General features: G+C 39.3%; 8 protein-coding genes across 14 annotated transcripts in view; 4 read left to right on the top strand and 4 right to left on the bottom strand.

Moving 5' to 3' along the window:
• LOC146387456 (monoacylglycerol lipase abhd6-A-like) overlaps window positions 1-1,830 on the bottom strand; it is a 7,139-nt gene extending 5,309 nt beyond the window's left edge. Inside the window, exons 1-2 of the mRNA XM_084929084.1 lie at window positions 1,723-1,830; window positions 126-256 (exon numbers count right to left, since the gene is read on the bottom strand). Of these exons, the coding sequence (XP_084785210.1) occupies window positions 126-244 (119 nt within the window). The 5' untranslated portion in view covers window positions 245-256; window positions 1,723-1,830. The remainder of the gene's footprint in view (window positions 1-125; window positions 257-1,722) is intronic.
• A 4,116-nt stretch (window positions 1,831-5,946) lies between these two features.
• Window positions 5,947-21,567, bottom strand: lmcd1 (LIM and cysteine-rich domains 1). The gene is made up of 7 exons (XM_084929082.1): window positions 20,907-21,567; window positions 13,731-13,822; window positions 13,096-13,351; window positions 11,497-11,646; window positions 11,121-11,363; window positions 9,908-10,126; window positions 5,947-8,646 (listed from the first exon to the last, which is right to left on the bottom strand). Exons 1-7 carry the CDS (start codon window positions 20,931-20,933, stop codon window positions 8,536-8,538), a joined length of 1,098 nt encoding a protein of 365 aa, XP_084785208.1. The 5' UTR covers window positions 20,934-21,567; the 3' UTR covers window positions 5,947-8,535.
• A 1,635-nt stretch (window positions 21,568-23,202) lies between these two features.
• On the top strand, window positions 23,203-31,667 carry mcm2 (minichromosome maintenance complex component 2). Its single transcript, XM_084929081.1, has 20 exons — window positions 23,203-23,347; window positions 24,395-24,582; window positions 24,667-24,839; window positions 24,920-25,044; window positions 25,138-25,276; window positions 25,375-25,472; window positions 25,627-25,748; window positions 25,956-26,163; window positions 26,270-26,404; window positions 26,692-26,883; window positions 27,549-27,642; window positions 27,737-27,815; window positions 28,020-28,191; window positions 28,290-28,416; window positions 28,686-28,798; window positions 29,097-29,261; window positions 29,556-29,630; window positions 29,826-30,008; window positions 30,442-30,597; window positions 30,967-31,667. The coding sequence occupies exons 1-20, from the start codon at window positions 23,342-23,344 to the stop codon at window positions 31,075-31,077; spliced, it is 2,661 nt and encodes an 886-aa protein (XP_084785207.1). The 5' UTR covers window positions 23,203-23,341; the 3' UTR covers window positions 31,078-31,667.
• Window positions 31,668-35,487: 3,820 nt separating this feature from the next.
• On the top strand, window positions 35,488-62,045 carry podxl2 (podocalyxin-like 2). The gene is made up of 13 exons (XM_084929079.1): window positions 35,488-35,814; window positions 46,208-46,548; window positions 47,108-47,450; window positions 49,190-49,299; window positions 49,458-49,650; window positions 51,330-51,479; window positions 51,634-51,890; window positions 51,997-52,071; window positions 54,489-54,645; window positions 55,918-55,979; window positions 56,816-56,995; window positions 57,859-58,041; window positions 58,211-62,045. Exons 1-13 carry the CDS (start codon window positions 35,784-35,786, stop codon window positions 58,268-58,270), a joined length of 2,142 nt encoding a protein of 713 aa, XP_084785205.1. The 5' UTR covers window positions 35,488-35,783; the 3' UTR covers window positions 58,271-62,045.
• A 1,019-nt stretch (window positions 62,046-63,064) lies between these two features.
• blcap (bladder cancer associated protein) lies at window positions 63,065-68,023 on the top strand. Its single transcript, XM_084929080.1, has 2 exons — window positions 63,065-63,191; window positions 65,897-68,023. The coding sequence occupies exon 2, from the start codon at window positions 66,081-66,083 to the stop codon at window positions 66,342-66,344; it is 264 nt and encodes an 87-aa protein (XP_084785206.1). The 5' UTR covers window positions 63,065-63,191; window positions 65,897-66,080; the 3' UTR covers window positions 66,345-68,023.
• A 1,436-nt stretch (window positions 68,024-69,459) lies between these two features.
• ripor3 (RIPOR family member 3) lies at window positions 69,460-127,220 on the bottom strand. Of its 3 annotated transcripts, none has more exons than XM_084929077.1 (26): window positions 127,151-127,220; window positions 111,056-111,148; window positions 96,249-96,347; window positions 92,438-92,593; window positions 91,895-91,973; window positions 91,772-91,795; window positions 91,594-91,647; window positions 91,102-91,251; window positions 87,642-87,705; window positions 87,487-87,530; window positions 86,047-86,172; window positions 85,696-85,841; window positions 83,986-84,112; window positions 83,579-83,739; window positions 83,051-83,287; window positions 82,274-82,370; window positions 81,232-81,486; window positions 80,997-81,142; window positions 80,753-80,918; window positions 79,698-79,827; window positions 79,334-79,498; window positions 76,811-76,975; window positions 74,667-74,869; window positions 73,123-73,206; window positions 72,899-72,989; window positions 69,460-72,798 (listed from the first exon to the last, which is right to left on the bottom strand). In XM_084929077.1, the coding sequence occupies exons 3-26, from the start codon at window positions 96,344-96,346 to the stop codon at window positions 72,698-72,700; spliced, it is 3,069 nt and encodes a 1,022-aa protein (XP_084785203.1). In that variant the 5' UTR covers window position 96,347; window positions 111,056-111,148; window positions 127,151-127,220; the 3' UTR covers window positions 69,460-72,697. The 3 variants fall into 3 exon arrangements, with proteins under 3 accessions (XP_084785203.1, XP_084785202.1, XP_084785204.1); XM_084929076.1 differs by lacking the exon at window positions 127,151-127,220 and adding an exon at window positions 124,654-125,019; XM_084929078.1 differs by lacking the exons at window positions 111,056-111,148; window positions 127,151-127,220 and adding an exon at window positions 97,436-97,966.
• Window positions 127,221-141,984: 14,764 nt separating this feature from the next.
• chd6 (chromodomain helicase DNA binding protein 6) lies at window positions 141,985-236,199 on the top strand. 5 transcript variants are annotated; one of them, XM_084929071.1, is made up of 45 exons: window positions 141,985-142,317; window positions 163,060-163,109; window positions 184,252-184,897; window positions 186,360-186,504; window positions 189,204-189,357; window positions 190,320-190,469; window positions 190,747-190,812; window positions 190,926-190,987; window positions 192,788-192,905; window positions 193,711-193,797; window positions 193,949-194,086; window positions 197,157-197,278; window positions 199,012-199,255; window positions 200,359-200,535; window positions 200,705-200,848; window positions 201,015-201,113; window positions 203,452-203,608; window positions 204,012-204,222; window positions 204,409-204,604; window positions 205,579-205,743; window positions 205,881-206,060; window positions 206,384-206,494; window positions 206,906-207,108; window positions 207,576-207,656; window positions 207,742-207,860; window positions 208,041-208,200; window positions 208,347-208,436; window positions 208,749-208,852; window positions 210,948-211,077; window positions 213,993-214,071; window positions 216,038-216,095; window positions 217,270-217,642; window positions 217,827-218,035; window positions 219,629-219,726; window positions 220,323-221,153; window positions 221,484-221,738; window positions 223,259-223,580; window positions 223,912-225,444; window positions 225,534-225,685; window positions 226,070-226,333; window positions 227,188-227,826; window positions 228,009-228,248; window positions 228,435-228,575; window positions 228,845-228,949; window positions 229,517-236,199. In XM_084929071.1, exons 2-45 carry the CDS (start codon window positions 163,080-163,082, stop codon window positions 230,774-230,776), a joined length of 10,848 nt encoding a protein of 3,615 aa, XP_084785197.1. In that variant the 5' UTR covers window positions 141,985-142,317; window positions 163,060-163,079; the 3' UTR covers window positions 230,777-236,199. The 5 variants fall into 5 exon arrangements, with proteins under 5 accessions (XP_084785197.1, XP_084785196.1, XP_084785198.1 ...); XM_084929070.1 differs by lacking the exon at window positions 141,985-142,317 and adding an exon at window positions 142,606-142,703; XM_084929072.1 differs by lacking the exon at window positions 141,985-142,317 and adding an exon at window positions 142,794-143,143 and having other exon boundaries at window positions 227,254-227,826.
• A 1,086-nt stretch (window positions 236,200-237,285) lies between these two features.
• On the bottom strand, window positions 237,286-270,670 carry rspo4 (R-spondin 4). Its single transcript, XM_084929074.1, has 5 exons — window positions 270,244-270,670; window positions 263,176-263,364; window positions 262,100-262,237; window positions 255,660-255,866; window positions 237,286-239,331 (listed from the first exon to the last, which is right to left on the bottom strand). The coding sequence occupies exons 1-5, from the start codon at window positions 270,320-270,322 to the stop codon at window positions 239,195-239,197; spliced, it is 750 nt and encodes a 249-aa protein (XP_084785200.1). The 5' UTR covers window positions 270,323-270,670; the 3' UTR covers window positions 237,286-239,194.
• Between the last annotated feature and the right edge of the window lie 17,688 nt (window positions 270,671-288,358).

Raw genomic sequence — 288,358 nt, 5'->3', positions numbered from 1 at the left:
AGTACTGTAGGTGGAAAATCTTTTCCATTTCTTCTGCTATAATCCAGTGGTGTGCCTAAACCAAACAGATACAAGTCTAACCCGCCTGTTTGTTCTCTGTGTGTATGTCCTCTCTGTGCCTTTACCAGTTGTACGCCTTGAGGAGCGCTCCAGGCCAGAACAGGAAGGAGGTGACGAAAGCGAGCATGGGCACAACCAGGACACCTCCTGCCAGCATTATCATTTTGGCCACATTCAGCTCCATCGTTGCAGACTCCTTTAAAAAAAAAAAAAAAAACAGATCACAAACTGCACTCTCAGCTCAGTTTAACTGTAGATAATCAAGCAGAAACGGAATAATTTATTAGTCCCAGACGAAACTGTGTCCTCACAGTTGCTCCAAGACAGTAAGAAGAGTAACTAATAGTGTTATACTGTATAATAATAATAATAGATACAGACGCTGAGTACTGCATCCAGAGTACTGAAGTGACAAAAGTCCAGTTAAATCACTCAGTCTTGCCTCAGTCAATGATACATATAGCTGTAAACAAACATAGTCAGGGAAATGTGCTGGCTTATTTATGCCTTTACTCCAAAAAAAGACAAAGCCTAACTTAAGCTGATAAATAAAAAATATTCCCATAGCTTTCCAACCTTATGGCATCACTTTTTTTTTTTTTTAACTTTTAGTGTAAAAGATCCATTTTTCCACTGCAGAAAGCGAAGGTGGGAAAGCATTTTAAGTGTAATTACATTGCTTATAATAATAAAAGCTTGTAATAAATGAAATTCAACTCACTAAAAATATAATACAAACTTCTTGTAGGTTCCCTTTAAATTAATTTTAATTATACTTAAATGCTTTGAAAAAAACTGGATGAAAGAGAGCAGGTAGAGCTGAGTATAAAATATGAACCCAAAACTCAGTAATAGGAGTTGCCTGCTAAACCACCATATGTTAGCTTGTTTCTTAGCTCTAATTATCAGGCACCTGCGTCTGTGGCTTCCACGCATTATGTCATAAATGCAGCATTGAACCAGGCTTGTTGATAATGAGCACTCAAGGTCAAATATGGCAACTTATGGTAACAGCAAATTGACACAGCAGTTGTAATAGTTAATGTCAAGGTATTACTTCCATCTTTCATATACAGTCTATGATTTTGACATGAAATCGCAATTAAGGCAAGTGCCACAAAATCAACAGGATACAACAGGATTACTTAACCCACTGAACAACGTCCAGTGCTGCAAGCCCAACCCAGAAAGACACTGAACCTTTGAAGCAGCTGCAAAGTTCACAGTTTCCGGAGAAAGCACCTGTAGGGGGAATATGCTTAAAAAAATAAACTACTTCTACTCGTAATATACCGTTGTAATAAACAGTAATCGGGATTTGGAGGTTTGCTTTGATGTAGAAATCAGACCAAGTAAAAAAGTGCATTTGTTAGGCGTTTTTTTTAAAGGTTAGAACCGGAAAATTAGTAAAACAAGTTTACATTGAGAAAAAAATGCGGAAGTTTCCTTTAACCGTAACGGTCACAGGCTTAAAGAGACAAACTTCTCTTTTTGAATATTTTGTTCACTGACGGTTTGATGGTAGAGCAGCAGATACAAAGGTTACATTAAAAACCCGTGTCCTTTTAACGTGCTGAAAACGTCACATCGGACATAACGCGGACACCTCAGGCTGAGTACTATAGCGGTTTATCTACACCTGCAGGGTCAGCGGCGCCCTACCTGTCAGGGTCCTCTTCGAGCTGTCAGTGCCGGCTGTCCTCCATTCAGTCCGCTGCTCTTCCTCCTCTTTCACCCAAATTACATAACAGCCTTTCATCCGCACTTAAAGGGAAACTGCTGAAGAAAAATGCTGTGCTGCATTCAGGTGCCGTCAGAAACAGAAGATGTGCGATGTGTGCGAGCACGTCCACAAGAGGGCGCCAACTTCTACAGGCAGCTCTTAGAGAACAGCACTGATGCTCCAGAATTTCTGTCGAAGTTAAAGCAATTTATATATTTATTTTCTTCAAATGAATGTTTCAGTTGATTTCTGTCCAGTGTTTTGTGGCTCGGAGGGCTGGCAGATCCCCAGTTTAAGACTGGGAGGAGACAAAAAGCCTCGGAGGGTTGCACAAGAAAGGTCATTGGCTAAAAATCTGTGACCAACCAAATGTGCTGGTGATCCTGCTGTGGTGAGAAAGGAGCAGCTGAAAAAAAAAGCTCTTTTAAATAGTGGTTTGAACTGATTGGAGCTCAACTGGAAAAATACAATGTCAGGATTTAGCAACATATCTGTCACTGCTTGTGTGTAATGCTATAAAACTTTCCCCTTCTTTCTTCTTTTGATCATCCAAGGGGTCTTGAACTTTTGCCGTTTTTTTTTTTTTTTGGCCAAAAACCTCATTTAAAGGCTGCCAGTCTTTGTGCATTTGCTAAATTATACACTGAAAACCACTTTATAATAAAAGGAAAGAATATACTTAGGATCTAAATAAGAGGGTTTTAACAGTATGACAGTTGCTAATAATAATGAATTATAATAAAGCAGGAAGTAGTCTGTAATATTCAGCAAAGAGGCACAGAAAAGAAGACCAGACACCAGCGAGGGAGGATAAGAAGGACAGACGCAACAACATTGTCATCCCCTATGTAGCCGGTGTATCAGAAAAACTTAGGAGAGTTTTCTCCAAGCATGACATCCCGGTGCATTTCAGACCCAGCAACACGCTCAGACAAAAACTGGTTCACCCGAAAGACAAAACGCCAAAACACAGACTTAACAATGTGGTGTATGCTGTACAGTGCAGCGAGGAATGCCCAGACCTCTACATTGGAGAGACCAAACAGCCACTTCACAAGCGCATGGCACAACACAGAAGAGCCACCTCCACAGGACAAGACTCAGCAGTCCATCTGCATCTTAAGGATAAAGGACACTCTTTCGAGGATGCCAATGTTCACATTTTGGACAGAGAGGACAGATGGTTTGAAAGAGGAGTGAAAGAAGCCATCTATGTCCACTGTGAGCGACCATCTTTGAACAGAGGCGGTGGTTTACGACACCAACTCTCTGCCATCTATAATCCAGTTTTGAGATCCCTTCCCAGACGCCTTAACGCCCACTCACATCCTGGGCCATCTGACCTCAGGAATTCGCATGATAAGGTGGGGCCAGGTTTCACAATGAACACACCCGAAACTCTGGCTGATTGGGACCCACACCCAGTTTCACACCTTGGCTCAGGCGATTAGAGGATCATCAGGGGGTCCTTTTGTCCCTCTGTGGGGGGATACTCCCACTAGGTTTATATCTGGGACTCTCCACCATTTGACCTTAGAACTGAAGAAGCTTCTCGGATGAGAGGTGAAACGTCTTCAAGTAACTTAAAGAAGTCCAGACGCTTTTCTTTGCAAGCTCCTTTGACTACGATGACCTGGATGACTGAGAACCTTCACAGACATAGTCTGTAATATTGTTTGAAATGTGAAAATAGCTGGAAAAGAGGGGAAAAGTTATAAACTTGTGATTATTTACAATAAAAAGACCTGCTGTGGTGATGACATCGACTTCTGAGCTGCAAGCCAGTTATTATCATCATTTTAACTTTGTATTAAGAAACACTTAACCTGCATTAACTATTTTTGAACCAATCAGCACACAAACACCAGCACTTTCAGTCAGTCATTTAAGTTTGTTGGTTACTGTGAGTGTGAAAAGATCATCAACCTTCTGAATGAACAACTTTTACATTCCTAACAAACTCAAGGAAGCTTTCAATGCTCAACAAACTGATTTGTAGCCATATTAGGGATAATCATGTTGTATAATCTGTGTAATCAGAGGCTGATATTACGCAAAGATGAGCTTTTCTCCCTGCTTACAATGCACACTATTAAAGGCCATAAAACTCTGCAGATCAAATAAATTGTCTCACTTTGGGCCTAAAAATATCCCAATCTGTTTTTTCTTTCATGGTTCAGGAAGCGGCTGTCAGACGGTCAGCTGGGTGATGTAACTGCCCGGGAACGTCAGTCCAGAAACCACAGGAATACCTCACATTCCTGCAGGTAGTAGGTCAGCACACACACAGACACACACACACACATATTAGTGGAGTTTTGTAATCCTCAGTGATTCTAATTTTTCTGCCTGCAGCTGGTTTATTTGAGAAAACTACCTGATTTGTTCTTGTGAAATTTTCATTTGTTATGTTTAATTTTTGATGATTAATCAATGTCTGTGTGTCATAGATTAAAATATAGTTTTAGCACAATGAAGAATATTAAATATTTGCTGTTGTAACAAGCGGTCACTGCCAGTCAGTGAAGAATAAGATGCTTTTAACAAATTACCTGTGTAAACATGCATCTAACCTTTATTCAGCCAGGGGGAAAAAGACTCCTGAGAAAAAAAATCTATTTACAACAGTGTCCTGGGCAAGAAAGATGCGGTAATGTAACGGTAAAGTAACGGTAATCTAATTACTGTTTTTGCAATAGTAATCCATTACTTTACTCGTTACTTGAAAAAAGTAATCGGATTACAGTAACGCGTTACAAGTAGCGGGATTGTTGAATTTACCTCGTCAGTGGATTATTGTTGAAAAACCTTGCTTTGGAAAGGATTGCCTAACTAACTCGTTGTGTTTGCCTTTACTAGGAATTGGGAGTGGAGTGTGTTTCACGGGAGTGGAGCCACAGTTTGGAATTGGAGTTTGGAGATTGCTATGTCCTGTGTTTGGGTCTCCTCCTTACCTAAAACCTGACAGAACTAACCAGCCAGTGATGGACCTCGAGCCCATGAGATATTGCTACAGGTGAACTTGGTGGAACGCCATGGAAAGATGTTACAACACATCACCAAAGAGTAGAGTGTACTCCTCCAGGTGGTAACAGAACTAAAAGCCATGTTGGTAACACCACCATCCTCACTATAATCGACTGGTCTTCCAAGGCCGCCCATTTTGTGGCATTGCCTGGATTGCCTACTGCCTTGGGAACTGCCAAACAACTCACCCAACATCTTTTCTGACTGCATGGTGTTCCTCAGGACATCGTCTCGGACAGGGGTCTACAATTCACTTTCCAGTTGTGGAAGGAGTTTTGTTCTGAACTGGGGGGCCAAATCAGTTTGTCCTCTGATTTCCACCCCCAGACTAACAGCCAAGTGGAGAGGGCAAATCAGGAGCTGGAAGCCGTCCTTCGTTGTGTTGCCTTCTCTAACCAGTCCATGTGAAGTGATCAGCTGGCATGGGTCGAATACAGCCATAACTCCAGCACATCGTCGGCCACTGGAGTTTTACCTTTTGAAGCATCCTTAGCGTATCAACCCCCTCTCCTTTCCATCATGGAGGGTTAGTTGGCTGTGCCTTCCATTCAGTACCATGTACGTCGCTCCTGCTGGTTGTAGCGGACAGCAAGGGCAGCTCTCCTCAAGACCATGGAGCGAAATAAGTGGCTGGACGATCACCGTTGTGTGTCGGCAGCGGCCTACCAAAGCAGACAAAAAGTTTGGCTCTCCTCCAGGTAAATTCCTTTGAGAACTGAGTCTAAGAAACTAGCTCCCTGGTTCCTTGGCCCCTTTGAAATCCAATCCATTCATAACCCAGTATCTGTCCTATTAACCATTCCTCGCAACATGAAGGCTGACAAAGTGTTCCATGTTTCTCAGGTGAAACCGGTTTGGACCAGCCTGTTGAGTTGTTTTAGTCCACTTATAACTAAACTGAAATCAGGTTTGCTTGAGCATCAAGCTCATACTCCCAGCCTGTTTTATTTCGTGTTACTCAACCAGAATTAAGCACCATGGGTGCACCATAAAAACCAAATGTTTAAGTCTAACGGTCAGAAGGTCATCCCATTGTTGTTCAGGGGAGTGATAGAATATGCTTCATTTTTTAAATCCAACTGCTAGGAAGAAGCATACTGCTTTTGAAATTTAATAACTACAATACACAACAGGACACTTATTCATTTATTTTATTTAACTGAAAACAGCATTAAACATAGTGGGGCTTTCACTTTTTCATCATATCTTTATAACTTTATTTACTTGATAAAGCATAATTTTTTTATATATAAATCTTTGTTGCTCATTTATCCAGAGAAAGATTAACATCTTATTTTTCTGCAAAATTCAGAGGTGTAATGACTAACTGAGTTGGGCCAATGGCTTCCCTCAGCTTCCAGTTTTTGCACCATGCTAGGCTAAACACATTAGCTATTACAATACTACTACTACTACTACTATTAGAATCAGTGAGAGGAATTGGTATTTAGTATTGACAGTACTGTCTATTATTTATATGCTACATCAACTCAAGCAATACTGCTAGCAGTTAAATGATAAAATACATAAAGGCAAAATGTTAGCTAGTGCTACTCTGCTAGCTGGTTGAAGCCTACATGAAAAGAGAAAAACAAATCCCAAAAAAGAGAAATTTAGGATTTGGGTTTTATCTGTAAACTACTGTATGTCAGAGAGATTTTTCTGATATATTTCTGACTTTAATGTCACAAAATCCTATTTCCCGCTCATTGTTTTTAACCTTGAATGGACTTAAAATGCAGTTGCAGAATTTAACACATGGCCAACTAACTTTGCAGCTTTATTGACCTCCAGTAGTGTCCTCTCAGTTTAAACTAAAATTGTCACAAAAAATGTTTACATTTATGAAGCTTTCAAAATATATACGAAAAAGAGGGACTAATTATTAGGAACAGCATAAAGCAGCATTTAGCAGCAGCAGAAACTTAAATTTATAAGAGGTTAAATGATTACTGAGTCTGCAGTTTCTTGAAATCAAACACATTTAACACAACATGGAGAAAGAATAAAAATAACAAAAACATTACATATATAGTATTAGCAGATATTTAAATCAATACTAAAATCGTGATTATGAAAAACTTATTTAACTAAAATCTGCTGTAGATTTTTTTTTAAATCCAGCTGGGTTTTTTTTTGTTTTTTTTGTTTTTTTACATTTTATTGTATTAATCAGTGCTACCTCTTTCCAGCCTTATGCCTGTCCAGTTTTTACAAGGCTTCAGTCCAAAACTAACAGGTAAAGTTAAAACCTGACCTAGTTAGATAAGTTAGTAAGTTAGATAACCCTTTGTTAATTTGGTATTAAGATAAAGTTAAGATCAAATTATTTCAACTGATCATTGTTTTTCATTCAACTGCCAAGTTTTCTATAAATTACTGTCAGTTTAGGAAGTTTAAGCTGACTCCCGAAAGGCTGATTCTGTTCATCTGGACTTCAGTGGGAGAAACATTTTGTTACTCATCCAAGTGACTTCTTCTAAGTGCGTTTTCAGTTTCTCCAACTGAAAACGCTACATCCAGATGAACAGAAACGACCTTCTGGGATTTATTTACCTGGCTGATTGAGCATGCATCAACACATTTAAAGCTGACTGTTAAAGTAGAATATATTTTTTAAAAAAACCAAAAACAAAACAAAACACACAGTTCCTTGTTACTTCGTATGAAAAACACTCTGAAATATCCTTTTTGCACAAAGGTGCAGACTCATTTTTTCTGAGAAAATAAAACTTTAAGGGGTTCGATCACAGGCAGAAATGACTTCATAACAAAATAATTTTTCAGTGTAACCCTTCAAAACACAAACTACAACAGTATCGAGTAGGGCTGCTTCACACTGTTTTCACACACTGTTCTGCCCCTTGACCCTGTTTTAATGCTCCAATAGTTTAATGACTGCAGCAGTCTTACCCCGGCTGAATTACAAGGACAACAACACAAAAACAAAAAATATTTTTCAACACAAACACATATTTTGAAATTATGATTATTTCACCCAGAGGAGAACAGTTTGTGCTAAGAAAAAAAATCCAGAGGAATCAACATCCATGATTTCTTGAGACAATTTAAAATAATTACTGACCTCACCAGATGAAGTTTAACTAAAGACACATGACTCAAATCTGCAAAAAACACACCAACAAGTCTCTCATGAAAATGAGTGAGAATACAAATTTTCTCAAACAGGACAAGATGGCATTTTATTTAGTTATTTACTTACTCATGTTAACTTCAACATTCTTCAGTTACTGGGTAGTTTCTTCATTTTATAGCTGAAATTCAGCTCTGGGTTTTTGTAAGAAGTTGCAGGCTAAATGCAGAACATCTGTTTCCTGTTACTGTCAGTGCTGTAAGTGCCAATACATCAACAAAATGTTTGCTGAAGTACTTAAAGCACTTTTGTATAAACCAAACAACTCCTTAAAATTTTGGAATACCAGTAATCTGAATAAGTCAGTTCACATCAATATCACCTGAAGTATTTCAATCTATAATAAATCTGCTGCTGTGTTTTTGTAGGAAAGAAGATTTGCTAAACTATCAAGTGAACATATGACTTAAAGACTTTTAGCCCCAGTGCGTATTTAAACTATACCATTTTTTATATATATAAAAACAGATGCACTAATTTTATTGATTCGTTTTTAGATTTGTTGATTTATTTATTTTTTTAAACTTAAAATTGAACACCACATTTTGTAGTGACTCCTACACATGGTGACTCAGTGCTGACAGGGTGTATCCAGGGTTTGCCCGCATTTCCAGCAGCAGTAATGATGAGGATGCCATGCTTGTCCGTCCTTCGCCGTGAGAAAAGACTGGCAGAAAATCAGCTGGAGAAACGGAACAGGAGGGGGGATGGGAATGATGTGAGAGAGGACACAAAAAATAAAACCAAAAATATTATTCTGATAAAATAAATTATATCTGTGGCGTTGCGTAGAGTTGGTAGACTCATTTCCATTTTTATGCAGTCATTTATTCTCATCTGGGTTTAAAACTTTTAGTTCATTATTAAATCCACATAAGAATAAGCTATGTATATACGAAAATACTTTAAAGCTTTGTATTATTATCTACTATAATCTATAACAGGGCCTTTTATTGTTATTTACCATTTAAATAATTTTACATGGTGAACTCGGATGTAATAAAAAAGGAGCTAAAACACATTTTTATTATTAACAAAACAGAAGAACTGTATACAGACTGTTTGAAAAAAGATGCATTTTGAAACTATGACATCACCCATTGTTTTTAAAGTCTAGGCTTCTGTTGTGACTGTTGACATCTAACCTTTTTGAAACGGATGACATGACTGAAACCCCCCCCAAAAGATGCTGCAGACTCATGCATTAGCATGTAGCAGGTCACAAGGGAGGCTGGCCCTCAAGCCTGTCTTACTTTATTCTCCTTATCATCACCATTTTAAACAAATGGCCCGGCATACTTTACTAAATTAATATCATGCACGTTTTATGATAGTTTAAAGTAGCACTTCAGTCCATCAGGAAAGTGTTTACAGAGGTTGTGGATGGATGACACTGCCACATAGAGCTGACTTTACATACTCAAATGCAAAGGCATAATAAAAGATGGACTTAGCGAAAAAGGCAATGTGGAGCTTGCATTCTGTGTAATGGCCACCAGGGGGTGTTTGTAAAAAGACTTCTCGTACGATAGAAACCTGTGAGGAAAACAGCCTTTGTCCTGACCTCTGTGAAAGTCCTTCTAATGTGCTTGTGGGCTCAGTAACTCACTTTAGGTCATACTGAATAAAAAAATGAAGTCATTTTGTAAATTTGGTTCATTCTCAGAGTCAGAAAGAGGGATTATAAAGTGTATGCTCAAGCAAAAATCAAAGTTAAAATTTAAAGAGGTTTAAATGTGACAGCAGTTAGTATTTTATGGTAGTTCCTCTCACGTGAACACCTTATTTACAGTGCGTGATAAGCTAAATTATTGCTATGTGATGACTTAACAGTAGTATATGGTATTGTTTTGTTTCAGATTTTCTGATTTCATGAAGTTCAGACTGCAAACAGATCACCAACACTTACTGATCAACAATAACTACAGGGAGTGAAGCCTCACCTCGTCGCAGCCCGAGCACCGTGGCCACTGTGTCTGACAATAGTGTCGTCCGCAGAACAGCTTCTGATTGGACCAGAAGTAGACCAGGTCAGCCAACATCTGGCCGCACTCTGAACATACAAAGCACTTGGGATGCCACAGGGCAGCGTGGTAACCTGCACGCTCTGCATATACTGCAGGACTGTCCTTGGTAACTTCACCTTGGCAGCCGGTGCAATGCTAGAGGACAGAAAACTGTGTGAGAGGTCAAGTACGAAATTAGTGAAACAAATGTAGAGTCTCCTGATCCACAAGAACTTTGGTTTAAATCAAAACAGAAAATTCCCTCCACAGGGAATCTAGAAGGATTTCCGGATCCCGATCAGTTTAAAAGATGACATAAATCTCCACCTCACTAATCAACCAATCACATGACTTCCACAGGTAGAACAGGTAAATATACATCTGATCTCAGTTCTTTGAGCACACATGGTAGATGTGACTTTGGCACGATTATGCCGTTGCAACACGTGAAAGTAAAAAACAAGCATGCTGTTCTGTTCTCACTGAAATTTGATAGAAAAATAGAAATATTTTTAGTAGAAACACAGAAACAGGTTTTAATTAGGACCAGTATTGCAAACAAGACTACAAATCTTTCTTAAGTGAAATAAAGGGAGCAATAGTCGACCAAAGAGTCCCAAAAATAGGCATAATTGGGCAGTGTTGGCAACATTAAGTGTTTCAAGTCGAACTAAAACCACATTTAGTCATCCAATTTTGCAGTTTTTTGTTGTTACAAGAAAGAAGAGTTGGCTGGAGGAACAGCTGGTGAAGTTAGTGTTTGATTGAAAGGGGGCGTGATGCCCCTATGCTGTTGTTACACCACGCTGAAACAAAGTAAACAAACTTGCCCTACATGTCATGAGCAGACAGCATGTTAGCGGTACTGATCGTGAAATAAGACCTGAGAAGTTGGATAAGGAGACTTCAGCAGGCTGTTGTGCAGAGTCTGTCTGTGAGCTCAGTAACACTTTCTGCTCTTACTGTTGTTGTGACTGTATTTGATTGGTTTGATGTGAATTAGATTTCCTATGTACAATTAAAAGGTTGTATCATGAAACCAAAAAAAACGAATCATTAATCGAAGCTTTCTCTCTTTTCCTTCTTATTGACAGATCTGCAGCTGGTAACAGCTGGTGATTAAAGCATCCAGGGTCATACACCCACTTACATATTCAGTCTTGTTGTTGTATTCTGTCCCATTTGTGGGGGAGGCGACACTGCTGTTAGATGAACCGTGATTCTGATGCTGAGGAGCATCCTTCTTATTGCTGCTGCTGTGTTCCTTCACCTCCTTTGCTGTCCTCTGAATGGCTGCTTCCCTCAAAGCTTCACCCTCACTGGGTAAGGCCACCTCTCCTACTCCCAGCACTTCCTGTTTGTACTGCTTCACAAACAGCAGCATGGAGGAAATCTGCAGGAAGAATGACTCCATCATGAAAGTGATTAGCCAACTTTTAATATCTTGATTATAGGTGGAATGATTACATACTGCTCAGGTTATTGATAATCATGTGTGTTGAACTGGTCACGGCGGAGTAATTTACCTCCTCCTCACTGGCCAGGCTCTGACACTTCATGGGGTCCTGATCGTAGGCGGGGAGCTGGATGAGGAGCTGCCTGCGTCGCTCCAACGCTCCAACAGTCCCTGAGACTGGCCTCTGACTCTCTGGGAGGAGCTCCATGTACTGCATGGCCTGCAACAGATGATACGGTTTTCACAAATTCAATCTCTCGATCTTTTCCCGCTGCTAAAACCTGAGCTTATCTAACACATTTTAAGCCGTCATCGGACTCTCCCGATGTCGTCACTGACACATCTGTGGTTTGTCAGATTACTTCACCAGAGTGAAGCAGTGACTAAAAGTGTGGTAGTGGGTTGGAAAACGCAAACGAACAAAAAGTGAGGGATGAACCAAACGAGATGTTCAAGGTTTTTAGAGGCACATCTGGAAAACAGTCCCCCAGTTGGATTTGGATCTGCCTCTACAAGTTCAACCGCAGTAACGTCTGTCATCTTCATAATTATAGGCTGGGAAGCCTGAAACATACTTGAGTCTGGTTTTAATGGGACAGTTCATATTCTTCATACAGGAAGAGCAGCACCAACTGAGGTAAATCTGAACTAAAGTGTCCTGAGTGAATAAATAAAGGAAGAAGTTTGAGTTGTTAACTTGATGATGAAAATAAAATATAATTTCATGCATTAATTTTTCTTGAGCTTTCAGGGTCCTGGATTGGTGACCCAGTGTTTGTGTTTTTAATTTAAGTTTTACTCTTTGAATTATGGTTTTCTGTCGTATTATATCCATTGTTCCTGGTTTCTAGGGTTCTGTTCTGTTTCTGCACCTTGCCTCGTGTTTCCATGTCTCAGTCTGCATCACCATGAATGTCTTGTGCTTCCTGTTTTATTGTGATAATCCCGTTCAGTGTATTGAGTGGCATGGATGGCTCAGTAGGTAAAGTGGTTGCCCCATGATTAGAAGGTCGGGGATTCAAATCCACTGAACGGCTACCCTGAAGTACCCCTGAACAAGGTACCGTCCCTACACATCCCTAGGCGCTCGTGGCTGCCCACTGGGTGAATGGGGCAGCCCATAGGAGTAATTAGTCCCTATGGGGACATACACATTATTATTATGAGTTTTGCTTCTCTGTGTCCTGTTATGTCAGATTCGTCCCTGCTGTGTTCCCCATCCTCTCATTGTCCTACTTGTGTATTTAAGCTCTGCGTCTTCCTTGTTCTTTGCTGGTTCATCTGTACATCTTCCCGTTCTTCATCCCCTACATTTCATCTGTGGTGTTTCCATGTCTCCGTTTCCTCATTCCCAGTTTCAGGTTTTTTCATATTACTACTACAGCTGTTTGATGGGGTATTTCTTTGGCTATTTGCATTGTCCATTTATTCCAGAGCTGTGCTTGAATAGGTAGCTGGAAGCAATAGCTGTATGCAACAGCTGAGCTAAATAATATCGCTAAAATAGAGCTCTTTACCATGTTTGTGGTTTTGGTCCTGTTAGGTTATTTTAATGTATCTATCTGAAAAATATCCTGTGGTATCCAAAATCCATCCACTATTTTTAAAAGAAACAATGAAAGAAAAAGAGAATCAGCAGCAGTCTCCTGCACTCCACAGTGAATCCTACCAGTTTCTGGTTGAGGCCGGCAGGAGCCCAGTCATATGTGGTGGTGTTGAAGGTCGGGTCTTTGCGTGACACCACCGGATTGGTGACAATCATTCGGTTTCTCTTGTACATGCGAAGGCCACCACCTCCTTTAATCTTCGCTGTCAAATGGGAGCAGGGCGAGTCTGCGAGCAGGCGTCCTATTCGCTGGTCATCTTCAAGGTCATTTCCAGGAGCGTGGTCGACCGTGCTGCAGCCACACACTGTGCAGGCTTTTCTGGATAGAAGAAACACCAAAAAGGATAAGCGACGATTTAAATCCGTTCTTGTCATTTTACGTTTTTGTTTTGTTTTTTGGCCAAATATTACTCTCTTTGGCTTGCTCAAATAAAAGCCATTTGAATGCAAGACAAGAACATTTAACTTGTGTTTTTCCAGCTTGCCTGGTTATTTCTTCCATGTAGTCTGAAAACTTGGGAGTCTGGGCATGTGGTTTGACAGCCTACACCCATCTGGTGTTCAGTCACAAACATATTTAATAATTTTCTTCAAAAGGAATGAATGTGTAAGTAGTGAGGGAGCAGTGGTGAGACCACTAAAATTTTACATTTCCTGTACAGGAAAAAAAATGAATTAAAAAAAGGGGGGAACTGTACCTCCAAGTATGTGGCTGAAAACCAGAGCAGCTCTCCTTACATATGAGACAGATTGCTCCTCCTGCACCTCCTGCAGTCTGCTTTATAGACATCTAAAGAGAGCACAACACATCACAACAGATAAAGGGCTGCACAATTAAGGCTGCGCTTCTAGTCAAAGCATAGCATTACGATCTTGTGAGGTATATCTGTGATTTAAATATACTCATCATGGACATGGATGTCATGGTAATTATGCACATTTAATGATTTCTTTGAACTGTTCTTTCTCTAGGCTGGAATGACTGTACAGCACACACCTTTAATAACTTAAAAAGAAAACAAAAAAGAACTGGATGCACATGTTTGAAGTTAATTTTGATTTTTTTCTAATCTCAATTGAGTCAAAAGTATGTACATAGACTCAAAGATCAAATATAACTATGGTTGACCACTTTACCTGGAATAACCGTATTCAGAGTTCATTTAAATATGTTGGTTTCTTGGCATGGACCTGGCTTTAAAAGCATAATCTACAAATTTTTCAACAGGGTTAAGTTTTTGGGAAAATCATTAGGCAGAAGAGAACGGATGGATGGATTGCTCAATCTATAAAAGGGTTTACAAATTAAATGGAAGGATGGATGAACGAGTTTTCTCCCACTAAAGTCTAACAGACACTAAATGACATCCAGGTGAACTATTTTTCAACAACGACTAGAAGTCAATAAAAATCTTCCAGCTGGTGCTGAACAAATTTTGGTTATTAGTCACTTTTAATAGTTTACTTGTTTGAATAACAGTAGGTCCTTGTTTTTTCTTTAATATACAACACTCACTTTAAACAGATATGCCCATCTACGTACAATGTTTGGAAATTAGCCTCGCTTTATACACATTAAGACTTTTTAAGACTTCTACAGCTGCCATCACTATACAAATAAGCTGCACAAATGAATGTAAACCATTGGAAAGCATTGGTATTGTGACATTGTGTGTTATTCGCCCTGAGTATAACTGGCTTGAAACACAGATAGCTCAACTAGCTCTGCAGGTAGTCAGTTTTCCAAATACACATATTTTAATTTACTGATGGCATTTTTTTTTCAATTGTAAGTACGTCTCATGTGAGTCTTCATTTTCTTCTACACTCTTTTTTTTTTTTTTTTTACAATAATGTAAGTGAATGCCTGATTGACAAAATAATCATAACTAGGTTTTTCTGTAATGTTTAGCCCACTTCCTCTGCTAATGAGGACTGTTAGATGTGGAAAGTATGTGGGTCCTGACTGAAGAAAGAAATGCAAACAAAAAGTCTAAGTCATTAGAGACTCGTGTCACGCAGAGAAGACAGACGAGATACGGGGAATTAGACAACATTTCCAGACAGTTTGACTGTGGTGATGATGAGGACGATGATGGTGTGTGAGGAAGCACTGGGCGAGACAGAAGACGTGTTTTGTTTTTTTCCCCAAACATTTCTCAGTGGGTGTGGGAGGAAGAAAAGGGAGTGAACACCACACACACACACACACACACACACACACACACACACACACACACACACACACACACACACACACACATACACACACAGGATGGATGATCTCATCGTACCACCCAGTGACTTCATCGTCACTGTCCTGACAAACACAGCAGATTCCCCCCTTTGCTGCTCTTTGTCCTGTTTACTCTGTTAGCATTGCGTGCATTAGTTACAATGAAAACACATTTTTTTGGACTTGTTAAGGTTACGTGATTAGTTTTCTGGAGACATTTAAAAGAGAACAAAGTTTGTGCGTCTGTCATGACTTAAAACAACCACCTGTTATAGTGTGAGTAAACAAGAGGCAACTCACTAACTCGGTTCTCAGGAGAATACAGAGAAACGGAGCTGAAGTGTTTCTGGATACGCAGCTGGGAGGGTGCGGGAATTTGGGGCAAGTTTAGGTGGAGAACTGGCAAATTTAGCCCACTTTGACCAACCTTAGACTATGCGTGGTGACCTTCAGCTGTCCAGGATACAGTTACAGCACCGGGGCTTTGCCTAATGCAAGTATTTTATTCTGGCTTGCCAGAGTATTAAAAGAGCAAACTGTTTTGGCTTTCTGGCTTGTTAGGCATTTAGTTGTTATAGCAAACAGCTAGCTTTTATGTCACTACTGACAGCTAAACAAAGAGCAACATGTGAGTGATGGCAGACTGTTTCTAAAGGCTTTGGCAGGAAATCTGATGACTGTGCTGCTGAAACAACCTGCTGCTATTTGTCTGGACTGTCCACCTATCCATCTGTCAGCAGGCATTAGCTCTCCCATCCCTCCTAAAAGGCATTCGCTCACGTAACATTGCTGAATACATGCAGAGACACACACATTCGAACAAGATATAGACATACAAACTAAAACCTCTGCTCCATTCAAGTTTTCCAGCCTTTTTTCTTTTAACCTTGCAGCAAGGATTTACTCCCATCCACACAGCTTAAGTGAGGATACAGGCATCTTCCAACCAACAAAAAAAAAATGCTAAGAAGGAATTTGCCAAACAAAATGAAATTGGGTTAAAAAGTGAAAGATGATGACATTAAAAAGAGGTTTCTTTGGGTTTAAATGTAGAAGGACACTTATCGTCTTTAAAACCTCTGAACATCCATGAATCTCTGAAGCTCTGAGTTTTGGCATTAAAACGTTCATCTAACTCTAGGAAAGAAGGCAAACATGTTAGTAATAACAGGGTTCCTTTTCAGGCAGAGTGATGAATCTAATGCCACCAGCGAGGTGTAAAGACAGAGACGGAGAGTGTGTTTAAGTGTGTTTGACTGTGAAGCGACTGGTGATTGGTGCGTGTTGAAAAGGTCACAGCTGAAATAGAAACAGCTGAAGAAGAAAAAGACTTCATTAAATCCCCTTGGAGTACACTGACTGGCTCACTGGCTGCGTGTTTGTGTTTATTGTTGAGTAATGAGCGAACATCAGTCACCAGGAGGTCAGAGTGAAACACCTCCCTGAGGTTTGAGTCGAACGCAGCTTTAATAAAGGGAAATTTCACCAAAGAAGGCAGTGTGATTTCTGTCTTCCTGTAGAAAGCCAGTTTGTCAGATGTTTGTTTGAAGAATTTTTACTAATAAGTCATAGGCAGAGCAGACGTTACTCAAAAGCTCCTTCAAAAAGAAAATAAACAAGCAGATCATGCAGTATTTTTCTTTTTGAATGGAGGTTTTTCTGTACTTTCAGAAATGCCTTTTTATGACTATTAACTTATTTTTAAGATATTTTCTCCACGTGCTTTGGAACGATTGACCCTATATGATCGGATTTGGGGAGTTTCCTTGCCATAGATGCAAAATGTTAATTTGATCATCTCCGAGCCACCTTTTGCCCTCAGATTGCACCTGGATCTTTGGAAAACTTTAGTCTTTGGGATGTTTTTAGTTTTGTTAGTCTTTAAGAAGCAGCTAGACAAGCAAAAGCCCACAAACTGGGAACAGCTTGGAGCACCAGTAAGACAGGAATGGGTGGCCATCAATCAGAATTTAAAAATACAGACTCTTTGCATAAATTTGTCTTGTGAAATGCTTATGATTTTTTTTCACTACATCATAGAAACATGTAAAAAAAATGATGTAAATAAAAACTGAAGTGTATGAAACACGAGAAGTCACACACTTTACATTTGAAGCGTGTTTCTCTTCTCACTTCTGGTTGTCCTTCTGTGCAGAATATGATGAGTGATGTGTGAACTGTGCACAGTATTCAACACTGTTTTATCACAGTGACTGAAGCTTCTCAGCACATCCACTGAGAGTAGTTTCTATGAATATACCTGCTCGTGAGTAGTAGAAAGCTTTCTTCTTTTCACTATGTATTGTTACTTTTCAGCTTTTATTTGCTGTTTTGTTAGGTCTTGGAAAACCATATTCAATTTCAAGAATGTTAACTGCACTTAGAGAACATGTCTGGCATTAGGACCTGAAGGCTAATGTCTCACGTTTCATATAAAAACACCAAGAAACTCGATAATAATACAAAACCGAAGATCATCATAAAAACAACACCAAGTGAGATCCAGTATCACAGGAACTAAGATTCACACTATACTTGAAATAATAAAAGAATCAAAACAGGAAATCTCAAACTCAACTGGTCAAATCATCAAAAACTTCAATAGAACAGCAGCGAAAAGATAAATGAAAATAAACATAATAAACAAAAATCCAAAAGCTGCAGGGAATAAAATCAGGCGCCACGACACACTTCAACAATCTCATGTGCCTTAGAACAAGACAGACCAACAAATTTATCTCAACACAGCACACAACACATACAAGCACAGTCTTTATCGGCAAAACAAACAGTACAGTAATTAGAATAAGTTTATTTTTAACAAACCTCACTCTGCTGCAGGGCAAAGGGATCAAAGTGCAAATTTGAATCTAATAATAAAATCCCTGATCCATTATAGAGTTAACACAGACCCAGACAACTTCTAACATTCACAATTATTACAGCTGATGACAGGAGGAAGCTGTAGCAACCAGACAAAACTGTTTTGTTTGAGCTAACATGAACCCTTAAATTACCGGCTTGTTGAACATGTTATGAATTGTCTTTATTTACTTATATGCACATAAGCATGCATATATGCAGCATACTAACCTGTCTCCAGTTATTTTGGACACCAGTCATACTGACTACATATTTTGGCAGCTTTAAGTTAAGATGCTAAACTGCAGCCAAAATTCTTACCTCTGTTCATGACAACAAAAAATACTGAACAGTGTTATAAGCCGAGGAGAAAGCTTCCTTTTTCTGAGGAAAACGTGTGGCCGTTCTATATTTAGGAGTCAGATAAGGCGGGTATGTTGTAGGTGGGTACACTTGGCTGAGCTTCACGAGTAATGTCAAACATGTCGGCTATGTGAAGTGGAAACTACAGGAAATGCTGTGAGATAAGAGGCTGGAGGTCACAGAGGGGCAGCATCTTGACTTTGAATCAGAGCTTTGGCACATGGCATCCTCTGCATTTCCTGCTGCTCTCCATTTAAGACAAAATTGGACAAAAATGCCACGAGTGAGCTGCTGTTTCCAGTTGTGTCACAGTCTCCGGTTACTATTTAAAAGAGTAAACAGTGGCCTGAAGGAGGAAAAGGCTGGATAGGATGGTGGAGACCACAGGGAACTTTTATTTTTACCTGTAGTATACATATTTAAATCGGTTGCTGTTGGTGACTGTGTTTTGGGGATTTGTATTATTTAGTTTATAGTTTTGCAACATTTCCTGCTTTCAGTCTCATGAGATTGTGGATTCATCATTTTTATTTTTAAACTTTTACTGCAACAAAAGAGATCATTTTATGGCACCTTTTCTTTTTCTTTGTAACCTCAATATTCATAATATGAAGCTTTTTTTGGGGGGGGGGGTTAACAACATGTAACAAAAGAATAACGACAGGGGTGCATGTATGGGGGCACACTGCAGGTTATTTCAATGCTGGTGATGGCGGTTTTTACAGCTCGGGGGAATAAAGACAGGGCTCACACCACAAACAGGTGACGCTGATCGTCAGGTTATCATCCTCGGACTGATGTGACCTCTGGACGAACAGCCAGAGGCCGAATTACAGGAGGGCTCTGTGGGAAACAAAGTGCCGCCAGCACAGACCCAGCAGGCAGATCAGGACCTCGTGGTCATGGATTACCTTCGCTGACTGAAATAGAAACCTCCAGCTGTTAGACTCAGACTGCAGAGAGATGTGTCCAAACTGACTTTAGCCTACAGCACTTATAAACATGACCTGAACTGATCACAGTGACTAAAGCTTGCAGAAAGCTCGACTCAAGCTGGACTTCTGTTTTTATTTGTTTGGAGGTTCTTCCTCATTGGGTCAGATCAGGACATCGGATGTAATAATGTAATCTGAAATCAGAAATCAAATTGCTGTAAAGTGTGTTAAGTGTGTGTAAGCTCAAAGTGTGTACGTGGCCCATTATTCATTTAAAGTTAGAGGGTGCCATCACTGAGTTCAGCATTACAAAACTGAGTGCAGTGTGGTTGTGCTAGATTCACTAATGCTGCTTTCCAGCTTACTATTATCACAATTACTATGATTACTATTATTAAAATGTTTTCAGCTTCTACAAGAGTCACTTTGCATGACACAGAGCTCAGAATAATCCTTATTTATATCACACTATCTTATTCTCTCTTATTCATTACCTGTCCATCTCCTTTTAAACCATCAAACTCATTTCTCTGTTTTTCTGCATGATAAAGAAACACTGCTGTATTAAATGAAAGAAATCTGCCAGAATTTAATTGCAGTAAATTGTAAGAAATAAATGTATAAAATTACAGAGAAAGCTCTGGTAGCTCAGACTGTCCTGTAATTATAAGAAACGTCTTAAAAATCAATTGCTTAATTACTCTTGGTGTAGTATGAATGGCAGAGGAGGAGGTCTTTATCAGCAGGAAAAGCTGTACAACGTATGAAAATACAGTTAAAAGACTAAGTCTATGTCCTCTGTTATATTTTCCAAAGATGTGCTGAATTGGAATGTTTCCTGACTGGATTTTGGCCCCTGGGCCTCATGTTTGACATCCCTATTTTAAAGCAACTTTCTTCTGATTGGTTGCTCCTCAGGTATACCTGAGATGACCATATTAAGGACACCTGTCTTTATCTGATGTCATACAGATCCAAGTCTAGAATGAAACAGTCTGAAATCTCGGCTTTTGCTCACAGGAATTACTCACACGCACACTGACCTCATTATGTGAAACTTTGTGTTTAATGTGAGCATACACCACTGCAACTGCATATAATCACAGGAAAGAAGGAAAAGCAGGATAGGTTACCTTTAAATGAACATCATACAACTCAGATGACACTTGATTTTCTGTATAGCTAAATAAAATAAAACCTCTCTCAGACAGAAATTCGTGATCTTGAACACTGATGAATGAATGTTGAAGAAATGTGAGATTCTTCTGAGGCTTGAATGTAAAACATCCACACTCATTGCTGACTGAGACATTTCAAACCTCTAAATGTCAGGAAAGCTCACTTAGGCACATCACAGAGTTCCTTCTGACCTTACACTGATGTGATGTGCCACACCAGTAAGTGACCCTCTGACCCACTGACCTCCACATCTGGAAATATCTGTGAGCAACAATCTGTACTGATGCAGATGTTTTTACCTTCTCCATGGCTGAGTTCACGTCCATGTAGTCCAACGTCCGTTGGTGAGCTGTCTCCTTGTCTCCTTGGCTCCTCGACTGCGTCTGCCGCCGCTCTTCCAGAACAATGAGACTTTAAATTCCTCTCCCGTTGACCGCACTTCCTCACTCTCCGCCCACAGTCGGTTCTGCTGCCACTCTGCTCCGCCGGCTCTCCACAGCTCACTGCAATTTAACCGTCCACACCTTCATCAGCCCTCCTTTCTTTGTCCTCTGCTTTTACATTTCTCTCTTCTCTACACTGAGCAAGATTAAAACTGATCTTTCTCCTCTTCAGCTGTAAACTCCTGCTTTTACTTTTCCATTCAGCGTATTCCCCCCCACTCTTCCCTCCTGATCTGCGTGGTTGCCAGCTCTGCTTCTCCACCCTCTGCAACATAAACTGAGCAGGTTTCTTCACCTCTTGATTTTGCTCCAACACGCAAGGGGGGAAACTGGATTGTTTTTTGTTTGCTTTTTCCTGCAAAATTTCTAATCTTCCAGTTTTACAGTCTGCTGAGTGGGGAATTCACACTGCTGTGTTAAATTTTGCAGGCACTTGCAGTGTTGACTGTTCAAACCACAGCTGCATTGTCCCTAATCACAGCTGCTCTCTGCTGCAGAACAGCACACTGTTGGGACTAACTGGATCAGTGAGGCCTGACTGAACTGTTTGTGTTTTTAATCTCAGACAAAGACTGAGAGGGAGTCCCTGCTCACACTCCTCCAGCCAATCAGAGTCACCCTGTAAAACTTCTCAGCCAGTAGGAATGGCTGAATTTCCTCCTCCTCCTCCTTTTCTGCATTTTCAGTGTGGCTCAGAAAAGCTTAGACCAAGGCATGAGCAACACACCTCAGGTTTGCAGGTCCAGACGAGGCCTAGTGGTGACTAACACGGCATGTTTTTTTATGGCTTTGATTTCTTCAGGATTGGTCTTAGCGGGCTGTTGAAGGTCCCGTGAGTGCAGAACAACGGCTTCATAGCTGAAATGTTCTGGCGATCCCTCTGACTGTTGATGATCGTTTTCTCTCTCATCTTGTGCTTTTATTTTGTAGCTATCTGTGTCTATCAGAAATAGCTACAAAATAAAAGTCTATCTCTGCAGCTACACCTTCTTGTCTCTTTCTATGGCTTAAAGCACACAGCTTTGAATGAGCAAACTAACATTCAAATCAAGCTGATATGTTGGCCTGGTCTGAGCTCTTCAGTCTGCACATGTTAGTAACCCACCCTTTTTGACACTAAACTCATTCACTTGTTTAAATTTGAAAACCCAACGCCATTGCAGATAGGCCATTATCACACCTGTTTTGGTACTAAAGGGATATGTTTAGATCCTTTGAGGCACTTTATATCTGTAATTGATTATGATGATGTGATTTATATGGATGCTTTGTCAGAATCCTTACTGATGCTACATTCTGTCTATCATGGAGCACTGATTCAATATAAAGGCTTGTACTCTTCACTGTATGCTGTATGCTCAGGTTGAGCGGTCTTCTTTGTCGTGTTATAGCCCTAGCCACTGAATTGTTGTTATTTATAAGGATATTCACATAAAACAGCACACATTTGCTGCCTTCTTACTTACTGGCTTGCATTCATCAACTCAATTTATCAAATGAGCATTCAGCTTTGCAGCTCCTTGCTCCTGGGATCAGCTGCAGAATCAACTAAAATTTCAGGAACTGCCCTCACTAAATGAATTGAATTAATTAAATGAAGTCACTTCAGGCTGCAGATGTTTTCCTTGAATATTTTCAACTTTTTTTTTCTGGCATTATAGAATTACTTTTACTAAAGCATGTGTTTTTGTTATTATTTAAGTTTCTAAAGTTTGTTTGTTTCTGTGTTTCATTCTTGTCTCACATTCTTCGCATCTATACATACAAATTATTATTATTTTATCTTATTGATCCCTTATGTGTTGATTTAATTGATGTTACTTACGCACGTGAATATTTTTTGCAGTGCAAAAACATCCACAGGAGGGCAAAAACCACTTTATTTTTACTGTAGTGAGGATACGAGGGAGGAAATAAAGCGGATTTGAACGCAGCCAAAAATTTCCCGGGAAACGATACGACGTAATAAACCCTGCCCCTCCATCGCGCTCAGACAAAAGATGCGTTCGCTTTTTTCTGCGGCTCGACCCTAGTTGTTTTTATTAAGGTCATCACACAACAGGACGAGCGGTCGTTCTGCTCCTTGTCTTAAAGCGAACGCACTATGCTTTAAGTTCCCTCCTCTTTCAGGCAAATACACCAATGAGAAAGCAAAACCTCAGCCGTCTCTCTTGAATATTCATGCTTTTCGCGGGCTTTGAGTGTCACATGGTCCTTTCGCGCGAAAAGCGACTCACGGCAGGAAGAAGAATAAGTAGCTTTTGAAGCAGCAGCGAGACAGAAACGCAGCGATGGCGGTGAGTAAACTCATTAAAACCAGGCGCAGTGCTCTAATGGGAGGGCTCAGCTTGTAGGCAGAGACGCATTAATCTATACGAAGCAGTTTTTACCAGTCAGCTTTAGTTTTTCTGGGAAAATAAACTTTGTTCATTCGTCGAGTCACAACAATGACAGAGAGCGTCATCAAGAGTTGATGTAGAGCTTCATTCTTTGCCAGATATCAGAATTAAAAATATACTTTATGAAGTTTTTAACTGCGCGTGTTTTGCTAAGAACCGTTTTTCACTTTCGTAGACTGGACCCAAAACCCGTTGTTGTTTTTTGTTCCTTCGCTGTAAAAAGGAGACCTGCCATGTGGTCAGTTAGCTTGTTTTTGCACCTGTAAACCGTCTCAAGTAACAACCGAGGAATAATAAAACCTTTTTGAATCTTTACACCCCCTTGCATGAGTCCTTACATCTGGAATAATTGATTATAGTTTACTTACAAGCCATGATGAGCTTTAAATGATTGGTTTCAATCAAGTAAAGAATCATTAAAAGATCATTAAAATACACTGTCCTGTAATACTTAAGCTATTAAATTACATTTTGCTTCTAATGTTGGCTCACCACATTCTTAAGTGTAATAAACATGTCTTACAGTCCTATTTTTAAAGATCTATGGTCTTTAAGAAGTCACACAGCCCTATGTGAGTTTTTCTTCCCTTCTTAGATAAAACTAACTACTAAAAGTTACCAGTTAAAAAATATTTAAAAAAATTCAAATTGATGTACATCAAAACTACTTGAAGACAACAATTCTTTGACAGCAGTGGCATAATGTACCAAATGTATTAAAATGTTCTGCCCTCATCACCATCCCTACCTACTGTCTTTCTTGCTGCTGCCATCCACTGAAAACAAAATGCAAAAAAAACTGAATCTGCTAGAAGAAGAAAAAATAAAAACACAGACTAAAATTAAATGCTGTATGTGAACAGTGGAAGCTGTAGACAATGTCAGGTTACTTTTGGCAGTAAATATAAGAATAATTTATTTGTTCTGAATTCGTGTTGTCGACAGGATTCCTCAGAGTCATACCACATGGCCACCAGCCCCAGCCGAGCCTCCAGGAGGGGAGACCTGACCTCCAGCCCCGGACGAGACTTGCCGCCCTTCGAGGATGAGTCGGAGGGGCTGCTGGGAGATGGACCCTTGCCTGGGGAGGAGGAAGAAGATGGAGAGGAACTGATTGGAGATGGAATGGAGAGGTGAGCGTGGATTTAAAATGGCCTTAAAGCTATGAACTCTGTGGGGGTTTTTTAGGGCTTCATAACAACTCTGTCTCTGTTCAGGGATTACCGTGCCATTCCGGAGCTGGATCAGTACGAGGCAGAGGGTTTGGACCTCAATGATGAGGAGCTGTCAGAGCTGTCGCCAGGAGCCCGAGCGGCCGCTGAGGAGGCCATGAGGAGGAGGGACAGGCAACAGGGAGTCAGGGGGCGCGTGAGGCCAGGATTGCTCTACGGTGAGGCTTGAGTGTGTGGATATTTGTCAGGGTGGTGACGGGTAGGCTATGATTAATTCTTTCATTTTGTTGGCTTCCAGACAGCGAAGATGAGGATGACGAGCGCCCGGCTGCTCGGCGAAGACGGCTGGCTGAGCGGGCAGCAGAAGGTGATGGCGAGGAAGAGGAAATGATTGAGAGCATTGAGAATCTGGAGGACATGAAGGTTTGTGATGACATTGGAGATGAGCTAGCACACAGAAGCTTTTCAGGTCCAGCTGTTTGGGACGTCTTTGTAACGTTTTCACACGCTCTGCAGGGCCACACAGTGAGGGAGTGGGTGTCCATGGCGGCACCGCGGTTGGAAATCTACAACCGCTTCAAGAACTTCCTGCGCACACACGTGGATGAAAACGGCCGCAACGTCTTCAAGGAGAAGATCAGCGATATGTGTAAAGGTAGTGCAGTTTTCAGTAAACTTTAATGTGTGGAAAAATATAATTGTTGGCTGATTTCTGGCAATGATTGAATGAATCAATCTGAACCTGTAATCCAGAGAACAAGGAGAGCCTGGTAGCAAACTACGAGGACCTCGCAGCCAGGGAGCACGTCCTGGCTTACTTCCTACCAGAAGCTCCAGCTGAGATGCTGAAGGTTAGTGAACTTGTCATCTTGCTTAATGTCCTTTACTGTGCCTTTTGTTTCATGCATTTATATTTAACTTTAGTGGATATTAAATGCTGTGAAAGTTAAATGTGAGTGTCCTTCAATTATTTTCTCCGGTGCGTGTCTGATTGTTCTTTGCCAGATTTTTGATGAAGCTGCTAAAGAAGTTGTGCTTGCCATGTACCCAAAATATGATCGCATTGCCTACGAGATCCATGTCCGTATCTGCAACCTGCCTCTGGTCGAGGAGATCCGATCACTCAGGTAACACTTCAGTTTTTACCCAACAGGTATTTTCAACTTGAAGGAATAATTCACAGTAGTAATGAAACTAAGGCGAGACCTCCACATTTGTCTTGGTGAGGCACATCTGTGGCTCTTCCAAAAAGGGCCGTCTATATATGAAGGAGCTACTTAGGTGAAGCTTTCTGCTCTTTACCAACTGTTTTCTTCTTCTGTTGTCCTCTTCAGGCAGCTCCACCTGAACCAGCTCATCCGGACCAGCGGCGTGGTGAGCAGCTGCACCGGCGTCCTGCCTCAGCTCGGCATGGTCAAGTACAACTGTAACAAGTGTAACTTCGTGCTAGGGCCCTTCTTCCAGTCCCAGAACCAGGAGGTGAAGCCGGGTTCCTGTCCGGAGTGTCAATCCCAGGGACCGTTTGAGATCAACATGGAGGAGGTGAGGGGAGGGCCGGGATGGCTGATGGTTGGTTGTGAAAGTTGTAGTTTGTCTGCCGGGTCTGTGCCCAGTCTGAGGATTTAAAATTACTGCCTCCTTCCTGCAGACGGTGTACCAGAACTACCAGAGGATCACCATCCAGGAAAGTCCCGGTAAGGTGGCTGCAGGTCGACTCCCTCGCTCCAAAGATGCCATCCTCCTGGCCGACCTTGTGGATAGCTGCAAGCCTGGAGATGAGATTGTGAGTCTGTGTAAAGAAAAAAAAATTGTCATATTTGAGGCAAGGAGGGTTGAATTTGATCAGAAAAGTAGAAATTAAAGACATTTGAGGCTAGATGGAAATAAACGTTTAGTCACATTTGCAGAAACATTAGGGTCGATAAAGAGTTCATGCTGTGTTGCAAAACTAAATCAGTTTGAATGTGCTAGAATACAATTTCATACACATGTAATTTTCAGTGTATATTAAGGACTTAGAATATTCACAATCTGTTGTTTTAAAGTGATGCATGTTTTTCTGCTTATCAGGAGCTGACTGGGATCTACCACAACAACTACGATGGCTCTCTGAACATGGCGAATGGTTTCCCAGTGTTTGCCACAGTGATCCTGGCTAACCACATCACCCGCAGAGACGAGGGAGTCGCCGTGGCTGAGCTGACCGACGAAGACGTCAAAGCCATTGTTGCTCTGTCTAAGGACGAACGTATCGGAGAGAGGGTGTGTAATCTGATACAAATAGTAAAAATGGAGAAAGGATGTTATTTCGGCTCTAAGGAAATAAAACAGATAACCCAAAAAGTAAAAATTCTATTGTAAATGGATGATGTCATCTTTTAAAATGATCTTCTGATTGTAATTTGAAGTTTGAAATTTGAAATCTCTAGGAGGCCTCAATTTCAAAATTGAGATTTTTATGAAAGCTCAAGTCTCTAATGTTAAACGGCAAAGAATATTTAGAAAACAGTCTAGAAATTAAAACCAACTTTTAAAACAAAACATCCATCCATCCATCCATTCACTTCCAAAACAAAGATTTAAAAAATCCTGGTGAATTGAATAAGTCCTTCCTATTTGTTTTAGATGATTCAGTGCTAACTTACAGCTCAGTGTCATGAATAAAAATCAATCCCAGATAGACAAAAAAAAGATCGATGGTCCACTTTGGCGACCCCTAAAGGGAGCAGCCGAAAGAAAACAGACACTTTTATCTGTTAATTGTTTTTAGGAGTGTGACCACTGTGGCTGGTGTTATCGGTTTCACCAGCTAACTGCTCTATTATTATTATTAAGAACATGATGCACTGACTGTGATAGCAGATCTGCACTGGTCCAACCACTGCAGTGCAAATGTTTTGGTAACTCCTTTTCTTTACTGTCTGCAGATCTTTGCCAGCATGGCGCCATCTATCTACGGGCATGAGGACATCAAGAGAGCGCTCGCCCTGTCGCTGTTTGGAGGGGAGCCCAAAAATCCAGGTAAAGCCTCTCATCTCTGAATTCGAAAGAATAACAGTGGATCAGTTTGTCCTCCCTTAAACTCTCCCCTTCTTCTCAATTCTTTCTTTTCCAGGTGGGAAGCATAAGGTGCGTGGGGACATCAACGCGCTGCTGTGCGGAGACCCAGGAACCGCCAAGTCCCAGTTCCTCAAGTACGTTTCAACACACAGTCAATGTTGACAGTGGCTAAAGTTAATTAACTGATGAAAAAAATAAAGGCCTGAAGTTCACATATGCAGGGCTGTATTTTGTGTCTCTTGACCACAACTGTCCAATAGAGGTAAAATGTTAGTGAAGAAATCTGTTGGGGGAGTAAAAGGATTGTTTCAGATGCGCTAACGTGTTTCCATCTGCAGGTACGTAGAGAAGGTTGCGAGCCGTGCGGTGTTCACCACAGGTCAGGGGGCCTCCGCCGTTGGTTTGACCGCTTATGTTCAGAGACACCCAGTGAGCCGTGAGTGGACGCTCGAGGCGGGAGCGCTGGTGCTGGCCGACCGTGGAGTCTGTCTGATTGATGAGTTCGATAAGGTGAGCTGAATCCACGTATCCAGATTGGTGGACACCCCTCCTTTTCTTAAAAAAAAAAAAAAAAAAATGTGCATGTACCTGACTTTGTGTCCTCCCAGATGAACGATGCAGACAGAACAAGTATCCACGAGGCCATGGAGCAGCAGAGCATCTCCATCTCCAAAGCTGGCATCGTCACCTCGCTGCAGGCCAGATGCACAGTCATTGCTGCTGCCAACCCCATCGGTACGTAGCAGTCATATTTATTAGCTCAGTATGTTGGAGATGGATTCATTTTAAATGCTGATTAAGCTATTTTTGGCAGTTGGTTATAATCTGAGCTACTCTTTACAAGGATGCATAAAATAAATGGACACGTGCATGCAGCTTGTATGAATATATTAAAAAGTGAGCGTTGGATATAAGTCAGTGAAGTCAGGCCTTTTGTAATTAGTCCAAAGGAAGTGTGAGAGAGTCCTTTCAAGAGCAACATCATATCTCTTGTTTCCTGGCAGGTGGCAGATATGACCCCTCCCTGACTTTTGCTGAGAACGTGGATCTGACGGAGCCCATCGTGTCGCGTTTTGACGTGTTGTGTGTTGTTCGAGACACCATCGATCCGGTCCAGGTAGATGCAAACACACCTGATGCTGAGCTGCTGTGGGACACTGTATTTCTTTAGATCAAACTACAACTGAACTGGGATAATCATCTGTCTTAACCTGCTCTGGTGAAACTGACTAGTACTTCCAAATATTTAACTGAGAGCATTTATTATGTTTGTCATCCACCTCTTCCTCCTCATCTCCTGAACTGACGTCTGGGCTCTAACACATGAAAACATGCTTGTTTATTCCCAATGTTGTTGCACTAACTGATTACCTCCTCTCTGATGTAAATTTCACTGTGGCTCTTCTGTTCTTCAGGATGAGATGCTGGCGCGCTTCGTGGTCGGTTCCCACATCAAGCATCACCCTAGTAGCAAGGAGGGGGGAGTGTCATTGGAGGAGGTGGTTCTGCCCAACTCATCCGACGTGCCACCGATTCCACAGGAGCTCCTGAGGAAGTACATCATCTATGCTAAAGAGCGGGTACAAACACATGCCACACAGATCCTCACTCAGGTTTATTTGTTTCTCTCTGGCTGGAATATCATAATTATGTAATCAGCCTGAAAGCTTGCGAAATGAGGTAGCTGTTGTTTTACGTTATACGTTGGTTTTGTGTTTTTTGTGTTACAAGTTTTGTCCAAACAAGATTTATTTTAACAAAAAGTAAAAAAATTATAAGAATTTGTAGGTAGGTGGGTGTCTTGCAGCAAATTAAAGCTTGGTTCTATTCCAGTAGAAAATTGAAGGTAAAGTTTGTATTTTTTGTGTCTGAAGGTTCACCCGAAACTGAACCAGATGGACCAGGACAAGGTGGCTCGCATCTACAGTGACCTGCGTAAAGAGTCAATGGTGAGTCTGAAAAACTCCTCGCACTTTATCTCTCATTTACACATAAACATGATTTGAAATCCAGGGAGAGTAACCGAATTCGTCAAACCACTAAGAAAGAAAAGCGTGTGAGAACATGTGCTATACTCAGGATTTGTTTCATCAAACTATTCATCTGTGACTGTGGAAATAACCCACTCTGGTTTGGTGTCACAGGCCACAGGCAGCATCCCCATCACGGTTCGTCACATTGAGTCCATGATCCGCATGGCGGAGGCTCACGCCAAAATGCACCTGAGGGACTATGTACTGGAGGACGACGTCAACATGGCCATCAGGGTCATGCTGGAGAGCTTCATCGACACACAGAAGTTCAGCGTGATGAGGAGCATGAGGAAGGTTTGTGGATGTTTTCTGTTGGCCTCAAACATTAAAATGCTTCTTCTCAAAGGACACATTTTTAGATTCAGTAAGACTTGTACTTTAATTCAGTTTTACATGCAGAAAAGGCTTTGAAGTAAATCCAGTAATGTCTGAAAGCAGGGACAGCTTTTTAGCCAACTTGAGGTAATTTATTGGTACCAGGTTGCCAAAGGGCAGATGTATTAAGGCTAAACTAAGAACAGATTATTGATGTTTTCACCAAGTTTGTAAATGTATTTATTATACATGTATTATGTATTATACATGCAAACAGCCACTTTCTTTTTTAAAGCCCTGTAAATTTATGAAAAATCAACAAAATGAAGTGTCTATGGAGCGTGTATGAAGTGTATGTGATTCTTCCTGATTGTGTTTACTGACCTCATCTAATATTTTTGTGTCTGCTCAGACGTTCGCCCGCTATCTGGCCTTCCGCAGAGACAACAACGAGCTGCTGCTCTTCATCCTCAAACAGCTGGTGGCCGAGCAGGTCGCCTACCAGAGGAACAGATACGGAGTCCAAAACGACACCATCGAGATCCCAGAAAAAGATCTTCAGGATAAGGTACTGAGAGACACACCGGCAGTACATCGTTATAACTCTAGACTGGACAGGATGTGAAACTACAGACACTTTAAATTTATTGTCCCCCTAGTCGTAAATATTATTTTATCTTAGAAACTCACACTAAGGTCATTATAGTAGGATGTAGTAGGGTAGGTGTATGGAAATCCTTTCATCAGAGCAGCCAGACCTCCAGTTCAGTGTGTAATGCTCAGTTGAACTTCAAAAAAATCAAATAGTAAAATGTGGGCAAGCTGGTGAACCCATTCAAAAGTGTGTTGGTTCCTGGAGGTCTTAAACTGATCACATATTTAATGAAAATGAACACCGTCCTGAACCTGCCTGACTCTCCTGCTCCTCCCCCTCCAGGCGAGACAGATAAACATCCACAACCTGTCGGCCTTCTACGACAGCGACCTGTTCCACTCCAACAAGTTCAGCCACGACGGCAAGAAGAAACTGATACTGCAGCAGTTTTAAGAAGCCTTCCAACCTCACTCCTCTCCTTACACCTCCTACATTATGAGCTCTCACTTGGGTTTTGGTCATACTGGATTCAGGACTCTTAATTTTGGCTCTGAACTGATTGGAGGTGACTGAAGAGCAGCCGCTGTTGAAGGACTGTTATAAGAAGGATCATCTGATAAGGAAGATTTGACTCTGAAGGCAGCAGCTGATGACCACACTGTTTCTGATGGATTGATACCTGTGGTGACTGTAAATTATTTTAGATAAGCAATTCATCAAAAATAAATAAACTGCATGAATATTAAAAAAAGAGAAAAGGAACATGTTTATTCTGTCCTGGGGGTCGCTGCATCTGCCTTCAGGTGGGGTTGATTGTAAATAAATGTACATGTTAATGTGGCGCCGTTTATTGTTTTGCGTAACTTTATCTGAATGCGTTGTCACATTGTCCAAACTCACTGACTTTGTATTTCAGACCTTGTTGCTCTTTCTCGGAGGTTTGTGCTCTCATCAGGAAGTTAATGTAGCTTGAACTGAAACCTCCATGCTTCATAAGTCTGGTTAAAATAAACTAGTGCTTGATGATGTCACTGTTTGCTTCATGATGGATTGCAGCTCTGTTTTGATTTCAAAAATGTATTTCATCAATTACTGGTCGCTGCTCTGACTTTTCTCCATGTAATTTAAAATCATCTAAAATGAGCGCCTCAACATTTTAGTTGAACTTGCAGACTGAGAGAGGTGCAAATTTTCTACACTTGTTATAAATGCATTGCCAAATTCTACCTTGTATGGATGAAAAGACCCAGAGCCTGTTGATGGGTGACTTTAATCTACAGTAGTAACATCAAAAGTTTGCAAGTGGTGTACATGATTCTAGTTAAACTAGCCTGATGACAACAACTACAGCAATTTAAAGACAAGTTATCCTGGGAGTGTAAAATCAAAAGAGCGAACATATGATGAAAAGATATAATAAATTGCAGTGTTAACTGTGGGAGAGGGAATAGTGTGACTCCCACTAAATAACTTGCACTATTTCTTTGTTTACTTTGAGATTTAACATTGGTTATCTTATCCAGCAGAGCAGCCTGAGCCCTGTGCCAAAGACCAAGTTCAGTTACCTGGGGTATCTCTCCAATAACTGGATTCACTTACCCTAACATAAGCAGGCATGTGGAGCTGATTATCAAATCTGAATCTGACCAATCACATACGTTGACCCACTATTGATCATATTGATTTATCACATGAGCAAAGGTGTGAAGAAAGGTGTGCATGACCATCACTAGGAGTTGAGGGTGAAAACACTGAAATCTTGCCCCATCCCATCATGTAACCTACTGAGCTCACCTGAGGTAAGGTGAGAAACATCAAGACAAACAAACATAAAGAGGGAAATGTGGCATGCGGCGAGTTCTACGCTGTGGGCTCTTGCTGAATGAAGCTAGGACAGCCACTGATGTTTCTTCATTAGTGACAGTTTTCTTGCGTCCACATTTTGGAAAATCCAACACTGAACCAGTTTCACGAAACTTAGCAAGCAGTTTGCTAACTGTAGCATGGGAGATGGGTGGTCTCGTAGGGTGTCTTGCATTGAAATCTGCTGCAATGACCCGGTTACTGCGTTCACCAGATATCAACACAATTTCGATCCGCTCCTCACGTGTTAACCTCTTCGACATGTCAATTGCTGTGAACAAAGAGAAACGTGTAAATAACTCATGAAAGAATAAAGTTACATTGAAACCAAGCACACCATTGTTTTTCTTGTGACATTGCCAATAAGTTTGATGTGTCACATGGCCCTCTTCCTATTGAAAAAACAAAAGTTGTATCCAAGATGGCCGACTTCTAAATGGCCACCATGGTCACCACCCATCTTGAGGAGTTTGCCCCCTCACATATACTAATGTGCCACAAACAGGACTTTAATATCACCAACCATTCCCATTTTATTACGGTGTATCCATATAAATAGGGGTGTGTGGCAGGAGTGTGGTCTCTGGCCTGCTGCAGGGAAGGGGGTGGGTTAGTGAGCTCTCGAGGTGGCAGAGGAGACAGGTGTGTTTGTGTGTTAGTGGTGACTGATGACTCTCTCCCACTATGTATGGTGACAGCAGAGACTGACGGGAAAATGTGCTCATTATCATTCAAGCAGATAAAAGGCCTGGAGTTGATTTGAGACATACTGTCTGCTTAAGTCCAGCTAAATGTAGATCATTTTTAATGCGCAGCGTTTCATAATAAACATGGACACTGACTCAAAACATACAGCCAAAGCAACCCAGGAGTTTATTGAAGCAAAGAAGTGGAATAACCCCAATTCCAAGAGTGGAGAACCTTGAATGGCTAAGTCAGTCACCTGATCTAAACTCAATTGAGGATGAAGACTGAATTTCGGACAGAAAGGCCCACAAACAAACAGCAACTAAAAGCAGCTGGTGGATTGATTGCAGGTGCGGCAGCTCCGGGCGACAACACTTCCGGGTCGGAGGTAGCCTGTTGCTAGGTTACCCCCTAACACATGACAGCGGAGCCGGAGGGGAAGACTATGGGGCGCCGTTTGTAAAGTGAAACATGCTGAAATTAACGGCAACATTTTTCACATTTAGCTCAAAACCTTACAAAAACATGTTTTTTCGAGTAATTTACAACATTTAGTAAAATATTTGTAACTTTTCATCAAATGTTAAATATTAAATCTAAATGTTAAATGTTAAATCTAAATGTTAAATGTTAAATCTAAATGCTAAATGTTAAATGTTAAATCTAAATGTTTAGGCTAACATGCAAATTTATTGTACGGATCAACGGAAATACCAAAATAAAAGCTTCCCGAAAACCTCCGGTGCAAAATTGTGTCTGCTCTCCCCCTCACTTCTCCCCGCCATGTGCTGCTTCACTTGTTGCCTGCGAGCATGTCCAGCGATTTTGCTGGACATGTGCTGCAGCGATTGTGAAGTGGAGACTGCAGCTGCTAAGAGTGCACTACTGCTGAACCTTTGGATGGCCGACAAAACGGATCTTCTGATGTTTTCAGCTAAATCGCCGGACGTGCTTTCTCATGGTCCGCGCCGGGTTATGGCTGAATTCCAGTGGAATGACGGTCCTGCCATAATAGACGTTCCAGCCATGTGTTCCAGCCCTAAACCTAACCTTATCCCTAACCATAACCTTATTCCTAACATTTACTAGCAGTTAAATGACGTAAAATAGTGTTTTCCAACGCGATTTTTAGAAAATGAACGAACATGTGTAGATTGAGTCCAAACGGTTCTCATGTGCTCTCATTTTTCCGATGCTGTCATGTGTTGGGTACCCGAAAGCATAAAATGTTGACGATTTCTCACCTAGCGAAAATTATTACGCTTAGGGAGTGAGAACGTGTCTGACCACTACCGGCACACTTTTGCACCGGAGGTTTTCGGAAAGCTTTTATTTTGGTATTTCCGCTGATCCGTGCAATAAATTTGCATGTTAGCCTAAACATTTAGATTTAACATTTAACATTTAGCATTTAGATTTAACATTTAGATTTAGATTTAAATCTAATATTTAGATTTAACATTTAACATTTAGATTTAAATATAATATTTAGATTTAACATTTAACATTTAGATTGAATATTTAACATTTAGATTTAACATTTAAAATTCTGTTTTAAATATGAAAAGTTACAAATATTTTACTAAATGTTGTAAAAAAGGACTTGTTTTGAGCTAAATGTGAAAAAATGTTGCCGTTAATTTCAGCATGTTTCACTTTACAAACGGCGCCCCATAGAAGACAGAGAGATAGGAGAGACACACGCACACAAATATACACACTGGCAGGTCGACCGGTCAGGGCGCCGTCAGATCCTGACAAAAAATGGAGGAAACCCAGCATCTGGTGATGTCCATGAGTTCACGACTTCCAGCTGTCACATCCAGCAAAGGGTTTTCAATTAAGTATTAGAAATGAACATTTTATTTTCAGTTATTTAATTTGTCCATCTACTTCAGCGCTCCTAAAATGAAAGCATTGTGTTAAAAATGATTCAGTTCATTACATTTTTATCAGTCTTTTTGTTCAACATACTGAATTAAAGCTGAAAGTCTGCACTTCAACTGCATCTGAGTTGTTTCGATTCAAATCCAATGTGGTAATGTACAGAACAAATATTTATATGTTGAAATATTTATGGACCTAACTGTATATACAAACATGATTCATAAAGACACAGGCACAGAAATGGGTAACTGTATAAAAAAGCCTTTGATGCATAAAACGCTGCTATTTTCACAGCTTCGTTTTCTTTTAGTGGTTTAAAAACTGAACTTGACGCGCAATAAGCTGCAATAACTTTCTGAGCAGCACCTGAATGCAGCACTGAACCAGAACCCACTCCGTCTGCTGTAGCGGCATCTAGCGGTCAGAAGTTCGAACAGCAGTTAAACAGCCAGACGGATAATTTCAGCGTCGTTGGTGCAGCGGATCAGATGTTAGACTGACCGCAGCGCGCATATACAGACACACACAAAATCTGCCTGTCTGTCGTTCTGTCTGCACGGATCCGCAGACGGTCAGCTGGTGAGCCGCACACAGACAGGACACGAGGCGGCCATGAACGCGGCGTGTTTCTGACAGCCTCCATACGCATCCAGAGCGCAGCCGCTGCTTGTATCAGAGCGATCTGTGCTTTCAAAGCGGAGGAGGGGAGCACTGCAGCAGACATGCCGGGCCTGCTCCACATCACTCTGACCGGTGAGTCTCATTCTTTAATAATGTCTGATCTTTTTATTTCATGCAGCTATAATCACAGACCGCGACAGCATTTTGAGAACGATGGATATCCTACAACAAACACCCTCAATGAAAATATGAGGCTGACAGAATTCTTGGGAGACTTTGAAAACATCACAGACGAAGACGAAACTCACTACTGAGCGCAAAATGTGCTTTTTTTATTTAGTGCTGCAGGAAATAATAATAATAATAATAACAATAACAATAATAATAATAATAATAATAATAATAAATGAAATAAGGGTGTAACCAGCAGCCTGGGCGCGATCTCCTTTAATGAATCGCTCAGGTTAAATCCTGCAAAGTGGATGCAGGCTGGCAGTGTGTAGGAGGCGCGCAGTGCACTTAAATCAGTGGACACACACTGCAGTGTTACACACACACACACACACACACACACACACACACACACACACACACACAGAAGGCAGAACCAGCTGCACCAGACCAAAATCTCCTAGATATGTTTGATTCAGTTATTAACATGATCATATTTGTCATTTGACAACAAAATGACTTTGATCAAAGTCAATTTACAAAACAGAATAAATGTGAATTTAGAGTCACGATAAAAACCCGAATTGTTATTTTGTGGTGGCAGCTGCAGGAGAAAACCTGCCCATGTTTGAATTTCCAATATTTTTGCTTTTGTTGGATTCATTTTTGTCAGAAGACACATTGCAGCTTTTTTTTTGTGAAATGTGGAGGTTCATCTTTGTGTCCGTGCTTAAAAAACTACAGGTATTATATGGCAGTTTGTTAAATAAGAAAGAATTCTTTATGGGGTTGGAAAGATTTGTGGGGTGGGCACAGGTCTTATAAGCTGATCTAAAGCTTAAAGCACGGAGGTTGATGGCTTAAGGCCAGTTTCCTGGGACATTATGTAGACTGTAGAGTAAAAAATGTCCACTATTAGATTTTATCTGCCATGTCAACTTAAACTGATGGCATCCAGCAGTTTTAAAAAAGCGTAACAACAAAAGTAAATATGAAAAAATTTGCCTATATCTGTTCAAACATCCATAAATATGGATTAATGGAGTGAAATACTAAACCTATATTCAAATATTGAATCAAATTACACTAATTAGTTAAAGATAGTATGCATCGTGAGGAAACTGACTTATAGTAAGTTAATGTTTTCATAGTGACATATTCCCAGAGCTATAGTACTGCTTGGCCTGTTTGTATTGTTGGCAACATACTTAATCACACAAACAAAAGTTAGATATTAGTAGATATGATTTATGGTCAGTCCTAGGTAGTTGCTAGGCATGTACAATTACATTTTTGTAGATTTAAATGAGATCTCATTAAAAACTGTTAAAATGAAAACGACAAGATGCTTTCATAGGGTGTTATAGGTGCTTAAATGCTATTAAACCAGTCATGTTAGATCCATGGTGAGAAGAAGGGAACATAGATAAAGATTTTGTGTATTATAGAATGATAACTCTAAGAATTAGCTTCCGAGATTGCAATATAGATAAAGCTAAAAACAAAAACAACAACCCAGAAACCTAAAGGCCTAGTACCATAGTGTAAAACAATTAGTTCCTAAAATTTTGGCATGGAGCACAGCATTTTTATTTAGAAAAATGAATTTTAGTTATATATCTTACTAGCATGCTAAGCTTTGATGAATTGTATCATTACAATTAATGTGGTACATTAGCATCTCAGTTGGCTATATTCTCCAAAATGTAAAAAACTGGTCAAATTTACTTACATAAACAATCATGTAATTGAAAATGAATTTCAGTTTATTGCTAACTTTGATATTATAAAAACTAAATAGGCATGAACATAACGTTAGTTTGACCTGGTGTTCACTGCATCAAGATCCGGCCTGTATAAAATAAATTAGGCCACAGCTGTAAATTCTTCTTTAGTACAGTTTTTGCCAGCTCACAGCCATCCCATCACTCTGCAGCTACAGCATTTTAACTCACACGATAACAAAGTCCTGCCCAGTTGTTGTCTTCAAATCACAGTGGGCATAGTTACAGGACATATATTTATTCACAGGATGAGTCATCAGAAACTTTTATTTTTGCTCTCACAGCTATGTTATCCTCACAATGCAGCTGTTAAGACAAATGCAGTTCTCAACATTTCTTATTACACTAGAGTGATTTAAACAAATAATTGCACATCCTATCTATTTGTTATATTGTACCATGCAAGCATACATGCGATATACATACTACACACAGCAATACCTGGATGGTTTCTTAGCTTTAGGTTTGCTACATTAATCAAGAATGATGGTTGGTAATTTCTCACATTCATATTAACCTCTTAAGCCCCAAGCCTAACTGATCTCCTGCCTTTTGCCCCCGTATCAGGGGGCGTTGGGGCTTAAGAGGTTAAAAACTTAAAGTGTAAAATCAATATTACATGCATGAGATCACATGTAATATAATCTATATATTTTTTTGTTATTATTCTTTAATACTATAAGACATATAACACTGCTCTATTTCTTTAATTGTGGTCTAAATATTTAAGTTGATCGTGTTGCATGTAATTTGGGATGAACTGATTGGAGTACTGCTCCACATTTTAAGGAGCCAACTGAAATGGTGCAGGGATCTGACCAGGATGCTACCTGGTCAGATGCATGTTTTTCCGGCATGTCCTGCTGGTAGGAGCCTCTGAAGTAGACCCAGGGTACATTAGAAAGATTACATCTCTCAGCTTCCAGATGAGATGAGGAAGTGTCTTGAGACAGTGACGTCTAAACATCTATCCTTAGTCTGCTACCCTTGTGACTTGGACTCAGATAAATAGATGGAGCAGTGACTGAACTCTTTGTATATACCTTTGGGTAGATGGACTACTAATGCAGTACCAGTGTGAAGTGAAAAACTTGCAAACAAAAGCTGAGGCTTAAGACCAAATACTGATCAAATATTGATCTCTTAGCTCATTATAATTCATGAGCAAGGAGCCCTTGATGTCAGAGCATTCTTTTAGAAAGAAAAGAGTTGGTGCTTTAGAGCTTGCTCTTAGCTTCTCGACATGCAAACAGCTACTTTGAAAACAGGCCAGATCAAATGTTTGTGTTTCAGGGTTGGAAATGTGAAGGTGGTGCTGAAGGTCCTTAATTCTACTTGGTGGTTTAGCATTTGATTGTAAAAACACATCAGATTGCATAGAAATCTATCCGGTCCTTAAGTGATGACGTGACGAATCCTGCTTCCGGGCCTAAAGTAGTCTGCGTTTAATATGGCTTTTGTGTTGTTAACATGTTTAATGTTTTGTATTTTCTTCTATTTAACCTCAAAAAGCTCCTAAAAACAGTCAGTGATCACTGTTGGCCTCACTCGGCTTTTATTACCCCTAATCATTTTAAAGTTTAGTTTTTAAAACCTTACGATGTAAATACAGCCCAGCCCATGCAGCAGTATATGAATGACTAATCTCGTATTGTGGATGGATTATCTCAGTTGTTCTCCTGACTGAAGTTTGGTCCGTTTACAGTATCCTGCCATGCGATTACATTTGTTCCTGACCAACGAGAATCCTCACGTTAACTTTTATCGAATGGAAAAAAGTTAGCGTGTTTATATTATGCTCACGTAGCTGTGTCACTAGCGGTCACGTAGCACATTGTTATATACCAGCTAGCCAAACTTCAGTAACCATACAAACGGCACTGCTGTTTAGTTTTCTGTCTTCATTTATGTTGGAAGTGATGGCAGAGCTGTACGTTTGAATTTGTTTCCAAAACCCCGCAGTCAGGACATGCTATATTGTATTTAGATGGAAGCTAGCGAGCTAACTTCCTGCTAATTTCTAACTCCGTTAAATGTCATAAATTCCATTTTCATGGATGCCTGGATGTTAATCTCAGTTGCTACACCTGGTAGAGCAGAACGCTGATCATTTTATTACAGATGAAAGACTTTAGACAGTTTTTCAACTCTCAGTGATGCCTTGATTTATGGACCTGCAGCGGAGTTTGAGCCCAGACACGGCTAGTGACGTCAGACTTTTAGACCGGATTGGAACACTGGTCTTGATCAAGTGTGTTCATTTATAAATAATGGTTCCTTACATCAAAAGCGCCCTTTGATAGCTTTGAGTGGTATAAATATGTAAAATTGTGCTTTTTTTGAAAACCAAAGATACCTTTAAACTTAAAATGCCAATTAATGTCCATTTTGTGAAGTCCCAATTAGACTATTAAAGGACAATAAAGCATGGCGTGTGATCCCTCAGTCCTCTCAGTCACAACATGTAGTTACGAAATACCAAAGCATTCAGCTTGTGCCTAGTAGATGAATTCAAGGTGGTTACGTCCATGTTTTTATATGATCTGTACGTGTAGCCACCTGGGGATATACCATGGTACCCATACTTATACACAGTTTATGATTTCAGCATTAAGTCTCTGTTGTTGTTAGAGGAGAGTTTAGTAGAAAGAAGGTACTCTGATACTGACAGTGTTTGAGGTTTCAGTCATTGTGGCCTGAGGTTTTCACTTCTGCTGCATTAGCTCACTTGTACGATGTATATTCCTCTTGGGTATGTGGCATAATAATGCAGCATCTGTTCAGTAAGACTGAAAAGAACGCTGCATCAGTACCAACATAGCAAAATTTAAACTCACGAAGCACTGTTTTATATCTTTATGGCCAAATATTAATTGATCAGCGATGAATCAGGGAGTATCAGTTTTATATATGTTGTTTTTCTGCTGATTGTCTTAGGTTTTCCTGGAGATGTTAATTTTAACTAAATAAACTGCAACTCACATTATCTCAGGATAAAATAAGGACTGTTTCCTGTTTGGATGCTTATGGATTCACCACAGTGTTGACTTGGGAATTTGGAAAGTACAAAGGAAAAATCCCAAAAGGTTGAATTTGTTCATCTGGACATAACGTTTTCAGTAGGAGAACGCTACGTTCTACCACACCCACCCACACACGCAGGGCTTGGGGTGCAGGTATGTCACCAGGGTGCAGGGGAGGCACTCCCCCTCTGTCCCCTTCTGGCCGCCTGTGCCTCAATTTTATTCTGCAACCTAGACATCCACATTACTCACACTCTCACATAACACATACATATAGGGCCTTGGGGGTGGGCACGTTTAACAGCATCCAGAGGATGGTCGTTGTACTCCAACCCACCTCTGGCGCTGGTGCCCTACCCTCAATTTTAAATGCATTTAGACACTGAGGGTTTTCGGGAGGAGCCGTGCTGCTCTCTGAGAGGAAGCTAGTACCATGCTCTCCTGAGTTTTAAATGCACTTTAGAACAGCACACAACAACATTACATATGAGCAGGCGTAGGGAGGTTTGAGGTTTGAGGTCTTCACTCACCCCGGTTCTGTTAGCCGTCAGGGCTGGGGGGCTGGGAGGAGGTGCTGGCCGTCAGACTGGGGTCTGGGATGCGGGGCCTCCCTGCTACTGCAGATAAGGAGGTGGTCCGCTTGCCTCCACCCCAGAGAGAAGGGTTACATCTCCTGGGTCTAGGTGCGGCTTGCCCCTCTGGGGGCGGGGGTACCTGGACCTGGGATATAGAGTATGTTTGGGGAGTGCGACTGTCTGTGCAGTGTCTATTTGTGTCTGTCTACACGTTGGGTGAGTGCCGAGTATTTGGTTGTGCATATGGGGGTGGGAATGCACGTCTGTGTCTGCGTGTGCCTGTTTGTCTGTGTCTATATGTCAGGTTGGGTCTTAGACTCAACCTCTCTGGGTACATCTCAGGCCCTCTAAAGTACGAAGGCCTATCTCCCCTCACCACACTCCCTGCCGGTGGCTGATGCCCTTAGACGTTGGTGGTCCTTGTCATCTGGGGCTGGGCGCTCATGCATGTACCGGCTCACTCCTGGTGGCCGATTGGCGGGGCCGGGCGCCTGTGGCCCAGCTGGGCTCCTTCCGGGGGGTGGGATGCCCTCAGGCCTCTGGCCTCTGGGCCTGAAGCTCGGTCCTCTCTGGCACAGCTGGCTGCCGGCGGAGCCCGCGGGCACGCCACTGCAACCCCCTCTGGCCTCTGCTCCGTAGCTGCGGGGTGACCTCTCGTTTGGGGCTCTACTCAGCTCTTCCCAGGAGGGTGGCACGGTTCCCCCCCCCTTTGGTGGTCCTCCTCGGGTCCTTGTACTCTGGGGCCTCTGGATATCTGGGGCCTGGATCTCCTCCATACCTGCTTCATACCCTGGTGGACGGGGCTATGGCTCCCCACACTCCCTAGCAGATCGTTACATGGAGAAACCTTTGGAATACAAGCATGCTGATCCACACAGGTATGCACACAGGTGTACACACGGGTGTTCACAGACGCGGACTACACCTTTCTTGGCTGCTGCCTCAAAGCACATTGTGCGCTGTCTATCTTGCGTGCTGCACAATATCGTTTATTATTTAGTATCTACCGTTATCTACTGCTAGCTAGTTTATTGTGATGGTGCTGTTTTTATTATGTTGCTCTTTGTTGTTTGCTTTCTCTTCTGTTTTTTTTCTCCATACAGGTGATCCAGGCGTTTTGTTTGTTTGTTTGTTTGTTTTTTCCTTTCTTCCCCCCCTTCTCACCGTCTCTTCTCCCCTTTGGTTTTCTCTTCTCTCCCTCTCTTTCTTTCATTCTTTCTCCCTGTCCTATCCCCCAGTCACGTCTGTCCCGTTTGTAGCAACCGAAAATAAAATAAATACATAATTATAATAAAGGTCAATCAAATGGACCAATATGGCAAGGCCATGATGATCCACTTGGTAAAATAAATCCGCTTGGCATCTTTCTTGGCCTTAAGACAACAATTCTGATGGCTAAAGATCCAAACGGGACACAAAAAAAAAAAAAAAAAAAAAAAAAAGGAGAACGCTACGTTTCGTCACTCACCCAAGTGACTTCTTCAGTCACTTGGATTGCTTTAATAATAAGGAATTAAAGCGACAGAAACAGAGCTGTTCTCCTCTAGGTGATGAATCCCTCATCTCTCCCTCCTTCTGTTCCTCCCATCCACCACCTCACCATCCTCTCTTGCATATTACCTCACTGTCCTTGGAGCTCTTCACTGGATCAGTAACTCACAGTGAGAAGGGGATTTCATGGTCCATTCTTTTGAAGCAAAGCACTTTTTAAAATTGAAAAAAAAAAAAAAAAAAAAAAACCCCCAAACAAAATCTGCAGATAAAAAAACAACTTCTTTTGTGACATTTTCTCATTTTTTCTAATGATATATTCTGTACTTATTCACAGAAACACATCATCATTAGTGTTCCAGTGTTTTTAAAAAAATCACCATGGTTGCTTAGCCGGGTTTCTTTGGAAGTGCATGGGCTCCAGTGAGTTTTGACTTTGCTGTACTTTGTATGGTCATTGGGCTTACCTAAATTAAGCCCCGGGCTCCTCCATCCCTTCTCACTTAAACTAAGAAACATCTCAACATTTGGGGGCACCAGCAGGTCAGGTTTGTCGTATTCCTTCCAGTTTTACTTTGTGTTTAATATTAATTAGAAAAAAGTTACCTTACTTTTTCTGCTGCACTGACGAAGGTAAATGTTGTAAACTTTATACCAGACAGCAGCACCAGCAGTGTCTGAAGCATTCCCAGCTAAGAACAGATGCTCAGCAGCTTCACATTCAGAGACACAGACCTCTCCTAACAATGATTGCTGAAGGAGTCTGCATAAAACTTCAGCAGATGAAGTCCATCCCCTTTGTCAGAGCTGGAATGGACAAATCCAAGAAATCATCACCATCACACATCCTGACTTCAACAATTAGTGGACCTCAGATAGCAGCTGAAGTTCCTAAGTCACATTGCAGCCACCACCCGGCAATCAGCTTGAAATGGGCTTTTGGGGTTTGACTATGCACTGAAGTACAAATTTGTCTGCTTATAGTTTAAGTAGTAAGTCTGTGGCTTAAGTCTATTCACTTTCCTGTCATTTCTGGCCGTTAATCAAAATATGTTTGAGTACACCAAAGAAACAACATCTTTGTAGGCATGAAGGCAACCATCTTTCTATGCAGAAATAGCCCTGCACATTTAGTCATGGCTACAGTGTACAAAGGAACATGAAGATCTCTGGAGATGGACTTGTAGTCTTGAGATTGTTGATATGTTTCCACAATTTTTGTTCTCAAGTCCTCAAACAATTTTCAGCTCTTCTTTCTGTTCTCCATGCTTAGTGTGGCACACTCAGACACACTACAGAAAGGTTGAGTGAAATTTTCTCCATTTTAGCTGGCTTCAGTTGTCATTGCTATATTGCCAGCACATGTTTCTTGCCAAAGGTAAGTTCAAATGAGCATCGTATGCTTGACATAAAACAATTTACCCAAAATTTTAAAAAGGTGCCAATAATTTTGTCCAGCCCGTTTTTGTGTGAAACACATTCAAACCTGGCTTTTTTTCTCTGTTTTTTGTGTTGATCCACTGCACATAAAGGAATTAAACATGTTTATACCGAAACATTTGTAATTTTAACAATTTTCTAGGAGTCCAGGCAGTGAGCATCCAATGTATCTGACTTTATACAATATTTATAATTGTTCAGTTGAACTAAAATGCATCACTGGGGTTGTTTTTTCTCTTTGGTCTGCACGTTTAAAGTTGGCTCGAGCCAGCAGGAGGGAACTGGCGGATCACGGGGTGGGGACTGTGGGGTTGTGGTGTTGGGCTAGAGAGCTTAGCATGCTGCAGACATGTTTGAGATATGTTGTCTATGATATTGTAATCTGCTCACTTAGCCTTTGAGGTCAGACAGCCATCTGTGGTCTCAGACGGCTACATATGGGTGGTTACAGTGAGGGCTCCCCCTCCATTAGGGATTAGTGATGGATGCATAAGTGACGGATGCAGGAATTGGTCAATTTATATTAAAAAAAGACAGCTGGAGAAGTTAGCAATTAAACAACAAATGGATGAGCAGGTGATACTAGCAACCCTAAATGATGAAAAGGCACAATAGGGGTGTGTAACACATTTGGGAGACTGCTGTGCCTTCATTCTAAAATTAATTTATGAGCTCCTTATTAGCAGTTGCAGCTATAAGCTTGAGTTGAAGTTTAAATAGATGAAAACACGTAAAGACTTTTCTACATAAGGGTTAGGGGTTACTAATAGCCAGCTACAGATGACTAACTGTGCACTAAAAAATAAGAAACCAAGACAGTATTGTAATAAAAAGACACACAAACTAAACAGCTAAAATGTGTTCTTATTAACTGGTTCAGTAATGTGAAATAGTTACAACAATGGCTCTTGTTGCTGGACATCAATGTTCATCCGATTGGTCTCATGTACTGATCTGTGTTCATGTACACATTCTCTTTCCATTTCAGTTGTTTTTTAAAAATTGTTTTCCATCACTGAAAGCTACCTTGCACAGTTTAGGCATCAGAACTACTCGGTTACAGTTAGAAAACACAACTGTTGATGCTTTTTGTTCTCCTCTGAAGATTTTCTATAGTCATGCTGACTGTAAACAGGACAATCTGTCAAATTGCCTTTTTTCTGACTGCTTTACCAAAGCCATTCATGACAGCTTATATACCATTTATAAATAGTATAGTATTCTATTATGCAGGTAGTGATAAACTGTAATTAAGCCCTGCATTAATTAGTGAACACTCAAATGAATAGTGAATCAATTAGCAAATGAAGGAATTAGTGCAGTAAGATGTCATGGGAGTCCGATAAGATACTGAGAGAAATTTAAATACAAAATGAAAGAGCTGTCACTGATGTTCCAAGCTCAGCAGTGAATATAACACTTCTTTGAGTTCTGTATTTAACAGTAAATTAAATCTCTTTAATGTGCAATAGTCTATAGAGTGCTCCTATCTCTGCTCTGCCCCTGGACTGCTGTTCTTCAAAGTGTGCTGAGTAACAAAACAAGGAGTGCTGCAATTCTGCATCGGGAATTAGTTAAACGGATTTCATCTGTCAGTTCATTTAATTCTAATTGTTTTTTTTATAGTTTTTACCTTATTTTTTCATTGTGAGCCACTGTAAGTTTTTTTAATTCAACATATAAGAGCAGATGGTGTCCAGATGTTCAGAGCAGAGGATAGACAGCTGACAAGCTGTAATTGCAGCAAAACCTTCATAACAAGTTTTATTCCATCTGAGCCAGAAATGTGAACTTCAAACATGTGAAAATCACACTTTGTGTGTGTCTATCAGGAAAGCTTTAATTCACATATTTCCATTTTTCCACCCTTTGTAGAGATTATGTTTGATTTGTTTCCTTAAATTCTGTTTTCTTTACATTTTCTCAGTATGCTATGAATCAGTGGCAGTTAGTTTCAGGCTAAGCTACCGCTCCAGTGCGATTAACTGCAGTGGTACATTCTAGTATCAGCTCCAATGTTTTTTTGCTTTCTTCCCTGTAGCTCTTCTAGCCAGCTGTGATGCCTTCAGGCTGGGTTCTTCCCACCGTGTAATTCCCCTCAATGCTCCGGCGGCTCATCTCTTCAGGGATGAAATTCCAGCCAAGTCAAGTTTCATCCTGGAGTTAGTGAGAACCAAACGTCATTTGGTCCAGGAGTTAGTGCGAGCCCAGCCTCATTTGGTTCATGACATGGGTTGGCCAGAGATACATGAAACGTCACGCTCACAGACCAAGATGGAGTCAGCTAACTCATCTCAGTTGAGCGCACCACCATCTGCGAGTCAGGTGGCAAGAGCTCATGCAGCTGTGGATGACAACCTGGATGTGGAAGATGAGATGGAGGTGAGGGCACATTGCTTTTGTGTTTTGTAACAGATTAACTGAAATCCTTTAGATGAGCCGAACTGGAAAATAACCACACAATTTAGTTTGGCCGTTTTGTCCTTGCTTATGTGAAAAAAATCTCATCTTTTCATGACTTGCAGTATGTTTTTTAAGTCTTGCACAAATAGTTACAACGTGAAAAACATGAAGGCACCGCTGCTGCCCTTTAATTTACACTCTGTAGGAGCAGAAATCGTGTAAATAACAACATGAAATAATGATGAGTCATTCCTTTGATCATTCTGAGCCCAGCTTTTTTATTTATTTATTTTTTCGTTTAATGCCAGTTAATCATCATTATTAAACCTGATTTTTTTGGAATCAAGGAAGAGAGGCTGAAAGGATAAATAGTTTGGAAAAGCTCTGAAACAATGTTGTATCCTTGCTTTCATTTAAGAAATATTTCTGCCTAGTTCTTGTCTAATTTCATCTGCTCATGTGGTTATTCTGCAGCTGATCATTTATTAGTTTGTCTCAGTGTGTCTGTATATCTGACCAAATATTTGTCTGCTTTCAGCGTATGGTTCATCTGGCAGTTCCACAAGATGCAGAAAGCTACACGGTAAATCCAGACTTCACTGACCCAGAGGCGGAGCTTCTCAGCGGGCCAGGAGCTGGCGATTCTTCCCAGGAAGCTTCTGGGTTCTATGGAACAGATATGGAGGACAGAGACAGAGGAGAAGAGGGCCCAGAGGACCGAGAGAGAAGAGGAGGAGAAGACGAGTGGGAGAAAGAGGCAGGGGAGGAAAACGAGAGCAAGGGGGAAAAGGAAGATGAGAAGGGAAGAGCGAGAGACGATCAACATGTTTTGGATGCCTTTGAGGTCAACCACACAACACCAGATCTCGATGCTCTGATTGGTTAGTAAAAATCGTTTCCCTTATTAAAAAACACATCCTCATGCAGCTTCTTTGTGTTTGGGATTTAGTTCTCTACCAAAGCCCGCTGTCATTCAGCAGGAAGTTGCATCTTCAGAGACTTTATTGTTATTCCACAGATGTCTGGGACCAAATGTTTGCCTGGGAAAAAACAATTTTAAATCAACATTTTTACAGACTGTGCTGCTCCACTTTGGTGGGCAAACATTATGTCTGCATCTCAAGCTGTTGTGGGAAGCAAGTTATGATACTGGTTCTTAAATATTGATTTTTGCCAAGGGTAAACATTCAGTCTGGGTATATAGAAATGTGGGAAAGCACCTGAAGATACAACCAACTGCTGGAGAAGAAGAGATAAAAGCATAGACTGTATGTAAAAGATGGGTATATTTTCTGGGTCTGAAAGAGATTTTTTTTCAGGTTTACTTCAGGTATTTCACAAAGGATTTGAGGACTAATAATTTGTTCCTCATATTCAAAGTCAAATTTGCACGGTTCTTATATATACCGTATTTTCCGGACTACAAAGCGCACCTGAATATTAGCCGCACAAGCTAAAATCAGGGGAAAATCCTGTTTTGTACATACATTAGCCGCACCTGACTAAAAGCCGCAGGTGTTTCAATGTTGACTTATCATATGTAAGACAATATGCACAAAGGGAATTGTCAGGAAAGAGATGGCTGTTTGGAGACACACCCCTTTTATTAATATTTTGAAAAACAAGTTATGGGTACATATTTGCATAACTTTTTAGGTATATGTACAAGTAGCGGTAATTACAAGTATGAAACATGTACTGTGCTTCATATATGAGTAACAAATGTAGTGTATAACAATAACCTACAGCACACCAGAAAAATTGATTCAGACTACCTTTTAGGCTCAGGTGCAGTGACACGGCTTTAACAAGAAGAAAAGTCAGTCATTCACCACCATCTTTCTCTTCTTCCTGCGCACTAAAACCACCAAAGTCCTCTTCTCCAGTGTCGGATACGAACAGGCTCAGGATGGCTTCGTCATCCACTCTCAGCTTCTTTCCTTCGTTGTCACTTTCAAAACCAAAGAAATCCTCGTTGTCAGAGTCGAACACCCTCTGAAGGGCCGTGGCGGTGTCCTCCTTTCCATCATGCAGCAGTCCAGCCCTTCGAAATCCGTTGGTGATCATTGATGTTTTCACACTTTTCCACGTTGTCAGAATCCACTGGTGGAGTTGAGCATAACTTGCTTTTCGCAAGTTTATCGCCGCTCATCATCCACGCCTCCCGCTGAATGCGTAGCGCTACTTTGAAGTTTGTTTTTCGCGCTACTTGTACGGCACTATGTTGCCTGGCGGATGGACATGTGACCAACATAGCGCTCTTGAACCCCGATACTGTGTCTGATCACATGCCCTTCCGCCAGGCAACGTAGTGCCGTACAACAAACAAAACAAATCCTCTTACGATGTCACAAAAATCATGGACAATCCATAGAAAAGCCGCACCTGACTAAAAGCCGCAGGGTTCAAAGCTTGTGCAAAAAGTAGCGGCTTATAGCCCGACAATTACGGTACATATATATAAACATTTAACAACCGGTGTAATTAATTTTGTTCCTTTAACTGGTTCTGTATCTCCTGTGACTTTGTGTCTTTGATAAGCTGCCAAATCCTCAGCACTACAGACAGCGGACTCAAAGAAACAACATATGTTTGTGACATGTCTCAATGTGTCACACAGGCTACAGTCCATCTTTCAACCCCTCCTCCTCCGAGCAGTCCAGCATCTCCATCCCAGCCGAGGGACCTGATTCTGGGCCAGAGGAGCATCGCGCATCCCCCGTTCTAAAGGTGAGGATAGAGAAATTAACCCATTTAACTGTATCTGTGTGAATGTAACTCAGACTGGTTATTAAGCTGGGTTGTTACCATAAACTTAACCATTTAACTAAACTTACAGATTCAGGAAAAGCAACAAAACAAGGACTAATGTGATATTTGCTATACAGGTGGGTCCTTTAGATAAAGAGCTGTGGGAAGCAGAGCGGGAAGAAGATGTCTTTTCTAGCGGATATGGAGGCCTTCGCTCCTCCATCACTACCACTACTAGCACATCAAGTGCTGCTGGAGATGCTGTAGGAACAGCCTCCCCAGAGACCGACACTGGCACAGACTTTGGGCTGCTGGGAAGTTATACAAAAGGTACACTAAAGCAGTTTCCTTGTTTTATGTTGTTCCCTGTTCCCCTGTGAGATATCAATGTTTGTTTCTGTAATGTTCTTTTATTTATGTACCCTTGTGCTTTGTATTTGCTGTTTACGTGGGATAAAATGTTTGTGCTACATCGGACATTTTGGGAAATCCAGTTCTCGCCTGAAATTTTTGGATAGTGACGCTGTTTTTTATTCTTTTGTCTCTGTATGTTTATTGAGGCGTAACATTAATTAATAACAGATACAGATTTTCTGTGGCGTCCCATAGATGCCATTTTTGCCCAGTCTCCTTCTTATTGTTGAATCATGAACTTTGAGGCAGGTGAGGCCTGCGGTTCTTTAGATGTTACTTTGGGTTCTTTTGAGGATAAGTCGTTGATGCACTATTGGAGTAATATTTGTAGGCCAGTCAATCCTGGGAAGCTTTCTCTGTTTTTCCAGTGGTTCAGTGGAGTCCCCAAGAATTACAAATACGTTTTAAACCCTTTCCTGAGATATACAGTCCCGATCAAAATTTTAAGACCACTTGGAAAATGGCAAAAAATCATACTTTGCATTGTTGGGTCTTAACAAGGTTTCAGGTAGAACTTCAACATGCAACAAGTAGAAATGGGAGTGAACCAAAACATTTTTTGAGCATGAAATTTATTGAAAACAACGCTTAAACTAAAATGGGCTGTTTTACAGCTGATTTAGGACCACACCTCCAAAAAAAACCCCCCAAACCCCCCAAAACAGAAATCTTCTTCTTTCTTCTTGTTGCATGTTGAAGGTCAACTTGGAAACTTTTTAAAATCCAACCATGCAAAACATGATTTTTTGCCAATTTAATTCATTTTTCCTTTTTAAAGTTGGCATTTAAATGTGTGAATGACCTTGTGCAGCATTCAGTCAGTCATTCAGCAGAAAAGGTGTAAGCACAAGATAAGCTGTTAGCGGAGATTGTAAACTACCAATAGTTAGAAAACTGCCACAAGAAATAAAAACAAAAAAGATTTAACGCTAAGGGATGATATTATTATTGTTATTAGTGATGTTTTCTGTCTGATCTTATATTTGTATTGAAACATTGTGTCTTAAAAGCCTAACCAGGGACAAAGTTGGCAAGTTCACTTTGGTTAGAAGGGGTATAGACACTGCATCGGTTACATTGTGTTTAAATGCATCAATGTTTGATAAACTGTCAAATCTTCTGTTTTATAAAAATATAAAATGCATACAAACTATAATCTTCTCAGGTCAGATGTTTGTGTGGACTAAATAAGAAGTATTCTGATCAACAGATGTTATTCCTTTAAGATGGAGCCAGGACAGATGTTTAGCCTTATGTTGAAATGAGGTAACCATCTGCTGACTGGCATTAAAATTATATCAATTCTCTTAAGGCTAAGTAGATACACGTATTTCACAAAATCAAACTATTCCTTGTATCCAGCACTCAGCAGGTTTGCTCTGGTGTCATTTAATTTAGGATGTCTCTCATTTTTATTTGTTGTTCACTGTAATGACTAAAAGATGCAGCTTGTTCTAGAAGATTTGGTGAATTTGCCAGCAACATAAACCCAAATTGCACATTTAGAGGATTGAAAAGGTGTTAAAATGCTTGAGTGTAAACCACAGAGAAGCTTCTGTGTTTTTATCTCTGCTGCCCTGGTTTTGTTTCTGCAGGTGAGACAGAGGATGAAGAGGCTGAGAGGGAGGAAGAGGAAGAGGAGGAGATAGGCCTCGTACACATAGGTGTATTTACCCACAATCCCACTGTACCTGAGGTTGGCTTGGCTCCCAGCAGAGAGCCTCTGCAGCCTAGTGTGGAGAAAGGTGAGTGTCCAGTAATAATCAGTATAAAGCTTCTCTAAGCCCCTCCCCTTAGAAAGATTTGTTCAGTGATAGCACAGCAGGTCTGTCAGTTCTTCAGTGTTATGATCATAGCAAGCCTGACTAAAGCAGACAAATTGCCTCCTCTGTACTCAAGAATTTAGACCAAAAGACAGAAGTGACGAGGGGAAGGAGGAAAGATGGAAAAAGATGGAGCGTGAAGAAACAAGAATCAGACACATCATCCCACTCACTACTGATCCTTCGCCCACTATTGGGTTCACCGACCCATCCTGGAATTGGCTGGAAAAGACCACGCCTCTGGAGTCTCACAGGTCAGAGGTCAGGGGTGGTGGGGTCGCAGAGGTCCTACTACCAGACAGCGATCTCAAAGGAGTAGAGGTGACACACCAGGTAAACTTGCAGACACTGGGAACAAACGACAAATATAAGTTATTTTTTCCGATCATAAAATTCTGGCATTTATAACGCTATTTCACTTTAAATCCAAATCTTTCAGGTAGTTTGTGTTGACTGGAGTGAGCTGACTGGACGAGGCTATGTCGTCCTCAACATGACACAAAACATCAACTGCGTGAGTACACCTCGACCTGACTTATGCATTAGTATGCATAAGATGATGCCATGATCGCCTTTTGGAATCAGAAGTAACCAAATTTGGATGAAAGAGGATTGGGTTAATAAAACCCTAGAATTTAAATTGCAAAATGTGGAGCACAGACTCTTTGGACCATCTGGATCTCACAGAAGACTTTACTGTTTATTTCAAAATTCCATTTAAAATGCTTTACAAAACACCAACACCACAAAATGATTGACAGTAGGGGCGCAACGATACACAAAATTCACAGTTCGGTTCGGTTCGATACTTTGGTGTCACGGTTCGATATTTTTTTGATACAAAAAATGTTCATGCCTTTTTAATTTGTCATTTATTAAAATTATAAATATATATTTTAACTCAAAAGTACAGTTTTTAAATTTAATGTTGCTGAAAAAACAAAATAATAAAAAAAATAAATCTATGTGATCGAGAAATCACTCATCTTTGGAAAAGAGAGTTTATTACAGAGAAATGGCTCTTTCCAAAATAAAAGCTATACTATACGCTTCTTCTGGGGTATATTCTCAGCAGCATATTAAACATATCAGGTGCCCATAAGGAGAATCATGTGCTAACGGCTGTCTAAATGACTTGGGTAAAGTTTGTAGCATGCGTGCTTGTTGTTTTTGTCTGCTTCCACTTGTCTTTGCACTACGATGATGTCGGCGTAAATGTGCAGTCATATTCGTTGTGTTCCCACTAGTGCTGTCAGCGTTAATCAGAAATGACGTTAACGCCACAACACGGCAAATCTCCGTTAATGAGCTACCGCGGATCGCCGTGCATGGGGCTGGACGGTGTCAACACGTTAATGAGCAAACTGCACTAACGCAGTAGTTCCCACCCATGTAATTGAGCATTGCGTGGCACATCCGACATACTGTTTTACTTTTGTCCATGACGCGCTTACCTTCAGGGTCATACGTCACATGAAGACCAAAATAGTTCCAAAGGCCAGATCTGAGTGAGGGTGGGGGAGGTTCAATTTGCCATGTTGCAACGAGCTTAGCTTCTGTCTTGCTAGCTTGTGCTGCGCTCAGTAGATCTGCGCTTGACAGTGCAGCCTAGGCGGAGTAGTCGAACGCAGATTCACTGGGCTCTCAACACAGACAGCATCGTCAGAAGAAAAGTTGATAAAACAAATTAAAAATTTTGTATTGTTCGATAGATATGCGTACCGAACCGAAAGCACTGTATCAAATGGTTTAATATCGATACGAGTATCGTTGCACTCCTAATTGACAGATGCAGTTTTGTGACTCAGTTCTCTTTTTGGAGCCAGCCTCATGTGGCCATTAGAGGAACTGCACCTGAAGCGGTTCCTCTAATGCCCCTTTGTTCAGTCAGGGGTCATTTTTAGGGGTTAACTGCCACATCAGTGATGTTTATCAATCTGTTACAGTTTCTGAAAAACTACAGACACAGAAACATCCCTACAGTGTTTGGAACTGATCTGCAGTTATGCAATTGTATGAAGCTGAAATTAAAGTTTAGCTGGCTAAATTCACTTCGTTACATGGCGACTTTGTACATCTGTAGTGGTTAGAGATGGATCTGAATCCTGTGCACACGATAAGTATAAACCTGTATTTCATGACATTTTTTAAACATTCAGGAATACGTTTAACCCCATCTGCACTGCTGAGTGCACGGACTGCTACTTAGAAAATGTCTAGTGTCTATTTGTCTATTAGTCTAACGTCTGGTTAGAAAAAGTCACATATAAGTTCATATGTCTAATAGTAATATTTAATATCAGAATATGCACTTGTAATTCTTTCAGTTCTTACTATTATAAGTTCATATAATACCAATTTTTTTCAGCAGTCTGATTCCGTTTCAGCTAATTAGTTTAAGAAAATTCAGTGCAGTTGATCTTGGAGATAGCTGTGACCAGCTGTGGTTTGGGCACACAGTTTTGCTTTTACACGACAATAAACCACTAAAATCTGTTTGCAAGCAAACCGAGACACTCATTCTCAGGTGGTCTGTTTGGTCTGAACCAGTCCAAACAGGTCAGATATATGAACACAATTTTGAAGCCAATTATTCATCCTAGAACCAGCACACGCAGCTGTGATGTGTCCTTCTTTGAAGAAGGAGCCAGACTTTTCTCTCCCACTGCAGTAGCAAACATCAGGTGAATGAGTGCTGTAGAGCTCTAAAACCCGGACTGCTGGGGGCTGCTTGTATTTGTGTGTGTCGGTGAACGAACATCTGTCCATGGCACCAACACAAACCCTCACCACCACTGCAGTAGTTGTTGACACAGAAACAGGGATGGAGTCAAAGCTGAGCTACTGCAGTTTAACTCCTTTTATCCTGTTTCCTCACCTTTGTGTGTGTATGTGTGCGTGTGTGTACGTGTGTGTGTCTGTGTGTTACAGGAGGATTTCCGTTTAGACCAGGGTGTGCGGTTGTTGACGACTATAGAGCGAGTGTTTGCTCGGAGAATGAGTAGCCCTGAGGGAACATGGGTAATCTACCTCAGCAAGCCTACACACCAGCAACACCAGCTGCTGATGAACGTGGCATCTGTGCATGGTACACCCACCTACACACGTACCCACACACACAAACACAAACAGACACACACACACACACACACACACACACACACACACACACACACACACACATACACATGTACCTTAAAATGCAGAGAAAATAGTAAAACACAATAAGTACAAACAAAAATGTTTTTAACTGTTAAACTGGAACACATAGCACACAGCATCAGCATCCCTATTTATAGCCAATAGGGGGAAGAAAGACTTGTTTCCTAGTCAACAAAATGCAACATTAAAATTATAAAACAAAATTACAAAAAGTACAAAATCTAATGTAATTATAAAATAAAAGTACTCACTGTGCTGTAAAATGTCATGTGTGACAGATATTATGTTAGCTTTAACTGCTTTATACTGAATGAGGTACATTAAAAAATTCTGGAGTCAAAAATCAAAAACGTCCCTGACTTCTATTTGGCCTGTTGTCCTTTAGGCTGTGTGTTTGTGCACAGCTTCCAGCACTGCTGGATCAGGCCAAGTAAATCCTTTTTTTGACGATTTGGCCATGGGTATCAACTTCATGTTAACGACAACATCAAAACCTCTGTCAAACTGACCTGAACTTCCGGTTGGGGATTATCTGTGATGAATAGAGTTGGATCTCTGGCTAGAACTCACAACAAGGGTCATAATTACAAATCTGAACAGGAGCATACTTGTCATTTTTTATATGCTCAAGCAAAAAAGTAGTTAGTCTGAGATATTAAACCCAACAGAGGATCCCTGTTACTGATTTGAGTGCACAAGCATATTAATATTCATCCACGTAGCTTGTCCAGACTGCAGTGGCTGCTGGCAGCTGTGTGACAACAATGTGCAGACAGACATGAAACAATAAAAACAATCAGCACAAATAAAAATGTATCAACAGAAGTTATCCCAGTCTTCATACTTTAACTCTGAACCAACGGTGCACCCTGAAATATTCAGTTGTGATCAGGGGTCTCAAGCAGTTTCTTTGTTCTTTGGATAAAAATAGATGGTCTGCTGTCACTTAAGTTAATTTTCAGCCTCCTTCAGGGTGTGTTATCTGAAAGCCTTCACAAATATCAAACAGTTGCAAATGTCAGGCTTCAGTATCAGACAAAGAAATACGATATAAAGAGATCCTTTAAATGAGGCATTTGATTCAGTTCTGACCCAAAGAAGAGTTTAGGAGCTTCTCGGTAACACACATATTCAAGCACACACAGGCATTGTGTTGGCTCAAAGGACTGTGTCTGACAAGATATGTTTTTTTATGCAGGAGTGATCCCGACCAAAGACATGCTGGGCATGCTGGCAGAGATCAAGACATGTCTGACTGAGGTACAACATCTAGAAACTTTTTAAATTTGTTGCAGCAGTCTCCAGCAAATCAGATTCAAACATTTCTGCTAAGATACTGAAGAGAACACAGTGAACGTGTGTGAAATGAAATGGAAAAAAATGCACCTCTTTCTGTAACAAATCGTCGGTATGTCACACTTTTGGCCACCCAACACGTCTCTTTGTTACGCGTTCGGAAACGTCAGGAAACATGAGAACCGTTTGGAATGAATCTACACATGTACGTGGGTTACCGGTTCTATTGTATTCCATCCACAAACCTGCGTGGTTCATAGGGCCGCTTCGGGACTTGACAAATCATCGGTATGTTATATGTCGGGAATGAGAACGGCCTGGTATTTCTTACAATATAAGCCCAAACATTCATGGTGACAGATTTCTTTTATTTAATACTATAGCATTTCTTTTTCAAATGGAAAAACTGAGACATGCACTTCTTTTTCCTATATTAAACCCCTAAAGCCTGAAATCTGAAATAATTCTGCTCCATATATATTTGCTACATCTGGAATTTTGTTTAAATTGCTTAAAAATGTATTGTGCTTTTAGTTAAGTTTTTCAGGGGGAAAAAATCACACCGATCATGTAGAAGTCTCAAAAACTCACAGAAAATTGTATGTGTCAAATATGACACACTAGGCATTAAGGAGTTAAGATATCTCAGGGAGTAAATGTGCAGTTACACTGCTGTTTACTGACAAAAAAGGGGAACTTTCACTGGTCCACTTAAGAGCAAGGTGAGCTGTCACAGTGTGAAATGGGTTTGACATGAGTTTAAACTAATGGTTGATTGTTGTGCATGCGTACCTTTTCAGGTGGGCGTCCAGAACTACAGTGCTGCCAGCAACTGCCCGTCTCGGCCCAGTCACACACGCAGTGACTACGGCAAGCTGTTTGTGGTTCTGGTTATCATCGGCTCCATCTGCATGGTAATCATCACATCTGGATTCATATACATCTGCTGGCAGAGACGGCTCCCTGCAACGAAAACTGCGGTAAGTACAAACACAAACCATCGCCATGCGCTAACTGTGGCCCGTGCTGATGTGCAGCTGTGCTGTCAAGTGTTTAAGACCACAGATGTTTGTCAGTGTTTACAGTATATATATTATATCCTCTATACTTAAGTAACTTAACCTAATGTAATATGGTGTCTTGGAAGTTTAATTAACAAAGTCTGCAGACACGGTCAGCGGTAATCAACACCTTCCTTTTTTCTCATCCACATGAGAGAGAGAAGGGCCTTCAGCAGGGCGCTGGTACACAGTCTCTAAAGACGAATAGCACAGCACTTCTTTAAATACAGATCAGACCAAATTAAAATAAAATAAATACATTTTAAAGGACATTAATTGAAATGTGCTTTCAGAAAGCTGATTTCAGTAAATAATCTGATCCATTGGTGATGGGTTTTTATGTAGCGTGCAGGTTGTCCAAATCCAAATATAATATTACTATTAATATGAAAACATTATCATAATTGTATAGGTTTTAACAGTAAAATAACTATGTACTAATTTAAATGTATTAATGTGGTTAGCTGTCATATATTGTGACCAGAATGAAGGAGTTAGATCAAACATATGATGTTGGGAACATGGATCATGGTTAGGGATGATATTCATCTTAGTTTAGGTTTTGTTAAATCCCTCTAGCCTGTGTTTAGGGCTGAGGTGTATCAGCGTTTCTTTGAGGTGTTCTTACTTTGCCAGACTTTTCATTGGTTTCCTCTCATTCATTTTATTTTTTGCTGCTGAGTTCATGAGAGATGAAGGTATTCATGTCTCTGAGCTGCCGAACTGGATAAATGGACTCAGATCACTCTTTATAAATCTTTTGCTCCTTCTTTTCCACACAGTTTCGTGCTGAGGAGCTTCACTTTGTGGTGAACGGTTGCCATGATAACCCAACACTGGATGTGACTAATGATGGCCAGCCTGAGATGCAGGAAAAGAAGCCAAGTACCAATGGGCTTGCAGGAGGAGGAGGAGGAGGAGGAGGAGGAGGAGACAGAGGTGGGGAGGACAGCAGTCGTTGGCAGGTGATTGGAAGACTAATTGAGGGATAAAAAAAAGATGAAGAGATGAATGAGTAAATAATGAGTAAATGAGTTACTGCTAAAGCTTCCTTTTTGAGAAAACTAAACTAAACAAAAATGCATTCTGCCTGGCAACGGCATGAAGACACTAATCTTTTTTTTTTCTTTTTAGGTATTTGTCAATCAAGCAGCCACAGAGGAGGAGGAAGAAGAGCAGGACACACATCTCTGATTGATGAAGACGATTCTTTTATATATAGCTGATGAGAGGAAGCCCTGAGGAAGGAAGAAGATAATGAAAGAGGATGGGGAGATGGTGGCAGAAGAAAAATAATACAAATGTTTTTGATGGAGAGAACAAAGAAAGAAAGGAGAAATAAGGGAGAGAAAAGGAAGACGCTGATGGGAATAAAGTGTTGCCCAGTCAGCTGAGCTAAGACTGAGGCTAGGAGGGAGTAGAGGAGGAGTCACTGACGTCATGTTTGAGATTAGACACTGAATTCACGTAGAGTCATGAGTCTCTCTGAGATCTTCAGCTTTTAAAACAATCAACAGAGTGTGATTGACAAAGCTGAAATTTCATTAAAAGATTAAACTCCTGTTGTATAGGTTAATAACGCCATCACGCCATAGAAATGCCTGTGTTTAGTGTGCCTTACGCTGCTACCTTTTTGTACAGTGGCTGCATGGGACAGATTAAAAGCAAACTCTGCACAAATCATAACTTAAAGCATCATTTTACAACCCTAATGTTTGAATGTCAACGCTGTGGCACCGTTTTGTGTCACAAATCATTAGACAGAATGGCCCACTGTTTCCCTAACTGTGAAAGTAATCGAAATATTAAAGAAGGTTTACTACGAATTGTGGTATAACTGAATATATTTAGGTAAGTTACAGGTCAGTATTTTATATATAAGATGTAATGATTTTATAAATATAATATATTAGTTCAGGGTAAAGTAACCAACAGTGTATGAAGTTGTCAAAATTACCACTAGTAGAAAAATGCCACTCCTCATATACTTTTTCCCCTTATTGTTTGTCATATCTGTAGAGACTGTCCATATTAAACACAACCGAAGTTTGAAATAATGAGCTCATAGTCTGAAGCTCAGGCTTTGACGGGCTTGAAACGCAAGTTTTACAAAAGGATTTTTTCCACTCTCTTGCCTTGCTGATGTCAGCACTGCACCGATGTCCTGGCACAACCAGAGCCACAGCCCGACCTCCTGTAGGAGGCGGGGCTTTGAAGTCTGTTTGCAGAAACCAACCAATCAGAAAAATGAAAGCAATTAAAACAGGTTCACACAGAGTTTTTCATAATGAAATTTTAGTAAAGTCCCAGAACAAAACTGTAGAGAAGTACCCTTGTAGTATTAATAGTGTAACCATAAACACTCACCTCTTTGTGTTAAAATGACTTATGTCATTCTACAAAAAATACAATCTTCTAAGAGATATTGTGAATTAATTTAGGACTAGGGTTGTTCGATATAACGATATATATTGGATGACAATATAAAAACATCTATCGTTTCATTTTACGCTATCGTTTGTCTCGTGGTGTCACAAAATAAACTGTTTACAGCAATATTTTTTCATGGTTTTGATGGTCACTGTAGTGGCTATATTAATTTCTTAAAGTTCTCTCTTTCTCTTATATTTAATATAACCACACTACTGACAGACAAGCGCCTGTTTTTATGAGTTGTGGTTAGCAACAATGACGGTAACACCATCGCGTGTCCGCTTGTTTACGTTCCACATAAGCCTTTCACAATAAAGCTCAAGATCCTGTTGAGACTTTTCAAAATAAACAGAACCACGTGAAAGAGCAGATTATTTACGGATGAGAAGCAAAAAAGAGCCGCCAGGTGCTAAAAAATAAACCTTAGACTCAAACGTTAGAACAGGCTTTTCCCCGCAGCACGCCGTGTAATAAATACTCACAAAGAAAACGGCGGCCTTTACAACTTATGTCTAAAAATGTATCGTTTCATGCATCTGTTAAAACACTCGACTCCAGCTACATGACGCGCAGCTGGAAACACTTCCCGCAAGTCGAGCTGCCCGAGATTCACAGAATTTACAGAAAATGTTACATTTTTGTGATTTATATCGTTATCGACGATAGAATTCTTATATCGGGATATGAGATTTTGGTCATATTGCACAGCCCTATTTAGGACTTAGACTCACTATGGGTTACACTTAGTGCTTGCTGTTAAACTCTATATTCGGACATCACTGACAGCAGAAAGAAAGTCCCAATACCAGTGCAGCCAATCAAATCATCAACAGTTAGATGATAAGGTGTGACTACAGTGACAGCAGCGACTCCTCTAAGCTACTCCTCTGGATTACTGATGAGAAAGTAAAGCCTGTAGCAACTTTGAAAGTGAGGTTTTGGCACTTTATTGATTCCTCTTGGAAGTAGTGACTATCATCGTTGAAATGCTGCATCATGTTAAACGTCTTACATACAGTGATTCAAATATCTCTATTTTGCTTATAGGAATGGTTGTAACTGCTGAGGATGTTTACTCTGCACTCTCAAACATGTCATGTGATCGCTGTACTTGTGTGCTGCTAGCCTTATATGCTGTTTTTCTCCCCCAATAGTGCTCTAATGGCTGCTGTATGCTCCTGGCTAAGTCTTGAGGCTATGACACATGGGCAACATTTAGACGTCAAAAGCATGAAATATATAGATAGTTACAGTGTTAAAGTCGAGTCACCAGACCCAAGTCGAGCCCCAGGTGTTCAGTATTATGGTGTTAAACATTAAAGTCAGAGTTACGTTTAAGTCACAAATGGAACGACTACAGTATACACAGGGCACACAGGAGTAACAGTTTGAGTTCCAACTCAGTAAAAACAGGTCTGCAGTGTTATCATCACTCCAAACTTGTCCCATTTACTTTATTCAGGGCTTATAAGATTGAGTTAGCATGGCCATTGTCTGACTTTAAAAGAGTCACCTCAATACACGTATGACTAACATTTAAGTTCAAATTCATTCATAAAGGATCAAAATTAGAATTAGCAGAGGTTACAAGTCCACGGCCCGATTAATAAAACACTGACTCGCTATCAAACTGTGATGACACACATCAGACGGACAGAAATATGCTGAGATATATTTCTGTCATTCTCACTAAAACATGCTCACTGACTCATTGCTGTAGTTGCCCATCTTCATTTTCATCAAGATGCTGCCTGTTTTATCTCTTACTCTGACTTTTCTTGATGCATCAGTACTGTACATGGCTTCACTCAAACCCACACCGATTAATATGCACCATGTCAGCTAAGCAGTATTTATGGAGCGCTGAGGACACATGCAGAGCTGGAGAACGATCGTGAATACATTAAATGGCTGCCCGCAGTGTGGATTATGTGGTTGTCAAGCACAAGATAGCTAGGGTGGAGACTACCGAAAGTGTGCACTACACAGAAGAAATCCAAATGGAGCTTTATCATTCTGTTTAATATCAGGCAAAGCATTTAATACAGGCAGGCTCTTTGTTGTTATATAGATGAGCATGTAGCTTTCAGCCCTGCAGTAAGCATCAGTATAACAAAACATACAGCTGGCGTTGCTTTCGGTTGACGAATGAGAAACTTTAATTTAGACAAATTTTGTTGCTTGAAGTGATCGTTTAACAAATTCTGCTTCTTCACATTTTTGATTTTATACGTTTTTGTTTTTAGGTTCTGATGGCAAGCGTGTGGAGAGTTAACAGTGCCAGCACAAGTTCAGTTGTAGCAAAAAACAAATGAGCCCTTAGTTTGTATAAAGAGTTTGTTGATATGATTTTAAATCAATATGTAAACTTTTTTTTTTTTTTTTTACTTTTCATTCATTATTTTGAAATATTTTATTTTTAATTTAAAAAAGTTTTTCTCTATGTCTGTTTGTTTGCATTTACACAAACATATGGTTTCACATTTTTGGTTGTCAGTGTAATAAGTGTGACAAATAAAGTTTGAAGAAGATGGGATACTGTGGTTTGTCACCTCCCAATTGTAAGTAACTGTATGATATCACAGTTCATGGGATTTAATGCTTAGCTTAAACTAGATTCTTCCTCTTTTCAGCAGATGCATTAAATTACATGAATAAAGCCAGACAAGCACCCTAACCACTAACAAAAAAAAACATGACTTATAAGCTATTGTTGATTTCAGTAAAGACCCTGAAAAAGTTAACTTAGAGTCTGGGTGGTTGACTCGCATGCCATAATCGCTACACATGTTCGTGTATACTATGCCAGCTACTTGGTGACGGCATTCCATGTATGCCTTGCATGCTAGCATCTTGCACCCTGCTGTTATGTACTAGATTGTCTCAGTGACATTTTTACACTGCTCGTATTTGGGGTCTTGCCTGGTATGGTATTTAAACTTCTCTAACTGTCCTCTAGCCGCTACTTAAGATCAGAGTCTAAAAATGAATCATGAATACATACTTTGGTTAAAACAGTGTCTCAACATCTGCATTTCTGATAATTTTCACTTAAATCAGAGTAAATATCATATTCTGGGCAGTTTATTTTCAGATGCGGATTTGGTAATCTAGCTATCCAGAAGCAGGGTGTGTGATCAAATCACAGACTACCATATTTGTTAGAAAATGTCAGCCAATGTGGCTTTGTGGCACAAGGAACAAGATATTTCAGGCCTGAGTAATTCTTAAATCACCGTCCACTGCACAGGGCTAATCGAATCTGTATAAGCTGTTCTGAGTTTTTTGTTTTTTCTCTTTATAGAAATAAATGGGTATTATTTTCAAATAATATTCATCAAATTATCCAAGCAGCAAAGAACAACAGCACACAACACACAACAACAGATTTTATAAATACAGGAAAACTCTCCAGCAATCAAAATATTATTACAGAAGAATTCGAGAAGTTTATTCTATATTAATAGACCAAGCTTAACGATATCATATTTGGTCCAAGTAAAGTTATCAACAGTAAGTTATTAAATATAATCAGGCACGTCACAGACACCTAAACTTCTTCGCTCTACCGCCACACGGGTCCTTTAAGCTAACGCTAGTTAGCTACGTACGCAGTCGTTTGATGAAACGGAGATGATACCGGTGGTTTATTTTTGCTGAGAATGAGCTCAAAACATGTCAGGTTTGTTTCATAATAATTTATAGTTGGATTGTAATACAGGTGGCCACCTTTACAGATTCTGGTTTTTGTCGATAGCGGAAGCAAACGTTTGTTTTCCAAGCTAACTTAGCTGGTTAGCCTCAGGTGCATGCTGTTGTTAATGCAGTCCTCCGTTCATAGCTAGCACTACACGGGGGCCTGTCCCATTACTTACAGGGTGTCTACACCAAGACTCAAATATTGTCTTTTTTGGTACAAACAAATCGGACTTTTTCATTTTTAATGGTTGTTTAAAAAGCAGCTTTTAGCTAACGAACGTTACCGCCCACTGCAATGTGTTTTCGCGGAACAGGTTAGCCGGATAAATCCATTTAATTACACTCTAATAAAAACAACTCGCTGCACGTACAGTGTATCAAAAGCAAGAATATTTAGCCATGTTGTGGTCTACGCTTTTTCTCCCAGATTTGTCTGCCAACGTTAAATTGGTCCATTATTGTTTTTCAAATAGTCTGATTTGCCCTTTCCAGACTCTAGAGAAGTCTTACCCGGAGAGGATCACTGTATGAAAACTAAATTTCCTCTATTAACACGAAGGCTAACCAGGTAGCAAAGCGTAAGCGCTGCCCTTGAATTGAACTAATGTTAATCAAAGCAGCAGGCATTTAAGCAGAGGGTTAACAGCAGCGACATTCATAACGTCGTAGGTATATTTTAAAGTTAGGTGGTCATGTGGCAGTCAGAGAGCGAGCAGCTGTCCCTGACAGTCAGCTAGTGGCAGCTGGTTTAGATATTGAAAGAAAGCAGCCACTGTCGTGTTAAACCCAGCGCACGTTGATTCCCCCCCCGACTTTAAATAAGGCGAAGTAAGTTTTGTTAATGTGCTTGGAGGCCTAAAGATAACCACACAGGTAGTTAACATTAGCCGAACAGCTGATCTCGGTGTGTTAGGCCCTTTAAGGAAGTTGGCACACTAATAGCTGAGTAAATGTTTACTTTCGGGAGGCTTTAACAAGGACTGGGTCACTGATTAGGATTTTGAGTGAGGCAAGTCTCACTCCTCACATTAGTGCTACACTTGCCTGCCTGGTGTTTTGCACCCGAGTTTGCATGTTAGCTGTTTTGAATGTTATGTTTTTCTAATTTAACTTTAACTTGTGTCTTGGAGTGTTTGTGTACCCACGTTTAATATTTGCCAAACATGCAGGCATGTGAATATTACTAAAGAAGTGGTTCTAATAATATTACCATTCAAGAGTTGGCTTGAAGAGGAGGTGAGAAGGAAACTCAACTGTTGTCATGTTTTATGTAGGGAAAACACTTTATTTTTCTTCATGTCTCCTGAATTATTTATTGCCACAAAACAACAAATAGTTCCAAAACAGCATGTATAAAAAGTGTGAATTAAATAAAACTTTTTTCTTTTTACATTTATTTGAAAATGAAAACAAAAAAGGTCCATCACAGTTAGGGCTGCCACAAACCATTATTTTGATAGTCGACTAGTCACCGATTATTTTTGCGATTAGTCGACTAATCAGATCATGCATCCATTGGACGTACAACATACAGCTTATTGCGCCAGCATGCATCTGCTCTTATATAACTATCATTAGCTTACAGCTTTAAGTGTTTAAGGTATGTGCTAATTAAAAAATAAAGACAAGATGACAGTTTATTAAATTTTAATGAAGTTTGCAGATTGTTTCGGTGAAGTTTAATAAACTCCTTGCTATCTAAAATATAACGGGACACCGGAGTATATTCTCGAGCATCTCACACTTATGATAATCAGTTGTCTGCTTGAGGTTTATTCAGCTGTGTAAAAACTATAACTTTAATCTCAGCCAAACCGATTTACTCAGGAACAAATAAAACACTAAAAAAAAGCAAAACAATATCATTTTTAAGTTATCTAAGTGACTTATATATGTTTAACCTGAGTAGCGAAAGACGGCGGTGGGTGTGAAAACGATTTAAGGGGAGTCCGGTGTTCTCACGGGCTCTAGTCAGCCTTGCCCCCGGCTCGCTATCGAGCTAGTGGGTAACAGACGTCTCCGAAAACGTCGGAGCGCTTTTGAAAATATGTGGTGTCTTGATAAACTGAGCAGATATTTGAGGTTTCCACAGCTACATTCTCGCCTGAAAATATGTTAATCGTTTATTTTGTGACCCAGAAAGAATAATAAGAGTAATATTAAAACTAACTAGCTGCCGCCATTGTTGACAACTGAGCTGGGCCGCGCTATGAATTCTGGGACACAGCTTCTTCTTCTTCGGGGTTTAACGGCAGCTGGCATCCTTGTACATGCAGTGCTGCCATCTTCTGTTTCAGTCCGTTATTACACTCTTAAATCCTACTACTTATTCCTGCGTCTTTTGGGATCTTGCAAAGCTTCAAACGACGCGTCGACTATTAAATTAGTCGTCGACGATTTTAATAGTCGACGTAATTGTGACTAGTCGACTAATTGTGGCAGCCCTAATCACAGTTATGCTGACATGTAGAAAGATCAGTTTTTTTATGTGGGCTTTGACATACTGAAACCTAAAATATGTTTTTCTTTATCAAGAAGCTGAAAATAACAGGAAACGTAAGATAAACAGACTCTAGCTAGATTGTCTCGTCACTCTCCAAAAGCCCGTTTTAAAATAGAGGAAGCTCAGATAGATATGTTTGCCCAGATTATGAGTCTTCTAACTTTTCTTTTCACCGTCCTGTGCAGGGATGATCTGATGGTAACATCTGGCTGCTTTGACATCTTTCTGCATCATCCCAGCTCTGTTGGATAGAGGAACGCTCCCACATCTGCAAAGAGCTGTTGTCATCTCCACTCTGAACCTATCAGAGACCCTTCATTCATAGATCTGAAACAGAAAACATCTTCTGCCTCCTTCCAAAAAGAGACAATGTATTGCCTTCAATGGCTGCTCCCCGTGCTGCTCATCCCCAAGCCGTTGAACCCAGCTCTGTGGTTCAACCACTCCATGTTCATGGGGTTCTACCTGCTCAGCTTCCTGCTGGAGAGAAAGCCCTGCACCATCTGTGCCTTGGTCTTCCTGGCTGCCCTCTTCCTCATCTGCTACAGTTGCTGGGGCAACTGCTTCCTTTACCACTGCCAGGATGCTGCACTCCCAGATGCTGCCCATGACCCAGCCATTGTTGGGACCTAGGAGAGGAGGAGCACCAGCAGCAGCACCAGGAAGTGGAGGTGGAGGGAGCAGGAGTATAAGGCAATGCTGAGAAATTATTGTAGAAAGATACTGCCATGCTTAGAGTGGTGAAAATTACTGGAGGGGAATACCAAGAGTGTTCAGCCAAAGACAAACTAAAGAAGAAGAGCTGGTGTTGGAGGGTTATGAACGCTGTCTTTTCTTTTTTCTTTCTTAATGCTGTAAAGAAGAATTTGAGGAATGGGAAGGGTGCCAGAGGTCACATTATGTGTCCTATTATCTAACAGGCAGCAAAGGCGAGGGATCCAAACTTGAAATGAAAAGGGAAGGACATGCATGAACTTGACTTGATGCTGAGTGAAAAAGAATTTCACATTGACCAACTTTCATTCCAGCACATGAATGAAAAATAAAAAAAAGTATACAGTATAAACTACATGTGACATTAACTTAAAGTCACAGGGGTGGGTGCTTTGCATTATGCTAACTTGTCTGTTCCTTGTGTCTCAGCTACCTCTGACTGAGGTTTTTATAGTGGGATGGGAAATCCTCCATGATGGCAGAGGAGGAAAGGTTTCTGGGTGAAGGGAAGTGAGAGGATGGAAGGAAACGTAAACTAGCATAATGAAAATCCCTCTCCAGTTCAGTGTTCCGATTTAAGAGATTTCACTTTCTCCCCAAACCCGATCGCTCATCTTTTTAAACTGAAAATACTTTGCTCCTTAAAACTGCCAAAATCACTTAACCCCTCTGAAAACTGCTATGGCAGCCACGATCACTTGCTCAACAAACTTTATACGCCAGGTAGTGTTAAACTGTAGTCAAAAACAAGAGCGTCACACCTCTGACAGCCCTGGATGGCCAAACTCTGTCGCCACTTTGGCTCTGCACACGTAATGCTCCACAAGACGAGTACACAGACACTGGACAATCAGTAACTACGCTGTGAATATGTCCCCCCTTTGCCGCACTTCTACTCAAACACACCTCAAACAGGTGAACTAGAGCTGAGGACCTACGATGTTATTACCCGCTGTGCTCTACAGCTGCTCCTCATTGTCCTGCCTCAGTGTGACCTTCCCTACTGCCATCTGATCTTTTTTGTTTCTGTTCTTTTTCTTTTGCAGTTTGCATGAGTTTTTTTTGTTTTTTTTCCCCAAGCGTCAAGGTGACACCCAAATTTTTAATAAGTTAAAAATGCTGAAAGTTTCCAAAGGGTAGAAAAATCTGGATGTGTAGTTGAATGAAAGTTTTCTGTAATGTGCTATGGGTGTGCATTCTTTGTGGTCATGACATGCTGATCAGTGTAAAAATGTGGCAATACACAAGGAGACACAACGGCTATGGTCAGCATTTCCAGCAACAATGAGCAATACAGAGTGCAGGCTGAAGAACTGGTTTAAAAATTTCACAGGGGATTGGAGTTTCCACAGGTGTCACTGCTGTAAGTGTTAAGTTTAGCTGTCAGACACAGGCTAAGGTGTTTATACTCTGTACCTGTTGGAATGTGTGTGTGCGTGTGTGCGTGGCCTCCTGTGGCAGTGCTCATTGCGTTCACTGCAACATATTTGCTTTGGTTTTAATTTAAATAAAGTTTTCCCTCTTATGTGTTAAACTGTGAGGTTCTGTGTCAAACAAAAAAACGTATTTTGATTAAAAAATAAATGCAAGTAAGAGTTGTGCTTTGCATTTTGCTGTTTTTGTTTTGTTTGTTTGTTTCTGTAGGAAAATTGTGTTGCAAATTGTTTTTGCATATTTGTCATATCATTAAATGTAAGTATTAGACAAAGATGACACATTAAATATAAAGTGCAGTTTTAAAATGATTCCATGTGTCAAGAGAAAAAAAGTGATCCAGACTTATCTGTAGTTGTAATGCCAAAACTGGGCTCCAGCAGATTCCAGGGACAAATCAGATATCTCTGTCCAGGAGAGTGCAGTCTTAGGACAGCTAAAATGCTGCGCAGGGTCCTCAGACTCCCGAGCTTGAGGAACACACATGCTCCAACTCACACCGACTGAGCAGGCTACCTGTTCAGTTGCTCAGTGCAATTATTGAATCAACCAATCACACGGCAGCAAGTCAGTCAGGCATGCAGACATGCTGAAGATGAACTCCTAAGAAACTCAGCACCAGAATGGTGAAGTAATTCAGAGTTGGTGACAGGATGAGCTACATGTTGGTGATATACTGGTGTTTCCCCACTCAACCATCTTTACGGTTTTCAGAGAATGGTGCAAAGAGGCAACAATATTTAGTCCAATCCACATCATTGATGTTGGAGAATGACCAGACCGCTTTGAGCTGAAAGAGAGGCAACAGTAACTCATGTAACCACTCTTTACAATCAAGGTATGCAGAAGAGCATCTCTACAGCAGCAGAAGACCACACCAGGTGTTAGCTATTAACAGGACCCTGAAATTACAGGGATTCATCAGAAATGGACTGGAAAAATGTTGCCTGTTGCAACAGGCTGCTACATTTGGATAGTAGGATCAGAATTAATAACACAGGTGTGGATCCATCCTACCTTGTATCAGTAGCTCAGATTGGTAGAAGCGGAGTGATGGAATCAGGTATAATTAGTACAATTTGGCCTCTTAGTATCAACTGATCATTGATTAAACATCACAGCTTACCTGGGCGTTGTTGCTCACCATCTTCTCATGGTTGCTTCCTGCAGCAAGACTGTATTATGCTAATTGATTTTGGTCGTGGTGCACCCTGCAAATAGCCTGTTTACTAAAAACACGTGTGACCAGTGGAAGCATGGTTTCATGTTATATGGAGCACTGTTGTACACGGTTCAAACAAGTTGACTAATGATGGGAAACTAGAACTGGAAGTGGTTTTCATATGATGATAATGATGCAACTGAACTGCAAGAAAAGCAAAGGATGTGCTCCTATTCCCCAAAACAATTAGCATCAGCTTTCACCTCCTTTTCTGTTTTCTTGCTCCTGAAAGAGCTCAGAAAGTATCGCCTGTTTACAAATCAAACACTGATGCACAATGAATTCATAATTCTTCAAAGAAACTGGAGCTCCTGTATTTTTTTCAACATTTGTGATTTAAAAATGTGAATGTTTCTCCATTGTATGCCACAAACTGGGTTTCTTTAAAAACACAATTGATTCTTGAAGATGAAAAGACATCTTCAAAGAAATCTTTTTTTTTTATTACATAAAAAAATATTGTTTGTCATGTTTCCCAGGCCAGACTGCAGCCTTTAATTTACAACAGCAGAGCAAGTCCAAGTTAAAGTCAGACAACGTAAGTATCTTTCACAATCAGACCTACAGACCTCTGTGTTCATAAATCAGACTAAATACATGACCTACTCTCCATGATTGTACACATCAAAACTAACCAACCATTCCTTATTTGTTTTTAAATCATTTGTGGAGATGATGTAATTATTACTACTGCAGTTTTATTTTATTTGAACATATCTGCCATGCTGTATTTCTTCTAATTCTAGAAATGAACTTAAATTGTCACTTTTTAACTTTTTTATTGTAGAGGTTAATTTATATTATTTATATTTAATTTTTCATTTAGTGTTTGAAAAAGAGGGCAGGCCATTTTTTTTTTTAATATTTCATATATTTCTCAGCACAGGAGGATGCTCATCCTTTGTTTCCACTTGTGTAAATATGGTATGCACCAGAAAGTCTTAAATACATCTCAGTAACCCTTTATACACAGATGCAGTACTGCTCTTCTTTTATGCTTGCTCCTGTTTCCTGTTTGTTCTTGCCTGTCTCTGTCTTTTTCTTCCTCTCTGTGGGTACAGTCCACCAGATTAATCAACCTGCACACCTGAGCCTTATCCTTCCCAGCTCCTCCACTGGCTGTGATATAGTTTAGTCACTCATGTCGTGACGATGCTTCGACCACCTTTCAGTCTTGTGGTTTTCCTGTGCTTTGAGTTTGAGGTAACTCGTCTCTCCCTGTGCTTCAGGTTTTCCTGCTTAGCTGTGGTTAAATATTGATCTCAGATGCCCACACCAAGTTTTTGAACTGAATCTGTTTTTCCTGCTCCGCTGCCATCTCCAGATCAGCAAGTCTCCTCAGTTCATTCTTTAAGTGCAATAAATCTGACTCAAAATAAACTGAAATTCAGTTTCCATGTCCTGCTGTTAGCTCTGGGTACACAGTTCAAAAAAATTACCAAAGTCTGACACACAGATGGAAGAAATGAGATGAGTTTCACGGCTGGAATCACCAATTTTAGGAACAAATAATTGCAAGTCTTAATTTTTATGCCGAGCAGAAAGTTTTCACTGTGTCTTGTGTGACATTTTGACCAGCACTATGTCTGCTCTTTCACTTTTGTGTTTATTCAACTTACTAAAAATATATATATTTTTTACAAATCTGCCATTCAAGGGATTGTTTGATATGACCATGGCTAAATTAACCTTTTCAGGCATCTGGGGGAAAAATTATGGTTGCTAACAGATAAACTGAGATGATTTTAGCACATGTCATAAATGTCAGCATGTTGCCTTGTTTGTTCACCTAGTGTGAGCACATTTATTCCTTCTGACCTTACTTCCTTTGCCCTCCTGCTTGTTTCCAAAGCTTTCTCAGCACATTGATTTTTCTCATTCTCAACCTTTTAAAAAGCAGCTTTGAAAACATTTTGATTTCAAAGATTCAGCACCTGGAAAACTACCAAAGACCAGCAAATAACTGGTGTTCAGTCAGACTGTGAGAGTTTTGCAAAAGAGGGGGTGAGGGTATGTTATCTGTGTACAAAGATGACTTTGAAATCTTTTCCCTCTTGATTGTGTAAACTCTCCTGAAGTGCAAATCATGCACCATCTGGTTGTGTGGGAGGGGGCTAAAACAAAACACACAGAATTCAAACATGGTTAAAGCGCAGCTCTGCTTCTTACTGAAAACAGTTTTTAAGATTTTGTAGGATTTTTCTTTGTTTTAGGAAGCTAAACGATTCTGCATCCTATTATCAACAAAACAACAGAAACAAACACTGTGTTCAATCCATGAAGCAGATTCTTCAAACATGATTCCTTAAAGTTGATGCAGAGTTCTCATGGACACAATAAGGCTGAAGAAAAATGTCATTTTATGCCACAACTTAAACTGCTTTGCTGTCGGCAGCATCTTTCTTCCCACGGCCTCGCAAACAGTCTGGTCAGTGAGGTCCTAGGTCACTCTAACCACAGCCAAATCTATTCTGTGGCAGGCAAACGTCTCCTCGGGTCCCTCTCCAGCTCAGTATATGTGAACAGCCAGCAGAGGTCAGCAGCGGTCTCCGTTTCTGTGATGGCACAAAGGCAGCAGGCCAAATATTTTCCTTCACCAACGTGAACAATTTTGTCTAAACATCCATTTTGTCAAAGAAGAATTGGATAAAAGAGAATTTGGTATCATTTAAAACATTTGTATTTGTAGTATGAAAAAAACCCAAAAACCCCCAAACATCCGTCCTTGTTGGGATTTTGATAGAAAAGTCATGCTTCTCCTGTGAAAATAAAAAGGTCCACAGTCTATCCTGTAGACCTTTGCATGTGAAAATATATAAAAAAGGAATTATTCTGAATATAAAACCTGGAAGATTGCATTTGTTTTCAGATATATTTGATTTTGTTTTCTCAATTAAGCCTTAAAAATGATTAGAAAAATGAGTAGTGTGACATAACTTGATTTGTAGACTCCTCTTGTTTAAAATTAATTCAAGACTCAGCTCTCACAGGCAGGAGAGGCTGTTAATGTGGATTTCATTAATCTGCCAGGGTTTAATATTCATGTGATTTTTTTTTTTTGTTTTATTGTAGCTGATTAGTGCTCCACACACACACACACACACACACACACACACACACACACACACACACACACACACACACACACACACACACACACGCCTGCAAGATTATGTAAAATAATATTATATTTATCCTTCATGTCCCAATAAGACAGTCATATCGACTGGTTGGTGAAATAACTCCCAGCACTAGAAAAAAGTGAGACTACAGCTGACGTCTTCTTTAAGAAAAACTCTACATATCTAACAAAAATAAATTCAAATTCTGAGTAAAACAATACAGGAGAAATAAGAAGTCATTAATCAACATCAGTGAGTGAATGATCCATCCAGGGAAAGCTGAAGTCTCCATCATGAGATCTTCCTCTGCAGTTGTTGAGGAAGATCTCGTAGCACACGCACCACAAATTCTTAAAAGAAAATTAAGTTTTCCCAGAAGGTGCGACGTCCTGACAGGTTTGTAAACTTTCTACATTTTGACATAGGCTTGGTTTTAGTCTCTTGGCCAGCATCATTACAACATTTGTGCCTATTCTTTGATCCAGATCTGTTTCCTATAAAATCGTAATCTCAGTCTCTTGGTTCTGGTAAGCCTCATCTTGCATCTCAGTGTCTAGCTGGTCCATCCTCTGGTAGGCCTGGTATCCCTTTTTACCTGCAGACAGATTGAAAGAAAAAGTAATAAAATAAATAAAAATACAATATAGGTATATAAAAAAAAATAACCCTGTGATGAAAAGGGATAACGCTTGTACCAAAGGAGAGGACAGTTTCTCTGGCAGCACTACGCAGATCTTCATCTGTTGATCTCCATAAATCTGCTATGTGGTCCACACTCTCTGTCGCCTGACAGAAGAACACAAAACAAAAACAAACAAACAAACAAAAAAACACTTATGCTAGCTGATAAAAACCAGAGAGTTCTGAAAACAGGACTTCCGAGTGTTGCTGTGACTGTGTAGAGTTGTGTTCTGCTTACCCGGAGGCATTTGAGAGCCAAACAGGAGCTCTGCTGGATTTTAATATCAATACTTTTCAGGCTTTCTGTGTAGTAAAGCACCGCCTGAAGAAGAAAGTACACACACACACACACACACACACACACACACACACACACACACACACACACGGTGTTACTTATGCTGCTGGATTGGCCTCATACACTGTATATAAAAGATGGCTGTGGCCACTGTAACATAACCCACTGGTTTTGGATTAGTGATGTTGCTGCCACCATGTTTTTGTTGTTGTTTTTGTTGTTGTTGTTGGGTTTTTTGGAGCCAGAAGTTACCACATCTGGACAGGAGGGTGGAATGCTAACTTATCAGTTAATGCCAGCAAACCTATCAAGCTGCATTAATAAACTGAATGGTTGCAATACACGTAACTGTTAATTCTAACAGACTAAAAGCACTAACGATAACAGAAGCACATCTGTCTTTGTCGTACATCAAAGCAGACCATATTATATGTCAGATTACTCAATTAAAGTAATTCAAAAGGCTCCAAACAGCACGTTAGATCTTCGGGAATCCAGTTCAGTGACTGGAATTAAAGGTGGCGATGGCTACAGCTCCCACTGCCAGTACAAATATGAGTACAAGCAACAATACCCTAACTTTAAGCCTTACCAGTATGCAAATTAGACATTTTATTAAAAAAACAAAACTTTTATATGTTGCTATAAAAGGAAGAATCACTGACAAAGGCTAAAATATTCTTCTATACCAGGCTGTAAGCATGCTTTTTTAATGCTGTAAAGTTAGACATTTTGACATGGAAGTCAATGGGGATTGACTCATTTTTGGAACAAGCCTCAAGTGGTCATAAGAGTAACTGCAGTATAGCTTAATTTTTCAGCTCCAAGCACCACAAACTGTCGATATAACAATATTAACTACAGCAAATTAAGGTTCATGCAATGCTAGTAAAAGGGACAGTTAGGCCTGTGATAAACTAAAGCACCTTACAAGCTGTCGAGTCCAAGTCTACCCCACCTCTCAGTCTCACACCTGGGATAAAGGCGCTGGTCATTTGTTTTATTGATTTCACACTGGTAGCCATAAACCAATGTTTTGGACCCCAAATCCTTCCCTAATATTAAGATGTGGATTTACATTGTAACTGTCATATCAAAATCCAATCAATAAAGTTCAAATCCTTCAGAAAGAATTATCCACTAAGTGGGCTACAAAACAATTTCCTTAGAACTTATTGACCCGAGTTCCTCCAGTGGAAATGCACAGAGAGCTCCTTCACTGGCTTGCTGTAAAATACCTCATTAGTTTTAAAATTCTGCTTCTTACTTTCAAGTCTCTCCATAACCTCGCACCTCTACATCTCTCTGATTTTCTGCATGTTGCCCTTCCTTCCTGTATTGAGTTTTTATATTGTTATTTTATCCATACTGTGATTTTAATATTTCATTGCTTGTAAGGTGCCTTTGAGTGTCTTGAAAGGCGCCTATAAATAAAATTTAGTATTATTATTAATCTCTGCAAAAGATGACTTGTTTTCATGTACCTTGTTCCTGAAGGCCTTGCATCCAGCAGCTCTGGTGATGCAGTTGGTGGCAGCTTTGCAGACTTTGTGGTTGGAGTCGATCTGCAGGGAGGCGAGAGTCTGCAGGGTGCATCCCAGTGGAAGTAGCTCTGTGATCTTCCGGCCCCTCAGCTTATTTAAAGCCTGCCGCCGTTTGGGGCTACTCAGGGCTGAGAGGATGTACTCTGAAATGCACCAATGAATAATAATGAACAACAAAATAATAAACAACATACCACTGAGTGAGCTGAGTGAGGGGGCTCACATCCATTTAGCAGCTTTCATTCAAATCTCATGATCTTTATGAAACGTACTTATTACTGTTGGCTGAAAAGTTTTAAAGTTCACCCTTTATGGAAACTGGTCAGGAAAAGGAGAGGAAAACGAGGACTGTTCATTTAATAATTATAATAATAATATTTTTGGTTTAACTGTTTCCTATTGACCAAGTTAGTTTCCTTTTGTGCCCAGTCTGTCTCAGCCTCATCTCTGCATTTTGTCACCCTTTTTGTCTCCTCAGTCATGTCCTCGTCTTTGTCTGGTCTCCCTGCGTCCCGTCTCCGCAGATGTCTAGTAAACATGTCTTCAGTCCCGGTCCCTGTGTTTATCCCTTCCTGTTCCCATTATGATCTCTCTGTGTTTCATCCTTTTGTCTCCCCACTCAGTCATGTCTCTGGTCCCTGTGTCAAGTTTGCATTTCTTAGGCTGGGTCTCTGTGTGCATTACTTCCCATTTTATTTTGATAGTCCCCCATCTCGGGTGTGTGATGTTCAATTTTGGCTCCCCTGTCTCGTCAGATTCTGTTAAGCCATGCTCTCACTCTGCCCTCCCACTCTCTCCTCCTGGGGACATATCATCTGCCTCTCCCTTGTAGTGTGTGTAGCTTCCATCGGTCCATTTTGGCTCCCTATTCCTACCCAGCTCAGTTATTGTTTTTGTTTTTTGTTTTCTTCACCCTTTACCAGCGTTAATAAAGCCGTGATTTTGAGTCATGCATCCTGGGTCCACTCTCTGCTGGCCACATGCCCCGGTTCACAACATGCATAATATTATCATGAAACAGAATATGCTTGTATTTTATTTTTATTTATTTATTTATTTTTATTACATACTAGAACATTGTGTAATGTTTTTGCAGCATAAAAAGTAAATGATGTTTTATCTAATCTCTCTGGCACTCTTTGTCTTTCTTTGTCTTGTAAACTCCACCCACTGAGATTCATTTCAGGAGTTATTTGTCCCCAAATGAACCAAGCATACAAATGCTGTTGTTGTTTTAGCAGTTTTTTCTCTTCAGTGCAGTGGTATGCAAACCAAATGCAGTTTAGCACTTCAATAAACAGAAGACATCTGTATACTGTAGCGAAATCTAGCAGATTGAACAAGAGGAGGTGGAGGAATGGAAAGAGCAAAGGGGAGGTGGAAAAGTTGTTGTGTGCTCATGTTTATAGTTTGACACCAGGAACTGTGTGTTTGTTCTTGAAATTTATTGAGCCTCTACAGAGGCTTGTGTCCCCCTGAACTAAACACAAGTACTACTTCAAACTATTGACATCCTGCATTTCCAGGCTCCTTACCCCATCTGTGCCAAGTGCACGCCTAACGCAGACTCAATATTTCCTCATATTTTCCTCAAACAGTCCTTTGAAGGTCTGCTTACTATTCTTCACTACTGAAGAAATATTCTCACAAGATGTAAACCTCAAAATATTTCTCATAAACAGGCATGCAAGAGAACACACCCTGTTTGTTTGGGGTGACCATTTGGCTGTAGAGTTAACAGATGGTCCAGATGCCTTTAGTGAGCTGGAATCTCTGGAAGCTTAGAAGTATAACACCATCCCATTCCTGATACCTCCAAACACAGTCTTTGGAAATGCCTCCCATGTATAACTTCTGTATAAATACTGTAAAGTTTCAAATATAAAACTATTAAAATGGGTTCATATGGAAATGACCTACGGTGCTTTGTTATAAATTATAGTTATAAATACAATGTGGCTACTACTACTATTACTTACTGTGATATATGTTTATTTCACGAAAGGTTTTTAAACGAATAATAAGTTAAGGTAGATAATAGTGATATATTTATCTGTTGACAGCTTTGTAAATTGAAGCTTTACCTTCTTTTGAGAGGCGGGAGATGTGCTCTCCAAGCTCCTGGAAATTCCAGCGCTTCAGGTAGACTGACAGCTGGAAGAGGGTGACTCTCTCCGGGCTGCAGACTGACCGAGAGCTGGGCACCACCCGGCAGGCCGCCTGAACCTGCTGCAGGAGCTGAGAAAACACTGCAGAGGAGGTAAAACACAAAAAATTAATACATCAAGGTGGTTTTGAGTCAACATTACATTAGAGTAAATTGTTCTTTAGAATCCTGCTTTAAGTTGGCTTTATAGTTTTGGATATTATTGGATAAAAACGCTGAAGATTGTCTGAGCTACAGTGAGACTTCATGATATAAGCTGAGAAATATGATTTTAAGTATAAGCAGGCGTCTATACTGCAGAAACGTACACAAAGTACATGAGCAGCGCAATTTCAAATTGAACAAATGTATCCAAATTGTGCTTTTCTCAAGTTGTTATTTTCCTGAACATTTTTCTCACTTTCTCAAAGAGTTATGAAGTTTACTGAGATATTTCCACATGGCTTACATTTCCATTTTTTACTTTTCTGCTGTTTCACACTTTTTTTATGATCTCATGCCAAAATTATTTTCCATTTTCTCTCACAGTAACTGTTACAGTAGTTTTGTTTAGCTTTTTGAACTTTCTGGATCAGCTGCTGATCGGTTTCAGTAGATATCCACCCATCTTTTTTTTGACAAACTTTTCTTTTATTTGTGGCAATTTCCTTCATATTTTCTCAGGTCTGCAAACCTTGCCACTTTCTAGTGATTCATAATATGCAGCAGTAAAACATTAGCTGCACTTAATCTATGATGACAGCATTCCTTGCTTTTTTATAGCCACTGGATAAAAGCCTGACTTTTATTACAGTGTGGGGCACTGTGAGATAAAAATGCCATGCATTCTTTCATAAAGCGGGACACCTGATCACCCCACTCAGGAGAGTCTGTAAATACAGTCCCGATTGAAAATTTAAGACTACTTTAAAAATTGCAAAATAAAATAAAAATAAATAAATAATATTAATCATATTTTGTATGGTTGGATCTTAACAAGGTTATAAGTAGAGCTTCAAAATGCAACAAGAAGAATGGGAGTGAGAAAAAACATATTTTTGAGCATACAATTTATCAAAAACAAAGCTTAAACTGAAACAGGCTGTTTTACAGCTGATCCAAAGTTTAGGACCACACCTCCAAAAACCCCCGTAAACCCAGTAATGAACTCAGTAATGAGTAGCTCCACCTCTTTTGTTGATAACTTCAAAAATTCATTGCAGCGTGCTTGATGCAAGTGTTTCCATGAGGTGAGTGGGAAGACAGCCGAAAAAAGGGCATCTACTGTCTGGAACTGTTGTCCATTTTTGTAAACTACCCATCCCCAAAGCTTCTCAATTGGATTTAGATCGGGGAACGCATTGAATGGTCCAAAAGAGTGATGTTATTCTGCTTTAACAAGTCCCTTGTCCTGCAGGCATTGTGTACTCTAGCATTGTCGTGTTGGAAAACCCAGTCGTTACCACACAGGCTCTCCGCAACATCCGGACATAGCTCCGTTGTTCCACTGAAGGAAAAAGCACCGAGACCATTATGGCCCCCCCTCCACTGTGGCGTGTAGAAAACATCTCAGGTGGGATCTGCTTGTCATGCCAGTATCGTTGGAAACTATCAGGATGACCAAAGTTGAATTTTTTTCTCATCACAGAATAAAACTTTCTTCCACCTTTTAATGTCCCGTGTTTGGTGCTCTCTTGCAAAGTCCAAACGGTCAGTTCTGTGGCGTTCAAGGAGACGAGGCCTTTGAAGATGTTTTTTGTTTTTAAAGCCCTTCAATCTCAGATGCCGTCTGATGGTTATGGGGTTGCAGTCGGCACCAGTAATGGCCTTAATTTGGGTCAAGGATCGTCCAGTGTCTTGACAGACAGCCAACTGGCTCCTTCGGCTCAGTGTTGGTGAAATTTTTCTTGGGTCATCCAATTGACTTTTTTGTTGCATAACCCTCATCTTACTGTGTCCCACCTCAGCAGTGATAGAGTGCTGTGAGAGTCTCTGCTTATTCAGTTCAACAATCTGACCACGTTCAAAAAGGGAACGTTTTTTGCCTTTGCTATCAGAATGTCATGACAGTGTGACTACCTGACAGAAAATGACAATGAAGCCATGGTTTGTTTTTGTTTTTTTACAGATTTGGCCCTTTAAAGGCATGTGGTCCTAAACTTTTGATCAGCTGTAAAACAGCCTGTTTCAGTTTTGGCGTTGTTTCCAATAAATTGCATGCTCAAAAAAAATGTTTTGTCTCACTTGTTGCATGTTGAAGCTCTACTTGAACCTTGTTAAGATCCAACTGTGCAAAATATGATTTTTTGCCATTTTTCAAGAGGTCTTAAACTTTTGATCGGGACTGGATGTCCCGTTGTCTTTTAATTAACACTCATGGTCACAGGGGCCACTGTGGAGCAAAAAAGGGGGTGAGACTTGTTCAAGCATTTGTAGTTAAGGCGATGAGGTGCTTTTGTACCTTTCTCTGATTGGCCGGGCTGCTTGGCCTTCACCTTGTGTGTGTAATGCTTCTTCAGGGTCTTTGTGAAGCTGTCGATGTGGCAACAGAAAGGAGAGCTGTTGTCGTGCACGCACTCCTCCCAGAACAACAGCACACCCCTCGTTCTCTGGGCCTTAGGAAGGACTGAGGATAAACAAAAGGAGAATCACTGTAAGAACCTGGATAAGGTTTTTATTGAAAATGTGAAATTGATAATTATAATAAAAAAAAAACCCCTCAATTTATTACTCATTTGCTTTAAAAATAATTTGAATAAAATAATGTGCCTTGTTTCATGCATTAACTGCAGATGTGGTTCTTAGATTACAGATTTTCCACTAACTGTCTCGTGTAGAGATGTTGTCATTCTTCTCCAGCAGCAGACAGCTGATTCTGTCCAGGACCTCAGCCTGGAGAGACATTTCCTCCAGCAGCTCCCTTCTAGACGGGGTGAAGTCGGTCGTTCTTATCATCTGAGGAAGCAGAGTTCACATTTGTTTGATTTAGAAAAGTAAGTTGGAGGTTTGACATAAATGAGAGTCAGGGATTTTGTAATCCAGTACACTGGAAGAAACAGATTACGGTGTAAGTGGTTGCCATCAGACTAAACAAGCAAATGCTGTCATGGTCACGAGGATTCAGTATTTGTTTTAGTTATTATAGACGTTTTGATTTAGTTTGCTCCCTTTTTGTGTTCTGTTCTGTGCCAGTCTTGTATCAGTGTTTGAGTCTGTGTTTGTCTTTCTATGTTCGCCTGTCTTGTTCAGCCCCCCCCCCGTGTTAACCCTACTCCTCTGCGCCGATGTTTTCTTGTATCAAGTGTTACTTTCCCAGTTTTATTTTGCTACTGTCCTCAGCTGTGTTTAAGTCCCACACGTCTTTCCTCTTCTCTCATCACCTCTTGCAAATATATCGCCTCAATCTTCCTTTGTTTTTTGTTGCGTCATAGCTGTGTCCTCTAGCTCTGTTTAGCCTGTGCTTGTTTACATAAGGATTGTGGACCTTGAACTGTCTTTGGATTATTGGTTTTGACTTTTATTAATCTCTGAACTTCAACATTAAATAATCGCTTTGAATTCAACTTCAGCCTTCACATGTCTGCATTTGGGTCTGCTAAATTATCCACTATCCACACGGCACCACATGACAAATAGTCGCTTATGAGTACTAATAAACTATGAGTATGAGACATGGTTTACTGTAACAATGTTACTGTTGATTTATGTATTTACCTAAAAACTTACTACAAAAACATGAACAGCATTGTTCGGAAGAACTTGTTAAAGAGAGAGAGAAATGCTTAGGGGAAGACGTTGGACCCGTTGTGTGCATCTCAGTATGAAATTTCAAGTAAAGTGAGCATGTATCTGAAAATAAAAGAGAATGAACATTCTGTACCTGCAGCAGGATGCAACAGATATCCAGGTGAGTCTCCAGAGCTTGATCAAGACCCCAGTTTCCAGAGGTCAGAGGAGTGATGACTAGCTCTTCCTCAGAAGCCGACTGGCTGCCTTGAGAGAGAATGCCATGACTCCTCAGCGTGCTCTGCTGGAAAGAACTGATGCTAATGGGAAAAGAAAGTATGTATAGATCAGGCTTTTTGCAGGTCGCTGCGGACTAAAGTTTCTGTCTCTGAACTTACCCACTGTCCTTCAGTCTCAGGCTTCCCAAACAGGAGGCGTCATCATCTCCGTTCAGGTCGTTTGACAGAAAGTCAAAGCTACCCAGCACCTCCTCAACAGCCAGAGTCTCCTCTGATGATGAGCTTCTCAGCAGTGATAGGTCGTTCTGGTAAGACATGAGGAAAGAGAAGGTTCACTCACAGCATGTGTGTTTACAGGCGTTTCTACAGTTTTTGTATAAATACACACAGCTACCTTCAGTATGGTGGCTAGATGCAGTATCGGGTGCTCCAGGGCTCTCAGCTCCTTGTCAGCACAGCTCTGATCCTGTAATATTTTCTCCAGCTCTGCAATAATGGCTCCCAGTCTGAGCGCCTGGGCATGACGTTGGACCCCGCTCACAGCCAGCCTCGGAGCAGCTGCTGCGGGGGAGGTTTGCGGTGCAGCTGGGGTTTGAGAAGGTGGTTTTGGCAAGGCTGTGACAGAGTATTCCTCACAATCTGTGGAGTCCTGGGACAAAGTAGGAAAAACTGAGTTTAAAAATGAGAAGACCAGACGAAAGAGACAGGAGGTGACAAAACCGAGAAGGACACGTTTTTAACAAGCTGTGACAGCGAGAGAAGAAAAGAAGAAGAAAAGAGAGAAGCTGGAAAATAGCAGAAAGGAGATGACAAAAGCTGAAAAATGAAAAGGCCACATGAAATGAGATAAAACTGCAAAAAGCGACTACAAAAATGCTTCATAATGTCTTATTGAAGGTTGAATAAATACATTTTTTTCACCTCAATGAAAAACATGCAGTCAAGCATTTAGATGCACTCAGTTCTTTGTCTTCTTTTAAGAAAACTGGTCGAAATTTGTCTGACTCTGAAATATCTTTAACTCTAATTTGTTATAATTAGTTGCTAAAGCGAAACAGCAGTAAATCAGTTGTCTTGTCTTTGCATTTAATGTTTTGTGCCGTTTCTCAGGGGTTCCCACAGTGTTCACGTCACCACTCGTGTATCATTCTTATATACAATTACAAAACACAGCAGCAGATCCAATTGTGACAAATCATCACTGAAACTGACACTGAAGGTACAGTCACTGTTAGATAGGATATATTAATAGGTTATTTTTAAAAGTGAAAACAAGCCCACATTTAAATAGAACTCTGGAACAAGTAGAAAGCTAGGTCAAGGACATCAAAACAACAGGTAGAGCTGCTTTTTTGACTTTTAATTATCGTTTACCATTGCAGTGTGAAAGGGACTTTCAGCAAAGTGTTTCTATGACCCGAGTGTGGGCTCTTTACCTGCCCAGTGACTGTGTCCTGACTTGGGGCTACGCTGTGGGTCTCAGGCTCTGCTTCTCCACATGTGTTCTTTCTCAGGATGTCTGGAGTGCTCGACCTGCATTAAAGGTAAAAACATTATTATTACTGTCCAGAAGTACTGTGCTAGTCTGTTTGTTCCTCTTCCACTGGCCAATTTTAAGGCGTCTTTGCATAAAGCAACCGGGATGGTACGGTCATAGTTCGTCCTCTGTTCTGACTTTCACCTGTGATTGTTAAAATGAATTTTTGCCATTCTTATTACACCAGAATAGATAACGAACAGATAAACAACAGGAAGGTTCCTGTTTTAGGCTCTTTTAGGAGCACCGCTTGTCATTGTTAATCATTGTCATTGTTAACTTTACATTTGAAGCTTTAACAAGTATTATCAATAAAGAAAGTATTGACTCAAAAAAGAGATTCATCTCAAATTGTGGGGTTTTGCGTCTTTAAAAAAAGCTGTTTTTCCCCCTTGTAAGTTAAATATTGTATCCTGTATTGTAACTTTCTGTTTTGCTTTAAGCTTAGATATATCTTGTTGTTGTACTTCCTGCCTTTGCTCCATTTCCTCCTCACCTTCTGGTTGTCTCACAATCATTATATATCATTTTTCCCTCCATCTCAGTTACATGCTGTTTCACTCCTGTAGTTGTGGCCTGTATTCCTTGAATTGCTTTTCACATGTAACCAATTCTTTGCTTCTGGGAACCAATAAAAACATATTTAAACATTGTATTCTCTTGAGTGAATCCTCACCTCTGTAAGGTCATAAGGGAGTCTGTTTTACTTTCTTCTGGTAAGGATGGACTCTCTAACACAACTCCCCATTCCTCCTTCTCCTCGTCTACCTTCTTGCCCACCCTCTTCTTTGTCTCCGACTCCTCTGTTGAGATCTCCAGGGATTCTTCCTCTCCGAGCGACAGCTGAGTCCGACTTCCTCCCAGACTGGTGTCTCGACTCGGGCTGAAAGGGTAGCTGTGAGCCCTTGAGAGACTGCGGACAGTTGACCAGAAAGCAGTCTTGACTAAAATAATTATGCTGGATAATTCCACCACATTCAAATAAAATGGTGTAATAAAGCCAGAATAGTTGCACTAACTTCTTATGCTTATTACTTACATCTGAAATAAGTTTTTTTTTATTCTGTACAGCAACAAGCCAAAAATGCTACTAAACACTGCTTTATAGCTGATGAATACAAAACAGTTAATATTCCTAACACGTATTGTCTCTGTAGCCAGTGTGCTCCCTTCATTTGAACCCTTTTAACTTCACACGTCACACCTCGGGGTGTATGGGCTCTGAGGACTGTGGCTTGATGCGATAGAGGTGTTTGAAGGGTTGGAGAGGTAGCTGAGCAGAGACATTCCTCCTCTGTTGGGATGACTTTTGGGCACCAGAGATGGAAGAGAACCTTCCTGATCCCGCAGCTCACGCACCATAGACTGAAAAAAGTAATAGGATAAACAGTCTGAGTGTGCTATGAATTTGAGTTATTTACATAAAAATGTAAGCAAAACGTAGGATATACTTCATTGGTAATATCACAATAAACAAATTTGGTAATATAACAAAACAGGGAATAAAAACGGAACTGAATGAAAAGGTTGATGCTGAATCCTGCTACCAGTACATGTGCTTTGCATTAATAAAACCCCTGAGTGCGTGCATGTGTGTGCACATATACGTACAATAAAGTATTTCTCAGTGAAGGAGGGGGTGCTCGGTGCCGTCCAGCTGTACACTGAACTCTTTCTGCTGGACACTGACTGCTTGTTTCCAGACAGCGGCCTCAGCTTCTCAGTGCCGTCAAATGGACTGCAGGTGTTAGCAGACAGAAGGTTATACACTGCACAACAAACTGTATGATATGCACTGCATAAACATATGTTTTTATCTATTTGGTATTAAACTGGTCGTCATCATTAGCCGTCTGTTTAATGAGTTACTTTTCAGAGTTGTGCAACGTTTTATGCTGTTGTGGACTTTTTGGTTACTTTTCCTCAAATTTAGAAGCATTTTACAAAGTGAAGCGCTAACTGCTACTGTAATTTTCATGACCTGTTTTATTTAGAGAAAATAATTATTAGTGGGTGGTTTCCTCAAAAAGTGCAACTATTATCATAGTTGATATGATAATATGCTAAAGCTATCATTCTGACTTTTATTTTACTAAAAACGTAATCATTAACAATCAAAAAGATGTGATTAAAAAAAAAAGTGATCTGGAGCATGAATGTTTTTTATTTTAAAAAACATTCGACTTGCTAAAAATCTTTTCTCTTCTTAATCTGAGCTTTCAATGAATCATTTTCTTTCCATCTTTTTGTATTTGCTGAACCCATTTTGTCACATTATTACATTTTATATGCATAAGAGAAACGAAGGGAAAGCAGTGAAATGTTACTTATTTTTTAGCTTAACAGAGGTGCATAGTGGGCGTATGTGTGCGTATGGCCACAGCAGCCTTTTGTGTGTGTGTGTGTGTGTGTGTGTGTGTCTGGCAGCCTTGTACAGCTTTGTGTGATTTTTCCATCTCTCCAGGGGGAGGATCTGTGAAACGTCCTCCACCTGGCCCCTCTAAAGCCTGAAATGTGATCTGTCATGGTGCAAGGGCACAGCGGAGTGCGTCTGCGTGTGTTACTGTGTATGTGTGTGTGAGTAAAATGTTCATTCTGTATTCAATCAGCTGCTCAGCAACAGCTGGCTCAGGTTAGAGGTGCGGCAGAGACTGAGGCTGAGAATGAAGAAAACAGCAGCTACAGCTTCAGCAGGACGAGTGGATGTGAATCTGTAACATCATTTGTTGTTGCTTGCTTTGTTCTATTTGATATTTTCTCTGGTTTTACAGCTGTGAGCATCTGGAAAAGTAATTATTTAAAAAAAAAAAAAGTCTGAAATTAAAAAAAAGAAAGAAAGGAAGAAATTACGTTGGCTGAGAAATAAATGGAAAAAACATGATTTGTTATCCAGTAGTAAAATCTGTCATCTCTTCAGTCCACCTTTCACCGAAAAAAGGAATGTTTCTGATGCGGTCGCGTGGACCAGCTGCACTTATCATTCATGTGTCTCATGGAACATGATATCTACACCAGCAGCAGGACAAAAAGTGGAGCCATGATGGAGAGGTCAGGACAAAAGTTCAGCTAAAACTTTAATATTTTTTATGCTACAGATTAAAATTTCTTACACAGCTGCCCACACCTAGTTCCTCAATCTGTCATCCAATTATTCTCATTTCCTTTTTGGAATTTTGGTTATTCCCACTTCACCCTTTATCACAGCAGAGGAAATACCAGCATTTCAGAGTTGTCATCATCGTCATCACCTCATCGGTTAGTTTCAAATCAGATCTTTATCTTGTTTTCATGTGTGTGTGTGTAAGAAGTCTGCGTTCGTACTTCCAGGTTACTTCCAGCTGCAGTTTGATGGTTCCCAACTCCGTGATGTCCACCAACATCACCTGAGGCCTTGCCACAAAGAAGTCTGCGCTTGCACACGTTACCATGCCAACCAGCAGCCAGCTTAAACCCTTTGCTTCCGTCACCTAAAACAAAGGATGCCATTGGTTAAAGATACACACAGAAAGTTTTTTTTCTCTCTACACAAACAGTAAAACAAACACAGAGTGGAAAGAAATTACAGCCCAAAGAAATACAGGTCACTGTAATAGCAAAAGTATTCAAATTTCTGGAATAAAAATATGCAATAGGTGTTTACACTGCCGTACACCTGCAGACATGTCTGCTTACCTTTATCTCAAAGTTGTGGTGAATGTGTGGGAGGAAGACCATCTCCTCCTCATCCCATGACTGACTATCATCTGATTCAATCCTCCCTCTGATCTTCCATCGCTGGCGGCCCAGTCGTACTAACACCTGTCAATGTGACATCATTAAGACACGACGTCATCATCCAGAAGCCATAAAACACCAACCAAGTCAGTAATTTTGGTCTAAGAGTCCAAAGGTTCAGTTCACAGTTTGTCTGTTTTTCCTGACAGTGCAGGTAGTTTGTGGAGGATTTATAACAAATTTGGCACGTTATAGTTTGAAATGTTAATTTAAATACAAGTGCAAATAAAAATACAAATACAAAGTACAAACAAACAAAAAGAACCTAAGTGATATAGTTGTTGCATTTCAGATTAAATTGACTAAGTCTTCATGGCATTATTTTTAAAATGTTTGCTTTATTTTTTCCATTTCTTAAACTTTTGCACAGCAAAAATAAATGAACTTATAAAGAGAGATCTTATTTTATTTAATTTTTTTAGTTTTTTTAAAATGTCAAAACGTCCTTTAATTATCTTCTAAATAAAGTTTTTTTCAAATGTTTTTTTTAGTACTTTGGGGGACTTCAAAGTAACATTTCTGGATGACATCCAGAAGTTGTTGTAAAAAAAAAATATTATGTTGACATTATTGCTGGTTGGTGTTAGAAAAACAAAACATCCCCCCAGGACAGAGATTCAGATTTCAAAATTATTCAATTCTATCTTACTCTACTTAATAAATGTTATACTTTCATCCATCCATTCACTTCCACTTATCCTTTTCAGGGTCGTGGGGGGTGCTGGAGCCTATCCCAGCTGTCATAGGGTGAGAGGCGGGGTACACCCTGGACAGGTTGCCAGTCTGTCGCAGGGTTAACACACAGAGACATGGGCAATTTGGATTGATCAATTAACCTCTCCCCACAAGCTGCATGTCTTTGGACGGTGGGAGGAAGCTGGAGTACCCGGAGGGAACCCACGCAAACACAAGGAGAACATGCAAACTCCACACAGAAAGACCCCGGCCTGATGGTGGGATTGAACGCACTACCTTCATGCTGTGCGGCAACAGTGCTAACCACCGTTCCACTGTGCTGCCCCTTACTTACTTTTTAAGCCTAAATATATTTAACTTACGAAATATATGAGCAGTTTATAAAACGTCATTAAGTCACTTGTATGTATGTATGTATGTATGTATGTATGTATCTGTTTACATTTTTCAGACATCTAAATCAGGCTGCTAATGATAATCATCAACACTAAAAGAACTTTCAGCTGTACATTTAAAATGTAAATATTAAAAGCTTGATTGAAGGGACGAGACAGTAGATGGTGTTTCTTTCACTTGTCCTGCACATTAAGTTATTTGCATTCAAATGCTGAAAATTCTTGGTTTTTAAATAGAAAATCCAACCTCGTACTGGTCTCCTGGACAAAGTCGAGCGAAGCCGATGAGACCTGCAAGTGAAAGCAGACGTTAGATGTCTGGGAGATAGTGTGTCACTGATAACCTGTAAATTGCTCAGGGCTCTGAAGGCAGCATGTGTGCATGTGTGTGTGTGTTCGCACCCTTCATTTTAATGTGTAGCTCTCCTAGCAGGATTTCTAACTCTCCTTCCATTGTTGACATGTCCTGCAGAGAAGTGTAAACACACAGAGAAAAAAAAGATCTTCTCTAACAGTTCTTTGTCTATTTTCTCAGAAGACTGCATGACTCACAGTTCATCAGGTTATGGTTCAGCTTTCCCGGTCATCCACTCTCTGAAACCTGGTCTAGCTGTTTTAGCTCCTTAGCTGCCTTACCTTTTGATTTGCTGTTCCACACAAAGAGAAGGTTTGACTGTGCTCACAGCTCACTGGAAACGACCATTTTAAGGATAGCCAATATTCATTTCGGCAATAAAAGCCAAAAGCAAATCTCTTTAAAATCTTTGGAAAGGTTTATGCACTTCATTACTAAGAAATAACCATCAGCAATCCTCAGTATCTTTTTACTCTTAACATCTAACACAGGTGACATGTCCAGAGGTAAAAATGTCTCATTTCTTTAAAGAGATCTCAATAAAGTTGACACACTTTGCAACATGCAAACAGAACACCATAAATGTCCTGGTTCTTGTACAGCACTTTTCTGTTCTACTGGAGCAGTCAAAGCGTTTTATACAACATGCCTCATTCACACCTGTTCATTCAATCACTTTTTCACACTCCATTGAACGCATCACAGAGCAACTTGGCGTTCAGTATCTTGCCCAGGGATGCTTTTACTGCAGATTGGAGCAGCCAGGAATCAAACTACTAACTGATTAGTAGAGGACCTGCGCTACCTCCTGAGCTTAAGCCAGCCGAACACTATGTAGCGCAATATTTAATACATGATGAAAAACACAATTTAATGTAGGTATGCCTGCATGCAAATGAATTTTCTTATATAATATAATAATTACATTAAATGTTATTGTCATCTGTGTCTCCATCTGTCTAGCTTCCATTTATTAACTATTAACCACAGTTACAGTAGCAATGAATTATGTCTAAATAATAACAACAACTATAATTGAACTTAAAGGGAAGAAACAAACTGTAAAAGAAACAGTGACCCCAGTAAACAACAGTGTGCTCATTTAATGATTTATTCTGGCTCTCTCTATGGAAACCTTTAAAGGATTATTATGCTTTTGCATTTTAATGCTGACTTTCTGGCTAAGAGCTGGACTTCACCACAAAGAAGAGCAGATGAAGCAGCATGTGTCGAGCAGACTTTTATCATCTGTGTGGGCTGAAACTGCAGGAGGTCGCATAGCACAGACCAAAACTGAGGACCAAGTGGCCAATTTATCAGTAGTGAAGACTTTATAACATCATTCCTAATATAGATGCATGCCTGCCCATATTAAATATGGTCAGTTTTAAATAATGAGGCCAGCATATATACAAGTAACATGCAACAGTTCGTTTACCAGATCTCCATTTATTATGGTCACATTGTTTCTCATGTGTCTGTCTGATTGCATGGTGGGCATGTTTGGATGTTTAAAAGCTGATCAAATGAAGGAAAACCCCAATCACCACAATCCAAACACAACAAGAAACAAAATGTAAAATGTTTATGCCTACACAATCTCACTAATTTCATTTACTATTGTGTTACGCTGCCAAAGAGGCTTCTTTAGAATTAAAAAAAAAAAAAAAAGAGTTAGTATTGTGCCGGCATTTTTAGTTCTTGATTTGACTTGACAAGTGAAGTTACACAGCCTTAACTTCACTCTTATTATATTATGGAAACAAGGTCTTCTTAGAAAACAGTGACCTGCATGCAAGCATTAATTACAAGCGTGCAGTTTCAGCTTCAGTTTATCATTTAACTCCTTCAATCCACTTAAACTTCAGTCCGTTTTCTTAATCTTAAGACAAACACCCAGATTTTTGCAATTGTAATAAAACAACACTTTAATCTTTCCTATGGGAAGTTGACTTTATCCTTAAAAACTGGCTTTCTTCTCACTCTGTCAAGACCTTATATGACAGGACAGTAGAAACTGTGTGTGCAGAAGAACAATTCTCGAGTGGCTGCTGATATTAAAAAGAAAGAAAAAAAACACAAAAGCTCTTCTACGGCGCTTCTGTTCACCTGCGAAAATCACAATGGCAAATGCAGTAAAATGGTTTGTGATGCTGTGGTGCCCTTAATACCTACAGAAAAGTATATTGTTATATCTGAAAACTGTATTTATTATTTCAGCCTCTACTATCAGAGAAAACATGAGAACATTTAACCCAAGAAATTTACATGTTGTGCTAACTATATTTTGAAATTGACTCCTAAGCACAAAAAGTCCTGAATCATCCCAGAAGTGGGAATGATTGTTATTTTAATAATCTCGTTGTTGTTGTTTTTATTGTATTTGACTTGATTAGGCATCTGTTCCTATAATACCCCCAAATTTAAGTAAGCTTGTGGATGATGATGATTATTGGAGAAAATAACATCAGTGGCCTAAGAGCTGCACCGTTTGTGTAAAAGATTCTCAGTAAACGAGGTTATTCAAGCTTTGTAGGATTAAGTCAAGGTGAGCTTTAAGTTATCACCTCTCATCCAAGTAGAGTGTTCAGTTCTGAAAAACCTCTTAGCAGAGGTCAGAGATTTTAACTTTAAAGAAACTTCAGACTCTGAACATCTTTTGTTGAGTGCAGGTCAAATAGAAGGAGAAGTAAGAACGTACATGCTGTACAGTACATAGGCATGCATGCAACCATGTATACAAACAAATGATGAGCACACCATTCATATATAAGTTAATCTTTATAAGATCTGGTGTGTGTGTGTGTGTGTGTGTGTGTGTGTGTGTGTGTAAGACCAGAGGAGAGTTTTAAAAAAAAAAAAAGATGTGTTATCAAAAACACTAAGGCCGAAATGATGAAAAGAAAAAACTGATCACAGGAAAGTAAGAAAAGTTTGTGAGGAGTTGAGAAAAAGAAGATGTGGGCACATGTTTGAAGCTGAATCTATGAAAAACGAAACCACAGATCGACAGAGGGCATGAATGAGTCTACAGCTGTCTTTTAATGGCCCTTATCCTGCTGCTGCAACCAGAAGAATCACTGCAGTACCATCACTCACATGTCAGAATATTTGATTCGGAAACTTTATGACCATTCAAAGGCTTATTTTGCCACTGCGCTCCTCGGACATGATGGATATGTGGTTGCCACTTTGGCCGTGAGTATGTCTCAAAAACAGTCTACAGTTTACAGATTCTCTCTGGGAGGTTTGAAGGCACATGGTAAGCTAGACTGCTGCCTACAGTAAGGTGCCAGAAAGGAAGAATAAATATTATCTGGTGTAATAAAAAAAAAAAAATCTACACACAATGTGCCTACAACTGTCAAAACAAACAAACAAACGAGGCATGAATTCCCTTTTTTGTGCAACATCATCTCCAGCTAGTTTGAACTTTTAGAAACTTCAAAGAACATTTGTGATTTTCCAAAAATACTTTTCTAAAATGTCACTGATCACTGATCCTACCTGCAGGCTGTGTCTGTGGTTGCGGTTGAGCTCCAGCAGACTCTCTCTGGAGGCTCTGGTGGACTGGGACAGTGAAAAGGCTCTCTTCATGTTGACCGCTCCCTGACACAATCTCCACTGAATACAATATGTCTCATACAGCTCCTCTACCTGCAGAGGCATGGAACAGATGAAGAGTAACAACATCAACAAACATCATCATCATCAACATTTTTCCCCTCTTTTACATAACGGATTAGACTGGTGGTTAATCAGTGTGCAGCACAAAGTGTCTCCCTGTGCGACAGGGGTGGCTCATCTGCTGCTTTTAAAAGCTTTTGAGTAATAGTTTAGTGAATTCATACCATAGAAATACATCTGAGTAACTGACAGAAAGATAATCACCAGGCTTGCATGGAGTTAGACTCTTTTCTACAAAACAAAGGCTTTAGTAGATTTTTCATCAACCTCAACTACAGCCGAGAAAAACCAGTCTAAAATCCAAAATTTTACCTTACTGATTTGAAATTCTAATCGTCGTATATATCTCTCCAAAGACCTGATCTCCTGTAAAAAACAGAAAAAACATTGAATTTTGAAAGCTTGAGAAACATTTATTATCACTTATCCATTCATATTAAATAACTTAAAATAAGATCTTGCTTAAAAGGAAAAAATGAAAACACATTACCTTCTCCAGATCATAAAGAAAGGCCTGAAAATACAGAAAAGTATAATTATCATCAGTACTGTTGTCATCACCAGGCGCACACATTTTTGTACACACAGACTTTCTTCCTCTCTCCCTCCTCACCAGTCTCGAGTTTCTTTTCGTCTCTCTCTGCTGTGAAGACAGGAAGTCCATCTCAGCTTGGTGACCCTCCAGGTAGTCCCTGAAGAGGGAAACACGCAATTAAAAGTAACATTTTATGAAGATGAACAAACTTTACCTGCCAGAAATCAGCTGAGAAATTCCAGCTCGGGACTACCAAACATCTACTGCATGTAGCAGCAGATGTGAAAAGTACAGCTACATTTACTGACAGCGTAAAATATTCTTTGCAAAAATTAAACTAAATATCAAAAATCAACCAATTTTACTCTGTTAAAGGATCATTAATCATAAATGTGACTGCCTCCTATTCATCTTGTGGACTTTTGAAGGGTCAAACCACAGATTTGGAACCACTCAAGTAACTAAATGTAAAGAGGTGGAAACAAGCCTCGCCCTGACCAGCTGCAACACTAAAATACTACAGAGACATGGACAAGTTTAGTATTATAGCACTGGGCACTGCCTGCTTGTAGTTTAATGTTTAGTGGGATACTTGTTTAAGTTCAGCAGTACTACACATACTTGAGTCCTTTGCGTAGTGCCTGAAAAACCCTGTCGACCTGCTCCGGCTGCAGAGACCAGATAGCACCTGAACTTCTGCGGGGGGAGACGGGCGCCCTGCTGGCTTTATTTCCCGTCATGGCTTTGACGCGAAGAGAGTTACGAACAGAAGACGTCCTAAAAACAGAGAAAGTGAATGAATAGTCATAACAACATTTTTACAGGGTAAAATCTGTAGTCAGAATCTGTAGTTACATAAATTGTTATCAAAAAGAGCTTGTTGGAGTTTTTGTTTTTATATTCCTACCTCTTTATTTTCAACTGTGTTCATCAGTATAACCTGTTCCCATGTAGTTCCCTGTATATTAACAGTCCTGTCTTTGGCCCAAATCTAATCCAGCCCCTACAATCCACATTAAGTGTGGATCCAAGCAGGTAGCCTTTAGTGGGAGTGTGTTATAAGGCCCTCCAGCATAAAGTCTGGACCAGTGTAGGTTTACCACCTGTTTTTTGTCTGATACGGAGGAAACCCCACACACTCAAATGTGGTCCATATGATTCAGGACTATCTGTGCAATAAATAAAATGTCAAGTTTGGTCATGACCATGAACATGGTAACAAGAAAACACACCCACTTTCAAGTCTAAGGTTTTTATATATCAGGACATAATAAATAGTAATCTTAGCCGGTCTTAGAATTAAGTAAATACAAGCCTCAAAGCATGACATATTACACCGTGTCATTATTTATTTAATAAAAACTTGGGCGCAGCAGTGTGTGAAGAAGGACACCCTTACAGGTTGCATAGGAATTAGGAGGTTAAGTAGTGATCCAAGTGTGAGTGAATGCAATACCAAGGAGGATAGATCAACATTGATCTTAAATAAGAAGCAACTGTTTCAGTCCATCATTCTGGAAAAGGATTAAGTCTATTTCCAAACACTTTGAAGTTCATCATTGTACTGTGAGAAAGAAAGCATTCAAGACAGGAATGGATGTCCCAGTAAATTCACCCCAAAGTCAGACCGTGCAATGCTCAGGGAAGAGCTAGGTTAACATAGCTTTGCAAAGCTGCATCCGACCCAATCACAGAGACATCAGGATCAATGTTCTTTGGATAGATGTGACTAACAGATGTTTGGCCATAATCCACAGCACCATGATTGGCAAAAACCAAATACAGCATATCAGTGCAACTGCTTCATACCAACAATCAGGCACAGTGATGGACAGTGGATGATTCTGACTTGTTTTCCAGGCACGGGACCTGCGCATATTACAGTCTCAAAGTCGACAGCCAAGTCCTCTGTATATTAAACTATTTCAGAGTCAAATGAGGGGCCATTTGTCTCAGGCTAAAGCTTAGCTGCAACAGGGCCATGCAACAGGACAATGACCAAAAGTACAGCAGAAAATCTACAACATAGTGACTGGGAAAAAAAAAGAATCAAGGTTTAATCCATAATTCAGAAATGAACATATGCTCCCATCCAGCCGACATGTTTTCAGGCAGGCTTTTCATGCTTCAGGAAGACAATCACAAACAAACTGCATACAGCATGACTCTGCAGAAGAAGAGCCTAGGTGCTGAACTGGGCTGCCTGCAGTCTAGACTTTTCACGAACCGAGAACAGATCCACCAGTGTTGAGCAGAAAGAAACGGCTATCAGACCAGATGGGCGCCATTCCTCTCCACCAGCTGGTCTCCTCAGTTCCCACACATTTATAGACTGTTGTTAAAAGAAGAAGGGATGCTACACAGCAGTAAACATGGCTATTTTTTAGGGTCCAATTTCTCAATTTAAACATTTGATATGTTTGCTGTGCACTATGGTGAATACAAAAAAAGATTTATGGAGAATCAGATGGGGGATGTGTGTTTAGGATGGAAAAATGTGTGGATGTTTGTGTTGTGTGTATAGAGTATAAACATCCACACACACACAGAGAAGTGGAATGCTGCTTGCTTTCTTTTTTTAACACAACATTTTGTTCTCGGCCTCTCTCGGGGGACTGACAGTTTTCATCTGGGTGTTTATCACTCTGTCTTCTTTCATTCGCAAATAAAATCTGAAAGTCTGTGGTGCTTTCACTGCCTGCCCATCAGCGGAGAACAGACTTGTCTGAGGGTGAAGGGAATTCCCTCCACACAACGTGACGGTTTTTATTTTCTCTCATTCATTGTTTCACTATATGGAGAAAAACAGTTCAACAGAGGGATGATTTATAACATGATCACAGTATCAAAGTTAATATCTGTAAAATCACAAAGTTAAAATTCTTTTTCTTCCCATTTATCCTGACAGCTACGAGAATCGAAACAATTCCTCAGACATTTTTCTCCCAACAAACTTCTGTTTGTTTTGTTTTAGACAGCGGCACGTTTTTCTTTTATAGAGATTCAGACTCAATGTTTCACATAATGAGATCAGTATCTGTACAAGTCAAAAGCTCAGGCTTCACACTGCTGACACTCGGTTTTATAAAACTTTTTCTACTTAACGTGATCCTCGTCACACTCACTTAATGTCTAAATTTTATTGATAAACCATTATTTCATAATGCAATGTCAGGATTTTTCCCCCTGACTGAGGATTTCTTTACATCAATTCATAATGATACAGTGAATGTTGATAATTATTCCATAATTCCGTCTGCTGCTTGACATGAAGTCTCCCGAGAAAATGAGCTGGCTGCTGGCAGGGAAGAAAATGTGGAGACTCTTCCCAGAGGAGGACGAGACAAGAAGACCAACAGGGAGGGAGAGAGAGACCAAAAGTAAAACAAGCGAGTCCTTAAACAGACTTGTTGTCCTTTGCCACTTTAAGCTGCCTCATGGCTGGCTATTTATCGTTAAACCAAATAAATGCTTACACTGATGAGCTCAACGCATGCTAATAAACACGAGGCACAAACCAGGGCTGGTTAAAGTGGCCAAACTACTTGTAACATTCACAAAATGTGCACCTGTAGCATCCACTTGCTCGTCCTTCTGTCTATTGTCATCTCTGTAACCACACCCTTCCCTCAATTTTCCCATCTCTATTCTTACATCTGTGCTTCCTTTCAACAGTTGTGGCTTTCTACTGGCGCTGCAGACACACCTGAAGACAATCAACTAATCACTTGCTTCATTCAAACACCAGCTCTCCCTCCCACCCCTCACCAGATTGTCTGACATTTAAAGATTGCCTTCTCTGCCAGTCTCACCCCGTTTTCTCCCTGTGCTCCAGATAGTCTTTCTTCTGATGCCCAGCTACGTCCTTGATCTGTCACTGCATCTTTTGACCTTCCTGCTAAACAGTGTGATTCTCCCAGTATTCTGCTTTAGAGTTCGCCAGTTCAGTAGTTAAATCCTAACACTTGTACTTTATAGCTACAGCACATTTAGCAGCACCAATATCTCTACATGACACTTAACAGAGTTTAGACGCCTCTGTGGTTTTTGCTCTTTAAAAAAATAACACTAATTACACACTGTCTGCCCATGATATGTAGCTACACCACACGTTTGTTGACTTGCTCCCTGCCAGTCAAACCCAGACAGACACACCCCTGCAGCCAGATGAGAGAGAAAAGGGAGCATTTCTGATATCTTTACCAAAAACCTTTTGTTTTGTTAAATAAACAGTTGCTAACTTCTTTAAAACTGGCATAAATATCTGAGCGTGAGCGAATGTTTTGGACATCCTTTGGAAGATCCACTTAGATAACAGGACCCAATTAGTTCTTACTAGTTGTTTCTTTAAGACTAAATTGTAAACCAGTGTTAGTCATTATTACACAGATTTCTTTCTTATTGGTTGAAACAATAGGAAAGTGTCATTCACCTCTGTCGACCAGTCAGAGAAGAGAATCCAGTGAAGGAGCGGCTTCTGTGGATCAGGCCTCCATCTGAAGGAGAGTCAAATCGCAGCTTCACTGACATCCTGCAGAGTAAATAAGAGGTGTTTTAGCCAATGAGGAGACACGTGCTAACAAAAGATATCCCAAACCCTCAAATATTACCACTTTATATTTCCAAGTTAATCCTAAATAATGGTGAGTCACAAAATCAATCACATGAGGTCTACGATACAAGAAATCAACCACGCTAATGTTGGACCAGTAGAATTATAACAGAAATGATTGAAAACAAGATCAAACCAAACAAGTGACAAGAGCTGAGACCAAACAGACGTTTGCTTGAGAAAGGATCTGTCACTGTTTACTCTTTATATTAGTAACTGGATGTGTAAGACTGTTTGTTAAAGCCAAAAAATTGAATATCTTAAGTCACTTGAATTAAAAAGAAATATTTCCTCCTTTTTCTTTGTTAATTTTAAATTGATGTTCTTTATTTCCACAGTCACTCACGCGAACATTTAAATCAACAAGACCACCCTTACTCTCAGACAATCCAAAACAGGAAACAGAGCACCGACATCTGTGGGACAAATTAACCAAAGAACATCTTGAACCGGACCCACAAATATGTGCACAAACTGCAGATGGAGGACGCTTATGTATTCACTATACGCCGAGTATGGCAGCGTTGGTCTGTTGGCTCGCCCACACACCGTAGATTCGGGTTGAACAATCTCAGAAAATGGAAATAAAATCAATAACTTACATTGTGCACCATTCAATATAAGGTTTATGCCACAATGGTGTTAAATTAACATTAGTACATTTTAAATGCAATGTTTTATGAAAAAAAAGCAGAAAAAAAACAAAACAATTATTTTGTTTTGGTTAAAATGCCAAATTAGTTTGTTTTTTTTGCACTCCTGACAGAAAAAATAGTTTTAGTCATCTAGTGCTACGCTGTTATGCTTGAATCAGTGTGAATCAATGCTTAAAGTTCTGCTGGCTTAAATACGGGTATAAAAATATTCAGTTTGTTACTGGCTGATAAATAATCTTATTTTCTGTTTGATTTATAAAGTACTTTGTCTTCTTGTTTTTGTGAGAGGTGGTCTAATATACGTGTTAAGTAATTTAATAATAGTTAAACAATTAAATGACAAAAACGTACCTGTTTTTCCACTATCTGCTATAGAAATGTCTGCTTCTATAGTAGACAGAATAAAAGGATGACCAAAAATTTATAAAAAGCATAAAAAGTATCTTTTCCTCTTTCAGCTGTCTCAATCTGTTGTTAAAGTTTAAAATGATTTTAAGTTGGTTATGATGAGGAAAGTGTTCATTCAGTTTTTGTGTTTGCATGAGCTTCGCTCTCATTCCCTCTGCTCAGCTGCAGCGACTTTGCTAATGAACCCAGTCAGTGCACATATACACCAAACAGCAGCCTGCAGAGCTGAGAAATGAAGCAGTTCCTCTAATGGCCTCTTGTTACTGGCTCCAAAGGCATAGAAAGCATATTTATACCCTGATACAGGAAAGGCTTTGTTCCTGTTAATTTAGGGGCGTGAACATGTTGATTGACAGGTTTATACTGCCTGTGATATACACAGAAATCCCTTGACTTCTCCAAGTGTCTTGTAGAGTGGGCTTTGGTTTTTCAGTGCCTTTTTTTGTTTTGATCCTGATTGTTTTTTTGTCAGGGTCCTGGGTTTTTGATTGAAGTGTTTTGAGTTTCCTGTCGGGTGTGTGTTTGTTTGTTTGTTTGTTTTTGTCACTTTGTATTGTGAATTATGTTCTCATCGTTGGTCTTTTGTTACTCCCTCAAGTCTAGTTTCTTGTGTTCCATGCTTAGTATTTCTCTCTGTGTATTATTTATCATCTCTGGTCTTTTGGTTCTTAGAGTTCTCTGCTGTATGCTTACGTCTCTGTGTTTCTTAGTTGCTCTGTCTCCACCATGTTAAGTTTGCGTCTCAGTCTTATACTTCGTGTTTTACTTTGAAGGTCTGTGTCTCATGTGAGTGTATCCTGCTTTGCTTCCTTGTCTCATCAGTTCTGATTTTCCCCAGCTGTGCTCTCCTTCTGTGTCTCATTCCCTCGTTATTCCCCAGTGTATTTAAGCCCTGTTTTTCTCTGTGTCAGTGTCGTGTTGTCCCTCAGTGCTGTGTGTTACTCTCTCCCTGTGTTTCCTTATGAACTTAGATTTCCCAGTGTAGTTTTGTTTTGTATGCGTTTCCCCTGCCAGCAAATAAAGCTGAGTTTTTTTGAGTTTAAACCTTGTGTCTGAGAGCCTGCATTTTGGGTCCAACTCCTGTCTGCCACACAGTGCTTCATGACATTTTTTGACTCTACTTCTGGTTTCAGATTTTGTGTCAGCATTTTTTTTTTTTTTTTTTTAATTTTTAAAATTTTTTTTATTCTTAGTAAGAACTCCTTAATTTTTTCTTTCTCAAGTCCCTCATTTGGATAACTATGATAGTGTGAGTTGTAGACGATTGCTGATGTCTATGAAAATGTTTATAGCTGCATCACCAGGAAATAAGAAAGAGGCAAAATAAGATTATTTTGCTAAGTTACCAAAAGAGCTTTTCCTTTATGGCAGTAAAAAGAAAACAATAACAGAACGCAATAAAGGCTGACAAAGTGAAAAGGTCAGTCGGTTTTATAGAAAAGTACTGTGTGTAAACACACACAGTCTGGATGCCATCTGCTCAGGCTCTTTCATGTGGTTCAAATGGCGAGTCTAGTTAAAGCTAAAACAACAACACGACTATATTTTTGCCATTAGCTGTTTCTTCTAAACAGCCTTTATGCAATGATCTGTGTATGATTGTGCAAACCTCCTCATTCAGCATGTTAATAAACCACAAAGATGTTTGGCTGAACTTTATTATTACCAACAACCTAAATTTGCTAAGGTAGAGCTGAATTGCCCCTTTTATCCGACTTTGCTGAACTGATATGGTGAACGTTATCTTGTTTTGTTTATGCAGTTTTAGATGAAGATTTACATTCAGCCTAATTTTTGAGTCATTGTTGCTTCAGTCACACAAACATGTATTTATACACTCTTTTATTTTACACACACACACACACACGACTTCCATCATACACGGATGGATGCATCACAGGGGCAAAAGTGGATGACACACTGTATCTCCTTAACTACAAGCATCCGGCTGTTTCAGTGTGTCTAAGATGTGATACTATTATCATAAAATGCTGGATCTTATGCATGTGCTAATGTGATTATCTCAAAATTATTCTTCATCCCTCAAAAACATGAAGCCATAGTTTTGAGTCAAATGCAGCTTTAGGTTTATTTATTCAAATAATTAATCATGGAAGAAAACATGCTCACTAGAAACTGAATGTATGATATAATTAAAGTACTTAAAGTCAGCATTTTATTTTTATTGTGTCCCCAGGAGTTCTTCTATTTTGTTGCATCATTTTTTTTCTTCTTTTTTTGGCTTAAAAAAAATCATTCTGTTGTTTTTTGGGTGCTTTTGCAGGACAAGTGCACTTGTCCTCTCGGGGCCACCGTATAAGCCGGAGTATGAATTTTAAATGTTTCATGCATTTAAAACACTTGGAAAAGAGCACGTGCAACAATACTGGAGGTATGGGAGATCAAAACTTCATAAAACTTAATCAAGGTCATCCACACTAAGTTTGGCACCCTGTGGCAAGGGTTTGAACCAATAGTATGGTAGAAATACTGAACCCTGCCAATGTAAGTAGTTCAGAATAACCCACTTTGGAGTCCTGACCCAGAATGTGAAACTCACACTGTGGTCCTGATGCCAAAATCAACAGAGTCACCGAGCAACCAAACTTAACAGATGGGGATAGGAAATCCAGGTCTGATCATTATGAACCAAAGTTAGCCAAGACACACACACACATACATGCACACACACACACACATATCTACACACTCGGTTTTTCCCTGTAGAGGAAGTTGAAGTGTCTTTTGTTTTACAAGGATAATATTTTTCAGTACATGTTTCTAGCCTCTTAAATCTAAATCTGTCCTTAAGGTAATCCTCAAGGTTAGACAGCTCTATGACAACAACATGCAGTGGTTTGAAGTGGGCCAATTATGCTTATTATAGCTCTCTGTTTCTTGGACTCTACTAAAGCAGATTTGAATGCTTCATTATTTAAAACTTTCGGCATGTTTGATTTGATCATTCAACACTATGACGAGATAGGTATGACAGAAAATAAAGTATAAAAGGTCGGCTTTAAACAGAAGTAGTAATTTGTTTTACAAATGAACTTTATGTCACGGCTGCGGCAGCAGTCGTGTGATGTTTGTGTGAAAGGACCCAAAATGCAGGCACTTGCTGTGATGCGAGGGAGCTTTATTGTAGAAGGTGAAAATAACAAAGGCGAGGACAGAACTAAACATAAACCTAAACTGGGAAAACTAGTAACAAACAAAACCCGAAACCATAACTCACAGAACAACATGCAGTAAAAAAAACATAAGGAGGTGACACAGGGGATGAGGAGTGGAGAATGAAGAGCAGCGAGACACCAAGTTACACAAATGGAGCGACGACGAACGGAGGCAAACAGTCTGGGGTTAAAACTGAAGCACAAAGAACATGAAAGCAATGATTTGATCTAAAACATCATTTCCCCCTTCATTTGTGAGGTGGAAACACTCCACTCCACTTCGCTGTTGTTTGAGAAACAGTCAGGTGGGTCATTTCATTGCAGAAGCAAACAGATCACTCGTTGGTTCAAGTTTTCAGAAGTAAGTATGGCACAGAGCTTAACAGAAGAGCAGCAGAGGTGAAAGAAAGTAAATAAACACGAACACTTATCTAGTAGGCACATACAGTTCATATCTGTGAATAAACTGACCAACAGGAAAGCAAAGGAGCAAAGAAAAGCAACACACAATGCCTATGAAGCCTTTAAAGACTGTTTAAGTTGTTAACAAATATGCAATAACTGCTGAAACAAATAGATGAGTTGGAAAAGATGTACTACATGAAGTAGGAAGATATGCACGTGCACATTATTTTTGGTGGATTTTTGACACTATGCATGTAAAAAAATAAAATTGCTGCTAAGCTAAGACACTACATTAGCATTTGAAGGGCCATATTGCACTGCTGTACAGTTACTATAAACCGAAGCTTTGTTCTTCTTTCCATTTTTAAAGCTCATTTTAAGAAACAGACAGCTGAGTGGATGCTTTAAGAAATGACAAATGGAGAGTGTTTGTCATTTCTCAGTTTGAAGCAGAATTATATACTCTGGCTGAATGCCACATTAACCAGCTGTTACAGGCAAAGAATGTGACACACACCGAGCATAGGCATAAAGTTTGTTTCAGTAGTCACATACTACACCTGTCTCCACCTGTCTGCTCTGTTACAGCAGCTGGCTGAGCACGCAACATTAGAAAAGAGCACAAAAATCATCTTTAAAAACCTTCAGATTAGTCTGATTAAATTGCATTTTTTTACTTTTTCTAAACTTTAAATTTGATCTCCTTTGAACCACCAAACACCAACCACATGTGCGGCAGAAAAAGACAGAGGGGAGGACGCAGGGTTGTGATAGTAAAAGATAATGCACAGTGAAGCATAATGAAACTTAAACAAGAAACAAAAACGGAATATTAGATCATTGTTGGAAAAAGAAAACTACAGGCCGAAGAAGAGTTATAATTCTAAACAGCGTATATAATTTGATACATCCCAACAAAATCAGTTAAATGCTGAACATCTGTGGAGAATATAAAAATCACACAGACAAGAAATGTCCCAGATCCCCTTTAACAATGTTTAAAATCCTGACACACCCTGAACTTCTGTAAATGTGCTGCTTAAAGGGATCCAGGTCGCACTGACATGAACAGCTGAGGCTGCTGGATGTTGTAACTGCCAGTTTAAGCGATACATAGACTCTAAGTGTTTACAGTGAGAAAGAGCCTAAGTAGAGCCAGAGTAGGAGAAGAGTGAGAAGCTACATCTGACTGTCTGGCCTACTTCGTATGCACTGACTGCACATGTTATTCTTAATTTTAAAACTTATTTCGAGTCTGAGATTTACCCTTAGATGCCTGAAAGTGGCCTGTTTGACAAACAGAAATCTTGCATACTGAGAGCGATGTTAGACAGTAATTCTACATTCCACATGACAATAAAACTGCATTTTTATTGGACATCCACGAGAAGACTTTTAAAGTTTTTGGAAAAAGTTCAGATCCAGTCTGTGGAAACAAATTGTGACACATAAAACTGCAGATTCATGACCAAAGCTGAGACAGAAATATGAATGCGCATTCTTCCTGTCTGATTTATAAAGCTGCATGTGCACCTTGCTGTGCTTTTTAGTCAGTAGTAATTGTGAGTATGGGCCAACCTGCTAGGTCCTTATTTTTCACCTCTACTCCCTACTTTAACAGCAAGAGGAACAAGAAAGACATGCAGTTCTCTGACAGGCAAAATGCGGCCACCCGACAGGGCAAATGTTCAACTCCATTAAGGACGTGGACACAGGATGGGCGTTATATGTAGTAACTACTTTCTAGCAGAACTTCTCGCTGAATCATTTCGCTACAGTTGTTGCTCCCATGTGGACACATAAAACACATTCACCCATTAAAATTTGTATTTTCTTGTAAAATACTTTCCTGCAACAAAAGATTGCTATAGCAGGTAGCTTCACATGTTTGTTTTGGCAGAGGTTTATGCTGAAGGATTTGTGTCTCCAGCTGGAGTCAAACCAACAACCTTTCACTTCAACCAAATGTGTTAACCACGACACATCTGTAATTGTAATTAGCACATAAAATAAATCAAACAAAAAACTGAGGCCGATTAAACGAAACTGAACATTTTGCTCTACAGCTTAAAATATGCAAAAACAAATTTACAGATTTAAAAATAATGAGGCATTCATTTGTGTGCTTGATCACCTTTGTTACTTGTACGTTCACGACCGCTGTTCCAAAACAAAAAGTTTTAATGTTGAAGCAGAGGTTTAATTAAAACATTAAAAATAATAATATTATAGCCAGTTAGTTAACGGCAGCACGGTACCGGTTAGCACTGTTGTCTCACAGAAAGAAGATCCTGAGTTCAATTCAGCACAAGGCCGGCGCCTGGAGTGTTCAAAGATATGCAGTTAGTGTTAGGTTAACTGATGATTCTACGTGTGAATGGTCATCTCTATGTGTTCGCCCCATGATAGACTGGTGACCTGTCCAGTGTGTACCCTGCCTCTTGCCCTAAGACAGATAGAGATCGGCTGCAGCCCCCCGCAACCCTGAATTGGATAAGCAGTAGAGATTAAATGGATATTCTAGTTAGTTATGGTATGGTTTATTATTATCAGTTTGCTACTGTGATCCAATCTGCTTGAAACTTAAATTCAAATGTTAATTATACTTTATTGTGTCACTTTTGCTCCTACAGAATATAAATACAATGCCCATGAACGCGTGAAACCCAAGTTGTTATCAAGTTAGCTAATCAGCCTCGCCCATGTTATTCTTTTGTAAAAAACACAAACAAGCCCAATTTATTTCTCATCTGTAGTTTTTATTCATGAAATTAGATTATTTGCACTCTTATTTTGTTTATTTATTTTATGATCAGTTTTAAATCCTTTCTGTTTCCATTCAGCCAGGCCTCACACCAGTGATTTCTTCAATGATTAATTAGCTGCTTGTTAGCTGGAGGAGGTGCAGGCCACTGACTGCAGCTGCTGGAGCTGTTGTTGGGAATCAAAATCTACACATTTCACTGTGATTGAAAAATGAATTATTGGAACAACTTGAGCAAATGAAACTGAGAACAGTGGAAAATTATATTAATCAAATAAGAAAGAAAATGCTGTAATTAAAGGTTTGGGTTTTGTTTTTGTTTTTTACTGAAGAAAAGAACAAAGAATAAATTATGTCTGGAATGTGATTTGAATGAGAAATGAGGGAGAGACATTCCTCAACAGATAAGAGATATATGTGTGTGTGTGTGTGTGTGTGTGTGTGTGTGTGTGTGGTATCTGAGCATATCTGACCAGGCTGGGGTGCCATCTGGTCTTAAAAAGTTTGCTGTGACCTGGAAGTGATTTACTGGGTCCCGTGCGGTGTGGAGGTGGGAGGTTGGGGCCTTCGTATGTTTTGTATGTTTTTAAGTGTGTGTGGATGTGAACACATAAGTGTCTGAAATGTGTCTGCTTGTGTGTATATGTGCGTGTTTTCTACCACACATGATGTGCAGGCCCCTTGTGAGGGTCTGCTGCAAGCTAACAGCTCTGTGACTATGCCAAACACACACACACACACACACACACACACACACACACACACACACACACACACACACACACACACACACACTTCCAAACTGCATGCAAACCTCAGAAGGATTTAATTTCCTTCTTTCTCTTCCTCCCCTGCAGGGTGTGGTTGTTTGACAGCGTGTTTTAAATGTGGTTGGTGCTCACTGGTAATCACTCTCATTCTGCTCGCTGTAATTGAGCTCATTTCCACTTCCACATTCACTCGGGTTTGGCTTTGTAGTCTTCTGTTACTTTTGTCGATCACACTGAAAAAAGCGAGAGCCATCGATGAGACACGTTTGTAAGGGATGTATAGGAAATCCTGAAGAGTTATGGGACCATAGGCACGTCTCATCCTATGAACACATACTTTCTCAGGAGGCCTAAAAAGGGAATTTGAATTGCATTTGCTAATTTTTTGCAACCATCACTTACAGTTGCAGGATGTCGGGGTGCATGCGGTATTAGAGGAGGTTCTCTGGCAGAACCTCTTCTGTAGCTCCATAGATTTTGCAACACATGACATGGACATGCTTCCATCCCAGCACTGAGACGATGCAATATCTGTTATTAAAATGCACCCTCTGGCATTTAGAGATTTCTGACTGTGGTGCTGAATTTTGTTGAGATGCTGACTCACTGTGTCAGCATCTCAACAAACTTTTTAATTTAGACTATTGAATGGGTGTAACCGAGGGCCTTTCGAGTTTACTTTGGTCGAGTGATGAGGACAAGGAGAGCGATTCCATGGCAAACTGTCTTTTAGCCACATGAGCCAAATTTTATTTAGAAAAGGTAAATAAACAAACAAACTTATAGTTTTTGACAATTCCTTATTCAAACACAACAAAATAAGCTCTCAGTGTTTTCCAGAATGACTTTTGAACACAGCTGAGGTGCATACCTTCTATAACCTACAAGAAGCCACACATGCACGTCACTGCAAACATTGCAGTCATTCACATAAGTTTTTCACCGAATTGAATCTTACCTTTGCAAAACTTTAAGCCTTTTGTTTAGAGACCTCTTTCTGGTTAGTTTCCATCTCACTGCTGCCCTTTCATTAATTTTCTAAGAAGAAATATTAACAGTCACTTTAAACTTGTTAAAGACTCTGGCCCGTGGGCCTCCTAACTCCTTTGAATCCTGGGTCTGTGCCTGGAAGTCTCTGTCAGTAATTCCTCTGAGTGTGCGAGTTTCTGTTTTCTCCTGTTCAGTCCTTGTCTTGTCTCTTGTGCATTAGTCATTAGAGAAAACATGTTTTCTAGTTTTCCTCTTCCATTCTGCCATCTTTATTTTGTTTAGCTTTATTTTTATTTTTTTTATTTCTAATTGTCTTTCTTATATAGAAATATATATTTCCATCATTTTCCCCGCCCTCTGCTAACTCCCAACAGTCTCTGGCTCAGATATAATCCGTGATAATTAGAGGAGCGCTTTAAATTACTTTGAATGCTCCTCAGGGATTTTCACCCAATTTCCAACTAAACAAGAACCACAAAGAATCATTTATCTTCTCGAGAGCAAACCTACGAATCTGTGAATGTTGTGTTAGTGTAGTTAGTTGTGATAAATCAGCAGATGAAAGAGATTCTTCAGCAAGATGAGAAAAAAGATAGTGTGAAGGGATTTGAAACATTTAATTATCTTCTATTTAAATTGAAACATTTGCTAATACTTAAGCTGTTTATGTCTGGTTTTAGATCATCACTGACACTGGTTGACACTGCTGGCTCATTTCCAGCTGAAATGTAATTGGCTGGCTCTTTTTGAAGGGGTCAGAGGTCAGAGATGACTCATGTCCCCCAGGGTGAAGAACTATGTTGTTCTGGATGGAGGTGCACATGCGTACACACTGTTAGCTCATGACATTCCTAAAATAGCAAGCGTAGCTGCTGGGTGTTTAACCTACTCTGTCTCCTGTAAGCTTCAGTAATGTAATGAGTGCTGTGCTGCTGCAGACTGCTGCAGCTCCTCGAACATCTACACCGTGCTGTGGCAAAACCCAAAACAGTGTGGTCTGATACTGGGGATGTGAGCATGAATGATTGTCTGACTCCTTGTGTTTTCCCTGTGATGGAGTGGTGAACTGGATGTTAGAGAATAAAGATGTTAGAGAATAAAAACAAAATGAAGCATTTTTCCCACATCCACTTGGGGAAAAACGTTTTTTTTCTGTAAAGAAAAAAGAACCCAGCCACCAACGGGCAAAGCAAAATAGCACAGTGTAAACACAATATCCCCCACTGTTTATCTTTCTGTGCTCTTCACAAAACATTATGGGTACACTCTGATCAAAGGAGCTTGCAAAGAAATGCGTCTGGACTTCTTTAAGTTTACTTGAAGACGTTTCACCTCTCATCCGAGAAGCTTCTTCAGTTCTAACTTCACAAGCGCATGGCACAACACAGAAGAGCCACCTCCACAGGACAAGACTCAGCAGTCCATCTGCATCTTAAGGATAAAGGACACTCTTTCGAGGATGCCAATGTTCACATTTTGGACAGAGAGGACAGATGGTTTGAAAGAGGAGTGAAAGAAGCCATCTATGTCCACTGTGAGCGACCATCTTTGAACAGAGGCGGGGGTTTACGACACCAACTCTCTGCCATCTATAATCCAGTTTTGAGATCCCTTCCCAGACGCCTTAACGCCCACTCACATCCTGGGCCATCTGACCTCAGGAATTCGCATGATAAGGTGGGGCCAGGTTTCACAATGAACACACCCGAAACTCTGGCTGATTGGGACCCACACCCAGTTTCACACCTTGGCTCAGGCGATTAGAAGATCATCAGGGGGTCCTTTTGTCCCTCTGTGGGGGGATACTCCCACTAGGTTTATATCTGGGACTCTCCACCATTTGACCTTAGAACTGAAGAAGCTTCTCGGATGAGAGGTGAAACGTCTTCAAGTAAACTTAAAGAAGTCCAGACGCTTTTCTTTGCAAGCTCCTTTGACTACGATGACCTGGATGACTGAGAACCTTCACAGACACGGTACACTCTGATGCCAAGCATGATCCTATGGTTTTAGGAGAAAGAGGAAGCACTAAACTATCACAATAATCTGTCCTCACAGAAAAAATTATCATATCTTTTCCTGGTTTCTACACACAGATGGGTGTGTCTCCACTTCAGATAACTGATCAGATAAACCGGTGGAGTGCTCTGGTTTGCTGTAGGTATAAAAACTACCTGATCAGGTTTAGTTTTGCAAATATTCACACATTAGAAAACTTAATGCTCCATGGGTGCCGAGTTCCCCTCCATCTACAGCATACATTTTACAGGCAATGATTCCCATTCCCATTAGAAACCACCTAATTGTGAACTTAATAATCGAGTCTTGAGTAATTCCTGCTTGCAGAGTCGACTTATCTGGTTGTTTTCTGGCCGGCTCATCCACATGGGGAATTTTTGGCTTGAGACATCATAAATTCTCCCATTATAATCAGAGGGTGGAGAACAAAGGAAGAGAGAATTATGTCAGGGTAAATATGTCACACTTTTCTGTTTTGGTGTGTAGCCATTTCCCTGCCGAAGAGTCTGAATAACATAAACATCTAAAAGCATCGCAGTGCTACGATCCCCGGTGACTAATGTTCTAATCATTTAGCAGAATCAGTCCCTCGTGTCCATACCACATGCTGAGGTTTCTGTTTTCAGGTCATTTGAACCATTGTTTTTAAAAGTGAGTGAATTAGCACGGAGCTGGACATCAGCTAACAGTCTGCTCTGTCAAAGTGTCAAACTGTTTAGAGTTAGAGAGTCTGCAGAGCAGAGGAGGGATGGGCATGTTAGGAAAGAGAGATGGTGACACATATTAACGAGGGGGTCAGTGGGGGTAAAATACTCAGATGGGAAATACTAGTAGAAAGTCTTGACAACACTTTGCCTTATTTACCCTGCATTTTCCTGCTAATTTATCTACAAGCATTACTCTTGATTGAATGTTTTGGATTTAACTGGACTACAACTTATACCTAAGAATGTGAAACACAATTTACAATTTAAAAAAAATTGGTTGTTGAGTATTTTTCACACATCCCATTTCACATAGTCTCTTTTTTTGTCCCCATTAAAAACTGAAATTCCACTAGAAAGTTTGTAATTCTTTTAATTAGAGCCAAAGTACATTAAACTTTTTAAAACATTGAATTTATTACATATTGACATAAAAATACCAGCTAATTATTAAAAAACAACCTTTCAGGAAGAAAAATTTAAAAAATATGTTGCTTATGAAATAAAGGTTTGAAGACAATGTTTGTTTCCACAGTGCAGTAAAACATGGGCAAAAAATTATTTTGAAACCCAGTGATCTGTTGTATTTCAGATGTTTTCATATGTGAAATGATTAATCAATAGGAGACAACTAAATCCAGCCTAAATACATTATATATTTCATTTGAGGCAACACCCTGGGCACAGTCTGCCAATCTAACAAGCATGTCTTTGGATTGCGGGAGGAAACCCACAGACTCCAGGAGAACATAAAAACACCACACAGATGTATCATCTAGCCGGTACACTTAAACCCAGAACTGTCCTGTTGAGAGGAGGCAACTAATTGCTGCATTACTGCCACGCCTGACACAGTAACATCCATCCATCCATTTTCTTCCACTGGAAGAGGCCGGAGCCTATCCCGCCTCCTGCAGGGGGAGAGGTCGGGTACACTCTGGACAGGTCACCACAGTAACATGTTTGATCAAACAAAATATCACATAACGGTACTTTAGATTCGAAATTGGCCACAGGCATGAATATGAGTGTCTCTCAATATGCATTAGCCCTGTGACAGACCGGTGATCTGGGATATGCTCCAATCTCCCAGTGACCCTGAACTGGATAAATGGAAGAGGATGGATGGATGGATGCATAGAGTTTTAAGCTTTGCCTTACTCTTTTTCTCTCCTCTCCACTTGTTTCCTTATTCACTCCCTTTTGTTTTCAGGTGCTCAGATGACTTGTTCTGCCCCACTTTAATGGAAATGGAAAAGAAGGCTCTATCTGGCAGTAAAGCAGCTCTCCCATGCTTTGTTTTGGAGATTATGTATCGGAATTTAAGGAGCGAGACCACGCCTCCAAACACGCTCCTTCCAGTTGTCATCTATATAGGTTTCCCAGTTCTGCAAACTGTTCAGTCTCGTTTACGTGCCCCACCCTCCCTCCCTCCTTGTTCTCAGTTCTTTAACTTCTTCACTCCTATTTAGTACATGGGGATCTGCCAGGCCCGGGAGCTGTCGCCAGTCCCCAAACCGCAGCTTAATTCATGTCCAAGCATTCACCTAGTAGGTAATACTATAAACACTGTCAAACCTAAAATGAGGACGTGGGCCCAGCTAGTGAATTTAATGTTTCTTCTTATGTCTTTTGATGGATGGATGTTATCTCTTTTTTTGTACCTTTGTTGGATAGTTTGGCATCCTATCTCTATGATGCAGTTACAGTGTCTGCTTGAGTTTCTCTTTTGTTATCATTTTCACTGTGACAAGTAAAAATACAGTTATATTTATTTGCTGCAGGAGTGCAGTAAGAACAGAAATCTGATTGTAGTCTTCTGTGTTTAAAAAACACTATGTGAAGGCACCAAGAAGACAGATGAAGACACACAACTTCTATATCAGGAAATAATATAAAATATTGACACTGGTAACTTTTAGGAATATTTCCCATTTTCCTTTTGTCTGCTGACTTGTCCTCCACCTCATTCTGTGGACCTCCCTAAGTCCTCTCTTGCTGCCTGTCGCTCAACCCCAGCTCTCTCTCCCTGCTGTGTGTTGTGTTATGTGGTGATATCCAGGGTTCCTGTGTGTTTAGACCGAGATAGGGCAAAGATTAAAAGACTCTGAAGTAATTTAATCTCTTAAATCTATTGACATAAACTCTTTCGCACACAGCGTACATCTCTATTTTCCTGTGGAGATACAAACATCTGGACTCACGTCCATGTACACGAGCACGCACGCACGCGCGCGCACGCGCACACGCACGCACGCACACACACACACACACACACACTTGCCTGGTTTCTCTACATCCTCAAAGATACAAACATCTGTACTTTCCAGCACACACATACACAACCCTGCCAAAGACAAAGGCATGCTTGCGTGCACATTTGACTTGATCTTCAAAAGATGAAAAACATCTGTCTGGCCCAACACACTTGTACAGATGTGCACACACACAGTGACTGTTTACATCAGTGTGCACTGGCCAGTTGATGAACATAAACCTATTATGATTATGTAGGTTTATGTTCATCAATAAACAGCTTGGTGTGGAACTATGTGAGCAATGGCGATGATAACTTTGGCATCCAGATGTGGATTACACTTAAATCCAAGCTGTTTATGTTTATCAGGCTAACTTCCAGTTGTTCATGGGAGCAGCAGGATCCAGATAGAAGAAGGATTTATCGTAAACTGACAAAAAGCTTTAACATGAGCCAGTTTGCCACTTTCTGTTCTTACTTTGTTGTCCTGTTTTTTCTGTTTTGGAGACGTCCAAGCTGTAAAGCTGTCAGGGCTCAGTTCCAGCTGCTGTCACTGCATCTTCATACAACACTGAAACAATAAGAAAATGAAAAAAGGTTGGAGTCTGCCGTAAAGTGTAGAATGAAAATGAAACTGTCTTGCTTTAAAAGCACTGCTGTTTTCATGCATGATCAACAAGCCACAAATGCCTATTTCTGATCACAGTAGCCGTGTATGAATAAACCTTTAAGCTGACCTAAACCTCAGAAAAGGCAGAATCTGTTTGAAAAATAAAATGAACTGCTTCAGTTCTTTCACCACAAACACTGAAATCAACTCAATAGATGTCGTTTAAGTTTATATTTCTTTATCTCCAACATAGAACTCAGAAAATCTCAGAGCACTTCACTTGGTCTGGTCAGTTGTTGCAATGTTATACATAATCTCCTTGTACTGAACATATTAATTTGTTTCGTTTGCTGTCATATATGTAACTAAAGCTTTGTATGGTCTACAATTAAACTGTATGCAGTATATTATAATAAGATTGCCAAAGGTAGCATGCATAAGATAAAAAGTATTGGTCCTAGACCAGAACCCTGTGGAACTCAATGATTTGTGCGTGTGTAAAACTTACCATTTATGTGAATAAACTAGAATCTACTGTATAAATATAACTTAAACCAGGGCAGTGGGTTCCTTTGACCCAACGATATCGATCTTTGGTGTCAAATTCAGCACAAGGCTAGAGCTTTTTCCTTAAGATGATATGCCAAGTGCTATAATAAACTGTAAATCTTGAATGAAACTTTAATCTGAACTTTGCTGTATGATTTGCAAATTGTTAAATTTCTTTTTAGAAATATAGGGGAGGTTGACTTCAGGTCAACAATGAGCTTTAATGGTCTTTAATGCTCTCTCAGATGTAGTTTTGTGTTTTTCTACATGTTTTTCCATTTGTCTTGGTTTAATCCACAAAGACTCATTGTTTGTTTATCCCTCTTTACCTGATGGACCCCCAGTATTTCTACAGTAAGTTCTTTTTAGGTGAGTGGAAAGCAAGAGGGAATCCATATTTAGTCTATATGGACTAAACTAAGAGTGAAATGTAACTATTTCCATTTTTCTGCATTCTTATTTCCTAGTTTGTGTCTCTCTGTCGTTCTTTTCACATATTTTGATCTTTGATGAGAGGGACACAAAAAGAAAGAAATGGATATGAGAGGAAGAGGAGGACAAGATGTGGAAAAGCTCTGGGTTTGTAATCATACAAACTCCCCACAGTATTCCTCTTTGATTAAACTGGCTGTCTACACCACCTAAACTGAGCTCCAAGCATGCTGAACAACACACCGCACAATAGTAGAGTTTCAATTTTTATGCAAAGTCACACGTTTTTCTCTTTTTCCAGTACAAACATAATGTGGATTATTTTTTCTTCTCCAGTTCAAGTATAAATTTATGTTTGCATACTGTATGTTAATCCTCTGTGCGTGTTTGTGCCTGCCTGCGAATGCCTCTATATAACAGCTACTTCAGAACAAATGAAATTCTTATCAGCTGTTGTATTTTATCTTTAGAGATAAATTTGACTCTGTGTTGAGTCTACTGCCTCTGTAAGTTTTAGCTTTCCATATGCTGCAGACACTGGGTTGTTGATTTAAGACACTAATAGATTCAACAAAACGTGGAAGAAAAGATGCTCACAGCAGATGTATTATATGATACCGGAGGGTCCTGTGGCAGGAGACTGAGATTTACCTCAACTACTGGTGGAAGCTTGTTAGAATTTAAAGCTGTGATATATCACACTGGTTTAATGACAAGACCAGTCCTGCTTTTCAGTGCTGAGTTAAGACAAAATCTGTAATTCAAATCTGTACACGTAAAAAGCACATATGGACCCAGCACTTATGTTTGTGCCATCATGCAATTATTTAATGAAAGGAGCTCATTTCTGTTTCCTTATTTTGTATTCTTGGACTCTATGAATGTAGCTTAGGAATTAAATTGCGAAACTTGAACAATCTCAGTGAGACTTGCTCTCTCTGACATCATACAGAACCGAGAGCAGAAAAAGACAATGTAGGTATTTTTAAAAAATTATTTTTATTTTAGGGTTTGTAGCCTACAGAATAAAGCACCTTGAGCTGACAGCTTTATGAGTAAAACTAAACTGAATTTTCTGAACTCGAGTTTTTAATTCAATGCAAACTGATTCTGCAAATGCACAGATTATTTTGTTGAGTTGTTCGAGGACTGTTTAGGGCAGTGTATGTGGCACATGGCATTTTGTGTTAAACTGAACAGAAACCATCCCTCATCAACACAAACTGAAAGCATGTCAGCGTTTTGGAGTTCACCCATTTAGTCTCCAGAGTTTTCAACTTTTCACTGTCACCTGGGCAGGAATTGCCTACATGTGTCCTTAATTACTCCAATCAAACTCCTTCCTACCAGCCAATCTCATAAAGAGAGTCTTTATTCCCTCATAGTTCTTCACTTATACTTTTTCTTTTATATATATCTCTCCATTGGTAATACTAAAGAGTGTATTCAGGTTTGTTTTTCTAGGCTTTATGGAAATCCACGTCTGTTCTACTCCTGGATTTGAGCAATGCTCTCAAATGTGGTCAGTAGAAAGAAACCATCTCTTAAATCTGTGTTGATTTGATAAATAAGTAACCAAGTGTAAACGGGATTTTTTCGTGTCTTCCTGCTGCCTTTTCAGACTTGCATTTGGTAAATTCAGATTGCCACAAACATAAGACAGAAGCAGTAGCTGTGTCCTTTTAGTAATTTTAAATGTGCCCTCCTCTATCTGCTTGGTTTCATCAATAGCATCACAAAATTAAAGCTGTTTTAACAGTTCTTGCAGAAGCTTTGTTTGAATTTGCAGCTTAAAAATCCACACAGTCTGATGATTTTAGCAGAAGATGGGGAAGGAAGCACTTTGCACGAGATTACGGCACCAAAGGGTCTCACAGATGTTACTGTGGCTTAAGATTCAATAACTTAAAGTTAGCAATAGGCTTCTGGAGATCAGCCTTAAAAGTTAAACAAGTTTGGTTTCTGCTACATTAACAAAGATTTATTTCACTTAACATGTTAATTAAAATGACAAATGGCTGCATTAAGGCTGTACTTTCCAGTTTATTTGACCAATTAAAGTGCAAATACAAATCATTATCAGCCTTATTCATGCAGTACTTTGTACACCAGGATCTGACTATCTCACATGCTTATAGGCTTTTTTGTGTGTGCCCAAAAACACACGCCTGTGGACTGAGCAATCAGAGATAAAATCATCATTCTGATTGTTGGATGACTAGCAGATAAGCTTAAATTTTAATGAACCTGCATCACAATGAACCATGACACTATTTACCTGAATAAACTTTATTGAAACACAACAACAACAACAACAACAACCGTGGTTCGTGAGAGAAAATATGAAGTGCTGAAAAGTACTGAAAAGTTTGCAAACACACACACACACACACACACACACACATACACACACACACACACACACAAAAGAAAATAAGAATAAGGATCACAGTGGGAACTTGTTGTGTCGTATTTGATACCCAGTGGCCCTGCAGGGAGTGAGGCCAGCGAGTTCAGTCCAGCAGGGAGCAACTTCTGCTAGAAAACACAACCCACACACACACACACACACACACAAACACGCGCACACACATACACACACACAGACAGCAGGTGGAGACTTGACCTCTTCTTTTTAAATGCTCAAAACTTGTGTAATGACTAATTGGCTGTTATTTAATACAATGACATTCTCTGTTGGCGTCCACTCCACTCATCAGTTCATTTTCAGGTTTGAAGGTTCAGGTACGGCCACCCGTTATTTTATTTTATTGACTCCTCTGAATTAAATGGTGATCATAATTTCTTAATGAATCCAAATGGAGGCTTTGCACGGGTTCGTCTAACCATGAGAATATTTCCCTAGCATTAGCCTCTTCTATTAATCCTACAGAAACACCTTCAACACTAGCCATATGCTAGCTACTGTAAATAAGAGAAACTAACCCTACGCATTAATCTGAGCTTATGTTTGCGCTATCATATCACTGTCACTTCCAGTTCCTCTATTATACATGGAGGTAAATGTCTAAAGAAATCAGGAATTTCAGATTTTATATTCAGATCTGATATATATAGGAAGGTGTTTAGTAGAGTTTTTCCTTTCAAATGATTGATTTCACTTGTCATAATGTAAGCCATTGAAAGGGCCCTGTGGTGTAAGCTTGGCCAGTCTGGAACTTCAGCCAAGCATGAAATGGAAATTCCTGTTCTGCCTCCTGAGGCTGTAAGCATTTCACTCAGACAAATGGGACTTGCGGGGGGCATCGAGGCTCCCAATCCAACCTAAAACACAACACTTGTTATTCATTTAACCTCAGATCAGCTGTAATTTGTATCTCCGAGTCAAGCAAGAGCAAAGAGATGTTTTCACTTGAACTCTTTTCTCCTCAGCAGGTACAACAAAAAACACAGATGCTTTCTTATCTATGTGCAGTCATGACCAGGTTTCTGAAAGGCTATAGTGAGCACACGTGCCTAATTGACTGGCACTCAATCACAGAGAACAGAGATGCATGAAATAAAAAGTATAGGTGCTATTTGCAGAGGTAGTTCACATGCGGTTTTTAAAAAAAAAGGTGAAAAAAGCTTACTATGTGCTGTGGTTGTTAGTGCTGCCATGTGATTCTGTAACCTCCATAAAGGAAAAAAAGCATGACATTTTTTAACTTCTAGCTTCACTTAGATTTAATATGAATTCTGCAGACGCTGTATGCCCAAGCAGCTTCGAGAAGCAGGTTTACTGAGTCGTCTGGATAAATTTGCTGAGTACACCATGCATCGCTGTGCAAGTTTTGTCCATCTGCCTAACACAGAGGCACACGTTATCATCTATCAACAGTAAACAGAAACGCCTCCATGCCATATGCTTAGAAATGATTAAAATAAAACATACCCCTCCATATGGACACAAAAGATCACAAAGATATTATGATCATATTGTCAGTGTTAGGCGTAGTGCTGTGAAAACACAGAACACACACTCTACTTAGCATGAGACTGACCTTTACATTTATCTTCACAGCCACAGTGTATTTGGAATGCTTTTAAAACTGCTGACCTGTCAAGGAGAATATCATCATTTTGACCTTTGACCCTGAGTGGTTGTCTGTGCTGAAGGAGGTGGGGAGTTGCAGTGTGTTTTGTTATAATAGACTCGTGGGGCTTGAAGATTATTGTAAAGCCTTTAAAAACAACCAACCAAGTCTGTGCATCATGTCTGTGTAGTTAAAGACATAACATCATTACAGTATTTGTACAGGCATCAAATGCTGGTTTAAATGTTTGTAAAACTCTGGTGTTGAGGAAACAATACAAATGCATGCAGACCAATTTGTTGGTCTCTTACTTCATTTTTTGTAGCTTGCCAACATCCTGACAGCATTCTTGAAAGCACTAGAACAATTTAATTTGGATGTTTTCAGCTGCAACGTGAAGTTTATAGATTTTTTTTTTTAAATTTTGTTGTAAGAATAAAATCTGACATCCACTCACAGCTCTGCTTGTTTCTTTGAAATTGTGCATGAGTGTGCGAGACAGGTTTATACCCAAACTGCTGCGCTATACTGTGACTATAATGTAAGGTACAATGTGTGCTTTGTTCAGCACTGTGGCCATTATACAGCTGTTACCGACGTATACGCTCAGCTCTAAAAGCTTTCTGTAAATGTGGGAACATAAAAATGAGTGAAAAGAAGGGTTACTGACTAATTACAGAGGTTTCCTGCAATAATTTCCAACCTAAAAAAGTCATAAAACTCGTCTTATTGGGCTTTTTTATTATTATTGTTATTCACATTTTAAAACTTTAAAACTGAGGACAGTTAAAGAGAAGTAAAACACTCAAGAAAGTGTTAAAAATCACACCTGAAAAAACACATTTTCTTTATGTATAATGTCTATCTTGTCTGAGCAGTGAGGTAATTTTGTAGCTCTGAACTCTGGTAAAATAATAAAAGTTGCTGTGGAGCCGAACGTCAGAGTTAGTTATTGCTTCACAGCTTATTCTACAGTTGCAATTTTTAAGAGGTCGTGGAATCAGACTGATGAGCGCCATCTTGTTAGACTGGACCCCAGAGGACTGTAATTCACCAAGCAAGCTGTCAGGTCCATGTACGCTAAGTTGTTTTTACACATGAACTGCAACCCCGAATCTTTCTAGACATCACGCGACATGTGAGAATGCAAATTAGATATTAACTGGTCCAGGTAGCTCCCTCACCTGAACCACAGGTTCCCTGCTTTTCCTGCTGCATCTCTAATGAAAATATCCAGAACTGATTCCAGCAGGTTGTCCAGAGTTTATGAGTGAAAAAAGCATATTAATGTCTTTCTGTGTGCAGGAGAAATAAGCTCTATAAAACTTTCAACAAAAACAAAAGACTCACTATTCATACCTAAAAGTATGAATGATGCTCAGCTTAGAGCAATGACATTCAGCGTGGTTCCCAAAGCAAAGATCAGGCCTCTCCAAAAGTTCTTCAGATAAATGTGACAGTTTTTGATGATTAAAGGGAAAATGGAGACACAAATATGTTGGCTCTTTCTGTGTGGAATAGTACTAGTATTAATATAATAATACCATAGTATAATGGTGTTTGACTGTAGTTTAAAATTAAACCATTAAAGTTTAAATTATAACTTTTTCTTTGGAGCAACTGCTTAAAACTCACAAACAAATGCAACAAAAGTGTCCCAACTTGACATTAATGTTGTTTGTAAGGGGTCACAAATACTGATACGAGTTCTTAAATCTTCAACATTATGTTATTTTCTACAACCTCATCATATGTTTTAATGTAACCTACTAGAACCTTAGTGAACCTTAGTGTCATTGAATCAGCAATCACTAACACTGTTGTGTATCTCAAAACTGTATCCGAGTAATGCACGTACAGTAATGATGCTAAAAAAGTGTTTGAACTGGAGTGTGAAGAAAAGTGATTACATTAATGAATGGGTGAATAAGACATCCTGTATGAAATAACCTCCCTTTTTATAGCCCCAACAGCACTCTTGCTTCCAAATTACCGATTAATTGAAATGAGATTCCTCACATTTTACGAGTTTTAATCAGAAACTGCATAATTACTAATAAATTAAGAAGTGTAGTAAATAAAAGTTCTCCCTGAGTGCAGCAATAGATGCCTGACTATCAATAAAAACACTATTAGCCTTGGGGACATAAATAGAGGGCTTATCTTTAAAGATTTGAAGCATTCTTGGTTTATTAGTCAGCGCTGCGCAGTGACTTGTGACAGGAAATATGGCAGAGCTGGTTAACAGTTAAAAAATCCACAGTGGGCCAAGTGTGTGTGAGCCTGACTGACGCCTAAATATACGACACATCAAAATGATTTTCTACACATTGTTCTCACAGGCAAGATTTACCAGCTGGGTTTAAACAAACAGTTTTATCTGAAAACAAAAAAGCCATACTGGAACTACGTTGCCATGACAATGAAAAATAATTGCTTTTCTGACAATGAACACATGCAGAGTACTTGTTGCTGAAAAACCTGTTCGACCACAGCCGCCAGGTCAAAACTCGACACATTCCCAGTCATCGTCGGGGTATTTCGCTGTAGTTAACATGAGTTATGTAACGGGATGGCGTACTGACAGTAAGAGCTACAGATCTGTTTATACATGCACAGTACACCTGACCAAAACCAGTTAAGAGACCAGTTTAGCTGAGCTGAAACCACTAAGTGACTGAGTGGGTAGTTTTTTTACACAAGTTTCTAAGAGACTTCATACAAAAGTCCCTTTATGTATTGAGAAAAAAAAAGTCTGTGTTTGTCTTCACTCCCACTAAAATAAAGACATATGAGCGGTCGTGGAACAATGGAAATATTCCCTTCCAATAATCTGATATCCACCATTGCAAAAGAAATCACTCCTACTCTTGAATTATTCCCCCCATTAATTCAAAGCACATTTTAGTCCTGAAAAAGATTTCGTGAAGGTCCTAACCGCAAATACAGATGTTTTGAGATAAGAGCAAACGCTGTTCTAAATGGTAATTTGATTTAAGCCTATCTGTTATTGTTCTTTCTCAAAACATTTATAATTATAAACTGAAGCTTACAGCATGATAACATGTACAGCACGAGCTTGCCAATCATTTGTGGGGATCCCAGAGGTTTTGTTTTGTAATTTTAGAGTTAGATACTACTCATTCAGGGCTTTGATTTTATCAGGTCATTATGTGTCAGTCACTGATGATAGTCACTGTGGCTATTTCTATTACTATTTCTTCTCTTTCCACAGACTGTATATAAAAAAATAGATGTATCTTCCAGGTCTCAAAAGTGAAGCCAGTACAGTCCCTTAAGCCTTCTTTTTTCTTATTGTGAGCAGGACCTGAGAACCACTCTTCAGCACTCTCGCTCTGTGGCCTCAGTAAACATTTCCTGATGAACTTATGTTCCCAATCACCTGCTTTAAGTCTAATTAAAAACATTATCACATTTAGTTCATAGATTAGAGTCGAACATCAAGATAATGCAGAGTATGCTTCAGGGGGATATGAAAGTGAATTTATAGTGTGCCTGAGTGTCCCATTCAGATCCTGCATTTGCTGATGACATCTGCTAAAAACAGTTAATGACCAACGTGTGATGCTGTGTTGGTTACATTGTATTTATACAGACTTCCTCATTTCCAGTGTTAATGCAAAGCTGAGCAGCAAGCTTCTAATTTAGCACATCTCTGACCACTAAATGTTATATAACTCTCATGAGAAGAATAGTGTTGTTCTCTAGTGGCTCATTCCATGTCAACTGACCAAATTTAAGAAAAAGCCTGACCATCTCTCGCTTCCCTGAAAAACTTTCCAAGGTGATGATGCACTTGTCAAGGAAAACTACCAAATTTTAGCTTACTGCTGTTACCTGTTTGGACATAAAAATATTTTGGTGATGAATTTAGAGGAATGGTCAAACCTCTCTTCTTTTCACTTAACTCTACTTTCTCCTGAGCACAGGATTCTTCATCCTCATATCGGCTTTGAATTTTTTACAGTGGGACAGCCCAGTGGAAGAACATGCTGCTCAGAAAAGATGGCTCAGAAATGCCCCTAACTTCATTACAAAAATATTTTTGTGAGCAAACTAATAACATTAGAAAGCTAAAATAAGATGTGTGTCATCACCCTGGAAATCAGAGCTGGTCAGGCTGTAAGCATTTGGTCAGTTGACATGAAATGACCTCAGTGTGTCTCAAGATTTCACTTGATTTGGTGCATAGTTTGGCACTGAGCGTGGCATGTACATTGGGTTTTACATAATAAACATACTGGGTTTTAAAACCGGTAACAACATTTTGAGAACAGCAGGAGGGAACCAAAGCAATAAAGTGTAGCCGCAGAGCTAATAAATGAGCTGAAACTCTTTTTACAATACTGAAGGGAGCTACAGATTAACTGTAGGTTAATGACATCTTCTGACATTAGACACTTTAAATGCACACATGCCTGCTGGATAAATATTGCATTAATTTGCCTTTTTACTCACAGATGATAAATCTCAAATCAACCCCAACAAATTTTCACAAGATAAAACAGAAGCTTTGCATAGATCTGCTAGCCAAAGCTAGTCCATCGCATCCAGAAATGTTTCTAGAAAGAATCTAACATGTCACTGTGGTGTAATTAATCAGGCTCAGTGTAGTGCTTCCATCTGCTCTTCTGGATTACTTCCCTCAATTGACATTTAATTTATTTGCTAGCAAATAAACAGCTTTGTGGGGCTTTCATTTGGCACATAAAAAGATCATGTTCTGAACAAAACATTTTCATGTGGGGCAGGAGGAATAGATTTCTTCAAGCTGTGGATTTTTCTTTCAGTTCATCATTTTCTCCAGAGGGATCATGGACCTAACCTGGAGGTCACAGAGCATGGGTCAAGATAAGCTTTCAGTGAGTCTGTGCTCACGTGGGTCCTGTAAAAGCATCTGGTGGGTGATGTCATGATGTTAGTGTTACTAATGTGTTCAGAGGCAAAGCAAAAGTGGAGTCATCAGACAGTTTTAGCTGTACATCTGCACACATGTCACACGCATGCAGCATTTACCTCAGATTTGTACATGTAAACACCAACGCATACACACATATGGCGCACAAACTTCAAATGTTCCTCAAAAGTCCAGTGTCAAATTTTGAAATACTAAAGAGCGTGATCAGCATCTCACTCCGAATTTAAGTAGCTTCTTCTTTTTCCCATGCATCACAAAAAAAATGGCACAGAAAACATATCCCAACCTTCACCCCTCACGTGCGTGGAAGAATTAAACCCAGTATGTTTTTATATTTATATCTGATCCAATCACACAAACACAGTTAATTTCTTTCCTAGACTGCTGTGCGCTGGAGTGGTTAGAAAATAAGTGACTGCAATCGTGTATATATAAAACTGATCCTCTTCGCTCTGTGAGTTTACACTTGTTTATCTCAGGTTAGATATTTATGTACATTATTTCTTTAAATAAAAAAAAATGTCTGCAGATTGTGTAATTTCTGTTGTTTTAGTGTTGTCATGTCATACCTCTTCCCCCCCCCCCCAGCATGTTTACACTGAGTAGGAGATGCTCTGTATCTCATTGTACAACTGTATAGTGACAATAAAGGCATTCTATTCTATTCTATTCTATTTTCAGCAAGCAAAACTAAACCATGCATCACTGCAATCATTTGGTAAAGCGTGAGACAAACACAGCACAGCTACACAATTGACTTGCAGGCTGAAAATGACTTCATCAGCTGTCAGCTGCTTAATCCACCGTTCAGTCTCCCCTCTGCCACCCATCCTTTCAAAACCAGCTAGATAATGTAAATCTGACTGATAACAAAACAGTGACGGCAACGATACCAAATAGCTGCATGCTTCATTAAATCATAAAGAAAAATGCTAGTCTGCGTCCCCACCACTAATGTTGCCATTGTTCAGAAGTCTGAGCCAATTAGTGTGGAACCAGCAAATGTGGAAGAGTGACCGACACAGACAGCCCAACCACCTCCTTTATTGTTAAGTGTCTCTTGATCCCCTCAGGCGCATTTTCCTCAGTGACAAGTGTTAGCATTTAATTCAACCACAATGGAACCACTGACCTCCTACTGCGTCTATCTAATGATCCGTGTAGCCAAAGCCACACACAACACACCACATGAACTTAACAAAACCAGGGAAGACTTAGACTAAGAAAATCCCCCGAAAATCAAAGGAGCCAGAAAATAGATGGTGAGAGAGAAAAAAAAGAGACATAAATACTGTGCAGGAGAATAAAATGAGGAGAAGGACAGAGGGGAGGGAGTGGGAGGAAGGGGTGGAGTGAGGGTACGCGAGCAGCAGATTCTGACCCGGCTTGTTGTGTTGATATTTTCTCTGGCAGCTTGTCAGTTTGAGCTGCACTCGCTGAGGGGGTTCATGAGAAACTGAAAGTCTATGAGAGCAAATACCCTTTATGTATTTGAAGGAACGGAAAAGGTGGAGAGGAAGAGAAGTATGAGGATACAGGGCGGGACAGAATACAAAAAAGCAGAGGGGGGGGGAAACATTTGGAGATGTTTTAATTTAAAACTGAAACTGAAAAAAGAAAATCATTGATGCAAGATGTAAGGTCACAAACTGTGTCACTGATACCTTGAACAGATGCCAGGCTTTGTCTGAAAATATGCTCAAGAATGAAGCGGATACTGAATTACTGCCAGATTACTTATACATTGTCACAGTAAACAGGATATTGTATTAGAAGGAGTAGTAAGTAGCTATATTTGACCACACAACCACCCAGTTACAGTACTAGGCTGAAGAAAGATCAAGAAACAAAGAAGGAGGCTGCAAACACCGTGTATGTGCTTCTCTTTGCTTTGGGAGGGTGAGTAACAGTGAAGTTAAATACTAACTACTCAGTTTAATGCATCACTACTTGAGCATGTGTAAAAATAGATAATAAAATAGCTAGTGATGACCTGGGAAGGAAGATCAGGTACTAACCCCTGGTAGTAGCTGATCTTTATCTATATTATTGAGGAGTTGGGGAAGTGGGTTAAGTGTGAGGATATATAATACAATGGATTTGCACAATAAAACTGATAAGTGGGAGTGATAAGGTTCCCTTTGATGTTGGTGCCGTGACCCGCTGGTTGCAATTGGTGAGACTGGTCTCCCAGTTTGCCACATATTTACTTTTCAGGATCCCACTGGGTGTCTTTAAGCATCATTTTCAGTGTTTAGGTTAGGAAGCAAAAGTTATGAAGGGGTGTAAACCACAAAACCAAATCATCTCCTAATACTAACCAAGTAGTTTTGGGCCTCAATTCAGGTAACCAGCAAAAGAGGAAGTGCGAAATAGAAAGATGGCACGACAGTGGGTGACAGTCTTGTTACACTATTCCTTTAAGCAGGACTGTCTGCTCTCTCCATCTGATATGGTTGCCCAACCCCAACTCAATATCATGGCAAAGTGTCTGTTACATGTTTTGCTGTGATACTGGGTTGGATATTCTCACGGCAGGTGTGTCAGGGCACCAGTGCCAAAGGATGCCTGTGGCTTCAAAACTACAGCAATTGATGAACTGAGATGACACCGTGCAAGTATACAGTAAAGTGCATCTGGTTATCAACATTTCAGAAATACCTCGCTGACCTTGACAGTTAAAATAAAAGTGTAGAAGGTTTTGTTTTTTTTTTCCGGTAAAGATGTTTATAAGAAACACAAAATCTAACAATGCACAGCAACAATTCTGCAAAGACTGGAGGAAAGAAGTCTGTAAAATCATTGGATTAATGCAGATGTCACTGTAATACTAACACAGACTGACGCAGAGTTCAGAAGATACTGTGACTGAGACCAACAATATCCGGCCACTCTGGGCTGCTAAACCTGGAAAACCTGCATCCCTGCCCTGTTCTGTGTATGTTCTAAGGAGACCTTTTATACTCTAAGCTGGGTGGAACCAGGCACAGTCATGATCACCTGCCCAATTTACACTGAAAACAAACAGCATGAAAAACAAATCTTTCTTTGGTTCTAAATATCATGGAAAACACTCAAACCACCAAGTTTTAGCTTAAAAAAAATACTCTAATCAGGCAACATGGAGCTACACAAGCAGAGAATCTTCCTTACTGTGGCAAAAAAACAAAAAAAAACAAAAAGATTTTGCATCTTCATACAAATATTGATACAAATAGTTTCTAATTTCCCTTAAAAGACCAGATTCCAAATGTTTTTTGTTGGGATATCAAATATCAGATATGGAAATATGTTAACTCTAATGAATGTTTCAGGTCGGCTGGTAGAAATTAACCAGAGATCAACAACAAGAAAAGGCAAAAAAAGAGAGACACTTTTCCTGGACTAATTTTGCAAGAATAAGGCATTTAGCTTTCACATTAATGCTTTGTTAATGCTCAGAAACACAAACTATCAATAATATAAGTCCACATGATATAATATAATCTTTAAAGTCATATTAAACCTACCTGACAGGACGAAGAAACCAGTTATTCCCAACTGTCACTCCAAGTCCACCACACCAAACCGCCTCAGCGGACGAGTCATATCCATTTGTGTGTGAATGTGTGTGCATGTGAGTCTGTGTGTGTGTGTGCGTGTGGGTTTGGAGGCTGCCTGCTTGGGACTGATAGCGTTCAGTCATGCAGCAGCAGCGCAGCTCAAGAGGGTTTCACGGCAGTGTGAGAGGCTGGCTGGAAACACAATGCTGAATTAGGTTCTTTTCTCAGGTCTCCTCACTCCTTCTCATATCTGCTCTCTCTTCTTCTGTCACACACTGTTTTCCAGCTCTGCCTCTCCTCCTCTCTTCTCCCCCTCGGTTCCCTCTCCACTCCCTCTTCTGTCTTTCTCTCCTCCTCTTTCAGGGCTTCCCACACTTAAAATCTGCCCTTTTTCCCTTTGTCAGATTCAGTTAATGCAGCTAAAGTTTCCTCCTGCTCTTCATCACCTCTTTCTCTCCTATCCTTGATTTTTGTTAAACAAATTTCTTTTCTTGAACCACTTTGGTTCTTTCTCCCTCTCTGAGCTTGTCTCTCACATTCAGCCTGCCTCCCCTCTTCAGAACTTTCAACACTTGTCATTTGGTATCTTTCTTTTCATGCCTCCTCCTTCAATCAACTGTTTCCACTTTTCCCAGCTTCCCGTTTTCTCCTCTCTTCTTTTCCAGTCATTGTTTAGATGCTTCATTTCTTCTTTCTGCCATCTCTGATCTGTCATTTTCCTTGCTTCCTTCCATTTGACTCTGTGATACTCTCTCGTAAACTCTCCCCACTTTGATTATTTTATGACCTCAAAATCTCTCGTTTTCCTTCCGCTCTCCTTTGGGTGATATGTGTTCTCCCTTTCTAACTATCCTCTAATCTTAAGCTCTTCTTTTAACTTCACCTTCCCTGTTACTTCCCTTTGCTTTTACTTTCTTTGTCTTTTCTGAGTTGCAAATGAAAATGTTTTAGAAGATCCCCTCCTCCTCCTTCTTCCCCATTCCCTCTTTTTCTTCCCCTTCCCCCAGCTGCGCTTGGCGAGTATCATGTTTGGCTTTAAACTAAGGAACTTGGCTCCAGCGCAGACCACATACATCAGTGCTGACTGATGGCCATGCATTCAGAAAAATAAACATTGAACACTGCAAGCAGAGTCGTCACATCTATACGCTTGGATGTAAATGTAGAGTGGAGAGAGCGAACCTCCAAACTGGGTGAAGGCGAGAAAAGACAACAAACCCCTAACAACTTATAACCTGGGAGGGGTTTGCTTTAAATCACATACTTGTATATAAATATATAAATCTTCAGTGTTGCTAATTTTTTGTGTTGATTCTTTTTCACTTTCACATCTTACTTATGCAACAAAGCAAACAAAAAAACAACTCAAAACCTTTAAAAGAAGGAAACAGCAACCTGTCTACAAGTTGCATACAGCATACGGTTGGTTATTACACACTTTTACTGGTTTGACCCACTTGAATTTAAATTACTCAAATTAAAAAGAAATCTCTGTCTCACTTAAATATTCTTCAGATTTCAGGCGATCACAGTTTGGCCAAAGTGCAGATAATTCCCCTTTAATGGCACCAGAAAACATTAAAAATGAACACAAAAAGAAGGAGATGAAATGTAAAGCTGAACCCAGTGCAGGTAAACTGCTTGCCTTGCAGCTCATTTTAGTCTCACATTCTTATGTTGTTTTTGTTGTTGTTATTTGTGTTATTAGCACACCCACATTAGAGGCTGACAGAGCCATCAGACAGAAATGTGCAGTCTGTAAACACAAATTGAAAAATGTTGGGTTGTTTAAAGTTGGAACAACCCAGAGTTTTCTCTTGTTGTTGTGTGAAAACCTCAGAAGACATCTCACTCTGACCAAAGCCCTTGAAGTTGCAATTAAACTAAAAGCTGTTGTGTGAAATTCTCCAGATCCGCCTGGTGGCTGAAGCCCTGATGTAGGAGCACTGACACCACTGAGTGTTTAGTCTTAGTTTGCCTTTTTGGCATTTTTATGGAAGCTGCTTCAGTACACAGTGTTGCTGTTGTTGATTACACCACTGGTGTTGAAGATAATCTGTCCAGCTGAATTACAATGAAGCAATAATGATGCACATTATGATAAATTAATCATAAGTATTTCTAAATCTATTTTTAACAAACAACAGAGAAATTCTGATAGTCAAATATATCGGAAAACATAAATGATTCAAGCGTTCAAATTATTAAAAAATACAGATGAATATGTCTGACTCCCTATTTCCATATTTGGGCTGATTTGTTTTAAGTTAATAAAACTTTATTAAGTGCTTTATGGGTTTGGGCTTGGGAGATCAGTTACCAGTATTTGATATACATATGGCAGATATTAATGCACACACCCAAAAACACACCCACTAAGGTTTAAAATGCAAAAACGTTTCTGTCATAGCTCAATAAGATGCATGTACAGACACACACACATATATATATATAATGCACATACCGTGAACAGCTACACTCGTGATCAGCTGGCTGCTTGCTCAGAAATATAGTCTGATATTTACTTCAGCTGGCTCATACACACACACACACACACACACACACACTACCGCATGGTAGGCAGAGATAAGGGAGAAGAGCCGCCATCCTGAGTATCTGGAGGCCTCGGCTTCTCCACTCCCTCATCACACACTCTCTGTAACAGCTGACTGTGCATTTGTGTGTGTCTGTGTGTGTGTGTGTGTTTGTCTGCATGCTGCTACTTTCATCTTTGTTAGGACCAACTGCAGTTTATTCAAGGACAGTTTTGGATAGTATAGACTGTTGGACCATCAATTAATTAGTGTGCTGTTTTAATGTGAAACTAAGATAACAGTACATTAAGGTTAGTAGGACGAATACCATGAAAACAAATGAAATTAAATAATAATAACATTTGTCAATGGCATTTATATTTAGATCACTTTTTCAAGTTATTCAAAGATAATACAAGATAACTACACATCTTGCTATCAGATCACTCCAAAACTCAATATTTTAATATGTCCTTGAAGATTCAAATGAAACTCAAACGTGGGTATTTCTTTAGGTTGTGTGTGTGTGTGTGTGTGTGTGTGTGTGTGTGTGTGTGTGTGTGTGTGTGTGTGTGTGTGTGTGTCTGTGTGTGTCTGTGTGTGTGGTTGACAGTCCTTTCTATGTTTGGGATAAAGTTCTTGCTAAATGTCTTAAACTCTCTTTTGTTAAACATAAAATACTTTTAGATTTGAAAAAAGATCTATAACAAGTTAAATTTGATCCATTACTTGGATGGGTTATAAAACATGAGCTTTGTCTACAGCTCTGAAAGTTTCAGCATCTTAAACTTGAATTCTTTCTGTTAGCCAGCAGAGGGCAACTTTTGACGACGTCTGATAAGAAAATCACCCTACTTTTCACTGGCTTTATGTACTCATTAATACTTTAGTTTTTGATCACCGGTACTGAGCCTTCTTCGATAAGGCATGGTGCATTTTTTGTAAGCAATGTTCAAATTTAGAGTAAACTAGATGATAACACCAGGTATGTTTTGGGGTAGTACTATGTGATTTATTGATGTGCATTGTGTCCTCTCATTGTAAATCTGATCCATCCTTCAGTCAAGACATTCATAAAAGCAACACCCATCTTTTAGGTACGGTCTGTAACCCATCTTTGATGTCCAGACTTGTTGCTTGTGAGCAAGAGAGACATCTGATCATGTGACTGACTTCCAAACCTTCCATCCTGATGAGTCAAACATTGCAACACAAGAGTAAGATGGTTTAAAAGCTATAATTGTCTGTGAACCACACTGTGATGGGAACAGAAAGGTAAAATCCTACATCGTCCATCTGTACAACCTAAAAATACATTATTGCATTTTCATTTTTATTGTAGAGTTGCAGTTGACTTTGTCTGAATTTTTTGTGTTAATTTTTAGAACAGATGTTTAAGTGAAAAAAAAAACATGGTCAGCATGTGCTTTTGAGACAAGCACATGCACAACACTGATAACTGAATCACCGGGTAAATCACCTCAATTATCGAAGCACAAACTGTGCTAAAGTATTTTAACTCTGAAGCGCCAATCATAAAAGTAAAACAGCAAGTCAAATATGTTTTGTGCTTTTTGCCCAGTTCATATTCTGTGTGCACTCTTGAACTTTAACTGAAGTTATCAGACATGTCCTTTAGCATTGTAGCATGATGCCCTCTGCTGTTAATATGATGCTACTAAGTGAAAAGCATTGACTCCTTTTACACCCCAAGTTTTACATGTACAGGAAGCGTAGTTTAAACATCTGTTGGTAACCTTCTGAACTTTTGTCACCACATTTTTCATGTCCAACCTTTTAAAGAGTGAAATAAAAAAACAAAGAAGATGAACTTATTCAGTGTCTAAACCTATTCTGAACTGAATCACAAATTGCCTGGCAGTGTGTTTAGAGAAGCTCAAACTAAATTCCCAGCTCCATTAAACTAGAGCCAAACCTTAGAAACTTTTCACATGGCTTCATCACACATTGGTTCATGTGAAATTCGTTTTTTTAAAATGATCTCAGCTGTCTGCGGGTCAGAGTTCACTATTTCCGTGAGAAAGCAGTTGTTTCCTGATCATTTTGCTGCTCTTGTTGCAAATATGTTGCAACGTCCTTCGCAGAAGTGCCAGGGCGAGATGCCCAACACTCAGCAGATCAGCATCAGTTACTATAGCAACAGCCATGGACCAGACCGTGGAGTCAACATGGCTGCCAAAGGGGAACTGCAGCAGCCAAGCTGCGTCTGTGTGTGTGGCTTCACACATGAGTGGCAACCACAACATCTTGGCAGTCGCTTATAATCCTCCTGTCTTCGGGGAAACCCTGTTTTCAAGAAACACATTTGTGTCATCTACATGCAGACTGTTTATTTTCTGCTTCTGAAGAATCTATGAGGGTTATTGGTCTTCTTGTTTACATTAATTTACACACCTACCTCACACAAAGCATGCAATGGCTTCCCCAGAAAAAACAACTGTGAAGTGCAAAATCCTCAGTGTCAGAGGATCTTGTTGGTTAGATCAATCGAAGAACATGGCTTACACTGAAAATAAGTATTTCTACATTTGCACTAATAATTTAACAAGGACAGTTCACATTTTCTGACTTCTGAATTAAAAAAAAAAATCACAAAATTCCATATCTTATTGCAATGGGCATCTTCAACGTGCTTGAGAACATCAAACAGATCTTAGATTAAACTTTCTCAGTAGAAAAATATTATAAAAGTAGTTCATGTTCTAAATCAAGCTGAAGCAAATGTAAGTGCGAGCCCCCATATTTAAATCTGAGTCGTAACTACAAATAAAGTAGGACATGCGAGTGATGCTTGGAGCTCAAGCAGCTATCTAAAAATACATGCTGTGTACCTTGGGTGCTTACAATTTTAGCATGTGAATGTGAGAGCTCATCATTGCAGTGCTAGCATGTTAGCTCCATGCTCTACATAACAGGACAAGAACTGACAGGAAGACCGAGACCTTAAATCTCGCAGGCTCTGTGTTTTGCTTTACCTTCACACGTTTTTACATGGAACCTAAATACATTTCAGAGAATAAAGCCGAATCCTCAAAGTGCTCAATTATTTCTTAATTCTCTGCCATACTCCCTCAAACGAAGCACAAAATATCAATTTAATGACTCCTTAGCTTTGAGAAAGGCAAATTCTTTATAATCATTTATGTTAATTGACATTGACGTTGAGGAACAATTGTCTACAAAAGCCTGCTGGGATGCAACTCCCCCATCGCTCTCTTGAAATATCACTAATCTGCTGTGACACTTGAAGTCAAAACATGACTTAATCAGCTTACACTTTCGAAAGGAACGGGTTGTTTTTCCACGGCATCCACTGGTCTAGTTTTGGACTCCACATAGCTGAAGAAGATAAGACCTTTAGCCTTAGTCACAATCACTGCTTCACCTACAGAACTCAAAGAAAAATTAAATTAACCATAAATATATATGAAAAAATGGATTTAGGGAGACATTAAACAATTTCCTGTCATCAACAACAAACAGAAAAGAAAACTGTTAATCCAGTGGGAGAGAGAAGCAAAGAGGTGAGGTTGTAGGTTGTGCATGAACAGACAAGGGAGAGGAAAAGGTATCAGGATGGCTCGTGGTCGAGCAGCAAGAAACTTGAGAGAAAAAAGAGGGGAGGGAGAGAGAACACAGGTTACAAAGATGCTGTTGTTTTCAAGTTTACAGCGATCTCGCTTGCAGCACAGACACGGACTTTACCACAAACTGACGCCATAGATTCAACAAGACCAAGGTCGACCCACCAGGATGGTAACAGTTATAAAAACAAAGAGAATAAACTTAAGTGAAAATAAGAATAAATGCGCCAAAAGGATTCAGCAAGGTCAGGATCTCAACAGGGAGACATAGCACGGAGAGTAAGGGATGGACTATAAGGTTTACAGACATTAGACAGGTATGATGGTGCATGTACATCAATAGAAACATCTTCAAGTCTCACAGGGACATGAAGCAAATGAGGGAAATGGTGATATAATGGGACTGAAATGACCAAATGATTGTGTTTTATACAGGAAAACTTCTCTTGTTTGTTTTCTTTAACTATGGCCGATATCACAAAATAGATATATTTGCGGCTCTTAGTCATTATTATGCAGACAGAATAGAAAAAACAAATACAGACAAAATTACAAATAATAAAGCAGTATGGCAGTATCATTTAACACCAAACAATACATGAGCTGGTAACTCAATAAAACTTCAATCAAACACAAATTATAATGATATCATCGCAGTCAAAGTGATTTTTGCATCTATTCTTCTGATTAAAACAAACATATGCAAACACCTGGTCTGCAGGTGTGTAATATTCATTTATTGAATTGTGCAGAGAGAATCAAAATCAAGGCTCCTGCAACAGTAACTGTAGCTGCTCTGGTTCTGCCAGCTATAGTTCACTGTACTGATGCAATGCACTGATTAAAACTGGAAAGTGAGCGGAAAATTCCACGTGGCAAATTCATGGTAGATGTCATAGTCACTATCAATGAGATCGCATCAGCATATGTAAGTATATGGGTGGGGTCAAACCAGAAAGAATGGTGAGAAGTACAAACGTCAAGCTAATATGTTGCTGAGGTTTTTCCTTTGACTGTATTTATGTCGTTTTATTTTGATTTTAAACATAAACTGCCAATTTGTTCGGTTTAATTGTTGACTTATTTTACAGCTAAAATGAATGCAGACTGTACTAACAGCCTCACCGTTGATAACAAACACTATCCCACCCTCCACACCCAGTCCCTGCCCACCCATCTCCCCAATCTGACTCATGGTCTGAGTAACCCTCATCACTCAGGCCACTCACATACGGACTCACATACTCAGAACAAATCCTTTGCACTGCTTCCAAGCACTATGCTCTCCATTGTGTGCCTTTCTCTTTCTTTGTATATATTCCTCTAGACTCTATATATCTCTTGTGTATGATATTTATTCCTGTTGTCTTTAGAATTCATATATATCGTTTTACTTTTGCACAATTGGTATGGAGCACCCATAATTTCGCTGTGCATCTACATTGACAATAAAGGGCTATTCTATTCTATTCTATAATAGAGTTGCATTTTGCTGCAAGTGAAGTTTTATGTCTCTTTAGAGGATTTGGTTTGTGGCCTGTTAAACTGTGTTGCACATACTGGGTCTGCAGTTACTTTGTTGGAAACAAGCACATATATGGGTGTTTTAATTTTTCAAGTGCACCTTCACTGAACTTGTTGATTGGTTACATTTCACTGATTTATTTGACAATCTCTTACCTCTTCTTTTTAGTCTCCAGTTGACTTTTCTTTTTGTGAATCATTTGATTTGTTATTGATTTAAATACATATGTGTACACCTATGTGTATTTGCAGCAGAGCAGAACTGACAAATACCAGATAAGGATGATGTGATGTAATGGGAAACGTGACACGTAGAGAATGCATACTATAGGTTTACCGCTAAGAGATGGATTATTGGGAAATGTGTGTATTGTACCATGCATGTGGCATACTCAGTGGCTCCGTGGGAAGGGAAGCGAGAGAGTTCACAGGCCTTTGACACCACATACAAAGATGCAGCAGCTGGAGTGTGTTGTAGCTTATTTCCTTTGGTGTTTAGTTTGAGTTATCACGAGTTAGCTCCATGAGAAGAAGGGAATTCAGAAGGAAACCAACACATTTGGGTAACAAAAACGCACAGGATCTGAACATTATTTTTGTTTGGAAGGCGGGGAGTGGGGTTGGGGGAGGTGGGAGCGGAGGGGGAAGCAAAAAATCTGTTCCTTCTTCCAGTTCTCTCTGGGCTCAGGGCCAAGTGACTGGAGGAAGGAAGGAGGGTGAAGAGGAGAAGAGGAGGAGGAGGGATGAAGAGCAGAGGGAGGGAGGAAAAGCAGGAGAAAGCAGACAGGATCTATGGGGATTGCAGGGGTGCGTGGAACAGATGCCGAATATTTTAACTCTTCCTTGGCCAAACATTGTCCAACTCAGTGGACTCTGCATTCAGCTCTCTGGATTAAAAAGAGTTTAAGCTTTATTCCAAACAGAGAGATGCACTTACTTACATGCTTATTCTTCACAATGCTAGTAGGTTGGTTAAAGAAATACACGTAAAAAGTAATTCTAAAAGAACATGTGATACATTAGGTAAACAGGCAGACTTAGACCACTGAGAAACACAAAAGAAAGGGCTCTTTTCTCCTCCTTTTTCCTGTAAGCTTTGCATTTTTCTACTTGATGCATGATAGCAGTGAGACCAGCTATGAAGAGGTGAAACTGAGGAAAAGATGCTGAAATCTAGGAGTGGCATGGATGTACAGCAGGTAAGGGCTGGATAATTCAAAGACCAAGAGAAAGAGGTACGACTGAGCTAGTTTGGGAATGTGCAGAGGTAAGATACTGGCTGGGAGATGGATTTTGAAGATGGCACTCCCAAGCTCTGATTAAGTGAGGCTGTCGTAGTCTAACTTCAGCCAAAAGAAGACGATCACTCCTTGTGGGTGTACAGCTTTGTCACTAAACACCTGTTTGGCTGATAAGTTTTATTTACCTTGTGAGTCCATTCCAGCCTGTCAAGGAAATCCAATAGCCAATGACAGGCCAAATCATAATCAAATCATAGTCAAACCAATTTCATGCTTTCTCTCTAACATGCCATGGACAGATTTCTGCATGCCTGGCATTGAATACCAAACTGCCAATATAAAAATCACATGAACTCCCTTATCTCTAGTCCAAGTAGTGGATTAATACATATCTGAGTTTTGAATTTCATTATGCCTTTTCATCTCTAAATCCTTTAATAAATGATAGACTGCAGTGGCTGTTTCAGTATGAGTGCAGGTTAGGTGCAGGAGGAGATTTTCTGTTGCCCTCTCTTGCTACCATCTAGAACATGAAGAAATGCAGTGATTACCATTTACACCTACATTTAACCATACCAGAAATGTCAGTTTTTACATGCATGATACAACCGGTGCGCTCATCCCTCCACCCCCAGGAGAGACATCGTTTCGAAAATGCTGGATAGACAGTCAGGTAAATATCTACAATGGCAGGCACGCTAATTATGTATGCATGGATGCTTGTCTGCCAGAATCATTTGCTGCACTGTGACTGCGCCATGGAGTATACAGTACAGCTACTGCGCATTTAACCTTGGCATGTCAGAGTAGGATGCATGATCAGCTGTGGTTAGAAGCCTTTACGGCCTACTTTCATTAAACAGTCATTTTTCCTTAATCCAGAAGTGTTTCTACAGGATGCACACAATAAAGTGACTCAGATTTTCCAGCTTTCATTGACTCAGTCAACAAAATGATTTCACAAATGGAAATAATCAGATCTTCTCTATGTATGGGTTGGAGTTCAGTCGTGTCCTTTTGTTGTGTGTTTTCTGTTTATCTGTGTAAGAAAACATTGTTGACAGCAGTTGTCCATCATCTTACAGAGGATTCTTTTCCCCCAACATGCTAGAGGTTTTATTTTTAGGCTTTGACTAACTGTTCCTGCTTGATCTCTTTGTTGCATCATGCTGTCAGAGCTGTGATGCTAATTTTTGCTGTGGTATAACTTATTCATATTATGGCGACATAGGCAACATGTAAGATTTATTGTACCAGCGACTCCAATTTGAGTCACTTGTCGTCGTATTATTAAGTGTTTGCAGATCTATTCTTTGTTTGCTTACAAATGTCAAACAGTGGTAGAGAAAAATATGAAAAACAACAACAGTGACACTTTTATTGCACAAAAACAACACAGTTCTGATGATATGAGTGATTACATGCTTGACTTTAGTTTATAAGAGTGCTCCAGCTTTTTCCACCTGAGTCCAAACAAGGCAAAAATAGAGAAGCACAGTTCCTACTGATTCCTTCAAGATGCAGTACAGAGACAGAGGAAGAGCTGAATTACACTGATAAGACTGTGAGTTAAACTACTTAATTACTGTGGGTTGAACAAGATAAGGCCATGCATTCATGTAGGCTAGACTTTAATTCTCACTGAGACTAACCAGAAAACATGCAAAGATAAGAAACTAAATTACTGAATTAGTGAACGAAACAGTCAAGTTAACCATGCAAAGCAAATTAGCCTATCAGATGGCACTCTTTAACGTTTGTCCTAATAAATCAAAGAGAAGATTAAATGAGCCAAATAATAATATCGATAAATAAGAACTAAATATCACAAATGGAAATTTATAGGAGATCACTTAGTGTGGCCTTCCTTCCTCGAATGACATCATGTTTCATGAATGAAAACACTTGTTGTGATATCCATGTTTGGTCGATGAAGTGCTTATCAATACGCAGCGGCACGAAGAATTTCACTGATCATTGATTAATCAACAATCACTGATTAATACAAAATCATAAATTCAGTCACTTTGGTTCAAAGGTGACTATCACAGCATAGATACATAATTTGATTTCCTTTATTATAATGACAAAGAAGCAGCTCTCTCAGTTATTTTTAATTCATATTTCAGAGACAGACTCTGCCTGTCAATCAACAAATATGAGTGCTTTGTCTTTGTTATTTTTCGTGTTAGAATTAGTGATGTATATATTTTTTTCTTGTTTTCACCAAAAAGCAAAACTTTTGTTGTTGCCCAGGGAACACTTAACTGTCTGATTATGTTATTGCTTGAAATGACCATATAATGAAATCTAGCAAAACACTTTCCTGATGAGACTTTTTATAAACACATATTTTAGTGCAGGCAGTCTGTGTGTGAAAGAACAGACTTTGAAAGTCAGAACTTTATTTCTGTGTAGCAAAAATACAGTTTGGCAGTGCTCATCATGCTGATAATATTAATCAGACTTTAGATGTACCATCACACATAGGGACCACATAGTCTTAAATATATGTAGCATCAAAGACAACTACTGTATTAAAATTTTTATGAAGACAGTCATGGCTCCCAGAAGACATATCAAAAAGCATTTGGTACGATTTATTGCCACTCCTAACAGTCCTGTAGACCTGTGTACTGTGCACAGTTTCAGACTAATAGCTCAGGGTATGATTTCACCTATTGATTGTACCAATACAACACTTACTGGATGTAGGTTCTTCTTACTTACTGTTTTTATATGTAGCATAGACATTCACTGTGAGGGGGCTGCAATGAAAGCTTGCAATGTGGACTTCTTTACTGTATTAATGAAAAAATAAATCTATTACTGTGGCTTTTTTAAACCTAGTCTGTGTGTTGTCCTTCTTACACCCAAGGCTTCAAATATAGGTTATATTGCATAGGTTGTAATGCCTTAATGTGCACCATAAATCTAGTGTTTGCTGAGTGCCTGGTGCAACACAAAACAGGCCAGCACGTCTGCTTTTGAAAGAATGAGGTCGTTAGAATAACCCCAGTATATTACTAACATCCTAAATACTGACATGTTTTCTATGCTTTAATTTAAAGTCTAAATATTAACTGTTTAAAATGTTCATGTCAAAATCTAATTTTGTGTAGCTTAATTAAAAGTTGACATGTTACAACTCGAACAACCTCATCTATGGAAAGCCTGTTTACACCAAAATTCTTAATGAAGTGGAGATAATGGAGCTAAATCACTCAAATAAATGTTTACTTCTGCTTCGAATCAAAAAGCCATACTTTTATTTCAGTACCGGTACTACAGTAAATATAGTGCTAGGACATTTATTGAATAGTATACGTTTGTAGTTCCGAGACATGATTAGTTAAACATACGCTATGATGACAAAGGTATTGGATCACACACCTCTGAATCTGTGAATTGAAGTATTTTTGTCCCAAAATCAAGGACCAAGCCAAGCAGTCTGCTCTGCTATTAACACCAGCACTAAAACTGTGTGCTGGGAGCTTCATGACATGGGGATCCACAGTCAAGAGGGTCCTGTAGGTTTAATATGTAGGTTCACCCGGTACTTTTCCCTGTTTAACCCATCTCAGAACTACAACAGTGAAAACCAGGATAATATATATCAGTGGCAACCATTTCCAGATTTTATTATTATTTTTAGCAGTGTAGTATGTCATAATTATGATAGATGTAAAGAAAACCCTTCCAAGACCAACCATAATGTGGTAGTTCAACTGTTGCCAGGCTGCTGCTGTTGTTAGATATTTAAAATCGTGCATGCCATAAAGTGTCTTTGGTATGTGATGCCACACATACTAGCCTACTTATTAAGATATTCCACTGTAACTCTACACCTGTCAAGAAAATTAGTAAAATAAAATCAGCTACCTATTCTTCTGATCTCTTCCATCAAAAATACAGTGGCAATTGTATACCGTTTTGTCAGTGAGCATTACATCTTTGGACTACACCTCCATAGGGCCCCAGTAGTTTTGCACTTGTAAGTGCCCACTATGAAAGAGGAAGCTGTGAGAGTAGGAGTTCTCCCTATTTAGAAAATATTTTGCTCAGACCTGAACCGCAGCCTACACAAAACGTGCATGTGTCTATCTGATGTGGCTGATGAGTTTAGACTTCTGTTTAGACTTTGTTTACATGAGAAACCATATTGATTTTAGGTAATGACACAGCATTTCCCTTTGACACCCTTTGTGTTGGATTTTTTACTGCTTCTAGATAAGGACCTAGAAATAGTAAAACTAAACCGTTTTTCTCACTTCTTGTACATTTTCTTCCCTTTTCGGTGGTTTTGTCTTTACTCAGTGCTGCTTATTATTTGTCAGCTTCTTCAGCATAATACAAGCTACAATCTTTAGTGTAATCAACCTCAAAGAACACCAGCTGTGCACCTGAGGTTAAGCACGAGGATAAAATACACAAGACGTTTTTAATGCTGTGTATTGAAGACAGCCTCAAGGTTTAAAAGGTCACATGTTTGTTTCCTGTCCCTGCGGTTTGTCATGTAAACAATTCTGCTAATAGTGCACCAAGCTCCAACTTGCCTCACCTTGAATATCAGCTGTTTTAATACATGTAAAAAAGTACACTAACCTATGATATTTTAGAACCTAACAACCTTAGGTAAAGTAAGTTAATGAACTGCGTTGTGTTGTGTGAAATGATTGTGTGTTTAGAATCTATATGTTTTTCAGTAAAGCAGGTCATAAATATTTGAACAAGACATTGCGAGTGTTGTATTGTTTCTACTTGTGGATGCTTTGAGCACCACAGGACAAGTGCAATTTTAAATCCATGACTTAATTAAAATCAAATTTTGGCTGGGCTACAATATACTTGTTTTTTGGGGTCTTTTTCAGGATTTACCCAATAATCAACTTAAAGCACCAGGTATGACTCACACACATACACACCATCTGTATATATGGAGGTAAAATATAAGGTACAGCAAAGACAAATGTTATGTGAAGCTTTACTGTGCACTTAAATATTAGCATGATATATACACGCCTCATAAAACATGACCTTTTTCACATTGTCGTGTTTGACTATTAAATATCTGCCATTCCTTCTGTTGATTCATCATCGAGTGACGCCACTGACTCGCCATGCAGTTTTTGGACGTCACATTTTAGGATAAATTCAGATCGCTTGGAACTCCGGCTGAGTAGGTACTAAACAAGTATCTGGTACCAGGTACTATCACCTAATAGAGAACCTAAAAAAACAAGTGAAATGGAGCAGAGCCATGTAGGCATGCATGGAAAAGTGATATTAGTCATCTGACATCTGAAACAGAATGAGCAACTTTATAAAAGTGAAAAACAAGTTAATCCTTGTGTTGCACCAGTTATTTTTTTCATGATGGTGTGACACTGGGCTCTGCCACTGAGCTCTACAGCCTGTATAAAGTGGGTAAAATAAGCTGTAAACAAACATCAATGCACAAGCAAATTCACATCCAACGAGCAATTTGGGCACTTTCTTTTCAACTAACCTGCATTCAGTCCAAAGGGGGAAAAAAAAAATCAGTGTTTCAATAACAGAAGAAATGACAGCGTGTTTACCTACTTGTCTCACTGGCTCCTCATTAAATTAAACAGACCTCTACTTGAACAAGCTGATCACTTTAGCAATTTAGTAACGTGTTTATGTAATTATATAGCCTTTAATACATTTGAATTTAACAAGAAATGCTATTTTTTTTTAGAAATATCAGTTTAATTAGTATCAATTATATGTTTAATTTTCTATATTAAAAGTCTACATTTCTTACAACAATTTTTAATTATGTTGCCTATTTCTTGTCAAGCTCTTTATTACATTTTCCTACACTTTTGTAATAAAGTTTTCTTGAATCTTAAATATACATTTAAAGTATGAATGTAATGTTAAGGTTAAGGTAATGCTTAGATTTGTATGCTGGGATTATCATCACATGTACTATAAAGAAAAGGATTATCAACAACAAACAAAATGCTACAAAACATTATTATTTCCACAACTGAGACTGTTATTTTGTTTGTTTTGCTTTACATAAACAGTTTCTGTTATAGTTGGTCTTTTTAGTGTGATAAGAAAAAAAATAAGTAAGGGAAAATAAGTATTTAAAAAACTGCAACAAACTGAAAATGTGCCAGAGATGAAAGGGGGGAAAAAGTTGAGTCAGGCTGTGTTGTGATGTAAAATCCCTCAGAGGGGTGTATTTCAATAACATTTCAACTGTTTCCTCTATTTATCTCTGTTCTTCCAATGCAACAGACAGTACATGTGAGCTTGCTTGGCTGTAGCAAACAATTCATTTTATGAGGCGAAATTATATTAAAAGCTGATGATGATGTGATGATGTCTAATTTAGTAGCAGATACCAGTGATGCAGAAAAACGTCTCCATTCATGTTAATGATGTAAACACTGCTCACCACTGTGAGATTTTTCTTCCAGGAGGGTCTCCAAGGAGTGTACCTGCAACAGTGTTAACCTCACTTACTGTACAGAGGTTGTAAAGTATGTAACAGAGAAAATACTTTAAGCTGTTATCTCAGTAACATCAGGCATTTAACTCAGACAAAACAGCACTTTGTTTTTGGCATGTCAAAGGTGCTGCAGACAAGATGATTTTGCATCTCAGCACCTTCACATTTAAAGAAGAAAAAAGCGTTTGAAAATTTTAAATCTCAGCACTCAGAAATTCTGTGATGCTCATGAAGCACTATCATTATCATTATAGGCTGTCTTGAATGCAAAACATTAATTGCATTCAAGAACTTGTAATTTCAACTCAAGCAGATTTGTCTTGCAAAGGCAGAATAACACAAGTCTGGTTTCTCACTGAAAATATCATCGAGAACAATGGTGAATTAGTGTTTGTTAATAAAAGTAAGAATATTAGACTTTTTAACCAAACTATATTTAACTTTTCGCAAAGTAGGGTCCAGCTCAGGGTATTTCAGAAGCTTTCACCCATGTCCTCATCTTCAAATTCAAGTTTTTAGACTTGTCTCCTCACACGCAATGTTAAGATCTTGTCAGTGAAGTTAAAGGTTTTGAACTCAATACATCTGCATGTTCATTCATAGCAACCCGGACTAACATTAAGTGTGAAGTTTTAAAAAGCACATTTATATAAATTATAATTCAAAGGAATGTCTTACAGAATGTCTGACTGCACTGCGAAGTATTCAGTGTATGATTACAGCATTACTGAACCATTGTTTTGTCATATATAGACATGGAGACACAGTGGTGTGGTATAATGAAGGAAAAATCCAGTGTTTCAACGCAGAATTTATGCACTTACATTTAACCAATACTCAAATCTTCTATTGCCCAACTGTGAATGTGTGTACTTTATACACCCACCATCCACCCCACCCATCTCCAGCTCCATTTCATCAAAAAAAGATAAAAAGAAAAGATAAAATAACAGGCGCTCTTGAATATAAACTATTAATCAATTACGTGCGCACCTAAAAATTAATGGTAAAGCAATTTATTTTTTAATTAATTTTAATAAGTCAAGTTTGAAGAACAGAGTTCAGAGGAAAATTCAGGATTATAGCACAACTATAGATGGCAGTAATTTGACAAGAAATATGTTGATATTTGTAAATGTAACTTTGATACCATATGTGATTTTAAATGTTCAAAATTAGGTTTGATACATACGGTTTCATTATTAAAAGGAAGGAAAAAACATAAACACATTTGTCTAGATAATTGTTTTATTGTTTGTTTAAAAGTAAGTTTAAAATGTGTTTGAGGTAAACTGTTAAAACGTACAAATAGTTTATTCCCCAACACCTCTGCTTGAAATACTAATGAAAATGTAGATGCTATAGTGCACCTGTAACAATAATGGACTCAAACATACTTACACACAGTAACTATAACAGAATCAGCACAGGGAATCTTTCTTTCTTTCTTTCTTTCTTTTTTTTTTTTTTTTAGCTTTTAAGCCACCTAGGATGAGTAAGTAAAGGGTCAGTGATAATCAATTATGAAGATTGCGTAGTATGGTTGAAAGTTAAAGAAAAAAAGAGTTTAAGATGGGGTCATAGTATTTTGAACAAAGTCAAACTTTAAGTCCCAAATGTCAACATGTGACTATAAATTTGTGATGTGTCTCTTTGAAGTCAGAAGTTCCTGACACACACAGCTACAAGGGAATGAATAGGCTCTGAATAAAAGTTTATTGTGTATCATAAAAAGCGTGTTTAGCTGGAGAACAATAGAAGAAGGTAACGGGCTGGTGATGCTAAAAGTCAGCGCACTCCAGGTGAAGCTGGAAACAAAGAGAGGTTCCAAGTCTTCTCAAAAGACACACTCGGATCAGCCTTCTAGCGAAACAGATCCCTAAAAAGGCAAAAGTTAACATCTGATACATCCTGCATCTCACAAACAGCAATTTAAGTCCAGCAACGAAGCTCAACATCCGGGAAACGCAACCCGATCTGCAAAAGACGTGGAATGTCTTATTTCTTTTCTTCCGCCCTTCAAACCCGGTAATGATGGAGGAGTAAAAAGCGACATGATTGGTGGATGCAGCCAGCAGAGGAGAAATGTAAACCCCTTCGTTTTGTTGCATCGGGGGGGTTGAAAACTGAACGCTCCCCTCTTGTTTTTTTCATTCCTTCAATGACAGCAGCAGGAGGCAGCCGGTCGGTGCGGTGGGAAGCTTCTCCCGGTACGAGAAGGATTTCCCGGCAAATCTGCGGTAAGGACAACAACACAACACCACCACCACCTAAAAAAAGCAAGAGGCAGTGGGCATGAGGCTCACATCTATGCGAATCAGCAGGAAGGGTGGAAAATACACACAATACACAATGGTGTTGCCTGGGGCTGCCGCGATAGCTCTCAGACAAACCCGGGAGAGAGTGGCTCGTTTTTGCTTGCTTGACAGCTGCGGGGCCAATGGAAATATGCATGGAGCCAGCTGCGCTAGGCTGCAGCCAATGGAAAAATGTGAAATGCTGAGCTGCTACTGGATCAAAGTGGTAAGGTTAGGCTGGCTGCAGCAGCCACACCGCCGCCGCTGCTGCTAAACTTCCACCAAATAAAATGCTGTTTGTGTTTTGGCTGCTGCAGTGGCCATTTTAGGTAAGAAGCGCCCTTTGACTTAGGATGCGGCTTGTCTTTGTGAACGTGCGTGCGCGTGCGCGTGGCTGTGTCTAGACTGGCAGTGCAGAACTCCAGCATCCAGACTGAATGAACTCCGCGGAGCTGGTAGCTTTATGTGGATTAAATAGATATTGCGTGGAGTTCCTCTATTCTCCCTCCCTCCTCCTCCCTCTTCCCTTCTCTCCTCCCTCCTCTCCTCCTCTCTTCCCTTACCCTCCCCTCCTCTCCTCTCCCCTCCCCTCCTCATCTCTCTCTCCCTCTCTCTCTCTCCCCTCCCTCCTCTGCCTGCTAATTTTTTATGCATTTTTCTAAACTGTCATGGCGATTTTGTGTCCTTGGAAATAAAAAGCGCCAGTGTTTTTCGGGCTAACCGGGGGGATGTCTCGCCGGTGAGAGCGTGTGTCCGGTGTCCGGAGCAGGTGAGCAGCCCGCTGGGGAGGTTTTTTCGGTGGAGAGATGTCCCCGAGAAGGAGTTTTAGAGGCTCTCCACACGTGTAAGGAGAGGGCTGTTATAATGTATTTACAACAGCGATGCAGTGACATTACAGAGCTAGCGGAGAAAGCTAGCGCGGTAGCTACGGGGGCTAACATGAAATGGGACACAGTGTATCCTTTTCTCTGTCGGTGTGTCCGGTGTGTGTTTTGTGCTTTTCGCCCCAAGTCGGCTTTTTACTCGCCTGGAACTTATTTTTTTTCCTCCTAGCTAGCCCTCCCAACTTGTGGCAATCCAGTGCCTTGCAACATTCATGCTAGCTGTGCGCTAGCCTATGCGTCTGCTAGCATTCATTATAGCCAAAACCTCAAAGAGCTTTGATAAAAGCTAGTTTGTTAGCCTCATAGCCCCTTATGAAACATTTGTAGCTATAACAGCCAGGTGTGTATTCGGGGACATAATGAGTCATGCAAGCACACTGAGTCATTAAGTGAAAGTGTTGTCCCTAAATCCCTACATTTTCACCTGGCCAGGTGCACAGACAAAGGGTACTAAAAGATAATCCCTATTACAGTGACTTGGAGATTAATAGTGTTACAAAGAATGTTTATGTGTAGGATAAGTGGAAACTCTTAAATTGTTTTTACCCAATGTGTTCTGACTCTACTGTCCAGTCTGGAAGACTAAGGTTGTGAATGTGGCTTGTGGTGTAGAGTGCTTTGAGTGGTCAGTAAGACTTGAAAAGACTTCTATAAATGCAAGTCCAGCATATGTACAGGATGTTTCCCCTTACCAGTTAGTATGGTGTAAGGCTGAAAGTAGTCCTTTGTATTTGACATAAATAACTGCTCCTATCTGTTGCTAGGAATGCATTTAGTTTAATTCAGTCAGTTTGTGAGAGCTGAAAAGTTGCTTTTTCAATTCTCAGGATTTTCTTTGGTGGTTTGCAGTATGACTCACTTTGGTCACCAGGAGGCATGGTGACCCAGTATTTGCATGTTGGCCTTGTTTTGGTGTGCTACAGCCAAAAGATAAAGGATGCATGTCTTTTGACTGTGGGAGGAAAAAGACATGTAGGCTATTTGAAAACTCTGGCCTGAATGCGCCTGTCTGCCTACTTGTACACCTATCGTGGACAAGTAGACAGGCTTTTTAATTTTGACTTGCAGAACTGCCGCGTTTCTTTAACTCCATCATTGAGAAAGCAGAGGGAATAAAAAAATCTTTTCTTTTCTCTTTTCCCCTTTTCTCAGTTGTTGAGACAGCTGACAGTTCAAGCAGTGTACATTTGTGTACACTGTAGTACACGAAGCTCAACTTAATTACATAAATTTATATAAATAGTTAAGAATCTTCTGTGCTATTATTCTCATACCGATGCCGGATGTTGACTCCATGGGAATTTTTACAGCTGCTGACATCAGTTGGCACCGAGGTCAGAATAACTGAAAGTTGAATAGTAGTATTGAACATCTTTCCTTCCTGTTAGATCACACCATTACCTTGCTTATGGTTATTTTTAGATTTATTTATTTGTGACCAAAAATTGACAGTCTTTAAACAGATATTGCTTTGTCATAGAAAAAAAAATTTACTTAAAAAAATGTTAGTTGAGGCAACAGGCAGACAGTTCTCACAAGGAAAGCTCTAAAAGAGCCACCTGTTGTAGAGAACTGCATGCTCAGTGTTTGAACATATTCTGCAAGAGCTTTTTCTCCATCTAAACCAAATAAAAGTGCGTTCATGTACATCAGTGATCAGAAAAACCTGAACCATTGTATTATTTAATAATAAATCCAGATACGTACTGATAATCTGTGACCTTTCCATTCCCTCTCCACTTTATTAGGCACACCTACACAGTTTAATGTAATACTGTGCCACACATTCTGTATTCTGAAGATTTTAATGTTCATTTTTTTTGTTCACATTCAGAGTGGTGTCAGTTCAACTATAAATCAACTGTTTAGTAGTGATTTTACATTGGATTGCGTTCCAACATATTGTTTTTAATCTGTTTGACAAATGACACAAACACAGCTCAGTGTAACAAGCAGTGGCGGAGCGGGGGGGTGGCTTACTGGGCTTAAGCCCGGGTTGTTTTTTCAGAAGCCCGGGGTCTTTTGGAGTGTAATTTTTTCATAGTTAGATGCCTGGCTGACAACTGTATAAAGCAAAATTCGAAGCACATAGTGCACACTGTGGGAATTTACGACTGTGCGTAAATCCCCCCTAATATTGGTATGATCCGAGCTCAGGCACTAAGCGGGGCGGGGCAGCTGCTGCCTACGAGTGCGCTGTTGGAGAAACGGAGCCAGGCAGACAGAGGAGAGCTTAAGTTTGACCAGGTACCAAAGCAAATCATTCGTACTGTACAAATAATGTAAATATGACGGTGTATCACGAAAGATTGATATCAAACTGATCACTTGACCCATATTACGTTACTTGCTCTTCAAGTGAATCAACAAATGGCGAAATGAAAAGCCGAACAACAACAATGCTGTTTCTTTAGAGAGTCTTAGCTTACATGTGTGTTTATTTCATATTTTCAGTTGTTACCCTCCACAGCTAAATAAATCGGTTTCAGTAATGCACTGATATACAAGAATGGACATAAGGGGCTTCTTTCAAAGAAAAAACTTTACATACACTTTATGGAAAACACAAGAACATTTTTTTACTGTACAACATCAATTTAGAGTAAACTTGTTTTGTTTTGGATAAATAAATATTGAAATATCTTTTGAATTAGTTAAATGTCAGAATAAAGAGAGACAGAGCTGTCTATTTTTTATCACTTTCATCAAATTTAGGAGTACATATACACTAAGTTTATTGTTAATTAATAAGAAAACTCCAGACGATTCCATTCTGAGCTGAAGAAGCTTCTGGTAGGTTAGTAGAGTCCATGTGAGTAAATTGGTGGCACAGCTGTGATGCATATATAAGGCAAAACACAGAGCCTGTTTCTGTGACATGGGAACATCAAGAGATGTCAACCAAAACACCAGGAAAAGAACTGTGGCTCAATTTTGAATACAATTTGGTGCCATTTACAATTAAGAAATACAGATAGTTTCTCTCTTTACTCTTAAAGTTAACAAATATGTTTTTATATTTATCAATCTAAAAAAATAAACATTTAGTCTGATTTGATGTTACAATTAAAAAAGTGTTTGTGTTTTGATCTGAAGAGTATGTAAATATCTGGTTTCAACTGTATATTTGATGATTGTCAGCACAAAGAGGGAGAGAGAGGAACAGAGAGGGAGATGGAGAATGAGGACAGAACAGAGATGGAACAAGAGCAGGTGAGACACACATGTTAGTCAAATGGTTGTTTACCAAAAGTATCAGCGTATCATAGGTACTCATGTATCTCGTACCTGGTGTTTCTTTTTAGGTTTGCTATTTTTCAAATTCTACATTTATTAAGTTATGCAGGCTTGTTTGCACAACAAGGCTAAATAATTATATAAACTTTTCTCAATCTAAATAGTGTACTTCGGTAGAATTAAAAAATAAGTGTAGTGCAGGTCTATGATGATTTTTAGTGCTACTATCATCTAGTTCTGATTCTGGTTCTGTCTTGGTTAAATCCTAAGTAGTCCTGATTTTGAACTGTTGTAGTCCTGTTTTAATTCCGGATCAGTTCTGGGTCTGGTTGAATTGGGGTTTAGTCCCTGTGTCTTGATACAGCCCCAGCTTTGTTCTGCCTTGCTGCTTAATTAAAAAACTAGTTTAAGGTGTCCTGCATATGTGATATATATTTTTCCCTATATGAAGTCATTCTTTTTTGAACAAAACTCAAAACAGAGCCTATTAATCTTTCAGTCATTTCTAAACCCCCCCCCAAAAAAAAAAAAAAATCCCACATGCATACTACCCTTTAGGGCTAAGCCCCGGGTGTTTCAAATGTCTGGCTCCGCCTCTGGTAACAAGACTAAGAGGTCTCAGTTTCCTGCCAAATAAAGCTCCAGAAATTGACATTTTCTTGAAATAATATCTCTGTGACAGTATCAGTTAAAACTTTTGTCTTTATAACATGTAAATAAAAGAGAGATTGCAATGATTTGTAAATTATTTAATGTGTTTGTGTGAAAATAAACCAAAGGCAGATGATCAAATACTGAAACTGTAAATTCTTATTTGTAATAAATTTGATGCAAATAAGACATTTAATAAAATGTTGGAACAGGGAAAACTATAGATTGGAGGGGGGGCATTTAAAAAAACAAAAAAAACAAACCTATTTTACATATTATCAGAAAATTCTGAGAAATTTCTGTACACAGGGTCTAATACGGAAAACCAATATTGAATGCTTGTGATCTACTGGCCCTTGGGCAGCGCAGCATTAAAAACGGAAACTAGTGCATGTGCTCAGGAACATCTCCGAGAACCACAGGATTTTTGCTCAACGTACAAATGCAAGTTTCAACTGTAACATGCAGGAAAACGTATACATAAACAAGATCCAGGACCCCTGTCGCCATCTTTGGGCTCAGTTGGGATGGACTTAAGTAAAGTGGAAACTGGCCTGCTCTCTAACCAGTTAAAATTGCTAATCCCTTTTTGGAAATCATGGAAAGGGAATCCTTCATTAGCCTGGACCTGTAGTTAAAGGGAAGAAAAAAACAAACAAAAAACAGGCGTGCCACAGCAGACCGTCAGCAGCCCAGAGGTGTATGTTTGTTTTTTTTTTTTTTTTCATTTTTGCATTAACTGGCTTGACAAAAACTATCACTCTTTTCTGTTAAGCCAGGCTTTCTGCTTCAGGATCTCGGCACGTTCACATTAAAAAGGGGCATTTCACGCTCTTCCGCACACAAATGATCCCTATGATTGTCGCCTACTCCAATCAGATGTGATCAGTTGATCTAAAAAGTCTAAATCTGTAAATGATAAAGAACACAGTGAACATAACAATAGAATGCAAAACTGTTACAGTTAACAGTACAATTACATTAAGGCTGCTGAAAATCATTAACCTTGGAATATAACATTCAGTACGCTCTTTGTTTATTTATAACATAAAAGCTGTACTTTAGATATCTGAAACTGTAAACTGGATTCAATAATTATTATTATTAATATGCTGACTATTAGCTGATTAAAGTAAAATTAATTTTATTGATACAATATGCATTCTTACCGTGTGTTCTTTGTTTTGTAGCTCCAATTCTAGCAATATAAAAGTGGCTTGGCAGCAGGTTAGAATCAAATATAAAAATATGTATACATTTTCCATATCACCAAATACATGCACATTCCAAATGACAATATGATAAACCGTTTGAGCTGCTCTAACTTTACAGCTTGGCTTTTTTTGTGATTTTAGTAAGTTACAGCTTAAAAAGCTTGGAAAGAAAAGCATCTGGACTTCTCTAGACTATGTAGACTATGATGACTGAGAATCTTCACAGACATGCAGCTTAAGAACTTCCACATATAAAATGTATTTGCCCTGCAAACAAGCTGAATTGCACTTAAAACATGCTATACATAAAAGAATCAGTAAAAATGTGGTGCATCTAGTCAATTATTAAACCGAAACTCTGGATATAACCTGCGCCGGTTATTTGTTCAGCATAATTTACCATGGTGATATAGCAAAGTTAAACGAGAGTCTCCTTTGTGACACACAAAACTCAGACTTTAAGTTTGTCATTGCTATCCATTAATCTTGCTTCATAGTATGCTCCTCAGATCTGGCTCACAATAAAAACAGATTTTTATGAAATGAAAAATATGAAAATGATGGCACAAACTGTTTATCTGCTGAAATCCTGTATCAATCAAGAATGAAATACTCACTTTTAAAACTATATCATTTTCCAAAGGGAATATGGTTAACAGAGGTGATGTAACACAGTAGCAAAAAACATTCGCTTCTTCTAACTTTTCTGAAGTGTTGCTGACCTCAAATTAGGATGCATTTTCAAAAATGTTTCTCAGTTAGAACATTTGATATGATGTCTTTGAGCTGTTATCTATTAAATATCGTGTTTAAGTAATTTATAAATCATTGTATTATATTTTTATTTATATTTATTTAAACTTATTTAAACTTTAAATTTATTTATTTTAAAAGTACACATTTATTTATTTAAACAGTACTGTTTAACCTGTTTAACTTTTGTTTACACAGTATCAAGTTCTGTGAAAAGGTTATTATAAGAGCTTTGGTACTGGAATAAACTTAGAGTTGGTGCAGATACAGTCATTGGTTACTTCATTAGGCACAAACTCCACCTTGGAATTAATATTGATCTCACCAACACAACTCTCTGTCTAACATATAATTTAATACAATTTATGCAGTTTCTTAATAATTATATTTTGGTAGGAGGTTTTGTGTTCAAGCTCAGCCTGAACAGTAAACAACTAATTATAATATTTTTAAAGGTGGTTTGACTTATAAAGGAAAAAAACCATACAATTTCAAATGCCCTTCCGTCATACTGTATAGATGTCTGTCAATGTTAGTCAAACTCCAGCTGTAGAAAGCAACTTTCTTCCCTTTCTTTGTATGAAGAGTTACGTTAACGCCAACCCTGGCCTTGGGTATTCATCCTGTGTGCTGTTAAACCATAGATGGTCTAAAAGATGGAAATTGCTTTTTAAACCCAGAAGCAAAGACGCGTGTCTAAAACTCCATTCCTCGAGGGCCAGTGTCCTGAAACTTTTACATGTTTCCCTACTGCAACACATCTGAATAAAATTCAGCCGTTTGATTCATGTTAAAGCAGCTCATAAGTGAATGACCATTGGTGCAATACAAGTACTTTTAGAAGTATATTTTTCCCAACACATTTACTTACATTTATTTAAATTTACTTGAGTAGGTAGGGTAAGGGGTTGCCACCTCAGCATGCAGTCAAGTTCTATAGAGTTCTACTTATGACCTACTAATTTTATTCAGGCGTGTTGCAGTAGGGACATAACGTTACAAGCTAACGTCACGCCAGCTAACATTAGAAACTAGGGTCCTAAAACTTTTAAACTACTTTCCCTCTGGTCAACAGTTTGATTACATTCTCACATCACAAGAGTTTATTTGCTAAGTTCGAGTCTCCCCACTTTAGATCTACTTCAAAAAAAAAATTTCTGTAACAGAAAAATCAATCAATAGCAGCGAACTGGAGCTTACAGCAGCGCTTAGTGATGAAATAACGGATATCCTCAACCATTTACCAACATGTCAGTGTGTCAACATCAAAATGTAATAAATATCAGGAAAATACCTGAGCAGTGACTGTGGCCCACTTGATCCAGTGATTACAGTTCCAGGCAAAGTCCAGTGACTTGGGTTTGTTACCCATCTTGCCACAAAATACTGATAAGCATTCAAACTTTTGTAGGCCTTCATATCTCGTCCAATGTAATGTGTGTTATTGTTGATAACATAATCATATAAATCTTGTGGTGTGAAGTCAGGAATAATGCCAGGATTACATTCCACAATAGGGCTGTGCGATATGACCAAAATCTCATATCCCGATATAAGAATTCTATCGTCCCGATAATGATATAAATCACAAAATTTTAACATTTTCTGTAAATTCTGTGAATCTCGGGCAGCTCGACTTGCGTGAAGCGTTTCCAGCTTGGCGTCGTGTACCTGGAGTCGAGTGTTTTAACAGATGCATGAAACGATACATTTTTAGACCTAAGTTGTAACAGCCGCCGTTTTCTTTGTGAGTGTTTATTACACGGTGTGCTGCGGGGAAAAGCCTGTTCTAACGTTTGAGTCTAAGGTTTATTTTTTAGCACCTGACGGCTCTTTTTTGCTTCTCATCCGTAAATACTCTGCATACTCTTTCACGTGATTCAGTTTATTTTGAAAAGTCTCAACAGGATCTTGAGCTTTATTGTGAAAGGTTTATGTGGAAAATAAACAAGCGGACACGTGATGGTTTTACCGTCGTTGTTGCTAACGACAACGCATAAAAACAGGCGCTTGTCCGTCCGTAGTGTGGTTATATAAAATATAAGAGAAAGAGAGAACTTTAAGAAATTAATATAGCCACTACAGTGACCATCAAAACGATGAAAAAATATTGCCATGAACAGTTTATTTTGCGACACCACGAAACAAATGATAGCGTAAAATGAAACGATAGATGTTTTTATATCGTCATCCGATATATATCGTTATATCGAACAGCCCTATTCCACAACATTAGTAAACTCAGTCGGGGGGTATAAGTTAACATCTTCGTCCCTCCCTCATCAAGTTTCTCCACATAACGATTTAGAAGCTTGTGATGAAACATTGATAGAGGTCTATTGGAAATTGGCTTTCTGTCCTGAACACTGTGAGCAAGTTCATGGTCTCAGTCACTCACTTTGGGTCCTGTTGAATTTTAAAAAGTCAGTATTATAAATCTGTGTTTCAGAAAGGAGGATTATCTGGGGGTATGTTCATTGGCTAAAAACTTGTGATTGACAAGTGGTTTGACATCGGAAGCGCCGCCGTCTTCTCACATCTAGTTTTATAAACTGCTGACATGAACATGGTAAAAATGTTCATTGCTCATTGTTTTCTTTAGTCAAAATGGGTGGCGTCAAAGTAACAAAGTCCATCTTTCTACTGTTTTTGCTTTAAAATATACATATAATGTAATTACTTTTGTACTTAAACATCAAGTGTAACAAACAACTTCTTCCTTACAACTGAAATTGTAGTTCATAGAAAGAAAATTTGGAAGGTCACCTTAATGTCCAGATATGTAAACCTTATACAATGATTCATGTGAAACCTACAATCTCTCTTACTATAAATGATCTTGTTTAATAAACATATACTTTTAAATGCTGGTTTAACAAAAATGTAACCAACATTGAGTATTTTAATGTACAAGCTCTGTTTAGGAGATTCATTGTCAATTCTCTATACTTAAAAATAACTTTAAATAACTTTAATGTTGACTAATCTGAAAAAATAATCTTTTTGCGATATTGTCATGAACACATTTGTCATTAAACTTAAAAAACAAACAAACAAACAAAAAAACAAAACATACACTGACCTCTTTCTTGACAGGAACATCGTGGCTGCCACAGATAGTTTTCATTATTTTTCTACAGTTCACAATGTGCAGCTGAATTTCAAGCAACTTGCAACATTTTTTACTTCTTTTGCTGAAGATGATCACATGAAAGTAATCCAGTTGTGCTGGAACAAAGGCATTGGAAACTTTTATTGTGACATTTGAAACTCTTTTTATCCTGCTGGCAGTCCTATGTCCATGTTACTCTACAGACTGCGTTATCTGTGATCCACTGTTTTGCCCAATGGTTTTGCTGCATTCTGCATTTTGCACATTGTTGTTATGGTGGAATCGTATACCAGTAATCCATGCAAAAAGGCTTTTAGTGTGTTATTATTTTGTGTTTATTTGTAACTTTTCCACATGAAAAATGTTAGTGTGTAATATGAATTTCGGGTGCAAGGTCTACCATGGAATTTAGTAAGAGAGGAAAGCATCAGTGAAAAAAATGACTCTTAATCTTTGGAGGAAATCAGCTTTTCAGAAGAACCTTTGGTTGATCATTTGCATGTACTATGTTGGCACCTAAAAGGAAAAATGCAAGGATGTCAAGTAATTTAAAACCTTTCGATTGTAATACACATTACATGGTTCTGTGTGTTGTATCTAATCTCCTTAAAGAAGTGTTCCACACCATTGAGGCATATGGTGCCGTCAGATATCTTTGTTGCACTCTGAGATGTTTACAGTAAACCTGTATTGATGGTTTAGTAAACCATCAATCACTCAGTTGAACCATTTAAATTAAACCAACCATAAAATTGATCAGCTGTCCACAGTTTGTAGTCACTGCTTTAGTCATAACATGTTCCTTATTAAACTCTTATTAAAGAGTTTTAAAGCTTGTGATTATAAATATTATGTTATTATAGTTATGAAGAAATGACAGGATAAGTTAGATTTCTTCATTATGTTCAGCTTTCTCCTGGTGTGCTTATTTATTGTTGTTTAAGGGGCAGTTTATCTGCTAGTGTTTCAGTTTATCACTCCTGTGGATGGAGACAGAAGAAATTAGATTTAAACTGATCAACTGATTGTACGATATGCATCTCAGTTAGTGTGAGTCAGCACCTCAGAGGAAATGCAACACTGTCTTCTCTCGATTATCCCACTTTGCATTTTGCATTTGGGTGAGAAGGCAGCTATGCATTCACATGAGAGTTTGGTGTAGCATTAAAATTATGGTGATGGTAATCATTGTGAAATCTGTTCAGCTGTTAAAGCGTCCATATGAGAAATTCCAATGTATTGGTAGTGGAAGTTGGATTTTGATTTATTTAGGTCATTATGTCTCATCATAACTGAATTAACAAGAGCATATATTTAAATTGTCAAGTATATTATGATTTTTCTCCTAACGATTTTTAAAAAAATGTTTGTTAAACTAGCATCAGTTAGCAGTTTTTATGTCGACATATGTGAGCTGATATGAAAACTTTTATTAAAAGACAATGTAGAAAAAGATGATTGAGGAATTTCAGAGTACACATCACAGGGTAAATAATACCAATAAAAATAGAGGAATAGACATTGATTATATGCCTGTAATACAATACTCAGGTCTTCAGTGTAAAATGCTGTAAGTTAGTGAGCGGTTGTATGGTCATGTCGTTCACTGGGTGGAGAAGGTAGGCGGGATTCACTTGTGACCTTAAATATAGCACACAATGGTGCGCTCTGATGTGTGGCTCATGTCAATGCCACAACACTATAGCAGATTAGGTAGGCTGGATATTTGGCACAAGGAAAGATGAAAACTGTGTCATCAGCAGCAGGGTTTGAGATTTAGAGGTGATAAGTAATTAACCGAGAAAGATGAATCTAAACAGGGCTCCCTCTGACACCATTGTCCGCTGCTTTGTTTGTTCCCTCGTGGAAGCGTCGAACAGCTGAAGCAGGGATGGAGTGAGGAGGAGCTGTGTTCCATTTTTAAGGCGCGCTCCGCTCTTTGTGCAAGCTAGCACACACACACACACACACACACACACACACACGTTTGGGAAAACGGGGCTGAAATTTGGTTCTGATTTAGCACAGCCGGCTGCTCCTCTTCATCCCTCTAGCGAGTTGTCTCCTGATGATTCTCAGACTCAGCAACAGTATGGCTCTTCTGCTCTTTTGTGCAAGGGCAAGTGACTGAGTGACGGGAATAAGGTCACTGAAGAAAGAACGGGTCTCTCCACTGAGAGGGCCTGGTAGGATTTCTGTCTGTTGCTTCAGAATAAGTCTGCCCTAATACCCACTAATTCATATTGTCAGATATTGGATATCCTCTGCATCTGTTGACTGATAACATTATGGCTTTGGTTAACTTGGTGTAACTTCATGACAGGCCAAAATAAAACTTGCTTGTTGTTGAGTTGTTGCATGCTGTCTTATGCTAAAGACCATGGAATCGGTTCACAGATGTTCTTAGTCTGCGCTGCATCAAACTCAAAGGAAATCAAAATGACTTGTGAGAAAATAGACATAAAACAACATCATACTAAGTAATATTAAGGCAAAATGCTGTAGTAAGTCCGTACCAGGTCTTTCTCCTGTCTTTTATTTAGTTGACCCCTCAGTAGGTCTAAGAACAGAAATTTCTTGTAATATAAAAGTTGCGTCACCTAATTTATCTCATTAGCCTACTGTTGACTTTAGCCATTTTACATATATAAAAAAGAAAAATTATAAAGAATAAAAATAAACGCCAGGTCAATGTTATAACTTTTTTTCTAGGCCATTGGGTAATATTTTCATTGAAACCTTTTTAAACATGCTTTGATTTAGTGTCCAGTGTGTGACCCTTTACTTTCTTTATCTGAATCAGAATGACTCAGATAAACATGAAAAAAATGTTGGCAGTTTTGTTTCTGGTGTCTATTCATCATTATTTAGTAATGCTCCTGCACAATCGTTAATTGAACGTGTCTGTGATCCCCACAACCCTTATGTCTTCTACTAAATGTGAGTCTATTGTCTTACTGGTCTTCCAACTTGACTTTCAATGTTTTGATCAAAAATACAGTGTGACACATTTGAAGGCTGTAACGATTATGTCATTGTGTCTATTATGTGGATAATTAACGTATAAATAAATTATGTCTCTATATAATACACACTTGATACAGATCGTAACATTTGAAAGTTTAAAAGCAAAGCCCTACCAGTATGCACAAACTATAACATACTTCCTAAGTTTTTACTGCCAGCTGTAAAAAGGAAAAAACTGTTGATACACAAGCCTGGACTATTAAATTCCTAGGGTGTTTCAACTTGTTCTGATGTTATATTTTTAGTCAGCAGACCCTATGTAGTAAGTGGCATATTATGACGATATTGTAACAATACAGCTTTGTCTGGGTCGAGACATTTTGCATGCAAGTGTTTTCTGTGTTTTTTACATTTCAAATGCAGTCTTTGTTGTTCACATACCCTGTGGTGTGCTTGTGAGTGTGTGCACGCATGTGCGCTTGTTTGTGTTTGCATATGAGTTCTGTCACATAAGGCTGCAAAATGAGTGAGCAGTAGAGGGTTGTTTGATATTTGGAAACAGCATGCTCTTGCATCAATATTCATGGGTGACAGGTGTGCAGGGATAAAGGAATGTAACACAGAAGTCTTAAAAAAGGAAAAGCCTCCACAGGATGTCTTTTTGACTTCCATTTAGACTTGTTTCATTTTTATTTCTTTTTTGGGCAGCCTTTCAACTATAACAAGAAATTTACACCTCCTTTACATTGCTGTTTCCCATTTTCATGCACTTTTCTGTCATCTATGATGATCTAAGTGTGCACATACATTAATTTCTTAGTTATTTGTAATGTTGAGGAAGTTGTTTCTGTTCTGTCACATGCACTAAGATCTGGATATGTACAATGGCTGTGTAGCTTAACTTTAAATGTATTGAATCTGTCAGAAGGTAAAACGTTTTTGTTAAATTGGATGTCGTGCCAGTGCATCTATCATGACATCATCTTTGTCTTTTTACTGAAGTTGTGATTTTTACTCCATGGAGTGACAGTGTTATAAAACTGACTCTCATTCAAATGAAGTGTTACTGGAGCTGTTTAACTCACTAAAGGATTTGCTATCTTGAAATGGTTGAAACGTCATCAATGATTCAGTATTTGCATTTTCTCCACATATAAGCACACTGACAATTCTGAGATCAAATATGATTCACAGGTCTCATTTCCAAGTGGTTAACTTGTTCATAATCCTTATTTTCAAATGCTTTGGAAAAAGCAATGACATTAAACTACATGTGGTTTTTAAAATAATACTTTAGTTAATAAAAAAATAGTTTGCTTTATGCTATTTGACTTAAATATGATTATAGCAGGCCCAATGCTGCAACCTTCTAGAGTCTAATTTCCCTTCATAAAATCGGGGACTACAATGCCCAGCAGACACATTTGCACATGGTTCATATCAGCACTTAAAGGTGTTAGATGCATATTAATTTACCATTGTGATAGTTGAAGGTATTTGTCCATTGGTGAGACAAATGGGTATACATTCTACATCCCCCCCTTTTTTAAGTCATAATCATTAGCACTAATATCATGGAGCTAGGATGACCTGGGGACCTCTGGTAAGTTGTAATAATTGCAGAGGTCATTTGTGGTCATTTGTCTTTTGCAACTCTGCCATGTCTGCAGTCTGCATAAAAATTCTACAGCAAATTACCCACCACACTCCACAAAAAACAGATCTCAGGATAAGTCCTGTGTAAATCAGTATTTCAATGGCCTTTATTGCCTTTTAAATTGTTTTTCTTTTTAACCTTTTGTTTCTTTTTTCCTAAAGAGTTGTGGAGACTGTGTAGGCAATTATAAAATTAGGAGTGTTACACAGCACTGGGCACAGAAGGAGCACGTTGAAATCTATCAGGAATTCCAACATTTGTTAGGGAACAATTTGAAATGTTTCAACAGGATCCACAGTTATTATGTGTCAGCCTAAATATGTCAGTAAATTTGAGGAAAAAATGAAAGAAAAAAGAAAACTAGTCATTGATAAATCTAAAAAACACAACAGCTTACACACTGAGTGGCTTCAGCTTTTGAGTATTAAATTTAAGAAAAACCCTGACTTTGCATCAAGTCAAGATTAAACTAGATTTAGGCCAACACACTTGCAGTTTTATCAGTATAATGCAGTACTTGTATTTACAGAAAGGATTTTTCGCACCAAAAATAACTGAGTCCCATGTGGCAGAGACGTGTGCTGTCGACACACTTAAGTCATATCTATACTATGGACTGTGTGCAGGAGATAATGTAATCTCACCTGGATCATCGAGCTGCTAAAGTGGAGGAAAATTAAACTCTTGACATTGGTCTTTTAAGTTAACTGCTAATATACAATGAATTTGAGTGCTAGTTTATATTTTTATTATTTTACCTAAACTGCTTATATATGCAAATATTGTCATTTATAGCAATGAGAGAGGAAGTCATGAGGTATGCTGTATTTTCCTGTTTTCATACTGCTTCACTTTCCCTCTGTGTTCACTCAGTCCATGCCCCCTTGTGACCCGTCTTCCCACGTGACAGACATAACGCATCACACAAGCCCTACATTTCAGGTTTCACTGTCTGCTTACTCCAGTGTTAGTGTCTCAGGCAAGTGCTTTGGGGCACTCTAAGGATTATTGGGATGCTTGAGTCACATTTATTGATGTGTTTCTTCTGTATTTCAGTCCATCAGCATTGTTGGTAATGTGACAGCTGTACAGCTGTCAAAAAAGTAATTGGTTGTCATTTTTCAAGCAAAAATGCTTATAATAAATTAGAAACCTTGAGGTTTCAGGCCTCTTTGTCAAACATATCCAGATATTTGGATCCTTGGATGTCCAGTCTTTCAATGTGCAATGGGCATTTTAAAACACCATAGATATCTTTATTAATAGCTACATGTAGCATATCTGTAAGGGGCATCCAAAACTAATATTTCTTTTACTTTGCATTATATGCTGTGCTGATCTTTATGACAGGTGCACTGCAAAAATTAAGTGCCTCAATAATCACAGGCTGTCTTCTTCACTTGCAATTAAACCATCTAATTAGCAGAAAATATGGTGGGTTGTTTTAAGGATTATGAAAGTGGGGAGTTCAAACTCCCCACTTTTAAAACAGTGGGGAGTCTGAACTTCTTCTGCAGATACTGCAGTTATCCTTAATGGTACAGTGAGGCAGGTGGTGGGAGTACCTGACTGTTTCTGCTGCTGCAGAGTAGTGCACCACAGATGCCATTTTATCATCAGAGTGTTAAGCAGCAAAAGGTGAATTTTGCTGAATGTCATGTACACTGTGTTCAAAATATGAGGAGCACCTGCTCTTTCTGAAAAGCACAGTGGAGCTGGTTCCAGACAATTGATATCACCTGTACTAAATCTGCTTTTTTCTTTCCAGCAAAAGGCAATAGGATGTTAAAAGAATGAAATCATAATTGAGTAGCTGGGGAAAAAGGCATTTACTGCACTGATTATCTTTTAAGTTAGTCCAAACATCTATTGGCACCTTCAGTCTTTAACTGACCTTTTTTTTTTTTTTTTTTCTCCTGTTAATCTGGTCCGTCGCCAGAAAAGAAATCTAGGAACAAACATCTTACCTGGATTAAAATGCTATTAATTTAAAATCAGCAATATTCCTCATGACTCAGCTGTTGTAAATCACTACATCAGTTATTTGTTTTCTGTCCTTCTTGGCCATCATTCTTTCTTTTCTTTAAAAAACAAAACAAACTGATTCAGGTATGTGGAGAAAATGTGTTTGGGAGATATCGTAGAGAAATCAGCATACTCTTCTCTTCCACTGAAAGACTTGAATGGAAGGAACTGTATACTGTAACATGAGGCACAAGGTAATCTTTTTCTTTTCTTTGAGTTATTTCTATTGCACTGGTGCGGTGTACACCTTTTTTGAGTTGGACACCCAAGTGTACTGTGCTCCTGTTTAGTTTTATGGTTATGTTGATGTAGAGGACTGGCAGTTTCCATTTAAACCAGGTTTTACTACTGTGCTTGCATATCGCAAAAAATGCCATGGATAGCTTTGCACTGTTTTAAACTCATAAATATGCACTGAGCAATCCTTTGACGTGTGTTTATATTTATCATTGTTGTGCTCAGAGGTGAATGAACTGAGGAGAATTCTGATGTTATCTATAAATGAAATGACGTTACATTAAGGCCATGCCTCACTTTTTTTCACAACGAGGAACTGGGGATCCAGTGCAGATTTCTGTTGTTCCCTAATTTGAAAGCATCAGATCTATGTCTTTTGTAGCAGCTGACCAAAACAGAATTAAGATTTGTCCACATGAAATGTGGATTTTCATCTGTCAAAATAATTCTTCGTCTTCTTCGTCTTCTTCTACTTCTACTTCTTCTTCAGGGCATGACTGCTTTGATTGATAGGTGTCCAGACACAGGTACCTGGGGCCTGTGTCTGTTAGGCCTCATTTCACTACTTTGAATCATTAAACTGGATCCCTTTACAGTTTGTGCTGTTGAAGCCTTTTGTGACTTTTTTGAGTCCCAAAATTATCTATTTAAAACTATGGCTTTCAGCAGGGTGCAGACCATCCAGGTTGTATTAGTCTATGAGTGCTTGGAAAAATATCCATGTAACTTGGAGAATGTAAATCTCAACAGAGTGTGAAAAAAACCCAAAACAAAACATGTATCCCACAATAATTTGAGTCCAATTCTGCCTAATCAGCTGGCTCATTTTTTTTTTTTTCATATTTATTTCATTTTTTTGTGCTATATTAGCATAGTGGTGAAGCCTTAAGTCATATTCAATCTCTAGTATAACCGTAACACTAAACCTTTTAGTTTATTGGGTAATTCTGTTCACTAATTTTTATAATAACTTAACATTTTTGGCTTTAAGGTAGTAAGGTAAGAGCTTGTCTGACCAATTTGTCATACAACCGGGGACATCCAATTGACTAATTATAATTTAGTGATTTCACTGTGGGCTGTATAATGTAGTTGTGGATTTGTATTGGAAGACTGACAGATTCATAGTTGCCCCACAACTGTTTGCAATTGTTTGCAGAGTTTGCACCTGTTAAAATGAGGTATATAATCAGTAGATGTTCAGTCTGATTTCCTGAACCCTGAGGGATTTAAAAAGGAAAAAATTGAACTTCTTTTAGTTTACGTATGCGTTTAGTTGATCCTTTTTTATTGCCTCTTGCTTTTATTGCCTCTTGCTTTTGACATCTAATGGTTCTGCGTAGAATACAAATTTTAAGCCACTGTGTCCTGGTTGGCTTTAAGGTGTACAGCTCGTTCAGACATTTGTGTCTTTAGATGTTAAATAAATCTAAATTGTCATTACTGTTAACTTGATTGTAGTTATTCTTCCTATCTGTTGCATGCAGCAAGTCCCCCCCCCCCCCCCCCCCCCCCCCCCCCCCCCCACATTGGTGGTTATGATGCTGCAGTTGGTTTGATGTTCTAGCATAAGCAATAGTGGTATGGATGGTATGAAACATCAAAACAATGAAAAAGAAAATTGAAACTTGGATTATTTAAAATTCTGCCTCATGATACACATATATTATTATGTATGTGTAATCTGTCCTTTTAAAATGAGGACAGCTTTAAAGTGGACTACAGATAACTGTAATAATCTGCTATATATATGTATGGTATATGGTAAAGGTGCAGTTTTTAAAGTTTCAGTTTGTCACATGTTGAGTGCAGTGCAGCAATCTTCAGTGCGTACTGATGAGTTAACGCTTTCTCTGATGATGAAAAGGGTCTTACGTTCCTGCAATTGCAAAGAGCACATTGGCTCAGGCAGACTCAAGAGTGAGTCACTCAGAATTGGTTTGCCGCAAACAAGCTTGTACTTATGAGGAAAATAGATGTTGAAAGGATGACGATATAGAAACATCCAGATAGAGAATTGGATACCAAAATGATCTGGTAATGTTGACATTGTCCATTCATGTAATGTTAGAACAGCTGGATATTAAAGCTTTTAGGTAGCCTGTTTGCTGTGTCACACATCATGACTGGTGATCATGGATATCCTTGTGTTTGTTGTGACTTAACAAAGTCAATATCTCAGCTGTATCCGGTTACGAACCTTTACTGCCTATGATGTTATTTGAACTTTAATTATTTTGGTGCCCTCATAATTAAGATACCAGTCAGCATGTTAACCATTTGTTAATAAAATGTTGCAGTCCCAGCACAGTATTTCCTTAGAATCAAGTGTGTTTAATGAAGTGGACAGAGGCTTCTGTTTAACATGCTACACGGACAAACTGCAGATTTTCAACAAAATAAAACTACTCAAAAGATATGCAGGTGTACTCGTGGGGATTTTGAATGAGTTGCAGTGATGCTTTTTCAAAGGCAAGAAGTTGAATAAGTTGTATTATCTTTGGTCCTGTCCACCTCCACTTCTTTGCTATACACAAACCCCCGTGGCAATGCTGCTGCACAGGTTTGTAGAAACGGAGACAGAAGTAGTGCACAGTGGCCTGAAAATGATCTGTTCAAGTTATTCTGAAATGACTTCATACTATCATTTCTGCACTTTGTCAGTGCAGGCTCTGAGTCTCAGTGAAAGCTGGGAGCACACAATGTTACTCTCCAACTTCTGTTCTGCAGCGTTTCTATCATCTTTTTTTCCCTGTGTTGTTGAAAATGTGATTCACAGTCATATAATATTATAGCAGACATATAATGCATCATATAGCCATATATGCTATCTTGACACTCCTGGTTATGGGAGTGCAGTCAATAAAGGTCATTCAAAATGTGCCATTTCAAATGTGAATCACAAACGAAACTCTATTCTGGCTAAATATAATAATATTGTATTGTACCATACAATTAATGAACATAAGGCAGATTTAAAACACTTGCCTCTGTGCTATGCCATGTATGTTAAAAGAATAAAAATACACGAGACAATCATGAGAAAATAATCAAGATTTTATACTTTGTGGGTGATCTATTGAATTATTAAACACTTCTGTCTTTAACATCTTGTAAGTACAACACGGTACAGAAATGTTGTCAAACTTACTTGACCTTTTAGTAAAATAATTAGGTTTTGTCATCACCAAGACAGGTACAGTGAAACATTTTCATCCCCTGCTTTGCACACTGTTTTAATGTACAGAACAAACCTTTGTCTTGTTTGGGCTTCTCTTACTGCGTGTGTGTGTGAGAGTGTGGGTGGAGTATAACATGAAGTTTATGGAGCTTCTTTAGTGACCTGTAAAAATTTCTGCTTAAACTGAGACAATATTGACTTAGTCTCAGATAAAACTGCACTTTAAAGTTATCAAACAATACCGAAGCAGTCGATACATGAAATTCATACAGTCCATATAGTTTTTAGGTGTAACATTTTTTTTCTTTTCTTTCAACTTAAACTGTAAGGGAAGAGTCAGTTAAAGAACTTATTCTATTTACTGTTGTACTGAAGCAAGTGTCCTTTAGTGAGGCAGTAGTTCAGTGGCTGACTCAAGTGTAATTAACTTGGAAGAAGGATGCTGCAAGAAAACATTTGTCTCAGATTTTCTTCTTATAAAGGTGTGCTCACTACTTACTGTACCTTTATATACAGTTGTATAAGAGTTAAATACACATACATGTGTAGTTCTTTGGGAGATTTGAGTACTTTCTACTTTGATTACAATTATGTAAGATTAAATCCAATATGCACTGTTTTCTTTGATTTGAAAAATCTTTATTTTCTTTTTATATTGTAGCTCTACTTTTTTTTTTTTTTTTTTCCTTACAGATATCAGAAATTTCCTTTTTTTTAATGTGTGCTTTTTTGGAAGTAATTTTATTTATGATCTTTTCTGTTAACAGATGCTGTGAAGGGATAGAAGATGAAAATACTCAAGAAGGACAAGCAGCAGGTTTGTGTTATTACCATGCATGTACACAAGAAAAGTAAGCCATTCATAAAAGCCTTTATACACAGCTGCTTTGATACTGGATAAAACATGATTATAAATGTAATTTTGAAAACACTCTTGAGTAGATTCATCATGTAAATCTTTGACATTTATTCACTTAACTCGCTTAACATCTCCCAGGGTAAGTTTGTTACTGTTGACATGCATTGTTGGAGGCTGCCGGTTTACAGAATGCTGACAGGATAAATGCTGTCGTCTCTGAACAATATAAGTACTGAACTCACCCCAACACTTCTCTCTTGCCACAGTTCATCATTGTAGTGAGCAAGATCATTATTTCCAGTGTAAAGAGTTCACTGACGTGTAGCAACAATTTTACACTGCAGGAAAACAAAACTGTTAATTTGTGCATTTCTGAGTCACAATTCTGCAATAGATAGATTATTAGTTACCAGAGCCTTTGTTAGCTATGGTTGAGCAGGTAGAGTGGATTGCCCTCAAATCGGAAGATCAATGGCCAGAGGGCTGTGTTTTGAACTTTTCTTTGGCAACCTTAGTCACTGTTCCTCTTCACCCTTTGGACAACTTTTTTTATTTGATTACACTTAAAGGTTAACACCATGGCAAAAAGTACAGTGTATATAGCAGTTAAAATGAAAAGAATCCTACATTGCAACAGCTTGTCTTTAATGTCCTGGAAATTATGTGTCAGTAGATCTGATTCACAATGACTGTGTTATTGCTCACTCTGGAGTCACTTGCAATATGAGGTTATATGATGAGTTTGTTTAATGTGAAACTGATTGTATCCATAAAAAAGTCTCTGATAGCGCAGGTTTTGAGGTTGAATCTGTACTCTTCAGTACTCTGTGCTCCATCTTCTACATTAAGTCATCTGAAAAACTTGTTTTGCCATTTTGTGTCAAACCCTCTTGTTCATGCGGTTGTAGAAATGTCCTGTATTTTAGTATTACTTTGGTGCTTTTAGATGTTGGCTTGCGCTTTGTAATATTCACGAGTCAAGCTGAGCAGAATGATGAGTCAGAGTTTTTGTTAGTGAGAGGCGACACAGCAGTCTCTCAGCTGGGCATATGAGGCTACCATACTGCAGTAACAGGGTGCCAGCACTGTCATAACAGCAGAACGTGATCCTTCAGTCATTATGATCATTATTTGCTGCTTTTATCTTCCTCAGTAATGAATTTAAGGAATAGGTAAAGTTGGTAATAGGTAAAAACTGGTGGAAAATGATGAGAGTAAAAACTCTGAGCAACCTCTGAAGTCTCATATATTGAACTTTCTGTTCAACAAAGGGCACATTTGTACAAATATAGCTGACCTGACAAACTTTGCACTTGTACTGTCAAATTTCTAGCTCTGAGGGTGGCAGTGTGTGAGCATGAAGAGACTTTCCCTAAGTTCAGTGTGGCTGTAATGCATAGAGACTCGGTGACACTGACATCTATGGAGATTCTTCCATATAAGTTTTGACTCTTTTTTGCAAGAAATTCATTTAATTGAAAATGTTTATTTTTACAGGCATATAAAACGATAAACATAATGATTACTGAGGAAAAAAATACAAATATTTTTTTGAAAATCATTTTTGTGAAGTAAGGAAAATTCCTCAAGCAGTTTATGACAAACTGAAACTTCAAGGTGACTTTTTTCATTGTTTTTTTGACTATGTAAACAATCTCTCATTTTGAATGCACCAGGGTTTCTTGTTTTCTACTGCCAAAATAAGCTTGCTATTGATGGTAAACTTCGGCTAGCAGCAGTCTTCTATCACTGGCTGGTGAGTCACTACTGGCTTAGATGCGAAAGTAACGCAGTTTTATGATAATGACTCTTAAAAAAACAAGCAAAAAAAACAACCTTACTTTTTTTCATTAATGTTTATTCATATAATACTGCACAAATTAGAATATGTGAATATATCTATACATTAATACATAAACACAAAAAAGTCCACAGTTCTAACATTTCTGTCTTACAAATAACAAAAAACCCTCAATTTCAGATACAATTTCTTTCCAGTTTAGTCCTGCGTGAAAAGAAACAAAAACAACAATAAGAAGAAATCAAAGAGGAAAAAAAATACAGACGATAGCTGAAGACCTGTATTTCTTGTGTCACTTAACCATTTCCTGACAAATCTGTTTTGAGCTGTAGTCTTGCAGGATTTTCTTTTTTCCATATTAAGGTTATCCTTTAGCCAATATCTCCAGTGTATTTTACTAGGAAGTTTTGGTTTCATCCAAGAAGCTATTAAAACAAAAAATAAGAGCAAAGTTTTTAACAGCTGTATCAGTTTTCCATCTCTTATATTGAATGTGTGCCTAATATATAGAGCAGTTAATCTAAAATCTGTTTAATCTCTTCTTGAACATCTTTCCAGAAATGCATTTCTGTACAAATAATTCTGATATATTCATTCTGGTGGAAATTGTTCTACCTGGTATGGTAATCCAGTATAATACCTTGCCAAATTATTTTGTGTTGAGTGAAACTTGTGGAAATAAACATATTTTGTGTTCTAACACTGTGTCCTCGACCTGAGTCCTCTCACACAGGACACAGTACAGCTTTGTTAACTCAGATTTGTCTTGGTTAAGCTAGTTTAAGGTCATCTTATCTGCTAACTCCAGAGATACAGAAGTTTTCTCTTTTTACTCTCTGATTCAGGTGTTGTTGTGTTGGTGCAGTGGCTGTGTTAATTAGTCTGTTTATTTGACTTGTGTATAATCATTTGTAGTGGCATGAAAAGGCTGAGGGCCTTTATCAGTATCAGGTAAACTGAAGTTACAGTATCTGTGCTTGGTCTGTAATATTGTTTGGGAATGTTTGGATGCAGCCAAATAATTCCTTGTCTACACTGGCACACTAAATCACGGTTAAGATAACAAAACATGTCAGCAGTAGAATTGGTATGAAAGGGAAAGAGCTTCATCCTTAAATAATTTAGTTTCTGTTTTAGGCAGTGTGCAATCTTACTTAAGGCTTACATCAGTTTGTTTACATGAGAAAAGTGATGAGATTTTCACTGTCGCGGTGATGGTGTGTCTGGCATCTTTCAAGTGGCCATCAACTTGTCTGGTTATCTCCCTGCCACATCTTGAAGCCACAGTGATAATGTCATCACGGCACAGTGATGTGGAGGAAACTAATGTCTGTGTGGAAATGTTTGTACAAGGCTGCTGCAAGATGTGGGAAAAATGATAACAAAAGTGAGACAATGTCGATTGTTCAAAAAGAGATAGCAGGGAAATCTTTTTGTGTAGTGAGGTAGAGATCGCTTGTAGGAGCAGGACAGATGGTAGGAGTCCCGAATTTATGTTTTGAAGTCTTTGAAAACGGCTTCGCCCAGCTGGTAACAATTCTCTTAACAACAAAAAATACTCTGTGTGTTTATGTCTCCTTTGAGGTGACTGTTTTGCCAGCTACTAAATCCTGTGTAACTACAGTTTGGTCAGTAGATTTTTGGACCATAAGCCCGTGTATTTCATTGTAGCTTTTCCTTTGTACACCAGGAGATTGTAATAGATAGATTTTAAACAGTCTAGACTGGTTAAAGTGCACACTTTCAGATTTAATTCAAGGGGTTGACAAAAGTATTGCATAAACTGTTTAGAAAATCCAGCCCTTTTATACATAGTCTCCCATTTTCAGGGGGCCAAAAGTTGGAAAGATGGGAGAGTTGCTTCATGGGCAAGTGAAGCCTATTCCTTCATTATTCCATAACAAACTAATTGATTCCAAGTGCTGACTTGCTTTTGGTAGCTATTTGTTTAAATTCTCAGCATTAGGTCAAAGAGATGTTGATGTAGTTGGAGGATGCCATCATTAGTCTTGGAACTTGAACTACCGATCAGACAGATTTAAAACAACCCAAAAAACTTGAGGATTGGCCAAATCAACAATGTTGTACGTACTTAAAAACAAGTCACTCACCATCACAGGAACAACAAATCGACCTCATAGACCAATTCAGCTTTTTTTTTTTTTAATATACTGTCAAATCACAACAGCAGTTGCCCCAAGGCACTTTACTGTAAGGTAAGGTAAAGACCCTACAATAATACAAAGAAAACAGAGAAAACCCAAGCAAGCTTTGGCGACAGTGGAAAAGATAAACTCCCTTTTAACAGGAAGAAACCTCCAGCAGAACCAGGCTCAGGGAGGGGTGGTCATCTGCTGCGACTGGTTGGGGGTAAGTGGATGAAGACAGGACAAAGACACGCTGTTGAAGAGAGCCAGAGATTAATAATAGCTCATAATTAAATGCAGAGAGGTGTATAAACACAGTGAGTGAAAAAGTTGACTGAAGAAAAAGCACTGCATCATGGGACTCGCCCAGCAGCCTAGACCTAGACCACTGAAGATAACAAAAGTGGATGATCACATAAATTTTTTCCTTGGTTAAGTAAAACTTCTTTCACAACATCTGCCAAGAACACTCATGACAAGGTAGGCATTTCATTGACAAGGTCTAGAATCAAGAGGTGCTTTCATGAATGTAAACACAGAGGGTTTACGACAAGCGGCAAATCACTGGTTACACTCAGCAGCAAGAAGACCATATAATCTAAAAAAAAAAAAAGAAGAAGATTTTGTCCAGTTCTGGAAATAACTCTGAACAAAGATTAAGATGAACTTGCATCAGAATGATGGGAAAAGTATGGAGAATACTATTGTATTGTAACCAGAATTCTCATGTGACTGCTGATAGAGGTAGCAGTATGAATTTTGAAGTTTACAGGACTATACACTCTGCTCAGATTCAGCCACATGCTGCCAAACTGATTGAACAGTGCTTCACAGAGCAAATGGGTAATGACCCAAAGCATACTGGAAAAGCCAAACCATTTTAGATTTTAGGAAATCGCTGACTGCGAGATATTTTCATCTAAGTATTAAAAATGGAGGACTATGTGTGGCTGTAATTCTAAAGCACTTAATGTAATATTATTGTGAAACAACTGGCATTAAAGCTGAAAGTCTACACCTCAGTCACACATTGATTGTTTGCTTTAAAATAACTGTGGTAGTGTAAAGCTACAATAAATGTTTCATCGTCCAAAATCCTATGGAGCTAACTGTACTTAATTTGTCATTTTCTGGGTATTTGCAACAGTTAGAGCTTTAATTGACATGGCAGATAGTTCTATGGTGATGGTGTAATGCTGGATAGTTTGGGAAATTTTCCCTGTTTAAAATAATGCTGGACGTTGTTTATACAGAATAATATGTTTGATTTGAATTCATCTTTTTGTAGCTATTTTCATTTTTAGTTATCACATTTTAGGAAAATTACTTTTTTTTTTTTTTTTACCTTTTTAGAATTTGCTCAAAGAGCTCAAATGCTAGATTTAATGAAGAAAAATCTGCCTCCAGCTGAAGTAATTAAAAAGCAGTACAAAACAGCATGAAGTTTAACTTCCTTTAGCTGGTTACTTTCAGTATGAATCAATCTGTGCATTGCTATAAATGGACAGAAAATACCTTTCTCAAAATCTGACTTTTTAGTAGTTGTGCAATTTGATAGTTTAATTAATAATTAAACAAATTTATAACAGCTCTAGCTGTGCATAAAAGATGATGATTTGTATCTGTGATTGCACCATTCCAGCTTTAGTTCCTCTGTATCTGACAAGTGTATTTAAAGAGAACTATTCTGTATGCTGAAGCTTGATTTTTCTTTTTTTCTTTTTCTTTCTTTCACCATCACAATCCATGAATCAGCAAGTGTATGAAACCGTGATATCTGCACTTCAAGGTAAAGCAAAGAAAGGACGGAATTCTTTTCTGTCTGTGAGGCCTAGATTCAGTCACTTTGATCATTTTTGTACTTTCCCAAGCAGCTGAAAGATCCGTCTGCAGCCCTCCATCCTCCTGCGCCTCCTTCCATCTTTATTTATTTATTTAGTTTTATAGGGAGTAACAAGAATGTGGCTGTCCTCTAAGCTGGAGTTCCCTTCCTTTAGCATTTTGGGGGAGTCTCCTTTCTTTATTCTAAGTTTCTTCATTCGCTGAAAGCACATTTTTCTACTCTCACAGAAATGCTACACATGACAGTTTTTCTTGGTTCAGAACAGACCTTTGGGGTCTGACTAAAACATTATCGCGTTTGATATAGTAAAGGCATCAAACCTGTATTACTTTAGCTGATAGAAGTTATTTACATGGATGTTATTTAGAATTTCTCCCTATTTAGAAGTTGTAAGTAGTTAAAAACTGTAAAGATAAAATACATTTATGTGCTAAAGCATAAAGTTTTCTGTGTAGAAAAAAAATCTGCGTGGGTAGAGTTTATATAATCAAGTGCCTTAAAACTCCATTAGGGTGTGTAAGGAAGACCAAAATGCTACTGAACCTAAAACGGGATGTGTAGTTACACACTCATATTTCCAACATGTAGTCTGGCATCACCAGACTACAAAGTTAAATTAGTCAAAAATCTTTTAGTATAGTTTTAAGTTCAAGGGCATGCTAACAGTGGACAGAAGCCATATTCATCTTAATGCAGCTGGATACACCTGTAACCAGTTCTTCAAACCAATTACATGTCCACGTTTTAGTAAAAATAATTGTATTTCGATCGAGTATCTTCATTGTTAGAATCTTTAGCATTATATATCGATCAGTGTTATTGATTGTATCACTTTTTGAAATATAGTATCAGTGCTGTGCTGATAGTCTAAATTCATGTTTTCCCACAGATTTTTGTGATAGTGCAGTGAGGTTTGTACATGAAAGAAGACACACCCATACTGACTTAAACAACACTATATGTTTTTTGAAAATGAATGGCAACTAATAGTAATAGTCAACTCCCTCTCTACTGGGTCTCATATCTAAGATGGACTTTAATTCCACAACTGTGTATCCTTGATTAGCTGTGCAGAAGCACATGAACTGGTTTTCACCTGCTGTAGGTTCAGGTCAGAGTGGCCCAGCAGCTTGCACCGGCATTACTGTCACCAGCTGCAATCTGCGACAGTGGACTTGAAGTGTCTCTGGGGATGAGAGGCAAGTTAACGGTATTCAGCATTGCTGCGACTGCGACCTGGTCATCCAGCTGGTGGGGAAACAAGATAGGAATGGGTGGGGCTAGCGGTTTAGCATGGACTGGATGCAGTCAATGCTTAGAATAGCTGCTATGTTTAACCTGCATCATGACGTCAACTCAAGGAGTTGACGGAACCCTGATCTCCACGTTGTTTTTAAAGGCATCTTTAATTTTACTGCCAAAACTTTTTCCTCATTGTTCATATGTCTAATCTTTCACGAAGATGAGCAGTGGTGAAAGAGCGCTTAGCCTAGCCTGAGTGTTTGTCACATTTACCAGTTTTGCCTGTTGTTCCATCTTTGAAAGGAAGCAGGAGCATTGATGAGACTGCAGTACCCGTGGTCTATATTCGTGACAGAGAGATGTGCGCGCGTGTGTGTGTGTGTGTGTGTGTGTGTGTGTGTGTGTGTGTGTGTGTGTGTGTGTGTGTGTGTGTTTTGCTTGTTTGCGGGGCAGTATTATTGATTCATAGGCCGTGTGATTGCAGCCTCCCTCAGTTGTGTTTGGTTGGCTTTACTGGACAGGCAGAGGCTGCTACACTGCAGCACGTCACTGGAGGCTGTGTGTGTGTTTGTGTGAGGACAGTGGGAGATGGTGTGTAAAGAGAAAAACCGTGCATTTTTTATGCATGTAGTCATCCTTGTAAGCACATTGAACTGTGAAGATGCGTGTGTGTGTGTGCACGCACATGTGCGAATGAGTGTGTGGTGGTGTGTGTCTAAAACGGGCTGTTGTAAGTCATGTATGTCCATGTAGTCAGTCATGTAAGCACATTGAGCCATGGAGTGCCAGTGTGGGAGTGAGGAAGACAGTTAATGTCTGTGTGCACGCCTGTGTAGTCAGTCATGTAAGCACATTCAACCATGACACGATGCCATGATGCTGTGTGCGTGTGTGTACCCGTGTGCGTCGGGGGGAGGGCTACTGTTGCTATGTTGTTGTGAAGATGGATGGCAGCGGCTCAGGTCATTACTGATCCTGGGTTAGCTTAGCAGCTAATTTTAGCTTCTAGGTTACCCATAACTGTGTCTGAGCTTTTTTTTTCTATATGAAGAGGCACAGGGAATGAAGATGGAGCGAGCTGAGCGTGGAAGTATTTTCAGTGATTACATGCCTCAGATCATCTGAGGTTAGAGGTGTGAGTGACATGTAAACAAAGCTCCTGATTCTTCTGAGCCTCAAACCTGATGAGAATGTGTTACAGGTCTAATCCTCACATAATGCTTTGCGTTTCCATGCATCTATTTATTCAGTTTTGATCTAACAAGGGATTTTATTAAACAAATGAATAATGAAGTACACAGAAGACAAAAGAAGTTGGATCTTAACTTGAATCTTGGATCTTGTGTTTTAATTCAACTTTTACCCCAGTCTTTATTAAACTGAGAACTCTCACTTGTGTAACTAACAGTTTGCCTGTTATAACAATTTGATTTAAAACAAAGTTTTGCCCAAGTGTAAGAACAGTTTTTAACAGCTTTAAACTGTTTTTTTTATATGATTATAAGGTTTTTGCTTAGTGGCAGGTTGACTTTCCTGTCATTGAATGTAATTCATACACATTGTTTCAGAGAAACTTTGGTAATTGAGCTCAGCTTTGATGCAGGCCATGAATTTGCGTTAACCTACCTGCAGTTGCTGCACATCTCTTAGCTGCTTTGCAAATCACTCCACCGAACCTTGTTTCCTATGCTGCACTTACAGATTTGCAAATTTGTGTGTTTGCAGCACAACACTATTATGGTTAATCTGATAAAGGTTTAATGCTTTCTGTTTTACGCACATTCACACAGTGTATGAGGTGTATGCGGAGTGAAATACTATATAAATACTAATGCGCATTAGGGCTGCCACAAACGATTATTTTGATAGTCGACTAGTCACCGATTATTTTTGCAATTAGTCGACTAATCAGATCATGCATCCATTGGACGTAAAACGTACAGCTTATTGCAGCAGCAGCATCTGCTCTTATATAACTATCATTAGCTTACAGCTTTAAGTGTTTCAGGTTTGTGCTAACTAAAAATAAAGACAAGATGATAGTTTATTAAATTTTAATGAAATTTGCAGATTGTTTCGGTGAAGTTTAATAAACTCCTTGCTATCTAAAATATAACAGGACACCGGAGTATATTCTCGAGCATCTCACACTTCTGATAATCAGCTGTCTGCTTGACGTTTATTCAGCTGTGTAAAAACTATAACTTTAATCTCAGCCAAACCGATTTACTCAGGAACAAATAAAATACTGAAAAAAGCCAAACAATAACATTTTTAAGTTATCTAAATTACTTATATATCATGTTTAAGCTGAGTAGCGAACGGCGACGGCGGTGGGTTTGAAAACGATTTGCCGGGAGTCCGGTGTTCTCACGGCTCTAGTGAGCCTTGCCCCCGGCTCGCTATCGAGCTAGTGGGTAACAGACGTCTCCGAAAATGTCGGAGCGCTTTTGAAAATATGTGGTGTCTTGATAAACTGAGCAGATATTTGAAGCTTACACAGCTACATTCTCGCCTGAAAATATGTTAAACGTTTATTTTGTGTCCCAGAAAGAATAATAAGAGTAATATTAAAACTAACTAGCTGCCGCCATTGTTGACAACTGAGCTGGGCCGCGCTATGAATTCTGGGACAGAGCTACTTCTTCTTCTTCGGGGTTTAACGGCAGCTGGCATCCTTGTACATGCAGTGCTGCCATCTTCTGTTTCAGTCCGTTATTACACTCTTAAATCCTACTACTTATTCCTGCGTCTTTGGGGATCTTACAAAGCTTCAAACGACGCGTCGACTATTAAATCAGTCGTCGACAATTTTAATAGTCGACGTAATCGTGACTAGTCGACCAATCGTGGCAGCCCTAATGCGCATATATAAACACTGTGGTCTGTATTTGTGAAAGGACCTATTTGAAAATGACATTTGCTGCAGAGTGATCACATAAGATGGCTATCACTGATTTGTAGGGTTTTTATGTCATTATAATTTCAAAGCAGACACATTAGCTTTAAATTTAATGACTTTTCAAAATAATGCAACTGTCTTCCTTGTGTACATGTAGTTTCACTGAAGTAACGAGTATGCTCTGCACAGGAAACTTGTGATCTACTGATCATTGTTTATTGGGTGTAGTTTAGTTAATAGAGATGTTCTTGCTTTGTGATATGGTCGTTGTTTCAGGTGAAGTTTGTGGCAACATGCAAATGTGGCCTACTTGATGAGTGGTAATTCCTTTGTGTTGCTCATTCTGCAGTGAGTGGCCTAGTTCTGCCCGCGTCCTTCATCATTTCACACATTGCGCACAGATTTGAAAAACTTTATTTCTTCCACGTGTAAATTGAAAAAAGCTGATTCTGAGATGTGGAAAGAAACAACAATATGTTCCTGTCAAACCTTAAAATGAATAACTGCTGTTTTTAATTATTACCCTCAAGAAATACCAGACCAGATGAGCCCCACACTAAACTTCCAGGTTTTTTTCAAACTAGGATAAAATATTATCTTAGTTTAAGCATTTTGTCTAGCTTAGTGGCTGCTCAATCCTGCACCTTTGACTCTGTGTTTGTTGTTGGGTTTCTACTCCGCAAAGCGCTCCCTTTAAGTTGGTACCATTTTTTTTTTTTTTTCTTCTTTTTACATTTTGCATCCCAGATTCAATCAATCTGTGGAATAAAACCCACTGGGCGCAGGATAAAAATCCACTGCTCTTGTGGAAACACAAATAAGTAATAACTCTTCACTTGTGCCGGTCAGCCCTGTTAGGCTTGTTAAGGTCCAATCAAGCCAAGCAGAATCCAGACTGATGTTTTTAGAGCTTCTTATCTCTAGACTGAAATCTATTTAAAGTTGTCAAAAGAGTTTTTTAGATAGATTTTTTTCCCCTGGATTCAAATAATAAATTCAAATAAATTAAATTCAAATAAATATTAGAGCAGGGCGATATGACCAAAAAGTACTATAAATATTAAACACAGTGCATATCACTCCGCGAGGCTCCTGCCTACGATTGCCGTAATGCTCCGACAATCCATCGAGCGGTGCGGTAACACGGTAATAACGACGGTCCGCTAACATGCTCTACCAAAAATAGTACTTTGTTGTGTATCTGACGCACGAAAGCTAAACCAGTTCCACACCACTGAAGTTGCAACATTTTTACAAACCAATTCTGGTTCATCTATTTCATTCAACGATCCACTTTCGCCCTTCTCATTCTCCGTCGCCGCCATGCTTTTTCCGCCATGTGCGTATGAAAACAAAGGCACTGCGCATGTGCGTTTTACCCATATTCTATCACCATATTTCATTTTCTTATCGTTGCCCAACATTATACCGGTATTACCGTGAACGGTATGATATGGCCCAGCCCTAATAAATATTATAAATATTATCATTTGAAATTATGTTGTTTCTTCTTTCTGGTAATTTGTTTTCCAGCATACTTTCATATACTGAAATGCATAAGCCATCCACTAACCAAAAGACCTGGTAATATCGTGTTTGTGTAACTATTCCTCATCACAGCAGACCTGTTGAGGTCGCTAAAGCAGAACAGCTGGAGGAAGTAGTTCTACTGCGGGGCGTTACTTTTAGGACATAATTGTTTTTTCACCAATTAAAATAAGTTGAAGACATCTTGTGGCTGTGCTTTAAAAGACAGACTTGCATACATGGCTATACATTCTCCAAATGTGGGTTTGTGTACACCGATCGGTTCCACACACTACAAAATACAATTTAATAGAAAAAAAAAGGAAAAGCTGTCCATCTTATTCGATGGACATCATGAAAAGACAGAAATGTATGTGAAACTGCTTAACACGTGTGGGACTCAATACAAGCGACATGCTGTAGTGCACAAAACTGTCATCCAGTTTACTGGCACATGAGTGGTAGGTAGTCTTTTTGCATCGACAGCTCCCAAAGACATGAGCGGTGACAGTGTCACACAGATCATTGCAGCAACACAGAAACCATCAGTTTATAAGTCATATTCTTTTGTTCATATTACAGGAATTTCTGTTTTGGTTATCTATTTTAACAATAAAAGCTACACTAATATTTATCAATATGCAGGCTGATAGTTGGCTTGTGGTACTGATATTATTACATGCCCGCATTGGAAAATACTCATGCAGACAATTTACCTTGTGGAAAAAGTTAAAATTCTCCAGTTTCCTCTCTTGCTTGTTGAAGCTTTTGATGTTAACACCCGTTTGCACTTTTAAGCAAAAATGGCTATCAGTTGACCTTAGTCGAGGGTTACTTCATATTTTTCACTCCAGGGTATCTCACCCTGGGACTTAGATATATTACTTTGCCACTCATGTCATGTAGGGACTCTGTAGAAGCCTACTCTTGTTTCTTTGCCTCTTGACCTTTGCTGATCACACCTACAGTTTTCTTCTCTCTGCAGCGGTGGAAAAGTTGACTTTACTGTGTGGTTTTTTGTTAGGCGTGGTCTGTCCTTTAAGACGAGAACCACAGCCTGTAGGCAAAACTCTCACAAACGGATGGTGTAATGCACCAGAGTTTGGTATTTTACCTTTGTGTTGACAGTTGAACACAAACTGAAATTTAATTTCATCTAACCCAGTTTGTCTTTGCTGTTTCTTCTCTGGTGGCCTTACCTGTCAGAGCTGCAGAAAACTTTAACCAGCTGATGTCTTCCATTCATCACTAGAGACTAAATAAGGAACTGATTAGCCAACCTAGCTGGTAATTTTAATAAAAATAGGTAATAAAAAGAAGTCTTTACCTACTGATGCATAACATTTTTCCTGACAACATGAAAGGATTTGAAAATAAAACATTTCATATCAACGAAATAGTTATTTAAACAGTTGCTTTGCTGAATCACCAATTGAATTAACTTAATTTCCAGCTAACAACAATTTGCTTTACAGCTTTATTAGTTCTACTTTTAATTAACTACTTTTTACAGTGCTAGTGAGACATGCACACATGACAAATACTTTTTCTTAAAACATGAACAATTGATGAATCAAGAAAACTATCAAATAAATAATTGTTACTTTCAGCTTTGCTACCTAAACTATTGCCTCACTTTATATAAACGACTCAAGACTTGCTCTGATTTCTGTGAAAAATTGAGTAGAAACTCAATTCAGCATATAAAATTGTGCAACCTGGATAATAAAATTAAAAAATATGTGACACAAATCTATCCTATTAAGTCTTTGAAAAACAATAGCTTTATTGGAATTCCCTGCTCTCTAAGCAGTTACACATGCAGATATATCGGCTGACAAAGTAAGAATGAAATTAAAATGGCTAAAGAATGAATGACCAAAAGAAAGAGAAAAAGCTTCTGATGTATGAGCTGACGTCAGATTCAGAGAGGCAGTCAGTCTGTACAGACATACAGACAGCAACGAAAGAGTTACCATGGTGACCACGTGTTTACGTTCACCTCCCCTCTCCCAGCAGCTTTGGCAAAGAGAGCCAGTTTCCATGGCAACGGCCCTGATACCCCCTCCTCAAACCCACTGGCGACTAGGCCGCTCAGCTCGTGTGTGTGTGTGTGTGTGTGTGTGTGTGTGTGTGTGTGTGTGATTCATTGGGATGATTCCTCATACCTGTGTGAGAAGCAGTAAGCACATCTGCATTGACATCACGAAACAAGGCTAGTCAAACTCAACTCTCACCGCATAAAAACTGCAGTTATGAAAACAAACGCACCTGCTCTGTGTATTGCATACACCGGCTAAACGCACGTCTGAGTGCCATGCATTTTTTTTTTTTTTTTTTTTTTTCAGGCAGAAATATCCGTTCAACGAGGATTTGGATGCAGACGCAAACATGTGCGAATGTCACTTGGTCATTCCACATTCACATGACCGGGCGAGGTTATTTCTCTGCAGACCATGTGCCCATTTTCTCCACTTTCTAAATACAGTCAAGAGCGTCAGAAAGGGCTACAGCCAGTTTTAAACCCTTTACCACTCCCTCTGCTTTGCTGTCATAGGAACCACACCATCTTTCCTCTGACAAGCCTCCATCAAATGTGTACGTAGGTGTGTTGGGGGAATCAATGCTTTGAAAAGTCTGTCTTGTTGCTATTAGCCCCCTGAAGTATGTCAGGCTACATTTTCATCAGCTGCATTCAGAACGGCACCTTTCTGATTCAAAATTTAACATAATCACAATAATGAGCCTGCGCTGGCTCATTTTCAGAACACAATCGCTTCCTTTGCCAAGTGCAAAAATGTGGTACAGCTTGTGTTAGTGACATTGGTGCAGAAACATATGGGCAATGTACAGTCTTTCCAATTACTTACATATGGGCAGAGCACACAAACAGCAGTGCCACATATGGCAGGGCATGCTGTCCATAGGACTTTATGTGTAGTGAACACTTGAACACAGCTGGTGGATATAGCACACAAGCAAGGCGAGATTGAATTTTGGCTTTTATTATATGGGAAGTTTATATTCAAGTCACAACACATGAATAATTATTGATTTTAATTGCACTAAATAATTAATACAGAACATGTTGTTCTGTAGTGGATGAAAAGCTTGTAGCAAACATTTGATTTATCACCACACCAAAGATTTCCTCTTAAGCTGCTTCTTTTTCAGAGATAGTGAGGACTTTTTTGTCTTACTTTTTGTGTTTGGATTTTAAACTAGTGCTTTGATGATTGTTCAGCATCATCATTTAGTCAGTACTAATCTCATTGGCTTGTTTGTACTGATCTCCTTCTGTAGGTAAGTTATAGTTCTTCTGATAGCTGGTCTTTACTTTTCCCTAACACTGATAAATAGCCTCTATGTACACATAAAAGGTTATCTTAGCTGCAGAGCCTGGTGTAATCCTTATAGCGGGTAGCAGTTGCTGTCAGACCGGAAAGTGTTTGTAACACTTGGGTAAGTAATATAAAGCACTTGTGTTCAAGATTATATCTGTTTAATTATTGAAATGTGGATAGAAACAAAAACACTGTGGCTGGCAGGGCATCAAAAAACCAAGAGAAGAGAAAATGACGCTGTCAAGTGTGCCAATAAATGAGTGCCACTGCACGTTTGACCATTGCCAGGGGTTAACTCAACAGATTATACCCACTGTAGTTAAATATTTATAGTGACTAAAAACATTGTCTGTAACTCTGATTGTAAATGTATAGTATTACTGATCATGTTCTGTAATTAATTTTACACTCATTACTTAGAAAAGTCCAGGACTGCATTCTCTATTCACTTCACCCCTGCTGAGTGGAATTGATGTCATTTGATTTCTCCAATCTCTCCATGGTTCGGTGTTTAAAATAATTGTTTTGTTTTTTCTTACTTTTACCTTTTGAATCTTAATACAATCTTTATGTTTAATATTTATGGCAAAAATATTTATTATACATTTACGCAACTTAGAAACAACTTTTGAATTATTGCTAGTTTAGGTATAACCTTGTTTACTTTGTGTTTTTTTTTTTTTTTTTTTTTCCAAGCCTGGTAGATGATGTTCTTCCATGCTTGAATAATAATGTCTTTTTTTATTTGGACCAAAAAAAACACTAGTCTGTTACCAGTATACATGCCAGTGTAACAAATGTGATGTTGTTATTCAATAGAAAAATGTGTTTTTTGTTATTTTGCGCCCTTGAATGGTTTGCTTTCTGTCACAGCACACTTTGTTTACAGAATAGATTAGGCTGTATTGTCCTATCCAGCAAGCGTAATGGGACTGTTTCATCTTCAGCCATATGTAAATCCTGATTACAAATGCTTTGGGTGCATTTTCAGGTCTAATCCTCTTATGAATCAAACTTTGAACTTCTAAACCAAAGGCTCTGACTTGTTAAATTTAGTTGTTCCTCCCCAGGGAGTCCCGGTTAATTGATTAAAACTAGCACTTATGAAAAGCAGTGAAGACGCAGCAGGGCATCTGTCTTGGGGATTATGTTTCTGTAATAAAAACTGTTTGATATCTAAAGTAAATAGGGGCGTAATGGTGCACTAAATCCATAGTTTGCTATGTACACCAGTAATAGAGTCATACTTTGATATCATTTTCTGTACCGCAGAAAAAGCAAAGGAAATGCCTAAATTGGCGTTTGGTGTTATGTTTAAAAAAAGGGGAACATTTAAAAAGCGTCTATCTTGTCATGATTATTTCTGTAACATTTGAGGTGCTTAAATGCTTTTAGTAAGCAAGACTGGCATCTAAGTCAAGTGCAGTATATTCAGTATATTGCTGTATATGTGCTTCTTTCTGTGAAGAACGAGGACACCCATCTTATCTAAAGGAACATCTTGGTATTGTTAGTGAACAAACTAACCAAATGCCTTGTGTTTACATGCATTGTTAACTCACTGAACATGGAGCCATGCTGATTAATCTGTAAAATGTGATTAATTAGATCTTGTAATGTGAGCTAACATATTGTATGCGTTTCGTGAATAACTCACACTGCAGAAAGCTAATAGACAACAGCTACTGCTCTGTGAAAATGTAACTTCTGGGAGTGCAGGTACAGACATAAATAGACTTGTGACAATAGCTGTTTGTATCAGCTGGAACCAAACATCCTTGCATCATGTTAGCAGTCTTTTTCAGCAATTTATAAATAAGTACACCTTCCACTCATTATGATGATGTGGATGCAAAATTGTTACATTAACGTGCAAAAAAACCAAACAGCCCCCCCCCACCGCCCTACCCCAAATAATACAAAGTACTCTATCTCATGTGCAATAGTTTGTACCAGTGGGAAGTCTTTTAAAGGCAAGTTTCCATCAACGATGTAAATCAGTCAAGCTCTGCTCTCAGATACGCATGCATGCGCGCGCGCGCACACACACACACACACACACACACACACACACACACACACACACACACACACACACACACACCATATTGACTCTCATGCCCTTGTTGAAACCTTCAGATGGAAGATAAAAGCACATTGAACTCGCTGTGCATTCAGAATTGATCAGTTTAAAATATTGATAGTTTGGCTGATCCTTTTTTTTTTTTTTTTTTTTTTTTTTTGCGCCCATACATTTATTTATTATTATTATTTATCTATCTGTTTTTTGTTGTTGTTGTTGTTCGTTTTGTTTTTTTTTAGCTAGTGACTCCGACCTACTTATGCATGAAGTAGATGCATTAACTTGCACAATGTAATGCTGTATTTTTATTAACGATTACAGATATTATTCTAATAATAGACACAGGTTTTTATACGTGTTTTTATAACAGGGTCGTCAGTTTACTGTGGTGGTCACATATACTTGACCAGCAATGGAATTGAGAACAATGCCAGAAAAGCATATTTTGCTGTGGGGTCTTGGGGTGCTTTTGGTAGTTTGGGGGTTATTTCAACATTCCGATTAAATTTCAAGCTTTTGTCTGGGAAAACATCTGCCTAGCTGTGGTTCTTTTGAGCAAGACTCCTCATGCCAGTTGTAGGATGAGTTTTAATAGCCGACCCTTTGCACTGACCTGCCTGTGGTGCAGCAAAGCAGGGAGAAATTCCCTGCAGCGTCCAATCAGGCAGCACATTATTATTAATTATGAAGGATACATTCATTATTGACAGACTAAATACCAGTGAAGAAAAATGTGAGGAGAATGCACTCCTTGCAAAAACAAACTCTATAATGGAATTTTGTCTCGTGTTCTTTGTATGAAGGATTTAGTTGATTCACATGAATTCACTCAAACAGAGCTGGATGTAAGTTACAGTAACTATATAAATCACTGGAAAGAATAATGTTCAGTCTTTATGGTGTAGATTAATAAACAATTCAGTGAAATAAATAAGTAAATAAATAAGTTTTTCCATGCTTTTCTTCTTAATGTTTCAGTGTAACTCACTGCAACGACTCTATCATGAGTACATTTCAGCTAAAGTTGCAGATGATCTCAGCTATTGCTTCTGCCCTTGCTTATTCACGGTCCTCTTCTTTTGCGTTTCATTCATTCTCATTGGCTACAACTATCTCTTCTTTGTCGTCTCCGGTTGTTTAGCTGTGACTACAGCAATGCTGGATGCCTGCAAATTAATTGCACAGATGATGACAATGGTGGAGCGTTTCCCTGTGTGTTTTTGGAAGTTTAATTTGCTACTACCTGTCCACATTTTAATCCCTAACCCAGCTTTTGCCTCCTCCTGAACAACAATACTGACCAGCTATTTTTCAATATTCTTCTGGATTAAAGGAGTGCACATGAAGTGTCACATTTAAAGAATTTACATCATTATTTACACAACCTCAGCTATGCAGAGCCGCTGTGTCTACCCACATGTATTTTGTTATACATGTACAATGATTATAAAGGGCTTTTCTATTCTATTGTTCCATCTTAGCCATCTACCCAATCATTGCCTCTGATACTGGCAGCATTTCTTTGTAGTTAAGAAAAAAAGCGAGTCGTTATAAGGCAGTGAGTGGTGTTATTTTAATAGCACTGATGTTTGGTGAACAGCTCCCTGGTTGCTAAATATACTCTATAATATACCTGGATATCTTGGCAGGTAAAGTTTGTGCATGATATGTCAGCAATCCCTTCAGGGTTTTTCTTTAATTAAGCACAAACCTGCATTTGGACTCAGAGATAATTGGTGAGTAAAGGGCACCATAGCTTCACAAAACACATTGTTGCCATACTTTATACAAAATAGTTTGTGCTGGTGTATAAATGTCCCAAAGTAGGAATTGATGCTACGATGGAACGTTATATCACGATGGTCAGATGTTCTGATTTTCTGTGCCATGTTAATGCTCTGCAAAGTATATTTTTCTGCTCAGTATTCAGCATCACGCCGGAGCAGAAGGTAGGAACTATAACATAAAATTAATTATTGAAATTATTTTAGTACGTGCCAAAACACAGTGGTGCCATAAGCCTTACATTGGTGGATGGTGTTATAAATTCTTTTTTCTTTTTTTAAAGTACAAAAATGTCCTACATTTATCCTGTTTGGTATCTCAATTACAAATCTCTAATATCTAGCATCTTTCTTTTTTATATTGATTGCTTTAAGTTATGAAGTTCTCATTTGTTTCTTAGCTGAATACCACCTTGAATATCTAATAGTTCACAGCAATTGTTAGGTTTAGTTATGACTCTGCAGAGTCACAGAGTGAGAAACATCTTGTTAAAGCTGTTGAACTGGCTGTGATAATACAATAGAGAAATTGGCTTTGTGCTAAATATGAGCAATATGCCATCATATTCCTGTAGACTGGAGTTCATCATTGGATGCAACACCTTAGAAATGCCTCAATCAAGCACTGCAGACTTTAGTACAAGCTGTGTTTAACCCCATGAAATTGCAATCTCTTTGTATTTGATATAAAGTAACCAACGGATATTGGAACATCTTATCTGCATTTTTGATTTTAGCAGATAGGTACAATTTGCCCACATGTTATGCTGACCTTGAGGTCCACCTACTAGTCATGAATATTTATGGTTGCCAATATTTATGCAGTCACAAGAGACTTATTAGCATACTTGAGCTTCGCTTCCTATCTAATTTCAATGAGATGACAACCTGATGTCATAATCAGAGGTGGACAATGAAGCTACCGTAACTTCATCTATTCTCCATTAATGTTAGAGATATAGCCGTGATGGAAATGACCCTTTTGACATTTACAGCACTGCTTAAAGATGATGCAATAATTCACGTTTGGATCTGTTAGGTTAGAGTGGAAGAGTGCTGTGCTGATTGAGCAGTTGGGAGCAGTGTTGTTGAATGGACTTTGCATTTTTGACTGTTTCAGAATGAGGATTTAGGAATATGTGGTGTCACAATGTCCTCGCAACATCGCATGGTTTGATATATTCCGAAATTAGGGATATTGCTGAATGTATCACTATCCACTACTTACAACTTTACTCATTTTCCGATTTAACATACAAATAAAAAAACATGATTAAAAGTAGCCACTTTTTGTGTGTGTGTGTGTGTGTGTGTGTGTGGCCTTTTTCAGCTTTATTTGATAGATACAGTAAAGAGAGGACAGGAAAGTAGGGGATTGTCTGTCCATTTTAACTAAAAACGAATAAACAATAAGATGTTAAGTTTAGTTTTAGTTTGCTGTGACACACCTGGTGAATCAAAGCCAAAGGTCGGATGTTGCACAGTAATAACTAATTTGAGAGTCAATAAATGACCTGAATGTTAAAGTCCAAGAGTGTTTTGACTAGAACATCAGTGTGGTAGTTGGTCCCGGGTAGGAGGAAGAGAAGGCCGTGAAGTCGACCTGAGTTTAATTGGTGGAAGGCATCGTATATGAAGGTTGGCTTCCTCAGGTTTCCTGTCAACGTAGACACCTGCTGAAGGGCCTTCACTAGACGATTGTGTGTGAGACATTGGGCGTGCAAAATTCAGTGGGCTTTCTGAAATGTATGCTGATCGTGCAGAGAGGCCATGATTTTGAAGCAAGTACTCTGTGTTCCGGAGGCATTTTGGATCGAGAGAGAATTAAACCAGGAACTGAATGAGAATTTTCTTATTAGGGTTTTTGCAAATGGCAGATTTTTCTTCGACATTAATCAACTACCATTATTGGAAGCTTTGTCTAATTTTCTCCTCAGTTCATCTCCACCGACTCTGAAGAATACTTCCCATACTATTTGGCTTCAGTATGTTTATTTGAATAGAGAAAATAAAAAGCCGTGTTTTATTTTTATTTCGTTTATTTCGTTTATTTATTTATTTATTTTTGCTATGTGTTGAAAGTGAACCAAAAGAGTTGAGCTGTATGCTGTTAAGAGCAAAACAGCGAACTGAAAAATGCAAAGTTTCACAGAGCTGAAGGGAACTGGCGAGTTGGGTGTTAGTTCTCTGCACGTCTGATGCTACAGACATTCTTTTTAATGTCACATGTCTTCATGAGGTTGATAATTATTTTTACATACTCAACACTCTGCTGTTTTGGAGGACTTTTGCTTTGAGACGTCTGCTCAGGAGGTATTCATGAGAAGAATTTAAACCAAGCAGTAAAGTAGAGATGAGTAGAATTTATTAGTTAATAAGGAACAGTATAATGATCAACTGTATTTATGACACGCTCTTCTTTTTCAGATGTTCACTGGCCTCTTGAAGCACACACCACCTCAGGCCTCCGCTGCAGCAGCCTCCTCCTCTTCCTCGGACCAAAACAGCAACGCACAAACTACAGCTCCCACAATCCCACGGGGACACCTGGTTGTGGGCACCAAGGACCAGCTCCGCCTCCTCACCCCTGTGGGCAGCACGGTGACATCCAATCACTGCACCACATCCGGGGTCCACGCTGCTAAGCACTCCGGAGGAGCCCCACGGCCTCCCTCCTCTATGAGCGAGGAGGATGATGGAGGTGGCGGAGGCAGGGTGAAGAAGAAACGAAAGAAAAAGGACAAGAGGGAATGGGAGAAAGCAGGAGTGGAGTGTGAGGAAAAGGAGAGCAGCAAACCAAAGAAACGAAGGGAGGAGAGGGAGCCGATAGTGGTCTCCCTGAGAAAGAGCAAGGAACCCAAGGAGGCTAAGGAGGGAAAGGAGCGTAAGGAGCGCAGGACCAAGGGAAAGGAGGGCAGGACAGAGAGTGAGACGGTGCTGAAAAATGTGTCGGGGGTTAAAACGTCAGGTGCCGCTGTTTCCCCGGGATCGGCTCAGATGCCTGTCAAGGTCCCTGGCAAAAGAGGAAGAAAACCCAAGGTCAAAGTCCTACCTCCTGTACCCTCGAATCAAGGTTTGAAGAGTGTCAAGTGTTTTTGTTTGTGTGGCAGTGGCAGCAAGAAGTTTTGGATTGTGTTTTTAATAGTGTAGTTTGCTTTACCTACAGTAGGGATGTACATGATTAGTTTACTAGGCAATTAAATATTACTGCCCTTGTTAATTGGTACCAGAAATACTTTTAGGTTAAGCTACCTCTTCATATCTTATTAATTTATCCCATCTGCAAAAAGTGTTTATTCTGATGTGCCACATCCCGTTTTTCAAGGCTGTGTCCGTTGACAGCTTCTTAATGTCTAATGATGGTACCAGTAGTAACTTTAATTAAAAAAAATACACCCAGGCTGCTTTACTTATGTGATGGTGGCAGTGTTTGCTGTCTGCTAACCTCTGCTGCTTTGAAGTCTGTGTGAATGAGTGTCTCGTTCTGTGTTTTGTCAACAACCAAAGAACAAAACCTTAAAAATGTGATGACAACAGGCGTTTGAGCTCGAACAGTTCAGGACTAATTGGCAGGCGAGCATGATGCCTGTCCTGTTTGTAAATGTCCTTAAATCATGATCAGACATGTCAGCATAAATAGAGGTTATTATAATGCGATTGTTGGATTTAATTAAGACCGAGTACGCATGGTTATGTGTTTGCACGTGTGTGTGTGTGGGTGTATTAGCATTCTTTCAATAGCTGAAGAACAGAAAAAGATTTTCTGCAAGAATTATATCAGTGCATGTTTGATGATGCCAAACCCAGCAATAGACTTAGATGACACTGAAAGTAGGATAATAGAATTTGTATGTATTATTGAAACAACTACAAGCTGCATTTTGCATTCTTTGTCAGTGCTGCTGACAGTCCACTGTTGGCTTGGGGACAGTGTATACTCTCAATGCTGTTTTTGCGACCAAACAACAGCAACAAAACAAACAACAAAAGAAAAAACCCCACATGTTCCCTCGTGGGTGAATATTCACAGTGATGTTGACATTCTTGGTTAATAAGAACATTCTGCCTAGGTCAAGATTATTTACATCAGCATGCAGACTCTTCCTTTTTGGATCATGTTTGTGGGGTTTAGTGTTAAGTCCTGAAAATTATTGAGTTGGTATAAAATTTAGCCAAGATATTAATATTTTCATGCTCTGCCTATGATGAATTAAAAGAACGTACTGACCCCTTAATCACTTAGCTGCACCATCAGGTCAAAATGTCAATATTCCTGGTACTTCTGTTTAGTGGTATTTAGTAAATGTAAGCCTGCTTACCAGCCAAGTACAGTGTTCAAGAATGCAGGGCGTTGCCATACAACGGCCCTAGCAAACTAATATTAATACATGTGCATCAAAAGAGCTGTGGGAAAAAAGAAAAAGAAAAATCAGCTTCAGTTTAAGAATGACTAAAGTTATCATGGAAGTGTGACCACCGCTGCTTGTCCTGTACAAGAGCTTGCATTAACTCACAAATTTCCAAATCCTCTTCAGCTCGTCCTACCCAAGGAGTCCACACAAAAGTCCCAGGGGGGGCACACGGCACCCAGGCCGCCCACAGCCATGGTAAGAACCACGGTCAGGCGAACAGCAAGACGCCAGTCCCGTCAGCGCCAAAACAGAGGGGTCGAAAACCCAGGTAAGACTTCCTGACGGGCTAACAATTCATGGGTGGAGAGAAGAATTTACAAGGAGAATATTGCTATAGGGAAAAAAGGTAGAGAAAAGAGGCCGCACTAGAAAACCCCCTGAAGTGCACAATAATGGGGTAAAGCAAGGAAGTCGGCAGTAAACCTGTCGTGTGCAACAAATAATTCAGTTCCTTGGTTACAAATATTTCACTTTGAAGCTACATTAAGGAGAAATACTAAAGAGAGACCCAGGACATCATGAATGCATAGTAAGATTTTGACCTTCGCAAAATAAACCACTAAAGTCAAGCTGGTGATTTCTGGAATTTGTGAATTTTTGAAAACTAATTAACTTTGGAAATGTGTTTGAATCTTAATTTTAATGTGAAGATAAACAAACACGTCCATGCAAGCTGATAAAATGTTTCTCTTTATCAGCCACGCCATCACTTCAGAGATGCTATTCACGTCTTATCTCACAAAACTCTTATAAGCACAGGAGGATGTATAAATATGATACAGATGCATATGTATGTATGTAACTCACCTGCAGAACACACCTGTATTAAAGTTGGGCTTTTGTTTCTGAATTCTGTTTGATCAGCTTAATTTCTCATGTCTTAATACAGAAACTCATTTTGATGAGTAACTGAAGCGTGATCACAAGATGCACGCGTGCGACATTTTAAATAACATTAATAACTGCACTCTGAACTTAACCAGACCTTCCTGTAACCCTTTCGTATATTAACAGCCTTACTGTTTAAGTGGATGGAACCATTTAATCTCTTAATGGAACTTTTATTGTAAAACATTAGCATGCGTACGATACCCAACAGCAGCTGTACCAGATTGTATTTCCTCAGCTTGTGTCTGCGGCCAGGCTTTTATTTGTTCTTGTCATCTATGCACTTTGCCACTTTCAGACCCAGCTTTCAGGCGGCTACTGTTGGTTATTTTAAGAAAGAATGGCAGACTTTAGACAGGATTTCTTTGTGAATTACATTTGTGCTAGGATGATCTTAGATGTGTCACAGCAGCATGCAGTAACTATTGGGTTGTGGTTAAAGAGAAAGATTGGAGCTCAAGAGATTGGTGTAGACTGGAATGCATATTTGTGACAAGTTGAGTCAGGGTTATGATGCTCTAATACGAATGAGAGAAAGGAGATGGTGTCAGAGAAAGAGCAGGTTTCTCAGACAAAAGCAGTACATGTGCAAGCAGAAATTTGTGATTAAAATAGTTTGGAAGAAATGGATTGTGAATGAATGAGGGAGGACAGAAATGGTAACAGATGTGAAGTTAAGAAAGGAAGCAGCTGAGTTATGAAAGACAAAGAAGGAAAAAAACACCAGCGAGTGTGAGAAGAGAAGAAGCTGCCAATGAAAGTTATGAAGAGAATGGAGGGAAGAGATGATGATCAGTGCCATGAAAGGGGCGGGGGTGGGGGAGTGGGGTAGTAAGGATGAGAAGCTACAGGGATAATGATGTAAAGGAAGAGTGCAGATAAGAGAGGAGAGGAGAAAACTAGATAAAATGTTAGAGAGAGAGAGAGAGGATCCACTGTAGTAATGAAAGACCTTGTGAACTCTTCTGGCTTGGGGTCATTTCCAGGTTATGCTCTGGTATCCGTCATGTGTTGTTCGATTAAAACCATCCACAGGAAGATTAGAAAAGCCTCATGTGGTGCAGCTGTAAATCCATCTTAATCTGCTGCTTTTGTCTTTTCTTACTGCTCACTTTGCCACAGTTTTTGTGCAAGAGAGAGAAAATGTCTTTAACCGGGGCAGGAGATGAATCTGTTTTGCGCCTCGGACTCTGCCTGCCAGTATTATCCTAAATCATTAGTCACCATAAGCAGTTCGTGTGTCAGCTGCATTTTTGACTTATTAGCATTTGATTGTTATACTGTAAAGTCAGCGGCAGAAGAAAGTGTGGAATATTGAGTAATTTTTCCAAAAGGTGACTTATACTGCATGTCAACATTTTGTTTAATTTTTTTTATTTGTGTCAACGATGCTTGATTGCTCATTCAACAGGCAATAAATATCTGCTCGAGAATGTCAAAATATTTATGTTGCTTCCCTTCTTAGTTTAAAATGAATAGCTTTATGGCAGTATTCTATACATTAATAAAAGGAGTCAGAAAAAATTCAGGGATCCCCAAAGGGAAATTGTTTTATTGCAGTTGTTGTGAAAAAATGTTGCGAAATCTACAGAAGTAGAAATGAGACAAAATGACATTTCTGATGGATAACATTTTTTAAAAAGGGGAACAACGGATTTCCATCATACCACAATTTGATTTGACAAAGTGAAAACAAAAAGAAATGATTTGTTCGTTGTAGTTTTAGTAAGTGCTTGAAGCTGTGGACCTATCATTTCATTACACTTTGCTCTTTTGCGTTAACTCCTTTATTAAAATGTTGCAAACAACGCATTTACTGTCATTTCTCAGGCTCTGATTTTGCTGTCAGGTAGCAGTTGGGCAGTCTCGTAATCTGTGATCAATCAGTGGTTGTCTTTTGTGATTAGGAAATGACAGTACTTCTGCATATTAGCATAAAGAGTAAGAGCTGAAAGAACTTCCTCAACCAGTCCGCCACAAATCCTCAGGGAGCAGCAGAGTTTCCAGCCGCTGAGTGAGAAAATGCTGCTGCAGGCTACTAGAGTGGCGAATTACTCATCAGAATTCCTGCCCTCACAGAGATCCTGGCGCAGCGCCGGTGGAGAAGAAGAAGAAGGGGAAGAGGAGAAACCAGGAGCTGGCTGTCCAGGAGGGGGTGGAGAGTGATGACACTACCTCAATGTCAGCCATTAACATGGGTGGAGAGGACAGCCAAGACCCCCTGGATAATGCAGTGAGTGCACAGCAAAACTGGATAGAGGCTGAACACAAAAGGCTGTCATCACAGTATTTACAAAGAAAAACCTACACAAAGGATAAAGGGTCGATTTGATGATATTCTGAACAGCAGTAACATTCTTAATGGCAGGAATCTTAGCAGTTTTTGTCGTCTTTAGTTATATACCACTTTTAAAACAGCCAGAGCTGAACAGAGTGCACATTAAAAAACAGGGAATGTCAAAAATAGGTGCACAGATCACCAAAATGGAAAACAGGATTAAATGTCTAAGGCCATTAAATAAACAAGAGCCACTAAAAGTTGAAAGCATGTGTTGAGATTTGCGTCATTAAGGAAAGAACATTTGACTGTGTGATGCAGTCCGCAATTAGAAGCAGTTCTTCTAGGATCTACAAGGCTTAGAGGTAGGGTGGAGGCAGATGAGCGCTTAAGTCAATTCAGTATTTGACAGGCATACAGAATGTCAATGCTAGTGCTGCTGTAATGCTTTTCTATTTTGCTGGTACTAATTTGGAGTCTTCCAGCAGCACTCTGTAGCAGCTGGAGAGAGTCTGAGCTAGCCAATACACCAGTGTGTTTCAAATATCCAGGAGAGCAATGTGTTGATAAGTCTTCGTGTCACTGAGAAATCGGATGGGCTTCAGGAGGCAGGTGGAGTTTTACAGATTGCTTCTCTTTTTGACTGGAAAGACATTTTTGAAGGCACAAAATAAAATGGACAAGATTTCCACATCAGAGAGTGTCAACCTGACTTAATTAGCTTAGCATTCTTTCTTACATTCACTGCAGTATCTGCATTGTGTAAGAGTAACACTGATACACAGTCGCTGAGCATAAACATTTAATCATTTCTCTTTTATTTAGTTTACATGTATGTATACTTCCTCATGCCTTCTTTTTAATTCTTCTGTCCTTTTTCTCCTCGTATTCTCTCATTTTTTTTGCCCCTTCTGCAGAAGCGACGTTCGGGACGACAAGTCAAAAGGAGGAAGTACAATGAAGATTTGGACTTTAAGGTGGTAGATGATGACGGAGAGACCATTGCAGTTCTTGGAGCCGGTCGCATCGCGGCGCTCAATGCCACTGCTCTGGCATGGCAGGCTGAGGTAAGCACATAGATGGTCATCTGGTTCTTTCTTACTTTTTCCTCTCAGTTTTGTTATATCTATGTTATCATTAAGGTTTTATAATATTTAATATCTTAATAATTATAGCTTTAAAAATGAAATGCATCAGAATTTTTTTTAAATACATTTTCGGTGTTTATCTGATTGCAAATGTTTGTTGCTTTGGAGTCTTAGTGTTAGGCCTGTTTGAATAAAACCTTTGCATTGCATTGCAGCCTTAAGCTTCAGTAGTTAATCTTCTGATTCTGTCTCTCAGGAACCACCTGAGGATGAGGCCAACATCATTGAGAAAATTCTGGCTGTAAGAACAGTGAAGAAAGAGGTGAAGGACAGAGAATGAACACACACACTCGGCTTATATAGTTTTTTTTCTTTCTTTCTCGCTGCTCACTTATTTCTCGTTTATTAGTTTTGTCTCTTTCTGTATCTCCATAGACGTCATCATCAGAGGACCAAACGGAGGAGATTGAGGAGTTTTATGTCAAATATAGAAATTTGTGAGTACCTCTTTGACATTGGTTATTCATGCAGTTACATATACTGGAAATTGATATTTTTAGCTGTCACGGATGAGGCCACTTTCACTGTTGTATGTTTTCCTGCACAACAGTGAAAACATTCCTTTGCCTCTTGTGTGATCATTGTTGGAGGAGGCACAGGTAGAGATGTTGTGCTGCATTGCAGGTTTGATGTCAGGTTAGATCAACTGTTAGCAAAATCGTGTGTTATAGACTAGAATAGAGTAGCCCTTTATTGTATATGTACAACGAAATTGTGGCTGCTCTGCAACGACTGTGTGGATTTAAATAATAAACAGACAGGAATAAATAGCAAACAGGAGAAATATATACAATCAAGAGGGCTGTATACAAAAATAACAGAAAGACACACATTAGAGAACAAATAGTGGTATTCACAGTTAGAACTGCCACTCTGTCTAATACAGTCTAAAACTGCACTTCCAGTAGCACTCGCACCTGTGAGCCAGCCGGCAGATTAAAATTGCTTATGTGGTCAAACAGTCTTAGATCTGCACTGCTTTCATAATAAACCATCACTTAATTTTCTTCCATACTTCAGAGCATGAAAGTGCGTACATGACCGTGTAAACTGGGCATGGCTCTTGTACATTTAGGCAGTCGTCACCATCGTTGATAAAATGATAACTTTGACTGCACGACAGCTGCTAGCATTGACAAAAAGGTCAGCAATGCCAATAATTAGGTCTTTTGACAAGTTAATTACTGGTTGGAGGGATGTCAGTTACTCGTCATCTTTCGGCTTACAACCTCACATTCATTACATGAAAGGAATGTCGCGCCTTTGTTGAAGTTGTTAATAGTTTTTATGACATTTATTTGAAGTAATTCGAAGTTTATACACATGTTGTTCTCTAACAGTTGCTTGTAGCTTTTCATCCGTGGTCTCACAAGCACTCGGTTAATTTTATCCCCGAGGCTCAGGTTCTCCAGCCAGTCTGTGGATCTCTTGAGACTTTTTTCTCTCTCTCTCTGGGACCTTTTATTATAAAGAAAAGACCTAGAGAAATATACATTAGTAATTAAGATTGTAATTTACTCTCTGAGGTGATGAATAAAACATGATCAGATCGCTTGAGCAGCAAAACTGAGTCCGTATGAATGTTTAACTTTTCTGTTTCTTTATTTAGAGTAATGTATTCAGAAATTAGAAATATGTAGTAATAGTGTAATATTTGTAGTATTAAAAAAATCACCATTATGCATAATGCAATTGCAAATATATAAGCATTTGCATAGTAACTACATGGTATGCCTTAAACACGTCAGATACATTTCTAGTATTTGTCCATTTATGGGTTGCGGTTTATAGATTAAATCACGTATGTTAAACTGCAGCCACAGGAGCAGTAGTAGAATTTGTTTTGCCGTCTTTCCTTTCCCTTTAATTAGGGAACACTTTCTCAGTATTGCTGATTAATTCCAATTAAGTAACTACTTCTAGCTGAAAATGCATATTTTAATCACTTGCAGTGCAGAAAACACTGGTTATGTTGAATGAGGTGAAGGCTGTTCTCTTTATGGATTGATTTTAACTGTTCATACAGTTCAAACAGGCAAATTGTTTGCCCGATTGTTTTGGGAATCCACCCATAAAAATAGAAAACTGTACGAGTATTTAAATCATCTTCTCGTGTGCCTCTGAACCACTTTCAGTCTTCAGGTTTTAGATCATCCTTTTGACATCCTGTTCTGAGCTGTTCTCACACGAGCTGAAAGGCTAAGTAGCTGGCTATGTTTTTTGTCATGTCATTTCAGTTCCTACCTACACTGCAAATGGGCCACTCTGGAAGAACTAGAGAAAGATCCCAGAATCCACCAGAAAATCAAGCGCTTCAGGACCAAACAAGCCCAGATGAAACACCTGTTCGCCGAGGTAAGGTTAACCATCATACCCTCATATGCTGTTCAGGACTGGATAAAGGGTTAATATTCTCCTTTTAAATGACAAGACAAGTTCATGTGCTATTATCCAGCTAACCATTTCCAAAGCTGCGTTGCCCATAACAAAATAATTATGAAAATATAAATATGATTAGTTTGTGTATGTAATGAATGGGCCACGCTGCCTGATAGTTCACAGCACATCCATCCTGTGTTACTGCAAAGTGTTCAGGGTGCTTCAGAGGTTAACAGGTTAACTCCATCAGGATGTGATGGGGTAACACCCTGACACAGAAGCATCATTTGTTCTTAAGTGCACAATTTCATCTTCATGGGAGTCGACCTTGTCACACTTCATGGGAGAGAAATCGTTGTTGTTGCACAACTGTTAGTAGAGTTGTTTGACAAATGGGTTCAAATATTGCAACGTGTCAAGGCAAGTCATTTTTGTGCATTTTTTTTAAGTCACTGTTGTTCCCTGGGAGCTTTTTAAGTACTGCAACAGAGGGTATCATGTTGTTATGGATGGGGAGAACTATGTATAGGCACCGTACAAGAAGAGAAGAAGAATTATCAGTGGAAGAGTTACAAAAATGAGAAATGGCACTATGCATCTCTGGGTTTTTGTCATGGCCATGCAGCCTGGTTTGTGACACAATGCTAATGATTAAAGTCAAATTACATTGCAGGTGTTCTTATGTGAGACTATTTTTTAGAATCAAACTGTTTTTTTTCTTGTTTGTTTTTTTCCCTTCATCCCTCTTTGTCTGTGTTTTTTTTTTTTTTTTTTTTTGTAGCCCGATGAGGACCTATTTAACCCAGACTATGTAGAAGTGGACAGAGTGCTGGAGGTAGCTGTTACCACAGATACAGAGACCGGAGAGGTAGGTAACACATAAACACAGACACCCTCCCACAGAGGTGTTTTTCTGGTTTGAAAATAGCTATTACCGAAGATCCTCAGTGTGATGGTGCTCTCAGAATCCTGTGGTACAAATACAACATGTTTTTTTTCTTTCTTGTATGTGGTTGTAGGAGGTGACCCATTACCTCGTTAAGTGGTGCAGTCTCTCATATGAGGAGGCAACGTGGGAGCTGCAAGAGGACTTGGACCCAGAGAAGATCAAAGAGTTTGAGGAGATCCAGAAACTGCCTGCAGACCTCAGACACATGGTGAGTAGACACATAATCGAAGATGAGTACCATAAGAAAACTTGATGCAGCGCTTTAAAATGAAGGAGAAATTTTTTCCTCATTGTAACAAACCTCAGTTCAAGAACAGACGGGCAAGGTTGAGTTCAGTTGAGGAAAAAGCGCAACACACTGTTGCACTTCAGAACTGCTGTTTTTGAAAAAATGCTATATTATACCACTATGTAGCAGATGCTGCCTGATAATGGTCATGATTTACTATGTTGTTTTATACAGGGAGTGCAGAATTATTAGGCAAGTTGTATTTTTGAGGAATAATTTTATTATTGAACAACAACCATGTTCTCAATGAACCCAAAAAACTCATTAATATCAAAGCTGAATGTTTTTGGAAGTAGTTTTCAGTTTGTTTTTAGTTTTAGCTATTTTAGGGGGATATCTGTGTGTGCAGGTGACTATTACTGTGCATAATTATTAGGCAACTTAACAAAAAACAAATATATACCCATTTCAATTATTTATTTTTACCAGTGAAACCAATATAACATCTCCACATTCACAAATATACATTTCTGACATTCAAAAACAAAACAAAAACAAATCAGCGACCAATATAGCCACCTTTCTTTGCAAGGACACTCAAAAGCCTGCCATCCATGGATTCTGTCAGTGTTTTGAACTGTTCACCATCAACATTGCGTGCAGCAGCAACCACAGCCTCCCAGACACTGTTCAGAGAGGTGTACTGTTTTCCCTCCTTGTAAATCTCACATTTGATGATGGACCACAGGTTCTCAATGGGGTTCAGATCAGGTGAACAAGGAGGCCATGTCATTAGTTTTTCTTCTTTTATACCCTTTCTTGCCAGCCACGCTGTGGAGTACTTGGACGCGTGTGATGGAGCATTGTCCTGCATGAAAATCATGTTTTTCTTGAAGGATGCAGACTTCTTCCTGTACCACTGCTTGAAGAAGGTGTCTTCCAGAAACTGGCAGTAGGACTGGGAGCTGAGCTTGACTCCATCCTCAACCCGAAAAGGCCCCACAAGCTCATCTTTGATGATACCAGCCCAAACCAGTACTCCACCTCCACCTTGCTGGCGTCTGAGTCAGACTGGAGCTCTCTGCCCTTTACCAATCCAGCCACGGGCCCATCCATCTGGCCCATCAAGACTCACTCTCATTTCATCAGTCCATAAAACCTTAGAAGAATCAGTCTTGAGATATTTCTCGGCCCAGTCTTGACGTTTCAGCTTGTGTGTCTTGTTCAGTGGTGGTCGTCTTTCAGCCTTTCTTACCTTGGCCATGTCTCTGAGTATTGCACACCTTGTGCTTTTGGGCACTCCAGTGATGTTGCAGCTCTGAAATATGGCCAAACTGGTGGCAAGTGGCATCTTGGCAGCTGCACGCTTGACTTTTCTCAGTTCATGGGCAGTTATTTTGCGCCTTGGTTTTTCCACACGCTTCTTGCGACCCTGTTGACTATTTTGAATGAAACGCTTGATTGTTCGATGATCACGCTTCAGAAGCTTTGCAATTTTGAGACTGCTGCATCCCTCTGCAAGATATCTCACTATTTTTGACTTTTCTGAGCCTGTCAAGTCCTTCTTTTGACCCATTTTGCCAAAGGAAAGGACGTTGCCTAATAATTATGCACACCTGATATAGGGTGTTGATGTCATTAGACCACACCCCTTCTCATTACAGAGATGCACATCACCTAATATGCTTAATTGGTAGTAGGCTTTCGAGCCTATACAGCTTGGAGTAAGACAACATGCATGAAGAGGATGATGTGGACAAAATACTCATTTGCCTAATAATTCTGCACTCCCTGTACTGTCATGTTCTGGTCACTGTCCATTGGGAAGCAGTTTAATCCTTTTAATCCCTTTGCACTAAGATGATCATTAGTTCCTTTTCAGTCGCAACATAAGCTGTGGTAGTGTACTTGGATTAGTTGAAGTAATAATATGTAGATTAAACAAATGTGCTCCATTTAGGACTCATTTCTGTGAATAATATTGAATTTGTGTAAGTGTGCATTTGCTACAGTGGTTGCCATTTTTCAGACTATTTTTCCTGCTCTGGTACAGGAAGATAATGTCCCTTTTCTCTCAGTACAGTCCACAATGCTCCGATTGGCTTATTTATTTATTTATTATTTTCACAGCTGAGACTCATTTGAATTTCTGAATAGATATGGAGATGTGGGCGGCAATTCAGACGTTTTGAGCCATCTTAGCTACATAGTGAGAGAAAACATTTACATTATAAAGTTAGGCTGGTGGGAGGATAATAGAAAAAGGGAAACTGCGCTAGTGTACACCATTATGACTTTATGTTTTATCTCTAGCCGTTTCTGCAGAACAGACAACCTTGTCTGCCCACATCTCTACAACCACTGATCCTCAATTTTGCCTTTTTGGTGTTGCTTCTTTTTTCCCAGTGCTAACGAGTGCAAACATGATCGGCTTTGTGTGATTTTTCTTTTTTCTTTAAATTCTTTTAATCCCTCACAGTCTGATTCGCCTCAGATATGTTCTGCTCTTTAACTATAGATCTGTTCTTAGCTGTTTAGTGTTAGTATAACTGCTTTCTAAGCAGAAGCAAGAGATGGCAGCGGTGTGACATGATAGGTTGTCATTATCCCAACCTCTCAAACAGCACATTTACTTTCCAAGGTTGAATACATAATTGTTACTTCAATAGCAGCAATTTTTTTGAGGGTCTTTCAATTTTCGGACATTCGGGAGCAAAAACTGAGCAAGTTATTGTAGCTCCTTTGCTATTATTAATTTAAAATCTAGTATAATCACCTTATTTACCCATTCAACCTCTATAATAGCTTCATTTTACACTTATAAACTGGCACAACTCACTTATCTTATTTCTGACTGATGAGAAGAACCAAATAATTTCATCATCTGATTATATCCCAGTTTTCTTGGATAGAGTTTTGTAATGATTCCAATCAAAAAATACAGCACATAACATGTAATAACTGTATTTTTGTTGTTGCATTTTGTTTAGTAATTACTGAAAAGGTGCTGAAAGGGCAATTTACATTTGTATGTGTGTTTGCATCAAAGGAGCGTCCTTCTCCAGAAAAGTGGCAGAAGCTGGAGCGCTCTAGAGATTACCGAAATGGAAACCAGCTCAGAGAATACCAGTTAGAGGGAATGAACTGGCTACTGTTCAACTGGTACAACAGGTGAATATACGTACACACTGGAACCATTCCAGTCACATTCACTCACTGAGGTTTAATCAATCCAGGGTAAATTTAGGGCTAAATAAAAAAAACAAAACAGAAATAAAGCAAACTCTCATGATCAGTTAGTTGATTAATTAAAATAAGTCATAAACAATGACAGTTTTACAGTCATTTAAGCTCCGATTATGCACTGAGGACCACGACTCACCTGGATGGCTCCTATAGGTCATACATACATACATACATACTGGTTGTATACATTGTTATTTCTCTAGCAGGCGTGCTCTGTGTGTGGGTGTGCCCTGCCGCTCTCTCCCTGACTCAGGTGCCACCTCTTTCTCCTGTGGAGCCAGTGCGCAGCTGACTCCACTCAGCAATCAATCAACACTGCACTATAAAAGCTGTGGAGAAGCGCTGCCCAGTCTCTCAGTGGGCAAGCTCTGGCAGGGTTGGAAATGTGTCCTTGCGGTGGAGTGTGTCGCAGTGTGCCAGCTTCGCTGGCATGTTGTACTTCAATTATGTGTTGAGCTACTAGTGAGTAGTTGTCACCTCCTGCTAGCAGAGAAGTGGGTTTCTTCCTTTGAATGATTCATTAATTTTTTTTCCTTTATTTAAAGCAGCATTTATGGTCTGCTTATGTGTTGTTTTTGTTTGTTTGTTTTCTTTTGTTTTCTTTGATAGACAACAAAAGAAAAACAGGCAATTTAATTATTATTTTTTTAAACCCAGTTATTTTATTATTAGTCTTAATCCCCTAGTCCTTTTTGGGGGACATTACCTGCATACATAAACTAAAACATCACGCAGACACACTAAAAATCATGGTGAGCACTTCCTGATTGCAAGAAACAGAGGCCCAAAATGAAACATGAGTGCGACTCCTAACCTAAATGAGACAATAGATGTATCTAATCTGCAAACCAAGGGTCAGTATGTCTCCTCCACACACACAGTTGTATGTTGCTCTGCATGTGGATGTGATCGAGATGGATCATTTGGGACATGTAGACACTGAAACCATGATTTGACTTTGAAACTGAAAAGCTAAAGAAGCACTAACGCTGTGACATGCAGTGGTCACACAGAAGCTAAATTAATTTGCAGGTGCTACATGTGTGGGGTTACATAGAGATGTCTGACCCCAGAGTTGACATTTCCAAAGAAACATTAAGACATCAATCAACTACACACCTACTAGAGCTTTGACATATTTTATGGCTTCATTCTAAATGCATTTCAAACTAAAGTTAGCCCCACTGCTGGCCTGAAACAAATTAGTTCCACGAAATGTGACCCGTGTACAAATGTGGTGCAGAAAATCAGTGAGACTTCCTTTCACTTCAAAAACACAAAAGCACTTTCACATGAGAAACAGTCTTCCAATCTGTGTACCATAAAAGTCAAAGAAAATTCCTGCAAATGCATGTTGGGATGTAAAACAAGTCTGGCTCTACTGTCATTACAGAAGCAAAAACAGATTTAAATTTTTTTTTAACAAACCTTGCTTTAATTTTTAAAACCTCAAACTTTTTAAATTAGTTTTTAACTTATGAGATTAGAAGTCATCATTTAGATGAGGAGCATTTGTATGTTTGACTGATTCGTGTTACGAGATGCAGAGTTCACGTTATTATCACAAATGTGTTGAGACAATTATGTTTACACAAACTGTAATCTATTACTGTTATTGTATAATTTGCACAAATGGATGCCTCTGTTTTTCATCCTAGAAAAAACTGTATACTAGCAGATGAGATGGGTTTGGGAAAGACAATTCAGTCCATCACCTTTCTCTACGAGATCTTCAGCATGGGGATTCGCGGGCCCTTCCTCATCATCGCACCTCTGTCCACCATCACCAACTGGGAGAGGGAATTTCGCACATGGACGCACATGAACGTTATTGTGTACCACGGCTCGCAGATCAGCCGGCAGATGATCCTGCAGTATGAGATGTTTCACAGAGACCCACAGGTAATGTTTGACTGCAGTCATCTCCTCTCATTGATCAGCCAGGAACTGAATCAGCTGTGTTATGTTTCTCTAGTAGCTTTGAAATGTAAGGTGTGTTCAAATATTTGGTGTTTGATTCCTGTTGAAATTCCAGAGAGGTTGGGGTTTTGGGGCCTTCTACAGTGATATAAAATGTCTTTATTTGCTCTGCAATCACTAAATTGATAGGAAAAAATTGAAATGCTACAGGGTCCAGCTTCTCCTTTGGAAAAAAAATTTAATCAGTTCAACTTTGTTCTGTACTTGCGCTTGAAGCTTAGTCTATAAGAAACCGAGATTGTCATTTTTCAGTATTTTATTTGACAAAACACCTAAAGGCATAAACACCTACATAATAAATAGACCAACTGAAGTAAAAATACAGATAAAGCCAATGTTAAAGTTGGAAGACGGTGCAGAGTCTTTGGATTGATGACTTCTCGTGGTCGGTCAAATGAGTTATTGCAGTTGTAGAGTAAATTTTTATTGCTCATAATTAACTGCAGCGTTGTTAAACATCTGCCTCAGTATTTATTTATCTGACTCTGTTAAACATCAGATGTTTTTGTTTATGATTTTCAGCTTGTGTTTAAATCAATAAAAATTGGAAAACTTATACCATTCAGTTACTAAACACCCGTTCACTTTCACTCGGCTTGTACACATAACAGTGTTGCATCAGGGTTCTTATTGCTTCTTATTTATGTATAACAGACAATTATCATTACTATAGTGTACGCGTTTATTATGCAAGCTTTAATTTTTATCTCCGCAGATATCCGAGGGGCTTGAATACTAAGTTTAGTCATGTGAGCCTAATGCAGCTGTGTAGCAGTTTCTGTTGTTTGAGGCATTCTTTATTCTATTTCTTAGTCAGCAAAAGTTCTATAATATCCACCCCTGAAATACCAAATATGCTTTTTCTTTTTCTTTTTTTATAACAAGGGCAGAGAGAGAAGTGTATCAGAGGCAGCAAAGAAAACTGGGATCAAAACTGAACCACAGATGTGATATTGACCTGAACCTTTTGATTACCTTGACCCTGAAATATGAAGTTTATATTCTCACCCTTCCCTCTTTCACAGGGTAACACTATCCCAGGTGTGCTTAAGTTTCATGGGCTGATCACCACTTTCGAGATGATCATGGCTGATTGTCCAGAGCTGAAAAAGCTGCACTGGCGCTGTGTGGTGATCGATGAAGCCCACCGGCTAAAAAACAGGAACTGCAAACTGCTTGAGGGTCTCAAACTCATGAACCTGGTCAGTCTGTGTGTGCTAAATAAAAAAAAATAATAAAAAAGGCTGTTGTTTTAGTGCTGAAATGTAGTCTTATTTATCCCATTGTTTTTTTTAGATGAACACAGCAGATTATGTGTGTATTTCGTTGTTGTTATTTTATTTCTTCAGTATATTGTACATATTCCAACAGGAACACAAGGTCCTGCTGACAGGAACCCCTCTGCAAAACTCAGTGGAGGAGTTGTTTAGTCTGCTGAACTTCCTGGAGCCACTACAGTTCCCTTCAGAAAGCACCTTTCTCGAAGAGTTTGGAGACCTCAAGACTGACGAACAGGTATGCACAGTTTACGGTTTCCATCCATTCTAGATTTTAACCAAGAAAAAATTTTGATGTCGTGTGCTAACATTGCTATTCTCTCTGGCCCATCTTGCCTTTCGCTCTGTTTATTTTTTCCCCTTACTGAGCATCACATTCACACTTTGTCTAATTTCTCCAAAAGGTGAAGAAGCTTCAGGCAATTCTGAAACCCATGATGCTAAGAAGACTGAAAGATGACGTGGAGAAAAATCTCGCACCTAAAGAAGAGACGATTATAGAGGTACGGCTGTGTTTTCGTGTGTGCTTGATATAGAAATGTAAGATAGGAGTAATGCTCCTATTTTTACAGTTCTCTGAGTTCTTTTCTGGGAAATATTTTTATCTTGCTGCATTCTGTTTTGGCTGAATGATTCATCAAACATTACTGATGAAAGCTTCATTCACTTGGCAACAATATTGAATCCAGCAATTAGACTTATTTTTATCAGTATTATTAGTCTTTATTAGTCTCTTAAAACACAACTAAATCAAACTGAAATTAAAATGAAGTTGTCAGTTAATTAAAATGAGTGTTCATCTGTGATGAGTGTCTGGTCTTGTTTCCTCTGGGTGCTCCAGTTTCCTTTCATATTCCAAACACATACAGATACAGCTACTTAAAATGGCCACCGCATCAGTGACAGGACCATGATGGATGTCTGTTGGAATTCTTGACCGATTGTCGACTGATAGATAACCGTAATGATATTCCCTGCCTGTAACATAGACGATGCAAACACGACTTGTAACTCCCATAAGCAGTATTTAGGAAAACCAGTGGTAATTTCTTGAGTATCCACCAGGGGGAGCAGCGTGGAGGCGCATTCATTTACAGAGCCGCTACACACGTTTTCAAACATTTTGCGCTGTGAAAGAGAAAGTCCAACTTCAACAACAGGTATGAGTCCCGCAAATAAGTGTTCAACCCGCAGTCTTTATTTAGTTAGTTATAAGTGCAAAAACTCCATGTGCTGATAGATAGGCGAGAATTTACAGTCATTAACGTTCAACCTGATGTGCGACTATACAAACGGCGCTCTCAGCCCCAACAGATTTTTTTTTTAAATATGCAATTTAGATTATTAGCAGCTGATACACATTTTATATATTTTGTATAATTACAAATCATTTGTAATTTTATTTTATTTTTTTTCTGAACTTTATGACAAAGTTAAAATGAGGGATTTTTGCTCTCCTCATTTTAGTGCTTGTTGTTCAGCTGCTGAGATTCATTTGCATATTGCCACCTCTTAATGATGAGAAATAAGAGCCCCCCACCCCCAGCTCTGCCTGTCTGTAAAACCTTCTTAGTGAACGCCATTGATGTGTTTTGTCCTTTTATAAAGTTAATCACAAAAGATTTGTCAAATTTTTTTTAGATTACTGTTAAAATCTGTTTTCCACAGTAGCCATATTAAAACTGCTGTTGATACATCTGCAAACCTTGTGACATCATGTTAAATTAATAACAGTGTAACTTAAAAATCTAAGTAATTTCTACTTTATAGGATGATCTGTCAAGCCAGAACATGCTTGTTTAAATTCGTTGAGGTCTGCTCAGTCAGAGAAAACAGTTTTCAGTGCAAGTCCGCGTTTGTGAAAACAACAACATCAGAATTTTTTTATCTTGGGGTAACTGAGCGCATGGACTTGCCTCCTTGAAGCAAGCAACAAAAACCGAATATCAAGTAGGAAAACATCTAAATGTATGGAATTTACATAGTAGCATAGCCTGCATTTATTTGCTAGTCTTCTAATATCCTGTTTTCACAAAGGCACCATTGGGTTGCTTCTGTTTACTTAGTCCTGTCCCACATTTCCACTGACATCATCCCAGCCCCCAGCCCCCAGCCCAAACAACTGATAAGTAACACACACGCGTATCAATCAAAGTAACACTGGTGTAATACTCTTTAATTTGTATAATTTCAAGGTTAAAAAAGCGCCTGAAAAAAACACTCTGAGGTACGTGGACAGAACTGAAAATGGTTTAAAAAGCTGCCAATGTCCACAGAACAACTTTGAAATGCCGCCATAAACTTAAGTTCCAGTTTTTATATTTTAATGGGTGAAGAGGTTTACAACGAAAGCTATATTATAAGGTAAAGACCCTACAGTACTACTGAGAAAATCATCTGTAGCTAACTATTCAAGTTAAAGTTTGAGGTTAAGAAACCGCTATCTCTTCTTGACACTCTGCAATTAAGTAAAAGGGGCGTGTTTATAGTGGAAAGTAGATATGCCCCAAGGAAAGGAGGGGGGGAATCCCAACAGACAGCCGGCTGACCTCGGGCTGAAAGCGACAATTTTGAGTGGCTGTGTCCGGGTATTTGGGTTTTGGGAATTGAAAAATGACCTGTTTGCATGTCTCTATTGTCTCTACTGTTACAACAGGATGTATGACAAAGAGGAAAATAAGAGAAAGCATCAATAGGTCCCCTTGAAGATTTCTTCTCCATAACACTGACACACAGCACACTATATCGGCTTGTGTCATTACTTAACAGCTGCTTAAAAAAAAAAAGAAACACAATTTTAAATATTCTGGATGCTTTTTTTCTTTCCCATCTTCTTTTCAGGTTGAGCTGACCAACATTCAAAAGAAATACTACCGAGCCATCTTGGAGAAGAACTTCTCTTTCCTGTCCAAAGGAGCAAACCAGCACAACATGCCCAACCTCATTAACACCATGATGGAGCTTCGCAAGTGCTGCAACCACCCTTACCTTATCACAGGTGAGAGCAAACATGCAAGCACTCACAGATTGTTATTCATTATTCATAGTCAAACAGTTGTTCACCCACTCCCTCACTCTCCACTCCCACACTCATTGACCTTGTGTGCATGAATCTACCTCCTTTGTTTTATGTACACATCTTTGATAACAGAATTATTTATTGAATTTATTACTTATTAATGTATTAGCACAATATATTTACAATATCATGTTGTCAGCTAACAGCGAGTCAAAACAGTTTAGAAAGAAACCATGAGTGCGAGAGGTAGCTGTGTTGAAGCGTAGTGCCATGCACCCAGATTCTGGGTGTTTTTCCTTTCAGGCGTAGAATGCTTAAATAAAATAAATGTACCTTGGTTTGCCTTGACTTGCTTTACCTTCGCCTTCTTTTGTTTTTCTAGGAGCTGAAGAGAAGATTCTGGAAAGTTTCAAGAAGAGCCACAGTCCAGAAGCACCAGACTTCCAGCTGCAGGCCATGATCCAGGCAGCTGGTAAACTGGTGCTGATCGATAAGCTGCTGCCAAAACTGCTAGCCGGAGGACACAAAGTCCTAGTCTTCTCCCAGATGGTCCGCTGTCTGGATATCCTCGAGGACTACCTCATACAGAGGCGGTAAGGGGAAAGTACAGCAGGCTAGAAAAGAGCGAGGTAATATTCTGAGTAAAGGAAATGTTAGTCAGGTAATTTGGGAAAGAGAGAAGAAAATTTGAAAAGGAAAAAGAAATGCAACATATTTCAAAAAGGAGAAAGGGGAAAAGTCGATTTACCCTCAAATCTGTGTTGGTGTGTTATCTCCAGCTACACCTATGAACGCATTGATGGTCGTGTGCGTGGGAACCTGCGGCAGGCAGCCATCGACCGCTTCTGTAAGCCAGATTCAGACCGCTTCGTGTTCCTTCTCTGCACCAGAGCTGGAGGGCTGGGAATCAACCTGACAGCTGCTGACACCTGCATCATCTTTGACTCAGACTGGAACCCCCAGAATGACCTGCAGGTGGGCACAGAGCTGCGTAAAGCATCCAAAGAAGCCGTCACAAATTTGCACATGCTGTATGTAACTGATGAGACCAGAATGCCTACTGACATACAAATGAATTTGTGTTGTCAGAGCATCATAAAAAAGATGGAGATCTATCTTAATCATGCTCTCGTTTGACTGTGCTAACTAGCTGCTTGTCTCATTCATGTAATATGTAGTGACATTTGTGATGAATAGTGGGACTGCAGTGGTTGACAAAATGCACGCTTGAAAGGATGACTTGAATAATGAAGTGAGCATGCAGTGTTACTTGACTCGGAAGGTATAAGTCTTCTCCCGGCTCTGATGCAATGCCTGTTTCTGTATCTTGTATCAAGCTTTCTTAAAATCTTTACAGTTACGAAGATTTTTCATTAACGTGTCTCGATTTTGATTTTGTCAAGTCTCTGTTTTTGTCTTTCTTGCTGATCTGTTAAATGTTGAACAAATTCACTCCAATTAAACTACAGGTTAATGTGCTCATGCACAGTTAGTTAAAAAAACAAAAAAATAGAAACCCCTAAATAGACATGGTTGAATCCTCATGCTAAAAACAATTTCTCTTAACTTATAAACTCATTTATCTTTACACTTAATTATGGAAAGTAATTGAAGCTAAATATCGATCCTTCCATTTTCTACCCCTTATCCTGGTCGGCATTACAGGGGCAGATGTACAGCAGACCTGCTTCTTCCTAACCACTACCTCTAATGTGTATAAAAATATAGAATAATTATGTTACAGTTATGCTGAATTTGGCAAACATTAGTCACAAGCACTGATGCAAACAATATGCAAATCTTACAGATTTAAATTTACTTTGATCTTTACCTTTTCTTTAATGATGTATAAATAGTCTCAGGCCCTCATAAAGTATTTTCAAACCAAGCTGAGAGGAAGTCTCTGTAAAATGTAATGCTTTACACTTCCATGCTTCCTACTGTTATAGGCCCAGGCACGCTGCCACCGCATTGGCCAAAGCAAAGCGGTGAAAGTCTACAGGCTGATCACCAGAAACTCGTATGAGAGGGAAATGTTTGACAAAGCCAGTCTCAAGCTGGGACTGGACAAAGCCGTCCTTCAAGACATCAACCGTAAAGGAAGCCTCAATGGAGTAAGAGATTAGTTTTGAGATATTCTTATATTGTATACGATTGTTTAATCTGTATTCATTTTGGTGTGAGATGGTCTGCTGTGTATGTATGAGGGAGAGAACCCCACAAATCCTAGCTTATGTCTGTTTTGCGACAGGTGCAGCAGCTTTCAAAGCTGGAAGTGGAGGATTTGTTGAAAAAAGGAGCATATGGAGCCTTAATGGATGAAGAAGACGAGGGCTCCAAATTTTGTGAAGAAGACATTGATCAGATACTTCAGAGGAGAACTCAGACAATCACCATCCAGTCTGAAGGGAAAGGCTCCACGTTCGCTAAGGTGGAAATTCTTAAACAACATTAAACTCCTTAAAGCCTAAAACTTAAAAAAGGCTGCATACTGGAGGGATTTCTAGGGTCTCAAATGGTGTTTTAATTCGGCCCCATAGTCTAGGTGGTGTTCACAAGCTCTGAAAGCGGAATACTTTAAATAGTTTGGCGTGAAGATCAAATGTCTTAGCACAAAATATTTGTGCTAAACCTGAGAAATTGGCAGCTTAAGACCAAACATTTGATCGTAAGCCAGCTTGTGTCAAAACCAAGTAAACATCATTTTGGGTCTTAATATTTTTTTCCCCCCGCCTTCTGCTTCTCGTTCCTCAGGCCAGTTTCATCTCATCAGGTAACAGAACAGACATTTCTCTGGATGACCCCAACTTCTGGCAGAAATGGGCCAAGATCGCTGAAGTAGAGATAGACTCCAAATCAGAGAAGGTAAGGAGGCTGACAGAAAATGAAAACAAGACGGGTTGAATGAAAGAAAAGGAATAAGGATGTGAATACTCAAAAACATCAGACAAAGTGTGAATAATAGAAGGATGAAAAAAACTTTTTTACAGTTTTAATGACTGAAGTAGAATGCACACCTAAAACTGGAGATGTCTTTAAACTGTGTGTGTGTGGGGATGGTATTTTGTGCCCTGAATGCCTAAAAACTGAAACCCCCGGTGACATGAGGATGTTTGTGATCTTCATCCTTTCCCTTTTTCCTCAGGGTTCTTTCCTTTTTGAACGCCACCAGAGGATAAAACTTTGTTAGAACCTTCTTTAACATACTTCATCCTGTTATTAGAAAGACTCATGCAATTCTTGATCACAGGCTGTCTACATTTATCTTCTATCCAGGAGTCACTGGTAATTGACACACCCCGTGTAAGGAAGCAGACCCGTCATTACAACTCCTTTGAGGATGATGAGCTGATGGAGTTTTCAGAGCTGGACAGCGACTCAGAAGAGCGGCCTTGTCGAACTCGTCGCCTGGGTGAACGTAGCCGCCGCTACCTCCGTGCCGAATGTTTCCGGGTTGAAAAGAATCTTCTAATATTCGGGTAGGACCGGAGAGTGTGTTAAAGAAAACTGCATATGCCATATTAGACCATCAAGACTCTTAAACTCAGTTCGAAAGACAAAACGGAGACCATTCCTTTTCCAAGCTGCTGCAGAATATCTCCTTAGCGGTGGAATGATTTTATGTTTTAGGAACGCATATACATGCTTAACAGGTGACATCTAACAGCTGGCAGTTCATGGCCATTAGACAGCGTGGCATAATTAATAATGACTTAACCTTTATCTCATATGTTTTTTAATTTGGGAGTTGAATGTGAACGTAAATGAGCCGAAATACAACATTAAAGTTTTCAGTTTGATTTGTTGTGGAAAATTTTCAATAAAGTTGTGATCACACACAGTTTGTTTCAAAGAACAGATCACTGATAGAAATCTGCTGCATTTTCCTTTACTATCTCATTTGTTTCCTGTGTGCATTTCTGTCCGCCCTCTCTGTTCTTTCTAGGTGGGGTCGGTGGAAGGATATCCTAAACCATGGTCGGTTTAAATGGCACCTCACAGAGAGAGACATGGAGGTGATCTGTAGGTAAGAGTAAGAGGAATCATCATCATCAGCTGTTTGTTAGCACTAGCCAGAATCCGACGCATCACGTTTCCTTTTTGTTGTGTAGGGCTCTTCTGGTTTACTGCCTGAGACACTACAAAGGTGATGACAAGATAAAGAGCTTCATCTGGGATCTGATCACACCCACCAAGGAAGGCCAAGATCAGGCGCTCGTAAATCACTCTGGTTAGCATTTTACTCTGCACATGTGCTACAATATACAGTATAAAGTCAGCTTATGACCTAAAGATTGCACCACGTATTGGTATGTATAGACCAGCATTAACTACTGGTGTAAATACAAAGTTAAATTGGTAGCATTAACTCTGTGGAGTATCTTTCTTTTCCTCCTTGTCTGCTTTGCAGGTTTATCAGCTCCCGTTCCTCGGGGTAGGAAGGGGAAGAAGCTGAAGAATCAGCTGAATGTTACTGAGGTGAAGAATGCTGACTGGCTGGTCCATTGTAACCCAGAGGTGGTGCTGCAGGATGAGAGCTACAAGAAACACCTCAAACAACACTGCAACAAGTCAGTGCATTAACAGAGCTTTTTGCTTATCACTACTTACATGAAGGACTTTATTTTACACTAGAGTGTGTTTGGTGGTGTTTATTTACAACATACAGAGTTTACGACATGGATTATGACACCGCTTCTCCTTTCTCACTCCACAGGGTGCTACTGAGGGTGCGGATGTTGTACTACCTAAAGGTGGAGGTTCTAGGGGAAGCTGCCACTCAAGGTTTAGAGGGGGTACCTGCCAGGTATGATGCAGACAACGTATCATTCACATAGTGTCCCATTTCACTGCAGGGGAACCTGCTTGTGACAAATAAAGCTGATTCTGATTCTGATTAGTGTCAGATCAGTTGGCACTGCTGACCAGATCCGGAAAGAAATTAAAACCTTAAAATGTGCTGATTTGTTCAGCATTTTGGTCTTCCCACTTTTTTAAGCTCACATTTTATCTTTTACTGTTAACGTTGGAGGGAAATATGATTGACTGGCTTGTGTTTTTAGTGCACTGACTTGATGCTGACAGCACTGACTGATGGACTGTTTGTGTGTGTTGACAGTAAACTTGAGGTGCCGCTACCTGACATCGACTACATAGAGATTCCTGTGTCATGGTGGGATGCAGAAGCTGACAAGTCTCTCCTCATCGGGGTTCACAAACATGGTGAATACAGATGTCACATTTGGCACAATATTTTGCCATGCAGCATCTACTTTTTTTTTTTTTTTTTTGCTGTGTGCTTTAATAAATATTCAGTTGTTAATTGTTTACAAAACGGCTTTACTAAGCTCGACTTGAATTTGTTTAGCAAAAAAGATTTTGGAGCTATTTGAACAGACTTTAAGGAACAAACATAGATGCCATCTGTTATTTGTGTGTGCAATGCGTAGTACCCTCAGATCTGTGTTTACACAATTTTTATTTATTTATTTATTTATTTGCTGAAGACGAGAAACTGCTTTAGAATATCACTGGACACCTACCAGCATTAATTGGAAAGGAATATATGTGTCAGTGTTTCCCAGATATTGACTTTTCTTGGGTGGGATGGTTAAGCATATCAACCCTTGTGTGCACATAGCTTTAGATTTATTTATTAGTTTGGGTGAAAGAAGTAATTAAGTGGACAATCCCGTTGTTTTTATATTAGGTGTCAGTCATACAGACCTTGAGACTGGTCTGCAGTCCCCTGTGTCCCCTGTAAATGTGTATCCCCCAACAGGTTGTTGAGTGGTTGCTCACTGTTGCCAGGTGCAATCGGTCGCAAAGAGGGTGCTGCACCAAAAACCTAACCGTGCGTGCTTTGCTCACTAGCAGATTGCTGTGGTTGACTCTAGTTTGCATGGAAGAAGCCAACTTTCTGCAAACACTTACCATTTACTCTTCCAGCTATAGTGAAACTGGAAAAAGTGTGATGCAAACCAGAAATGGGGAAGATTCAGATTCAAAGTGAAGGTTGTGTTGCACTTTTCATTTACCTCCAAACAGTAGTTTGCAACTGTTTTGGAGACAAGTTGGGACTATCTGTGCAACCTACTGATGACCATGACAACCTGTTAGCAACTAAAAGCAAGGAGGTTTTTCAGTGCAGCACCTCTTTGCGACTAAATTCTAGCTAGCAAATGTCTGCAACCTCCAGTAAGCACATGCCAACCTGTCCCGGAAAACACACTTTTCCTTAGTGACCAGTGGTTACAGTGGGGGACATTGACCGCTCTCTAGGACTGAGTGAATAGGTTTTAAGTAACTGATTTCACATCAACTACCAATAATGTCAAGCACCCACTCACAACAGTTGATATTAGATACGTTTGCCTTGTGACTGATGCTTGTTAGATGGTAACTGACTATGGCGTTATTTTTGTGCCACTATTCTGAGCGCACGTAAAAAAAATTTGCAGGTGCAAGTGTTGCATTTTGAGGAGAAATTTATTTTGAACGAAGAAAAGCTAAATTTGAGTGAACAAAATTCATTGCTGCGTGCAAAAAATGTATTTCAGTGTTTGCTATTATCCACACACACACACACACACACACACACACACACACACACACACACACACACACACACACACAATAGCAGCCCCTCTCACTCAGTTTTTGCATTTGCGCTTGCTCGCAATGTGTTGCTTGCGCTCTCAACATTTCTGCCCGTGCGCGCTCAACTGTTTCTGTACACCGTGCCACAAAACCAGCCAATCACACACTTGGATGCAAAAAAAATCTGATTGGCTGTTTTGGTCTCCAATCAGCTCGAAATGACGAAATGCAATATCCCAGAATCCATTTCATCCAAAACTCAAACGAGGCAGTGGCGGAGGAACACAGAGTGGCGGAGTTTGAAATATTACTCTTTCTGGGTCACAAAATAAACTTTTAAGATATTTTTTTGAGAGAATGGTGCTGTGTAAACTTCAAATATCTGTTTGATTTATCAAAACATCACATATTTGCAAAAGTGCTCTCATGTTTTCGGAGATCCCAACACCACTCAGACTTCACTGTTATATTAGTTCTTGCTACACTATAACATACTATGCTGAGCTTACTAAGGCTGCGGAGCAAAACATGATAATGGAGTTTTAATCTGTCTTCAAGAAAAAAACAGCTGATTATTGCTCCATTACTGAAAAGTGGGGATATAATGTATTGTTTATTAACTTATTAAGTGTTTGTTTTTCCATGCATACACAATGTGCAAACGTCCTGCTGCCTCAAATACTGGTTCACACTAGTAAAAGTGTTTTTCCTCTGACAGGATATGAGCGGTACAATGCAATGCGTGCTGATCCAGACTTGTGTTTTCTGGAAAGAGTGGGGATGCCTGATGTGACAGCTCTGTCCTCAGAGCAAGGAGGAGGAGAGGTGGCCTCTGACGTCGCTGACAGGTAAAGTACACGGAGACAAACGCCAACACAGCAGACGATTGTGTTCATAGATTGCTGAAAAGGTTTTTCGGGTATTTATTTATTTTTTTTAAATAGTGAAAATTCGAAACATTATTTTCTTCTGTCTGTTGTAATTTTTGTCTTTCTTTTTGCTGTGTGTGTAACAATGAGATGTTTATAGGGCTACGTCGTACTAGATTTGGTATGTGCCACGTGAAACGATGATTAAACACACTGATCGTTTTGGCACTGGGACCCTTTTCAGCACGTTACAAAAAGGCCTCAAAAACTTACCGTGGCAGCTCACACCGTGTTTTGGTCGTGCGTATTAAAAACAAATTCTTTGTTGATATTACCTCAGTTTCTATCAGCTGACCCTCAGTAACCTCTTTGTTTAGCACAGGGCCATTAATTAGCTTCCCTGCAGATCTTCAGCAGTTCTTTGTACTTCTTCCAGTCATCGCCTTTTATTTATATATTTATTTGTACTGCTGGTAGTAGTGTTCACAGCAGGTTGCCAACACATCCTGTCTCCTCTTGTTCCCTGTTTGTATTTGTTTACACTGTCACCTCCCCGCTCACACACCTGCTTTACATACTGAGTGTGAAGATTGAAAGCACGTAGACATACAATTATAAATGCACAGGGTGGAATTAAGGTGCTTGTTATGGTGATAAAAACAACCAGATAATATTTTTCATATAGCTTACAGACTAACACGCTCATAGCTATTGTGAGGACATTATCATAAAGTATTCAATTTTAGGCTCACCATACCCATGAACAGTTTATAAGAACTGTTAAAATCAGCTTCAGTAGTAATGTTTTCTGGTAGTTTCACTGTACTTTCAAGTCTTGCAAGAAGAAGCAATGCTGCCAGGAGCTGCAAAGGAATAACTGTCAGAGAGGGAGTGAGCCAGAGAAATAGACGACCGAGAAAAGTGTGGGAAATTTATTTTCTGGGTGCTGCTGCTGCCTCGGCTAATGGTAGCGCTGTGAAGATTAGACGCATACATTTGAACAGGAAGCTTTGATCCACTTCCTGAAGGTAATTGAAGTTGTCGTTCGCTTTGTTACCTGTTCAACCTGAAGCTGCACCCAGTTGAGCACAGCGACTGTGTAGCAGGAAGATCTTGTAGTCTCAAAATGTTAACTCTGCAGGGTTCCTACAGAGCTTTGAGAACAGGATAGGAGAAAATAAATGAATGCAGGGAGACGATGTTACAAGGATGAAATTGTGCATGCAGAAGCAGTAGTACAGGAAATGTGGCCATGCAGAACCTGCACAGGTGTGAAAGTGTTTTGTGTGCTAATACTTCTCTTTATTGCTGCCCGAGGAGTTTTTGCTTTATGTTGAATCTACAACACACACAGCACAGGTGTGATATTTTTGGATGTTAAAAGTTTTTGAAATGCTGGTAGGAAGCCTTCCAAAAGAAACAGCAATTATACATAGAAGGATTTTTCAGGACTTTTGCAGAAACCTAAAAATACAGTGAGAGGAAATAAAAATCCATGAGCGATCTTGAACAATGCTTATTTAATTCATTAACAGTTTATACAAGTGATCATAAATTATGTAAAATCTAAACATGAATTCTCATTTCTGTCTTTACTAAAAATAGAAGAAAATTTGGTACTACAGGAAAGTTCCTTCAAAGATGAATAGAAGTTCTTTATTCACAGCTAATAAACCCATTTATCTTTTAATTTTTTTTCCTTTAAGAAGTGCCCTTAATTAACCCATGTGCTGAATTAATTTCAGTGAATTCATTAATTCATTTTCCCCAGTAAAATTCGAATCGCATTGGTGCAGAATTTTAAATAAATGATTAAATAATTTGATATAGAAGACAGTCTTTTGCAAACCCGTGCGACAGACTCACAGTCAGACTCGCAGAGTGTATCCTGCTGCTATACAGCAGTTTGAGTCTCACTCTGGAGAGGCAGCTGAATGGCCAGTGTGATGGTTAGTAGCAGGTGAATTTTCGAAATAAGAAAAAGGGTGATTTTCTAAAGATAAATTTCACATCGTCTTGCTCGTTTGACAAATAGGGGGGAAAAATAAAATGCTTAACTATGTTGCCATAGCATCTACCCAACCAAAATCTGCATGAGGGAAAAATTGTGTTAATTTCCTCCCTGTGAAAATGCACAATGAAAATACCAACCCACATTCAAAAACATGAACATATGCCACAAACATCAAATCTCTGCAGAGATCCATCTGTCTTTTTTCATTAGCAAATTTTCAAATATGCTGTGCACCAAAACATTTAGCTGATTACTGCGTTTTTATATTTTTGCAGTTCAATAGTACCTTAAAACTAATATCAGACATTAGAATAACCACTCTGCTCTTTACTGGGTTTTTGAGAAATTTGTGAAGAACTAAAAAGAGGAAATAAATAAAAAAACAAACAATTTAAAAAAGACCAGCATAAGGAAACTAAAGCAGATCTGTGTGGAGCCTGTGATGTGACTCCTCAGTGAGGCTTTGTTTTATTTTTCATAATCACATTTGTTTTTCTTCATTGCATTAATAAATTGCCACCAACAAAATGTAAGAAGATGTGAATTCATGTTCAGCTGTTTTGTTATTACAGTACCCATCACCACACACACTTGTGCCATACAAAATGTTTTCTTTACATCTTACCACATTGTCACAGCTCATAATCTGGCAGGCTGTTTGTTGTTGTGCTTCGTTAACAGCTTTTTCTTCTTCTGTCATCGTGTTTTCCTGCCTGTATTTAGATTTTTTTTTTTAATCTGTTGTCCTAGACTGCACATTTACTCTAATTCATCCCCCGAATTCTGTCCTTACATGTGTTGCCCAGTCGTATAAGGAAGAAGCTCACTAGGATATTGTTATTAACGCTTTTCTCCTCTACGTTGTTGTTTCTCTTGTCAGCGCATGCAAAACTGAGGAGACGAAGGATGATCCCGAAAACAAACCAGATGGAGGAGAAGATAGAGACGAGAGCAGCAAGGTGAAGTAAAAGCTCTCCTGAGACTATATTAGTGATATGTTTTTTGTTGTCTTCTCTTCCTCTCTCGCTCTGCACCATGCCACAGACAACTTGAGATTTCTTTGAATACTTTCTTCCAATGTGTTATAAAAACAAAAAGGAAAAGTAATTTTGCATGGGGGAGGGGGATTAAAATTGCCTCAGGGAAGAATTTCTTTACGTTTTGGACATTTGCAAGCTGAATACTTGCATGGCTACTAGGTACTATTAAAATAAAATGGTTGAGTTAATGGTGCATTTTTAAACGCTTTAATACATTTGACAGCAGAACAGATAATGTTTTCCAAATGCAAAAATCTCATCTCTAGGTTTTTATTGCTTACTGAGTCAGGTTTCAATTGGCAAGTCCAGCGTGACTAACATAAACTCCAAAATGAAAGTTTAATATCTGAATTTAAAAGCTGTCGACCATCTCAAAACATGAATTCCAAAAATATTTTTTGGCTTAAGATCAGTTTTTGTCAATCTATATTGACAAAACCTAAAGTAGAAACCTGGCATTCACAGGGAATGTGTCTTTATGATATGATCATATAGTCCATTTCAATAGTTCATAGTTTAATAGTGTGTGGTATTGCATTCATTACCATTTTTTTACTCCTCAGCCAAAAAGGCTGACGGGGTACTGCCGTTGTTGCAGCCAGGACATCCATGATTGTAAATGCTATAACTCGAGAAGCAGGGCGACATAAAAGTTTCAAATTGATAACATAGGTGCATCTACTAAAAATCTCAGATGAATTTGAATCTTTGACTTAGGGGTTGAGGTCACAGAGGTCAAGTTTTCTAAAATCTTGTGAATGTGATCACTTCACAACAAAACAGCACGGGATTTTCAAATTCATACCCCGGGTGCATCTGTTAGGAGACTGAGGGGTACTACTGGCAGCTGCCACTGTTCTATAATTTAAATATTCTTACTGTATCATGATTTTAATTATAATTATATTGGCCAGTATGAAGAATCCTTCTAAAAGAATGATTTATTGTATAGAAGAATTCTTGATACTCTTACACCCTGATCTAGGGGTAAGGGGAGCAGAGCATATGAATCATGTGAGACCAGGTGATGCAAAAGGACAATGTAGACAATGGTAATCCAACCCTTTGGTTCAACTGTGTTGGAGTAGGGATGAATCTAAAAGCTGCAGGACCGTAGCTCTCAAAGACTGGAGTTGGACACCCCTGCCATAGAGTATTAAGAGAGCAGTGCATCCCTACAAACTGTGCTGAAATTCCTCCACACTGATGTGAGAGACTTATAAAGTCATACAGAAAACTTTAAATCGTTGCTTCTAAAAGTGTTTTTTACAAGCTATTGAACCATGGGACACTCTAGAGTCCTTTTCACAGAACTGTGCCCATTCTGACTGAGACCTCGGTCAGGATTGAGATGCTGCTGCTGTCGTGAGAGTACTGTGCTGATAGGCTTTTTAAATGGCAAGATGCTGTGTTGGATATTAACCAGCACAGTCATCAACACGCAAGCCCACAAGGCCAGCCATTCAGGAGGACACCTTCTGAGGGACACTCAAGAGACCCTCAGAAGCAAAGAGTTCGCACAGTCGTAGAAAAACGGTGGATAATAGCATAGACAAGGAATAATCAGGGTCAGATAGAGGCTGTAACAATTACTAATTATTGGTCAAAAGAAACAAGCAAACAAAAAACAGAAAATGATAAAGGACGTGATATAGTAATATTCACAAATACAGGCAAAATACACAATAAACCAAAAAATATTAAATTAAGGTAAAGAAAAGTTGGAGTTAAAACAACAGAAGAAAATGTGATACAAAAAAATAATATTCAGCACAACGATAAAAGTAACAGCTAATAACAGTAACAGATAATAAAGAAATAAAAAGGTATATATTTTTAGCCAGGCGACAGAAAAGATGATTTTTGTGTTTTGTGTTATTCACAGGGAGAGGAAACCTGCTCCAGCACCGATACATCAGACAAGCCAGACAGTACTGGTCCAGGTGAGACAGTTACAAGTGTTACATACTAATATGAAGACCAAATAAAGAGCTCCACTACTCTTTGCGTTCAAGGACCAACCATACACATAATTCAAATTTTAATAGATGGCTTTATAATTTCTTGGCATTCGTGGGTTGTCAAAGGCTAACCTAACTTTTCAAATTGTACTTTTTCTTTTCTTACTCTGTTGTTCTTTCAAATGGTTTGAAATACAGTAATTTCCCTCCACTCGATTACATTTCACTCCTCTGTTCTGACGTGAGGTGTTTTAACACGACATTTCCCATCAAAACTTATTTCACTTTTCCACTGAAGTCTTGATTTCCTTAGAGCTCTACTAAGGACTTGGATAATTGTTATAATGAGGCTTGCTTCTTCAAATCTTTGTTGTAGTATTATAAGTGCAGTGACACATAAGGTGGATTGTTAAGGGAAAGCCGCGATACTCTTTCTAACAAGATTCAGTGTTGATTTCTAGTTGAATCAAATATTTGATCATATGTTTCCTTTAAAGTTGGTATGGAAACATCATTTTACAGTTTTAATTTCAATTCTGAAATTGAGGTATTTATTTATTCTCAACCAAAAGCAGTATTAGTAGCTAAAGGTATAATATTCAGAAGTTGTTGATTACTCTTTTTAAACACAACATTTTATTATTTAAAGACATACAGAGAAAGAAAGAAAAAGAGGTGGTTCAGTGAACGAGAGTGAAGCGTGTTGAGAGGTGATGCCGGTGCCAATAACCAAGCTGTGAATCAGAGATAGGAAAATGTATTTTCTTATTCTTTTGCAGTAGTTTTTTAATATTTCAATGACTAAACACAGTCACGTCTGTACAATCCTGTGAGAGGCATGCTTCATCTTGCCTGCAGTGGCTTTTTTGCTTTCACGCGTGCTCTTCATATGTCTGTGACACAGAAACGAAGAAGAGAAGAAACACATCGACAGCAATATACTCTGGTCACTGTGTTTTTATAGGATCACACCCTCACGTTCCCTCTGAGCTGAACAAAATAAGAGAATACATAAACAATGCAGGCTTTATCCACATAGACACACATTTGTACTGAATGATAAGTGGTTATTTAGATGCTTCTTTTTTTGTATACCTTCAAACACATCCAGTGTGTAAAGAATCTAACGTGCTGACTCTGACTGGCTTTTCTCCAGACTCTCAGTTGTCAGGTGACCTGTGCACCCAAGATGGAACTTTGGTCACCACAACGACAACAGGAACCGGGACCGGGGTGGCAGCTCTCCATGTTGTCCAAGCCCGGCCCCTCTGGCCCACAGGCCCCGCCTTGACGGCCCGATTACGTCGCCTCATCACTGCCTACCAGCGCTTCACACTACGACGCGAGCCACTGCTCAGGCATGACTTTATGCTTCACGATGGCCTCGTTGGCATGGGAATCGGAGGAGCCGGAGCTGCTCATAGTCATCACGCTGGTGGGCCACTGGCTTGGCAGCTGGGTGAAGATTTGAGAAGGTGTTCTGTAGTCGCTACAGAACCTGACCCTCTGTTTCTGGAGTGGCAGAGAAGGTAGAAATGTTTGACATAAGACAGAGATACCAAACTTTTGTCGTATACTTTAATCTTACTTTTGTGGCTCTGCTGCTCGGCATCTTCATTCAGACACGAACACATCTGCTTTCACATGCATTTATATGCAGTTTCTCAGTATATGCATTTATTCAGTCATTTGTATTTTTCTGTGACTTTTTAGGTGGACTCGTCGAGAACAAGCAGATTTTTACCGCACAGTATCATCATTTGGGGTGGTGTATGACCCGGAGAGGAAGGCATTTGACTGGTCCCAGTTCAGAGCTCTTGCCAGACTGGAGAGGAAGACTGATGAGAGTCTGGAAAGATACTTCAATTCCTTTGTGAACATGTGCAGGACAGCATGCAAGCTTCCACCCAGGAAGGAAGAAGGTACTGTTTATGATAAATGCCGGTTGGGGTTGTTACTGACATCTGTGATGGACTTGGTTTATCAACAGGGTAATAGGGCTGCCACAAACGATTATTTTGATAGTCGACTAGTCACCAATTATTTTTGCGATTAGTCGACTAATCAGATCATGCATCCATTGGACGTAAAACGTGCAGCTTATTGCACCAGCATGCATCTGCTCTTGTATAACGATCATTAGCTTACAGCTTTAAGTGTTTAAGGTATGTGCTAACTAAAAATAAAGACAAGATTAAATTTATTAAATTTGAATGAAATTTGCAGATTGTTTCAGTGAAGTTTAATAAACTCTGCCATCTGCTCCTTGCTATCTAAAATATAACGGGACACCGGAGTATATTCTCGAGCATCTCACACTTCTGATAATCAGTTGTCTGCTTGACATTTATTCAGCTGTGTAAAAATGATAACTTTAATCTCAGCCAAACCGATTTACTCAGGAACAAATAAAATACTAAAAAAAAAGCCAAACAATACAATTTTTAAGTTATCTAAGTGACTCATATATCATGTTTAACCTGAGTAGCGAAAGACAGCGGTGGGTTTGAAAACGATTTGACGGGAGTCCGGTGTTCTCACGGGCTCTAGTGAGCCTTGAAACCCGGCTAGCTATCGAGCTAGTGGGTAACAGACGTCTCCGAAAACGTCGGAGCGCTTTTGAAAATGTCTTGATAAACTGAGCAGATATTTGAGGTTTACACAGCTACATTCTCGCCTGAAAATATCTTAAACGTTTATTTTGTGAACCCTTAAAGAATAATAAGAGTAATATTAAAACTAACTAGCTGCCGCCATTGTTGAAAACTGAACAGGGCTGCGCTATGAATATTGGGACACAACTTCTTCTTCTTCGGGGTTTAACGGCAGCTGGCATCCTTGTACATGCAGTGCTGCCATCTTCTGTTTCAGTCCGTTATTACACTCTTAAATCCTACTACTTATTCCTGCGTCTTTTGTGATCTTACAAAGCTTCAAACGACACGTCGACTATCAAATTAGTCGTCGACGATTTTGATAGTCGACGTAATCGTGACTAGTCGACTAATCGTGGCAGCCCTACAGGTTAACCCTTGCTAATTTGTATTAATTGCTCAGCTTCATGTTCCAGTTAATGGTTTCTGGGCACTGCAGGTTTTTGGTTTTCAGCCACACTTCTTAAGCCTACAGTTAAACAATACATCGTTTAGACTTTGTCATAAGAGTGTCAACTTGCAGATCATTTTTGAGGACCTCGTCATTGGGAACATTACTGACCCCTGCTAGTAAAATAGCCTCCATAGATGTAGTTTTTATAACTCAGTTAACTACAAATTGCATGTTAACATATAATTAACACATAACTTACTCTCCTGTATATGCGCAGGATAAAACACAAAATCATTTAAAGACAGGAGTGACTCTTGAACACACTAATACTCTCCATCCCTTTTACTCTGGTCTGCATTTTTCCTGCCTTCTCCACTGTCTCTATGCCAACATTGACTGTCACTGTTTCCGTTTCTCATCCTTTTATTCTTTCTCTGCTTCCCCTCCCTTTCTCTTGCGTCTCCCAGGACTGGTGGATCCCGCTGTGATTGTGGAGCCTCTGACAGAAGAAAGAGCAGCTAGGACGCTATACCGCATCGAGCTGCTGCGCAAGATCAGAGAGCAGGTGGGCTCTTTGAAGAAACAAAGCTTAATAACAAATAGCGTACTTTTCATCGATGGAACTCTGTTAGACATTGACTTCAAAGTTTATCTTGCTTGTACTGTTCTGAGTTTGTGTTGATGGTTTAGAGGGGTTCAAATTAACCTCATTTGTCCCTCTTTAGCTCCCTTCTTTTCAGTGTCATCAAAAAAAGGCTAAAGATAAAAAGTGAATCATCGGTGAACCTGTATACAAGTCATTAAAAAAAGACACTCCCTACAAATGACGTCATATCTAACCTCAGAATAGACATTTAGACATTTTCTACATGGTCAAAAGTGTGAACTGTTTATAAGTCAGACTGTTTATCATGCGTCAGGTTACACAGCTAAAAACTGGGGCTGAGGTAATGCCCACAGCTAACTCGCTAGTTGTGTTGGGGAGTCTAGTGCCAAGGGTCAAAACATATTTGTCCAGAAAGCATAAAACAAAAGAACGACACTTCTGTCTACTAAACCTGACCATCTCTCTGACTATGTGAATATAAAAATGTATAAAATGTAGACATTTTCATTCGGTTAAGAAAGTAGCTTGGTCTCTGAACTGCATCCTTCTCTCAGGTTCTCCGCCATCCGTTACTCTCAGCCCGTCTTCAGCTGTGCCGGCCCTCGCTCTACCTCCCTGTATGGTGGGAGTCTGGCAAACACGACCGCGACCTCCTTATTGGGGCAGCGCGCCACGGTTTGAGCCGCACCGACTTCTACATCCTCAACGACCCTCAGCTGAGCTTCCTGGAGGCTCACAGGAACTACGTCAGGGGACACCCTGCTCACCTTCATCCTCAAAGCCACCATCACCCTCACCACACTGGCTTGGCGACTCATCCTGGCATCTCATCCTCCTCCTCATCTCATCCCCAGCTTCCGCATCCTCACTGCTGTCTGTACGATTCGGGACTCGGTCGCCACTCTCCTCAGCCTCCCGAATATCCCCACCAATCCTCTCATCACCACCACCACCATCATCACTCGCAACACCCTATACCTCCATCTGCTCCCTCTCCTTCCTCTTCCTCTTCTTCTTCTTCTCACCCTCACCTTCACCCTCCACCATTGGATGCTCATGATTCAGCTTCACCAAGTCTGGGAATAGTTCCTGGACCTCGAGGAGATTTCCTTGACTGTCCACCTTTGGATGAAACTCTGGAGCTGGGCACGCTACAGCATGACACCATGTCTGCAGATTCTTTACATGGAGGAAAGGTTTCCAAAGATGCCCTCAACGGCTTCCCCTTTAACTCAGCTGCAGGAGGTCAAAGCATGCTCAACTCATACGGTGTGGGTGGAACAGACCTCGATTCAAAACTAAGGAGTGATGTGCTCGTTGGTGAGCAGGGCTCGTCTGAGGAAACTGGGCTGATGGCACCATCAGTGGAGCTGGATCAGTTACAGGTATGCAGTGTTATTCGAGATAACTACTCTGATATTTAAATAAGACTTATATAAGAAACTATGTCTGTGATTGAAATGTCAACTGTATGGACTGCATGAGATGCTTTGTTTCTGCCCTAAGCAAAAATTTGAATTTCTAGGAAATTTATATTTTATATGTTTTAAGCATTTTTATAGCAAATATCTGACATTATGACACCTACTCGGTTAATAAAAATATAATAAAAATGTTTTTGTTCATCAACTAACCATTTGAAATTTAACAGTTCAAGTTATTCACATAGGTTTTCTTATTTCTGTGCTTTGACATCCTACACTTCTGTATTGCAGGCTCCCTGGGACAGTACGGACCACACTAGTCCTGCTCACCATATGTTCAATGAATCTGATCCAATCCTGGGTCCTTCTACCTTAGAGACGGGCTTCCTGGAGGAGGAGGATGAGGAGGCACAGGGGGGAGACAGAGGAGGGGAGGAAGGTGGAACTCTGGAGGAGTGTTTGGGCCTTCCGCCCTCATCCCCTCCTTCCCATCCATCAGCAGGCGATTCTGTTGAGCCACTGTCCTCAAGTTACATGCTCTTTAAGGTTGGTTTCACCAGCCTGTGCCCTCTGGATAACAGTGCCATCTTACAAAATAAATATAAAATGAATTTTAAAATCATCTTAAATGTCTTTGTAATCACAGCCCTCAAGATAACAATAATCTGAAACCCTTTTCATATTATCGGCTTATTGCTCAAACAATGTAATGCAATGTGTCCAGTGGGGTAGACGGTAGATAAACATGGCAAAATTGCTCTAACAAAAGAGGAAAAAGTAAAGGGGAAAATCTGTTGTAGGGAATATTGAAAACACAAAAGTGCTCAGCTGCATTGTTAAATGCTGACATTTTGCCTCTTCTTTCGGTTAGTATATTCAATGAACGGGTTGTGTTTCAGCAAAGCTCAAATGGATGCTGATCTTTGATGTTTGTCAGGGTCAAAATCCAATGAATAGTTTCACTTGGAGCAATACTCCAAGTGAAACTATTCATTGGATTTTGCATATTTTACACTTTAAGATCTGTAAAACACATTTGCCAAACACTAAGGGCTGCAGTTATCAAGTATTTGCTAAATTATTTTCTAAAATGGCATCTTTTCAAATTATATTAGATTAGATGAAACTTTATTAATCCCTCAGGTGGGTTCCTCCAGGAATTCAGTTTCCAGTAGCACAGCACCGACAGAAATTGCGTGTTACAGATACAATAGAGGGGAATAAGAGTAAAGATATAAGCATAAATATACCATATATACACATATATAAATACAGAATATATAATATGGATAAATAGGAATACCAGTGGATTGCACATTTGAGTGAGTCTATTGCACAGTCGAATAGAAGAAAAAATATTGCGAATTTTGCAAAAAAAAATAATAGTAATAATTGAGAGAGAATTCTGAAAGACTTCTCAAAGATGGCCGTTTTAACTGCAGTTTAACATCAAGGTTAAAAAAATAGCATGTTAATTTTTATGACATTGGAAATGTTCATTATAAATTATGTTCACATCGTGCGATTTACATCTTTCCTTTTTTGCCCCTCAGCCATAAAAGGCTGATGGCATGTTGTTGTCACCCTGCAGGCGGCATGGACACGCGAGTTTGTGAATGTAATACCTTAGAGTAAGGCGACATAGGAGTTTCAAATTCATTTCACAAATGTTTTGATTAAAAATCTGGGATGAATTTGAGTCTCAGTGACCTCGACCTCAAGGTCAGAGGTCAAGTTTTCCGAAAATCTCGTGAATATGATAACTTGAAAACAAGGTGATGTAGAATTTTAAAATTGATACCATAGGTTGTCTACTAGGAGCTTGAGGGGTAGCACTGGTGTCACCAGTATTTTTTTAATTGCAGCGATGAATAGCTTCCTGTGTGGGTTTTTTTTTTTTTTTTTTTTTTTTTTTTTTGATCAATTTAAATGTTGGAAAGCTGCGACTTGATCACACCATCATTATACAAGTAAACTAAAGTTAATAATCAGTAGTATTATATTATTGCCAAAATGAGCATGCCATTTAGGCTTCAATAAATCTAACACTTATATTTTGTGTCCAGGACATTGGTGTGAATGAAGAACCGAGTGCAGATCACACGGACCTGTCAGCAAGTCCTCCTCTGCCGTACGTACCCCCTCCTCCACTTTCTCTGTCTGACATCACTGCCCACGAGCCACAGGATGGACTGGGGCACTCTGATGTCTCTGAGAGCCTGACTAATCCTGTGGAGGATGGAGATGATCGGGAGGAAAGTACCGGCTTTGAGTTTGATGATAAGGAGGAGGAAGAAGTTGAAGACTTGTCAAGGGAGACCTTGGAACAGAATGTGGAAAAACAAAGAGGCAAACATCTGGAAGGAGAGGAATGTAATCCAAACCAAGGTATGTCAAAGGGAAAATATTGAGCATAGTATTTAACCTACTTTTTTTTTCAGGAATGATCACAAATATTCAGTTTGTAAAGATGTACAAGTTGCTGTCCCACATTACCTCATCCCATTGGTTGTATAATGTGATACATGTTAATATATCATAAATTATATCAGTTGCTAATGAAATTATTTTTTTAGGCCGTATACACTATGGCAAAGCCTCTTAATAACTTTAAACCGTCTAATGTTTTACGCCCCAATCTGAGGATTAAAAAAATGAAGAGATAACACCAACCACTGCTATGTCCCTTACATTACATCTCAATGTTTTTTGCTTGCAGGTGCAGACCAAAGTTTGGGGGTTTTAAATCCACCCATGGAAGTGCCAGAGTTAGAAGGGATAGAATCAGACTCGGCCCTTGGAGAACAGGGCGAGAGGAAGGAAGTCTTTATCCAAATGTCTCAAGACCTCGAGGGGCGCTTTGACCAAGCAGAACATAAAAAGGACTCACCCCAAGACGTGCACTCTTATCTTGGAAAGCTCGAACAGGAGGGCAGCCTATCTATTGAAGAGCCTACGGAGGAGGTGGAGGGGTTGATTTTGTACCAAACGGTGGAGGAACGGTCTATTGAAAATTCTCTTGACACTGAAGCATTGATGTGCAACACAACTGAAGAGTTTGTGCAAATGAAAGGAATTCCAAAAAAGTCTAGACAGGGCAGCTTGATGGGTCGCACAGATCTAGCAGATCAGGTAGATGAGATTTCCGAAGGGCAAGAGGATAATGTTTCTCCGTTTGATGTTCCGGTTGTACAGGAAGAAAAGGGTTTGAAACAAGTAGATGTCAAAACCAATGAGATGGAGTTGGGTAGCATTTACTCGCAATTTGGACAGCTCTCCTGTCCTTCTGTTTCTGTGTCATCCCCTACACAACCATCAAACTCTACTGAAACCACCAGAGAGAGCAACAGCATGGAGGAAGCCAAAAATGAAGCCTCCATGGCACACTGCAAGGGTTCAGACGAAGACCTGAACTTGCCTGATGGCAGCAGAGACTGTAAGAATAACGCACTAAAATTCTCCCTTGATCAGGACAGCAAAGATAACCTGCTCGATCAAAATGAAATCAAAATGGGCTCAACTCTGCCTGTGAACAACATCGACACGAAGCCATCTGACCTTAAATTTTCTCATTTACCCGATGGCGATGGTGAGGAGAAACCAGAGCAATTGTTGCTACCAGTCAAGATTGAAGATACCAAGACAGAGATGATGGAGGATGTTTGCCCTGATAGCTCTGAAATCAAACACACCAGTTTCTTTTCCTACCCCATAAAGTCAGAAGGATTGGTGACCAAAGCAGAGCAGTTAGAATATCCGATTAAACCTGAAACACTGGAGACTAAACCTGAAGATCTGAGCTTTCGTATGAAGCCTGAGCATTTAGACACTAAACCTGAATTTTTGCAGTTTGTAGCCTATGCAGGTGGCAGCGAAGTCAAATCAGAGGTCAAACCATTAGCTCTGGGGTTTAGCTCTTATCCAGAGAGTCCTAAGCTTAAGACTGAGGCAAAGCCTGAAGACCTGAGGTTAGCAGCTTTTCCTGAGAGATCTGTCATCAAGCCTGAAGCCAAGGCTGAGGGTCTGGGGTTCACAAGCTACCCAGAAAGTTCTGAGATAAAACCTGAGGCCAAGCCAGAGGTCCTTGGGTTTACAGCGTTATCTGAGGTCAAAACTGAGACAAAACATGAGATGTTGGAGGCAGATAGCACAGTCCTGACCCCAAAGCTTGAGCAGAATGATGGCCTAGTAGAAACCTCAGAAAGTGCAGAGTTGAAAGGCCAAGTAAAGGAGGAGAGACCCAGTACACCCGGTGAGGATGCTGAGACTTTCATGAAGTTAATTCACCTTTCACACTTAAATTCATTTGTTTGTACTTAAACCAATTTCCATTTTGCACAGTGCCTGTGGTCGAAGGGTTTTCTGCTAGCCCCAGGTTTGCAGCTCCCATTTCAGTGTGTGAGATTCCTGACAGCCTTCATGAAACCAGAGAGCCAACCATCGCTCAGCTGTTACAGGAAAAAGCACTGTACTCATTTTCTGAGTGGCCAAAGGTAAAATATATGTCTAACTATTACTGTAACATTCTCAGTGATGTGTTTACAAAATATTTAACAGTAGACGTTGATTCTCCCATGGTTAAAACATTTTTAACAGTTAAGTTAGAATAATTATTTTTATAAATTCTGTTCTTCCTCTTTAGCAGGAAAATGTTTTAGTTTTTGCCGATTAGAAGCAAAAATACCCTGTTTTGAGTTCTCACCGGAAATTTCACTGCTTTCATTTAGAGGACAGTGCTGACGCTGCTTAGAAAGTCTGAAAAGACAAAATGAGTTTTACATTTTAGCTAAATTTCGTGGCACTTGGTACACTTCTTGTAAATTAAGTTATTCGTGTTTATTAATTAATTTCCCCCCTTATTTTTATGGCCCCTGTAGGATAGAGTAATCATCAACCGCCTGGACAGCATCTGCCACGCCATCCTTAAGGGGAAGTGGCCTTCATCTAGCGAGCAGTATGACTCACCAGCCGCCCTGGCTGCCAACTCCTGCTTGGCCAACAGTTTAGCCCAGCACCACCAACACCGAGCAGGTTTTCTCTCCACCACGGCCTCAGGCTCTGTCCCAACCCAGGCCAGGGTGCAGCAGGCGAATCCTGCACTGGGATTTTCCATTCCTCCCCCTCTCACAAGACTACCTAAGGTGAGACCCGAAGAGTGAATGAATAAATTAACTCCCTTTGTTGCACATATCGGTGTATCTGTCATCTGTCAGCATTTATCTCTCCCATGCCATGGCTCATACAAGTTGTGCCCAGTTTGCTTAAAGTGCTAACAAGGCTGACTTTAGACTGACTATAATCAACTGACTGACCAGGTCTTTGCAAAATGCATCATGAGTCTGACCGAGTTTTTCATTTTCTGCTAAAGATTTTATTGTTTGTTTGTATGTGTCTCCTTAACTCTTCATTGTTATGTTCTATATAAAATATAACTGCAATAGTTATAAATAAAACTATTAGCACTGGGCACCTCTAATCCACACCATTGCTTTGTTGCTTATTGTGAAGTTTCCTGTCTCAGTAATGTGTACTGTTGATAATATAAATGTGGAGATTAGACTTGGGCAAGTTGTCATATATCTATAAAGACACATTTCATATATGCGAGAGTGAGAATAATGACCAGATTTGTGTCTCTGCTCTGAGTTTATATTCTGGCTGCTTAGCCTTCAGCGTTTTTAAACCAAGAGGATTGTTTACAAAATGTTTGACACCATAGGCCAGCGAACAGATGGATTATGAGCTGTTTGTTCCGTGTCTTATACTTTCAGATGTAAACAAGTTAACTTGTCAGGTGCCTGAAGCAGCATCCAAAGATGACACACTCACTCTCAGGAAAAAAACAAACAAAAACATTTTGAATATCTAACAGTTTTACCCAGGTCTAGTTGACAGCCGCCACTGTGTTGTGTCTCAGTCCATATGTATGTTTAATAAAGCCATCATCTCTCTCCCATTCTTGTCTACCCCTCACCCACCCTGTCCACCCTGACAGTACATGCCGCGGGGCGGCGCATGCGGGCGCGGAGCTTGGCGCCTTACCTCCTTGCCTCTGTTACAGGAGAGGCTTGTGGCTCCTGCCTTCCTCCCTGAGCTCAAACGAGCAGGAGGTCGGAGGTCTTTCGACTATGAAGCCGCTGCTGCGGCAGCTGCCAAGGTTTTAGCTGGAAAATCTGCATCGTCATGCCACACTGCTGTTACCACAAGCTCCAGTAGTGATAAAGCACCCGTGGTTGCTCCGCCCTCTCACCGTACAGGAGCCATATTGATAAATGGCTGGCAAGAAGCAGCCATAGATCTGACCAAGTCTTCAGGAGAAATAAGCACCACGAGTAGCATTGGGACAAATGAAGCTGTGGTTGCACCAGGAATCAGCCACCTCAATGCTGGTGCGGGCAGCAGTCATAAGATACCACCGCCACATCCCATCACGGCCCCGCTGCCAGGCCCCGTGGGAATCGACATGGCCGGAATTCTGCAGGCGGGGCTCATCCATCCGGTAACAGGACAAATAGTTAACGGGAGCCTGAGGGGAGATGATTCAATGAGGAGGAGGAGAGGGAGGAGGAGAAATGTGGAAGCTCTGTACTCTGAATTCACCAAGAGCCGAGGACTGCACCTCCCTGAATCACAGGTGGGTAGAGGGAGGAGGGCCTTTTCAGAGTAAGGGCATTTAGAATAGTTGCACTTCAGAGTGAAAGAGAAGCCCCACCGAGAACATTTTGGGGACAAAAAAAAAAGATAAAGTTGATTAAAAGAGAAAGAAGAAAGTAAATCTTGTGTTATCTATGTATGTGTCTGTCTCTCCATGTACAGGGCCGGGTTGAGGTGATCAGCCACTCTTCTGTTTCCTCCTCCACTTCCTCGCCATCCCCCTCTCCCTCAGAGCGACCTGCAGGTCCTCCCACACCGTCCTCCTCTTCTACTCCCACCCCAACCCAGACACCTCCTCAGCCAGAGATTGTGGCCATTGACAGAGAGGCAGCCGGCAAAGGTCTAATTGAGTGGCTGAGACAGAATCCAGGCTACACCATGGATCTGCCGGCATTTGCTCATGTAAGTCCGAGGATTTCTAGGATTGTAATTCTCTAAATCCTGCTGTGTTGTATTCTTTATATTTTGCTTTTTCTGTATTGGAATGTCCTCTGCTGAGGCTACAGTTGAGCACTTATTCTTTTATGCTCAGATTAATTGGCACTTACAACCTTTTTCCCCCATCTACCCTCCCTGGCAACTGTGCAGTCTGGTGCAGGTCTGTTGCATGGTTTTGTAGAGCGTCCCAAACAGAGGAGGCATCGCTGTAAAGATCCCACCAAGCTGGATATAAACTCTTTGACGGGGGAGGAGAGGGTCCCTGTTGTGCACCGCGGCACTGGACGCAGGGTAGAAAACACACACAGACACGCATATAAAATACATGAAACACAAAAGTCAAATAAAAGTGTTCATTTTAAAACATAAAACTGAACCAATGAAAGTTCAGCCATGGGAAGTAGAAGGATTGCTGTGTTATTGCTTCCTTTGCTGCAGTTTGGTGGCGCTTTGCTGTCCACCAATAATACAGGCTGCCTTTGAGTAGGGGAAGCTAGAAAAAGCTTACATACAATTTGATATCATTGCAACTACACTGTGCTGGTTTTCCTACTTTGCAGCTTGGTGGTGCTATGGCTCCGGCCATAAAGGAGCTCTCTAGATGGTTGGATGCCAACTCGGAATACTATGTGGCTCCAGACTGGGCTGATGTGGTCAAACACTCTGTGAGTATGATACTGTGTAGCATTGGATGTCAACAGGGTGTGTTTTGCCCCTCTCTGACATCAGTTGTAAAAGACAACGAGCCCCAAGTGTAACATTTCCTCAGAAATGCCATGCACATCAAGCCTGTGTAGCAGGATATCACAGACTGCAGAAAGCTGACATAAGAAGCTACAGATCTTTTTCTGATGTAGAGAATCAGGCATGAGTTGTAATTAACACTTTTTAGGATGTTTTTGTGAAAGCCCTGTAAATTATGAAAATCTGTTGCACTGAAACTTATTTCACTCTCATTCAGTTAGTTGTATAGTTTTCATGCTAAAACAACCAATTGGTACCATACTAAAAATGCAAGTATGCAAGCAAGTAGATTTGGAAAGAGATGTAGCGTCATCTCTACTCTCACAGGAGTGTCAGACCAGTGAAAGACTTAAAAAAAAAAAAAAAAAAAAATGATGCTTTTAATTGTCCTTTTGAATTTTCCTATGGCTGTTCTTCTACCTGCAATACTTTGTCAGTTCCAGTTGTTCTTGTGCACTAATGTGTTGTCTCATGGCCTCCTCTTGCAGGGTTTCCTTCCTGAAGGGAAGTTCTCTCGGATCCTCACAGAACCTGTCAACAAGGACCCAAGCTCCCGCCGCCGTGGACGTCGACCTCGCAGCGAAATGCCTAAGCCTCTCCTGTCCGTCTCGGACTCTTCCTCACCGGGTCTCGGTCCTCCTCTCTTCATGAATGGTGGTTTGATTGGCAGCATGGACTCCATGGTGGCCATGCAAAATCTCCGCAGTGGTATTCCTGGAATTCCCATCTCTGGGATTATGGCAGCTGGATTCCCGCATGGTTTCCCTGCAGCTGTCTCAGCGGGAGGAGCTGGGGGGTCTGCCGAAGATGCCAAGAATGGTCTGAGTATGTTACCCATGATGCTGCATGGAATCCCGCACCCCCATGGGGCTGCAATCCCACAACATGCTTTGTTCAGCGTTGGCACCATGATGGCACACACGCCACCGCCACCTTCTCCTCATCCCAGCTCCTCCTCCTCCTCGACTTCCTCCTCTTCTTCAGCGTCTGCTGTGAAGGTCACCACGACAACCGCACCGTCTGCAACTGAGGTGGCCAGCCCTTCTTCGACAACGCCTGCAGAAAGAGAGGGCAGCGCCCCTGCTGCTGGTGGCGAAAAGGACAGGACGCGGGAGGAGAAAGGAGCTGCAGAGGCTAACAAACGACCAGTAGCGGCAGAAGCAGCAGCCATCATTACCTCCACCACCAGGGCCCACCTCAGCTCTGCACATCTTGGAGCTGGCACTGGCAGCCATCTTACCTTCAACCCTTTCCTAATCCCGGGCATGTCCCATGGTTTGCTTTACCCACACATGTTCTTGCCACATGGTGGCATCATGGCACTTCCAGCCATGCCCCCTGGTGCAGTTGATAGCTCTCCAGGCAGCCCCAAGAGGAGAAAGAAGAGAGGAAGAGAAGAAGGCGAGCGAGAAGAGGAGAGGGAGAAGGCAGCAACTGGAGATGGAGAGGAGAGAGAAAGTACAGATAAGGCTGGTGGTACCTCCCACCCAGGCACCTCTTCATCTCCCTCCATCCCCTCTACCTCAGCTTCAGACCCAGACCCAACTCCAACTGACGAGCTCCAGACTGGGCAGGGGAATGCAGAGGGTGGGTCTTCAGAGCCCCAGGAACCGGACTCCAATGACCACACTGAGGGAGCAACAGAAGACAATGAGAAAAGATCGGAGGGGACAGGAGAGGAGGCAAAGGAGGAGGAGGAGAAGCAGGACACTGAGGAGCAGAGACAAGTGGAACAAGAGGATGCATAGAGGAGAGGAACTGCAGAGGCCTGAAGGACAGCCCACTTCCTGCTCTCTCCTCCTGTCTCCTTTGTTGCTCTCCTTTCTCAGCTGAGCAACAGTGTAAAATTTGTGCCGTGTCTGTCAGTCAATGTCCATGTAAAGACTTTTATTATGATGATGACTAATAATGATGACGATTATATTCAGCTCGGTCATGTTTATATACCAAGACCCCACCCACCCTCTCCACTCATTCATTGTATACAAAGAAAACTAGTGTAAAAAATGATCCTCTCTGTAGTGTTCTCCTTCATTCTCCATTGAGACTGAGTCGGGAGGGATACTTCTCAACAGGAACACACCCAAAACACACCAAATGCAACCTGGCCTGACCAAGAGCAACTCTGACCGTAGTATTGATACCGTTTTAGGCTCAAGGTGAGCCAAGGTGGACAGGCAGCTTTGGTTTTCGCCTGGTTTGTATGGACACAAGGATGACTGGGAAGGTGGGGCACAGCTGCCAGAAGTGGTTTTTCCGAAGTTATTTTTCTCACCACAGTTTGGAAATTCTGAAAAGCTCATGCGGGGGAGCGATTAAATCTTATGTTTTGACATACTCCACTAAATCTAGGGAAATTCGTGCAATGTTCATGCCGACTAGATTAATCTAAAAGGAGAACAGTCATTCAGATATGACACTAAAACACCTTTTCCTAGTTGATAGTAACAGAAAAAACAACCTAAGTATCTAAATATGCAAGAGCCAGTGTCTGCTGCAGAAACACAACAGACCCACAAAGATTTTAGAGAGTAGCCCTTTTGAAATGTATCTAAATCACGTTGATATGATTGTGGGCGTCATTGAATAAAAGTATGTTTAGTGCATTTAAAAAGGCTGCCAAATTAGAAGAAATTAATTTGTCTCTACTAGTTTTATACCTAATAAAGTTAACAAAATTGTGAGAATAATGTTAACTAGAAGATCACAAAATACGAGCCAGGTTAAGTCCATCCCAGTCACGAATGTTAAATCCTAACTTTAAGATATTCTGCAAGTTCTCCATGCTTTAGATGCATATTTTATTTTAATTATAATGTTATTATGATTCTTAATATTGTGTTACTGCTGCAGTAACTCCTCCATAAAGTAGATCACAAAGATAAATCTAACGTGAACACTAGATGATGAATCCAGATTCCCACAACAGGAGTACAGCAGAAATTCCGAACAACTATCAAGAGAGGCTTAGGCATATGCTTTCTCATTTGCTTTTCTTTATAAAGGCAAGGAACAATCATGAGATTCATTTGTTTTATTACTTTTATTAGCTCATGTAATTTTATTTTTTAACTCAGCCACAAAGTCACTTTGGGAGACCCCCACCTCCCTCCCTTCCCCTCAAGTGGTTAGCTCTAATCAGAAGACATGAAAGGACAGGAACATCAACCCTAAGCTCATCCTGGCCACCAGGGGGCAGTAGGAGGCAGATGTGATATCCTGTCTTGCAAACACAGGAGTGGGGAGAAGGGCTGTGGGAGAGTAGAGGAAAAGAAGGTGCTCTTTTTTTTTTTCTTTTTTTTTTTTTTTGTCCCTTGGGGTTCATCAAGTCCTAAATTGCATTTACTTACAACAAATCAGGTAACCAGCATCTCATCAGGAACAGTGCAAGACAGTCATCGGTCATCCCCCCCACTGTCCTTTTCCTGTTTTTCTCCTTAGTGTGTTCAGAAAGAGATTACCTGTGCTGTGTCGATCATCTGTCCAGGGAAAGGGAACAGTCTGGTTTTTGTTTTTTTGTTTTTGTTTTTGTTAGTTTTTTTTAAAGGATGAAGAACAGATAAAATAGGGAGAGGAGGGATATGGTAGTAGTATGAATCACTCTGGCTTTCCCCCCTCACATTAATTTTAATAGCAGTTCATACTAAGAGTTTCTAAATATGTAAATCTATCGCTGTATATTGCTGATTTTTTTTTTTTTTTAAGCGCACCATTGATTTCTTCATTGTCTTTACTTTGTTCCTCCATTAGGGGGAAAATACTTGACATATGCGCAGAGGATTTTTGCATAGAGCTTAGTCCCAGTTTTTTTTTCTGTATCAAACAGACTGTACTGTACATTAAAAGGATGCAAGTTGCTGGTTTTATTCAGTCTTTTCACGACAGGGTGTGTATTTTGGGGGTAAATGTCAGATGTTTCTGATGTAACGTATAACTTCACTTCTTTTTGTTTTCATATATGAAAACATTATTTTTGCACAATGTCTTTTTGTGAATGTTAACCTGTTTCCGTGTGGTCTTTTACTTTCCATTGTGTGTGTGTGTGCGTGAGTGTGAGCGTGCGTGCGTGTGTATGCGAGAGTGTGCTGTAATGGGAGAAAGTGTGTATGTGTGCATGCATGCGCACACGTTTTGTGGTTGGAGCAGTTTCTACTCTGTTTCGTCCTTACAGGTCACATTTCTTGTTGGGGAAAAAAAAACAAACATAGTTGTTGCCTTGTCACAAGTTTGTGGCTACATATAATTTATTATACTTTTCTTTTGCTTTGCCAAACTTTCACCAAATATGACATTCTTTTTCTGTTAGTTTCATTATGTATTATTCAAAGTAAAATGCCTTATTTAGCGAGTATTTTTTTTATAGATGTTCAATTACATCTCCTTATTAGGTCATGTTATTGTTTGTCTTTCCTTTTTGTTTTTATGCGTACACGGCGTTGGTGATGTGCATTATCTTCAGAAGCCAATAGTAATGGAAGGTACCACTGCTCAAATCACTACATTTATCCCTAAAGGTCAATCAATCATCCCTCAAAGCACAAATGGAGAGTTAACAAAAAGTGACTGTTTGCTTACCAGTGCCTCTAAAATTGCTTTCATTTCTCTTTTTGTGAGCCTCACTTGCACGCTATCTTGACTTCACGTTTCCAGTGTGGCGATTATCTTTTGGAAAGTGGTTAACATTTGAAAATCTAAGTGTTGGATTTTATCATTAGATGATGCCATGCTGTTCTTTAAAGGGAAATTCTGGGATTACTCAGTCTGGATCTAAATTTCAGACTCTTATTGAAGAGTTAGGGTTAGGGTCTGCAACTTTCAGAATCCCAAAGTTAAACTTGTAGGGTAAATACCGTGCACACTTTTATTGACTAAAGCTGTAAAGTTAATGGAGATGAGCGCTGCACCCTAGCTGCTCTGCAGTTCACTGCTGCAGTCGTTTTTAAAGCTTTTTTCTTTGCACTCAGAGCTGTAATTATTCATGCTTCGTACCCTGACCTGTTACATTCTTAGCAGTGTTTAGCTTCTCAAATCTCCACAAGAAATCTGCTGATAATTAGAGGAATAAGACACAGGCTGAGAAATATCAGAATTTCCCTTTGAGGAATGCTACTTAATCTTTTAGAATTCTCTTCCTTCACGGGGCCTTGTGTCTGGTATCCAGCACATCTAGGATGATAATGCGCACACAGTATGTACGCAGCCTAAGTATTTGATTGTTGTCGTGTGTTGTTCGAGATTCCCGAAAGAGCAAATCAGAAGGGGAAGCCAGTCGCTTTGCACCACAGATGATTTATCTCAAAGGAACGGGAAAGCTTTGCGTTCCAGAGGGCATGTGTGCACATCATTTGCTGTTAATGGCTTATTCTTGTGCAAAAACTTGAAACAAACTTGCAGGTGCAGTATGTAACCACAGCTCGGGGGCAAGGGGGGGGGTAATCAAGTCGACTGGCGATGGCTCTGTATTGTCTCTTCGTGTCACACCATGCCTTCTTTAACAGTGTTTTTCTTTTCATTGAAGTTCTCGTTGGTTAACTTAAATGTTCTTCAAAACAGTCACCTCAAAAATGTAAACGTTTCTCTTATCATAAAAAAAATGTATTTATTGTACAGTTCTCGTCTTTACGTTGTTGTCTCATGACTGACCAGTGGCTGGTTTTGTTAAGTTTTCTCAAAGACAAAAGCATTTTGGTTCACGTGGAATTTAAAGTATCTGGTAATGTCACATGCTCTGTTTTTTAATTTTTCTTCTTCTTCTTTTTTTTTTTAGATGTAATTACATCAAAATTAAATGGTTAAGAGTTCTTAGAATACCTCCTCTTTATTTTATTTTCATAGTCCCCACGGTAATCCAGCGTGAGCCACCCTTTGGTACAGTCTGAAGATGCAGGATCCTTTCTAAAGCTGCAGTACAGTAGCATACTTTTTCAAAAACTTGTTTTTATTTTTTCCTCTAAAACGAGAAGATGACTGAAAACTAGCAGGTTTTGAAGCTGACATTGTAGGGAATCTGCAGTTCAAACAAGTAAAGTACCTGAAGAGTCTGTCAGATTCATGACGTGTTAATCATGCATTTAAAGTTCAAACTGCAAAGTTAGAACTCTGATTGAAAATATCTACAACATCATGCAAATATATCGCACTAAATCCGGTTAAGGATGTTATATATTTGTTTCTTTCTCCATCCTGATAGGCTCAAACTAACAGGTTATGAAGTCTTTGCGTTATTTGACAGTGTTCGAGGTTACATTAGGGAATGATGAGTCTTATTCATTTCCATAGTTCAGGCCTCCTATGTGGCTTATTAGAAGAGCACCCCTGATACGCAGCCTCAGAAGTTAAAGAACCCCTGAAAACAATCCATAAAAATAAAAACATTAGAACTTATTTTATTTGTCAAGCCAGTCATTACAAAAGCTGAAAAATATCAGTCTCCATATGTGTTTTTTCCAGTTCATTGCAATCGAATTTCACAGACACTAAAATGTTTTCTTGGCAGAAAACAAAACGTGAATTATTGCCCCGGCAATTATTTTCTTCTCCTTTGTCAACTTCAGACATTAATGTGGTGGAAAAGCTGTTACCTTTTGATATACACTCGTACTACCAGAAGTCGTCAACACGGGTTTATCTCAAAAGTGACAGGAACACCTGATCGTAATTTATCTTTGAATTAACAGCCATGTTTTTCTTGAATTTGCTTTTAGCTCGTTGCACCGTCTTACCGAAGGGAAAGTGTCATTTAAAGTTTGAAGCGACCATGAGATTTAAAAATAGCATAACTGCAGTTTAGGTATAATGATGACAAATGGTGAAAGGCAACTGTAAAATAAATCTTTAGACTGGATCTAAAAACTTCACCACCTTTGTCCAGTTCATGTCTGTGAAACTGCCCTCCAGAACCCGGGGCAAGTTGAATATTTGACTGTTCGCAGGCCCTCTCCAAGCACTGCTGAACCAAGTGCAACGTAATTCACCAGGCTGTGATTCACTGGCTGATCCTGAAGTCAGAAACCCGGTCATTAATAAATAAGTTATGTGGTGGGGTTTTATCTTTTATTTTCTTCTTTTTTTTTCTTTGTAAGTATAACTCTGTATTCCCATGTGGACCAATCTCATGAGTCAAAACATGGTATGTGTGATCTTTTATTGTGCAATAAAAGATGACTTTCAACTTTTCGTTGTCCGTGGGGAGTAATTAACTAACTAAACATGGATATTTTAGCTGATATCCTTATGTAATTCTGATGTTTTTGCTTTTCTTTTTTAGTTTATAGACTGTTCTTGCTCAGCTTTCTGAACATTGTGTACTTGGAAAGATGCATTGGCCTTGTGATGCTGTTGTATTGGTTAGCAGCAACGTGAAAATATGTTTGCTGCTGGTGTTGTGTAAGGGAAGACCTTGCACTTCTTTAAAATTAAGTCATATCTAAAGGATTCAATAGTGAGAAGTACTTAGAGTGATATAGGAACAAATATGTAATCAGGAAAACAACATTTTGACATTGTGACTTTGGGTATTAGTAAAAACCCTTAAAAATATTTACAGCAGATGAACACTATCTGGAAGTCATATTCTGGAAAAATGACCTGACACAGGACCTGAAAGATTTATCTGGCCCTTCATGGTCTAAGTGGAAAATTGGCTGCTGAGAAGCAACACTTAAGGAAAAAGCAGGAAGAAAAGGCTGAGGTTACACTAGAACTGGACTGAAAATCAGTGGCAACAGGTCTTATGGAGTGAGGAGTCCAAATTGGAAACTTTTAGTTCAACATTTATGTAGGATGTCAGGAGAGAGTTATAAAAGTGAGTGCCATCTTTAAAACACGGTGGAGGCTCTGTCACGGTTTGGGTTGCATGGCAGCCAGGAGTGTTTGGGATCTTGTCACAGAAAAGTACTGTCTGATCCAACATGCAGTACCATCTGGAAGGCAACAGTTTCATATTTCAGTCTCAATCACGCAGCAGAACAGATAATGGAACACTATCAGTCATGGATTGGCCTCCCCAAAGCCTGGACCTTAACATTATTTAAGCACTTTTTGATCATCTCAACAGAGAATGGAAGGAAAAAGGTGGCCAACATCCAGAGAAGAGCTCTGAATGTCCTTCAAGAAGCCTGGAGAACTGTTCCTGTAGACAAAGAGACTTCAGTCTGTTAAAGGTGAACAATATAACATGAAGATTTCTATTAGATGCTTTCAGTGGACAAAAGATCTCACTCAAACAGATCAACTCCATTTAAAACTGCACAATGGATGCCGCATCAAAATAAACATTTATTGAAATGTACGCTCGTGCTGTGGATAAAAAAAAAAAAATACCACTTTGTCCTTGAAATATTGATAAATACATGCAAGCAAGCTGTTAAAAGACAAAGCCATTTATCAGCTCTGGAGAAAAAAGAAGAAAAAAACAGAAGAAATACCCACATATTCAATCTTGCTACACCAACTATGCATGCCAAGGTATACTTGTGCATATCAGACAAGTCAGGGGAAAATAAAAGAAAGAAGTTGGCATATAACTAAATAAAATTCTTAACTCATAACTTCTGTCACTGTGATTTAAATACATAGTGTGAAGTTAAACTCTGTAGTAACAAGCTTGAATATGTGGGACTTCTAAAGCTTTTTTTATTTTATAGAGATAGTTTGGTTTTCATGTTCAGGCTGCTGTGACAGTAATTTCCCAACTGCTGAGATAAATAAAGCAAGTCTTATCATTTTTAGGTTCACTGGAATAGCAACTTTAGAAACTGCAGAAGAAGAACAATTTGTGCTCTTGCTAACATTATTTTCTGTTGGATACTGACAGCTTTGTTGTGGTTATCGTAGCTATTTTCTTAAACTGATTCAAGTTACAGTTATATTAGTTTTATCATGATAATGAATAACAGACACTTTATACACAGTCTTCAGGAGCTCAAATGCATGTAAAGTGAATAATTTGTAGGCAATAATAGCCTAAACTCTGGAAATAATGGCCATCACTTTTTTAAAAAGCCTCTTTATGATATTTATGTCATGCTTTTTGCTTTTATAACATCTGTCTTCAGTTTTTACTTTGTGAGCTTCAGAAACGTCTGGGTTGCTTCTGCTGCATTTGGCTAAATATGAGTAGAAAGTACTGCTCTACACACACCAGAGTTCAGTAAATACTGATGACCACGGGAAGCAAAAGCACACCTTTCTTTCCTCCACAGTGTTTTGCAGATTATATAGCAGGTACACTTATGAGCCATTCCAAGCTTTTGCTCTTTTCTTCACAAATTTCATATAAATAAAACTGAACTGAATATTTTTGCAGTCCAATTTGATCCAAGTTTCTGTCCGGTCTGTCTGTACTAGAGCTGCTCTGGCTTTTGTCGTCTGTCTCTTCTTGGGGCTGATGGGTAGTTTCTGGTTATTTCTCTCATGTAATCTTCTCTTTGTGCTTGGATGATGATATGCCCACCTCCTGTTCTTTACTTAGCTGGATGCTGTTTGTCTTTACTATTTAATAATCGTTTGCTCACCAACCACTGCTCCTTTCTATGCACGACCAGGACTTTAAGCTTCTGAGTTATGTTGGGGGGGGTTGGGGGGGGTTTGGGGTAGGGTGTGATTTATTTTTAAGCCCCTTAATTTATTAATAAATACTGAAGAAAAGTCAAAACTGTACATGAAACTTAAACCTACATAAAATAGGTCATCTGTAATTCCTAACCTGTTAATATGGTATTTTACTTCAACCTCTAAAATTAAATCTGCACTTAATATTAATTATATAACTGTAACCTGAAATGACCAGAGAAAATGTAGCTGTGTAACAATCTGTGGCTATAAAATCACTAAAAGATAATTATTTGAAAATCTGATTGAGAGATGGTTCATATGTTGCTGCTCCTGCATGGGAAGCTTGAAATTAGCAAAAAAAATTTTTTGTGAGGATTTCAGTCCAAGGAGGCAGGTTAATGGTTGCTTTACCTGATGAAGGGAGAGTTTTCCTCGCACCAAGCTGCTACTTTAGACAGTTTTAATACACTAGTGAAAAGCACGACCTCTTAGGAACTTTTAGTTCAGTCTCGATTTATGCTTCTGACCGCTGTAGTTGGGTGCTTGGAAACGATACGGATTTATGACATATTTTCATATATGTTCCATGTTACATCGTGTCTGTCTCCCCCTCAGGGATCTCCATGATGTCTTTGCTCCCCTGTGGTCGTTCTGTTTCTTGAGTTGCCAACGCTGTCGCTGGTGTGCAGTCGTAGCAGTTTTCGCTCCTTCTTCTTTCCAAGTCCTCCTTTTTTATTCTGTCTTCTTTCTGACAGATAAAAAATATAAAACAAGTCAACATGAAACATTAAATATCACACATGGCACATCTGCATTTTAGATCAGTTGTCTACATGCATATTTTTATTATAATTAAAAGAAAAACTTTATTTATTAACATATATGCATGTATATACATATTTATGAGTATATTTAGTGAATAACACACTAGACAGCTAAAGTAAATGGAAGGATTTTTTTTCTCCTGTTCATCATAATTTATACATTTCTAAATAAATCCAGTTATTCAGTCATAGTCTGTGTTGAAGGTGAAGAGAATACTTTTAAATCTTTATCCAGCTTATTTTGATGCTTTATTTAGATGAAAATTTTGTTATCATGTTTTCATCTTGAAACACACTAAAGTAACCAATAACAGTTTTTGCAACTCCTGAATCCAAAGCAAAGGTTAATAATTCCATTATAAGACACTTACTAAACGTCAGCATTGTTTTAGTGAAAAGTGTCTAAACAATACTGCAATAGAAGAAATAAAACTTGAAGAAATCTGAGCTTGGTGATCGGAAAAAGAGCAGAACCTAAAAGCTTTTACATCTAATAACTTTTTGCACTCCTAAATGTTTCAGAACTGTTTTCCATCTTTCAGATTGTGTTTGGTTTAACCTCCTAAGACTCGAACTCTTCCACGGCATGCATTTTAAATTTCTCTTTGATATTTGGTCACATTGGGGCCTGATGAATGTAAAAACAAAGAATTACCAGATTTGTTTTTTTTACCATATTTTTGTTTTTAATAAAAATAAGAGCCACATATGAGGATATTTGTTTAAAATTGTGATAGAACAGTAGCAGTATAATGTCCTCAGATATCAGGCCCTTGTAGAGCAAAATTCAGTATTTTGGTCTAAATAACCCAAAATGTGATGTCCACATATGTGGACGCCAGGTCCTAGGAGGTTAAAGTGAAAATAAAAAAAGGCTTTTTGAGGTGTCCTTTAACACGATCGGTTTGGAAATCACTACAGTAAAAAATAACACTTTTATGTTGTAGTGTGACTCATCAGACAGTAGTTTGTCTTCTACCTTAGAAACCCATCAGGCTGTCTTAAACCTAAACAGCTTGATTCATCTTCCCAGTTGGTCTCCACTGGCTAACCCTTCCAGCTTTGTTAATAATTTACTTAATGTGTGTGTAAAATGTTCTGGTCTTGGACAATTACTGTATTCTGTGACCTGATGCTCTGAGGTTCTGTTGGCTGATGGTCCACATCAGGCAGGTTTCAGTAAAATGTTCTCAGTGATGTTTAGCTGCTTTGATAACGGCTGTATGTTTACAGAGACAGGAGAAAGCTTTTAATGCTCTTCAGCACTGATCTGATGCATTATCTGCTGTGGACACACATGCATCATGTGTAATGTCATTTATTTTAAAGACCCGAGGACTTTAAATGAAACTTTAGTGGGTCTGAACACAATGAACAAATGTTTTGGTATTTCAAAATACATCATGACATATCAGTTTAAAACTTAACCATAGATCTCATATAGCTGTCTCATGCTGTTAAGGTAAGGTTTAGCTTAGATAGAAAATGTGGTTTTAATGTTCAGGAAAGGAGAGGGGAGCTTCAGTATCTCTGGCATAAGCTTAAAGGCGGAATCATTTTCTGTAATATATAGCACTGATGTTGATTTAGAGCTTGGTTGGACATCAGAGTAAAAACAACTGCACGCAGAGAGGCAGTAAAAGAAGAAAGGAAGCAAACCCCAAGAAACACACTCTCGTGGTCACACTAGCGTTCATAAAGAATCTTTCTGCCCCACCTGCCAAAAATAAAAAATATATCTCTAACTTAACAAGTAATCCATTTCATATCTATTAATATGTGCTCACTAGCCAATCTCTAATGAGCCACATGGTCAAGAAGACCTGCTCGAACTGATCATCAGAATGAGGAAGAAAATAGATTTAAGTGACTTAGAACATGGCTTGTTTTTGGTGACGGATGGGTTGCTGACCTGCTGGGATTTTCCCGCACAAACATCTTTACAGAGAACGATCTGAAAGGATATCCAGTCTGCCTCGTTGAGGAGAATGGCCAGACTGCTTCAAGCTGATAAGAAGGCAACAGTAACTCAAAAAACCGCTTATTGAAACCAAGTTATGTAGAAGAATGTGTCTGAACACACAACATGTGGAGCCTTGAAACGGAGGAACATACAGGCTGCCACAAGCTAAGAACAGGAAACTAAGACTACAATAGAAGCAATAAAAGCACTAAGGCTTCCGTTGGATTTCTATGGGACTGCATATAACAGTGTTAAAATGTTCTTTTTTTTATGTGCAATGTAATTATTCTGCACTACTCAGTATAAACCCTGCATCAAAGAGACATTTTTAATTCATTCACTTTATTTAACCTCTTGAGCTCAACATTTATAAAGACAGACCGACCACGAAAAGACGCCATTACAAGGATGCAAAATTGTAAAATTAAGCAGTGACATGAAAACTGAGTGTCAGCCATATAACATACAAACCTGTTTATAATTTTATGTTATAATAAAAGTATTCCTTAAAAGTCAGTGAAACAAATGGGCTGTTTGTCACTCACTTCTAAGCAACTGTTTTTGACGCAATGCTGTTTGCTCCTGTATAAATCTGACATGTCAAATAGCTGGTAGAATTTCCAATTATTAACAATTGATTTTTAGTAGAATTAATGCAAAAGAAAAGTATTTTGGTGGGTTAATAAATGTATTTCGTAAGGCTTGGTAAGGACTTTTGTTTTTAAATTTGAAAGGTTTTTCTTTTCTTTTCTTATTACTTCATTGGTAAGTTGGGTTTCACGCTGGGTTGAAAAAGGCTAAAGTGAACTCGAAAACTGATGCTCAGAAAAAACACAAACAATTCAAAAATAATTACAATTCCTTTCTTTTCTTTTGGCCGTCGTTCCTTTTGTTTTCCCTCCATCTCATTCCATCCAAAACATTTGGACGTGCGCCGCGCACATTGCACAGATGAAGAAAATACAGATGGTGCTTTCACTGTGTCATGCACACAAAATCACATCCATCAATTCAAACTGCTGGTTGCCTCCACAGCGGCACGGTGGTGTTGTAACTGCCTTGTTCAGCAGAACATCCCTTGCATTTTTGGGGAAATCCTGGAGTTTCTACTTTCTTCCCACAAACCAATCCAGATATCTCAGACTGGCAGTCTCTAAGTCAGCTGTGTGCGTGGTGTTTTTGAGGCAGTGGCAGTTAGTTACATTTTGATGCTCACACTTTGTTTTTACTGATATTTAGTTATATTTCTGTCACGTCAACAGCTAAAGTGATGAAAAGAACGTTTAATACTGTGTTTAATACTTTCACCCCCCACTGCTGTCATCTGCCCCTCATTAGTAATAAGAGCGTATCCTCACAGATTGGGCTTTTTAAATCCACACTGTCTCTTCTCCTTATATTCTTCTTAAAACTCAATTCCTCTTTCCCCTCTCCATGCACTTCTTCTCTCCTTTCCCCCCCTGACATCTCTTCATTTTTGAAATCTGTCCTTCATCAGTGCTGTCACAAAGTGTTTCAATTTGGAAGCTGTGTTGATGATTGAGAATAAGGGCAGGTTGTCCCAAAATGCCTCTGTACTATCTGTGTGTCTACATTATACACACTAATTCTTAAAACTGAAACCCTGTGGTGACTGTTAAAACGTGCATATGAACATGCACGCGTTACATCTGAATTTGTGTGAGTGATAATGGTGTAAGTTTACAATCCAGACTTACTTTTCTTTTAATAATTACAGATTCTATAAATCTTGGTAAGCTAGGAGGTTAAAGGCTACATTGACTGAATCAGCTGACTTGGAATAGTTTGCATGCGAGCTTGTTTCTGCTGCTGAAACGTTTTTATTTTTTTCCACCCATAACTCGAAATTTCAAGTTAATACGTCAAGATATAATAACTTCAAATTTCACGTTCCACTCTGCCTATCAGGAACTGCTGTGAAGTTACATCATGTCCTTGCTTCAGATGGTGGAAGGCGTCAGCTACCAGTGCTACAGCTGCAAGGTCACGAATGAACGAACTGCTGAGTGCTTTCAGCGTGGTGCCACAAATGATGAAATCCTTGTGCTACTAGCTGAACCGTGTGGCGTTGTTATCAGTACAACAGCAATTTGTTCATGTTTACTATACATTGTTAGCTCACTGATGCGATTTTGAGTCTGCCTCTACATCCGTTTCTGGGTAACAAGGAAATGATGTAATTCATGGAAGAAAATAACTCAAACTATGAGCATTATAGTAAAGTCTGAAAAACATATTTACTTTTTGGATCTGGGATAGTTTTATGTTATGGATAAGAGTGTGCATCAACTCTACACTGAGTAAACTTATAGCCATACATGATTACACAACAGGACTATCTATCATAACTATCATTTTCCTGGACCCCACTTCTTGTCTTCTCACTGTGCTTCCACACTTAAAGAAAGACCTTTTGGTTGTAGCTCTGCGAGAAAAATCACTACTCGCCACATTTATCCAGACTCTATGTATGGAAGTACGCAGATAATGCACCACTCCATTACTATTCCTCTGCTTCTGCAGAGCTGGGACATCATCTCTGTTGCTGTGAAGTGTTTACCTTTGACTGTAATTACTGTGGATTATTTATTTATTCTTCCAATATTACAAACAAAAATTGCACTTCGTTTTCTCTCTCCCCGGGCTTTTAGCACGCAGAGCTGAGTCAAGATGCTTTCTGTGTGAGTACCTCAGAACTTTTGATCTATTATTTTAGTGGTTGCTTAGTTTTAAGCTATCTTGTTTGTTGCAATGTGAAGTACAGAATCAGCTGCAACCTGTGATGTGTGCATCATAACCCGATTCCTGTAAGCGCAGAACCCTCAGCCACACACACCTTGACCACATATGTGAGTTGGAGAAGACCAGTTTCTGCCTGGAAGTAAAAAAAATCTTTATATGCAACAGTGTTCACCCTTTTTCTCCTGCTCTAGGTGTTTCTTTTCTCTCTCACTCTCTCTCTCACTCTCACTCACACACACACACACACAAAAGAAAAAATGGAGACAGCGAACCACATGTGTTGAAGCTGGTATGTCATGAGAGTGGAATATCTCCCAGCCATCTTAACTGAATCAAGCATAGTGCTGGAAAACTCCCCTGCTCATCCCATAACAATCTGACCACAGGAAGACTACAAACACACACACGCAAACATAAACGTTCACATTCACAGTGCGTGTGCAGACACAGAAATACAAATGTTGCCCTGGTGATTATTCTACTGAATTCCATCTTTGCACTAAAACCATGACATTAAAATGTGCGACCACATCACAAACTCTTTTGGAGAATTTCTCCACTTTTATGTTAAACAATGAAAACAGACATCAAACTCTTACATGTGTCGCCAGTAAACTGTTGACCTGAACACACCAAGCCAAAACTTCTGAATGTCTTCGCTTCATATGGGAATTTTTACACTACAGTTTTTGGGCAGTTTCTTGGTTGTTTTCCCAAATTGACAGACTTCTCTATGAAAAATACCAGATTGGATTTATTAGTGATGATATCATCAGAACACAGACTGATGGATATTGTTTTCCTGCATTAGTGTAAAATAAAGTATACTTAATTCTTCTTCTTTTTTTTGTAATTACAGATTTTTAAAAGGTTGGATAAAAAATATTTTGCCATTTATTTATTGGAATGACTAGTTGATCTAAACTTCCCGTGTTGGGCCCTGGCTCATTAATCAAACAACCTAATTTTGATGAAAGTGGCAGCGCCGAGCTGAGATTCTTTTTTAGCCAAACCACTAAAACGAAGCGATTTTATTCACAAGATGTTTGCCATCAATGTGGAACACAAGAACAACATGTCAGTTCATTTTAGAATTTTAGTTTTGTGAAGTGATGACAATCTATTCTGCCATTTTGGTAAGAACACTCATGTGTGAGTGAGGCACAATGACTTTGTTTACTTCGGGTCTGTAAGACTATGTACCAGCAGGGAAAATGTGTAGTGGCCATTAAAATCCAGGTAATATCCAGGTGAGATGTGGTCATATCTCAAAGGACTCACATTTACTAAACAAGGATAAAAAAGATCAAATTTTATGGTTTTATGCTCTTGAGCCTATACTGACTCCTTGCACAACTCGGTTATAATCAGAGCCACATGTTGTGAAAGAAAAAAGAAGCACATACATCAGCATAATGGATGACAAATCAGCATGGAGCCCTTTTGGGTGTGCACACATCCTCAGAATAGTGAAACCAACTAACACGTACAAGCGGTACAGCTGAGCGATGACACAAGTTACCTAAAAAATAGACGTTTCCATGCTTGAATTATGGTCGAAAATATCTATGAGGAACATTTTTGACTGGAGCTTCACTGAGACTGGTGAGTGTCCATTCTGTTAGGAAGATTCCAGTGGTGACAGTATTACTGCATGACTTTGTATGATTGTGAAAAGGAATGCTTTAGTTTTAAATTCCTCACCAGATGGAGGGTTGGATAACTATCCAATGTTAGTTCAGTCTACAAGTGGTATGTGGAACGTCAACATGGTCCAATCAAATGCAGTCACGGCAAACAAAGGAATAAACTCAAAATGAGACGGTAATGGGTGGTGCAAATAGGAACATCCATCCATCCATCATGAATCACAGAATCAATCTCGGGGTCCATGACTGCTTAAACCATATCTTAAGCAGCTATACTGAGCTGGAGAAAAGTAACAAACCACTCTGTCGCCTAATCCACAGCTTCCACATACAAATCCCCTACCCTATAGCAAAAATAGGGAAATACAGCTACTGCCAAAAGTACACCGAAAGCTTAAAAAAAAGTTGAACATCAGGTACAGTGAGAACAATTGCGTGTGAAGGTAGCTTTAACTTTCAGGCACATCCCGGAGGATGTCGTGCAGGAAACTGCTGTAGATCAAGGACAAAAGATGCCTGCTAGTTGCAAAATTAGTACTGAAGCGGAACATTGGGGCATCTTTGATACATTCACTGTATGCAAGGACCACCTGTGCAGCTCACTAGATGTCCAAATCTCAATAATCTTATAAAGATGTTAGAAAAGTACATTGAAATTGGTTGAATCCTGCCAAATTGAATCAGTCACACTAACACAAAACCTCATGAAAATGTTTGGAAACCACCTAAGAACACACTTTTTTCATCTCTGCCCACAGACTGAAGGGCAGTCTGAAAGAATGCATGAAAATTTCATTACTTGTTTTCTTCACTTTCTGCCTTTAAAAATGCTTTAACCTCCTAGGACCTGGCATCCACATATGTGGACATCACATTTTGGGTTACTTAGACCAAAATACTCAATTTTGCTCTACAAGGGCCTGATATTCACTTATGAGGACATTATACTGCTACTGCTATTGTTCTATCGAAATTTTAAATGAATATCCTCATATGTGGCTCTCATTTTTCTTAGAAACTAAAATTAGGTAAAAAAAAATAAATCTGCTAATCCTTTGTTTTTACATTTATCAGGCCCCAATCAGCCCAAATATCAAAGAGAAATTAAAAATGCATGCCGTGGAAGAGTTCGGGGGTTAAAGACATCTAAGAAATTAAAGTGAGAGAATGAGACACTGTGGAGCAAACTTACTCCTTAAAAAGTACCTGTTGTCCAGGGTTTAGCTGCCCCGAGGCTACCTCTGCACTGTGGTCAATGTGCAGTAACTTAATACATGTGGTACTTGGAAAAAAGCACTTTAGCTCACTGTCTGTGTTGGGTTACACTGCAACTTTACCCAGATCCATATGTTATGGGATGAGAGGCCACACTGAGTTCTGTACTGTACAGACCAAAGTAGCAGTGTTTGAAATTGAAATCTAAAATAACTCCCTCTGAGTGAGGATGGTATACAATCCAACGCATCATAGCTAGAATTTTCCTTTTATCCTCAAAAAATGAGAGAAAAAACAAACTGAAAGTCTGACAATTTAATACTTATAAAAGCCTACAGAAGTATATTCTCAAGTGTGTTTGGTTGAAGGTAAAATCACACATTACTTCAAAACACGTGTAAAGTAAGAAACATGATCGGCATGTGTGAAATTTCACGATGAGGCTGCTAAAAGAACATCACATAAACAAGCCATACTTTCCATTTTAACAAATATAATTATCTAATCTGAGAGGTGTAATAATACAAAACTGAAACTAAGGATTAGCCATATAATGATTTTGTTTTTCATTTGACAGCGGCTGACAGGACGTTTGTGGTCTTTTTGCCGTCTTACTTGCATCACAATTAGCCAAATTCTCTTGTTGTGCCAGACCAGTAAATGAGCTCACATCCTGATATAAAATGATCTGGATAATATCCCCGTGTCGCCTCAAAAGTCCCTTTTTAAATGTCACACATGGTCCCTATTAATTGACAGTGGGCCCAGTCCAGAACATGTCTCTTGTCAACATCATGGAGTAGAAAAAAATGTTTCATTCTGTAAGCGAGCAAACGAGTTGTAGATGGGGTCAGTAAACGGTAGGATGAACTCCAGTGCAGTAAAATGTTACATATTTCTGTGGTTGCAGGAGCAAAATGTGCAGTGAATAAGGAATGTGGGGGTCAAACCTCTAAAACTCATAAAGCTAAGCCTTAATAAATTTTTAATAAGTGGCTAATATGAAAAGTCACTCCTGTGCAGTTGTCGTCAAAGAGTAAATTAGCTACAGAGACGGAAAGCTGCAGGGACTGCAGAAACGGCAGATTTTTGGACTTTGGCAGTCTTCTGGAGAAATGTCTGTGTTAAATGCATTGGTGATCCATCAAATTTTGGTGAAATTATCGTCATCTATAGCTAAAACCAGAACTGGCAGTGGTCCTCCAAAAAACCCACCAGTGTCCTTGCTCATGTGTTCACAAATCAAGTCAGCACAAATCTGTTTCTTACTGTTAGTACCGTAGGACACACTTGCTTATCCCAGTTAATCCCAGCCCTGTTCTCTGAATTATCTTATTATATTGTGTTTTAATGTGTTTTGCATTGTGTTTTGAACTTGTCGTTGGCTAGGTAGCTGTAGCGTGCAGAGCCACGAGTGGTCTGTGGGACTGTACCAAGCCTGTACTTGATTTGTGTCGCTTTAAGTACATCAAAAACTGAAGTACAGCTGCAGTTGTATTCTCTTACTAAAAGGAATCCCTTGAGTGAATCAAGGTTTGGTTTATTTTTTACCATTTAGAAGGAAAAAGTAATGACCAATCAAAAAGCCATGTGGGACTACAGTTTTGCATTATGACTTTTATCCATTCATTTCCACTTTGGTTTTATAATTATGTAAAGTACTGCGGCACTGATGGAAAAATAATGAGAAATGGACCTTTGACAGGGAAATTCAACCACAGTTGTTTTTGTCTGTTGTAATACAGATGCAAGACAGATGCATGCTGCTGGACTTCAACCATAGATGTTTCCTTCCAGTTTACATTTGCGTTGCACTGCATCATAAAACACTAGCTATGCAGCCACTTTCAATTTTACAGCAGAGGAAATACATTAAGGCCTAAATAGGGGCTTTCCCTTTTTTAAATGCAAGCTGAGTAAATCAGTCTGACTTTGGGAGATTATCACCGCCATAAATACAATTTAATGTTTTCATGCTAATGGCAAACATGTGTCTGTAGCCACAAAGCCATTTCACAAATACATACATGCAGACCAAACTTATGGAAAGATTGTTTGAGTTATCGACATGCAGATGGAATACAGATAATCACTCAGCTTGTGATTAGATTTTTCCCCCTCACTCATACAGGTTAGGGTTACAACCAGCTGATTTTTGGTCGCTTAGTTTACAAGTTGATGCAAAAATGCACAAAAATACCTCGACTATTTTTGGTTTCTTAAATCTCAGAAGTGGTTAAATCCTGGTTAATTGAAGCATCCACACATAATCCACACTTTGACTGGGGAATGTGTACAATTAAGTGATAAGTAAAAACTCAAGGTGTACTTTTAGTGCCTTAGGTGTTTGTGAAGTACTGACATGATTTTCTCTATGTAGTACTTGGATCATCTAGCCTCATTTTTGTCACATACATTTAAGTTCATGAATATTTGGACAATAAAACACTTTTTTGTAATTTTGCCTCTGTACACTACCACAGCTGATTTGAAATCAGACAATCAAGATGTTTCACGGGCTCAAAAGTAAGTGGACAAACTAACATAATAATATAAGGTCTGTTTTTAATACTTGATTTGGATAAAAACTTGGTTGGACTCTCTTGCAGTTACTGACTGCCTGGCATCTAAAACCTATGCACATCACTATGTACATGTCCTTGATATGCTCTGCAGACCTTTAGTGTAACTGCCTTCTGCAAATCCACAAGAATTCTGAAAGCATGCTCTATAGAACCACAGCTTTTGACCATGCAAGAATAATCAATTTCCTTACCTAGATGTCTGTGAAGGTTCTCAGTCATCCAGGTCATCGTAGTCAAACGAGCTTGCAAAGAAAAGCTTCTGGACTTCTTTAACTTGCTTGAAGACGTTTCACCTCTCATCCGAGAAGCTTCTTCAGTTCTAAGGTCAAATGGCGGAGAGTCCCAGATTTAAACCTAGTGGGAGTATCCCCCCAAAGAGGGACAAAAGGACCCCCTGATGATCCTCTAATCACATGAGCCAAGGTGTGAAAACGGGTGTGGGTCCCAATCAGCCAGGGTTTCGGGTGAGCTCATTGTGAAACCTGGCCCCACCTTATCATGTGATTTCCTGAGGTCAGATGGCCCAGGATGTGAGTGGGCGTTAAGGCGTCTGGGGAGTGAACTCAAAACTGGATTATAGATGGCAGACAGTTGGTGTCGTAAACCACCGCCTCTGTTCAAAGATGGTCGCTCACAGTGGACATAGATGGCTTCTTTCACTCCTCTTTCAAACCATCTGTCCTCTCTGTCCAAAATGTGAACATTGGCATCCTCGAAAGAGTGACCTTTGTCCTTTAGATGCAGATGGACAGCTGAGTCTTATCCTGTGGAGGTGGCTCTTCTATGTTGTGCCATGCGCTTGAAAAGTGGCTGTTTGGTCTCTCTGATGTAGAGCTCTGGGCATTCCTCGCTACACTGCACAGCATACACCACATGGTTAAGTCTGTGTTTTGGAGTTTTGTCTTTCGGGTGAACCAGTTTCTGTCTGTGTGTTGCTGGGTCTGAAGTACACTGGGATGTCGTGCTTGGAGAAAAAAAAGAAAGTTATAGCTTGCTTTCAAGACTTTGAAAAGGACAAAATCATTGACCGCCTTACATATCACCGCCTTTATCCAGGGGATACCATACCCTGCATTTATGGACTTCCTAAAATCCACAAGGAAGGGGTCCCACTCAGACCCATAGTCAGTAGCATAAACTCAGCCACTTACAACATTGCAAAACACCTTGCTACCATCCTTGCACCTCTCGTGGGGAACACCCCACACCACATCAAGAACTCCACCGACTTTACCGACAAGGTCCAGAAACTTACCCTGGACCCAGATAAAACCATGGTGTCCTTTGATGTAGTCTCTCTCTTCACTTGCATACCCACCACGGAGGCCGTGGAGACTGTCAGAAAACGACTACAAGAAGACAGCTCCTTGGAAGACAGGACCAACTTCACACCCGATCAGATTTGCACACTGTTAGACCTCTGCCTCACCACTACATACTTCAAATACAACGAAGGCTTCTACAGACAAAAACATGGCTGTGCCATGGGCTCCCCAGTGTCACCTATTGTAGCCAACCTTTACATGGAGGAAGTGGAAAGGAAGGCTCTTGGCTCTTTTAAAGGAAGAGTACCCAGCCACTGGTACAGATATGTAGACGACACCTGGGTCAAAATCAAGACACAAGAAGTGGAATCCTTCACTGCGCACATTAACGCCGTGGATAAAAACATCAAGTTCACCGGGAAGACACAAAGGATAACTGTTTGCCTTTCCTGGACTGCGCTGTGCACATTGAAGAGAACGGCAACCTCAACATTGAAGTTTACCGGAAGCCCACACACACGGACCAGTACCTCCTCTTTGACTCCCATCACCCTCTGGAACAAAAACTTGGGGTAACAGAAAAGAAGATCAGACACCAGTGAGGGAGGATAAGAAAGACAGATGCAACAACATTGTCATCCCCTATGTGGCCGGTGTATCAGAAAAACTCAGGAGAGTTTTCTCCAAGCATGACATCCCGGTGCATTTCAGACCCAGCAACACACTCAGACAAAAACTGGTTCACCCGAAAGACAAAACGCCAAAACACAGACTTAACAATGTGGTGTATGCTGTACAGTGCAGCGAGGAATGCCCAGACCTCTACATCGGAGAGACCAAACAGCCACTTCACAAGCGCATGGCACAACATAGAAGAGCCACCTCCACAGGACAAGACTCAGCAGTCCATCTGCATCTTAAGGACAAAGGTCACTCTTTCGAGGATGCCAATGTTCACATTTTGGACAGAGAGGACAGATGGTTTGAAAGAGGAGTGAAAGAAGCCATCTATGTCCACTGTGAGCGACCATCTTTGAACAGAGGCGGGGGTTTACGACACCAACTGTCTGCCATCTATAATCCAGTTTTGAGATCCCTTCCCAGACGCCTTAACGCCCACTCACATCCTGGGCCATCTGACCTCAGGAAATCACATGATAGGGTGGGGCCAGGTTTCCCAATGAGCTCACCCGAAACCCTGGCTGATTGGGACCCACACCCATTTTCACACCTTGGCTCATGTGATTAGAGGATCATCAGGGGGTCCTTTTGTCCCTCTTTGGGGGGAAACTCCCACTGGGTTTAAATCTGGGACTCTCTGCCATTTGACCTTAGAACTGAAGAAGCTTCTCGGATGAGAGGTGAAACGTCTTCAAGCAAGTTAAAGAAGTCCAGACCCTTTTCTTTGCAAGCTCCTTTGACTCCTTACCTAGAGAAAGTCTTTGGTTGCTTTTGGAATATGCTTTGGGTCATTATCCATTTGCACTGTAAAGCACGGTCAGATCACTTTTGCAGTTCTGTTTGAATGAATCTGAGCAGAGAGTATAGTCTCAGACCTTGGGCACCACAGTTAATGCTGATAAGTTAATAAGAGTTAAAAGAATGAAAAGCGACAGAATGGTCTAGCCAACACATTTTCTGACAACGTAACATCCTAACTGCCTATGTCAGATGTTTCTAAATTGCCAGGAAAAGGAGTAACATATCCTCGTTAGCCCATGACAGTTTGCTGCCTTTGGTGAAAACAGAGGGGAGAGCAGGGTTGGGAGACGAGACCCACGTCCTTCCCCATCATCTGAAAACAATAAGACAACATGAAACTGGGCATTAAAAGACTAGAGCTGTCTAATCTGGGACAACGGAGGAATGCTAGGGAGATGCCACAGCACTCTTTTATCCCAGATGTGTGCTATTAGGTCCAGGAGCTTGATCCCTGCTCCAGACTTTTCTGGATCAGATTTCTTCCTCTGCTAATGCCACCAGACATACGATCTGACAATGATAATGATAATTACTTCAAATGACATGCCTTCCATTGTGGAAGAAATGGAAAATACACAGCATTGTGCACAGACACACTAAAATTTGCAGCTCTAAACAGAAATTAGTGTTGGCTTAGAAAGGTTAAGCCCTATGCATGTGCACTGTTTTTGATTTGCTGTCTTTACTGAACTTTTTCACAGCTTCAAGTGTTGATTGTACACGAAGGAGAAATTATGCGACAAGAAAAAAAGTCACAACAACAACTTGTTTTTTACGGGAGGGCAGAAACTGTTGCCAAGTTTGGTTCATAATGTTTTGGATATGAACCATTAATAGAAGATCCAGGGACCGACTCCAGTACAATAGTTCTGATCAAGGCCCAAGAACAAGGGACTAAATGCAGTTTTAACGAGTAGTGACAGCATTTCCACAACGCAGGAGCTCCAAAATCTTTATTTATTTTTTTATGCTTTGCAGTGGAGTCTATTTTCAGGTTCCCTTGGACTCTCATAAACAAAAACACATGATGAGCTTCAAGCCCTGGGCGTGATCATCGGTCTATCTCTACACCAAATTCAAGAGGTTCAATTTCACAGGGTGAAAGCAGCCTGAATGCACAAACCTCTGATGTAGCTGAGGATGTGTGATGTTTTAAGATGTAATCTTGCTGCGGTGGGGCCAAGATAAAGAAACACAAGCACATTTTTAGCCACAGGGAGCAGAGCAAGCTGGACATGCTAGAGGTTCTCACTTTTATCTATGTTATGTTAAAGGGAAATCCTCAATAACAGGCCATAGATGCATCTTTCAGGGTATTTTGTATAGAATGAAACTCATCTCATCTGTCTTCAAGATTGTCCAGCCCAAAAAAAAGAAAAAAGAAAAACAATTCTCCAAACTGACGTAGGTTTCTATTAATGCAACAAACCCTTCTAGTCACTGACTAGAAGCTATCAGAAGCAACAGAGCAAGTCCAGCAACTTCGGCACAAAATGATCCGATTTTTCAAGATGTTCGCTATTTGTTTTCCATTTCCTACAGACACTTGAACATTAATCAAGTGACCTTTGTCCTTTAGATGCAGATGGACAGCTGAGTCTTGTCCTGTGGAGGTGGCTCTTCTATGTTGTGCCATGCGCTTGAAAAGCGGCTGTTCTAAAGAAAAATCATTGTGAAGGAATGTTTTTGTGTTTTATGGTTAACGGGGGGCAGGGGGCTGCTTGTTCTTGAGTTTTAGCTTATCCTGTAATTTGACTATGAAGTCCACAGCACAGAAGCAATAAAGGACAGGAGTCATTAAACAGAAATGCCATGAAACCCCAAAACTAGCTACAGGTAATTATAATATAAATAAATATTTATAAAAAAAAAAAAAGTACACCCGATTTAAAAATTAAGGTTTTACGTATCAGAACATAACAAAATAATCTGGTCCTTAGTAGGTTTGCAAATGTAAATACAACCTAAGATAAATAAAAACATGACATGTTTATTTAACAGAAACTAAGCCAACTAATTGGAGAAGCAGTTTGTCCAAAAAAAACCTCTTTACAGCTTCCACAGAAATTAAGAGGTTAAGGAGGGGCCAGGTTTTGCTAGTCAAATGCAGTTGATTAACTGATCCTTGATTAACTGAACTGTGGCCACCTCTTTAAAAAATTATTTTTTGCCATTTGACACCAACAGTTATCTTAGAGAAGCAACTGTTGCTAGCTTATGAATGCAGGAAGGGTTATAAGTCCATTTCAAAACAATCTGAAGGATATTATTCTGCACTGATAAAGTGGAAAACATTCAGGACAGGTGCCAATCTTCCCAGGAGTGGATGTTCCAGAAAATTAACTCCAATGACACTGCAGTGCTCAGAGAAACAGCAAAAATCCCAAGAGCTACACCTCAAAAGAAAGAATTCGCGTGTTGTGATGACCCAGCCAAGACCTCAACTCAATCGAAATGCTGCACTGGGACCTTAAGAGAGTTGTGCATGAACCAGTGCCTGCAGCTTTGTAAACAAGGGTAGACCAGAATGATGTGAGAAAGTCATACAGTAAGCAAATACAGTACTTGAATTTTCATCAAGTCATTGCTGCCACAGGTTCTACAAGCATGACTTAGTTTTTTAAAAAATTTTATGTCACAATCTAATATGTCCGACAAACATACTCTGATTAAATTTGATTTTACCATGAATGTAAATGTAAACTGTTCCGGAGAGCCTCTGAAAACTTGCTATTTGTGCCCAACCCGCGGTTAAAGAACCACTGCAATAACCTGCAAAACCCTGACCACGACACTGACTTCAGCATTAATCAAAGACAGTGCCCTGTACAAATTAGGGCTTTATTGTATCCACTTAGACTCTTCTAAGCAATGCAAATAAAAAACTCTGAATCTTTAAATTAACTTTTGCTTCCATTCAGCCCCACAACATATGCCCCATAGTGGTCCCTTTCATTCTACACCCCTAGATTATGCTGCAGGGACAAGAAAACTAGTAACGTCTGCCTACAAGTGTTAATTAGAAGTAGCACATGTTGGAATATTTTATAGGGTTCATTCTCCCCCACTTGGCATTATAAAGTGCACAAGTGTGTCAACAACACAGAACAGAACACAATACCAAACACCACAGGGAATTCCACATGTTGGCAGTCCAACATAATAAATAAAGCAGCTAAATGATCAGTGGCATCCGACTTATTAGAAGCAGATGATAGAATCTGTTGTTGTTTCTTAAACCCATTAACCGCTAAATCTTTCAGCCCAGAGTGCACTTACTGTTCGCACCTGTAATTGCCATCCTTCTTAGTGGTTCGTATCCTTTCTCACCTGTGGTACACTTTTTTTTCATCCTGCACCTCTGTGTCTCGCTGTGAGGTGGGCAGATTGGTGCTGCTTTATCGTCAGGCGTTTTCCCGGTCTGGCCACCCACCCGAGTCCTCGTCTGCTTACCCCACCTGAAACCACAGGTGACGCCATCCCGGAGACAGACGCTCCACTCGCTCCACTCTCCCAGTGGAGCTAGGACACAGTTTTCTAATGGAAGAAATAGAAAAACCTCATCAAAAAGAGTGTTTTAACACAAAACAGACTGTAATTGTCAGTACCAATACAGTAAAAATAATGGTTAGATATTGGGATTTCATCCCAATATCTAACAGCAGCCTAAACTGTAGAGGTCTGTGTGTCTCTTCGTAGATATTCTTCCTCAGCCGATCTCTGACCCACCATCAAACCAGTCATGCTGAATGTTGTTACAAAAGTGTAACAATGTTATGGCTTCTATAGCGCTTTTGTGTTTGTCACATGTGTTGAGAGTGAACCTGCTCTCATATGTGAAAAGCACAGTGCACCAGTGGTGGACCTGCCTATTCTTGTATTCTATAGCAACTGCCACTTGGGTTCCACAGTAACTGTCTGGCAACTGTCTGTTTCTAATTTTTGGTCATAGACATTCACACTAGTGGCCTGCCGAGGACATTTTGTAGCTTTGACACTAATTATCCTGTTATTCCTTGCACAAAGGAGCAGATACCGGTCCTTCTGATGGGTTAAGCGTCTCCTGGAATCTCCTCTTTGCTCTTCAGGCTTTGCTGGATGATAAAGCAAACCTTCTGGCAATGGTACTTACTGAAGTACCTTCCTGGAGGAGCTGAATTACCTATGATTAGCTGTACGTGGGGCCCAGGCTCTCAATTTACAGGTCGATCTACGTCCCTACCCTCACCTATGGCCACGAGCTGTGGGTAGTGACCGAAAGAACGAGATCGCGGATACAAGCGGCGGAAATGAGCTTCCTCTGAAGGGTGGCTGGCCTCTCCCTTAGAGATAGGGTGAGAAGTTCAGCCATCCGGGAGGGGCTCAGAGTAGAGCCGCTGCTCCTCCACATCGAAAGGAGCCAGCTGAGGTGGTTTGGGCATCTGACAAGGATGCCTCCTGGGCGTCTCCTGGGTGAGGTGTTCCGGGCATGTCCCACCGGGAGGAGGCCCCGGGGCAGACCCAGGACACGCTGGAGAGATTATATCTCTTGGCTGGCCTGGGAACGCCTTGGTGTTCCCCCGGATAAGCTAGAGGCGGTGGCTGGGGAGAGGGAGGTCTGGGCTTCTCTGCTTAGGCTGCTGCCCCCGCGACCCGGCCCCGGATAACGCGGAAGAAGATGGATGGATGGATGGATGGATGGGGCCCAGGTATCACTTTATGCTACCAATAGTGATACTGACCTAGCCAAATGCAAAACTAGTGAAAAAACAGTCAGAAAAGATGAGGTGCTACTAAACTGACCTGATCAATATTACAGAAGTTTAACTGACTTGATGCTACACTCTGATCAAAATGTGTTCCTTTAATTTTTTTGAGCAGTTTATATTAAGACTAACATTTTATTTCAGACCCCTTACAAACACGTTGCTATAATCAAAGGTAGATGAATGCTAGATGAAGAGTTACTACAGTGGTCATTACACTTCCAGTAACTGGCTGAATGGGGAGTGATGTCACCCTCAAAATCAGCTGCTGCAAAAATTTCCAGACAGACCACAAAGGAAAATCGGTAACCTTGGCCATAACAGAGCAACAATTGGAAATCATTATCATTATCACTGTCAGATTTGAAATAAAGAGATTTCCAGAGACTGTTTTCTGCAGTTGCTTGAGGTGTGTACTAACAGTCAGACATGAAACCCTAACACTGATATGAAAAACAGATGTGGACTCGATGCCAAGAAGCAACAGTAGCTGCAGATGGTGTCTGTAGAAGGCAGAGGAATATCAACCAGTGTCAAATGATGAGTGAGCTCTACAATACATCTCACTTAGTCAGAAGGCAGAGATGATACACAATGAGATATGAAGATAAATTCTAAAACCTCTTTGAAGACCTTTAATATGAATCGTGTGTTGCATTCTGGTTTGACTCCATCAAAAAGATTTTCACTGGGAAATGAATGGGATGAGAAAGAAAGGGAGTAGAGGAGTGTAAGACATGTTCCAGAGGAAGGTAGATTTTTCCCCCCTTTAAACTAAATGTAGCAGTCATGCTGTCATCTTCATTTAATGTGATAAACAGTTTGAAATTCTGTTAATTCCACATCCTTTGCATGTGAAACAAAAGGTACAGGTCAAATTCAGTTTAGCAAAATTATTAGGCAAATTTCAGTGAGATAAAACTCCCGCAAACCACAGATAATCAAATACTCAATCAATCACACATGAAACACAGTAGAGATGTGGCCACAGAGCCAGAGAGGTAGATAAAAGGAGATGAGCTTGCAAGAACAGGCCTGCTGTTGATTAAACCTTTCAGATTAGTTTCACTAATGTGTCCATTGCACAGCAGACCCTCATTTGTTATAGCTGGAGTCAGGAAAGCTTTAGTTAATACACTTCATACAGTAAGTTAGAACAAGAAATAAGATAGGAAACAATATGTTTATTTTATTTGTACTGCTTAAGAGGTTTTCAGTCAAAAAGTTAACATGCCACACTCAAAAGTGTTGTAGCAAAAGTGAAATTCATTTGCAATTTCTTTTTTTGTAATTTCAAAAGCAGGCTTGTAGACAATAGTAAATCAGTGTTCATGTTTGTTAGAAATAGAAATAGAAACACATACCTGCTAACTAGCACTTAGAAAACGTAATAAAATACAAGAATTTTACTATCAACAGATGAAACACAGTCATTTGGATAGTCTGTACCACACAGAGTCCAAGAAGCAGTGGAGCTAGTAGTAGCTAGTCAATGTATGGATGCATTCTGCCCTGAATCCAGTGTGAGAGGAAGATGAAATGCCTGCCTAGAAGCAGAGGAAGCCCTAATACAAATGTGGAAAGACAGATATTATAGTGAATGGGACTGCAAACAATGGCTCGTGTCCTAGGGAAGCAATCCTTCAAATCAACCGTTTAAACTAGCTTTGTACACTGGAGACAGCTCTTGGAGAGTGAAGGAACTCACTCTAAATTGGTGAGATCAAAGCTGTTACTACAATTTATTTTTTTACATGAAGCAATAGCTTTTTAAAGGACACTACCTACCTAATGTCAGTAACAGTGCTAATAGGGTTTTAGTCAGGGTGCAGTGGGGAGAGAGACTGACCGACGGGTGAATGGGTCACCAATCTATTTCAGAGTTGATGTAGAGAAAGACAACCACTTTCACTCTCAACATTCATTCATTTATGGGGCGGTTGCGACCGCCCCAGAAAGGGTGGCGGTGTTGCAATTTATGTAAAAAGCAAATTCCATGTTACTGTCGATTCATCGGTATCTGTTTGTAAACAGTTTGAACTTCTTGCCCTCAAGCTCCAACTTTTCAAGGGCTATTTTATTACCATTGTGGGCTGTTATAGGCCCCCCTCAGCTAGTAGTGAGGCTTTAGTTTCACTTAGTGAAAAACTATCTACTTTAGATTTTAATGAAATTGTGCTGGCCGGAGATTTCAACTGGGACTGGTTGTCCTCTGCCTCAGACAGTTTTAAATCCATGTGTGATTCATATAATCTCACACAACTAATTTACAGCACAACTCGTCCAAATCTTAAATGCCCAGAAAAGTCATCACTTATTGATTTATTTTTAACTAATATGCCGTATAAATATTCTCACACTGGGGTTTTCGCAAATGATATCAGTGACCACTGTGTGGTAGCTGTAGTCAGACAATCGAAGCTCCCAAAATCAAGGCCACAGATAGCTTTTAAACGAGATTTTAAGCATTTCTGTGAGCAAGCTTTCTTTCATGATTTATGGGACTATAACTGGAGTAGAATCTACCTGATAACTGATCTTGAGCTGGCATGGAATTATTTTTATGATACTTTTATCAAAATTATAAATAAACATGCCCCTATCCGCAAATTTAGAGTAAAATGCAGAAACAACCCTTGGTTTTCTCCTCAGCTCTCCAGTCTACTCAAAAAAAGGGATGCTGCCTGGGCTAAGGCCAGAAAAACTAAATCCGAAGCGGATTGGCTGATTTTTAGACAGCTCAGAAACCGTTCAACTTCCTTAATTAAAAAGGCCAAATCAGAATTCTATCTTTCAAATACTACTAAACATTTGAACGATCCTAAAAAATTCTGGAAAATAATAAAATCTTCTTATGGGGACATAACTACAAATGAGATGCCAACTTTTGTTGTAAAAGACTCCTGCACTTTAACAGAGAAATGCGACATTCTAAACTGCTTTAATGAGCATTTTGTTTCTTCAGGATCTCTATTTGAATCTTTATATCCAGATTTAAAACAGCTTAATCAACAAGAGGCTCTCTCTGCAACAGCTCAAACTGAATCTGTGGTCAAACCCTTCAGTTTTTCTCCGCTAAATGTTTTTGAGGTCCACAGGGCTTTAAATCTGTTGGATCTAAATAAATCTGCAGGACCAGATCAACTTGATCCCTATTTTCTTAATTTGGCTGCAGATTTTATAGCAGAACCAATAACTTACATTTTTAATCTTAGCCTCTCGAACAGTGAGATCCCTGTAATATGGAAATCTGCCTATGTTCTCCCTTTGCTGAAAGGAGGTGATCCTTCAGATGTTAATAATTACAGGCCCATATCTAAATTGTGTGTTCTAGCAAAAGTTCTAGAAAAGTTCATTAGTGAACAACTGAAAGACTTTTTGGACAAAAATTCAGTTCTTTCCCAACATCAGTCAGGATTCAGAAAACAACACAGCACAATAACTGCTGCTATTAAAGTGGTTAATGACATTGTTGATTCGATGGACTGCAAAAAATACTGTGCTGCTCTTTTTCTTGACTTGTCAAAGGCTTTTGATACAGTTGACCATGCTATTTTATTAAATAGACTAAACAATATTGGTCTATCTGTAAATGCTGTAAGTTGGTTTTCAAATTACTTGTCAGCAAGAAAACAGTGTGTCCATGCTGCTGGGTCTTCTTCCTCTTTTCTCCCAGTATCCAAAGGAGTTCCGCAGGGCTCCATATTAGGGCCATTGCTATTTTCTCTTTACATAAACAACCTTTGTGATAATTTGTCAAATGCAGCATTTCATCTTTATGCAGATGATACAATTATTTATTGTTCATCCCCTTCAATAGCACAAACCCTGCAATTTCTGCAGTCTGCCTTTGATGTCGTTCAGTCCCATTTAACTCAACTTAAGTTGGTGTTAAATCCAGAGAAATCCAAGCTCATGTTATTCTCAAATGGCAAAGAGTTGTTAGCTACATCTCCTAAGATTAAAACAATTCAAGGATCTGAAATTGAAATGGTCACATCTTACAAGTATCTAGGGATCATTATAGATCAGAATTTGTCATTTAAGACTCACATTCAAAGGCTTGTGTCGAAGTTAAAACTAAAACTAGGTTACTTTTTTAGAAACCAATCCTGTTTCTCCCTCCAAGTGAGAAAACATTTGATTCGTGCAACCTTTTTACCTTTATTGGATTATGGTGACCTGCTTTTTATGAATGCACCTGCCCACTGCCTAAAGAGGTTGGATACTGTGTACCATTGTGCTTTACGTTTTATTACTGGCTATGGAAATCATGTACATCATTGTTCTTTGTATGCTGCTGCTAAATGTCCATCTTTGCATATTCGCAGACTCTCCCATTGGTTGATCTTTATCTATAAATCTCTCCTTGGGCTGGTTCCATCTTATTTATGTGTTTATATGTGTAAAAACCACAACCAATACAACCTTCGTTCGAACAAAATCATACAATTGATTGTCCCAAAAATCAGAACAGAATTGGGGAAAAGGGCTTTTAAATACGCTGCCCCTGCTTCTTGGAATAATCTGCAGAAGGAACTGAAATTATCAGAATTGGTTACCTTGGGAGAGTTTAAGTCCGTCTTAAAGGAACGAGAGAACAGCTCTTTTACTCAGTGTGATTGTTTTTAATGTACTCTTAATTTGATCTGTTATTGTATATTTTACACATGTTTGTATGGGATATTGTATTTGTTTTAAATGTTATATACCTATGTGGTATGTGACTTTTGTTGCCATGATGCCAGGTCTCTCTTGGAAATGAGATTTTTAATCTCAATGAGATTTTTTACCTGGATAAATAAAGGATTAATAAAAAAAAAATAAAAAATAAAAAATAAAAAAATTTATTAGTTAATGCTATATTACTATATATTATTATACTATATTAATTCTTATTCCGTTTTCTAGAGGCCATTATCTATAATAATAATCATGTCAAAATACATTTTTCTCAGGATCACAAACAGAGGGACAAGGGATTTGACTTATTAAGTTACAAATGATATCAAAAGTGTAACTTACCAAGGCAGTCTGTCTGGTGGGGACGAGTTCCCTCTGGGCAGTGGGTCAGACACTTCCCTTTGTAAAGCTGGAAGCCAGGCTTACACTTGGTGCAGAAGTCCCGGCTGAAACATTGCTCACAGTCTGAAGAACGGCACTCTGAGAGGAAACCGATTATCACACACAATGTAGAGTACTTGGGTATTCATTGTTACATGAAAAAGTCAATTTTTCACCTGGTCACACATATTTTCATTTTAGCTGAGAGGGTGAACACAATAATTAAAAAGCTGAATTTATCCAGTGAGAGAAAAGCTGCTGAAAACTAAAGGTGAAAAAAGAGAGTAGCATCCTGAATATCATATATTTCCTACTGAAACCTGCTGTTATGTCAGGAAACGCAGGAACAGTTAAAACCAATTCACTTTCAGAGAGGTGATTTGTAATTTGCTTTAGTCTTGTCTGCCTTAAGCAGACAGAACGTGTTCTTTTGTGTGCTTGACAGATACAGATTGTGCAATACGTGCATCCAACAAAAACAATCTTTGTGCTGATGACGTTTTGAGATGCCAAGCAACCGATTTGTTGTATCTAGAATCTTTATATATTAATATTAGAAGTCACGGTTCACAGAGCAGTCAGGGAAGATTGTGTCTTTGCTCTTTCACTGTTTCTCTGAGGTAAGGGCAAATCAGAAAGGATTTTAATATTACATTTTGTGTTGAGGTTAAGGGGAATCAGTGATAGTAAATATGTTTGGAAAAGAAATAAAGTGAACTATTGTGGAATCTTTGATTTTCCCAGTAAATGAGACAGAAACTATGTGCTGTTGGGTAAAGTTTTCTTTTCTTTTATTAGGACAGCATGTTTCTGGAAAGAATTAAGCAAGGTGCATCTTGAAAAGAAAGAGAAAGAAGAAGTGGTCTGGGACTGCAGACTCTGTGTATGAGTACTGTCGGTTGTTATTCATTATGTCAGACCTCAAGACAGTTAAGTCATACGTGCTAATGTGAGTAAGACTATCAGCAAATATTTAGTCACAGTCAGAGATCTCTGCAGGGGAAAGAACCCTTTTTTGTAAAAAAAACAAAACGCACTCATGCAGCGGTTGACATCCTTTCCTCTCTGTCCGTAGTGTCCTGCAGGGCAGGCGTGGAGACAAGTTCCATGGTGAGATATCCCCTCCCTCTGCAGGAACAGGAAGAGTCGCTCTGGGCAACGCACGCAGCCGTTGTCCCGGGAACACTCCAAACAGCTCCGACAGTCCTCTGATGTTTCTCTCTGAGCTGCAGGAGACAATAGGAAGACGATTAAGCCAGAGCTGCATTCAGGAGAGGAGTTATTAAAGTAAAAGTAGAGGAGGGAGAGAGTAAGGAATAAATAAAAGCCAGGAAGCGAGAGGATGAGGAAGGAAAGGAGAGACCACAAATCCTCAAGATACCAAGAGAATTTCAGGAAAGATCCACTGCTGAAAATCAACACATTACCAGGAACTCTATAAAAATCATGCATCGAAGCGTTACAGTATTTCACTCCATCAAATACTTGTAGTAATTGCTTTCGTAATGGCACACACTTCTTTTTGAGGTTCAGCATCTTTGATATTTCTTAGTTTGCTGCCTTGTTAGCTCGAATAGAGAAGAGCACAGAGTGTGATGCTGTGTCTATATGTCCTTTTAGCTAACTCCTTACATGTACATTACCAGGTGCACAAAGGAAGTCGTGTCCTGACAAAGCTTACATGTCACTCTGACGATGCACTCCTGATGACTTGATAGTCTAACACTTTCTCGGTCTGAGTAGCTCTTTAGAAACTGTAGGTCACTGATAATGAGTAGGATTACGTTTAGTAAGAAATATTCTTTATTTGACATGAAAACAGCACCAACGCTCTTTCTGTTCATCGAGGACTCCCTGCTACTGCAGAGATTACAGACTGAAGCACTGATCAGTAACTCAACTTATAACTTATAATGACTAATAGTGGGATTTTTCTTTCATAATAATAAAATTTAGCTCTACAACGTTTTGATAAATATATTATTATCACATATTATTAAGTGCTATATGTCAACAAATAGATATTTTAATCTATTTCTATCCCAAAAATATGATATGTACTGTAACAGTGAGGTACAGTATGACAGTCAAGCTTAGATCTAAGCCAAGGTAAGTCTTATATTATAACAAAAGCAAGTGGCTATATCTGCTTCCAGGTACAGAGAAGACTCGACAAAGAAAGAAAGAATGCTTTTAATCCATCGGGGATAAGGAGGGATATGGAAAGACAAGCAAGGTAGGATGGAAATTTGGATTGAGCAGCAGACAGCGAGTGTGCGTGAGTCTGAGCAATCGCACTCTGATCCTTGTGGGTCACTACATTCACTTTGTTATGTGTGGCTGTGGTTTAGGATATGTGTTTGTGTGCAAAAACAAAAGTGAAACCTGTCTTAAAAAGTTTTCAAAAACCCAAATCATGTTATTTGTTCATAGATAAAGACACAGAAGATCATGTAACTTCAAGGCAACTATGAAAACATTTAATCGTGTATAGTCTTGTTTAGTTTCTCATTAAATGTTGACCTTTTTTTGACTGTCAAATCAAGAGTTACGAACAGCTTTTTAACAGTTTTTTCTTATAATCACTCAAGGGTTGGAGCTGGCGTTTTAAGTTTTGTGCATAATTATCTTTAGTTTTTAATTTTTGGTTTTCTTTGGATTGTAAATTGGTGAAATCTAGCTTTCTTTTCAGTTCTGAGCTTTAGTTACTGATTTGAGGGTTGTATTTAGTTAGTTCCCCTGTCGGTTTCCATTCTGTTCCTCCTTCTGTCTCATCTGTATTTGTTTCCTCATCACTGTCCCATGCCTCACTCTCAATATTTCTGTCTGTTTTCTTTAGTTACTTCCTGTGTTTACTTTGAGGTTTAGTTTTCCTAAATCATGGGATGTGCAGCTTTTCTTCCTGTCCCTGCTTTGATTGTCTTTAGTTGTGTTTTGGTCCCCAGCTGTTTCCTCTTTCCTTATTTCGTCTTCTGTATATATCAGTCTTTTAGTGTCATCCACATTAGTGTGGGTTCCCCTTTGCTTTTCCTTTCCTGCGGGTTTTTTTTTTCTGGATTAACAGATATCTTGAATAGGTGTCCTGTTAGTTTAGATGAGAAGCAGTGAAACTAGTTGGAAAAACGTGTCCTGTGAACTCTTTCATCTTTCAAGAAAGGGCAAAGATTTCATTTTAGAGCTTCTGTTAATTATTAGGACTATGATTTTTTTTTTAAGTGAAATAGAAATAAAACGATTAGTTAAAAAGCTCCGAAGCATTTAAAAAGTGGACTACATCATGAAAAGTTTAAAATTATTTTTTTTGTACTTATGTATGTTCTCATACATATAAAATTTGTAACTGCACCTGATACCATAAAAAGACATTTTGTGACAAACTATCAGTCTATTAATGGCATACGTCCAGTCAAAAATAAGCTGTTCCTCTCACGTCTGTAAATAGTCCGTTTATGACCATAGACTTTATAAGAAGAGTGATCCAGCACCTGTTTGCAATCTGCTGTTTTGAAGGCACTATTTAATCATTGTATCTGTCACCATCTTTAACTTTTAGAAACAGAGCTCACCATATCTGAATGAGATAGTGGAGCTAAATTAATGCATTCACACTATTATCGTTAGTTATTATTAATCTCTGGCACTCTTCCATTGTGTGTCTTTGGTCCTCCCATCACCCTCAGCATGTCGTGGCAGATGACACGTTCTGCATGAGGTTCCTGCTAAAAGAGTTTTTTCTTCCCACAGTCGCCTAATGTTTCCTCACAGGGGACTCATTTTTGGCGTTTCTCTTAATTATTTTATCAAGTGCCTCGAGGTGACTTTGGTTTTGAACTGAATATAATTGCATCGCAAAGATGTACAAGCTACATGGATTTAGCAAATAAGGATAACTTGTCTTAAAATATATAAATAAAATAATGGAATTTCATTCACCAAAATTTGAGCAGAATGCAAAATGTATATAATATATATTCTGTTTTCATATATATATTTCACCTATGAAAACATCTTTAGCCCTACATGACAATAGTGCTTTGGTAATTTTTTTTTTTATAAAACACTAAATCAAATGTAATAGGTTCTACTCCTTTGAAAAGGTAATTAAAATTTCTGGTGTTGAAGATTTGTTTTCAAGTTATCCTGGCAGAGTTACTAAAGAGAACAGACTTCCAAAGACAGAGTTTCCAACTCCAGTGCAGAGTGGAACAGAGCAGATTTCCCCAGAATAATTCAGTGATCCATTTGGGTTTTGAGACCCGCTGAGCTCTCAGCTCATTGTCTGAAAAACAGTTCTCTACACATATGCTATCGATCTGCAGGCTTAAGGGACTTACAGAGGAGCGGCAGGTTAAGGTAGCGTAAAACGCTGAACTTTGACCTCGTATGGGATTGCCCTGGGTTTTTAACAAGCACCAGGTGTAACAAGATCTGTTGGGGTTTCAGGGAAAGATGTTAACATTTTGGAAAGAGCTTACACCCTAAAACATAATTCACAAAACTGGAGTATTTAAGGAAAGTGAAGGCATAAAGATCACTGAACTAAGTTTAAATAGGAAAAATAAGGAAACAATATTGTATAATGGTTTTGAAGCTAACAAGTTCTCCAACTTGTCATATCCATATGAGCAGTTTCTTCCTGATGTCTGAAATTTCAGCTTGCAGCTGAGTTGACATATGATGCTGTTTGTTTGTGTGTAAGTTAAGAACTTTTAAAAAATGCAATGAACCCTATAATAAAAATCTAAGTTGTGTTTCTTTACATGGTATATGTAATCTAGTTAAATAACCCAATCAAAAAACAAACAAATCCTGGTTATGCTATAAGTTTATATATTTAAGTTAAAACGATCACATCTATTTTAAAATATATTCTTAACAGGAACAGATATGTTTCAACAGTGCTCCATAATGTGTACATTAACTAGAAAAAGCTGGAGTCGCACACTAAAAAAACACAAGCTGTAGCTACCGTCATGTCCCAATGTCCAGACACTTGACAGCAGCCGAGTCAAAAATGTGCTGCAATTTAACATCTTTTTCACCTCTTGATCTCCCAGCTTGTGTTACATTTTCATCTACTTTCTACTAGCTTTAAATGTTGTTATGAAGCCCCTGGAGATCTGCAAAACCTTTGTCTTGTGCGCTTCATAAGGTATTTGCACAACACTATTGATTTGAGTGCTTCAAACTGTTACCTTATGTGACATTAGAGCTCTGCATGATGGTCCTGATAGGCTGTTTGTATTCTGATGCAGCTTTGTTTTTAATTGTTTTTATGTTAACTATAATAAATGGGAAATATAAGGAGACTCTGTAGATTTTTCTCTTTATATGTTATACTGTCTGTTTTCAGTGCAATGATGCAATAATTCTTCATCTTCTATGCTGTTTCAGAGAAGGTTGCTCAATAATTAGTCAGAATTTTCTTGCAGATGTAGCAGAGAATGAGCCATTCCCTGTAGACTCCCATGTTAAAATGCTTAACTTTACAGCATGACAAATAGTTTGGGTCCCTGTAACTATTTTACCAATCGTAACAACTGTATGTGTTGTGATTTTTTTCCTGTAACTCACCGATTTCTGTTGTATTAATGATTAAAGATATGCATTACTTCCCTTCAGCAAGCCTGCTCTGTAACGTTACGTGGTCTGCCACTTTACGGCTGAGTTGCTGTGGTTCCTAAATGCTTCCATTTTCCCATAATGCCACTTAGAGTCTGAGAGAAGAAATTTCATAAACTGACTTGTTGCAATGATGGCATTCTATCAGAATACCAAACTCATTTTTAGCAACAATTTGTAAAGGCAGACATGGTGCTCATTTTTATACACCTGTAACAATCGGACCAGAAACACCAGAATTAAAAAAATTAAGATGCGTGGCTCACCCCTTAATGTATAATCATAAATGTGTAGCCAGTGAGAAAAGTACTAACTACTTTCAAAGTTCCCAGTGCCATTGCTACAGTATAAAATATAAAACATTGGGTAAACAACTTCTCTAACACCTGTGCCCACAAAGTCTTTATTTTGAGTAATACAGACAGACCTGGTAGATGCAGACAGGTAATGATTTGACTAAAACTCAGTGTGCCTCTCAAAAAAGGCTTAAGTCATTCAAACTAAAATGGTACTTTGCTTCATTACACATTACAGACTTGGACGATGTGTCTCATAATAATGGTGCAGTTCTTACTTATTTTGCAAGTTGTTATGCTGTCATATTAAGTCTTTTGAGTGTGTGAGAGGAGTAGGTGGAAGCATTTTTCTACAATTTTCTGTTGTTTTTTATTCCCCCATTGAGTGTTTTTTTTTTACTACAGTCGGTCATAAACAGTTCCAAGTGCACATGAATACTGATAGAGTGAGGGATAATTGCAGGAGAAAAAAGAGCAAACAAGGAATGAAGAGAAAAGACAGATTAAAATTAAGCTACTTTCCGCTGCTCCCTAATTCACAAGTGGTCGTCCCAGCGGGTAGCTCCTCATGTTTGATTTGACAGAGTTTTACGTGGGATGCCCTCCCTTTCCTGACACAACCCCTGAGGAATTTGTGCCTCCTCCCGGGAAGGAAAAATCAAATGACAGCATAAATCTCCGTGGTAAAAAGAGATGAATGCTGACAGCAGGTCAAGCAGTCATTCCAACAGCTAGCATTTAACCCTTTAGACCTATAAATGAAATCCAACATTAACCTGTTCTAAGGTATTAGCATCAAATGTCATCCAGTATGTTCAGCTCGTATAATGTATTATTTTTAAGTAGGAGTTTTTATAAGTCATTATAACTTGCATATTTTATAGGCTATCTTCTAATGTGTTTGGTTAATGTTCTCTTGCCTCATTTGGGAAACATTAAGGATTAAAGATTCCACTTTAGGACTTGCATGAAGTTGTTTACATATGCTGTACAGTAGTAGCCATTTTGTGGCAATGATTTAATTTTAAATGTGAAACATGATTACGATGACTAAATAATAAATTATTCATGTATCATGTTACCATCTATGTGCGTCCAATACCATCACGTTTATCATAAGCACATGACAGAATTAAGATTTTGAAAATGTATCTCTCGTTCTTTCAGTTTGCCTTTTCACAACCTGAATTGGAAGCGCATAAACCTGAGTGAGTGTTAGTGGCAACTGATGGCTTTATGAAGCCCCTATAATTATTATCTTAACACTTGACCTCTAGGTGGGTGATGGGGGCAGAGAGAAAAATGTTACAAGCCAGAATGTTGGTCTAATTGAGACCGGATCCCCCTCTATTAGTCTCTGATTTCTTAGGAAATACCAGACACCGGTGAGCATGAGGGTTACCACAGACCTGTGTGGCTGTGGTCTGGACTGTTTTCAGAGGAATTGGATAAGAAAGTGATTAGAGACAAATCTGGATCTGGAGATAATTCCCAAACACTGTGACTATATGCTGGTACAGAGTTTAACAAGAAAAGACAGGCTAGTTTATACACTGAATACTGAGGAAATAAAGTAATTCGTGGAAATAAAAAGTGATTCTTATTTATTAGAAATAATCTATATACAATAAGTTCTGTAGAATGTTTCTGAAATACTTGTTTTGTGGGTTTATGGAGTAATTAACCCTCTCGAGGCAGGCGTTGCCGATTTGCAACAGTTAAAAACTAACAACCTGATTACCCCACATACATATTTTATGAGTTTCTTTTTACTCAGAAGTACCACTGCAGTACTTGGTTGTGCATTAGCAAGAAAAAGTTTAATTTGAGCCTGAGAGGGTTAACAGAAAAATGGATCTTTCTGTGTTAGGTGATTTAATTAGACCAGATAAATATCATTATGATGATGATAAAGTTATATGAGAGCTGTGTAAACAAGAACTGCATCAACCTAAGCTTCTTTAATGACACCTGCTCTCTAGTGTAAATATATATTTGTATCGTTTGTCTGTATCGTTACGTTTTTAAAATGATGCACAGGTCTCTCCAGTTGGTTCCTGTTTTGTTGTACATGTGGAAAATAAGTTAATTTGTTAAGAAAGTGGGAAAAAATTGAAACTGCAGTAATTGCTGTTGTAATGCTATCATGCTAACAGCCTCTTTGTGGTCTTTTCATGGTGTACTCACCACTTTGCTTCTGCATGATGCCGGACCCCATCCTGATCACTTCACATAACAAGGACATCACAAGGAGTGGCAAATGCATCTGGGCTGCTGGTAAGCACCCGTTTCAGCGCCGGGTTGCGGACATCTGCAAAGACTCCAGGGTTTCAGTTGAAAATATAGTTCCACTGTGAGGCACAGAAAGAAACGAGAATAAAAAGGGGCAAAGACTCAGGGTTTAAAAGACGTAGGGGTGGATGGAGATGAAGGGAAGAAGATAAACGGGACCAAAGCAGAAATAAGAATGAGTGCTGAAGTGAGAGAAGAGAGGAAACACAAGGAAAAAAAATCCTTTTTCTCTTTGTCCTGTTTCGCAGAGATGATTTAGGGCTGAGATGAGGAGACAGGCAGCCATAGACAACAAAGAAGAGCACAGGAGAGGGACGGATAGGTGGTGAAGAAAGCAGAGAGGCTTGTCTGCTTCCTCAGACTGGCAGATTGGAGGGAAAACTCTACATTTAACTACCACTGTCAAATTTGCGATAAACGAGCTCCACTTATCCCACAACCATCTTTAACCCTTTAAGGCTGCACTCTCAGCCCTAAGTGGTTCCATATTTCCAGCTTGATCTTTAGCCTCCTCCTCCTGGCTCAGTCTATTGTTGTTCAGTCTCTTCTTTTTATTATCCCTGTTTATTTATTTTAAGTACTGGGTAACTTTGTTTTCTATGGCAAAGTCAGTAAACTTAATTTGACCACCTTGAAAGAAAAAAAAGCAGCTGGAAACAGCAGAGCTAAGACTCTAAAATGTGATTATAGCCTGCCACGTTTTGGCAATTGATTCGTTGTGCCTGTTTGGGTAAGTAGTCAGGTAAGTGGGCAAGGGCAAGGCAAATTCATCTCTTTGGTGGACCCCAAACCTCAGTCGCTGGGAATTTGTTTTGATTATACAAATATATGATGAAATACATCACTACACCCATTTTTGTTTTGACATGGACAAAGTCTGTCTGATTTGGTAGGTTTTTAACTTAATATAAAATATAGAATCCACCATTTGGATTTTAGGATGTTTTAACAGCAAGTCAGTCCTGGTCAAAATTACTGCACTAGTTGCTAATATGTTTGGCACCAACAAGTTTTGCAACTTACACATCATACTAATAAAAAACATTATCCAGTCTTTCAAAACATGCTTCCTTTTTTCTTATTATTGGTGTAAAATGTTATAATAATATGGCATTAAGAGACACTGTCACCATAAAAATGATTCATTTGTTTTCTAGATGTAGACTAGAAAGAATGGCTTATTTTATTTAATACACATTTATATTTCACAATATTAAGCCCTTCTAAAAAAGAAACAAAAAAATCCCACTGCATGGCTGGCAGTGTTGTGGCTTTGACTCACATGTTGCATGCTATTCCCTTTTGTTTGTTCTGTTTTTTTTCATCCTGTTTATTAAGAACAACCTTAATGTTTCATGTCATGTCTCTATTTAGAGTAATTGTCTTTTAAACTGAAGCTGATTTAAAGACTTAATTACTAGATCAAAGATACAGATTTATGTAGCAGAGAAAATCTTTTTGTTTTTTTACAGTCTAGAAAAGAAAACAGTTAAGATGATTTGGATTTGTTGCTGGCACCAGTGGATGAACCCCATTGCTCACTGGCAAATTTCTTATGGGAAAGAACTACATATTAAAAATATTTTTAAATCTTCATACTGCCTACCACTGATAAACAACTTTATGTCTTTGAAACTGAGCTTTTTCCAGCAGTTTGGATGATCTAAGAACCCATCAGTGAAAGGTTACATGTTTAAATGCACTGGCAGCTAACAGATCCAAATCTTAAGACTAGTAAGATACTAAATTCAGAACCTCCTTAAAACCACAGATGTGTATTTGTCCCGTCTCTCGCTCTCTTCACCCGGTTCTCCCTGAGCCTGGTTCGACAAGAGGCTTCTTCCCGTTAAAAGAAGGTTTTTCCATCCCTTTGTCACCAAGTGCTTGCTCAAAGGGGGTCAGCTAATTGTTGGAATTTTCTCTGTATTATTGTAGGGTATTTATCTAATAATATAAATAGCCTTGAGAGAACTGTTATTGTGATTTGATGAAAAAGTGAATTGAAAATGTTTAAAATGAATGCGAGTAGCCATGATAGTAAAATAGTTTGCAAGGATTCAGCTGTATTTAAACAATTTCCTTTTTAGAATTTTGGTTCTCATATAGAGCTTTTCTATTCCACCTGAGCACTTTATACAACCTGCTGCATTCACACATTCATACCTCCATCTTTTATCTAACTCACACATGTTTATGCTCCAGTGAACACACTGGAGAACAACCTGGGTTAGTATCTTGCCCAAGGATATTTGACATGCAGACCAGAGCAACCAGGGATTGAACCACCAACCTTCCAATTAGTAGGTGACCTGCCCTACCTCCTCAGCTTCCTCCTATTCTATGCCACTGCTTTTAATTTTAATTTAATAACAGATTTTCTCTAATGGCATCAACCAATCAATATAATGTTTACAATGAATCAAGAGTCATACAAATTATTTAGACTTGGACTGTTAGTTTCACAAAATAAAATCAGTGATGTGACCGAACTATGAAAACTAATAATTTTGGGATTCTAGAATCTGCTTTAGTCCAGCACAGAGCAGACTGTTTTCGTGGTTCTCATTAAAACCTTATGGTGTTATGATGGGAAATGTCAACCCAAGTCTTTGGAATAGACAAACCACTGAAATGTTAAAAACAAAAGCTTTCAGTCTGTAAAAATAGAATTTGTTTTTCTTGAGGTCCAGTAGAGATGAATCTATGGAGATACAAGGTTTTAATTCATTTCCCTCTGCACACATTTAGCAATGCTGCAATCCCTCGATTGACTGTCAGGCTTCCACATTAAGATGTTTTCAGACCACAGCCTTTTTACAGAGTTGGACAGAGTAAACTGTGGCTTGTGGTGAAATTAGAAGAAGACAGACATCAAGTAAGAAGAATTGGTGTCTGAAGCTCTGCCCGTGTTTGCACTGCTGATGGTAAGTTTAGTCTTGATTTGAGATTTATTTGTTCTAAACATGTTCAGCAGGGTGTTAGTTAGTGTCCCACTATGTACACATACATGGTGAACTGTAAAACAGCTTCTAATTAAATTACTTGAAATTATACGCCTTAAATATACTGGTTTTAGAGAATTTACTGTCTACTGTGTGCTTCATCTGTCTGCTGAAGGGGTCCTCTGTGCCATTTGAATTCTGTCATCACTATTGAGAAAAACTCCCAGATGGCAACATGTGTTAGAAAACTGTTCCTGAAGGCACACAAAGCACGATGGTGCTGTCACAGTGTTGCAACAACAACTAGTAAACCTTTGCTGTCAAGAGAAAATCTGCTGACTAAAGCTGCTTTTCAACCCAAAGAACTTTTAAAAGAACCAAAAAGTTCATTGGATTGTTTATTGTGTTTTCAGAATGTTGGGCACAATATTTGATAAAAATGTGAAACATAATAAGATGAAACAGAGTAGCCTCTAAAAAGCAGATAGTTTTTCATGTGTTAACTTTCTGCTGCAAAAACACTAAGTTAAGGAAATTAGCATGCTATTCATATTCCTTTTTATGATAACAGCCTGAGTTTTCCATATAATTTTGAAGTGAGACACTATAACAAGCTGCCCCTGTCCTGTAGGTTGTGTTAATGCATCTAGTGGACTAATATGTTGAACAACTGCTGATGACATGTAACAAGGATGCTGTCAGGTCTTTAGATTCATTCTAGGTTATGGTGAGTTTTGGTTTTAAGCTCCATAGTCTTCTGAGGCAGACTAAAACACAGAGGAGAATGGGCCATTGCGATTGCTGCGACTATACTATGGAACAGTCTGCCCATTTAAATTAGGATCTCTCCAACCCATGACATTTTAAAATCCCATCTGAAAACACATCTTGACTCCCTAGCTTTTAATTGTGACTGAGTTTTGGTTTTGTTCTCTTTGTGTGTGTTTGATTGATTGATTCTGTTTATGTGCTATATTCCTAGTATCTCTGATTTTTATTATCTATATTTCCAGGTCATAGGTTCTAGTTTTTAGTTAGTTTCCCTTTGTTTTCAGTCTGTGATTTTCATTAAATTATGTAATTTTTAGTTATTATCTTTTGTGTTCCCTTTCTCTGTCTCCCCAGTCAATCATGTCTTCATGTTTATCTCCCATCTCTGTATTAAGTTCATGTGTCTTAGTCCTCGTCTCAGTGTTTGTTACTTCCTTTTTAATAGTAAATAAATAAGTAACAAAGGAAGTAACAAGGAAGTGTTTGTTACGTCCTTTGTTACTTATTCTGATAGTCCCTTGTCTTGTTTTGCTTCCTCTTGTCCTTAGCTTAATTCCATTCAGCTGTATTCTCTTGCGTTTCCTATCTTTCTAATTATCTGGTGTATGTATATATTGTCTCAGTCTTTCCTTGACCTTTGTCGAGTTCTCCCTCTTAGTTGTGTCTGTCCTAGTTCTGTGTTTTCTATAAAAAGTGAAGGTTTCTGATTTTTGCTCCTGGCTTACTTATCTTTGTATTGTTTTTTAGAGTTTGCAACAAAGCCGAATTTGAGTTTAACTTTGTACTTTGGAGTTCTGCTGCACAGACACCTTGAATGAGATATTGTTCAAATGTAACAAAGGATGAGAGTGAGGGTGTGCCGTTGTTGATCTTGGTTTACTGCTTTCCAAAGTGGGATAAGATGAGCATTGTCAATAAATTGGACTTAAACACCCAAAATGCTAGGTTTAAAGTAAACAAACAGGTTTTAAAAACTATTGTAAAATAAAATGGAAAAACTAGAAGGTATATGATGGGTATAGAATATTTCCCCAAACTTCCCTGTCCCCTCTATTTTAGATCTGAATTTTGTAGACGCCTTAGTTACATGCATTTCTTTTTAGTTGCCATATAGCCAACCATGCATTCTCTTCCATTTATCCAATTCATTAAGATTATGTATTAGCATAATTATACTAAGACCGAATGGATCCCAAAAATAAAAATAAAGTATGAGAACCAGAAAAGATTACAGAAAAAGATCCTATTAAGTAGAATTTGAAAGGAAAAACTACTATACTGGAAGTATGCTAGCTATATTTACATTAAAATATTTAATTGTGTTACTAAAATGATCAAGTCTAAACAAATGCACTGATATTAGGTTTCCCTGCTTCATGCCTACTCCTGGTAGGCAGTGCTGTGTAGCTCTCCATCATCTATAAAAGAAAAAAAAATCTGGAATGTCATTTGATAATGGGGAAAATATGTTTTATAGAGGAGCGAGCTCAAAAAACATATAAACAACTCACTGAAGTATGCAGAGTACCAGGTATTAGAGTCCAAAAAACAATTAGGTGAGCGACCATAAAGAGGTCTGCATGTTTAGCAAAAAGAAAAATGGTATTTTGATCTGTTTCAGAAATGCTTCATTGCACGCATTTCCTGACTCTCAAAGCTAAGGAATGCTGTAAACCTTTACTCAAAAGAAAGGCCATCAAAGAAATGACAGAGTGGAAAGTTTGCTGTTCCTTACAGGTGCTGCTTTTATCAGGAATGTGCAAAGTAAATGGGTTTAATTCCTTTGTAAACTGCACAACATGAATCTGTCACCACCCATATGGAAAAGATATATATAAATCTTATAAAGTTTGTATCTGTCTTGTGTGAAACGTGTATGAAAAGCATATAAGAGTGAAAACAGATATAAGATCCCTTGAAAAATTATATAATGAAACTTGTATGTTTTGGATACTTACTGAAACAATATATGAAAGTAATGAGAAAGTGGCCACTTTCATGAGTAAATCATGTAAGCCTTATATGATTTACTCATGAAAGTGGCCACTTTCATGAGTAATCACATATAAGTTTTTACTATTTCTTTTCCATATGGGCATCAACAACTAAACAACTAAATGTGTTAGAAAAGGTTTTTTTAACAGTCAATGTGAGGTGGTGTGTGTTTAAGCAAATGATACTTTGATCTTAAAAGTCAGTTAACAACTCAGTCTGTCATGACCAATTTATCACCACAACTGACTGCACAGAGTCTTCCATCATGGTAACTGAGGCAGGTTATTAAAATGTCAAACTGCTGTTTTTTATTGACTGACCAACCTTTATTTATCCTACAGACACAAACGTAACCAGCTGCTGACAGACTGCCACTAAACACATTGTTAGCACACACTCAACACAGATACACACAGTTAGCGCTGGTATGTGCATTGGGAGTTGGAGGGTGGAAATATTTTCTTCACTGTAGTAGTATTTCACCAACAGTCAGTTACCAGAATGTGATGTAGTGAGTAAATGGGTGCTTTGCACATTTAGAATACTTACATTCATAGTTATTATGTGAAAAATACACTCACCAGTAGAGATGTGAAATGATAAGAAATTAGCAATTAGCAGGTATCAGTTTGATTCCTTATTTATTCTCACTGGATCTGCTTTGAGAGTAAAGCAGCTAAGGAGCATATTAAAGACATTACATTCTGCAGTTAATTAATTGCATGCTGTGTGGTTAAATGTTTTCACATGTTTGGGATAGTGCTGTCAGCGTTAATCTCGTTAAAATGATGTTAACGCCATAACCGCATTAACGCGGCAAATCTCCGTTAGCGAGTTAGCACGGATCGCCCCGTGCGTGGGGCTGCACGGCGTCAATGCGTTAGCACCATTTTAACGAGATTAGCACTGACAGCACTAGTTTGCAGTATTTCACCATATTATTGTGATCAGTGTTGGGGGTCATCACTCAAACAGTAATGACCCCAAGTAATGTATGACACATATTACACACTTTTCTTAAAAGTAATGCAGTATGTTACTTAATTACTCAGAGGCAAAAGTAATTCATTATAATACTTGTTACAATACTTTCATGTTATCAGCTTAGATGCTTGCAAAGAGCCAAAGTTGTGTTAGTTGCATAATGCTGTTTTTTCTTTCCTGGATGCAGTTTCCACTTTCGTGCACTTTTCATTGCACTTTCGTCATTCTGTGCAATAATAATAAAAGTAACATCCATATCCATGCTATAGACTGTGCCACTCTATCCCTCCTGCAACACGCACTGAAATCAGCTGTAGTAGCACAAGTGCAAGTGAAACTAATTGATAAGCAAGCAGTTCCAAGGAATTGAAATACTGTTAACGGTTTCTGTAGGGAACCAGTTTTCAATTCCCATCCCTACTCACCATTCACTTGGGAAAAACTACACCTACATGTAGACTGAAGTGCTCATAAATATTAAATTAGCCAATCACGAGGCAGGAAGGCATGTACAGTGTTGGTCAGATATTTGCATACACCCATCATGGGTATTGTTAATTTTTTTTACTTTTTTTAATCTTTGGCTTAGGCTCCCAGAGGTCCTGCTTTCACAGCTGGTGTTTCATTCCACTGAGACGAACAGTCTAACCGCCAAACACCTCTATCTAATTTCTGTTCATCAAAAAAATCATGTTCATTCTTTCTAATGATCTCTCCTTATTGAAATTGTTTTCTCAGGTCTGCATAAGGATATTGTTTGTAGTGACTAGGTGTTTATTACTTGCTGCATTTTTGTTGTGTCAGATGACACGATTAAAATAGCATCATGGATTTCAAATAGCATCATATTAAAGTTCCTGAGCAACCTAGTTTGTAGTTTCTAAAATACTTTTTATTTCTGAATTTGAAAAACAAAAGGATCAACAACCAAATCACAGGAATCAGCATCAAACAAACTGATGGGAGTAGCTATTCTCCAAAATATTCTTTTTTTTTTTTCAACTAACATTTTAAGACACCAGCTATGTTCAATATCAGAATTAAACTTTTCATCAATTTTGATAGGATCCAAATCTCTCCAGCTGACATACCATATAAAGATGGGCCTCCAAGTCCCCCGAACCTCATAACCCCACACGCTCACCAAAAAAAATTAAAAAAAGAATGGGATTTCTGACTGTATGCATTGCGTGCATTGACTTGAGTTGGTCTGACCAGGAAAAAAAAGTGGCAAAAAAGAAGAAACCCAAGCCTTCTCTGTGATTGTAACCATTTCCCTCACAGCGGGTAGATGAATGAAACCACCAACAGAAGAGGAATTCTGAGGCAAGGTCACATGAAGTTCACTTGTAGGGGTGTATATGTGTGAAACCAATTGAAAACGTGTTTTTGTGGCTTTAATCCCTAATCAGATAAAGAGCTGCTGTGAAGGCTTGGAATGTGTCCACGAGTGGACACATTGTTTTGGATGTTCTTTGAAGCTGTTTCTCTGTAGAAGTTTGAAAATGGAAACTAAAAAGATATATTTTATTTCATCAGGAAGTAAGTGGAAAAAAAAATAGGAGTACTATACCTCCGAATGGGTAAGGAGTGGCAGGATGGTTTAATCCATATAGGCAGATATCCCTTTTTTCTAAACCAAGCCCAAAGAATTATCTAACTGTGATTACAGGCACGTTTACTCTTTAGCGGTAATGTACTTTGTGTAGTCATAGTGTCCTAGCATGCAGGGGCTGGGGCGACGTTATTTGTGCCCGTGTGTTATACAGTCTAATCATTTGGCTCTGATGTTGTCCCCTTGCTTTATCTTAGCAACTCTAGCTTAGTATGATTTGTTAAGGTATACAATAAAGAAAACTATATTTGAATAACATTACATCAAACATAATTGTACCAAAGTTGGAAGGATACAATTGTCTAAAATTTTTATTGCTGGAAAAAAGATTCAGGCATAGGAAATAGTTCAAGTTACTGTTTACGTTTGAGATTTTTACAGATGAAATTGCTCAGATAAGTTACAGATAACACCAGCAGAGAATAAAGGCTTCTCAAATGTTCCTTACTCCTAGTTTTAGATACAAATTCTCATAATTTGAGTATTAAATAAAAGAGGGAAACACAGGCCATCTGATGATGGGAGGATGAGAAACTGAGACACAGGCTGGTCTTTGGAAAACATGAGTCCTGCAAAAGAGAAAGGCAAGAACCCAAGGGGCTCTGCAAGGCCATGACCACAGGGTAAATATGCAACAGATGCTAAAATTGTATATCAAATTTATATTCTGCTTAGCACGCCATGGCAACAGGAGTTTATTTGCACATCGTATCTCCGACACACAACCGTTTTCCTGAAGACCAACATCTTTGGTCAAACACAAATGAGGGTTAAATAGATGATAAATTGTTATAAAAAGACACATAAATAACACAGAGGTTTTTTTTGACACAGAACTGCTAAAATAGCTTAACGTATCTTCATGAGCTTTTGTTTATTTTTTCCACCAGCATCAGATTAGCACCCGAAAATACTGTATATCTGTTCTGGGTACTTCCCACCCTCTTTTTTTTTTTCCCCCTATCAGGAGCTCCAAGGAAGGTTTGAACACTAAGGTCATTTTCTGTGGAGATATGAGAGGCATGCGGCAGCGATAAAAACCTCCACATGGTGGACTGTTGTTGCTGTTCTACATTTTTCACCGACTTTTGAGCACCAAGAAGTAAACTTGGGTCAGTGCTACGCATCTGCTGGAATGAGCTGTCAGATGTTTCTGTGCATCTAAACACGTTGCTCGTATGGGTTGTATTTTTTAATTAACCGGCCAGTTACATTCAGATAAATTGGTCCAACATTGAAAACTACATAAAATAAAGAAACTGCTTTTGGCTGCTCCCTTATTCATCAGGGGTCACCACAACAGGTAGATCCACATGTTTTATCTGGCAGATTTTTTACACCAGATGCCCGTCCTGAAGCAACCCCAAAGGGTTTTGTGTCTTCTCCCAGGACTGAACTAGGGATCTTTCACTTTATTAGGTGACTGTGTAAACTACTACACCATGGAGCTACTGTTTTGAAATATACATTATTATTTTAAAATGGGAACTGTCTTGATTTGCATTTTGTTTCATGGACTTTTTGATTTTATTTATTTAGTCTGGTTTTTTTTTTCACATATTCCTCTCTGTTTGGAACTAGCACTCCCGCTACAGCCACCTGCTTACTGCCTGAACCATCAACCTACCTGGACCCTACTCACCTGTTTCCACTCTGCTAATCAGTCCTCTCCACTCTGCTAAACATTCCCCCCCTCATTTGTTAAATTTTCTGTGTGCTTTGTATCACTTCTGTCCAGCGCTTTGTTTTCCAGGTAAGTTTATTCTCATGTCTGTCCAACATGATGCTGCATTGGTTCCACACAAAGCTTTGCAGATGTAAGTCTACTTTTTCTAACTGTCAGCTGCCTCTCAAAGGCAGTATCATAAATATGGGAACAATAAAAAAATAAGGGCTAATCTTATTCATATTTATACCTTTGCTTTGTCTTGTGGAAAACTTCTTTTCAGGAGTGTGGAATTTGATTATGTTGGAATTCTCCTTCTCTGGTCTTCACTGTGTTCCTTGGTTATTTGTGTCAAAAAATTCATTTTATGCTGACAAAGAGAAACTACCAGTTGTAGTCAATCACAGTCCCTAATGAGAAGTTAATAGGCTTTGGCGTTGTCAAGTTGAAACACAATATAAAATCTGCAGCACCACTTGTTAAAGGATGGAAGTGAGTGTGTACATACGTTAACATGTCTGCAAGCTTTTGATCCTTGGTGGAATAGAGACTATCCAAAGTTGTGCAACCAGTTCATTAAATCATTTGTTTGTTGTACAATTATTCCAACCTGGGGTGCAGTTTAGAGAAGTCATTAAAAGCCCCAAATATTCTGTGATGAATCATTTCTGACCACAGCTGCAGACACTGTTAAGATGAAATACGGACAAACTACGTAATTCACCCAATAACTGTTTCCACATATCCTTTACTATGGTCTAGTTTCAGTGATGCATTTTCTGACTTGAAACACTCATTTAAGAACCCTATTTTGAAGATTAAGAATAAACTCCATCAATTGTAAAATATTCTAGATAACTTTCCATGACTTGTTTATGTTGACTGAAATAGGCGGTCTGTGTTTTGCAGGAAAAAAAATGTGTGAAGGAGAAAGCCTGCATGAACAAATGAAAAGTTTACAAGCAAACGATCGTGATTTACATTAACTCTGATTATGGTTTTCATAGTTTTTCAAGCCAACACAAAGCTGTGAATTATATAATTGTAAATTAGAAAGCTGAGTTGAACACCTACACTTTCGTATGTTTCATGATTTTTAACTCTATTTAATTTCAGTGACTCACCATCACCACGGAGCAGATTAGAGCTCTAGAAAATCTCTAAATCTCAAGTACACAATAGGTTACACCAGTGTTTCCCAACCTTTTGGAGCCACGGCACATTTCACATTAGAAAAATCATCCGGCACACCGCAAAACAAAAATGTCACAAAAAGCATATTGATAATTTTTCCCTGTGAACCAGGCAGAGCGGAAGTGGCTCGGTTTGTCCCCAGTATACTTTTGTTGTTGTTGTTGTTGTTGTTGCTTTCTTTTGACCACTACTCATTAGAGTTGGATGTCTCAAGACCGGTCTTGGTCTCAAGGCTTCTTTTACGTGGTCTTGGTCTTGTCTTCATCTAGACGGACTTTGGTCTCGGTCTTGTCTTGGTCTCGGATCCCTCGGTCTTGTCTTGGTCTCGCTGTCTTGGTCTTGCTGTCTCAGATCGGAGTCAACAGTATCCATGACACACAACGTAATGTTCGATAATGTGTCATGCGCAAAAGCATCAGCTCTAAGAGCCGTGCTTAGAGAGTGCTTTGTAGTGAATCAGAAGAGTCGACTCCCATTGAGCGAGAGCCGGCTCCTCACACAGTGGCTCAGCTTGCGCCAATGCCTCCATATTGTGGCCAATCACATGCAAGGATATAGGATAATATCATTATGTGAAACACAGAAAGGGTGAGTGATGCGACAGTCAAGTGGAGCGTGCGTCTGTCCTCTCAGTAAGTGAGTGAGACAGTAGACAGCGGTGAGGAGGGCTGTGCGAGTGCATCGCAAAAACACATAAATATGCCTGACGCCCGTAAACAAAGCAGCATCTGGCTGCAGTTTAAAGACTTTTTTGTCTCGGTCTTGGTCTCGTCTGAACTTTGTCTTGATCTTGACTTGGTCTGTCTTGGTCTCGATACCCTCTGGTCTTGGTATTGTCTTGGTCTTAGTTTAGGCGGTCTTGACTACAAGTCTACTTCTCACCTGGGTTGAACTTTCTCCAGGACCCAGGTCAGATTGACTTCTTTTCAAATATTTATCTGTTGCTATTACATGTTGCCTCTTCTCACAGCATGACTATTCTATAATTTCTTCTTTGTCTTCTGTTTTACTGGCAGTAAAACAGAAGAATTGGAGCAGGTATGTGTACTGCCCTCTTGTGGAAGAGAATATAATTGTTCTGCTTGTTACTCACATTGGTTGCTTAGAGTACTAAATAGGTGAAACCAGATAATCTTCGATGGCACACCTATGTGCCGTGGCACAGTGGTTGGGAAACATTGGGTTACACAATATGGTTAAAAACACTTCTCAATAATGCCCTGCTGTTTTACAAAAAATGCAAGCAAATATTTATCCTTTTAATAAAAAAAACTCAACACACCACAACCGGGTATGTCTCATCGTGTGATGCTCATTTTTGTGAGCCTTTGGACAGTCAACTGTTTTTTGTTTTTTGTCCTACCTGCCAGGATGACACAGTGGTTTAGTTGTTGGCACTGGTTTACATCTGCTGGCTGAGGACTAGTCTTTCACTTTTTTTGGTATGTCTTATGCACATTTAACCAAGGTTGCAAATTACATAGTTTTTAAGGGGTTAAATGAAACTGTTTACATAGGAGTCTAAATCCAATCATCATAACTGCGATAACCTGTAGTGTTATGATAATGGCAAACATATCACACAATAACTAAAAAGGCACCAAAACTAGAATATTTGCCCGTTAAGGCACTGGAGGATAGACGACAGCGCCTACTGAAATTCACTATTAGAACCTGCCTACCAAGCTGGAAACCAGCGTATCAGTCACCTATTCATTATCCAAAGGGACCAATAAAAACATGTTGTTTTCTAATTAAAAATGTATGGAACAAATTAGATTCTTGGTGCGATGACTCAGTTTGTGCTCAATGGCAAGCCGAGCTCCCATGGAGTCTCCCGATCCTGATTCCTCTTGTGTCGGCAAAACAAGCTTGACTCAGTCATCTCAGCAGGAAATAAAGGGGCATCACGCAACAGTCTCCACACAGGTTTCATGACAAGAGCAAGAGAGGAACAAAGTAACTGCATGCTGTTCAGAGGTCGGAAGAAACAAACAAGCTTGATGTAATCATTTTAGCAGCAGGATTGCTGCAGATTTTCCTTTGCTTAAGGGTACACAGGCTCAACAGTTGCAGCTGCTACAGAGATTACACCATCATGCATGAATACCCAACCTGAAATTCTAAAGAAATTATTAGGTTTTATAGTTTTACGGCATTATTGCACATAATATAAAATTCAATTAGAATCCTTTTTTTCGTCATGACACCACCTCTAATGAGGTGAACCATGTTTTTGCTTCTGTTTTATAGCCAGCAGTTAGAGTATGAGAGTGAGCAGAGAAACATGCAGGGCCAGATGTGTACTTCCATATTCATGGTTAGCGTTTTAACCTCTGGGTCACGAAGAGACTACCTGTTACTCTATGTAAACAGCTGTCCGCTTAACGTGGTTTCAGGCTCTTCAAAGGCAAGACATGAAAAGAAAGCCAGAAATGTTTTATGCTGAAGACAAACTAAAAGAAGACGGTATCCATGCGTTGTAGGATTTCTCTATGACTCCACGGAGCTTCTTCATGGAGATGGTGGTTTCAGGTCTCTTTTGAATGACTGATATCATGTAGCTTTTATACAATACACAGTCAAACTTTGACTCTTTAGGACAAGAGGTTTTACCTGTGAGTGTTCAGCGCTGGAACCACGCCTGTAAAAAGCATATTGAGTAGACACAGATGATCACAGGTGCATCAAATGTAACTGGATAGCTGAATTGAATAGCTGTTGTAAATCTGCTTGAGTCAGCTCCTTTAAGCACACGGTTTAAAACATGCATTCTGATCCACAAATCACTGACTTCTCTCTGCCTCCCCTCCTCCTCAGTTGTTTTCTTGATTTTACTTCTGGGCCATCTGGGTTGGGTCTCTCTGCCCATTTTTGCCTCCTTTTCTCTTTCTTTGTGCCCTTGTTTCGTTGTTTTTCCTTTTCACATGTTATATCTTGTTTATTTCTCTCTATTTTTGATCTACAGGGTGGGCCATTTATATGGATACACCGTAATAAAATGGGAATGGTTGGTGATATTAAAGTCCTGTTTGTGGCACATGAGTATATGTGAGGGGGCAAACTCCTCAAGATGGGTGGTGACCATGGTGACCATTTAGAAGTCGGCCATCTTGGATACAACTTTTGTTTTTTCAATAGGAAGAGGGCCATGTGACACATCAAACTTATTGTTAATGTCACAAGAAAAACAATAGTGTGCTTGGTTTCAACGTAACTTTATTCTTTCATGAGTTATTTACAAGTTTCTGACCACTTATAAAATGTGTTCAATGTGCTGCCCATTGTGTTGGATTGTCAATGGAACCCGCTTCTCCCACTCTTCACACACTGATAGCAACACCGCAGGAGAAATGCGCCGATCTGGGTCATCCTCGTTGAGATGCTGCAGTAGCTGGAGTTTGTATGGGTGCCATTTGTGAGTAGCTAATAGCCGCCGAAGGGATGTTCGACTAATGCCACTCTCCAGTGACATGCGGCGAGTGCTACGCTGTGGGCTCTTGCTGAATGAAGCTAGGACAGCCACTGATGTTTCTTCATTAGTGACAGTTTTCTTGCGTCCACATTTTGGCAAATCCAACACTGAACCAGTTTCACAAAACTTAGCAAGCAGTTTTCTAACTGTAGCATGGGAGATGGGTGGTCTCGTACGGTGTATTGCATTGAAATCTGCTGCAATGACCCGGTTACTGCGTTCACCAGATATCAACACAATTTCGATCCGCTCCTCACGTGTTAACCTCTTCGACATGTCAATGGCTGTGAACAAAGTTACTTGTAAATAACTCATGAAAGAATAAAGTTATGTTGAAACCAAGCACACCATTGTTTTTCTTGTGACATTGCCAATAAGTTTGATGTGTCACATGGCCCTCTTCCTATTGAAAAAAAACAAAAGTTGTATCCAAGATGGCCAACTTCTAAATGGCCACCATGGTCACCACCCATCTTGAGGAGTTTGCCCCCTCACATATACTAATGTGCCACAAACAGGACTTTAATATCACCAACCATTCCCATTTTATTACAGTGTATCCATATAAATGGCCCACCCTGTACTATGTGATTTCTTGTGCTGCTTTTCTCTTTTCTTTGACATATTTATCTAAATAAGCCATGGGATATACAGTATTCCTGTGTGGAGGAGTTTTCGGTATTTGACCGGGTTGCTTTCCGGGTGACTCACTTGTCCACATAGAAAAAAAAATGTCGGACACTATAGATTATGTCTCTCGGTTGACTTGGGAATGTCTCGGTATCTCCTTGAAAATGTTGGAGGCAGGGGTCAGAGAGGAGGAGGATTGGGTTAAGCAAAATTCGAAAAGTGGATGGATCTTTTGAATTCAGTGAAGAAGTGGCAAATCAAGTTATGCTAAAGTTTTCAACTTAAAGTTTGCTATTATTGGATATGAGAGCAAAGCTGTTCCTGATGTGGAAACTGAACTTGATAACCTTAAAAACTTAAATGCAGTTTTACCATATGGTGATCTGGTGGTTTGACAGCTGAAGCTATTTGTGGTTTCTTAGATAAGTAGAGCAGTGACAAGTGGTAATATTGTTGACTCAACCCAAAGAATACTTTATCAAAAGAGACCATCAACAATGCCCGATCACGGTGATTGTTTAAATGGTGCTAAGTTTACATTTATCTTTGATATTATTTCATTTTTATTTCCACCACCTATTTTTACTGGAAATCACGATAATGCTCAGACTGAGTCTGTTTTTAGAGAAACCTTTCGATATTTTACATTAATATTGTACGTTCTACATTCACTATGATTTAGTTATACTGACTAAACTGCTTCACCGAGTTTTAAGTGGACAGGTCTTTTACACTTGTTAAATTTGATGAAGGTCCGACAAAAAACAGTGCTGAGTCATTCTGTAAGTAGTTTAAATTTGGGGTATAACTGAGTGTTTACAACCTGCATATGAACTCTATTTTCATGATGTTGTCTTTCAAAGTATTATTAAGAACTGAGAAATTTGCCAATCTATGGATGGTAAATGGATATTTCTTTATTAGTAATACTTCATAAATGAATCATGAACAAACAGGACAGAAAACACCCACACACAAACATGCACTCACACACAAACACCCACACACATGCACTCGCACACATGGACACACATGCAATATTACTGGTTTTAAGGGCTCTCATAAAAGAAGCAGATTAGAAACAGGATCAACAGTGAGATGAAGAGAGACAGCTGGAGACCTAGGTTAACTACTGGGCAACAAGGTGGTGATAACACACACATCATATTCATGATTACGCACAGAGGCATGCACTCAAACCCATGCACGCTCAAGTAAGTGTGTGTGTGTGTGTGTGTGTGTGTGTGTGTGTATATATAAAAAGGATCCAGATGTTTTTGCAGGCGAGAAAGGTTTTCCATGAAAACATGTACATTCGTGTCTCAGTGTTTAGTATTTGTGAATTTAGGTGTTTGTGTATGAATGTGTGGCAGTGAGTTTAGTTCATTTAAAAAAAACAACAACAAAAAAAAACTGTCTGTTGCTTCCAGTTTGGAAACCACAACCCAACATTTGTATTCGAGAACACTTAGAGATATTTGAGCTTTTCATTTACTATCTAGTGCCGCAAAGGGAGGAAAACATTCTTCTCAAATGCCTTGATAACTCATGCACTGGAAACTTTTCCCATGGTTTCAGGAATCTTTTTGTTTACAATAATTTCTGAGCAAAATGAAATTTTCTTTGTAGTATAATCAGTGATGATGAGCATAGACAGACATGAATGTAGACAGACATACTGCACTATGCTGAGGAGTCTCTACAGCACACATCCCTGCACTCCATACACTGCACAGCCACAGGGGGATGCTATTTTGTTTAATATTAGAGTCCCACTAACACCATGCTTCATTAAAGATGCATTTAAACCCATACTGTCAAACACACTGTCCCTTAGCATAATGAGGGGATTACTTTTAGCCACTGTGAACACTGCAACATGTTTCTGTCAACGCTGCTTTAAAGATACACAGCAAAGGTAACACTTGCAAGTTTCTATAAACGTCCAGTTTCATATGGAAATAGTGAATTAGCTGCTACTTGGGGAAGCGAACATAAATCCATTAAAAAATATTATATCGTGTATAAAATGTCAACAAAAAGCTACGTGTACTTATGGGTAAATACACTGCTAAGGTTCTTTACATGTGTTCCTTTCATCTGACACAACCTCCAGGCCTGTCAGATGGATACAAGTACCCCTTCATCCACGTCACCTCTCATGTTTAATGTTTTTCATTTGAGGTCTTTTAAACACAAGCGTGCTGCACAAAAACTCTGCTGTGCAAACATGGATTTTAAAATAATCTTTCATGTAGCCAGCTGGTCAGTGCATAGTGTACTGTTGAACAATTTGCTACTGCAAGCTCCTTTTAACCCCTACCTATTAGTTTTTGATGTTCATGTGCAAACTATAACAGAAAAGTTTACTATTTTTAGCAGCCACTAAATTTTTATATTCATTACTTAATGATAATGCTGTGAAGTTTAAAAAAACAAAAACAAAAAAAAAAAACACATTTGCAAAAGACAAGCAAGGGTGTGAAGGAGTGATTGTGTGTTAAGTAAAACATTGTTAAAATGTGTATTGCAACATCAATATTTAACACGTGTCACATAAACCTCTGTTACTGACCACTTACTCCTTACCAGTAATCCAGGAAGTATAATTACAACCGAGCAGGTGAACATTTTTCAAAATGATGCTTAATTCGTTTTCAGAATTGCAGAGACGAAGAAAGGCTGAGTGCGTATGCTGCCATCTGCTGGTCCATACGAAAAGGTGCATTTTCATTCTT

Source organism: Perissodus microlepis, chromosome 5 (genome assembly GCF_051167445.1).
Source record: "Perissodus microlepis isolate ML-2025 ecotype Zambia chromosome 5, ASM5116744v1, whole genome shotgun sequence".
Taxonomy (NCBI): domain Eukaryota; kingdom Metazoa; phylum Chordata; class Actinopteri; order Cichliformes; family Cichlidae; genus Perissodus; species Perissodus microlepis.
The sequence above is the reverse complement of the archived record's forward strand: the minus strand, read 5'-3'. Positions and strand labels throughout refer to the sequence as shown.

Coding starts and splice junctions, on each gene's coding strand:
- lmcd1 (XM_084929082.1), bottom strand. CDS start 20,933: ATGGACGTGAACTCAGCCATGGAGAAG. Junction 11,364..11,496: donor GCCTGGCCAGTGAGGAGGAG/GTAAATTACTCC, acceptor TTCTTCCTGCAG/ATTTCCTCCATGCTGCTGTT. Junction 8,647..9,907: donor GGTGCTCGGGCTGCGACGAG/GTGAGGCTTCAC, acceptor CCGTTTCTCCAG/CTGATTTTCTGCCAGTCTTT.
- mcm2 (XM_084929081.1), top strand. Junction 27,643..27,736: donor AGGGGAGCCCAAAAATCCAG/GTAAAGCCTCTC, acceptor TTTCTTTTCCAG/GTGGGAAGCATAAGGTGCGT. Junction 28,417..28,685: donor TGCTGCTGCCAACCCCATCG/GTACGTAGCAGT, acceptor GTTTCCTGGCAG/GTGGCAGATATGACCCCTCC.
- podxl2 (XM_084929079.1), top strand. CDS start 35,784: ATGCCGGGCCTGCTCCACATCACTCTGACCG. Junction 51,480..51,633: donor GCAGCCTAGTGTGGAGAAAG/GTGAGTGTCCAG, acceptor TCTGTACTCAAG/AATTTAGACCAAAAGACAGA. Junction 56,996..57,858: donor TCCCTGCAACGAAAACTGCG/GTAAGTACAAAC, acceptor TTTTCCACACAG/TTTCGTGCTGAGGAGCTTCA.
- blcap (XM_084929080.1), top strand. CDS start 66,081: ATGTATTGCCTTCAATGGCTGCTCCCCGTGCTGCTCATCCCCAAGCCG.
- ripor3 (XM_084929077.1), bottom strand. CDS start 96,346: ATGTCAGTGAAGCTGCGATTTGACTCTCCTTCAGATGGAGGCCTGATC. Junction 87,706..91,101: donor ACCACAGACACAGCCTGCAG/GTAGGATCAGTG, acceptor ACTTCTCTGCAG/GACATGTCAACAATGGAAGG. Junction 73,207..74,666: donor GCAAGGCCTTCAGGAACAAG/GTACATGAAAAC, acceptor TTTCTTCTTCAG/GCGGTGCTTTACTACACAGA.
- chd6 (XM_084929071.1), top strand. CDS start 163,080: ATGAAAATACTCAAGAAGGACAAGCAGCAG. Junction 208,201..208,346: donor CTCAAACAACACTGCAACAA/GTCAGTGCATTA, acceptor CTCACTCCACAG/GGTGCTACTGAGGGTGCGGA. Junction 211,078..213,992: donor GCCTCTGACGTCGCTGACAG/GTAAAGTACACG, acceptor TTCTCTTGTCAG/CGCATGCAAAACTGAGGAGA.
- rspo4 (XM_084929074.1), bottom strand. CDS start 270,322: ATGCATTTGCCACTCCTTGTGATGTCCTTGTTATGTGAAGTGATCAGG. Junction 263,365..270,243: donor CATCATGCAGAAGCAAAGTG/GTGAGTACACCA, acceptor TGTCTCCTGCAG/CTCAGAGAGAAACATCAGAG. Junction 255,867..262,099: donor CCACCAGACAGACTGCCTTG/GTAAGTTACACT, acceptor TTCTTCCATTAG/AAAACTGTGTCCTAGCTCCA.